This window comes from Eschrichtius robustus, chromosome X (genome assembly GCF_028021215.1).
Source record: "Eschrichtius robustus isolate mEscRob2 chromosome X, mEscRob2.pri, whole genome shotgun sequence".
NCBI classification, from domain to species: domain Eukaryota; kingdom Metazoa; phylum Chordata; class Mammalia; order Artiodactyla; family Eschrichtiidae; genus Eschrichtius; species Eschrichtius robustus.
Genome location: NC_090845.1, coordinates 125,403,319 through 125,691,676, shown reverse-complemented (window position 1 = coordinate 125,691,676; position 288,358 = coordinate 125,403,319). Strand labels below are relative to the sequence as shown.

General features: G+C 38.8%; 2 pseudogenes; one reads left to right on the top strand and one right to left on the bottom strand.

The window, feature by feature from the left end:
* The first annotated feature begins 189,581 nt into the window (after nucleotides 1–189,581).
* Nucleotides 189,582–193,555, top strand: LOC137756453 (heat shock-related 70 kDa protein 2-like; annotated as a pseudogene).
* A 33,128-nt stretch (nucleotides 193,556–226,683) lies between these two features.
* LOC137756452 (ubiquitin-ribosomal protein eS31 fusion protein-like) lies at nucleotides 226,684–230,840 on the bottom strand (annotated as a pseudogene).
* Nucleotides 230,841–288,358: the final 57,518 nt, after the last annotated feature.

Below are 288,358 nucleotides of genomic sequence, written 5' to 3'. Positions count from 1 at the left end.
TTCTGCGGTGTCTGCTGTAACTTCTCCTTTTTCATTTCTAACTTTATTGATTTGAGTCCTCTTCCTCTTTTTCTTGATGAGTCTGGCTAATGGTTTATCAATTTTGTTTACCTTCTCAAAGAACCAGCTTTTAGTTTTATTGATCTTTGCTATTGTTTTCTTTGTTTCTATTTCATTTATTTCTGTTCTAATCTTTATGATTTCTTTCCTTCTACTAACTTTGGGTTTTGTTTGCTCTTCTTTCTCGTGTTCCTTTAGGTGTAAGGTTAGACTGTTTATTTGAGATTTTTTTGTTTCTTGAGGTAGGCTTGTATAGCTATAAGCTTCCCTCTTAGAACTGCTTTTGCTGCATCCCGTAGGTTCTGGATTGTCTTGTTTTCATTATCATTTGTCTCTAGGTATTTTTTTATTTCTTCCTTGATTTCTTCAGTGATCTCTTGGTAATTTAGTAACGTATTGTTTAGCCCCTTGTGTCTGTGTTTTTTTACGTTTTTTTCCCTGTAATTCATTTCTAATCTCATAGCGTTGTGGTCAGAAAAGATGCTTGATATGATTTCAATTTTCTTAAATTTACTGAGGCTTGATTTGTGAACCCAGATGTGATCTATCCTGGAGAACGTTCCATGCGCACTTGAGAGGAAAGTGTAATCTGCTCTTTTTGGATGGAATGTCCTATAAATATCAATTAAATCTATCTGGTCTATTGTGTCATTTAAAGCTTTTGTTTCTTTATTAATTTTTGTTTTGGATGATCTGTCCATTGGTGTATGTGAGGTGTTAAAATCCCCCACTAGTATTGTGTTACTGTCGATTTCCTCTTTTATAGCTGTTAGCAGTTGCCTCATGTATTGATGTGCTCCTATGTTGGGTGCATGTATATTTATAATGGTTATATCTTCTTGTTGGATTGATCCCTTGATCATTATGTAGTGTCCTTCTTTGTCTCTTGTAACATTCTTTATTTTAAAGTCTATTTTATCTGATACGAGCATTGCTACTTCAGCTTTCTTTTGATTTCCATTTGCATGGAATATCTTTTTCCATCCCCTCACTTTCAGTCTTAATGTGTCCCTAGGTCTAAAGTGAGTCTCTTGTAGACAACATATATATGGGTCTTGCTTTTATATCCATTCAGCAAGCCTGTGTCTTTTGCTTGGAGCATTTAATCCATTCACGTTTAAGGTAATTATCCATATGTATATTCCTATTACCATTTTCTTAATTGTTTTGTGTTTGTTTTTGTAGGTCCTTCTGTTCTCTGTGTTTCCCACTTAGTGAAGTTCCTTTAGCATTTGTTGTAGAGCTGGTTTGGTGGTGCTGAATTCTCTTACCTTTTGCTTGTCTGTAAAGCTTTTGATTTCTCCATCGAATCTGATTGAGATCCTTTCTGGGTAGAGTAATCTTGGTTTTAGGTTCTTCCCTTTCTTCACTTTAAGTATATCATGCCACTCCCTTCTGGCTTGTAGAGTTTCTGCTGAGAAATCAGCTGTTAACCTTATGGTTAGCATCTTCCGGCAACAGGAGGAATTCCGAGAGAATCAGACTTTGAAGCCTAGTGGGAATTGATTGCAGGACTTTGACAGGACTGGGGGAAACAGAGACTCAACTCTTGGAGGGCACACACAAAGTAGTGTGCGCATCGGGACCCAGGGGAAGGAGCAGTGACCCCAGGGGAGACTGAACCAGACCTACCTGCTAGTGTTGGAGTGTCTCCTGCAGAGGTGGGGGGTGGCTGTGGCTCACTGTGGGGACAAGGACACTGGCAGCAGAAGTTCTGGGAAGTACTCCTTGGTGTGAGCCCTCCCAGAGTCTGCCAGTAGCCCCACCAAAGAGCCCAGGTAGGCTCAAGTGTTGCGTTGCCTCAGGCCAAATAACCATCAGGGAGGGAACCCAGCCCTACCCATCAGCAGTCAAGTGGATTAAAGTTTTACTGAGCTCTGCCCACCAGAACAACAATCAGCTCTACCCACCACCGGTCCCTCTCATCAGGAAGCTTGCACAAGCCTCTTACATAGCCTCATCCACCAGAGGGCAGACAACAGAAGCAAGAAGAACTACAGTCCTGCAGCCTGTGGGACAAAAACCACATTCACAGAAAGATAGACAAGATGAAAAGGCAGAGGGCTATGTACCAGATGAAGGAACAAGGTAAAACCCCAGAAAAACAACTAAATGAAGTGGAGATAGGAAACCTTCCAGAAAAAGAATTCAGAATAATGATAGTGAAGATGATCCAGGACCTCGGAAAATGAATGGAGGCAAAGATTGAGAAGATGCAAGAAATGTTTAACGAAGACCTAGAAGAGTTAAAGAACAAACAAACAGAGTTGAACAATACAATAACTGAAATGAAAATAACACTAGAAGGAATCAATAGCAGAATAACTGAGGCAGAAGAATGGATTAGTGACCTGGAAGACAGAATGGTGGAATTCACTGCTGTGGAACAGAATGAAAAGAAATGAAGACAGCCTAAGAGACCTCTGGGACAACATTAAACCCAACAACATTCGCATTATAGGGGTCCCAGAAGGAGAAGAGAGAGAGAAAGGACCCGAGAAAATATTTAAAGAGATTATAGTCGAAACCTTCCTTAACATGGGAAAAGAAATAGCCACCCAAGTCCAGGGAGCGCAGGGAGTCCCATACAGGATAAACCCAAGGAGAAACATTCTGGGACACATAGTAATCAAGCTGGCAAAAATTAAAGACAAAGAAAAATTATTGAAAGCAGTAAGGGAAAAATGACAAGTAGCATACAAGGGAACTCCCATAAGGTTAACAGCTGATTTCTCAGCAGAAACTCTACAAGCCAGAAGGAAGTGGCATGACATACTTTAAGTGATGAAAGGGAAGAACCTACAACCAAGATTACTCTACCCGGCAAGGATCTCATTCCGATTCGATGGAGAAATCAAAAGCTTTCCAGACAAGCAAAAGCTAAGAGAATTCAGCACCACCAAACCAGCACTACAACAAATGCTAAAGGAACTTCTCTAAGTGGGAAACACAAGAGAAGAAAAGGACCTACAAAAACAAACAAAAACAATTAGGTATGTTCCTATGACCATTTTCTTATCGATAATTACCTTAAATGTGAATGGATTAAATGCCCCAACCAAAAGACACAGGCTTGCTGAATGGATACAAAAACAAGACCCATCTATATGCTGTCTACAAGAGACCCACTTCAGACCTAGGGACACATACAGACTGAAAGTGAGGGGATGGAAAAAGATATTCCATGCCAACGGAAATCAAAAGAAAACTGCAGTACCAATACTCATATCAGATAAAATAGACTTTAAAATAATGTTACAAGAGACTAAAAAGGACACTACATAATGATCAAGGGATCAATCCAGGAAGAAGATATAACAATTATAAATATATATGCACCCAACATAGGAGCACGTCAATACATAAGGCAACTGCTAACAGCTATAAAAGAGGAAATTGACAGTAACACAGTAATAGTGGGGGACTTTAACACCTCACTTACACCAATGTACAGATCATCCAAAATGAAAATAAATAAGGAAACAGAAGCTTTAAATGACACAATAGACCAGATAGATTTAATTGATATTTATAGGACATTCCATCCAAAAACAGCAGGTTACACTTTCTTCTCAAGTACGCACGGAACATTCTCCAGGATAGATCACATCTTGGGTCACAAATCAAGCCTCAAATTTAAGAAAATTGAAATCATATCAAGCATCTTTTCTGACCACAACGCTATGAGATTAGAAATGAATTACAGGGGAAAAAACGTAAATAACACAAACACATGGAGGCTAAACAATACGTTACTGAATAACCAAGAGATCACTGAAGAAATCAAAGAGGAAATCAAAGAATACCTAGAGACAAATGACAATGAAAACACGACGATCCAAAAACTACGGGATGCAGCAAAAGCAGTTCTAAGAGGGAAGTTTATAGCAATAGAAGCCTACCTCAAGAAACAAGAAGCATCTCAAATAAACAGTCTAACCTTACACCTAAAGGAACACGAGAAAGAAGAGCAAACAAAACCCAAAGTTAGTAGAAGGAAAGAAATCATAAAGATTAGAACAGAAATAAATGAAATAGAAACAAAGAAAACAGTAGCAAAGATCAATAAAACTAAAAGCTGGTTCTTTGAGAAGGTAAACAAAATTGATAAACCATTAGCCAGACTCTTCAAGAAAAAGAAGGAGAGGACTCAAATCAATAAAATTAGAAATGAAAAAGGAGAAGTTGCAACAGACACCGCAGAAATACAAAGCATCCCAAGAGACTACTACCAGCAACTCTCTGCCAATAAAATGGACAACCTGGAAGAAATGGACAAATTCTTAGAAAGGTATAACCTTCCAAGACTGAACCAGGAAGAATTGGAAATATGAACAGATGAATCACAAGTAATGAAATTGAAACTGTGATTAAAAATCTTGCAACAAACAAAAGTCCAGGACCAGATGGCTTCCCAGGGGAATTCTACGAAACATTTAGAGAAGAGCTAACACCCATCCTTCTCAAACTCTTCCAAAAAATTGCAGAGGAAGGAACACTCCCAAACTCATTCTATGAGGCCACCATCACCCTGATACCAAAACCAGACAAAGATACTACCAAAAAACAAAATTGCAGACCAATATCCCTGATGAATATAGATGCAAAAATCCTCAACAAAATTCTAGCGAACAGAATTCGACAACACATTAAAAGGATCATGCACCATGATCAAGTGGGATTTATCCCAGGGATGCAAGGATTCTTCAATATATGTAAATCAATTAATGTGATACACCATGTTAACAAATTGAAGAATAAAAACCATATGACCATCTCAATAGATGCAGAAAAAGCTTTTGACAAAATTCAACACCCATTTATGATAAAAACTCTCCAGAAAGTGAGCATAGAGGGAACCTACCTCAACATAATAAAGGCCATGTATGACAAACCCACAGCAAACATCATTCTCAATTGTGAAAAACTGAAAGCATTTCCTCTAATCTCTGGAACAAGACAAGGATGTCCACTCTCGCCACTCTTATTCAACATAGTTTTGGAAGTCCTAGCCACGGCAATCAGAGAAGAAAAAAGAAATAAAAGGAATACAATTTGGAAAAGAAGAAGAAAAACTGTCACTGTTTGCAGATGACATGATACTATACATAGAGAATCCTAAAGATGCCACCAGAAAACTACTAGAGCTAATCAATGAATTTGGTAAAGTTGCAGGATACAAAATTAATGCACAGAAATCTCTTGCATTCCTATACACTAACAGTGAAAGAACAGAAAGAGAAATTCAGGAAACAATCCCATTCAACATTGCAACAAAAAGAATAAAATACCTAGGAGTAAACCTACCTAAGGAGGTAAAAGACCTGTACTCAGAAAACTATAAGGCAATGATGAAAGAAATTAAAGATGATACCAACAGATGGAGAGATATACCATGTTCTTGGATTGGAAGAATCAATATTGTGAAAATGACTATACTACCCAAAGCAATCTACAGATTCAATGCAATCCCTATCAAATTGCCAATGGCATTTTTTACTGAACTAGAATAAAAAACCTTAAAATTTGTGTGGAGGCGCAAAAGACCCCGAATAGCCAAAGCAATCTTGAGAAAGAAAAACGGAGCTGGAGAATCAGGCTCCCTGACTTCAGACTATACTACAAAGCTACAGTAATCAAGACAATATGGTACTGGCACAAAAACAGAAACATAAATCAATAGAACAAGATAGAAAGCCCAGAGATAAACCCATGCACCTATGGTCAACTAATCTATGACAAATCTAGGAGGCAAGGATATACAATGGAGAAAAGACAGTCTCTTCAATAAGTGGTGCTTGGAAAACTGGACAGCTACCTGTAAAAGAATGAAATTAGAATACTCCCTAACACCATACACAAATGTAAACTCAAAATGGCTTAAGAGACCTAAATGCAAGACCGGACACTATAAAACTCTTAGAGGAAAACATAGGAAGAACACTCTTTGACATAAATCACAGCAAGATCTTTTTTGACCCATCTCTTAGGGTAATGGAATTAAAAACAAAAATAAACAAATGAGACCTAATGAAGCTTAAAAGCTTTTGCACAGCAAAGGAAACCATAAACAAGACGAAAAGACAACCCTCAGAATGCGAGAAAATATTTGCAAATGAATCAACGGACAAAGGATTAATCTCCAAAATATATAAACAGCTCATGCAGCTCAATATTAAAAAAACAAACAACCCAATCCAAAAATGGGCAGAAGACCTAAATAAACATTTCTCCAGAGAAGACATACAGATGGCCAAGAAGCACATGAAGAGCGCTCGACATCACTAATTATTAGAGAAATGCAAATCAAAACTACAATGAGGTATCACCTCACACCAGTTAGAATGGGGGTCATCAGAAAATCTACAAACAACAAATGCTGGCGAGGGTGTGGAGAAAAGGGAACCCTCTTGCACTGTTGGTGGGAATGTAAATTGATACAGCCACTATGGAGAACAGTATGGAGGTTCCTTAAAAACCTAAAAATAGAATTACCATATGATCCAGCAATCCCACTACTGGGCATATACCCAGAGAAAACCGTAATTCAAAAAGACACATGCACCCCAATGTTCATTGCCGCAGTATTTACAATAGCCAGGTCATGGAAGCAACCTAAATGCTCATGGACAGATGAATGGATAAGGAAGATGTGGTGCATATATACAATGGAATATTACTCACCATGAAAAGGAACGAAATTGGGTCATTTGTAGAGACATGGATAGATCTAGAGACTGTCATACAAAGTGAAGTAAGTCAGAAAGAGAAAAATAAATATCGTATATTAACGCATATATGTGGAACCTAGAAAAATGGTACAGATGAACCAGTTTGCAGGGCAGAAATTGAGACACAGATCTAGAGAACAAATGTATGGACACCAAGGGGGGAAACCGGTGGGTGGGTGGGGGTGGTGGTGTGATGAATTGAGAGATTGGGATTGACATGTATACACTGATGTTTATAAAATGGATAACTAACAAGGACCTGCTGTATAAAAAATAAATAAAACTAAATTAAAATATTCAAAAAAGAAGAAAAAGACCCAACACAGCCAAAAATAAATAAATTTTAAAAAAAAATATTTAATGAATACATGTGCAATTAATTTTTATGGGAGAATGAGATGATATTGTGTTTTCAAAGTAAATAAAAATAGGCAATCTGAAATCAGTCATTCCTTTTTTTTACTATTTAATATGCATCATATACTGGATTAGGTTCTATATATAAATGACAAAATGCCCAGTACCTACCCTGAAAGAGTGTAATCTAGTGGGGAAGACAGATAAGGGAAAGATAGTACCTTGTGGTAAGTACTGTGATAGAGGGATGCAGGATGATTTGTGTGATAGAGGGATGCAGGATGCATTGGGAGTGAAGAGGAGGGCATCCCCACCCAGACTTAGGGAAAAACAGGAACTTTCCAGAGGAGGTGATACTTGAGTTGAATCTTAAATGATGAGTATTTTCAGGTGGCAAATGATAGAATGGAATGCCAGACAGTGGGGACAGCATGTGTGAAGGCACAGAGGTGCGAAATACCATTAGAGATCAGATGAACTGAAACGTGTCAGAGAGTGTAGAGAATGAGTCTAGAAATATGCAGGAAAGGGGTTGATAATGGGAAACTGAAAAAGATTGGTACTTTTTTCTACAGGAATGACTTCTGAGCATAACAGCTAGAAATTATGATCTAGTTTGAGAAATACTGAGGTAAAGATGTCTACCTGTATGACACATTTAGGAAATCATAGTTACATATCTCAGTAACCACGTAAATAGAATTAATGTGCTACCATGCATAGGGTCATAAGAAGGATGTTTAATTTTACCTCTGTGCCTTGTGGAAGGAGCTCAAAATGTTCATTGAATATGAGTGGGACTGAGAAATGAACACAGAGGCACAAGGGAAATTTTTTATAAGAGAAATGGAAGTGTGTTGCATAGCAAAAAGCAAATGGTGATTCATGCTAGTTACCAGTGAGTATTTTGGAAAGGAAAAGCAGAAAAAAGATGACAAAGTGAAAAGGTAGAAAAATGTTACAGCAATCAAAGAGAAAGACAGAATGATTACAATAGAAATTAAGATAGTGATTTTAAAATACTCTCAGGTAAGGTTAGGAGAGGAGGCAAGAGGGACTCAAAGAGCTCAGAAATATTAATAACATATAAAGAGGGATGTCATGGATGGATACATTAATTCTTCGTGCAGAAATAGAAAACTGCTAGATATCATAAAAAGATAACTTTGCTAAGCTGAGAAGAAATAGATAAGGAAATCAATTTTACACCAGAATAGATAACCAGAAGGGTAAAACAATCATTTTTTAAAAAGTTTTGTGATATGTGTTTAAAGGCAGTATTACTTCTTTCAGTAAGGTGTTGAGTTGAAATAGTGTTCGAATAATTAGATATACTCTATTGTAATAATTATTTTGAGCTTATCAATACCCTCTGTTCTGGGGGAGAGAATATATATCAATGTATTTGAGTCAAACATATCAACAAATCATTTGAACGTCATTGATCAAGATCGTCAGTTTGAAGTTAAAAAATATCTCTCTTTAAGCAAAGAAAATTTCAGTTGTTCAGTGTTGAATAGAAAGTAAATATGGAAAACGATTGTTGAAATTTCAACTGTGACAGAATACTACAAATAATAGATTCAATTACACTGTGAAAAGTGTTTGGTTTTATTTACTCTTCTCTAAAAATCAGTTTTTACCTTAAATTTAAGATTAAACTCAGAGTGAAATCTTAGTTGTAAATCATTATACAGTAATTTTGATGTTGTATCTAACATTTTAAGGGCATAAGATTCGAGTATAAGTAAATGTCCTACTGCTTAATAGTACCATGTAGGAAAATACAATTATTGAACTTAGATTAATGATGAAGTATAATAAAACTGTTACATGTTTTTATGCTATCAACAATTTCAGATCTCAGTACCTCAAAGGAAAATTAGTGAAAAGTTCATTTGAGGAGATACATTTACCTGTTCATGACATATATCATTGTTCCCCTTTTTAAGTGAATGACATGAAAAGAAAATAGTTATACCTTAGAACTGTGTCCATGTTTTATGATAAATGGTTTTCAGTGAAATATTTTGAACATTACTTTGTGGAAGTGGACATATAGAGCTGTACATTGCTGAATTGGTCCAGTTCAGTAAGCATTATTTAGGTTACTATAGTCTTTGCTGCAGAAATAGATAAACTGCAGTGACTTAACACAGTAGTTTATCTCTTGCTAACATTACAATCGGATTCGGATTAGGTCGCCCTCCTCCGTCACCGCCCAGGGTGGCCTCTAAGGCTGCACTGACATGGAAAGGGAAGTCCAGCCTGGAAATGACACATTCAGTTTCACTCACAGTCCATTAGGCCAAAATTATTTCTATGGCTCTCAACCAAATGCAAAGAGCCTGGAAATTGTAGTGGAGCTTATGAAATATTTGGTAAGCACTAACTCTCTCCAGCTTCCAAGCAGTTATGTTCAATCCGTGGAGACCAGACAGACCCCCATCAAAATCACTTTGGATGTCAAGACTAATGATGTGACACAGCCACACGCTCGTGCGTGTGAAGACGTTTATTACTCACAAGCTTCTGAGGAGAACAGGGCAGGCACCCAAGCAGGTCTCAGAATGACTTGAGTGGCTTGAGAAGGAGTGGGAGCAAGTGACCCTGACTATTATTGTGGCAAGGGAGGGAACCAGTGGGCTGTCTTATCAGCTTGCCCAGATGTGGGGCAGAAAGAGACACAGGAGGTGGGGCTTGAAAGCTGTTGGCAGTCAAACAACATAAATGGAGTAAGGCTCTTTATTACACCAGGGAATGTATTATTTCATTATTTCTCCTGGTTATTGCTTTTAATCCAGTTCCAAAAGCATTCTTAAGCACATTTTATGTGCTGTGCTCGGCACTCTCAGCATATGATTATCATTTGGGTAAATCCTCTACATTCAAGTAATTCAAATTTTATTCTTCAGTTTCTGCCTTCTTTTATCCTTCTCAGCAAGAGCCATCAGTGTTCTTTACATGCAAGATAATTTTCTAAAACAATCCTGACCAGGACATAGAATATATATCAGAAACTTCAGTCCAGTATTTGGAGGAATCACAATTAGTCATCCCATCCTAGATCCAGCATTCGGTTTGTCAGGAAGAACACTTGGTGCCCACATGTTCACTGAATCACACAGTTTCTCCGTTTCCTCATTTCTATCCTACTTACTAAGTGTCTTGTGGTTTTGATTACCTGTCTCAGTCTCTAGTGTTACTATCCTTTCATCTTTTGCATAGACCACAGCAACAAGCTCATGTCTCATCTTCCTGAGCCCACTCTGACTCTTGTCCAATCCATCCTCTATATGGCTAAGCTCTCTAGCCTCATCTCATGCCACTACCCCTTCCATATCTTCTCCTAAGCCATGCTGACCTTCTTGTAGTTCTCAAAGACTCTGTCCTCTCTCCCTCCTCAGGGCCTTTGTATATGTTATTCCCTCCTCAGGGCCTTTGTACCTGTTATTTCCTCTTACTAGAATGCTCTTTTTTCCCTCCCTTCACTTGACAAACTCTTCCTCATCTTTTAGCCTCAGCTCAAACATCATTTCTCTAAGGAAATCTTCCCTGATCTCCTTATTGCCCTAGTCAGTCCCCTTCTTGGAATCTCTTAATTATGCCCTTTACTTCTTCTTCATAGTACTTGCATTGTATTGTAGTTGTCTCTTTACTTGTCTGTCTTCTCTTCTACACTGTGAGCTACATGATGCAGGGAGTCTAGAGCTTTAGCTATTTTATTTATCTTGTATCCTCAGAATGTAGACAGCATCATAGGGTATACAATAATAGTACCTCAGTCCCCTTCTGGGACTAAATCCCTGCTCTAAACAAAGGTATGACTTATATTTGATTTACTAACAGCCATCTCGAAATCTTGGACAGAATTAGTACACCGTGAATGTTTGCTCAACGAACCTCAATCTGCACTCTGCTAGGCCGTTTTCAGTACTCTTCAGAAGCCTCGAATCTCATGTTTAGGAGTTTGGTCTTTGTCCTGGAGAATTACTAAAGAGTCAACATATTTTAGTAGACGTGTGGTGTGGGCAAGCATGCAGTTTTTATAAACCACTCTGGTAGTAGTTAGGGGTAGAGGTGACTGGTCAAGTTAGCACAGAAATGATGAGGGGCTGAATATGAGTACTACCATGAGAATGTGAGAAGAGAAGGCACGATTGGGTTTTAGAAGCAGAATTGGTTCCAAATTAATTTGGGAAATCATGTAGAAGGTTATAGAACAACTTCAAAGTTCTTAACATGAGTAACTAGGATAATAATATTCCCCAACATTGGAAGAAAAATGATGCTACTAGACAAATTCTCATTATGCTTCTTCTTTGACTATTTTGCTAGGTAGATATAAATACTGATCTGTTTTCTTTTATAATTGGTGTGGTCAGTGTTCCTCTCTAGGACTCTAATGACGTTGGGGAATATTTTTTGCAGCATGAAACCGCATGATGCAAGATATAGTTCAGAGATGTGCCACACCAGGAAAAAAGCAAGTTGTATTTCTGAGTAGGGCAAAATGAGCAAGGTGTGTTTTTCTTAAAAGTTTTCCTTTTTTAAACCACTATTAATTTCTGTGTGTCACTAGAATAAGAACAGTGTAATTGTTCTTAGATTTAAGAGGTTTAATGATCCTTTCATGGTAATTGTTAAAGAGATTCTAATATAAAGAAGAATGTATCATTTTAAAAAATACTTAAATCACTTAGGAAAAGTATCATAAACCATGTTAAAGGAAAACAACTCAGTTATATGAAATGTAAACCTATTTCTTCAGAATCATGATTCATATCAGATTTAGGATATTGTCTAGATAGTCAGCTCTCAGTGGAAATAATGGGACTAAAAGAAACACTGTGGACTTCCAAATGAAGATCATAGATTGACCATATTCAAATTATAGTAAAGGAATTTTAAAAATACAAATGCACATACTCAACAGCAACGGAGGGCAGGCAATCTCGACACATTGTGGAGAGATAGAAAGATGGAGGAGACGTGATGTGTAGAGGAGACATCAAGGAAAAAGAGCCAGTTTATTCCATGGAGGCCAGGAGAGACAGGATTTAGTGGCACCAGGTAAGGTAGAGGGAAAGGAGTAGTTGCAGGAAAAAAAATGGGGGGAGCCATAGACTGAAAATGTACATGCCTAACAGGTGACTTCCATCCTCACCCACATACATAAAAGGCTCGTCAGTAATGGAGCCAGTTCTTAAAACCAGGCCATGTGTTTCTAGAGGTCATGTCCTTATCATCACACACAGTATCTTTCAGTATTCCTGCAGTATTTTATTTACCAAGGATATTTAGTTAGACCTCTTGTTCTAGCCTTTGTTCTATATCTCTAAGATGCAGATAATAATTGTATCTTTCTTATAGTGTTTTCATGAAGAATAAATGAGTTAATATGTATGAAACATTTAGCAAAGTATTTGGCATATAGGATATGATATGTGATGAGCTACTTTTTAAATATATGCTTCCGTAAAACAAGAAGATGCTATTAAAAATGAACAGAACAAATTAAATATCTTGAAAATGTGATAAATGAAATGCTTAAAATTGAATTCAATAGAAGAATTGGAGAGAATGCCAAGGATTCTTCCAGAAAGTAAAACAAATGGACAAAGACATGGGAAATAGGAAAGAAAATGTAAGAATCAGTACAGTCACTCCAACGTCCAAGTAATAGGAGTTCCATAAAGAGACAACATATAAAACGGAAAGACAGAAATTATTTTTTTATTGCTCAGGCTTAAGTCTCCAGATTGACAGGGCCCATTGAATACCCAGCAAATGAAAGAAAGACCCATATCAAGCCGCATGGTGAAATTTCCATACACTGGGAAAAACATTATGAGAAAACAGAAAAGAAGGTAACATCACAAAAGAGAAGCATGAATGTTATCAGACTTCCCCCAAGCAATACTAGATGCTAGCAGACAAGGACATCGATGCCTTCAAGGTTCTGAGGGAAAATGAAATTCAGCTCAGATTTCTGCAGTCATCAAATGTAATATTCAAGTATGAGAGCCAATGAAAAACTTTCAGAAATTAAAGGACTTAGGCATGCACCTCTCCTGCACCCTTTCTTAGGAAGGAGCTAGAAGATGTACTCTAGTATGCCAAGAGAGTCAAGCAAGGAGAAGACACAGATTCATGCAACAGTGGACACTATAGGGAATACCGGCATGAGAAGCCCAAAATGACCACTGTGCCAGACCTAGAGAACAACCAGGCCAGACTAGAGCAAATGCTGGCAGATTCCAGGAATCTAGCCAAATGCAGATAACAGATGAGCTTTTGTACCATCGTACAATAGAAAAGCTCAGAAATTTCCAGCAGCAGCACATATGGCACATTCAAAGTGCTAGACCTACCCTGGAGAAGGTGGTACCACTAAAAAGGATCTACATTATTCAGTAGCCTCTAATATACTAAGCTTGGAAGTAAAACACAGATGCCCATGACATTTCACAGCTAGGGACTTTCCTATTATACATCTTAGCAGAAAGGACCCAAACTTTACATAGATGTAAGTACAGTGGTTTGAGAAATAAACTGCCTTTGTGTCTTTAGTTATGGCTTTAGATAATAAAACATATGTGATTGTTAGAGAAAAACAGATCAGAAAGAAAGGCAAACTGTGTTTGGTGGAATAAGATATCTAGTTTCAAGTACGTTATCTGAAGTCACTAAGATGACTTGAAACAGAGGGACTTTTACTGGGAAATGTCAGAGGGGAGGTAGAAGATATAAATCTGCTAAACTTCATTTGTCATAACAGGAAGTTGATGGATGATGTTTAAAGTTGATATATCAATAAATATTAATTTAAGTCATATTTTGAGATATAGAGGTAACCACCAAAAAAAAAATTTTTTTTAAGAGTTTACAATTAATTGCGTCTGGAGAGTAGACCTATGGGTGGCAAAACCTTGGGAAGGGGACTTTTGCTCTTTATTCATTGAAAGCTTTCTTGTACGATTTGATTTTTTTTTTTACCCTGGCATGTATTACTTGATGAAAGTAAAAATATTTATTACACCTTTTGATAACAAATGTATAACCATTTTCCTTATTTAAAATTTGAAAAATACAGAAAAATTAAAAAGAAAGCCATTAACACATAGATGTATGTTATGGGTTGAATTGTGTCCCTGCTAAACTCATATGTTGAAGGTCTAACCTCCAATACCTTGGAATGTAACTTTATTTGCAGATAGGGTCTTTACAGAGGTAATCAAGTTAAAGTAAGGTCATTAAAGTGGGTCCTAATGTAATTTGGATTATGTCCTTATAAAAAGGGGAAATTTGGACACAGAGACAGGCATAGAAGGAAGATAATGTGAACAGACACCCGCAGAAGGCAGCCATCTTTAAGTCAAGGAGAGAGGCCTGGAACTGATTCTTCCTTCAGAGCCTTCAGAAAGAACCAACCCTGCAGAGACCTTAATCTCACACTTCTGGCCTCCAGAAATATGAGACAATAAATTTCTGTTGTTTAAGCCATTCAGCTTGTGGCACTTTGTAATGGCCACCCATGAAAACTAATACAATGTATTTCCTTTCGTTCATTCAACAGATATTTATTGAACACCTACAATGTGTTAGGCACTGTTCTAGGCATTGGGATGTAGAATTAACAAAACCAACAGAAGCCAGTTTATATTAACAAAGGATGGAGACAGATAATAAACAAGTAAAAGAAGTAAAATATATAGTTTTCTGGATGGTTATAATTGTTTTGGTAAAAATCAAAACAAGAAGGAGGATTGGGAATATGGCAGTGTACGTGGAGAAAGTTGCAGTTTTACAGTTCTCTAGACTTTTCTCCAAAGAAGACATACAGATGGCCAAGAGGCACATGAAAAGCTGCTCAACATCACTAATTATTAGACAAATGCAAATCAAAACTACAATGAGGTATCACCTCACACCGATCAGAATGGCCATCATCAGAAAAACTACAAACAACAAATGTTGGAGAGGGTGTGGAGAAAAGGGAACCCTCTTGCGCTGTTGGTGGGAATGTAACTTGATACAGCCACTATGTAGAACAGTATGGAAGTTCCTTAAAAAACTAAAAATAGAACTATCATATGACCCAGCAATCCCACTACTGGGCATATACCCTGAGAAAACCATAATTCAAAAAGAGACATGTACCACAATGTTCATTGCAGCACTATTTATAATAGCCAGGTCATGGAAGCAACCTAAATGTCCATCAACAGACGAATGGGTAAAGAAGATGTAGTACATGTATACAATGGAATATTACTCAGCCATGAAAAGGAACGAAATTAGGTCATTTGTAGAGACATGGATGGACCTAGAGACTGTCATACAGAGTGAAGTAAGTCAGAAAGAGAAAAACAAATATCGTATATTAACACATATATGTGGAATATAAAAAAATGGTACAGATGAGCCAGTTTGCAAGGCAGAAATAGAGACACAGATGCAGAGAACAAACGTATGGACACCAACGGGGGAAAGCGGTAGGGGTTGGTGGTGGGATGAATTGGGAGATTGGGATTGACATATATACACTGATATGTATAAAATGGATAACTAATAAGAACCTGCTGTATAGCACAGGGAACTCTATTTCACTTCGCTGTACAGTAGAAACTAACACAACATTGTAAAACAACTATACCCCAGTTAAAATTTTAAATAAATAAATAGATAGATAGATAGATAGATAGATAGATAGATAGATAGATAGATAGATAGATAGAAAGATAGATAGGTAGATAGAGTTCTCAAAGAGGAACTTATGGAGAAGGTGACATTAGATAAAAACCAGATGGAGGTCAGGGAGGAAGCTATGAGACTTTATGAGGAAGAGTCCCTCCAGTCTTTGTTTTGATTGTATATGTTTGTTTACACAGTCATTTTTAGTTGGAAATATATGTTCCTATGGTAAAAATTTTAAACAATTCAAGGAATTCTTAAAAACAGAGTTTCCTTTGCAATGCAACACTCCAATCCTATTCCCCAGTCTACCTTCAGCAATATTTTTTATGCACTTCCAGAAATGTCTGTGAACATACACACATGAATGTACATAAAATATTTTACACAGATTGATTTATACAGTAGATTCTGGTTTATATCTTGATTTTTAACCTAACACATATATGCACAGACATATTACAAAATGAGATTATACTTGCCTTCTTCCATACCATATGACTCACTTTGGAAATTTTGGCAGAGTAAAAGTTTAAAAAATATTAGTAAAATATAATAAAATATACATTTGAATTCCGATTATTGCAATATAAACTATATATATATGAAACTAATATACAAAAATGAACATACTTATGTTATGGGGAAAAAAGCCAAAATATTGTAAACATTTTTCCTTGTCAATAGTAATTGCCCTTCTAAAATAGAATATGAATTAGCTAAACATTTGAACATTTAGTATTTCCAAGTTTTTTTTTTTTATAAAACTGCTATGGACTGAATTGTGTCCTTCCAAAATTCACATACATGTTGAAGCCCTTACCCCCAATGTGATGGCATTTGGAGGTGGGCCTTGGGAGATAATTAGGGTAAGATGAGGTCATGAGGGTGGGGCCTCATGATGGGATTAGTGCTCTTATGAAAAAGAGAAAGAGCCACCAGAGAGCCCTCTCTCTCTCTCTCTCCCTCTCTCTCTCTCTCTCTCTCTCTCTCTCTCTGCATGTACACATCCGAAAGGCCATGTAAGCACATGGTGAGAAAGTGGCCTTCTACAAGATAGGAAATAGTTCTCATCAGGAAACAGGTAAGCTGGCACCTTGATCTTGGGTTTCCAGCCTCCAGATCTGTGAGAAATAAATTTCTGTTGTTTAAGTATTTTGTTAGGGCAGCCCCAGCTATATAAGACAAAAGCTGTGATTGGAATGTTTTTTAACTTGTTGGATTATTTTTTGTATAAATTATTAGGAGTACAATTGATATGTGTATTAATGTTTTTAGGGCTTTTAGACAAAGTAAATTGCCAGCTTTCCTTCCAAATAGTACCTATTTATACTCCCACCAGAAACATATGCCTTCAAGCTTCCACTACTGATTTAAATTTGTCATTCTGTTTCGATCTGAGAGGAAGTTGGTGAGTTCAATGCCTTATTTTAGCATTTTCTTGGGTAATCATTAATTCACTGTCTACAATCAATATAACCCCCAAAACGTGTTTACTTAACCATCGTCAGACAATGCCAGGAAAATCTGAACAAATGAGGAAGACACCCCATCACAAGTTGATACAGAAGCCATATTAGATGACCACAGAAATTTACATTTAGGCCAGATTAGTTATAATTGTGACTAGGATTCATCAACTCCTGTGTTCTCATTCTAGGTTAATTAGAGAGATAACATAGTATACAATCTAGAAGAAATATTGCCAAATTTTCCTTTTAAAATTGGTGCCTCGTTCAAATTTAATATGTTCTAATTGCCAACTATTTTACTAATGGGGTGTGGTTTCTATACATGAAGTGGATGTGGAAAAGTACAGATGACATAAGAGTACAGAAGCAGGAGTCAATAGTTGTCAATTTGAGGATAGATCATTGAGAAACTCAATGTGTAATCTTTGGCAAGTCATTTCACTGCTTTAGGACTCAGTTTCCTCATCATTCATTAGTTCACTGTTTCCAAGCTCCTCATAACCCTTTATAAGAAGATCTAATGAGCACTAGAACAATTGACAATTTCAGCTTTTTCTTCTATAAAATAAGAAGACTATTGAAAATAATAGTAGAAGGTATATATCAAAAGTACAGTACAGGTTTTAAAAAATATTTGAATTTGGCTACTAATAGTATATCACTATTGTTTTTCCTACAGAAATTAATTCTGGATATAACATTACATTAGGTTTTAATGTAAATACAGATCCACAAGCTAGAAAAATGCTTCCTTAAATCATCTTACCTAGACATCAAGTGCTATTAATAAATAGCAGTTTTCATCTCTTTGCATGTTACACCAGATTTGAACTTGTATTCTTAAATTGTAAAATCTAGATCTTAATTAGTTAGAAATTTGAAATCCGGTTTCCTAATCTATGTGTGTACCTGAGCTCATTTTTATATATTTCATATATGTAGAGTGTAAGTAGTTCAGAGAGTAGGGTTTGAAGTTACTGACTCGAGTTAAAAACCCAGTTCTGTCACTTACTAGCTTTGTGAACTTGGACAAGTTTTATAAACCCTCCTTGGCTTAGTTTCTCATTTTTAAACTAAGGATAATAATAACTAACTACTTTCTAAGTTTGCAGGTTAATATATATATAGTCCTTAGAATAATGCTTGGGGCATTATATAAGTTTAGCTATCATTATTATTATCAGTGTCTATTTTTTAAGTAAAAAGCAAAGATTCAATTCTTTTGACCTTGCACACCACATTTGAAAGTGTATAGTTCTTCATTGTAAAGATAATTGCACCACTTGCAACAGTTCTCTCATTATGAAAGCATACATCTGGGGTTTCTTTATTCCTTCCCTTCTGCAGTGATCCCAGTTGGGGATTGGAACTATCTTAGGAAAACAGTGTCTCTTGGGACCTTAATATGTGTTCTTGGGAATGGAGAAAAGTTTCTGTGCACAATAAGTTTGAGAATGCGGAGGAAACAAAATTAAGATTTTTTTTTTTTAATCAGGGTTTCTTAGAGCTTTTAATGTATTATTGTGCATGGCAAAGTTTAAAAAAGGATGTTATATGCAGTGTTTCCAAATGTATTTGGAACTCTCAGGGAGGAATTAATTTTCCTCTACCCTTCTAGGTTCTTCTGGCTGGTCTAAGAATTAAATTGACATGAGACAGATTAACAGGAGAAAATCAGAGTTTAATAACATGTATACATGGGAGAGACCCAGGAGAACTGAGTAACTCGACAAAATGGCCAAAGCCCTCACCTTAAATACCATCTTCAGCTACAGACAAAGGAGGATGTGGATGTAGTTAGTGGTTTGGGGCTTCAGAGGGGAAGAAGGCAATTGACATGGAGATGGAAAAGCATGTGTTTGGTAAATAAACGTTTGCTGGGCCAGGCAGAGACAATGGGACACAGACAGGAATTTTAACAAGCAGACTTCGCTAGGCTCCTCCCCCTCTATACACTTAGTTCAAACTATAGTTATCTATGGAGATGCCTCCCTTCCTGGATCAGGTCCTTTATCTACATTCTTTAGGCAGTTAGGGGGAAGGTCGAAGGTTCTTCCTGAGTCTTTTGGGCCTTGATTATTTTCAGCTCAAATAATCCGCATGCCAAAGAGACATTCTGGGGTGGCAAATTTTGCTCCCCTGCTGTACCAAACTACTTAGGAAATGCCACCACGTGTAGCAAATGGGTCCCAACTAGAGTCTCATGGTATCTTAGCCTTCAATGATTTTAATTGTATTCTAGTATCAGTTGATTAAGAAAATACTTAACAGAAAGATATTATGACTCAAATAATATGGTTAAATTTATTTCTATTTCCCCCAAAATATGTATGTCCATTTTAAACATAGCAGTACCAGTTTTGTGTGTGTGAGACACATGATTCATTCAATTTACATACCCACTTCTTAGAGCCCTCATAGATTTTTGGATTTCTGCCAGTAACTTCATGGTCCAAGGCCTGAGAACCAATACTTCTCAACTCTCACTATACATTTGGAGTCACCTGGGAAACTTTAAAAAATGCAGTTTAGATGTCTAGATATTGCCAATAGATATTTGTGTCTATGTGGTCTCAAGTGGGGCCTTGGCATTGGTATTTTATCAGCTCTGCAGGTCATATCAATGTGAAGGCACAGCACAGCATTGCTGGTTCTAGGTGTTAGTGAAGTGAAAATAACAGAGACCTGTTTCATACTGTGATCAACATGTTGCAGGAAGGAGGACCCCTTCCAACACCCGAGAGTGGGCTCTTGTCTAACACTCAAAAATGAATTGTCCCAGGAGACACATGTGCTGACAAAGCAAGAGACTTTGTTAGGAAGGGGCGCCCGGGTGGAGAGCAGCAGGGTAAGGGAACCCAGCAGAACTGCTCTGCCACGTGGCTCACAGTCTCGGGTTTTATGGTAATGGGGTTAGTTTCTGGGTTGTCTCTGGCCAATCACTCTGACTCAAGGTCCTTCCTGGTGGTGCCTGCATCACTCAGCCTAGATGGATTCCAGCAAGCAGGATTCTCAGAGGTTGGTAGGACATATGGACTGGAGTCTTCTCTCTCCTTTTGACCTTTCCCAAATTCTTCTGGTTGGTAGTAGCTTGTTAGTTCCACGTTACTTACCAGGACATCCTGTTGTAAGATAACTCATGCAAGTGGTTACTATCATGCCTGGCCAGGGTGAGCAGTTTCGGTCAGTGGTTCCCCTAACAAACATACATGATGTCGCAGACCTAATTCAGATTTTAAAAGTTGCTATAATATATGGTCATAACTGGATGGCTTCTACTGCAGAATCTTGGGGAGGAAGAAAGAGGCTCAGGGGTAAAACTATATCAGTGATAATCAAAACAGGTACTTTGTGAATTCAGAGATCTGCTGTATCAGAGAACTTTGCCAATTTGCCTGTGATCCACAAGAAGAACCCTAAGTAAACCGCAACATCCATAGCCTTACAGGTGTCCCTTTTGTATCATGTTGTCTTATAGATTTATTAAACGGGCATTTTGCTTTCCACCCCATGTTTCCTGGCTGTACTTTGCCGAGATGTTTATAAATGTGTCCTAGTTGCCTTTACACAATGAACATTCTTTAATTCTTATTTTGGCATTTTTGTGCTATTTGTTCTTGTAAGTCAACTCATTTTTTAGCTATTTTATTAAGGTAGAATTGACATACAGTGAACTGAACATACTTAAAATGCATAATTTGATAAATTTGACTACGTTTATACCAGTGAAACCATGCTGGTGAACTCTTTCCTTCCTTAGCTTCCTTGGTAGAGCTCTCTAATTTTTCTTCCCCATTAATTTTCAGTAAATCATTAAATCCTATGGATTCTACTTATGCTTTTAAATCCATCTTTACCACACCATCTCCATTTCCTGCTGATCCTCATGTACCTTTGCCTTAGGCAAATTGGTTGACTACCAGGTCCAGCAGGGATCTATTAATGATTGATTGAGATTATGCATTCCACCAAGGCACATAGATAAAAGTTCTAGACTTTAAATGAGCATATGATAATAATATGATGATGAAATTAAAATTCAGTTATTAATGACTACCATTTATTGAATGCTCATGATGTGCCAGATATTGCACTAGGTACTTTACAAACTCATAAACAACTCTTTAAGTTAAATGCTATCTCTCTTTTGAAGACGAATGAACTCAAGCCTAGAAATGTTAAACAATTTGTCAAAAGTCATACAGCTAGTACATCAAAGCTGGGATTTAAAGCCAGGTCATCTTGATTTTGAATCCCATGCTCTATTCACCACACAAGAAATCTACCATGTTTAATCAATTATCACTATGTATAAAATGTTACTAATGGGGAAAAAATTTCTTGCCAATTGAAAAACTTTTGTTTTAAAAAGTTTCTCTCATTTTAATATCATGATATATTGTTGTAATTCTAGAAAGGCAGTAATTTTTTTTCTGACCTGAGCCATGATTATTCTATCTACACTATAGAAAATTGCAATCTTAAATTGAGCCAATGAGGCACTATGAAGAAGATAATTTACAAGATGGATAATTTCATAATAAATATATCAGCTTAAGTGCCTTAAAATTGGAAATTAGTTTTTCCATGGTAGAGGAATCAAAATGGAGTATAATATACATAGATGAGGAATAGCAGTCCACAGCCAGGCATCTTCAACTTTACTGAGAATAGTTTTCCCTTAAATTAGTCTTGCAAAAGTCAATAATAGAAGCTATTTGCTGCCAGAAATATATTTAGAGAAACTGCCATTTATTATAATTAAAGTGATTTATTTGCTTGCTAGTTTATTTGGCTGAGGATTTTCTTGAAATTGAGGACAAACTGGAAATATAATTTACCAATCTATACAGTATTACAGCATATTTCATATTCTGAGGCTTTTGTAAGTGTTTTTCAAATATCAGCAGTAACAGTACTCTGTTTATGCTAGATATTGAAAATGTGGGTTATTGAAAGCTGGGCTGGGTGTCAGAATTAATTCTGAAGCCAGTTATAAGGGATTTAGGATGGCCCTAGGAATTTAATACTCATCACTTATGAAAGGATCAACGAGGAACTGAATTCCATGCGATATCAAGGATTTTTCTGTGTTGGTCATTTATCAACTTGAAGAAGGAAATTCAGAGAGAGATGTTTTACACTGTGTGTGCTTCTTAAGCACAGGAATCAAGTTTGTTTGTTTGTTTGTTTGTTTTTTCCTGATGGCTTCATGAAGTTTCTATGAACCCTGAGTTTGAAACTGGATGATGCCACTTGTTAGCTATATGAGCTTCGGGAAATGATTTACATCTCTCAGCTTGAGGCTGTCTCCTCACCTATAAAAAGAGGATAACAATAAACTTTCTTGCCAGTTTGCTGTGATAAAAAAAAGACTTAACTGCACATAGATTGCTTGGCAGAGTATTTGACATATTTTAGTTGCTCAATAAAGAGTTGGTCCTGTCTACTGTAGTCACTGGTATTTATCTATTCACCAGCCATCTGTCTTCTTCCTTGCTAACAGAACTCCAGCTTAGCTGCCACGTGCCCAGCCCCAGAGGATGAATCATGATTAGCCTAAGCTAGTGTTCCTCAATGGGGACATTATTGGCATTTTGAGTGGAGTAATTCTTCCTTGTGTGGTTCTTCCCCCAGTATTACAAAATGTTGCACATCCCTGGCACCAGGGCAATGCCTGCTAGTATCATTTTCCTTTTGAAACTTCTTTTCTCTTCCTACTTTCCAGTGAGTATGTTTTATTAGGAGCAGTGTAAGCTATCTTGCAACCTTGAGGGGAAGGCTAAGAGATTCTTGAGAGGCTGACCCAAGGTCCTGATATCTTATAATCACCAAACCAACCCTGTATACTCCTTGGAGAATACCACACTCTCTTAATTACTATACCTTTAATTATTTGAATTACCTTGATTACTATACCTTTAATCCTCCCAATTATTTTTCTTCACAGTTGTCACAGTTATGCTTTTCCCTTTCAAATTCCATATAAAGTTTAGTTAGCTTTTGTCAAGTTCCATTAAAAACCCAGCTAGACTTTTGATTTGAATTAATTGAAATTATAGATTAATTTAGAGAGAAGCAACATCCTTAAAATACTGAGTCTTCCAGTCTATGAACATGGTATCTCCCTTCATTAAATTTGGCATGCTTTAATATCTTCCAATAGAGTTATATATTTTGTTTTTAGGTGTTGTACATATTTAGATATATCCCTTGATATCTTCATTTCTTTCTCTCTCCATTGTAAAAAAAACTTTTATTATTATTATTATGAAACACTTCAAACACATACAAAAGTAGAAGAGCATGACACCCATGCTTCAGTAAATATCAACTCAAGGGTTTGTTTTTTCATTTGTATTCTTACACTTTCCTTCTTCCAACTGTATTATTTTGAAGCAAATCTCAGATAATTGAGCATCATGAAGAAGAATTTCAATGGATTGAAACATTCTAATTACTTTCTTTGGCAAAATTGTTTTATAGGTGGTGTTTCGTAATTCCATCCAGAGGCACATAATCTTTCATTTTCTGTTTTTTGTGAGGTTAGCAGGCATTGATGATAGCTGCCTAGATTCATGACTTCTTTAAGGGTTGTGCAATGCTGATATTTAATTTTTTTCTACATTTATGAACTGGATGAAATTTTTAAAAAGAAACTTTCCCTCATCATCTGCTTGTCAAGCAAGTGACAGTTTGGCCAGTGAAGAAATAATGATCCCTTTATGGATTCAGACACTCTATTACTTGGACAGCAAAAGCAAGGTCAGTAATGGTGTCAGCTCCCCACATCCCATATGCCATGGGATAACACTGAAACAAAGGGGCCAGATGACAACACAAGTGATAGGACACCCGGTTGCTGAGGAATCAGTTTCATGCTGTAGTGAATGAGTTTTATAGCCTGAAACTCTACCCTAATGGGGAGAGGAGTGAGGCAGAACTTGGGAGGTAATTGAAACTGCCTCGTGACAGCCTCCCTAAAGATAGAGTGGTGGGTAAGAAATAGCCTCATACAGCTACTTATAAATTACCTGTTATCCCATGTTCCATAAGTATCATGGCGTATGCTCCCAAGAATTAGGTAAACAGAAGTTAAGGCTTGTCTGCATGGTCTATGTGGATATATGCAAGGTCATTAGGGTGCTGTCATGGAGCAGTTTTCCTGAGACCCTGAAGTATAATAAATAGAGGGAAAGTAGACAAAATGCTTGAATATTTCCTTTTATTTTCCGGTTTTCAGAATAATGTGTTGCTTCCCTAGTATTTTCCAAATTTAATCAATGATGAAATTTAGTATAATTGTAAATATCAACATATTAAACGTATTCTTTTTTTTGTTTAATTGGGGTATAGTTTTCTACAATGTTGTGTTAGTTTCTACTGTACAGCGAAGTGAATAGAGTTCCCTGTGCTATACAGTGGGTTCTTATTAGTTATCTATTTTATACATACTACTATATATATATCAATCCCAATCTCCCAATTCATCCCACCCCCCAGCCCCACCCCCCGCTTTCCCCCCTTGTTGTCCATACATTTGTTCTCTACATCTGTGTCACTATTTCTGCCTTGCAAACCAGTTCATTTGTACCATTTTTCTAGATTCCACATACATGCGTTAATATATGATATTTCTTCTTCTCTTTTTGACTTACTTCACTTTGTATGACAGTCTCTAAGTCCATCGACGTCTCTACAAATGACACAATTTCATTCCTTTTTATGGTTGAGTAATATTCCATTATATATACGTACCACATCTTCTATATCCATTCATCTGTCGATGGACATTTAGGTTGTTTCCATGACCTGGCTATTGTAAATAGTGCTGCAGTGAACACTGGGGTGCATGTGTCTTTTTGAATTATGGTTTTCTCTGGGTATATGCCCAGTAGTGGGATTGCTGGATCGTAGGTAGTTCTATTTTTAGTTTTTTAAGGAACCTCCGTACTGTTCTCCATAGTGGTTGTATCAATTTACACGCCCACCAACAGTGCAAGAGGGTCCCCTTTTCTCCACACCCTCTCCAGCATTTGTTGTTTGTAGATTTTCTGATGATGCACATGCTGACTGGTGTGAGGTGATACCTCATTGTAGTTTTGATTTGCATTTCTCTAATGATTAGTGATGTTGAGCAGCTTTTCATGTGTCTCTTGGCCATCTGTATGTCTTCTTTAGAGAAATGTCTATTTAGGTCTTCTGCCCATTTTTTGATTGGGTTGTTTGTTTTTCTGGTATTGAGCTGCATGAGCTGCTTGTATATTTTGGAGATTAAAATATGTGAAGCCATCTGGTCCTGGACTTTTGTTTGTTGGAAGAGTTTTAATCGCAGTTTCAATTTCATTACTTGTGATTGGTCTATTCGTATTTTCTATTTGTTCCTGGTTCAGTCTTGGAAGGTTATACCTTTCTAAGAATTTGTCCATTTCTTCCAGGTTGTCCATTTTATTGGCATAGAGTTGCTTGTAGTAGCCTCTTATGATGCTTTGTATTTCTGTGGTGTCTGTTGTAACTTCTCCTTTTTCATTTCTACTTTATTGATTTGATTCCTCTCCCTCTTTTGCTTGATGAGTCTGGCTAAAGGTTTTCCAATTTTGTTTATCTTCTCAAAGAACCAGATTTTAGTTTTATTGATCTTTGCTATTGTTTTCTTTGTTTCTATTTCATTTATTTCTGCTCTGATCTTTATGATTTCTTTCCTTCTACTAACTTTGGGTTTTGTTTGTTCTTCTTTCTCTAGTTCCTTTAGGTGTAAGGTTAGGTTGTTTATTTGAGATTTTTCTTGTTTCTTGAGGTAGGCTTGTATAGCTATAAGCTTCCCTCTTAGAACTGCTTTTGCTGCATCCCATAGGTTTTGGATCGTCGTGTTTTCATTGTCATTTGTCTCTAGGTATTTTTTGATTTCCTCTTTGATTTCTTCAGTGATCTCTTGGTTATTTAGTAATGTATTGTTTAGCCTCCATGTGTTTGTGTTTTTTACATTTTTTTCCCTGTAATCGATTTCTAATCTCATAGTGTTGTGGTCAGAAAAGATGCTTGATGTGATTTGAATTTTCTTAAATTTACTGAGGGTTGATTTATGACCCAAGATGTGATCTATCCTGGAGAATATTCTGTGTGCACTTGAGAAGAAAGTGTAATCTGCTGTTTTCAGATGGAATGTCCTATAAATATCAATTAAATCTATCTGGTGTATTGGGTCATTTAAAGCTTGTGTTTCCTTATTAATTTTCTGTCTGGATGATCTGTACATTGGTGTAAGTGAGGTGTTAAAGTCCCCCACTATTACTGTGTTACTGTCGATTTCCTCTTTTATAGCTGTTGGCAGTTGCCTTACGTATTGAGGTGCTCCTATGTTGGGTGCATATAGATAGCCTTCAAAGTCTGATTCTCTAGGAATTCCTCCTCCCGTTGCCGGACCCCCAGGTTGGGAAGCCTGACGTGAGGCTCAGAACCTTCACTCCAGTGGGTGAACTTCTGTGGTATAAGTGTTCTCCAGTTTGTGAGTCACCCACCCAGCAGTTATGGGATTTGATTTTACTGTGATTGCACCCCTCCTACCATCTCATTGTGGCTTCTCCTTTGTCTTTGGATGTGGGGTATCTTTTTTGGTGAGTTCCAGTGTCTTTCTGTTGATGGTTGTTCAGCAGTTAGTTGTGATTCCGGTGCTCTCTCAAGAGGGAGTGAGTGCACTTCTTTCTACTTCACCATCTTGAACCAGTCTCTCTGCTTCTTCTTTTTAGCTACAAAAAGTATATTGTAGAAAGGGAGACAATATGTGAGATATTTTCACAGGCCAAGCTTAGAAGTGATTTACCAATTATTTAGTATAATTGTAAATATCAACATATTAAACATATTCAGTGTGTTCAAGTCAATTGCAGCTATTGTCCTTATTAATGCTCAAATTGTTCAGTCTTAGGCCGGTGGGCTCCCATTCAAGTTGGTTCTGGAGTCTTCTCATATTATCCTACTAGTCTTTGCTAGCTTCCTTGATTACTGGTATAAGATGTGCAAGGTTCATCTAATACATTTCCTGTCCCTTATCTTGAATCAGTTATTTATTCAAGTATCTGTGCTTCCTTTTTTGTTGAAATATTATTTAGAGACTATTATATGGGTGCTAGGTGTACTCATTTATACTCTGTTTCATCTTTTTTCTAGACCTCTTCAGTAGAAAGTTCTAGGGAGTACATATTTTTAAAAATATAATACTTCAGGATTTCATACAGTTATTTCCAAATCAAGAACAGGACCACAGCTTTTTGATGTTACCTGATCAGTCTCACCTCCATATCTTTCTTCTATGCCAAAGCACTGGTTCTCACAGATGAAAATGAATGACTCATTTTTTTATCCCACAATATACACAAAATGGTCTTTGAATGACAAAACTGACAATAACACCAAAAATATAATTTTAAAGCACTTAAAACATTTTTAGTTCTTTATGTCATTAGGGTACATATTATTTTTAAGAAATAATACATTTTGAGTTCATACTAATATTTCAAATTCAAATTTAGGGTTATAGGGTTTTTACTGAACTTCTTTGATTTATAATTTTATGTCTTTTGTTTGTTTGTTTTGTTTTTAGCTGTGCTGAATGGCATGCACGATCTTTGTTCCCCAACCAGGAATCGAACCTGGGCCCTTGACAATGAGAGGGTGGAGTCCTACCACTGGACCTTCAGGGAATTCCCTGTCTTTTTATACTGAAAAATATTTTTCTTAATAATATAATTTTGTTTTTATATGTGTGTACATATATGTATGTGTGTATATATACATATATATGTACATATATCATTTGTCAATATCAATACCAATACCAGTATCATTACTAAAAATGTTATTATTACAAACATATAAAAATTAGTTGACAGTCTTTTTGTTCTTAAGGTATATCCTACTAGGGGTGTAAAGTCAAATTATTTTGTGGTTAAGTCACTGTCCAATACGGACTTGCATTCTTTTTTTATGATTCTCTTTATTTTTGATAATTATTCTTTTCACTTCCTCATCTTGATATAATATTGTTTTATAACTGTTGAAACAGGTACACACTTCTAAAGTCAAATATTCAAAATAAGATACAATGAGAAAAGTGTACCTTCCATTCGTGACCTCTCCACCCTATTTCCTCTATCCCATTATAGGTACTTAAAAATTTTTTTTGTTTATTCTTATATAAAGAATGTATTACAATAATATAGCTGTGCATATTCATATCCCTGTTTTATTCGTTAACTTATACTATGCACACTTTTTCTACCTTGCTGTTTTCAGTTAACAGTATATACCAGAAAACCATCCATAACCCTCTATATACATATTACTCATTCTTTTTTAGAGCTGTATAATATTCCATTATATGAATGCACTATAGTTTATTTAACCCGTAATATATGGGTTTCATTGATATTGTTAATGGTATATTTTGAAAAATCATTATATTAACTATGTAGTTTTAATGTATAGAAACACAAGGGACTTTTATCATTTAATAATATAGCCATCTACCATGATGCAGTTAATTTCTTTGAATATACTTTTCAGTTTTCTATACAGTCATCCCTTGTTATATGGAGGGAATTGGTTCCAGTAGCCCTAGCAGTTACCAAAATCTGTGGACATTCAAGTTACTTATATAAAATGGAATAGTACAATGAATACAATCAGCCCTCCACATCCGTGGATGCAAAATCCATGGATGCAGAGGGCCAACTGTATATATAATCCTATCTGACAGCTTGCTTTTTTTCTTTTCAACATTTGTATTGCAAAGGTCCAGCAATTATAAGAAAATGATAACATTGAATTTTGTGAGGAAAGGAATTGGATCTCTGAGAACGTAACACAAAGTTATAATCCTCAAAGAGTTACAAGCTCAGTGAAATTGTGAAAAATAAAACTCTATTTATATTCAAAGGGAGATGGGAAGGATGTTTGTATATCTCAGCCTGGACTACGAGTAGAAAAACCTTCCCCTATGAATTTGTAAACATGGGCCTGCCCACATATTGACTTTGAGTTTGAATTTTTACTACCCATTTTATCTGGGAACTACCAAGTTGATAAATTAACATTAAAAACTTGCCCAAGTCCAGTTATGCTTCCAGGCAGAAGCAAAAGCAAAACTTCTCTGGAGAGATACACATTCATGTTCGCAGGGTTTATCGGCTAAAGAGAGGTTACAACCTAAATCTCAATGCATGTGAGGAAATAATCCACCACTGGGGAAGACTCAGCAGTCACAACAAAGAGAAAAATTAAACTCAGAAAAGCTTCAAATAATACATTTATCAGACAGAAGTGGTAACATAAGCATGTTTAGAATGACAGACAGACATGAAAGAAATTGTCAGTACGTTTCAAAATAATATGTATGAGAGAGAGAGAGAGGGACAGATCTTTTTTCATATTGATATGAAAAGATACCAATAGCAGCACTTCTAAAAATAATTTTTGCAATTATATGTATAGACATTTTAAAAACTCAGTAGACTTTTGGGCTTCCCTGGTAGCACAGTGGTTAAGAATCTGCCTGCCAATGCAGGAGATATGGGTTTGAGCCCTGGTCCAGGAAGATCCCACATGCCGCGGAGCAACTAAGCGCGTGTGCCACAACTACTGAGCCTGTGCTCTAGAGCCTGTGAGCCACAACTACTGAGCCCATATGCCACAACTACTGAAGCCCACTTGCCTAGAGCCCGTGCTCTGCAACAAGAGAAGCCACCGCAATAAATCTGTGCACCACAAGAAGAGGAGCCCTGCTCACCTGAACTAGAGAAAGCCCATGCGCAGCAACGAAGACCCAATGCAGCCAAAAAAAATGAATAAATAAAATAAATTAATTTTAAAATATTTTTTAAAAACTCAATAGACTTTTAAAGTAGCAGATCAACAAAAGATGAGGAGATAATTTTTTTTTTCAATGGGAGATAGTTCTGAAGAAATTCTCCAGAATAATATACAGAAGGTTAATGAGATTCCAGTTATGGAATAGAGATTCAAAGATTCTGAAAAAAGAATAATCATGTCTGACATATGTTTACTAGGACTTCAAATATTGTGAATATTTGGGAGTTCCCTGGTGACCTAGTGGTTAGGATTCTGGGCTTTCACTTCCGTGACCTGGGTTCAATCCCTGGCCAGGGAACTGAGATCCTGCAAGCCACATGGTGCAGCCAAAAAAAAAAAAAAAAGTGAATATTTGAGGATATCATATTTGAGAATTTTCCACAATTGAAAAACATTAATCTCAGATTCAGGAAATACATCAAGTTCCATGTAGTATTAAATAAAAATAAATCCACATCTAGACGTGCTGAAATGAAATTAGAGAATATAAAAATCTAAGAGATAATCTTAAAACGCAAACTCTTACTGAGGAATGGAAATTAGACTAATAGTTGACTTTCAATGTCAACAATTCTAGCCAGATGACAGTGAAATAGTATCTTTAAAATGTTGGGAGAAAATAACTGTTGATCTAGGATTTTATACGTATATAAATCATTGATCATGAATGGGAGCAAAATAAATACTTTTTCAGGGAAGGACTGAGAATTTTCTATTAACAGACTCTCACTGAAATACTAAAAGATGAACTTCATGAGGGAGAAAATTGAAGCCTGAAAGCAATGAAACACAAGAAGGAATGTTTAACATAGGAAATTTTCATTTTTGTTCATCTAAATAAGCATTGACTTAAAAAGCATTAATACTGAAAATGTCTAAAATATTGTATGAAAGTAATACATCAGACATAACAGTAACTTAAAGATTCAAATGATTTAAGTTGGTTTTGGTTGGAAATAACCAATTACTTAACTAAAAGAGCCTTAAACAATTGGAAATAATTATTATTTTGCATGTCAAGGAGCCCAGAGGTCAACAGTCCACAAGTTGGTGCAGCAGCTCAATTATGCAGTGGAGGACATAAGCTCTCTTACTCATTCTGCTCTTTCTTTTAAGTCTCTGCTGGTTCCCCTCATGGTTACAAGATGGCCAGAACAGCTCAAGTACAGTGTTCTCATACAAATACATTCACAAGCACAAAGGAAAAAGGCAGTGAAAAATATCTTCTATTTCTATCTTTTTATCAGGTTAAGACATCTTTTCTATTATCTTGAGAGCAGACTTCTCCTTATAGTCCATCGGCCACAACTGGCACACATATTCCGTTGGCTACAACCAATCACTGGCAGAGGGGAATATGATTTTCCTGTTTGACTTAAATCGATCATGATTTATCACCTTGTGATAGCCTCACCATTTTTGAACTTATTTTTTTCTCAATACGTGAACAAAACTGTAGTTCTTTTATCAAGGAAGAAGAGAAGAGAATGCCTGTTGTTTAGGCAACCAAAGTTGCCTGCCTAAGCATTCTAAGGCCCTTATACTGTTCCAGAGGAGAAGAGAGAGGTGTTGGCTACTTTCAGACTTTAGATTAATTAGGCATGCTAAAAATGTAAGTATACATGTTACAAATAGAAATAGAACATAACTTCGAACCCATGAGACGATAAAAAAGAATAAAGAAAAAAATTCATTTAATCCAATAGAAAGCAGTTAAAGAGGTAAACATAGACCACTAGGCACAGTTTTATAGACAGGAAAAAGTTTTGTGAACTAGCTCAGTCACCAACTGGCTGTTCACTGGAAAGTTACTTCTCTTTGGTTCTGGGCTTTTCTAAATGACTTAGTCTAAATGACTTTTAAGGTCTCTTCCAGTCCTAATAGTATATGAAACAAATACGTGTTTTTTGAAAGTTTTAATTAGTTTGTATACACTAGAGAATATCATCACCACTTCTTTTAACTATGCATATGATTATGTGATATCTTCATTAACATATATGCACATGAAAATTTCAGCAGCATCCAAGAAACAGAAAACATTGCTTTAAAGTTGCTTAATTTAAATCCCTTAAATGGTGTGCCTTAATAAAGTTACTATCTTTTCCCCCTTCTCCTCTTTCAAATTATTTCCTATTGCAAAACAAATATGTCACATTAATAATTCTTCCATTGTTGCATGTCTTGGGATTTAAATTAATTAAAGCAATGACTTTATAGAGTGACCTGATTTAGGAAAGGCTGAAAGGTTCCTCTGGTTTCCCAAAACTGACCTGTATGCATTTTGTCTTTGTTCCATGTTGGTTAAAGCTCTTTATTTCAGCTTCACCCTAAGCTCACCTGTACCTTCTTAAACCTTTCCTTGAGTGGAGACTTGTTTGAGTGTTTGCTCTTTGAAGCATTTCCCCATTGCACATAACCAAAGAATAAATAGTGTGAGTTGTCAACAAAGTAGTCAATTAAAACAAGTTCTGTTAACTATTAAGAGAAAATTTTGCTAAGCAAGAAATAAAGTAGAAAATGCAGGTGTTAGCTCTTAAAATGAAATTATTTACCAGCCTTTACCTGAGAATTAACTATACCTAAATATGTACAGAGAAGGTGCTACACAATGGTACAAAGCCATCAGAATCTTATTAAAATAACCCAAGAAAATCCATTTATGCAGTGCTGGAGATATAAACTATCATGGTTAGAAAGGGAGATGGAGGGCTTCCCTGGTGGCGCAGTGGTTGAGAGTCTGCCTGCCGATGCAGGGGACACGGGTTCGAGCCCTGGTCTGGGAAGATCCCACATGCCGCGGAGCAACTGGGCCCGTGAGCCACAACTACTGAGCCTGCGCGTCTGGAGCCGTTCTCTGCAACGAAAGGCTGCGAGAGTGAGAGTCCCGCGCACCGCGATGAAGAGTGGCCCCAGCTCGCCGCAACTGGAGAAAGCCCTCGCACAGAAACGAAGACCCAACACAGCCAAAAATAAATAAATAAATAAATAAATTTATTTAAAAAAAAAAAAAAAAAAAGAAAGGGAGATGGAAGTTTAAGAATGATAAATTATCTAATCCACGATCTCCTTGAGAAAAGTGTGGTTTAGTATATGGTGTCCTGACACACGTCCAAATATTTGCAGAAGTTCGAATTTACAGGCCTAATAAGATGGCAGGAAAGGGGTCAAAAGAATAATTTTGAAGTCAATATTTTTTTATCTTCATATATCTTGACTTTACCAAAGGGATAATCTAAAAAAGATAGTAGAGATCAACCTAAAGAACTTAGGTTTGTTTTTTGACATTTGCCTTTATTCACGGAGTTTCTAATAAATACATGGTACTGTAATAGAAGAAGATGCATAAGACAAATAATTCTCTCTCCCAGAGTTTACAGGACAGTGGGGAAATTAGATATGTACACAAGGAACCATAATATGTGGTAGAAAATTCTGTATGTGCCATAATAAATGTACAGATGATGTGCCATGAGAATTCAGAGGACGGAGAAGTAACCTCCTGGGATTTAGGAAGAAGAGAAGTCAAACTTGACCTTGAAGACTGGGTATAATGTGAGTATACATAAGGGGACAAAGTGTATTCCTGCCTGAGTAACCTCTGGAAAAAGCATGGAGTCCACAAAGCATGGGATATAGAGGGAAAATGTGAGCAGGAATATGTGACTGGAGATTCATCAAAATAGCTCACATTAACTGAGCACTTATGTAGCTGGCACTCTACCTGGTCTTTTATATACATTTAATCCTCACAAAACATGATGAGACAGAAATATTATTATTGCTTTTTAAAGATTAAGAAATTTAAACTAAATATCAAAACTTAACATTATTCTTTAAGATGATTATTTTTAATTCCTTGTCAGGCAATTCATATTTCTTTGGGTACCATCACTGGAGCTTTATTAGTTTCCTTTGGAGATGTCACATTCGCCTGATTCTTCATGATCCGTGTAGCCTTGCATAGGTGTCTGTGCATTTAAAGTAGCAAAGGACTTTTCAAGTCTTTACAGAATGGCATTGGTGAATAACAACCTTCTCCTGTCAGTTCCTAGGTGGATGGTATTACCCCCAGGATTGCAGTGGAGCTCAGTTCGAGCTGGGTCATGTGGCTGCTATTGGGTCTACAGTGGAGTCTATGGTTGGAGGGTCTGTTACCAGATGCATGGACATGTGTGGTTCCCACCAGGTCCCTGGGATGGCTCCAGCTGGGTCACTGGGTGGGCCCCTGGAATGTCAGGATTTTCCCTATACCATGGCTGAAAGGGATTAGAACCAAATCACAGAGCTGCATCAGGGTCCACAGCTGGGACCAAGCTCTGAAGGCCTGCCTCCAGGGTCATGGATGGGCATGCCACCAGCTGGGTTCTTGGTCAGGCAGGACTACCCCTGGACCTGGGCTGAGTGGGGCTAGAGCCACTTGCTGTTTCAGGCTCTGCAATCAGACTGAGTTTGGCTGGCCTGCCTTTAGGGGCATTGAGACCTTGTCTGAGGATGGGTCTCTGGGCAGGTGGGACTCCTCCCTGACTGTGGCTGTGAGGGGCTAAAGAAAGAACTCAAATAAGAATCCTAACTTTACACCTCAAAAAAAATAGAAAAAAAAGATGAAACTAAGCTCAAAGTTAGCAGAAGGAAGGAAATAATAAAGATTAAAGCAGAAATAAATGAAATAGACTAGAAAGACAATAGAAAATATCAATGAAACTAAAATTTGTTCTTTTAAAAAGATGAACAAAATTGACAAACCTTTAGCTAAACAAAGAAAAAAGGAGAAGACTCAAATAAATAAAATTATAAATGAAAGAGGAGGCATTACAACTGATACCACAGAAGTACAAAGGATCATAAGAGATTACAATGAACAGTTATACACCAACAAATTGGATAACCAAGAAGTAAATTCCTAGAAACATACAACCTACCAAGTCTGAATCATGAAGAACAGAAAATTCAAATAGAACAATAAGTAAGGAGATTGAAGAAGTAATCAAAAACATCCCAACAAAGAAAATCTCAGGACCAGATGGCTTCTTGATTAACTCTACCAAATACTTAAAGAATTAATGCCAACATTTCTCAAACTCTTCAAATAATTGAAAAGAAAGAAACACTTCCAAACTCATTTTATAAGACCAGCATTACCTTGCTGCCAAAGCCAAAGGACACTACAAGGGAAAAAAAAAAAAAAACCTATAGGTCAATATCTCTGATGAATATAGATGCAAAAATACTCAACCAAATACTAGCAAATCGAATTATCAGCACATTAAAAGGAACAGACACCATGATCAAGTGGGATTTATCCCTGGGATGCAAGGATGGTTCAACATAGGCAAATCAAAAAATGTGAGGCATCGCATTAACAGAATGAAAGATAAAAATCACATAATCATCTCAATAGATGCAGAAAAAGCATTTGACAAAATTTAACATTTTTTCATGCTAAAAACACTCCACAAATTAGGTACAGAAGGAATGTACCTTAGCATAATAAAGGCCACATATGCCAGTCCCACAGCTAACATCATATTCAGTGGGAAAAAATTGAAAGCTTTTCCTCTAAGATCAGGAACAAGACAGAAGTACCCACTCTCAGCAGTTCTAGTCAACAGAGTACTGGAAATCATAGCCAGAACAAGAAAGAGAAGAAGGAGAGAGAGAGAAAGAGGGAAAGAGAAAGAAAAAGAAAAGAAAAGAAAGAGAAAGAAAGAAAGGAAGGAAGGAAGGGAGGGAAAGAGGAAGGAAGGAAGGAGGGAGGAAAGAAAGAAAGGGAGAGAGAGAGAGAAAGAAAGGGGGAGAGAGGAAGGAAGGAAGGGAGAAAGGAAGGAAGGAAGGAAGGGAGGAAGGAAGGAAGGGCATTCAAATAGGAAAGAAAGAAGTAAAATTGTCTGTTTGCAGTTGACATGGTTTTATATATAGAAAACACTAAAGACACCACCAAAAACCATTGGAACTAACAAATGAATTCAGTAAGGTACAGGATACAAAATCAACATACAAAAATCAGTTATGTTTCTATACACTGACAATGAGCTATCCAAAAAGAAATTAAGAAAACCACCCCACTTATAACAGCATCAAAAAGAATTAAATACTTAGGAATAAATTTTTTAACATGTTTATTGGAGTATAATTGCTTTACTATGTTGTGTTAGTTTCTGCTGTATAACAAAGTGAGTCAGCTATATGTATACATATATCCCCATATCCCCTCCCTCATGCATCTCCCTCCCACCCTCCCTATCCCACCTCTCTAGGTGGTCAGAAAGCACCAAGCTGATCTCTCTGTGTGATGTAGCTGCTTCCCACTAGCTATCTGCTTTACATTTGGTAGTGTACGTAAGTCCATGCCACTCTCTCACTTCCTCCCAGCTTACCCTTCTCTCTCCCTGTGTCCTCAAGTCCATTCTACACGTCTGCATCTTTATTCCTATCCTGCTCCTAGGTTCTTCTGAACCTTTTTTTTTTTTAGAGTCCATATATATGTGTTAGCATACGGTATTTGTTTTTCTCTTCCTGACTTACTTCACTCTGTATGACAGACTCTAGGTCCATCCACCTCACTACAAATAACTCAATTTCGTTTCTTTTTATGGCTGAGTAATATTCCATTGTATATATGTGGCACATCTTCTTTATCCATTCATCTGTCGACGGGCACTTAGGTTGCTTCCATGTCCTGGCTATTGTAAATAATGTTGCAATGAACATTGTGGTACACGACTCTTTTTGAATTATGGTTTTCTCAGGGTATATGCCCAGTAGTGGGATTGCTGGGTCGTATGGTAGTTATATTTTTAGTTTTTTAAGGAACCTCCGTAATGTTCTCCGTAGTGGCTGTATCAATTTACATTCCCACCAACAGTGCAAAAGGGTTCCCTCTTCTCCACACCCTCTCCAGCATTTACTGTTTGTAGATTTTTTGATGATGGCCATTCTGACTGGTGTGAGGTGATACCTCATTGTAGTTTTGATTTGCATTTATCTAATGATTAGTGATATTGAGCATCCTTTCATGTGTTTGTTGGCAATCTGTATATCTTCTTTGGAGAGATGTCTATTTAGGTCTTCTGCCCATTTTTGGATTGGGTTGTTTGTTTTTTTTGATATTGAGCTGCATGAGCTGCTTGTATATTTTGGAGATTAATCCTTTGTCAGTTGCTTCGTTTGCACGTATTTTCTCCCATTCTGAGGGTTGTCTTTTTGTCTTGTTTATGGTTTCCTTTGCTGTGCAAAAGCTTTGAAGTTTCATTCGGTCCGTTTGTTTAATTTTGGTTTTATTTCCCTTTCTCTAGGAGGTGGGTCAAAAAGGATCTTGCTGTGATTTATGTCATAGAGTGTTCTGCCTATGTTTTCCTCTAAGAGTTTTATAGTGTCTGGCCTTACATTTAGGTCTTTAATCCATTTTGAGATTATGGTGTTAGGGAGCGTTCTAATTTCATTCTTTTACGTGTAGCTGTCCAGTTTTCCCAGCACCACTTATTGAAGAGACTGTCTTTTCTCCATTGTATATTCTTGCCTCCTTTATCAAAGATAAGGTGACCATATGTGCATGGGTTTAACTCTGGGCTTTTTATCCTGTTCCATTGATCTACTTAGGAATAAATTTAACCAAGGAAGCATTGGGAACTATAAGACACTGATGAAAGAAATTAAAGAAGACACAAAATAAATGGAAAGATATTCCATGTTTATGGATTAGAAAAATTCATATTATTAAAATTCCTATACTACCCAAAGTGATCTACAGATTCAATACAATCTCTATCAAAATGCTGGTGGCATTTTTCACAGAAATAGAATAACAATTCTAAAATTCATATGGAACCACAAAAGACTCTGAACAACCAAAGCAATCTTGAGAAAGAAGAACAAAGCTGGAGGCGTCACACTTCCTGACTTAAAACTGTAGTACAAAGCTATAGTCATCAAAACAGTATCATACTGTCATAAAAAGAGACATATAGACAAATTGAATAAAGAGCTCAGAAATAAACCTACATGTACGCAGTCAACTAATCTTTGAAAAGGACGCCAAGAATACACAATGTGGAAAGGATTGTGTCTTCAATAAGTGGTGCTGGGAAAACTGGATATCCACATGCAAAAGAATGAAGTTGGTCCCCTGTCTTACTTACACCATACACAAAAATTAACTCAAAATGGATTAGAGACTTACCTGAAATCATAAAACTCCTAGAAGAAAACATAGGGAAAAAAACTCCTTGACATTGTTCTTGGCAATGATATTTTGGATACAACACCAAAGGCACAGGCAACAAAAGCAAAATTAAACAAGTGGGAATTCATCAAACCAAAAAGCTTCTGTGTAGCAAAGGAAACAACAAAATAAAAAGCAAACATATGGAAAATATTTGCAAACTACATATCCAATAAGGTGTTAATATCCAAAATACATAAGGAACTCTTACAACTTAATAGCAAAAAACAAGTTATGCAATTAAAAAATGGGCAAAGGACTTGAATACACATTTTCCCATTGAAGACATACAAATGGCCAACATTACTATGTGATGTGAAAAGGTCACTAATCATCAGGGAAATGCAAATCAAAGCCATAATGCAATATTACCTCACACCTGCCAGAATGGCTATTATCAAAAAGACAAGAGATAACAAACGGTGGTGAGGATGTGGAGAAAAGGGAACCCTTGTGCGCTGTGGAAGTGTAAATTGTTACAGCCATTATGGAAAACAGTATTGAAGTTCCTCAAAAAATTCAAAATAGAAATACCATATGATCCAATATTCCCTTTTCTGGATATATATCCAAAGGAAATGAAATTAGTATCTCAGAAAGAGATACCTGTACTGCCATGTTCATTACGGCATTATTCACAATAGCCAAGATATGGCAAAACCTAAGTGTCTGTTGATGGATGAATGGATAAAGAAGATAAGATCTAAGTATTTACAGTGGAATACTATTCAGCCTTAAAAAAGATCCTGTCATTTGTGGCAACATGCGTGAATCTGGAAGACAGTATGCTAATAAGCCAGACACAGAAAGATAAATAATGATCTCAGTTATATGTGGAATCTAAAAAAGTCAAACTCATAGAACCTAGAGTAAATTGGTGGTTACCAGGGGCTAGGGGGTAGGTCAAATGAATGTTGAATGTTGGTCAAAGGGTATAAACTTTCAATTATGAGATCAGTAAGTTCTGAGGACCTAATATACAGCATGGTGATTGTTAATAGTATTGTTAATAGTATTGTGTTGTATACTAGAAATTTGCTAAGTGAGTAAATCTTCAGTTATCTTACTGCAGACAAAAAGCATGGTAACTCTGTGAAGTGATGGATATGTTAATTAACTTCATGGTGGTAATCATTTCACAATGTATGCATATATTAAATCATCACATTGTACACCTTAAATATATACAAATTTTTACTCGTTTATACCTCAGTAAAGCTGGAAAATTTAAAGAACATGCTTATGATACAAAGCTAATTTTAGTTGAAGCCAGATTTTTAACATAGATTTATTTATTTGAAGAATCTGACCTCATTTCAATTCACTGCACTAATACTCAATTACACTGCATGAAGAGTATAACAGGAAATAAGGTTGAAAATATAGCAAGCACTTGTGAAATGACTTGATTTATGGATAATGATGATGATAATAATAATAGCAATCATGTAAGAGGAATTGGAAACTATCCATCTTCTCCAACGGGAAGCTCTGAATCAAAAAGTTAATATTGAGATTTGTACTTATAGTAGCCAGGCAACAAAATGACTCCCAGTGATCACTGCCTCTTGGTATTCAAATCCTTGTCTACCCTTGGGCACTCTCCCAGGATTGGTCTGTGTGACCAATGTAATATGGCAGAAATGATGGCATGTCACTTTTGAGATTGTTATAAAAGACACTGTAGCTTCCCTCTCCCTCCGTCTTTTTCTGTCTCTGACTTTCATTACTCATTTTGGGGGAAGTTATGCCTTGTAGTAAACAATTGAATGGAAAGGTCTATGTCTTGAGGAACCCAAGAATCTTGCCAACATTCATGTCCATAGGTTTAGAAGTGAATTCTCCAGGCTTAATCAAGCCTTCAGATGACTGTGGCCGAATTGGACTTCTTGACTCCAACCTCGTGAGAGACCTGAGCCAGAATCTCCCAGCTAAACTGCTTCAAGATTATTGACACTCACATACTATATGATATGATAAATGTTTGTTGTCCTTCAGCTGCTAATTTTGGGGTAATTCATTACATAGCAATAGGTAACTACTACAGATTTTGGTAACTGGAAATAAGATGATGATATTACACACACTTAAAATACGTGAGTGGCTTTGGGAAAATATTAGTGTTTTCCAGAGTTCTGTTTCCAGTTCAGATGTTCATACTCTACACACTCTTCTCTGCATGATCTCATCTACTCTCACGGATTTAACTCTAATCTATATATGGATAACTCCAAAACCTGTTATTTCCAGAATAGATATTTTTTCTGAGTTTTGTGCTTATATTGCCAACTTCCTACCTAATATTTCTTTCCAAATTTCCAATAAGCACCTATAACTAAGCATGTCATTTATGGAACTTAGCATCTCAACTCCCCAAATCAGCTCATCATTTTATATATTTTATCTGAGATTGTGACACCCCATCCTTCTCAGTCACCCATTCTAGGAACCTAGGAGTTATCCTCATGTTCCACATTCAATCAATCATCTTATCCTGACAATTTAAACTCAAGTATTTCCTAGATTTGCACCACTTCTGTATCCCTTCTAACTCTTCCCTAGTTTCCTTTCGCATCTGAATTATTGCAACTGTCACCTAACTGGACTCACTAGCTCCAAGCTTGCCCTATAAAATCCATTTTCCACACAGTAGACAGTATTCTATTTCTAAATTGCAACTATGATCATCTTTATCCTTTGCTTAAAATCTTTAAGTGGATATTTATGTCCCTCCAGATAAAGTCCAAATTCCTCACTCTGTATTAAACAGTTTCTATAATCTTACCCTTTACTATGTCTCCAGATTTGTTCCTTGCTTATATATCTCTCACTGCACACTTTAACAGAGGTGGTTTTTATATTTCCCCAAGCACAAGCCTTTTTTTGTGATTTTACCTTTGCATGTATTTCCTCTACTTGGAATGCCATTGCCTTACCTTTTAGTCTAGTTCACTCCTTCTCTTCCTTTAGGAATAAGGTACAATAACCTCCTTTGGGTAAATGCCATACATTTCTCCCTCAGAATGGTTTAGGGAACACTCCTTACCCTCCCATAGTCCCTGGAGCACATCTTGTCATAATAAAAACTTTATTATATTAATATTGTCTGTTTTCATGAATAGCTTCGTAACAAGGCTATACTCCTTAAGGACAGGATTTATGTCTTAATTATCTTTTATCCCTAGTGCCTAACACTGTGACTGGTTCAATATAATTTTGTTTCTTGAATAATACCATCAGGAATTGACAACTGTTTGGAGGTTATAAACTGGGGGAAAGGCTAAGCAAGCTTAAAAGATGATTCAAGAAGGAATGGGAGACAATGATTCTCAAACTTTACTGTTAAAAAGGATCAACTAGTAAACTTGTTAAAATGCAGATTCCCTAACCTCATCCCTACATATTCTAATTTCTTAAGTCTAAAATAGGTCCAAGGAATCTGCATTTTTAGCAAACACCCAAGTAATTCTGATGCAGAGGTTTTCTGCACAACAGTTCAGGAAACATTGATTTAAAAAATGAAGTTTTAATGTGATGTTTCTGTAGTTTAGCATGTATGTCCATTTTTCTTACGATCTTTTGTTTCAAGTTATGTGGCATATATGATAAACTTTATTGCATTTAAACCCTGTTCTATCATTTTAAATGGTGTATATAAAATCCCACCCCACCCTCCACCAGGATTTTTTTTTTCAATGTATGCTGCCACTAACAGCATACCTTTTTTTTTTTTTTAGAACATAGTCCCTGTTCTCAGAGACTTTATTTATTTTATTTTATTTATTTATTTATTTATTTATTTTTGTCTGCGTTGGCTCTTTGTTGCTGCACGAGGGCTTTTCTCTAGTTGAGGTAAGCGGGGCTACTCTTCTTGTGGTGCGCAGACTTCTCATTGAGGTGGCTTCTCTTGTTGCAGAGCGCAGGCTCTAGGCACGTGGGCTTCAGTAGTTGTGGCACGTGAGCTCAGTAGTTGTGGCTCAGGGCTCTAGAGCGTAGGCTCAGTAGTTGTGGCACACGGGCTTAGTTGCTCCGCGGCATGTGGGATCTTCCCGGATCAGGGCTCAAACCCGTGTCCCCTGTATTGGCAGGCAGATTCTTAACCACTGCACCACCAGGGAAGTCCAGGATTTTTAAAACAAAGTAAGTTTCAGTTTTTCAGAATGACTGATGTGGGTCTGCAATTCACAAATAAGTCACAAAGAAATGCCTTGTCATAAACGTATGTTGGGGAAATCAAATCCAGATGGTCAATAGTAATTCATATGTTTGAATATTAGCCTCTTTGCTGTGCTTCCAGAATTATTTAAAATAATGAGGCTAAATCCCCTTCAAAGAAGGTCAAGTCACACATGGCTTTTCTTCCAAGCTTAAGTAATCTGTTTCTTTCTGAGACTTTAGGAAACCTTAAAAATCAAGTAACAAGGTCTGAAGCAACAGAGATTTTAGAGTAATGATTTAGTTGAGAATGTAAGATCCGTCTACTAAAGTGAGTATCCAGTTGAACTAATGTCAGTTTCATTTGTGTATGAGTAAAGTTAATTTCTAAGATGTGTATATGTGGGTTTTACTACTTTTGTACTTTAAAAAAGAAAATCACATGGCCCTAATGTTAGTGAATGGAAATGGAATAAAATATATATCCCGTATTATGCTCAATAGATTTTTAGTAGAAACTCTTTCCCCTGAGAAGGAGCAATTATATCCATCTACATGTAAGGAGATTAATAAGTTAAAATTGTATGTATCTACAGTCAAATATAAGAAGACCTTTTAAAAACATGGACATTACAGAAAATAGATGGTTATTTTCAATATTGGGAAGGATAATGTTGATAGCCACTTTTATTTTAATCCCCAGAATTGGACATTGAACAAACAAAAAGCTGGTTATTTGCTTTTGGATACTGTGTCTGAAATTACAGTACACTGTTATCAGGCAGTTATGCTTTAGTTATATTTTCAAGTATTGAAAACTTAGGTTGTTTTCATATTGACCTGATTAACAAAGAGGGATTAGAATATTATTCCACTAAAAAGTTCATAATCTTAAATAGGATCAAAATTACTTTTATTTCAAAGAAAAGATTGTGATATATAGACTGATGAATTGAAGGCCATAACATACAGAGAAATTAATCTAGCATAAATAAATCCAATAACCAAATACAAACAAAAAAGGAAAATGAAGAAAAAAGCCTAGATGTCTCAAAAGTCTGAGGATTAGAAATTGTAAGTGAACAAAAAGCTTAGAAAATATCTACAAAACTGATCATTTTCTAGGAAAATATAAATTATAAAATTGACTTAGGTAAAGATAGAAAATCTGAGAAGACCAAAAACATGAAAGAAATATTTTAAGTGTAAAAATAAATTTCTTTCTAAAAGACTCTGGGCTTAAGGAAGATTCACCTATGAGTCATTTTATTTCTTAAAAAAATACTTTCCTATGATATTTAATCTGTTTCAGAGCATAAAGAAAGAAGAAAATTGTCCTTAGTGCATTCTATGGAGCTAGTATAATCCTGATAAAATAAAAAACATAGAAAAGATCATTTAAATTATAACTGGATTTTATTTATTATCATGCGAAATAGAGATGCATGAATACAATATAAAACACTGGCCCTTGGATTTAGCAATATACTGAAAATAATATATATTGGCCTTGGAATATTTGTTCAGATTATGAGAATTGTTCAATATTTGTAAAACCATTCATATGATTCATAACATCCATAACAGATGAAAAATAACATCAATGTGATAGATACTGAAAAGATATCAGGTTGAGGAAGTTCCCTACTTAGTTGAGTATTTTTATTATGAATCCCAAGGCTAACATTATACTTAATGCTGAAAGACTAAAAGTTTTCCCTCTAAGTTCAGGAATGTGTACTCTTACTTCTTTGATTCTACATTGTAACTGAAGGCTTTAGCCAGGGAAATTAGGCAATAAAATGAAATAAAAGGTATCCAGTTTGGAAAGGAAGAAGTAAAACTATTCTATTTGAAGATGAGATAATGTTATACATAGAAAACCCTAAGTAACACACATACACACACTATTAGAGCTAATAAATAAGTTCAACAACGTTGCAAGATACAAGGTCAAAATACAAAAATCAGTGTTATTTCTACAAACATGCAAAAGGAAATGAAGAAAAGAATTACATTTAAAAAGGCATCAAAAAGAATATCATATCATTAGTAATAAAGTAATCTTGAAAAAGAATAACATAGTTAGAGGGTTCATACTTTTCACTTTCAAAAACTACCAGAAAGCGACAGTAATAAAAATAATGCCATACTGGAATCATAGTAGACATATAGATCAATGGAACAGAATTGGGAGTACAGAAGTAAACCCTCACATTTACAGTCAGTTGGTTTTTAACAAGGGTTCCAAGACCATTCAGTAGGGAAACGTCTTATCAACAAGTGGTGCTGGAACAACTGGATATCTACATGCAAAAGAATGAATATGGACACAGTGTTCACACCATATACAAATATCAACTCAAAATGTATGAAAGACCTACATGTAAAAACTAAAACTATAAAACTCTTGGAAGAAAACATAGGTGTACATTTTCATGACCTTCGGTTAGGCAAAGATTTCTTAAATATCACATCAAAAGGACAAGGGACAAATGGAAAAAAGAAATCGGATTTCATCAAAACTAAAAACTTTGCTTCAAAGGATATCATCAAGAAAATGAGAAGAATTGTGGAAAATATTTGCAAATCCTATATCTGATAAGGGATTTTTTTATCCAGAATATATGACTGACTATTAGAACTCAATAAGAAGAAGAAGATTAATAATCTGCTTAAGAATTGGCAAAGAATCTAAGCAGCTATTTCTCCAAAAGAAAAATACAAATGTGTAACAAGTACATGAAAAGATGCTCAACATCCTTAGTCATTAGGGAAATGCAAAATGAGATAACACTTCACATCTATTAGGATGGAGATGTGCAAAAAGATAATAACAAGTGTTGGTGAGGATGTGGACAAATGGGAACCCACATATACTGCTTGTCGGGGTGTAATATGGTGAAGCTGCTTTGGAAAACAGTTGGTGGGAAGTTCCTCTGTCAGCTAAATATAGAATCATCATATGATACAGCAGTTCCACTCATGGCTATATACCCAAAGTGTTGAAAACCTATGTTCAAATAAAAACTTGTACAAGAATGTTCACAGTAACATTACTCATAGTATCCAAAAAAAGTGGAAATAATTCAAATGTCTATCAACTGATGAATGGTAAGAAAAAGTGGTATACTAATTCAATGAAATATCATTTGGCAATAAAAAGGAATAAAAAGCAAGGAATGATATAACATGGATGAACCTTGGAAACAGACTCAACAGGTTCACATACTATATTATCCATTTACATGAAATTTCCAGAATAGGCACATCCATAGTGACAAAAAATAGATTAATGGTTGCCAGAGTTTGGAAGGAGGTGGGAATGGGGAGTGACTGCTAACGGGTATAAGGTTTTTTTGGGGGGTGATAAAAATATCCTAAAATTGATCATGATGATGATTGCACAACTGTGAATATACTAAAAACCACTGAATTGTAGATTTTAAATGGGTAAATTCGGAGGTATAAGAATTATATTTCAATAAGGCTGTTAAAAATAATGTATAAGGGGGCTTCCCTGGTGGCGCAGTGGTTGAGAGTCCGCCTGCCAATGCAGGGGACACGGGTTCGAGCCCTGGTCTGGGAGGATCCCACATGCCACGGAACAACTAAGCCCGTGAGCCACAGCTACTGAGCCTGCGCGTCTGGAGCCTGTGCTCCGCCACAAGAGAGGCCGCGACAGTGAGAGGCCCGCGCACCGCGATGAAGAGTGGCCCCCGCTCGCCGCAACTGGAGAAAGCCCTTGCACAGAAACGAAGACCCAACACAGCCAAAAATAAATAAATTAATTAATTAATTAATTTAAAAAAAAAAAAAAAAAAAAAAAAATAATGTATAAGGACATCTTTTCATGTATCTGATGTTCTTTAAAACAATTTAATGGCTTCCTAATGTCCCTTGTATATAGATTAATAGCATTTATTTAACTACTTCCATACTGTTGAATATTTAAGTTGTTTTGCTTTGATACTATAATTAGTGTTTCAGTGAGCATTGCTATAGTTAAAGCCTTGCATGTATCTTTCTTATTTCCCTAGGATAAATTCCTAGAAGAATTGCTGGCCCAAACATTATGCTCATTTTTACTTCAGTCAGACATTGACAAATCACTTCCCACAAGGGTTGTCTCACTTATCCTGGCCATACGTGGTACATGAAAATACCCAGTGCCATGCACCATGCCCAGTGTCGGCTATTTTGTTCTATGACTACTTTTTATTTCCATCCTTTTTGTCCTCCTGCTCATATCCATTCTTCTTAAAATTAAAAAATATATACTTCTCTCATGTACTCTTTTCAGTATTCATTACTGAATCAGTGATGACTTTTAGGAACTTCTCCAGTGAAATGCTCTAGGACAAAATCAACATATTTCCTTTGCAACATGATATTCAGAACACTGATAAAGTCATACAAGACTGGCTTATCACATTTTCAGATGGCATGCAACTAAGAGGAACAGCTGTCTGTCACACAATCTCCATTCATTTGCTGCTTTAGTCCTTATAACATCCCTACATGACAAGCGTCATTATCACTTAAAAAGGAGAAACTTGATAAGTCAAAGAGGTTAAACCATTTAATCAGGGTCATGTAGTTTTAATTGGTAGAGCAAGAGTTCACATTCAAGTGTGTTTCGTTCCAAAGCATGTGTATTTTGTACTGTACTACATTTGTTGTTCAGTTCAACACGTATGTATTGAGAACCTGGTATGCACCAGGTACACTGCTAGTGGCAGGGGATATAGTGATGTATAAAATTGACATGGTCACTACTCTCATGGAACTTATAATCTAATGGGAATGCATAACAATAACAAGTCAACAAGTAAAGTATAGTCAGTTTAAATAGTGATATGAGGAATGAAGAAAATAGAACAAGTTAGTGAAGTAACTGGGGAAGAACATTAGATAAAGTGTTCAGATGTACCTCTCTGAGGAGATTTAGGCTGAGATTTGAATAACACGAAGGAATTAGTCATGTGAAGACATGAAGAAGGATGTTCCAGAAAAAGGAACTAATCACAAGTACAAAGGCCTTGACACGGGAACAAACAGCATGATCTAGAAAGAAAACTAAGGTGATGTAGACATTTGCAATTTGTTCTGACAGCACAGTATCTTGAACCTTTTTCTTTGTTTTGAGAGGTCTCCTTTTCATTAGACTTAGTGGTGTAACGGAAATTGGGGTCCGGCTGCTCGCCACTCAAAAGCCAATAAAGAGGCCAGCTTGGTGGAAAGGAAAGTTTGCTTTATTTTGGATGCCGGCAACTGGGCGGGGTGGGGGTGGGCAGACACCTGTCCAAAGGCTGATTCCTCCCCCTGGCAATCAGGGGGCAAGAGCTTTTATAGACAGAGGAAGGGGGCTACGTACAGAAACAGCACAGTCAGCTCTGACAGTCATCTTGAAATTGGTCATCGGTGGACTGACCAGAGTCATCTTGATTGTTTTAGGTACAGTTAATCTTCATTTCCACGTTCGGTTTGTTCCCATTTCCTTGAGGCCAATTCTTGGAATTGTGGCAGCTTATGTCATGGCTACAGCCTGGTAATCATGTAGTTAACTTCTTCCGCCTGGCGGGGGTTTCAGTATCTATAAGGCAGCTCACAGGATATGGCTCAGAATATGATCTATAGCCCTTAAGGAGGAACCAAATGTCCTTAACGTTGCTTAATGACTAAACTATTATTATTTGGTCTCCTTTGACTGTTTTCCCCTGTTTCTGCATTTTCTCATTTCTCTGATTAAACTTATTCTTTGGGTAAACTTTTTCCACAGACAAAAGGCAGGCCGAGGACATGGGGCGGCAAGGACCATAGGGTCCTGCTCCGTTCCAATGCCTCCTTTTCTTTGATACCCCTCAATCTTCAGGAGGGACGGGTACAGAACAAGAAGGGGAAGAAGGTTTTGGGTAGAGGGGTTAGTCATCAACTTGGCAGAGGAGCTCGGGTTTAGTTTCAGTTTTTCCCAGCTGTTTGAGGGAATGGGGTGATGGCCACTCTTGGCTGCTTCTTGCTGAAGTGGGGTGTAGTTCTGCCTAATTTGGGGAATGGACACAGAATTGGAAATAATCTCAAGCTCCATGCTTAGCAACAATATTTTGTATTATGAGAACATCACCTCTCTCCTTGATTCCTTTTCATAGTACCTGGACAAGCATTTGGAAATTAGTAGACATTTTACAATGAAGATAATAATCAAAATGCATCTTCGTATTATTCTCTGAATGTATTGTTTCTTAATGGTTAAAGCGGATGTACAATGTACGTTTAATAGGCCATAAACAGGCTGTTTTGGTTAGCCTAAAGCTCAAATTAAATCATATATAAGCCAGAATGACTTCCCCATACCTCAGTATGTGAAAATTTCCTCCATTATTTTCCCCTTTTAATTGTAACTCTTTCCACAGAAAGCATTGATACTCAATATATTTTTCCAACGTTGCCAGAGTGGCTCGGTCGACTGCTCTGGGTCCATTCATGTCCCTCGGTGCTAGGCCTCTTTTTGTTTATATGTTTGCCTAGCTGTTCACAGTGGGGGAAAACTAATCAGATATCATGAACAGACTCAGAGGTATGTTAATCGGGAAACGCTTTATAGGCCATACATTTTATCATTTATACCCGATTCTCACACAAACATTGTACATGTGCTTTAAGCAGTAAACTTAGAGCCAGCAGTGATACACATCATGAGTAGTTATACTCTGTGACAACTTCACTGGACAATTTTTTCCGTCCTGAGCATCAGGGTCAAAAGTACAGTTAGAAACAGAACAATAGCTTTTCGTCAGAATTTTTTAAATTTCTTACTCAGTTAAACAGTATGATCTGAAAGTTATCAAATATTTTCCATATAATTTAACATACCAAATAATCCAAATTAGTTTAGAAAAAAATTTTTCTCTTAACAGAGAGAGAAAACCAAATTTAGTCTTGTATCAGTTTACTGTTAATAATAAAATTCATTTAGTTAATTAAATTCAGTCTGATCTGCAAGATGGAGGAGATATGGGGATATATGTATATATATAGCTGATTCACTTTGTTATAAAGCAGAAACTAACACACCATTGTAAAGCAATTATACTCCAATAAAGATGTTTTAAAAAATTAAAAATTCCGTCTAATCTTAATCCTGACAACATACAAAATTCTTTTCTCAAAGTTACTTTTCCACAAACATTTTATCACTTTCTGGAGCCATACAAATCTGTCCTTTTTTTCCATCCAACCAACTGTAGGACAAAATTATTATCATCATTTTTCCTCAACAAAAATATCTCCATTCTTTATACTTTCTCTTCACCGACAAACGTATCCTACTTGCTTTACACAGTGATAATGTTTCCCTTATCATTTTTACATATTACAATTTTTAACCCTTGAAAACCTTAACAAAACCAAGAAACAAGTAATTGAACTATTTGTTATATCAGTATTTTCTAACTGGCAAACTTAAGAACGTATTCCATAACCTCTAAAAACATACATTTTTTCATAGCACAATTTCTCTTTAATCTGGTACAAGATGTGTGTTTAAGAAACCCAGACATCCTTAGTTTCCCTCTTGGTCATGCAAGAAGACAAAAAAGTAGGTAAATATAGATTTGTTTGATTTGTAAGTGCTTACTTTTTTTTAAAAGCCAATTAAATAGAGCTCTTTACAAATTAACCAAAGACAAAGACACATATTGAGACATACATACATCCAGACAAACAGAGATCTCATTGTTTCCTCTTTTTACATTTCATGAATTAGGCATTGCAATTAAACTTATCAGTTTATGAATAACAGTCCAAATAGTCAAATTTTACACTCAATTTTAAAAGGCTTCTTTTTTTTTTCCCTCCTTTTTTTTTTTTTGGCTTGACATTTTACTAATTATTAACCCAAGGCTGAAGTCTCAGGCAAAGTGGGCTGTGTTTGTATTTCAAGGACATGATAAGAGTTAACTTCAAGTTTTCTCCTAGGCATATTTTTGTTCTCTCAGGGTCAGAATTCTGAAAACAGTATTTTATCAAGCTAGCTTTCTCTAACTGCATATGCAAAAAGAATCAATTTTGGAATTTCAAAAGAGTTTCATCTTAACCAATTTTCTTGGAGTCTAAAGAATACTGTTGCCATACGTTGGTTAAAAAAAAAAAATCATCTTTCTTTTTCTTTGTCATAATTTCATAGCTAAAAATTTTTTTAATGAATTGAACCTGAATTTCCCATTTTACATAAGACAACAAAGATACCAATCACATAGATGGAATACACACTCACACACCAAAAGACAGATCTGTCACAAATCCTCTTCAGAGGATGACTGGTATAGAGCCCCAAACACTTCCCCAGCACAAACGGTTCTCGATGGTAGACAGATGTCAGAACTAATTGGCAAAAATGCCCAAATAGCACTTCATGGTCACAAACGGTCCTCAGTGGCAGACAGACATCAGAACCAATTGGCAAAATGCCCAAATAGCACTTCGTGCTCACAAGCAGTTCTCAACGTCAGACACACATCAAAACCAACTGGCAAAATGCCCAAATAGCACTTCGTGCTCACAAACGGTTCTCAACGTCAGACACACATCAAAACCAACTGGCAAAATGCCCAAATAGCAGTGAGTGCTCACAAACGGTCCTCAACGTCAGAACCAATTGGCAAGAATGCCCAAATAGCACTTAGCGCTCACAAATGGGAATGTTGCCCGGGTGCACACGGGTGGACTTACCCAGTCTTGGAGCTCGTCAGCTCGTCCAGATGCATCTCTCCGTTCCACCAAGGAAAAGCATAAGTTGGCAGGCAGTGCCAAGGAGGGGAGAAACAGGGAGGATCCTCGAAACAAATGGTTTTGGCAGCTGCTAGGAACGTCCCCCAAGTCCACTTCTCGGGGCTAACTAGCCACGAGCGGCAGGCTCATTGCAACCATCCCAATGTGTTGTCCTGGCCGTGGGTCTACCTGGGAAAGCACAGGGGAGCCAGGTGTCATGAGAGCACAGGAGCTGCCATAGCCCCAGCAGCCCCACTAGCCCCACGGTGGGCGCCAAGATCTGTAACCGAAAGTGGGGTCCGGCTGCTCGCCACTCAAAAGCCAATAAAGAGTCAAGGTTGGTGGAAAGGAAAGTTTGCTTCATTTTGGATGCCGGCAACCGGAGCAGGGGGTGGGGGGAGGGCGGACACCTGTCCAAAGGCTGATTCCTCCCCCTGACAATCAGGGGGCAAGAGCTTTTATAGACAGAGAGAAGGGGCTACATGCAGAAACAGCACAGGCAGCTCTGACAGTCATCTTGAAATTGGTCATGCGGTGGTCTGACCAGCGTCATCTTGACTGTTTTAGGTACAGTTAATCTTCAGTTCCAGGGTCAGTTTGTTTCCATTTCTTTGAGGCCAATTCTCGGAATTTTTGTGGCAGCTTATGTCGTGGCTACAGCCTGCTCGCCATGTAGTTCACTTCTTCCACCTGGTGGGGGTGTCAGTAACTACAAGACAGCTCACAGGGTACGGCTCAGAATATGATCTATAGCCCTTAAGGAGGAACTAAAGGTCCTTGACGTTGCTTACTGACTGAACTATTATTATTTGGTCTCCTTTGACTGTTTTCCTCTGGTTCTGCATTTTCTCACTTCTCTGATTAAACTTATTCTTTGGCTGAAGTTTTTCCACAGACAAAAAGCAGGCTGAGGACATGGGGTGGGGCGGGCACAAGGACCATAGGGTCCTGCTCCGTTTCAGTAGGACACAAAGTGTGCATCTTTCTTCAAGAGATTAAGTACCAAGTATTTGTCTTTCTGGCCTTCCTTGCATAGAAGGTATTCGAATGTGACCCAGGCTTCACCAATCAGACACAATTGTATGAAATTTTGACTCAGGAGTTAGAGTCACAAGAGGGAGAGGTAGGGGGTCTTTTTCTCTTTGGTGGTCATCATGGCTCTGCAAAGTTACGTGCTTGGCCCAGCAGTGGAGTGGTGCACACCTAGTGCTCAGGAGCTTGATGGTGGAAGTTACCTCATGAGATCATGTCTTTTTTATACATTTATTTATTTTATTTATTTTTATTTTTGGCTGCATTGGGTCTTCATTGCTGCGTGCGGGCTTTCTCTAGTTGTGGCGAGCGGGGGCTACTCTTGGTTGCGGTGCGCAGGCTTCTCATTGCAGTGGCTTCTCTTGTTGCGGAGCATGGGCTCTAAGCGCACAGGCTTCAGTAGTTGTGGCACGTGGGCTCAGTAGTTGTGGCTCGCAGGCTCTAGAGCACAGGCTCAGTAGTTGTGGCGCACAGGCTTAGCTGCTCCGTGGCATGTGGGATCTTCCCAGACCAGGGCTCAAACCCGTGTCCCCTGCATTGGCAGGCAGATTCTCAACCACTGCGCCACCAAGGAAGCCCATGAGATCATTTCTGAAGATGACTTTTGACTGTTGTTTCTGGAAGCATAGCCTGGAGCCTGGTTCTCTAACCCTCTCAGCAAGTTTTTTTAAGAATTCATTTTAGTAAGCTCCTTTTCTCATTAATTATTCAGTATAAGCCATTGTTGCTTCTAATTTAGAACCCTAAATGATATAGTTAGTATGACTGAAGCTTAATGAGAATGGGGCTTAGTTTTAGGAGATTGTGGCAAGCAAAATATTGGCTTCAGAAAGAGGTACACGTCCTAATCCCCAGAACCTGCAAATATGTTACCTTACCTGGCAAAAGGGACTTTGTAGATATGATTAAGTGAAGAATCTTGAGATGATAAGATTATAATGGATTATCCAAGTAGTGCAAAGTAATCAATCACAATAGTCCTTATAAGAGGGAAGCAAGAGGGTCAGCGGGTGAGACTGAGGAAGAGAGGTGATGATGGAAGCAGAGGTCCATGAGCCAAGAGTTGCAGTCAGAGAGGAAAGCACAAACTACATCATGTATGTTTTATAGGTCATAGTAAGGTGTTTGGATTTTAAGTATGATGTGAAGTAATTGGAGGATTTTAAGTAGGAAAATCACATTATTTGATATATGATCTTAAAACATAACTTTTGTTTCTAGCTGGGGAAATTTACTAGATTGGGACAAGACTAGAGAGAATGAGGATACACCAGTTAGGAGGCTATTGCTACAGTCAGAGTGAGAGAGGATGACAGCTTGGACTTGTACATCGGTGATAGAGATGGAAATATTCAGTTGAGAGGAAGAAAATAAATACACAAAATGTGAAAGGTAGATTGAATGAAGCAAAGCTCTCAGGAGAGAGACCCAAATACTGGCAGAAAGATTAGTTTCAGTTGAGAGGAACAGCTTCTTTATTTTAACAGTAAGAGAGAAGGAAGCGAGGCCGTGTGTGCATATGTATGTTTCATATTGAGACTACTGCATCTGATGGTATTTGACTTTCTGATTAGGAGGATGCCTTCTTAAAGTGAAAGCAATTAGCATAAAATATCTTGTCACTGTGTAGAAAGATATAAAATATTATACTTAGATTAAGTAACATCCATCTTGGGTTTAATCTGCCATTGAATATTAAGAGTTAATGATATAGTCCAAATCCTGGGCTGAGGTGTTCAAATCAGATTTGGAAAAGGATAAATTATTTGAGTCCTAACCTCCAACACAAAGAGACAAACAAAACAACTCATTGTCTGTGCCACCAGGAATATAATATACCAACTGAAAATACGTTTAATTTTATTGAACTACGTGCTGTTCCAACTACATCTAAACTACTATGGATATTTCTAAAAACCACAACATTAGAAGGACATCAACAAACTAGAGTACATACAGAAGACGACAAAAAAAGATGATGAAGTATCTAGAAACCTGAGAAGCAAGTGGAGAAAGTGGAGATCATTAGTCAATACTAATTTTCATATATTTAAAAGGCTGTTATGTGAAAGAGTGAAAAATCAGTCATTGTTTAAATGGGGATGATAATAACACTGCCTAATGAAAAGAGTTCTTTTGATGATTAAATAAGTATATTTATATATGCATATTATTGTTTCTACTATTATTAATATATTCTTATTTTTCTAGAGGGCAGGACCTGGACCAGTAATGTTAGAACAAATCAAATATCAGCCAATTATGAGCATGAATATTCTTTTTTTTTAACATCTTTATTGGAGTATAATTGCTTTACAAGGTGTGTTAGTTTCTGCTGTATAACAAAGTGAATCAGTTGTACATATACATATATCCCCATATCTCCTCCCTCTTGTGTATCCCTCCCTCCCACCCTCCCTATCCCACCCCTCTAGGTGGTCACAAAGCACCCAGCTGATCTCCCTGTGCTATGCGGCTGCTTCCCACTAGCTATCTCTTTTACATTTGGTAGTGTACATATGTCAATGCTACTCTTCCACTTCATCCCAGCTTATCCTTCCCCCTCCCTGGGTCCTCAAGTCCATTCCCTATATCTGCATCTTTATTCCTGTCCTGCCCCTAGGTTCTTCAGAACCTTGTTTTTTTTTTTAGATTCCATATATATGTGTTAACATATGGTATTTGTTTTTCTTTCTCTGACTTACTTCACTCTGTATGACAGTCTGTAGGTCCATCCACCTCACTACAAATAACTCAATTTCATTTCCTTTTATGGCTGAGTAATGTTCCATTGTATATATGTGCCACATCTTCTTTATCCATTCATCTGTCAATGGACATTTAGGTTGCTTCCATGTCCTGGCTATTATAAATAGTGCTGCAATGAACATTGTGGTACATGACTCTTTTTGAATTATGGTTTTCTCAGGGTATATGCCCAGTAGTGGGATTGCTGGGTTGTATGGTAATTCTATTTTTAGTTTTTTAAGGAACCTCTATACTGTTCTCCATAGTGGCTGTATCAATTTACATTCCCACCAACAGTGCAAGAGGGTTCCCTTTTCTCCACACCCTCTCCAGCATTTATTGTTTCTAGATTTTTTGATGATGGCCATTCTGACTGGTGTGAGGTGATACCCCATTGTAGTTTTGATTTGCATTTCTCTAATGATTAGTGGTGTTGAGCATTCCTTCATGTGTTTGTTGGCAATTTGTATAGCTTCTTGGGAGAAATGTCTATTTAGGTCTTCTGCCCATTTTTGGATTCAGTTGTTTGTTTTTTTGTTATTGAGCTGCATGAGCTGCTTGTACCTTTTGTAGATTAATCCTTTGTCAGTTGCTTCGTTTGCAAATATTTTCTCCCATTCTGAGGGTTGTCTTTTCGTCTTGTTTATGGTGTCCTTTGCTGTGCAAAAGCTTTGAAGTTTCATTAGGTCCCATTTGTTTATTTTTGTTTTTATTTCCATTTCTCTAGGAGCTGGGTCAAAAAGGATCTTGCTGTGATTTATGTCATAGAGTGTTCTACCTATGTTTTCCTCGAATAGTTTTATAGTGTTTGGCCTTACATTTAGGTCTTTAATCCATTTTGAGTTTATTTTTGTGTATGGTGTTAGGGAGTGTTCTAATTTCATTCTTTTACATGTAGCTATCCAGTTTTCCCAGCACCACTTATTGAAGAGGCTGTCTTTTCTCCATTGTATACTCTTGCCTCCTTTGTCAAAGATAAGGTGACCATATGTGCGTGGGTTTATCTCTGGGTTTTCTATCCTGTTCCATTGTTCTATATTTCTGTTTTTGTGCCAGTACCATACTGACTTGATTACTGTAGCTTTGTAGTATAGTCTGAAGTCAGGGAGCCTGATTCCTCCAGCTCTGTTTTGCTTTCTCAAGATTGCTTTGGCTATTCGGGGTCTTTTGTGTTTCCATACAAATTGTGAAATTTTTTGTTCTAGTTCTGTGAAAAATGCCATTGGTAGTTTGATAGGGATTGCATTGAATCAGTAGATTGCTTTGGGTAGTATAGTCATTTTCACAATATTGATTCTTCCAATCCAAGAACATGGTATATCTCTCCATCTGTTGATATCATCTTTAATTTCTTTCATCAGTGTCTTATAGTTTTCTGCATACAGATCTTTTGTCTCCTTAGGTAGGTTTATTCCTAGGTATTTTATTCTTTTTGATGCAATGGTAAATGGGAGTGTTTCCTTAATTTATCTTTCAGATTGTTCATCATTAGTGTATAGGAATGCAAGAGATTTCTGTGCATTAATTTTGTATCCTGCTACTTTACCAGATTCATTGATTAGCTCTCGTAGTTTTCTGGTAGCATCTTTAAGAGTTTCTATGTATATTATCATGTCATCTCCAAACAGTGACAGCTTTACTTCTTCTTTTCCAATTTGGATTCCTTTTATTTCTTTTTCTTCTCTGATTGCCATGGCTAAAACTTCCAAAACTATGTTGAATAATAGTGGTGAGAGTGGGCCACCCTGTCTTTTTCCTGATCTTAGTGGAAATGGTTTCATTTTTTCACCATTGAGAATGATGTTGGCTGGGGGTTTGTCATATTTGGCCTTTATTATGTTGAGGTAAGTTCCCTCTATGCGTACTTTCTGGAGGGTTTTTATCATAAATGGCTGTTGAATTTTGTGGAAAGCTTTTTCTGCATTTATTGAGATGATCACATGGTTTTTACCCTTCAATTTGTTAATATGGTTTATCACATTGCTTGATTTGCATATACTGTAGAATCGTCACATTCCTGGGATAAACCCCACTTGATCATAGTGTATGATCCTTTCAATGTGCTGTTGGATTCTGTTTGCTAGTAGTTTGTTGAGGATTTTTGCCTCTGTGTTCATCAGTGATATTTTTTTTTCCTATTTTTACAAAATTTATTATTATACTTTGTTCAGGATTACAAATCACCAAAAGGTCAACAACGTAAGCACAAAAGAGGAAAAAGGGGCCAAGCTGCTGAATGTCACCAGCTTGTCTGTGGGGGTAAAAGGCTCTGGTCTCTGGGGAGTCTGAAGCAGGAGGTGAGGAGGCAACTAGGCATAGAGGTCCTCTCGATCTGCAGAGTAGGCCTTGCCCTCCTGCAGGAGAGCAAAGTTGAGGAATGGGAGGGTCTGTGCACCTCGTGATAGAACTCTTTGGGGTTTGCCAACTGCAGCTCATACTTCATGTTGGGATCATGCTGGACACCCATAAAAAAAAAAACTTTTTTTTTTTTGGCATTTGCCTTTACTTTATAAAAATACACAGCTTAAATACATATGACACTCTCTATACAAGACATGAACAGCTATTAGATTTAACATTTTCCGTTAGTTCAACAGAAAGCAAATATGTAAATTACCTCGTAAGAGCAAAGGGTTTCTTTAGAGACTCTGCATTCCCGGCCCAAGGGCAGACCACCCTGCGGGCAATCGATGCAGGAAGTTCACCCAAACTGTCCAACCTTCCAGCGAGTCATTTCACCAACCTGGCCTTTATTGCATGGCTTCATATTGCACTGCTTCGCAGACACAATCTAACTTAGCCACACCACAAGTTTAAGCTTTCGTCTTCTCTAGAAATGCTTAATGGAAAAACTAATGTATAAACAGTATTAACTGTCTCTTACAATTGTGCTAAGTACCAATCATGAGAAACATGAACCCCTCTTCACTTTGCAAAACTTGCAATGGAAGGTGGTTAGCTCTATTTCATGGCTAAATTCCTCTGCAAAATTTTACAGAAACATTGTCAGAGTCAGAGTGACCTATATGGAGTGTGGTGGAGAAGGGAGTGACATCCCAAGACCCACTGAAATTGCTTATAAGACAGGCACTGTTCCTGTCAAAGGCAATGTGCACATGGCTTCACCTTTTCTAACTTGAGACCAAAATACCTCCCTCCCCCTCGAGATTCTGTGATTGTTCTATGAGGAACAGCTATCTCATTAATGATTCAGAGCTTACAGGGCCTGCCCGCTTATTCTGGCTTTCTTTCAGAAATTTAGCTGCCTTATCCATGGTTCATTTAGTTTTTGGTTTTTTTTTTTAGTTTTCTTTTTTGTGACATCTTTGTCTGGTTTTGGTTTCAGGGTGATGGTGGCCTCATAGAATGAATTTGGGAGTGTTCCTCCCTCGGGTATATTTTAGAAGAGTTTGAGAAGGATAGGTGTTAGCTCTTCTCTAAATGTTTGATAGAATTCGCCTGTGAAGTCATCTGTTCCTGGGCTTTTCTTCATTGGAAGATTTTTAATCACAGTTTCAATTTCAGTGCTTGTGAATGGTCTGTTTATATTTTCTATTTCTTCCTGGTTCAGTCTCGGAAGGTTGTGCTTTTCTAAGAATTTTTCCATTTCTTCCAGGTTTTCCATTATATTGGCATAGAGTTACTTGTAGTAATCTCTCATGATCCTTTGTATTTCTGCAGTGTCAGTTGTTACTTCTTTTTCATTTCTAATTCTGTTGATTTCAGTCCTCTCCCTTTTTTTCTTGATGAGTCTGGCTAATGGTTTATCAATTTTGCTTATCTTCTCAGAGAACCAGCTTTTAGTTTTATTGATCTTTGCTATCGTTTCCTTCATTTCTTTTTCATTTATTTCTGATCTGATCTTTATGATTTCTTTCCTTCAGCTAACTTTGGGATTTTTTTGTTCTTCTTTCTCTAATTGCTTTAGGTGTAAGGTTAGGTTGTTTATTTGAGATGTTTCTTGTTTCTTGATGTAGGATTGTATTGCTATAAACTTCCCTCTTAGAACTAATTTTGCTGCATCCCATAGGTTTTGGGTCATCATGTTTTCATTGTCATTTGTTTCTAGGTATTTTTTTATTTCTTCTTTGATTTCTTCAGTTATCTCTTGGTTATTTAGTAGTGTATTGTGTAGCCTCCATGTGTTTGTGGTTTTTACAGATATTTTCCTGTAATTGATATCTAGTCTCATAGTGTTACGGTCGGAAAAGATACTTGATACGATTTCAATTTTCTTAAATTTACCAAGGCTTGATTTGTGACCCAAGATATGATCTATCCTGGAGAATGTTCCATGAGCACTTGAAAAGAAAGTGTATTCTGTTGTTTTTGGATGGAATGTCCTATAAATATCAATTAAGTCCATCTTGTTTAATGTATGGTTTAAAGCTTGTGTTTCCTTATTTATTTTCATTTTGGATGATCTGTCCATTGGTGAAAGTGGGGTGTTAAAGTCCCCTACTATGATCGTGTTACTGTCGATTTCCCCTTTTATGGCTGTTAGCATTTGCCTTATGTATTGAGGTGCTCCTATGTTGGGGGCATAAATATTTTCAATTGTTATATCTTCTTCTTGGATTGATCCCTTGATCATTATGTAGTGTCCTTCTTTGTGTCTTGTAATAGTCTTTATTTTAAAGTCTATTTTGTCTGATATGAGAATTGCTACTCCAGCTTTCTTTTGATTTCCATTTGCATGGAATATCTTTTTCCATCCCCTCACTTTCAGTCTGTATGTGTCCCTAGGTCTGAAGTGGGTCTCTTGTAGATGGCATATATATGGGTCTTGTTTTTGTGTCCATTCAGCCAGTCTGTGTCTTTTGGTTGGAGCATTTAATCCATTTCCATTTAAGGTAGTTATCGATATGTATGTTCCTATTACCATTTTCTTAATTGTTTGGGGCTTGTTATTGTAGGTCTTTTCCTTCTCTTGTGTTTCCTGCCTAGAGAAGTTCCTTTAGCATTTGTTGTAAAGCTGGTTTGGTGGTGCTGAATTCTCTTAGCTTTTGCTTATCTGTAAAGGTTTTAATTTCTCTGTCAAATCTGAGTGAGATACCTGCCTCTGGAGCTTGCATAGGTGGTGCCCTGCTGTCTGTGGGCGCATGGAGCAGGAAGCTTCTATGGTGGGCCCGCCCCCCTCCTCGTGCACCTTGAGACAACGGTCTCTTGCCTCTCCAGCAGGCCCAGGTTTTTTCCTGGACTCCCTCCTGGCTAGCTGTGGTGCACTAGCCCCCTCAGGCTGTCTTCACACAGCCAACCGCAGTCCTGTCCCTGGCATCTGACCTCCAAAGCCTGAACTTCAGCTCCCAGACCTGCCTGCCCCAGTGGGTGAGCAGAGAAGCATCTCAGGCTGGTGAGTGCTGTTTGGCACCCATCCTCTGTGTGGGAATCTCTCCGCTTTCCCTCCGCACTCCTGTTGCTGCCCTTTTCTCTGAGGCTCTGAAGCTCCCCACAATCCCTGCCAGTGAGGGGCTTCCTAGTGTGTGGAAACTTTTCCTCCTTCACAGCTCCCTCCGAGGTGCAGGTCCCGTCCCTATTCTTTTGTCTCTGTTTTTTCTTTTTTCTTTTGCCTTACCCAGGTACATGGGGAGTTTCTTGCCTTTTGAGAAGTCTGAGGTCTTCTGCCAGCATTCAGTAGGTGTTCTGTAGGAGTTGTTCCACATGTAGATGTATTTTTGATGTATTTGTGGGGAGGAAGGTGATCTTCTGCCATCTTGAAGGTCCCCCCAGCATGAATATTCTTGAATATCAATGATAGGTGTGTCAATATAGGATATACTGCCTAGTTAGGTAGCAAGGTCATTACCATTGAAAGAGCCCAGGCAGAAGACAGACTTACTGCCAGGATAATTCAGAGGATATTCCCATCTTGAGTGAAGTTACGTGATCATAAGAGTCACATGTATAACACTAAGAACCTAGGATGGTTATGCTTTAATATATTCTTGAGAGTTATTAGCCAAGGGAACAAAAGAAACCTTTTTGTGCTATTGTGATAGCCATTAATTCTGTTTGCCATATATGTTGAGTTTTTCTTCTGAGCACGTGGTAGAATTGTGATTGTGTAGGCTGCATGACTAGTTCTGTCTGATGAGTGTGAAGAAAGGTGACTGTGTCGCTTCCTCAGTGGATCATTCAGTTAATAATGCAAGACCTTTACAGAGTCCTTTCTTCCCTCTGGCACAGTGACAAGCAATGTTACAAGATAATGGCTGTTCTTGACAACTTGGCAGAATGAGTAATTGCAATAACAGAGCCCCCCTGTGGAACAGTGATGGATGTATTATCTGAGTAAGAAATAAACCTATTTTAAGTCACTGGAATTTGAGGGTTGTTTGTTAGTGCAGCATAACCTCGTCTATTTTGATGGATATGACCATATTGAATTCCAAATATCTTTACTGACTTGCACAAGCTTGGGTCTAACATATAGGAGATGAGTTAGCAGACCCTAAGAGGAATTGAAATAATGAACATTTTTTATACATCTGGTACAAATAACATTTTTCACTCTCAGTTTTCCAACTCTGTAGTTCCCTACCCCACGACCCACAGCTCCAGCCCCAGATGAAAGATGGAAGTGCAGGAATTGGTGCAGTCACTATGGGAAACAGTGTGGAAGTTCCTCAAAAAATAGAACTACCATATAATCCAGCAATCCCACTTCTGGGTATATATCCAAAGGAATTGAGGTCAGGGTCTCCTAGAGATATCTGTACCCCCAAGGTAAGATTACTTAGAATTTTGTGACTTGTTAAAGTCAAATCAAATTAGAGGGAAATTTACACTGATTCTACAAGTGCTGTCATTGTCTGTGACTGCCAACTTTCTCCTTTAGTTCTTGCCTGTCCAGGTAACACTACTTTTTGTGTCGCAAATTATATGTTTTTCTTGTCTACCTGAAAGTTCTTTGAGGGTAAACCCATTTACTATCAACTCTGTCATTAGATTGCTTTATTACTTTGAAAATCTCTCATATTTTTCTTGCTTGGTCTGGATTTCCTGATTTGTAAAAAAACGGGGAGGGGGACTGGACTAGGTGATATTCTCAACCTCTTGTTAAAAATGATTCAGCTGTATTTTTCCCGAGTAGTTAGGAGAGTACTACTACTTTTGAGCAAATTTTTAAAGGAAGCAGTGATTCTTTTATAAAATAAAGGTACTGAAAAGAAAACCAAAGGAAGTAGTTCAGAGCTAAATATCCTTGAGGATCTGTAGATGAGGCCTGATGATAGGCTCAGAAGAAAATTAAGTGCTGTAGGATTATATTTACTTCTCAGGAAACAGCAGGAATCATTTCGCATATACCAAATGCCAGCTATAACAACTGTTATTAATGAGGCCTTAGCTGTTAAGTTTTCATATTTCTTTGTAAAGGAAAGGTTACGGCTTAATAAGATACCATGCCTATGGAATTACCTAACAGAAGATATCAGCTCTACTATTATCAAAGTGTATAGAAATGCCTCACAATATTATACCGGAAGAGCAAGAACCACCTCCAGAGATTTTAACTGCTTCGTGCCAGTACCTCTTGCTTCTCTTATTTTATCTCCATGGAGAGACCTTGCAGAGTGATATGTAGAATAAGCAAGTATCAGGTTGCCCAAAGAAGATCTTTTTCTAAACTCGAGTGGCTCAGGCATTTAAAAAAAAAAAAAATTGGATGCAAATATTAGCTACCCCAATTACCAGCTGTATAAACTCGAACAAGAAAATTTAATTTCACTGAGCTTTAATATCCTTATTTGTAAAATGAAAATAACATTAACCTACCATACTCGTGAAATTTTTATGTATATGTATACTGAAGGGGAGCAGAATTTGCCACTCCAAAATATGTCTTTTTGGCATAAGGGTTATTTCAGGCTTATTATTTTTAAGAAACAGCAGACATACGAAAAGCTCTAAAAACTGAGTAGAAGTTACCCTTTTGTAAGAGAGATTTACATTTATAAGGGAAATCTCCATTTGTAAGGGTGTGTCCCTCTCTGTACCAGGAAGAGAAGGGTGACTCTGAAATTCTAGAAACTCTTATCAATGGAGAAGGCAGTGACCTAAATCTGCATAACAACCTTACCCTTGTTCACTGTGTTTTGCCTGATAACCTCCCATAACTGGCTCCCCTACCCCCCAACTTCTTCCTTTGTCTTTAACTGCAGATAGGATTTAAGGTGGTGACTTGGGCCATTTCAGGGAGTTACTCAGTTTTCCTGGGTCTCTCCCATGTATACAGGAGGGATACATGTTATTAAGCTTCTGTTTGTTTTTCTCCTGTTAACCTATCTTTTGTTACAGGGGGTGTCTCAGCCAAGAACCTAGAAGGGTAGAGGGAAAATGATTTTTCATATATATCACCTAACATGATGGATATAGCAAATAACATGTCCTGATCCATATCTCCATATCACCTCATCCACTTATGAATTTTTTTGCAGCTGCTGGCTCTCTTTACTTTTCTACTGCAATGATAGCTGAGGGTGAGGGGAATCTAGAATGAATAGCAGAGAAGAGGGGAGAAGATGAATACCAGTTGCAGCCCCAAAATCAACTACTCTGACAGTGATTATAGTTTGTTCGCTAAACTCTTGCTTCTCAGTTTCCCCTGAGGAAGAAAGAACCACAGAAACCATGGAGAATGCTCCCAAAACTTGCTTGGAGAAGTGCATCTGTTTGGTGCAAAGGGTGGACCGGTTGGGGGGTTGGTGTTGTGAAAATGTGCCACTCAGATCTTATGCTTCAGGGAGAATGATAGATTGATGGCTTCAGCCATTGCCCTTCTGGATCTACCACTACACACCTGCCAAAGTCCTATTGCCCATGGGCTTCACCCATGGCTGAGCATGGTGGAGGTACTAAGGCAGACCCATTGTGGCGGGACACAGAACTCCTACAGTGGGAGACTTTGGTTTGAGGTCCCTCCATGGAGCTGGCCAAATCACCCTTGTACTTGGTAGAAATCTAAGCCTCTTTCTACCCTCTTTCAAGCCTCCTTCGCTCTCTCCTTCCAGAGGTGTCAGATCAGAATCATAGTTTAAAGGCTCTCCTCACCTCCTCCTCCCTCACCAAATAATCCTTTTACATATCTAATTTTGTCTTAGGACTTGGTTCTCAGTACACCAAACTAATGTGGCAGGGAAGATTGTAAATATAGGAACATGAACAACCTCAAGGGCAGGTTTTAAAAAAATGGGGTTGAAGTAAGAAGAACAAGACTCTTATCTTCCCATATTATGGAGGGACAGTTTTGAAATATATACATCCGTGGTGCCCCAAGTGTGATCCATAGACATATAGGGTTCTCCATGAAACTTTCAGAGGGTCTGTGAGGTAAAAAACTGTTTTTTTATACTGTGTTGACATGTGTACTAATGGTATAAAGTCAATAGTGGGTAAACTGCTGGTGCCTTAGCACAAATCAAGGAAGTGACATCAAATTGTACAAGTGGTCATTGTATATTTCACTGCTATGCACTATCAGTTAAAAAAATCCAGTTTCACTTAGGAAGGTTCTTGATTAAACAGTAACGATATTAATTTAATTAATCCTCTACCTGTTCTTCTACCCTTTTAGGTTCGTCTGGCTGGTCTAAGAATTAAATTGACATGAGACAGATTAACAGGAGAAAAATCAAACAAAATTTAATAACATGTAAACATGGGAGAGACCCAGGAGAACTGAGTAACTTGCCAAAATGGCCGAAACCTTCACCTTAAAAATCATCTTCACCTAAAGACAATAGAGGATGTTGAGGGTAGGTATTGGGACCTCAAAGGGGAGGAAGGCAATTAACAGGGAGATGGAAAAGGAAGTGTTTGGTAAGCAAATGTTGGCTGGGCCAGGCAGAGACAGTGGGACACAGGGTGGACTTTGATCTCTAGGCCCTGTTCCCCCACCGCATGCAGCCCGTATTCTTTGCAGGTGTCTCTGGAGATGGCTCTATTCTGGAACAGGCCCTTTATCTAAATTCTTTAGGCAGCTCAGGGGGCGGTAAAAAGAAAGACTTCCTGAGTCTTCTGTTTCATAAAAATAATCAGCCTGAATTAATCCTCATGCCCAAGAGACATATTTTGGGGTGGCAAATCTTGCTCCCCTACACACCCTTGAACACATGTGTTAATATGCTGCGTGACAAAATGGGAAGTACACATAAAGCACTTCTTTTTTTTTTTTTTTTTAAGAAAATTTCACCATGACCAATACAGTGGTTCTTTTTTTTTTAATACATTTATTTATTTATTTATTTATTTTTGGCTGTGTTGGGTCTTCGTTTCTGTGCGAGGGCTTTCTCCAGTTGCGGCGAGCGGGGGCCGCTCTTCATTGCGGTGCGCGGGCCTCTCGCTGTCGCGGCCTCTCCCGTTGCGGAGCACAGGCTCCAGACGCGCAGGCTCAGTGGTTGTGGCTCACGGGCTTAGTTGCTCCGCGGCATGTGGGATCTTCCCAGACCAGGGCTCGAACCTGTGTCCCCTGCATTGGCAGGCAGATTCTCAACCACTGCGCCACCAGGGAAGCCCCCATAAAGCACTTCTGAAAGCACTTCTGAAAGCACATACTGAAGTCAGATTGTTGTCTTGAACTAGCTACTATATTTCATGGAACACCGTTTTTTACATGAAAGAACGACTGAGAGAAAAAAACTGTGATTATTCAAACTTGGTTATTTTGCAGACATTTCTTCAAAATTAAATGAAATGAGCCTATACTTCAAAGAAAACAAATGACAGTAGTTCTTCCAATGATAACATTTGACAATTCAAATGAAAATTAGACTTTTGGAAATTTTGTATCGACCACCATGAGTTTCATAGCTTCCCAATACTGAAAGACTTTTCTGATGAGATGGGTGGTGATATTAAGAAATGTGAAGTAGTACTTTTCAAATGGCCATGCAGACATTACAAAGTCGTCCATGTGAAAATTCATTCAGCGTGCAAAGTGGTCCTTGATATGGTTTCAGATTTCGCATTGCAATTATCTTTAAGAAATTCTTCCTTTTCCAACTAGCTATCTAAGTAAGGCTGAATAGTCTTCATATGCTTCAACCAAAACAGCATATCATTACAGATTAAATGGAAACACAGATCTGAGAATCCCGTTGTCCTCTATTACATTAGATATTAAAGAGGTTTGTAAAAATGTAAAACAATGATACTTTTTGTGCTATATTATATTTCATTTTGAAAAATATAGGGTTTTTTTTGTATAAAGTGAATTATATATGTTAACAGGTAATGGGTTATTATTGTTATATTTAAGTGAATTAATAGATAATTATTTTATAATTGTTTCAGTTTAATTTCTAATGTAGAGAATAGCAATTGAAAAAACTCTTAAACAAAAACTCTTTAGAGTCTTTAGGGCCTTTAATAATTATTAAAAATGCAAAGGGGTCCTAAGGCCAAAACGTTTGAAAATTTCTGATCTAGAATATTGCTTTTAATCATTGCACATTATTACAACACATGAGGGCACTGTTGTTGTTTAACCATTTTCTCATTTGTGCACATTTAGTGTGTCTCTCATCTTTTGCACAATTGCAAACATTGTTTTTGTTCCTGTTGGTGTCTCCTAGGTAGATCGTACTCTGACATGACTTTATACATTTTATGCCCCATCTAGGCATGTCTCTTTTAAGGATTTTTCATTTCATGCCCTACTCACCCTACAAGACTCAATTCAGTGCCACATGGATAGATATAACCCACACAAACAAAACCTTTTGGGCTCTCAAAGTTTTAAATGTACAAGGGTCCCTGAGACCTACTGTTTTGAGAACTGCTTTGCTACGCGGTTCCTCCTAATGCACCCTTTATTCTCTTTTTGTTTTCCCTGTCTCATTGTCCCCACTCACTGCCGTACTTCTGCTTCCTGGAATAACCTACCAAAGTCTCATCTCACGCCTACTTTAGTGGAAATCCAGATAAAGATTGTACCTGACCCATAGTAGGTACTCACTAAATGGTAGTCTATTATTAGCAGTGTTACTTCCTAGCTTCAAGATCAAGGGCAAGCTATGTAGTTATTTTTAACTAGTCTGCCACATACTAAATCACCTAAATTGTGAACAAGATTTGATTGCTAAAATGAGTCACTCTAAAGTACTTCTGTGTGTTGTATCTGTGTGATTGGTGTCTTGCGTTTTAGAAGGACTCTGACCTCTGACCCCAGAAGAAGACTGGCCAGTACAACCACCAGAATATCACTGCTTTCGCCTCAGAGGTCTCCTGGGACTGCCTGAGGACAGAGGGTGAGATTCCCATGAGCTACAAAGATTTATTGTGTAACTGGTTTTGTATCTGTTTTTTCATTAATATAGGTTTGACAAAAATTGATCTACCTTGTTTTATTTTAACACAGTAACGTCTTACTTTTAGCAAGATCATGGGGTAGAGGAAGCATAGCCCTTACCTCCCTCTTACTGTGGAAAGCTAAGATACTTACCTAAAGAACATAATAATTGTGGACCAGCCAGATTGTCATAGGTCAATAGGTAGCACTGTATCTTCAAATCAAAATATTCAAGAGGTTAAATGTAAAAGTATATCCTCTTTTGATGGCATAAACACAAAACAGACTTTTTCTACAGAGGAAAATGTAGCAAATATAGCTAGTTGGTTGAAAACTGTAGAATAACACCAGAATTTCTCATTTATTTTCAATAATAGCAGTAATACTAAGTCTGAAAATCTCTCTTTTTCCTTAAAAAACCCCAGCTTTATTGAGATATAATTCACATGTCATACAATTCACCCATTTAAAGTGTACCATTCAGTGGGTTTGTTATATTACAACATTTGTTTTTTTTAAATTATGGTAAAAATATATAACATAAAATTTGACATTTTAACTATTTTAAAGTGTATAATTCAGTGGCATTATTCACATTCATGATGTTGTGCAACCTGTAGCCCTTTATCCCCCTTTTTTTAAAGTCCATGCTTATTTATTTTAAAATTGCTTTTTTAATTTAAAAAATAGTACAGATCTTTTGTACTTCTGCATAAATGTTATCACGTTGTATATAATAAACTTTTTGATCTAAAACTAAATTGGCTTCCAAACAAAGCAAGGAATATTTTGAAAAAATACTTTCAACAGGGAATTCCCTGACGGTCCAGTGGTTAGGACTCCATGGTTTCACTGCCGAGGTCGTGGGTTCAATCCCTGGTCGGGGAACTAAGATCCCACAAGCTGTGTGGCCAAAAAAAAAAAAAGACTTTCAACAAATATTCCAAAATCTATCTCATAAAATTTAAAATAGCATCAGAAACAGCCCCAAATAGATAACACCTTACCCTGTTCTGTGCTCCAATTTCCTTCTTCCTCTGTAAAATCAGGAGACAAGTTTAGATGAATCCTAAGATCCCTTTCAGCCCTTCCTTCTCTAAAACCAAGCCTCTGAACAAGCACCTATTATCTAGGGGACAGTGGAAGATGCTGGGAATACAAAGAAACTTAAGATTCTTTCTGTTCTTGAGAAGCACCTTAGTTAGAAGTTTAATATAAGTCAAATGTTAATACACAGAGCACAGAGTCCAAGGAGTAGTGAGGGATATCAACAGAGGATATTACAGAATTTCACATCAGGGGTGGTCTCAGGGTTCAGGGTTTTAGGAGAAGTCTCATTGAGGGTTCATGGTAGGCCTTGAATACATAAATGGTTTTAAATAGGCGGATGGAGAGACTTGGCAGCTTGTTGGAGCCAGTGATATTTGTAAGGGAACAGTTAGAGGCAGACTTGGAAGGAATCAGATCATGGGTGATACAGAATACCAAGTTCAGGAATTTAGATTATATTCTTCTGGGCAAGGAGAAGTCAATACTAAGGACAATAAACCATAGCACTGACAAGTTGCTATTCAACAGTGAATGCAGGAGGTGATACTTGAACTAGGATAAGAAGTAAAAATTTGAAAGGTGAAGCACGGCATTTCAACCAAAGGAAATGCTGTGTATAAAAGCGCAAATGGTTAAAATGCACTACATACTTGGGAAATGGAGAGCAGTCCACTATGGCTGGATAAAGGAGAGCATCACATGCTATAGTGACAGAAAAAATTGAAAAGATGGGGGCGGGGAGGTCAACTTAGGAGAGCTCAGAACAGCATGTCAGAGGATTTGGATGTTGTTTTGTCAGCAAGGGAACCTTTAAAGATTCTTAAAGAACAGGGTCACATGATCTGAACTGCTCTTTTGGAAACCAAATACCCAAACAACTCTAGCTACAATTTAAAGGATGGTTTGGAAGATAACAATAAGAATAGGGAGAATTCCATTGTGATTGCCCAGGCGAGAAATGATGAGGCCCTGGCTAGAAGGAGTGGGGTAAGAAAGGAGTAGATAGCAAAGAAGAAGCCAAGTTGAAAGCAGCAATATTTAACAATACAAGAGGAAAAGTTGATGCTGGAATAAAGCAACAATAGTAAAAATAGTGAAACAATGTTGTCAAGCACAAGTTTGTGTGCCTGACGCGCAATGAGGCCAAACAAACCTAAAAGTTGGAGTTTAGAGCAGAGAAAGATTTATTGCAAAGGCCAAGCAAGGAGAACAGGTGGCTCGTGCTCAAAAGACCCAAACTCCCCAATGGGTTTCAGAGAAGAAGTTTGTATAGCCAAAATTTGGGAGGTGGGCTGCAGTGTGTGTAACCCTCCTCTGATTGGTTGGTGGTGAGGTAACAGGGTGATGTTCCAGGAATCTCAGTCATTAGCCTTCTGGTTCCAACCAGTCTGGGGTCCACGTGCTTGTGCTCAGCCTGAAGTTACCATCCTCCACTGGGTGTGGGCCCTAGTTCCTGTAGAAGAACCGAGAGATCATAATCAGATTGTTACGTATGTCCCCCCCAGGAGGAACCAGAACCCTGCCCCATCCCCACACTATTGTTTCTTTCTGCATTCCTTCACTCCTCTAATTACTGTTTGAATCTGTCCTTTGGAACTCAGAGAAGGTCTAGGAAGCTAAAACGTTTCTCCTACAAACGGGAAATGGGGACACAGAAAGGCCTTTGTACTTAGGAGGGCCCCACAGGGTTCTGCACAGTTTCAACAACAGTACTAATAGTAATAGATACAACTTACTGTGTGATACTTGCTGTGTGCCAGAAACTGTGCTAGGAACTTTACATATATTATTTCATTTAATCCTTACAATTATGCTCTGACATTGGTCATTCCTATGTTTACTGATGAGGAAATTGAGACTCAGGCTAAGAAATTTACTTATGTTCACACAACAAGTACTGAAAAAATTCTCAACTGTTATGGTATTTCTTGGTTATTCTCCAGTCTTACTTATGCAGAAGCTCAGTAACTGGCCCATGTAGATTTACGTGTTCCTTCCCCTGTGAACTTTGCACATGCATACACAAATATTAATGTTTCTTTCCCTGTCTACTCTCTAAACATCTTGAGGGAAGGAATCATTATCTTTGTATCTTAATATTCCCAACATCCAATGCGTTTTCACATTGGACACTCAACAATAATTTTCTAAATTATTTTTAATTTTTTATTGTGGTAAAATGCACATAACATAAAATTTGCTATCTTAACTATTTTTAAGTGTACAGTTCAGTAGTGTTAACTAATATATTCACATTATCCTGCAACAGATTTCCAGAACTCTTTTCATCTTACAAAACTAAAACTCCTTATTCATTAAACAGCTCCCCATTTGCTCTTTGCTCAGCCCTTGGCAGCCACCATTCTACTTTATGTCTCTATGGATTTGACCACTCTAGGTACCCTATATAAGTGGAATCATCCAGTGTTTCTTCTTATGACTGGCTTATTTCATATTGTCCTCAAGGTTCAAGAGAAAGGCTCATGACACATGCAGCATGTCAGAATTTCCTTCCTTTAAAAAACAAATTAACATGAGATCTACCGTCTTAATAAGTCTTTAAGTGTACAATACAGTATTGTTAACTTTAGGCATGATGTTGCGCGGTACATCTCTAGAACTTATTCATCATGCATAACTGAAACTTAATAGCAACACCCCATTTCTCCCTCCACCACCACCAGCCCCCCAGCCCCTGGAAAACACTCTTCTACTTTCTGCTTTCTTGACTATTTTAGATACCTTCCTTTTTAAAGCTGAGTAATATTCCATTTTATGTATATGCCACATTTTGTTTATACATTCATCCATGGATAGACACTTGGGTGGCTTCTACCTTTTAACTACTGTGAATAATAGCTATGAACATGGGTGTATAAATAGATTTTTAAGACCCTCCTTTCAATTATTTTGGGTATATACCCAGAAGTAGATTGCTGGCTTATTTGGTAATCATATTTTCCATTTTCTGAGGAACCACAATACTGTTTTCCACAGTGGGTACACCATTTTACACCCCATCAGCAGTGTACAAGGGTTCTAATGTCTCCACATCCTCACCAACCACTTCTTCTTTTCTTTTCTTTTCTTTTTTTTTGAGAGTAGTCATCCTAATGGCTGTGAGGAAGTGAACACTAATTTTTGAATGAATTAATGAATGCTTGAAAAAAATTTTTTTAATATTTCTAGCCTAATTTATCCTATTTCCATTTCTTTAATCTAGTTCATTCTTTTGTGGATAGCTATGGACCCTCTCTGATCACTCTATTATGTCTTTTGAACTATGCTTTGCCTAGGCTGTATGAAAATACCACTGAAAGTTCCCACTTAAACATCATTTTCGATTTCAGAACTATTCTTCTCTTCTCAGTAAGCATCCTGCAAAGATTACATAGGATTACCCAGCTGACCTTTTTCGCAGCCAACTCATGGCATTTTGGGATAGTATAGAAACTTCAGTCTGGCTCTGGACCCAGTTTTTCATGTGTAGGTGCTTCTACATCACTGGGTTGGCAAGAACATACTTGATAAAACCTATGGATAAGATTCATTTTATGGCTTTGTTAAACCAGTCAAATTTTGTTTGTCATGTACACATTATAAAATAAAAATGCAGGAAAACATTACCTATAGATGTTTTCTTTAGAAGGAAGGAAAATATTGCTTGAAATAAGCTGTATAGGATATAAAATTTGGAGATACTGATTTTACATTTCAAAGAGAAAATTATCTAAGGTGTTGTATAGTATTGTTTGTTTGCTTTCCTAAGGAGCAATATAAGTAACAATTTTAGTCTGAAGTGCATTTGCAAAAGCAAATTACAAAGCCTCCCATAAATATATGCTCATCTAGTATTCTTAATTTGAGGTTTCTACTGCCAAAAAAAGAGTGCTACAGCTATCTGTTATACCTGTATCTGCTTAGATCCACTGTTTAGAAGGACTGTTTTGACTTTGTAGGGGAAAATTTATCTTTTTGTTTTGATTTCTAGAAAATAATAAATCTGTATCCAAATTAAAAATATATATTGGGTTGGCCAAAAATTTCGTTCAGAGTTCGTTTGGTTAGTGAATACATTGTTCAATAAAGTTTTTGGTGAAAATGAAAAATGTGTCTTTTAGTTTTACGTAAAACCGAACGAACTTTTTGGCCAACCCAATATATAGGATGGTGTGATAAAATATATGAGATACTGGGCAAGGTTCAACAGATGCCTTGTTCATGTTCTAAACATTCAGAAAGAAATAGCATGGGGTCCAGTGAAGCTAATAGAAAGTATAGGAGAAGATTAGTTTTAAAACCATTGAAAATTATGAATTATGTACCACTTTGGAATAAATTATCTCTTAAGACTTTACAATACACATAATACCAATTGAATCTTAAGTTATTTTTTTTTCCTTAGGGTTCTTCTTTAATTATTTAGATGCAAATTGGTACTATTTAAAAGTGAGTTTTTATTTTTCATTAATGTGACAAAGATGTTAAAAATGAAAAGGTAAGACCTTTTAAAGAGAAAGGTGCTTATTTTTCTTGAACAGGCTATACAGACAGCTTTAATCACAGTTATGAATTTACTCTTCTTAGATTCAAGGTGTAGGGTCAAATTCAGTTTAGCTTGGCAAATAGTCTCACAAGTTCACTTTGCCCAATCAGGATTCACCGAGTGTTTATTATATGCAAGACAGGGGCTAAGGCTAGGGCAGCATAAAAATGAACAAATAAAACACTCTCCCTGCCCCTAAGGAGTTCACAGGCTAGTGCAGAGTAGACAATTAAATTTTTCAAACTTGTCCCAGGAGATGAGGAATAAGTGCCATGAGAAGTGCGGAAAACAGAGAGTTGCAAATAGACCTAAACCAGATTGGTTTCTCACTACTAGTAGGTTCTTTTGCCAAGCGAGGGTCATAGGTCTCCTCCCCCACAACCTTACTACAGAGTAGTATGTTACAATGCAAGCAAAATTTCATCTGCATTTTACCATATACATTTTTAGGAGCCAATTCCCGCAACAGGCATTCAACCTGTTCTGTAAGCTGGATGAAACCCCAGCTCTGTGTCCCTTTGGATACTCCACAAGCATCTTACATGAGAGGTTCATTCAAACCAGCTTCAGGCCAGATGTGGCACAAAGCAGTATAGAATTCAACTATACTTCTAGTGGCATCAAGCAACAGAATCTCATGAAAATGGGATGGAGTCTTCGGCTGATGGAGCCACTGCAAAGAACATAAACTACTGGGCCTACTTTTTTCTTTTAGCCTATTTATGCAAAGGCAGTGAGGCCTATAAAATATTTCCAGGCATTTCATATATCTGGAATGTTACTTATTTCACTGAAGAAAACTCATGTCTAAAATTCATTATGCTGATTAACACACCCTCTGTTACAGATTTGATATGAAAAAGGTTGAAGGATTGTAGTGGAGCTTTTGATCTTAGTGTTTTCAGTATGAGGGACCAGCCCTGGATTGGTTCAGTAACTTCAACTGTTAACTAACTAATTTAACTAATTAGGTTAATACTAACCAATTAGCTAATACATGAAATAACAAATTAATTGATATACTAATTATGTATTCACAAGCATATATATATGCCAATGTATCTCTCTCTTTCTCTAATTATTTAAAATAATTATAAATAATATAATGAATAGTTTCTAAATGAGCAGAGTCTCATTCAGAAATATCTTACTAACGCTCGTATGTTTCAGGAGCCTTTTAAAACTGGTAACCTTTGATGCCTTATAACTATACTAAGGATGCTGTCCTTTTGATGATGCAGTCATAACCTCAACGGGAAAATTTAATAAATTCTAAAAAGAGAAAAATATTATAAGCCAATCTGTCATACGAATATAGATTCAAAATCTCATGCAGCTCAATATCAAAAAACAAACAACCCAATCTAAAAATGAGCAGAAGACCTAAATAGACATTTCTCCAAAGAAGAGACACAGATTGCCAACAGACACATTGAAAGAATGCTCAACATCAGTAATCATTAGAGAAATGCAAATCAAAACTACAATGAGGTATCACCTCGCACCGGCCAGAATGGCCATCATCAAAAAATCTAGAAACAGTAAATGCTGGAGAGGGTGTGGAGAAAACGGAACACACTTGCCCTGTTGGTGGGAATGTATATTGATACAGCCACTATGGAGAACAGTGTGGAGGTTCCTTAAAATACTAAAACTAGAACTACCATATGACCCAGCAATCCCACTACTGGGCATATACCCTGAGGAAGCCATAATTCAAAAGGACACACGTACCCCAGTGTTCATGGCAGCACTATTTACAATAGCCAGGACATGGAAACAACCTAAATGTCCAATGACAGATGAATGGATAAAGAAGATGTGGTACATATATACAATGGAATATTACTCAGCCATAAAAAGGAACGAAATTGGGTCATTTGTAGAGATGTGGATGGACCTAGTGTCTGTCATGCAGAGTGAAGTAAGCCAGAAAGAGAAAAACAAATATCATATATTAACGCATATATGTAGAATCTAGAAGAATGGTACAGACGAACCTATTTGCAGGGCAGGAATAGAGACGTAGATGTAGAGAACGGACATGTGAACACAGAGGGGGAAGGGGAGGGTGGGAAGAACTGGAAGATTAGGATTGCCATATATACACTACCATGCATAAAATAGGTAGCTAGTGGGAACCTGCACACAGGAAGTGCAGCTCGGTGCTCTGTGGCAACCTAGATGGGTGGAAGTGGGGATGCGGTGGGGGAGGTCCAAGAGGAAGGGGATATATGTATACATATAGCTGATTCCCTTCGTTGTACAGCGGAAACTAACACAACATTGTGGAGCAATTATACTCCAATAAAAAAAAAAAGGATGAAGACAAGAACAAGACCAAATTTCTTAAATGCTGTTAGCTGCCACTGAATGCCGTTCGCAGGAGAATGCAAACACTCTGAGCAGACTGATTGGCATATGGACACAGCCTCTCAGTGCAGTCAATACTCTTTATGGCAGTTACAGTCTGGAGGTCTTTCTTTGTTCTTATGTATTATTGCTCATTTTAGTTAAATATAACAAGGCACATTCACTGTCAAATATCTAAACAATAAAGAAGGAAGTAGAGTAAAAATAAATAAATAAACATATTCAGAGTGACGTTTCTGGAGGTTTTTTACAGCCAAGTTTGAATGATAATAAAATTACCCAGTGGACTTTATAACCTCATAATAAGTTGAACCTAAGACAATATAATCACCCCTTTTCAACATACGTGGCTCAAATATCTATTTTACTCCCTGGAAGCCAAATACACAATTGAAGATAGAGACTTGTCACTGTGAACTTCTGATTCAGCCAGTGGGTCATCCAATGGTCGACTGAACATATGTTTCTTTCATCTATTTAGCCTTATAGAAACTATGAAAATACTATTTAATAAATATTTATAGTTGTTATATGAGCCAGGGATTACTCTAGAAAGTGAACAAAACAGAATTGAACAAATAGGCAAAAATACTTACCATCATGATGCTTTCATTCTGGTGGAGTTTTTTGTTGGTTTTTTGTTTTTGTTTTTGTTTAAGTAAAAACCCAAGTAGTCCCTCTGTCCTGAACTCCTGACTCCTATTCAACTGCCTGCTTGACATCTCCAATTGACTGCATTTAGGCAACTCTAAATTAACATCTCCAAAACAAGCTCTTGATCTTCCCCCTCCCACCTACGCAATCTGTTCCATTTGAAATCTGCCCCCATTTTAAATAGAAACAGCTCCAGCCATTCAGTTGCTCAGAACAAACTCATTGGGTCATCATTGTCATATCTTCTTCACAATTCTAGAGTCCCACCGTACCTCACCCTCCAGTGCTGCCATGTTGGTCCAAATCACTATCACATCACCCCTGAAAATAGCCTTCCAACTGGCCTAACTGCCGCTTCCCTGCCTCAGCTCTTTTCCACACAGAAGCCAGAGAGATCCTGGTGCAACAACAGCGGGATGGCAGAATAGGAAGCCCGCGGCCCTCTGTCTTCCCACGGAGACACCAATTTAACAACAATATATGGACCAATTCCCTTTGTGAGAAAGCCAGAAACCACTTAAGAGGCCCTTGCACCCAAGGCAAGTGTAAAACCAGCCACATTAGAGCCAGTAGGAAAATTACTGGCACCCTCTCTTCATAGTCCCTCCCTCTGGACTCTGCCACACAATTGGGAGGGAACTCCCAGCTCCCAGATTCCCTCCGGGGAGGAAGAAAGATGAGACCATAGTCCAACATTCTGACTTCTCAGGGGAGCTGCCTTACGGACTGGCTTCTGTGCCTCCTGTCTCAGCATGCTGATGGGGTATGGCGTCCTCTAGATGCCTGGCGGCCACTGAGGCCGAAAACGAGCAAGGCAGCGTGCTGCGGCTCCAAAGGACCTGTGCTGCCACTGACAGAGGCTGATACAGCTTGGCAGCCTCTCCTCCAGGGGGGAAGGAGTGGAGCACGCATCCGACGCTGCAGCTTTTCTGGGGGCCTTCCTGAGGGACTGGTTTCTGACGCGCCTGTGTCGCCTGTCTCGAGTACGGATGAGAACTGGCCTGCTCTCGATGCCTGGGGCCCTCTGAGAACAAAAAATCCTGTGTGGCTTGCTGCTGCTCTGTAGGACCCACGTTACAGCAGAGGCCAAGAGATACTTTCAACCAAGTATCTCATTAGGTCGGGGGAAAACAGACCTCTCGAAAATGAGGGAGAGAAATAACGTTTACAAACAAACACTGAGGGAAGATTTTGCCAGCAGATCTAGCTTACAAAAAATATTAAAGGAATTTCTTCAAGGTTGAAAGCAGGTGGCACCAGACAGAAATTTGAATCACACAAAATATCAGAGAACACTGGTGAAGGTAATTGTATAATTGTAAAAGACATCATAAACGCATATTTCCTCTTCTTCTGTTAAGTGATGTTTTAATGGTATAAAGTAATATGTATACAAGTGTATTATTGGTCCTATAACATATATAAGCGTAATATACTTGACAACAACAGCACAAAGGAGGCGGTAGGTGCAAAGCTGTATTGGAGTAAGGAATCGAGACCAGATGAGACCTCAGATCCATAGGAAAAAATGAAAAAACCAGAAATGGTACATAAGGTTAATAATATGACCTATAACTGTAAGTATACTTTTTCTCTTTTCCTCTCTAAGCTTTTTTATGTTACATAACATTTTATAAAGTAACAATTAAAATAATATATTCTTAGGTTTGTAACATGTATAGATCTATGAATAGCTATCATAATAGCACAAAAAGTGGGGACTAGACTAGACCTTTATAATTCTATAGAGATTAGAGTTATACAGTTTTAACATTTTTCACTAGAATTAAGTTAGCATAAATTTGACGTAGATTATAAGTAAAACTGAATGTAGTGAACCCGAGCAATCACTAGGAAAATAGTAAACATGTGAAAAAAAAAATCATTTAAGGAATTAAAATGTTACACTAGAAAACGTTCACTTGATGCAAAAATACCCTTTATATGTTCAGAGATAAGAAAAGATACACTGTCCATACCAACTAAAATAAAAGTTTTCTGTAAAAAGGGAATAGTCAGAGAGTAATAAATAAATCTTAGAAATTAAATATATGAGAGCATAAATTTAAAAAAAAATCAATACATAATGTGGGATATAAAACTGAGGAAATTTCCCAGAAACTAAAACAAAAAGAGAAGAAATATAAGATAGAAAAGGATTTTTTTAAGAAAAAAACCTAGAAGATCATTTTAGCACGTCTAACATCTGAATAACAAGAGTTCCAAAGAGAAATAATAAAGAAAAGGTAGAGGGAATTTTTGAAGTAAAGAAATTCATACAACTAAAGAGTATGATTCTCCAGATTGAAAGGGCCCCAGCACAATGAAGAATGAAAAGAAGCTCATGATATCACGAAATTTTTAACACCAGGGATGAAGAGAAAAATGAAAAGCTTCCCAAGCTACTTCTGGCTATGATGGTAAAAAGTCTGAGAGTAGCTCTCTCACCGTAACAGTAATAAAAGTGGACAAATTATATGGGGCTACTGCTTTCGGGCTTTTGACAACAGGCAACACAAACTGCAGTCTCTGAGGGAGGCAAAATTCCTGAGGTGAGCCCATGATTACTATAGCTCTGTGCCTGTGGATACATTGCAGACCACAGCGCAGCATGCTGGAGGCCAAGACAGTCACCCTGAGCTGATGAGGTGAGATCCACCAGGCATAGCAGCTGAAGTGGTCAGAACCCAGGGGTAGTAGACAACAGAGAGGAGAAACCTGAGCAGAGAAGTGGCTCTAGAAGTCTGTTAGGGGTCCCCCGTGAGTTAGTTGCTGAGGTTTGGATTTAACGTATGCAGAATGAGACTATCCAAAATTTACCAAAGAGCAGCTTCAGTGGGGTTAAAACCAGAACAGAGATACTAAAGGTTCAATAGTGCTAGGGGACATTAGAGCTCCAGTCCAGCCAGGCCAGAAAGACCACATCATCACTTCCATAACACTCTAAATTGGCTAATATTAAAAAGAAGTCAATACCAAGTGCCGTCGAGGATATGGAATATCTAGACCTCTCATACATTGCAGGTAAGAATGTCAAGTCATTCAACACCTTTGGTAAGCATTCTTATAAAATTAAATATACACTTACAAAATGACTTAGCCAGCCCGCCTCTAGGTATTTACACAAGAAGAATAAAAACTCTTGTGTACATAAAGACTTGTACACAAATGTTTATAGCACACTTTTGTCATAATAACCAAAAACTGGAAATAACTTAAATTTCCATCAGTAGGTGAATGGATAAATAAAATGTGGTATATCCATACAATAGAACCCTACTCAGTAACAAAACAAAACAAAACAAAACAAAAAAGGAACTACGGATACACACAACAATGTGCGTGAATCACAAAAACATCACATTGAATAAAACAAGCCAGACATAAAGAGAACATACCGTATAGCTTTATTTATGTAAAACTCTAGGAAAAAGAAATCTACTCTGTAGAAACAATGTATTAATAGATTAGTAGTTGCCTGAGGACAGGGGACTGAATGAAGACTAACTGGGAAGAAGCATAAAGGTACATTTTATGGTGTAGGACATAAAAATGTCCTACATCCTGATTGTGATGGTGGTTGCATGGATGCATATATTTGTTAAAAGTAATCTAATTTTACACTTCAGAGTTCATTTAAAATAATACTAGATATGAAGAGAAATGGGAAAATGCAGTCCATGTTCATGAAAAAAAGCAGTCAATAGAAACCAAACTCCAAATGACCTAGATGGTAGATTTAGCAAAGTCTTTAAAGTAGATATATTAAATATTTTCAAAGTTTCAGAGGAAAAATATGTCAGAATAATTGAAGGAAAATGCCTTAAATAGGGGATCTCTGAAGAAGAAAATGGAAATCTATGAAAAGGATCAAATGGAAAAACTAAAACTGAATAGTACAATACTGTATTGTAAAATCCACTGGATGTGTTTGACAGCAGTTTGGAGATGGCAGAAGAAAGACTCATCAACTGTACTCCCGTAAAAATTTTTAAAAAAGAAGAAGAAGAAGAAAGACTCGATGAATTTAAATAAGGATCAATAGTAACAATCTAACCTGAAGAACCCAGAAAATATGAGATTGAAAGAAAATGAGTAGAGCTTCAGTCTTGCACCACAATAAGAAAATTCAATAAACATCTATCTGGAGTTCCAGAAGGAGAAGAGTGAGAATGAATTGCACAACATTTGAAGAATTAATGCCTGAAATTTTCCCAAATTTGATCAAAGTAGCCAATTTAAAGATTATATGTAAAAGCTCAGTGAATCCTGCACAGGATAAATTAACACACAGGTGCACATATATGCATGCACCCCTAATTTTATCTAGCCAAACTACTAAATACCAAAGGCAGAGGAATCTTTTAGTCAGTGGGAAGGGAAAAAAAGACATTAAATACAGAGGCGCAAAGATGCAAATGAGCTGGCTTCCCTTCAGCAACAATTGAGACCATAAGACAATTGAATGTCATCTTCAAAGAGCCAAAAGAAAAATAGTCAACCCAGAATTCTATACTAGATTATGGTATCCTTCACAAAAGAGTGAAATAAAGACATTTTTGCATAAACAAAAGCTGAAAGACTCTGTTACCAGCAGACCTGCACTCAAAGAAATGCTAAATGATTTCTTCAGACAGTGGAAATGATGCCTGGTAGAAGCTCAGATCGACAGCAAGGAATGTAGAACATGAGAAATAGTTAACTAATGGATAAAGGCGAAAATTCCTTGAAAGAGAAAAATATTGGGGAAAAAAACTAAATCTCATACAAAAAAAGAAAGAGGCGTTAGAATTATGCTTTAAAAATTCTGAAGGGAGATAATTTCCTACATAATATTATATATTTAGCCAAACCCAGAATTGATTATTCTTGGTTTGAATAACCTCAGGTTCAAATATTTTAAATTCTTCCCCTGCACTCTTTCTCAGGAACCTGCTGACTGATGTATTCCATTAAAGCAAGGGCATAAAACAAGAAAATAGGAAATGCAGTATCCAGAAAACAGGCTCCAACAGAGGAGAGAGGTAAAAGGAATACCAAGACCCATTCTCCAGAATTATGATCCAGTGGATTGGGAGTGAGGCCCACACCATTTTATTTTTAATAAGCACTAGGTGATTCCGATGCAAAGCCTGATTTAGGAACCACTGATATATATTTTCTTGTTTGATTTTATAATAACCCTGTGAATCTTATCCTCATTCTACAAATTGAATCAAGGTCATACAAGTAATAAATAGGAAAACTAGGATTAAAACGCATCTGCATTTTGAGATATTTGAGATATTTTTCTCACTCCTGAAATACAGTGTTTCTTCAACTATTGTTCACAGACCACCAGCATCAGAATCCGCTAGGACACTTGTTTAAGTTGCAAATTCTGGGCCCCATCCAACTGAGATACCAGCTTAAGAGGTCTGTGAGTGGGCCCAGGAATATGAATTAGAGCATCTGCCCCAGTGCTCTCTGTGCTGACTGAGGCTGGAGAAGCCTGATCTATATCTACTCTAAAAGGTGACTACTCACAACGGGAATGGGGTGAGGAGCCAAGGTCAGCACATAAGATACAAAAAGACCTCGCTACATGAAAGAATTATAAATATATGCCCTTCTTTCCTATAACCAGAGTCTCAGGACTTGGAAGAAGTGGAAGAAGACTGGGATTTCAGCCATCAATTTTTCCCCTGGGTCGGGTGTCTCTGTGCATAGCAAAATCAATGAAAATATTTTGGGGGAGGAATCCTTTATATATATATATTCAGCATTCATGTTAACAATGAAATTGATGAGTCAATGGCTATTTCTATTTACATTTCATTGCCAGATGGCTAAATATATATTTGAACCCAGTCACATTAGAATATGGTCAAACCTCATGAAGGAACAAAGAACAAAACCTGGTTAGCAGAAGCTTTCCGGTATTTTGTGACCCTTGTTAATCTATCCTTTCCCTACTTCCCTGTTTATATTTTGGAGTTACTGATGTTCCCTTTCTTAAGTATGCCAGTATTTCCAAATCTGTACTAAAATGGTGCCCCGCCACTCAAATGAATGAAAGTGTATTGAATGTAAATCTCTTCACTTGGTATTCTCTCATTTTCACCTGTCACGTACACCTATGACTTTTTGGCACTGCATCTGATTTTAGCAGGAAAAAAACACCCACATATTAATATCGCTGCACATGTTTTCTCATTTGCATTATGTTCTTGCAATCTTTACTTTTTAAGCCCTTCTCAGTTGTTTTCTCTTCAGTTACCCTGTATGGTCCCAGGGCACATATTTCAATATCTGGCCAATAAAAATACAAACTTGAACTAAGAGTATAAAAGGCGGGAAAAAAAATGCTAGGGGTATAACTCCTCTTAGAAACTTTAAGGTACATTAGGATATTTGTAGAATAGAATGTTTTCCCCAAATTCCTTTTCTAAGATTTAAGAGTGAGTGGTTCCCTTTGGGTAAAAGCCAGGCAATCAGGTTTGCTATTCCGGCCCCCCTGCCCCCCACCCCGCCTCGGAGAATATAAGATGGCATTCTAAAGTTTGCAGTTCCTTTAGCCTGAGCATGAGAGATGCTTGTAGTGTTAGTGTTTTACATGATATGCCTGAAATAGTGTCCTGTATTTGTTCGATCTTCAAAATACAGCCATAATCTGACCACTTCTTGTAGTCACCACTGCTACTATCCTCCCACCCTGATCTGAGTCACCATCACTTCTTCCCTGGATGACCTCTACCGCCTGCTAACTGACCTCCCTGTTTCCATCCTTGTTTCTCTTCAGTTTGTTCTCAGCAGAGCAGCTGCATTGATCCTATTAAAGTGTACATCACATCATATTCTTCTCTTTTCAAAAAACTTTGATGGTTTCTCATCTCATTCTGAGTAAAAGTCAACATTTACCTGGGGGCCTATGTGTCTCCAAGAAATCTCCCACACTCCCTTACCTCTCTGGTCTCACCCACTACTGCTCCTTGTCTACCTCACTGCAGTCATTCTGGCTTCCTTGAACACCCTATGCCTGCCCCTGCCTCAGGTCCTTTGCAATTGCTGATCCCTCTCCCCAGGTGCTCTTCCCTTGTGTAGTTTCATGGCTAACTCCCTCATCTGCAGGTCTCTGCAGAAATTGCAACTCTTACCCCTACCACCAGTCTTCCTATCAACTTTCCCTTACTTCATTATTTTCCATAGCCTTTTCACAAATTAACATGTTATATAGTTTTCTTATTTATTTGTTTGTCTAACTCCTTCTCACTTCAGCAAAACCCCACCCCACCCCCACCGCCAAAGAAAGAAGGAAACTCCACAAAGCTAGGAATTGTTGTCTGTTTGTTCACTGCTTTATCCCCAAAGCCTAGAATGATGCCTGGTATGTACTCAAGATTACTTGTTGAATGACTGGACAATTGAATGGATGGATGGAGTGATGGATGAATGGTTAGTATTAGACATACCAGGATTTTGCCTTTCAGGATATGACCAATAGAACATTGTATACGTGCCTCTCAATTGTCTTTCTAAAAACTGTTATAAGTCCACATCAGAGGTCTTAGTTACAATTTGGAGTTTCCCCTCAATCTGACCCTTTAAAAATACTCTCACCTCACTCCCTTTTTATTATTAGAAAATAAATACATCACATGTCTACTGGAAAAGGATCCCCTCCTATCTTCCTCTAACCATACTTGCCAACTCCAACAAAACCTTGAACCTAACAATTGCAGTTATGTGGATCTCTATTTCTATTGTACATTCTAACCCTCACAGAGAGAATGTTTAATCAACTATCATTTAGAGAGCAAATTAGTCATGTTCGTAATTGAATTTCCTGAGAAAAATAGTGGAATTTAAAATAGAACCAAGTATTATTTCAACCAAAATTAGAAGTGTAAGAAAGTAGCACAAAAACACAATTTAAGGGAACACTACTTCTTGATTGTAGCAAAGCCCTTGTTTTTGATCATATAGGAGAACTTTTTTGCAACTTTTTTGTTCATTTAATTATATTCTTTTTTTTTTTAAACCCTAGTATCTGTACACTCTATGACCTGTTTACTCAGCCATATGGCTTTTTTTTTTTAACATCTTTATTGAAGTATAATTGCTTTACAATGGTGTGTTAGTTTCTGCTTTATAACAAAGTGAGTCAGTTATACATATAAATATATCCCCGTATCTCCTCCCTCTTGTGTCTCCCTCCCACCCTCCCTATCCCACCCCTCTAGGTGGTCACAAAGAACCGAGCTGATCTCCCTGTGCTATGCGGCTGCTTCCCACTAGCTATCTATTTTACGTTTGGGAGTGTATATATGTCCATGGCACTCTCTCACTTCATCCCAACTTACCCTTCCCAATTGCCGTGTCCTCAAGTACATTCTCTATGTCTGCATCTTTACTTTATTCCTGTCCTGCCCCTAGGTTCTTCAGAACCTTGTTTTTTTTTTTTAGATTCCATATATATGTGTTAACATATGGTATTTGTTTTTCTTTCTCTGACTTACTTCACTCTGTATGACAGTCTGTAGGTCCATCCACCTCGCTACAAATAACTCAATTTCATTTCCTTTTATGGCTGAGTAATATTCCATTGTATATATGAGCCACATCTTCTTTATCCATTCATCTGTCGATGGACACTTAGGTTGCTTCCATGTCCTGGCTATTGTAAATAGAGCTGCAATGCACATTGTGGTACATGACTCTTTTTGAATTATGGTTTTCTCAGGGTATATGCCCAGTAGTGGGATTGCTGGGTTGTATGGTAATTCTATTTTTAGTTTTTTAAGGAACCTCTATACTGTTCTCCATAGTGGCTGTATCAATTTACATTCCCACCAACAGTGCAAGAGGGTTCCCTTTTCTCCACAGCCTCTCCAGCATTTATTGTTTGTAGATTTTTTGATGGTGGCCATTCTGACTGGTGTGGGGTGATACCTCATTGTACTTTTGATTTGCATTTCTCTAATGATTAGTGATGTTGAGCATCCTTTCATGTGTTTGTTGGCAATCTGTGTATCTTCTTTGTAGAAATGTCTGTTTAGGTCTTCTGCCCATTTTTGGATTGGGTTGTTTGTTTTTTTCATATTGAGCTGCATGAGCTGCTTGTAAATTTTGAGATTAATTCTCTGTCAGTTGCTTCATTTGCAAATATATTCTCCCATTCTGAGGGTTGTCTTTTTGTCTCGTTTATGGTTTCCTTTGCTGTGCAAAAGTAAGTTTCATTAGGTCCCATTTGTTTATTTTTGTTTTTATTTCCCTTTCTCTAGGAGGTGGGTCAAAAAGGATCTTGCTATGATTTGTCATAGAGTGTTCTGCCTATGTTTTCCTCTAAGAGTTTTAGAGTGTCTATCCTTACATTTAGGTCTTTAATCCATTTTGAGTTTATTTTTGTGTATGTTGTTAGGGAGTGTTCTAATTTCATTCTTTTACATGTAGCTATCCAGTTTTCCCAGCACCACTGATTGAAGAGGCTGTCTTTTCTCCATTGTATATTCTTGCCTCCCTTATCAAAGATAAGGTGACCATATGTGTGTGGGTTTATCTCTGGGCTTTCTATCCTGTTCCATTGATCTATATTTCTGTTTTTGTGCCAGTACCATACTGTCTTGATTAATGTAGCTTTGTGGTATAGTCTGCAGACTGGGAGCCTGATTCCTCCAGCTCCGTTTTTCTGTCTCAAGATTGCTTTGGCTATTCGGGATCTTTTGTGTTTCCATACGAATTGTGAAATGTTTGTTCTAGTTCTGTGAAAAATGCCACTGGTAGTTTGATAGGGATTGCATTGAATCTGTAGATTGCTTTGGGTAGTATAGTCATTTTCACAATGTTGATTCTTCAAATCCAGGAACATGGTATATCTCTCCATCTGTTGGTATCATCTTTAATTTCTTTCATCAGTGTCGTATAGTTTTCTGCATACAGATCTTTTGTCTCCTTAGGTAGGTTTATTCCTAGGTATTTTATTCCTTTTGTTGCAATGGTAAATGGGAGTGTTTCCTTAATTTATCTTTCAGATTGTTCATCATTAGTGTATAGGAATGCAAGAGATTTCTGTGCATTAATTTTTTTTTTTTGACAGCTTTTTGCACTTTAATGTGTAATACTCGAGGTACAACAAGATAACTGCATCTAACATTGTCATAAATAAAAGAGGTCAGTCATCAAGGGCTCCAGAGTGAACAGCATCTTCGTAACCTCCATGCTTATCATCTTTGCTTTCTGGGTGTAATTTAATAAGATCATCAATTCGAAGAATGGTAATTGCAGCTTCAGTTGCAAATTTCAAACTTTTAACTTTAACTATGGTTGGTTCAAACACCCCTGCTTGTTTGTTGTCTCGGGGTTTACCGTTGACCAAGTCAAGACCAATCCATTTTAGATTTTTGCGTTCTGGGTTAACTTGAGCCTCATTATGAAAAGCTCTTAATTTTGCAACCAGATCTATGGAGTCTTGGGCAGCATTAACTGCCAGAGTATTGGGAATAACAAGAAGAGATCTTGCAAACTCGGCAATAGCAAGCTGTTCCCGGGAGCCCATGCTGGTTGCGTAGTTTTCGAGGTATATGGACAGGGCCGCTTCTATGGCGCCGCCACCAGGAACCTCTGTGCATTAATTTTGTATCCTGCTACTTTACCAAATTCACTGATTAGCTCTAGTAGTTTTCTGGTAGCACCTTTAGGATACTCTATGTATACTATCATGTCATCTGCAAACAGTGACAGCTTTACTTCTTCTTTTCCAATTTGGATTCCTTTTATTTCTTTTTCTCCTCTGATTGCTGTGGCTAAAACTGCCAAAAGTATGTTGAATGATAGTGGTGAGAGTGGGCAACCTTGTCTTGTTCCTGATCTTAAAGGAAATGGTTTCAGTTTTTCACCATTAGGAATGATGTTGGCTGTGGGTTTGTCATATATGGCTTTATTATGTTGAGGTAAGTTTCCTCTATGCCTACTTTCCGGAGGGTTTTTATCATAAATGGGTGTAGAATTTTGGCAGAAGCTTTTTCTGCATCCATTGAGATGATCATATGGTTTTTCTCCTTCAGTTTGTTAATATGGTGTATCACATTGATTGATTTGCATATACCGAAGAATCCTTGCATTCCTGGGATAAACCCCACTTGATCATGGTGTATGATCCTTTTAATGTGCTGTTGGATTCCGTTTGCTAGTATTTTGTTCAGGATTTTTGCATCTATGTTCATCAGTGATACTGGCCTGTAGTTTTCTTTCTTTGTGACATCTTTGTCTGCTTTTGGTATCAGTGTGATTGTGGCCTCCTAGAATGAGTTTGGTCATGTTTCTCCCTCTGCTATGTTTTCGAAGAGTTTGAGAAGGATAGGCGTTAGCTCTTCTCTGAATGTTTGATAGAATTCACCTGTGAAGCCATCTGGTCCTGGGCTTTTGTTTATTGGATGATTTTTCATCAGAGTCTCAATTTCAGTGCTTGTGATTGGTCTGTTCATATTTTCTATTCCTTCCTGGTTCAGTCTCGAAAGGTTGTGCTTTTCTAAGAATTTTTCCATTTCTCCCAGGTTGTCCCTTTTATTGGCATATAGTTGATTGTAGTAATCTCTCATGATCCTTTGTATTTCTACAGTGTCAGTTGCTACTTCTTTTTCATTTCTAATTCTATTGATTTGAGATCTTCTTCCTTTTTTTCTTGATGAGTCTGGCTAATGGTTTATCAATTTTGTCTATCTTCTCAGAGAACCAGCTTTTAGTTTTTTTGATCTTTGCTATTATTTCCTTAATTTCTTTATCTTCTATTTCTGATCTGATCTTTATGATTTCTTTCCTTCTACTAACTTTGGGGTCTTTTTGTTCTTCCTTCTCTAATTCCTTTAAGTGTAAGGTTAGATTGTTTATTGAGATGTTTCTTGTTTCTTGAGGTAGGATTATATTGCTATAAACTTCCCTCTTAGAACTGCTTTTGCTGCATCCCATAGGTTTTGGGTCGTCGCGTTTTCATTGTCATTTGTTTCTAGGTATTTGTTGATTTCGTCTTTGATTTCTTCAGTGATCTCTTGGTTATTAAGTAGTGTATTGTTTAGCCTCCATGTGTTTGTATTTTTTACAGATTTTTTCCTTTAATTGATATCTAGTCTCATTGCATTGTGGTTGGAAAAGATACTTGATATGATTTCAATTTTCTTAAATTTACCAAGGCTTGATTTTTGACCCAAAATTCGATCTACCCTGGAGAATGTTCCATGAGCACTTGAGAAGAAAGTTTATTCTGTTGTTTTTGGATGGAATGTCCTATAAATATCAATTAAGTACATCTTGCTTAATGTATCATTTAAAGCTTGTGTTTCCTTACTTATTTTCATTTTGGATGATCTGTCCATTGGTGAAAGTGGAGTGTTAAAGTCCCCTACTATGATCGTGTTACTGTCGATTTCCCCTTTTACGGCTGTTAGCATTTGCCTTATATATAGTGGTGCTCCTATGTTGGGTGCATAAATATTTACAGTTGTTATATCTTCTTCTTGGATTGATCCCTTGATCATTATGTAGTGTCCTTCTTTGCCTCTTGTAATAGTCTTTATTTTAAAGCCTATTTTGTCTTTTATGAGAATTGCTACTCCAGCTTTCTTTTGATTTCCATTTGCATGGAATATCTTTTTCCATCCCCTCGCTTTCAGTCTGTATGTGCCCCTAGGTCTGAAGTGGGTCTCTAGTAGACAGCATGTATGTGGGTCTTGTTTTTGTATCCGTTCAACCAGTCTGTGTCTTTTGGTTGGAGCATTTAATCCATTTCCATTTAAGGTAGTTATCGATATGTATGTTCTTATTACCATTTTCTTAATTGTTTTGGGTTTGTTACTGTAGGTCGTTTCCTCTCTGTGTTTCCCGCCTAGAGAAGTTCCTTTAGCATTTGTTGTAGAGCTGGTTTGGTGGTGCTGAATTCTCTCAGCTTTTGCTTGTCTGTAAAGGTTTTAATTTCTTCGTCGAATCTGAATGAGATCCTTGCTGGGTAGAGTAATCTTGGTTGTAGGTTTTTCCCTTTCATCACTTTAAATATGTCCTCCCACTCCCGTCTGGCTTGCAGAGTTTCTACTGAAAGATCAACTGTTAACCTTATGGGGATTCCCTTGTATGTTATTTGTCGTTTTTCCATTGCTGCTTTTAATATCTTTTCCTTGTATTTAATTTTTGCTAGTTTGATTAATATGTGTCTTGGCGTGTTTCTCCTTGGATTTATCCTGTATGGGACTCTCTGTGCTTCCTGGACTTGATTGACTATTTCCCTTCCCATATTAGGGAAGTTTTCAACTGTAATCTCTTCAAATATTTTCTCAGTCCCTTTCATTTTCTCTTCTTCTTCTGACACCCCTATAATTCGAATGTTGGTGCCTTTAATGTTGTCCCAGAGTTCTCTGAGACTGTCCTCAATTCTTTTCATTCTTTTTTCTGTATTCTGCTCTGCAGTAGTTATTCCCACTATTTTATCTTCCAGGTCACTTATCCGTTCTTTTGCCTCAGTTATTCTGCTATTGATCCCTTCTAGAGAATTTTTAATTTCATTTATTGTGTTGTTCATCACTGTTTGTTTGCTCTTTAGTTCTTCTAGGTCCTTGTTAAACGTTTCTTATCTTTTCTCCATTCTATTACCAAGATTTTGGATCATCTTTACTATCATTATTCTGAATTCTTTTTCTGGTAGACTGCCTATTTCCTCTTCATTTGTTAGGTCTGGTGGGTTTTTGCCTTGCTCCTTCATCTGCTGTGTGTTTCTCTGTCTCCTCATTTTGCTTAACTTACTGTGTTTTGGGTCTCCGTTTTGCAGGCTGCAGGTTCCCAGTTCCCGTTGTTTTTGGTGTCTGTCCCCAGTGGCTAAGGTTGATTCAGTGGGTTGTGTAGGCTTCCTGGTGGAGGGGACTAGTGCCTGTGTTCTGGTGGATGAGGCTGGATCATGTTTTTCTGGTGGGGAGGTCCACGTCTTGTGGTGTGTTTTGGGGTGTCTGTGGCCTTATTATGATTTTAGGCTGCCTCTCTGCTAATGGATGGGGCTGTGTTCCTGTCTTGCTAGCTGTTTGGCATAGGGTGTCCGGCACTGTAGCTTGCTGATCGTTGAGTGGAGCTGGGTCTTGGCATTCAGATGGAGATCTCTGAGAGATTTTCGCCATTTGATATTATGTGGTCTCTTGTGGACCATTGTCCTGAACCTTGCTCTCCCACCTCAGAGGCACAGCCCTATTGCCTGGCTGGAGCACCAAGAGGCTGTCATCCACACGGCTCAGAATAAGGGAGAAAAGAAAGAAAGAAGAAGATAAAATAAAATAAAATAAAGTAAAATAAAATAAAATAAAGTTATTAAAATAAAAAATAATTATTAAGGAAAAATTTTTAAAAAGTAATAAAACAAACAAACAAAAAAGAACGGAGAGACAGAACCCTAGGGCAAATGGTAAAAGCAAAGCTATACAGACAAAATGACACACCGAAGCATACACATACACACTCACTAAAAGAGAAAAAGGGAAAAAAATATATCGTTGCTCCCAAATTCCACCCCCTCAATTTGGGATGATTCGTTGTCTATTCAGGTATTCCACAGATGCAGGGTACATCAAGTTGATTGTGGAGATTTAATCCGCTGCTCCTGAGGCTGCTGGGAGAGATTTCCCTTTCTCTTCTTTGTTCGCACAGCTCCTGGGGCTCAGCTTTGGATTTGGACCCACCTCTGCGTGTAGGTGGCCTGAGGGCATCTGTTCATGGCTCAGACAGGACGGGGTTAAAGGAGCTGCTGATTAGGGGGCTCTGGCTCACTCAGGCCAGAGGGAGAGAGGGGTATGGAATACAGGGCAAGCCTGCTGTGGCAGAGGCCAGTGTGACGTTGCAACAGCCTGAGCCTGAGGTGCGCCGTGTGTTCTCCCGTGGAAGTTGTCCCTGGATCACGGGACCCTGGCAGTGGCGGGCTGCACAGGCTTCTGGGAGGGGAGGTGTGGATAGTGACCTGTGCTTGCACACAGGCTTCTTGGTGGCTGCAGTAGCAGCCTTAGCATTTCATGCCCATCTCTGGTGTCCGCGCTGATACCTGCGGCTCGTGCCCGTCTCTGGAGCTCGTTTAGGTGGTGCTCTGAATCCCCTCTCCTTGCACACCCCGAAACAATGGTCTCTTGCCTCTTAGGCAGTTCCCGACTTTTTCCCGGACTCCCTCCAGGCTAACTGTGGTGCACTAGCCCCCTTCAGGCTGTGTTCACACAGCCAACCCCAGTCCTCTCCCTGGGGTCTGACCTCTGAAGCCCGAGCCTCAGCTCCCTGTCCCCACCTGTCCCAGCCGGCAGGTGAGCAGACAAGCCTCTCAGGCTGGTGAGTGCTGGTCGGCACCGAGCCTCTGTGCGGAAATCTCTCCACTTTGCCCTCTGCACACCTGTTGCTGCGCTCTCCTCCGTGGCTCCAAAGCTTCCCCGCCCCCGCCAGCCCATCTCCACCAGTGGAGGGGCTTCCCAGTGTGTGGAAACTTTTCCTCCTTCACAGCTCCCTCCCCGAGGTGCAGGTCCCGGCCCTATTCTTTTGTCTCTGTTTTTTCTTTTTTCTTTTGCCCTACCCAGGTACGTGGGGAGTTTCTTGCCTTTTGGGAAGTCTGAGGTCTTCTGCCAGCATCCAGTAGGTGTTCTGTAGGAGTTGTTCCTCATGTAGATGTATTTCTGATGTATTTGTGGGGAGGAAGGTGATCTCCACGTCTTACTCCTCTGCCATCTTGAAGGTCCCTCCTAATTATATTCTTTTATGGAATGTATAGTATCCTTGGTATAGAGATGCCAGTTTTGTTTCTACCTGAGCTCAGAAACTTTGTTCACTGTTGCTAAAATAAACTGAATCAAGAAGAGACAAATTGTTCAGTTCAGGAACTATGGAAATATGGAGGTAGGATACATACATATACCACTTTGCACTGATAAAACACATAGGAACAACAGACATTATAACTGAGGTGTCATTTAGTGGAAGCTCCTCATTTGAAAGTTAGTTGAACTTGAGGCCCAGAGATAGGAAGTGTTTGACCCAAGTTGTCTCATATAGATTCTCTCATTTGATGATCACAGTAACCCTATTAGGTATGCCAAGCTGGTCTCTTTAGTCTTAATTTACAGACAAGGATTTTGAGGTTCAAAAAATGAACATGACTTGTGGAAATGGCATCAGTCCTAAAGGAGTGAATTGTGCTATTTCTGACTCTGCCTTCTAGCCTTTCTGCATAACATTGGCCAAATCCCTTCCCTATTATTGGTTTCAATTTCGTCATCTGTAAACTAGAGAAGTGAAAATGAATGACTTTCTAATCCTCTCATGCTGTGATTCTACAGCTTTGTCACTGTAACGTAGTCAAGGCTTGACTCCAGTTCTGTTTGACCTCAAACCCACTACAGTTCACTCTGCCCTTTGCATCTTTGTGCCTAGAGCAGGACAATCCTTATTCTATTGGGGGAATAAGTCAAAGTGAGGTTCTGCTGAGACTTGCACCTGAAGGCTCTTAAGTCAAGCTTGGCCCCATATGATTTCAGAATTGGGAACCAACAAACCCTTTTTCGTTTTTTTGGGTTTTTTTTTTTTTTTTTTTTTTTACCCTTTTTTGTTTTCGGTGAAATCAAACAGTCATCTTCAGGCATACTGCCCTTGACCCAGATGTGATGAGCAGATGGTACAAAACCCTCTTTGCAATGGATTACAGAAGACAACATTTCCCCTTTCAAAGGAGAGAGGCCATTATTTCAGCTCCTTTTCTGAAGAGAGAAATTTCACCCTTAGCATTTTGTTTGTAGAAAGTAAATCATGTGGTCTGTTGCCCTGCTTGGTCTTATTGGGAAAAAAGCACTGAGACACAGATGGGACCATCAGTGAAGTGTAATTTCCACATATGAAGACTTTGTAGACAGCATTGGGGCTGCATTAGCACCACATGGTTGAGGAGAATTGTAGGATCATTGCTGAGCAGTGTGATGAGGACATAATGCCTTTGGAGGCAGGCAGTGTGGATCCAAATTCTGCGCTGACCTTTTGTAATTTGTGCTTCCTAGCACAATTTTTTATTTTTTGCATTGGTTTTTATTTTTTTGGGGTGGGGAGGGGCATGCCGCAGGGCTTGTGGGATCTCAGCTCCCCGACCAGGGATTGAACCCTGGCCCCAGCAGTGAGAGCACAGAGTCCTAACCATTGGACCACCAGGGAAGTCCCTCCTTGCACAATTCTTTACCTTTATGCTTCCCAGTATACAAGCAGAGTCTAGCATAGAATAGGCACCACATACATGTCAGAGGAATGAAGTAAGTTAGCTTTTCTTTCTGATTCACAATCTTTATCTAAAAATACATGTATAATGATTTACATCTGACAGTGCTGTTGTGAAGATTAAATGAGAAAATGTATGTTAGATTCCTGTATTGGTCTCCCAGGGCTGCTGTAATAAATTATCACAAATGTGGTGGCTTAAAATAACAGAAATTTTTTCTCTCATAGTTCAGGAGGCCAAAAGCCTGAAATCAAGGTGTCAGCAGTGTTGGTTCTTTTCTGGAGACTCTGACAGAGAACCCATACAAAGAGAAGTTTAATAATATGTATCCCTCCTGTACACATGGGAGAGACTTGGGAAAACTGAGTAACTCCCTGAAATGGCCCAAGTCACCACCTTAAAAACCGTCTTGAGCTAAAGACAAATGAAGGGCTTCCCTAGTGGTGCAGTGGTTAAGAATCCACCTACCGATGCAGGGGACACGGATTCCAGCCCTGGTCCAGGAAGATCCCAATGCCGCGGAGCAACTAAGCCCGTGCACCACAACTACTGAGCCTGCGCTCTAGAGCCCGCAAGCCACAACTACTGAAGCCCACGTGCTCTAGGGCCCATGTGCTGCAACTGCTGAGCCCACACGCCACAACTACTGAAGCCCACGCACCTAGAGCCCGTGCTCCGCAACAAGAGAAGCCACCGCAATGAGAAGCCCACACACCACAATGAAGAGTAGCCCCTACTCCCTGCAACTAGAGAAAGCCCACGCGCAGCAACGAAGACCCAAAGCAGCCAAAAATAAATAAATAAAATAAATTTTAAAAATAAATAAATGAAGACAAATGAAGATGTTGGGGTGGGTGGAGCCAGGTATTCAGACAAAGCACAGTAAACAAGTGTATGGTTGTTATGCAGATTTAAGTCCATGCCTTCTCCATGGATAAGAGTTCCAGGTTTAGTAGTTCCTCCTCTTCCTGGTACAGAGAGGAAGACACTCCTACAAATGGAGATTTCCCTTATAAACATAAATTGCTCTTATAAAAAGGTAACTAACTTCTACTTGGCTTTCAGAGTTTCTCTCATGTCTGTTTTTTGTTTTTTTTTTAAAAGCAAACAGCCTAAAATAATCCTTATGCCAGGGAGACATATTTTGCAGTGACAAATTGTGCTCCACCTCATTTTTTTTAATACCCTTGCATCTGCTTTTCCCTGTCTCCTTCATTGTTTTAACTTTGGGCAATTCTTATTGGTATTTTACATCAATTAGAATTTGATTCAATTGTCTAACACAAAAATTCCAAATTACTACTGACAAGCAATAGAGAAGTTTATTTTCCTCTCATCTAAAGTAATTTCAGGACTGGACATCCAGGGCTGGTAGTGCGATTGTAAAGTCACCAGGAATTGAAATTCCTTCTCTTTTTCTGTTCCACCCTCCTAATGTGGTCTAATATGGCTGCTGAAGCTCTAGCCATTGCATCTGTGTTCTATGCATTAGTAAGAAGGAGGGAGGTTAGGCAATGGAGTCAGTTACCTTTAAGGAGCCTTCCTGAATGTCCCACACAACATTTTCACTTATATTCCATTGGCCAAAATTCAGTTCTCTCACTTGTTTTCTCTGCCAAGGAGGTTCAGAAATGCAGTCATTTAGTCAAGCATATTGACACAAGAGACAAGTTTGGGGTTCTATTACTAAAGAAGGAAAAAACAAGCATATTGGGTCAGTAACTAGCAGTCTTTACTACATTATTAATAAAGGAACTTGAGAAAGGTGAGAAGAGAAATCAAGGAAAAAATGTCCAAAGAACAGCTGGGAGTAAGGCGCTCATCATGCCTTCCTCCGAAGTCCTTTTTCCACATCAGGCTTATTTCAGACCAGTGGGTTTGTACACCTACCTCTGAAATTTTTTTTAAAAATCTCACTTTGATAGTAAAACATAATGATTTCCACCTTCATGAGCATTTGACACTTGTGGTAATAACCTGACATTTCTCTGCCCTTGAATTAACTGATGATTCAGTTAATGTATTAACTGAATGTAATGTTTACATTACATTCAGTGATGTAAACATTACTGAATGTAATACAGTTAAACATGAGTGAAAAAGAAATGGAGACTAGATAGTTTCTGAGTCTGTAGTTTGTGAGCTCCTTTGTTGAGTCATGGCTTTATAATCCAATCTGTTCCCTTTTTGCCACTGCTCATTCTTTATGATGTATAAATGAGAAGTGACTACTTACACATGAAGGAAACAATGGTTTAAACATAACTTATTCTGAAACACTTGAGCACTGCATTGGAGTACCTAAGTTGTTCCTCTTCCTTGGAAAAGGGTTATTTTACTTATTTTGCTTTACTATTTATGACTAAGGCATTGTGCCACATTTTTGGAGATTTTAACAATGTGCTGATGCATAGACAGGTACCAAATTGCTACGATATTAATGAAGAATCCATGTTGGAGTCTCAGAAAGCTTGAACTTGTACAGTAGCAAATAGTGAAGCCAGTTTCAAAGCCTCCTCATGTGTAGCCATATCCATTTTTGTTAGTCAAGAAAGGATATCTAGACCACTTAGAATCATGCTCTTATAAGAAACAGAGTAGCTAGTGAGCTGTAAATAAATGACATTACATTTGGATGCGGACTTTTCTTTTTGAAATTGTCTTCCTCCATACCTTGTTCTCTCTGTATTAGCAGCTGTGTTAAAATCATTGTTCTTTCCAAGAATGAGAATGATCCTTTTTTTTTTATTGTTACTCTTCCACTCTGGAATTACTGAACGCCTCTTAAATTCCAAAGAGGTCTTGAATTGTTATACCCCCGTCATCTCCTATATTTTAAAACTAAATACAGCTTATTGCTTATATTCAGAAATAGTGTAAGGTTGTATGGAGATTCTAAGAATCCAAAGAACTTTCCTAAAATTCTTCTCCGTTAAGGAAAATAACTATTGTATAGATTCATTAAAAGTAAAGCCTATGCATAAAAGCAAAACTGAGCAAACTAGAGTAGTGTGCCCCTCAAATAGCATAATTTTCAAAGAATTCTGTTAAATCTTTTGCATCCTTTGAGCTCCTTAGCATGAGGGCCCATTCCAAAGGCTGTGCCAGCTCTTTAGCAAGGAAGCATAATTTTCACAGCTTGCCTTGTCCAGCTGTGAATTCCTCCTTCAAAATACCAATGTTTTTGATTCAATTTTCCCCTTATACAACCCATTCACTTTGCTTTTAGCAGATTTGAGTTGAGTGGCATACCACAGCTTCTGAGATCTAGAGTATTTACTGTGCAGAGGCTGGGCTGGGAATGGATTCTGAACAGCTAGTAGTTATTCAGCCACTGAGCTAGTCATGCATATGGTACCACATTTACTATTCTCTGCTCATTGTTGCAGGTGATGGCTCCTGGGATCTAATTAGTGCAATGATTTCTTCCGTAAGAGGTGTTAATCCCATGCATTGTATCTGGCATAGGTAGCACTTCACTGGGTTATCTAAATTCAAACGTTTCTATTTCCTATTTAGATACAGCTGGAGGTCAAGTTTTAATTGTATGGAGGGCAGGTAAAAACATAACTCCTCATTACTTGCTTTGCGTCGTGGTCTGTCTTTTACCCCAAAGCCACTAATGCTACCTCTAGTTCTCAGGCTGGCATGCGGTCTTTAGTGGCTCATGTCAAGATGGAGGAGATCAGAGTGATTTGCTCATCTGTGGTTCACAGAGAAATCCTCAGAGCCTCTGTTGACACTGTCACTGACACCTCCAAAGCACAGAGGAGGGTGACTGACAATATCCACGGTATTACTGCGTACGTAGCATAATTTGAGATTGAAATGTTTAAAAGGACTCATTACTTGGAGGACCAAATAGGAGAAACGTTTCCTGCAATTGCTTATTGCCCATTCATTCATTCAACAAATATTTATTGAATGCCTATTATAAGCCAAGTGTTGTTCTAGGTGCTGGGGACACAGATGAGAGAAGCTAGTAAGACAGTAAGGTCCCAGCATTCCTAGAACTAATATTTCTGTGCAGGAGATACAATAAACTAGGCAAAAAGAATTTCAGATGGCTATAAATGCTATAAAGACAACAAAACAGATGAGAAATACACAAATGGAAAAAGTGTGACTTCTGACATTGTTTAAATTTACTCATCAGGGCCTTTTAGCACCTTGAAGAGGTGTTCTGGGGTAATTCACGTGGAAAATGAGAAAGCAGATATAAACACAATCAATCACATTCCCATTCTAAGTGTATGTTCACAGTCCCGATTGAAAACCAGCAGCCATCAGTTCAACAATGAGGTGGAAGCCAGTCATGTCAGGGTAGACACAGTCTGTTCACTTGTGCTTTGTTGCTGGACACAGAGTCACAGAAATGCTTTTGCCAAGCAAGCAAGTCTGATCCTACACTACTGACCCAGATTGCTGCTGTCAGTGATCACCACATACAGGTTTCTAGGCCAGGTTTACTGGGGATGAGTCTCTCTACAGGGAGGGAAATAAGCCAGTTTAGGTGAGGAGAGCGATCTGAGGCGTTGTCAGTGTGGGTACCTCTCTTCTGCTGCGGCCATGCATATAATTTGCCCCCTGCCCTGATTTATTCTCTCAGTTTCTGGCAACGTCCTGTGTGATGACTCTTTTCTGTGTTTGCAAACGATTTATTGCACTTGATTTCTGTTTGCTTTCCTGACTTTCTACTCCCCCCACTGTCCTGACTCGTATTTTATTTGCAGTCTGATTTCCGAGTTCCAGCTTTTCTCCTAGTCCCCTTGCCCTCTTGATACATACACACTGCACAGCCCATACACTGGCCCAGTCACTATGATACATGTACACACCTATCTGCGAATGACCTTATGGGCTGTGATTAATTGTATTTTAAAGTCTTCACAGAAAAGTGATTTTTAAAAATCTGCTTAGTTCTGAAAAGATCCTATTTTTGTTTGCTTTTCTTAGATCAAATCAGAAAAAAAAAAAATCTACCATTTGAGTTACATTGATCATTCTTTCTCAGTTTCCACCTTAATTTTTGGTGGTCTGTATAAAATATGAAACTGTTCATTTTCCTTCTCCACTAGTTAGAAATGTGGAATGATACTCAGGTCTCAACTCAAGCATCAATACGGAGTTCTCAAGCCAGGGACAGTTTTGCCCCCTAGGGGATATTTGGCAATGTCCAGGGACATTTTTGGTTGTCACAACCTGGGGAAAGTTGCTACTGGCATCTAGTGGGTAAATGCTGGGTAGACACCACAGATTCTGCTAAACATCCAACAGGGCAAGCCCCACAACAAGGAATTCTTGGGGAGAAAGAAATTTTCCTCTACCCTTCTAGGTTCTTCTGGCTGGTCTAGGAATTAAATTGACACGAGACAGATTAACAGGAGAAAATCAAATTTTAATAACATGTGTACATGGGAGAGACCCAGGAGAACTGAGTAACTCGACAAAATGGCCAAAGCCCTCACCTTAAATACCATCTTCAGCTAAAGACAAAGGAGGATGTGGATGTAGTTAGTGGTTTGGGGCTTCAAAGGGGAAGAAGGCAATTGACATGGAGATGGAAAAGCAAATGTTTGGTAAATAAACGTTTGCTGGGCCAGGCAGAGACAATGGGACACAGACAGGAATTTTAACAAGCAGACTTCGCTAGGCTCCTCCCCCTCTATACACTTAGTTCAAACTATAGTTATCTATGGAGATGCCTCCCTTCCTGGATCAGGTCCTTTATCTACATTCTTTAGGCAGTTAGGGGGAAGGTCGAAGGTTCTTCCTGAGTCTTTCGGGCCTTGATTGTTTTCAGCTCAAATAATCCACATGCCAAAGAGACATTCTGGGGTGGCAAATTTTGTTCCTTTACAGAATCATCTGTCCTCACACATCAATAATGCCAATGCTGAGAAGCCCCGATATAGACTACAGCAGGTTGATATAGGACTTTATTCTTCTGCAGCTTCTACATAAAGCTTGCTCTCACCTTAGAAACATATACTTTATGGGTATCTTGAGGAATGCAACATGGAAAAGTGTGTTTTTAATGAAGGCTTGTGCATGAGGAGAAAAATTTAAGAAAATTTGAAATATATGTAATATATTGATGGGAATTCTCTGGAGGTCCAGTGGTTGACTCCGTGCTTCCACTGCAAGGGGCACGGGTTCAATCCCTGGTCGGGGAACTAAGATCCTGCAAGCCATGTGGCGCGGCCAAAAAAAAAAAATCCAATTACATCACGACTGAAATATACGTAATATATTGAAATGTATATAAAAGTCATAGTTGTGTCATTACTACATCAATAAATTTAGTGTATATTTCACTTAAATTTTGTAAATTAAGATGTTACTTTTAACTGAGGCAGGAGATAGATGGGCCCCAGGCTGAACAGTTTCTCCCCTGTGGACAGAAACTCCATAATAGCAGAAACTCCATAAAAGCAGGATGATGGAGGAGGCTGGGCCCTGCCCAGATAAGAGATAAAAGACCACAAATTCCTCATTCTCGAAGTCAAGGAGACCTCCCCCGCTACACATGTGCAGAAAGGCTCCTTGGAGGTCAAGAAGGGAGGGGGCGCCACCCCATACTAGTCCATCTTGGCTAAGAGATGTGCACGCACACAGGGGAGGACCCTGAGTTATACCAAATACGGACTCAGAACCAGGCAAACCAAGATGATTGGTCAAAGGAAACCCAGAACACATGCCCCATAAAAGTGATTCAAACTACCACAAGGGTGCGACTCTGAGCCCTCCTGTGTGTCTATCCACACATCCTGTACTCTTTTTCCTCCTAATAAACACTTTACTTGCTTCACTACTTTCCATCTCTATGTGGAAATTCATTTCTACACAGCTGACGGGCCAGGGCCTTGTGGTCTAGTGGCTAGAATTCAGCGTTCTCACTGCCGCTGCCCGACCTCAATCTCTGTCTGGGGACGGAAACCCTGCTTCAAGCTTCAAGCTGCTGCAGGCCGAGGCCCCCTGAGATCATATTCACTTGAAATATGTAGTTTTACTCACATTGTTACTGAATCAGGTCCAACTGCTCGCTGCTCAAAAATCAATACCAAGAAGCATTTCTTGGTAGAAAGGAAAGTTGCTTTTAATCAGAATGCCAGCAATCTGGGGAAATGGTAGACTCAGTGTCCCCCGAAAATCACGTCCGAAGATTCTGCACAGCCGCAAAGGTTTTTAAAGGGGAAAAGGGAAGTAATCTCAGTTAATCATTGAGATAGGGAGTCAGAGTCATCGCCACCCCCTACTGTGTGCAGGCTTGTCGACTCGTGATTTTTCTTTAGGTGCTATCTCGTTCACACAGTTTGTTCGAGAAATTACTGAAGGGAAGCTAGGTAAGCGATCTAGTGATCTGTTAATTGCTTAATTCTTCATTTCTACTTCTTTGATCTATGGAAAGAACCAACAAGTTAGGCAAGGTATTGTGTGATCAAAAGATTGGAAAGGTGTGCTAGGGCTGGAGATGAGTAGAGCATGCTCTATTTAGAGTTTTAGCTGCTGCATCAAAGAAATTGAACTTTTTGAGTTGTGTTTGTTTATGTTGTTTAGTTTGTCAGCTTGTAAGACAATCAGTGTTCCTCAATCATTTGGACAGCATTTTCATTTGATTTTTCACTAGTGAGAGAGAATTGAGGAATCATTTGTTGAAGGGTGCTTGATACAGTTGAAAAAATATTTTGAAAATAAAAGTTTTAAGTATTCTCAGAATTATATATTATGTAAAGACAAAATAGTGGCCTTTACCTTTCTAATAACACCTTAAAATTTGTTAAATTCTATAAATAACAATTACGGGAGACTTCCCTGGCTGTGCAGTGGTTAAGAATCCGCCTGCCAATGCAGGGGACATGGGTTCGGTCCCTGGTCCAGGAAGATCCCACATGCCATGGAGCAACTAAGCCCGTGCGCCACAACTACTGAGCCTGCACTCTAGAGCGCACAAGCCACAACTACTGAGCCCGTGTGCCACAACTACTGAAGCCTGCGTGCCTAGAGCCCGTGCTCTGCAACAAGAGAAGCCGCCGCAATGAGAAGCCCACGCGCCACAACGAAGAGTAGTCCCCGCTCGCCACAGCTAGAGAAAGCCCGTGTGCAGCAACGAAGACCCAACGCAGCCAAAAATAAATAAATTTATAAAGACAAACAACCAAACAAAAAATTACTGTTGGGGAGCATATGGGTTTTAGTACTGATTCTTGCTTTCTGAATGAAAAACAATGAAATCAAATATTCTGAATGACCACTCCACTTTTATTTATTTCAAAACTCAGGTTAGTATTTGGTAAACCAAAGGCAAAGTGAATATTTCCAATAGCAAAATACTTACCTGAACAAGTTGGGCCTTAAGAAATGAGATAATTTAACAATTTATAGTCATGAACATACATGGAAAGTATATGGAGAGAAAAATAATTATTTTCCAAGTTGTCGTTCCAACGATTTTTAAGACTCAAGACAATAAATCTCACCTCCAAATCTTTCATGAAACTATTTAGAACTTGCTTATATAAATTTCATTTTATGAGATTTCTTCTTCCCTGAAGTATTTTAGCTAGGTAGACAAGTAACAAAATCAATGAAACCCTTATCAATGAAGAAGGCATGGACTTAACCCTGCATCATAACCTTACCCTTGTTTATTGTGCTTTGCCTAAAAACCTGGCTCTCCCCCCTCCAACATCTTCTTTTGTCTTTAGCTGGAAATTGTATTTAAGGTGGTGGCTTGGACCATCTTGGGGAGTTACTCAGATTTCCTGGGTCTCTCCCATGTATACAGAGGTATACATGTTATTAAAATTCTGTTGTTTTCCTCCTGTTAATCTGTCTTTTATTACAGGACGTCTCAGCCAAAAACCCAGGAGGATAGAAGGAGAATTATTTTTCACCTCCCACAGAGTAAAGGGTCAAACTACATAATAAATGTATGAGAACCAATTTTTTAAGAATCTAAACCTTCATACAAAATGAAAAGGGCATGGGAGGGAGAATTACTTTAACCATTATAACCTTACTATGAATGAATTTATTTTTATCATGTGCATATATTACTTTTTAAAAAGATAGTGCCTTTTGCAAAACGGATCTTAACCTTCAGTGTTTACTCTCGAGGGAATCTCCATAAGGATATATTCTTTCTTTTCTTTGTTTTGATTTCCTCTTTCTGTGGTGTTTCATCCAGGCTTTGAAATTAACCAGAGCATTTCCATTGTTGAGTGAGCAGCTGTCAGAGGAAGACAATTTGGTTCAGTGGTGATTGTTTATTCTTTCTGATCAGAAACTCTGTGTGCCATGTTTCTTCAGCATCCTATCAAGTGTTTCATTAACTCTGGCTGTGAGTTTGACAACTTTCTGGGCTTCATTTTGTTGTCACTCCGAAAAACATATTTACTTAGTTGTGAGCCTGCCACTGGCCTTCACTTCCTAACTTCTTTCTAATAATGACTTGAAAGAGCTTGCAACAGGACCTATACCTTCCATGCTTGCTGGACAGATACCCTGCCTACGTTTGAGTCCACCTGGCACCTGCTCTAAAGTTTTCCAAGTTTTGCAGATGGAAACTAGACTAAAGGGGACATACCTGATCTTAGCCAAAAGCTGGGGCACCATTGGAGACCAAAGGAAGGAGAGACAATTTCGTCCTCATACCTGAAATTTAGAATTCAAAGAAATTTAGAATTCATTCTCCTGTTTAAGATATTCTATACCGTAATAAATTTTACCCATTAAAAAATATTCACCTTCTAATGTGTGCCAGGCACTATGTCTCAGGGAGACTAAGAGTGGAATTCCACGTACCCATAACATGATGGAGCTCACAATTTAGCCTATACCAGAATCACCTGGGAAGTTTGTAAATTCTAAGTCTCCAAATGCAGTAGGTCTGAGTTGTGGATTCAGGGATCTGCATGATTTATAAGCATCTCAGATGATTCTGATATAGGTGACCTTTGGATGACACTTTAAGGAACCCTGCCTAGTAGTAGACACAGCCAGATAAAGCAAGAAGAAAAGCTTGAAGTTGGGAATGATTATAATATTAGTGAACAGTGAAGAGGTACCTTGACTGGAGAACTGGGTCACTGTCATGGAATAGTGGGATGAGAGTACATAGGCAAGGTCAGGCCAGAACCTAGAATACCAGCCTAAAAAGGCTGAATTAATTCTAGATGTCACAGAGTTTGAGCTACATCCAAAAGGTCATTGAAGAACCACTGGATGTTTTGAATAGAATGACATTTTAGTGAGATTTATGTTTTAGGCAAGTTATTCTTTTTTTTTTTTTAATTTATTTATTTTTATGTATTATTTATTTTTGGCTGCATTGGGTCTTCGTTGCTGTGCGCGGGCTTTCTCTAGTTGCGGCGAGCGGGGGCTACTCTTCGTTGCGGTGCGCGGGCTTCTCATTGCAGTGGCTTCTCTTGTTGCCGAGCACGGGCTCTAGGTGCGCGGGCTTCAGTAGTTGTGGCTCATGGGCTCTAGAGCGCAGGCTCAGTAGTTGTGGTGCACGGGCTTAGTTGCTCCGAGGCATGTGGGATCTTCCCGGACCAGGGCTCGAACCCGTGTCCCCTGCATTGGCAGGCAGATACTTAACCACTGTGCCACCAGGGAAGCCCTAGGCAAGTTATTCTGACAGCAAAGTCTGAGATGAATTGGAGCAAAAGGAACTTGAGAGTTTCTAAAGCTAGGAAGCATCTGCTATAATTGTCTACATGTGCGGTGACAAGGATTCAGACTAGGTGAAGCAGGGAACAGATATAAAAGGCAGGCACTGGAAGGATTATCAAGGGACCAAAGGGTTGCAGAGGATAAGGGCAAAAAAAGATTCAGAAAGGGCTCTGAGGTTTGGTACTAGGACTTATGAGAGATTGAAGGTGACACTGATTGATATAGGAAGGTGCTGAAAGACAACAGATGTCCAGGGAAGATGAAGAATAGACATTTGGACAAACTTGATCTGAATTGAGAGGAGGAAAATTCAAGTAGAAGTCTCCTGCTGGCAAATAGAGATACTGACTACAGACTAAGAAAAATGTAGACCTCCAGGTCCTAATAATGGTGACCTGAATGCAAACTGTATTTTCCCTGTTGGGTTTAGTAAGAACAAATTATTGTTAACACATCGTGAATGATCTTAATCTATATACTTATCTTTAAATTGTATTATTTATATTTATAGCAGAGCAGATACTGTGTAATTTTCTTAGTTTCCTCTAAAATTGTGTATTAAAATGTCAGCGTTGGTGTTCGTTTAAGGACCAGGGTGATGCTTTTAGAGGAGGCATTTGGGCTGACATTGCGTGGATTTTATTTTGGTGCAGAAGGTAGTCCAGGTACTCTCCCAAATGGCTGACTGAATAAAAACCTCTGCCACATCAAGGACTTGCAAGTGTTCAGAATTTCCAAGGGCAGGAGCAGACTCTGAGGAAATAGGTAATAGTGAAAAATGGAGAGGTTGAAGTTGGTTGATTTATAAATAGCTAACATTGTTCACATTGCATTTTGGAACTTTATAGGAGGAAAAAAACAACTCTGGTTCATTGTAACAAAGGAATCAAGAAGTTCCAGCAGAGGAAACGAACATATACTGCTTTAAATAACATACAGATATGTAAACCAAAGTGTTTATCTACCTCTGCCATAGTCATAAGGTATATTAAATCAAAATTTTTGAATCTTTTAGGAGGTCTGTGAAACCTGTTTTCAGATGATCATTATATCCGAAAAGAAGCTATGTACTAATTGCTTTTAAGTCTCCAGGGACCAGTAAGCATGATATGGACCATATATCATTTAAAGATATCATAGGCAATATATTACCATTATTTATTGACTAAAGAGATATAGAGAAATGTTTCCAGAGCACATTGCATTGGATGTTTAGGCCACGAATAACGGACATCGCTTCCTTTGCCAAACAGGTATAATTTGGGATTTTCCTCTGTTTTTGAAAAACAAAAACAAAAAAATAAATAACTTAAAAGTTTAAGGGCTAAAAGTCAAAGCCTCATCTTATAAATTATGAGAATTTTGCCAATACCTAATGATTTTAACGATTATCTATGTAGGTTAGGAAAGGACAGTGTTGACAGGTGAATTTTCAACTTCGAATAGCAGAAGGTGGACGGAATTTGTCTTGGTTATTGGTAAGCTGTGATCGTTTTCTACCATACTGAGAAGGCGTCTAAGGTGATACTGGAAAATCCTCTAAAGGCTCTGATGCTCCTGACTAGGAACTTTGTAATGTTTTCTAGATGATAGTTGGGTAAACTTTTAATAGTCTTGGTAGATTTCACTACAATATTTTGAACAATTATTTAGTTGTGTACTGGCAGAAATTAAATATTCAAATGTAATGAGCTTAATTATCACAGAGGGTTTCTTTAAAGATGATGCAGTTATGGCTAGTGTTGCATTTCCTCTTTGGCACGTGGACAGTGAGGGTACTTGAACTATCTGGGTTGTATTGGCTATAAGAGAGTGTGTTTAAAATATATGGAAAGTGATTAGCTTCCTTTGTAGCCCATATGTAAAGTATTCATTGCTTTAAAAGCACCCAAAATGAGGCCCCCTGCCTCTGCCAAGGTGGATTTAGTCACTTCACGGAGCTCATTTGGTCTGACTACAGATTTTTGTCTCTGAAGGGAGTTTTCCCACTGGTATTGACTCCTCAGCTAGTTGGAGTTCCATTAAACATTTCTGTGATCCCAAGATTATCCAAATTTCTCTTTCTCAAAGGAAACCTGATACAAGATACAGTCAGTAGTGTAGCCCTCCATTCATTCTCCATTCTTCCTCCAAGCAACATAGCCACAGGTAGCTTGGGGATCTAAGGGATATGGAAATAAAACAGATGTGAGTGAAACTACCTATTGGCTACTGCCTTTCTCTGTGTGACAACCAGTGCTATTGTTATGAGGGACCACAGATCGAAAAGGACCTGGGGGCAAAGGAAAGACACAGTCTTTTTCTTCAGGTTGAGTCCACCCAAAACAGAAAGGTGAGGTTCATATCAAAGCTCTCTCAGACATCCGAAAAACCAAACTTGGTGTAAATTCTGACACCTCCGTGAGCTTGCATTATCTCTTTCCTATCCAGTATTCACTGAAATATATTGCCGCTTGTTATACTCTTTTCTAGAATGTCTCTGCAACTCCATTTGATAGTTATACTGCTATGTTGTTTTCCCCTCTTTTACCAATAATGATGGGTCCTTCTGATGTTTTGTACTGGGGAAAAATATGTGCCATAGACAGATATCTATTAGAATGTAAGCTCCATAGAGCATGGATTTTGTGTTTGTCCTGCTCACTTAGATAGCCACACTATCTGGCACTTAATACTCTGAGTGAAAGAATGAGAGAATTAACTAATTAAAAGTTATATGTTTAAAATATGAATAAAATGACATCATACAGAAATAAAGTTACTTTACAAAATTAGTCTCTCAAGCTAATCATGCTACTTTGTATAAGTTCTCTATTGTTTACGAATTAGAGGTAGCTCCTCTTATCCTAAAGATTCTCCTTTCAGAAAATTGATCATTATTATCGTGTCAATAGCACCTCGCAGAGATTCAGGTTTGCCAATTTTATTCGCAGTACTATGTAATGGAATCTTCAGCCCATTTAAAATTTTGAGTGTATCAGTATTCTCTTATATTAAGCATGAGGAATTCTCTAGTGGATCAACTCACTGTGGTCAGGGACAACTATTCCACTGAAAGATATTCTCCTCTGTAAAGGTAGCCAACCAGCTTTCCCATTAGTGTGAATCCTGACTTCTCTCACATTATTGAACAGGCACTTACAACTTTTAATGCTTCAGTCTGTATTGGTCATATTTCCTACTTAAAAGTCAAATTACATATGATTGTGAATTCTTTAGATAAACACTGTGCAGCTACATAATGAAATTAAAGCTGGAGAGGGTCTCGATTTATTGCAGTGTTTCCCCCACCTCTTGGAACCTTTAACACATGGCTCGCTTCTTTTGTTAAGTATTTTACTGACGGTTTTAACAAAATGTCTTTCCTCCTTGTACATTTGAATTAAGAGTAAAGTGACAAGCAGCATGAAGAATGTAATAGAAATTGCCGTCATTCCATCATTCCATCATCTGATAAAACCAAATCTACTTCTTGCCTTACACTCTATTACTGACATCAAAATATATGTACTTTGAAAATTCTAACATGTCTCTATTACCTCTAAAATTTTGTAGCCTATGTAACATAAATAGAACTTCAAATCCCTATTCTTTAAGAATTTAATTCTCAGGAGAGGAGCAATGATTATTAAATATTTAGCATGGAATTGAATATAAACCATATACATGAGTTACGTACGGAATTTCGTAATTTGCTCCATTGACATATAGCAACAGTCTTTTTAAATTCACTGTTCCTTTTATTCCTCCACAATTTTTCTATATAAACTTTTCTACGTAATCAACAATAATCTGTGTATAATTTAACCGTTGTACTCATTCGGCATATTCTTCACTCTTATTTCTGTCCTCAGGAAAATGATTTCAGGCAAGGTATGAATGTTGGTATAAAAATATTATTGGCATCTTTTAAAAGTACTTTCCCTGTCTCTAGTGATACTTTTACTATGTACAAACATGGAGCAAAACCTGTTATTATTTGTTTTAAAATTCCCTATGACTATTATATAACAATTTTAAAAATTGTCCCGAGAAAATAATCTCCCCAATCCCCAAGAAAAACACACCCCAAAATGTTATGTACAGCAGTGTTTATCATGGTCAAAAAATGGATTCAACATAAACGTCTAATCATAGAATCAAGAAAATCATGTGACATCCATGCTGTGGAATACACTGTAGCCATTAAAATAAAAATTATGACCATTACATAATTACCTGAAAAAAATAAACATATTAGGGTGTAAAAAGCCAAACATAAATTTGCATCTATATTATGATTACAGGTATGTGAAAACAAGGTATGTATGTATGTATAAATGTATGTATGTACCTACACAAGAACTGGAAAATAGCAAGGCATAGTGAACACAGGTAAGCTGTTTAAGGTGTGGAATAGGAAATTTTTACCTTAAAAATGTTTCCGTTGGGGCTTCCCTGGTGGCGCAGTGGTTGAGAATCTGCCTGCCGGTGCAGGGGACACGGGTTCGAGCCCTGGTCTGGGAAGATCCCACATGCCGCGGAGTAACTGGGCCCGTGAGCCACGACTGCTGAGCCTGAGCGTCTGGAGCCTCTGCTCCGCAACAAGAGAGGCCGCGATAGTGAGAGGCCCGCGCACCGCGATGAAGAGTGGCCCCCACTCGCCGCAACTGGAGAAAGCCCTCGCACAGAGGCGAGGACCCAACACAGCCAAAAATAAACATAATAAATAAATAATAAATAAAAATTAAAAAAAAAAAAAAAAGGTTCCCACTAAACAAAAAAACAAAAAAAAAAAAAAAAAAAAAAAAATGTTTCCGCTGTTACTGTTATGAAAGTGTTTAATTTTTTAACGTATTTTGAAGTTTCAATATAACCACATTTCCCCTAACCAACAGCTGATGATAATAGACTGTAATTAATGCAGTGTTTTATCCTATTTAGCCTTTGGTGTTGAACTCGGGCAGCATTCATGGGCTGTTAAGTTTTACGACTCAATAATGACAGAGCAGCTTCTTAAAGCCTATGTGACCTCCAAATAGCTAAAAGATATGTTTAGATTCTCTGTTACTAAAGAATAAATAATCCAACCCATTCTTTCAGGAGGGGAATTTATTTAGGCAACTAAAACATGTAAAAGAGGATTATCTACATGTTATTCATTGTTCTATATCACATAGATGGAATGGGAGCTAAGTACCTTACATGAGTTTGACAAAATATGTATGTGATTAATTAGAATACATATTGCTTCTGTCACAAAATTCTAACTGAATTCAGCTTGATCTCGGGTGGCCTCGTCCGGCAGCGGCTTGAAGGAGGATCTCAGTTCCCCGAACAGAGATTGAAGCCAGGCCATGGCAGTGAGAGCGCTGAACCCTAACCACTAGACCACGAGGGCCAGTGGCAAGGCCCTGGCTTGTGTGCTTTGTAGAAATGAATTTCAGCAAAGAGACGGAAAGTAGTGAAACAAGTAAAGTGCTTCTTAGGAGGAAAAAAAGAGTATGTGTGAATACACACATGGGTGGGCTCAGAGAGAGAGTCAGTCTTCATGGTAGTTTGAATGATTAAATGGGGCATTTCTTCCGGGTTTCCTTTGGCCAATCATCTTGCTTTGCCTGGTTCTTTTTGTTTTGTTTTTTTTTTAATGGATTTGTTTTATTTATTCATTTGGCCACGCTACATGGCATGCAGGATCTCAGTTCCCCAACCAGGGATTGAACCCATGCCCCCTGCAGTGGAAGTGTGGAGTCTTAACCACTGGAGGCCACGGAAGTCCCATTGCTTTGCCTGGTTCTGAGTCCGTATTTGGTTTATCTCAAGGTCCTCCCATGTGTGTGCGTGCATCCCTTAGCCAAGATGGATTCCAGCACAGAGGCCTATGGGTAGGTTGACATCACCTACTATGGGGTGGCGCCCCCTCCCTTTTGACCTCCGAGGAGCCTTCCTGTGTAGTCAGGAAGGTCTTCTTGACCCCGAGAATGAGGAATATGTGGTCTCTTTATCTTTTCTCTGGGCAGGGCTCAGCTCCTGTCTGTTCCCGCTATTATCTTTGTCTGGGAGTATCTGCACACAGGGGACAAACTCCAGCTGCTCAGCCTGGGCCCCATCTATCTCCTGCCTCAAGATCATTCAAGTTTAGTCCAATGGAACTTAATGTTTTCAACCTTCTATCTTCTTACATTGGCATTATTCTAAACCTAGTTCATAGACAAATATTATCAATTGTTCCTACACTGCAACTCCATGCACAAGGACAGAGAACTTACGAATTAGTTCATTAGTTTACTTTTTTTCTAACTGCTGTAGGGGAGCAAAATATGCCACCCCAAAATGTGTCTCTTTGACATGAGGATATTTTAAGCTGATCATTGTTAAGAAACAGAAAACTCAGGAATTTTTGTCTTTATACCTTCTCCTTAACTGCCTAGAAGAATTTAGATAGGGAGCCTGTACCTGGAAGACAGCGTCACCGAAGATAACTTTGCTTTACATAAGAAAGACTTCTCCCTTGGCATGGCAAACATTTGTTTACCAAACATTACTGCTTCCCATCTTCTCCTTGCGAATTGTCTTCCTCCCCTTTGAAGTCTCAAACCCCTACCCCTCCTCCTTAGTTCAGGGTAGCATATAAACCTCAGTTGTCTGACTGCCTATGGGTCTCATATTCTTATGGGGTCCCATTAGAATTCATAATTAAATTTGATTTTCTCCTACTAATCTTTCTCATGTCAACCTAATTATTAGACCAGCCAGAAGAACCTAGAAGGAAAGAAGAAAAATTTTCCTCCCCAAAACTACGTAGAAAATAACATACCACTGTGTATGGTAGGCAGAATAATGACCTTAGAAAGATGTCCACATTCTAATCTAAGGAACCTGTACCTGTGTTACCTTACATGGCACAAGGGACTTTGCAGATGTGATTAACTTAAGGACCCTGAGATGGGGAGACTATTCTGGTATTTTGGGTAGGCTGAATGTACACAAAAGTGCTTATAAAACGAAGGCAAGAAGGTCTTAGAAGGAGATGCAAGGACACAAGCATAGTCAGAGGAGAGAGATTTGAAGATGCTACTTCGTTGGCTTTGAAGACGGAAGGAGGGGTTATGAGAAAAGGAAGGTAGGTGGCTTCGAGAAACTGAATAAGGCAAGGAAATGGATTTCTGCCTAGAGTCTCCAGAAGGAATGCAGCCTGGCTGACAAGCTGCTTTTAGCCCAGTGAGACACATTTCAGACTTCTGACCTCCAGAACTGTAAGAGAATACATTTGTGTGTTTTAAGCTCCTCTGTTTGTGATAATTTATTACAGCAGCAATTGGAATCTAATACAATGTGGTTCATAATGTGCTCCTGAGAAGCTCATGGAAATTTAAGTTTTGAAGGTTAATTGATAGTTTCTAAGCGTGCTGGGGAAATTCACTATTTCAAGGAAGGTCAAGAATGGATCCAATTTTTAAAAACAGACTCCTTTCCCATTGTGAAAATCCACCTAATACGTTTTATATACTTACATCGTTCTTTGCCACATTTTTCTAATACAGAAAACGTTAAAATACCCCAGATAAAGCAACAAATGTTGCCTAGACAGCATAGAAAACTGTGAGATTCTGGATTTTTAAGCCTAGAATGTGGGTTGACTGTTTCAGACCTTCAGGGGTCACTGGGGTATTGCTGGTGGTGGCTGTTGTGAATGTGTGTTTGTTTCTTGTGTTTCTCCTTCGTGAGGAAGTCTTAACCCCTGTGTACAGAAAGACTTGCCTAGGTTTGCCTCTAGATTTGATGTTTGCCTCTGGCAGTGGAATTCCTAACAACCGAGCAAATCGGAATGAGATGGGGATCTCATGTGAATCAGTGCCATTTAGGAACTCACCCGCTTACGGAACAAAAGGACCAGACCCGCGGTGGGAACAGAAGTGCTGATTAGGAAGCATAGGTGGCTGTTTCTAGCAGTTAGAATCAAACTCCTTTTTTCAGTGTAGCCTGGGGGCATTTTCAACTCTGACCTCCCTCATTACTCTGTAAGGAAACAAAATAAAAATGTTTCCATAGCTCTAGGCTTCTACCCCACACTGTAGCAAAGGTCAAAGTTTACTACCACTCTAGCTAATTTCATGAAAATAATTTTTGTTCATTGTGTAGGAAGCAGCCTCAACTTTGTGCATTGCTGCACTATGAAAGAAAATGCCATGAGAAGACTCTTGGAACATTCAGCAAGTACTTTTTATAGATTCTGTTCTACATAAAAAGTGCCAGCATGTAGAGTCAAATAGGAATTAGTACAAGTGGTCAACAAACCAAAGTTGAAAAACATTGAAATATATAACTATTTCAGTTGTTCTGTTTTCTCCCACTGCAGTTTATTAATTGGGTTGTTAAACACATGTCTGCAACTCCTCCTGAGCTGAAATTGGTCATTTACCTAGCACTTTATTTTCTAGTATCTCAAAGGATACACGGCCTATCTCATGATTCTTCAGAAATTCATTTCGAGTTAATTGGCAAGTGAGGAATTCTGGACCATTTGATGAATGTGTACTGTGTGCCAGGCCAGGGATCTGGAGCAGGGACCAGGATTGCTGGACACTGACCTCATGCTGATCAAAGTGTGTACGACTTGTTGGGGCAATTTGGGAGCATGACTTAGAGGTACAGACTGAGGCAGCAGTATAAACAGACAGATTTGTCTGCTGCTCTGGCACATTCAGCCCCTATAATATATATAGTCCATTTCTGTCCACAAATGAAGATATGTTGACCCATCGTTTGCTGCTGGTAGAATATACCTTGGACTAACTATCGTTATAATCTCACATTCTTTCTTATTTTTTTTTTCTTATTTTTAAGTGAGCATTTTCTTATTGTAATTTTTAAAACAAGTTTATTGCATTATAATTTATATAGTAAAATGTACCCATTTCAAGGGTGCAGTTTAATGAGTTTTGACAAACATATATAGTCATATAATCATCACCAGAGTCAAGATATAAGATATTTCCATGACCCAAAATGTTTTATCCTGCCCCTTTGAAATCAGTTTTTCTTCTCCCACAGTGTTCAAGACCTACCTGCTTTTTGTCACCATAGATTAGATTTAACTTTTCCAGAATGTCACATAAATGAAATCAGACAGTATGGGCTATTTGTGTGTGGTTTCTTTCTTTCAGCATAATGGCTTTGAGATTAATCTATGTTGTGTGTGAATTGAAAGTTCATTCCTTTTTATTGCTGAGTAGTATTCCACTGTATGGATGGACCACAATTTGTTTATTCATTCACCAGCTGAAGGACATTTGGGATGTTTCCAGATTTGGGCTATTGTGAATAATGCTGCTATGAACATTCATATGCAGGTTTTTGTGTAGATGTGTTTTTATTTCTCTTGGGTACATGCCTAGGAGTGGAATTTTGGATCGTATGGTAAGTATATGTTTAACTTTGTGAGAAACCGTCAAATTGTTTTCCAGAGTGGATGTACCCTTTTTCAATTCCACCAGCAATCATGAGAATTCCAAGTTGTTCCATATTCTCATCAATACTTCCTGTCATCATTCTTGTTCATTTTAACCATTCTAGTGTGAATACAGTGGTGTCTTTTGTGGTTTTAATTGGCATTCCCTGTTGACTAATGACGTTGAGTATCATTTCATATTCTTACTGGCCATTGATATATATTTTTTGTTAACAGTGCACAGATTTTTGTGGTTTTTAATTGAGTTGATTACCTTTTTATATTCAGTTGGAGATGTAGTTTATATATTCTGGATAACTATCTTTATTAGATATATGTATTGTAAATATTTTTTCCCTGTCTATAGCTTGTCTTTTCATTTTCTTAATGGTGAAGAATGACTGATTTTTCCAGGTATTTGTCTGCTACAAACATGTCTAGGTGAAGTGATCAGTGTTGCTTTTCAACCTGCCTATGTGATGAAAGACTCAAAAAGCCTAAGACTCTTAAATTTTAGAGTAATAAATTCTAACTGAGTGACATTTTCAGGAACTCATGAAAACAGTCAGGAACACAAAGGTAATATTAATATTTTTGACTTGACATAATGAACAAAATCTTCCTTGTTAAAATTCTCCTTGCAAGAGTATAGAATCAGAGATTTATGCCTAGAGTACTATCCTAATGCAATTATTTATTATACTGTTTGTTTAGATATTTCTTTTAAAATTGAAGAGGTACGTTGAGTTCATGTTTTAAGTGTAAAGGTTGTCCTTTAACCCCCTTCATCCAGTACAATTCTGCTAGTATTGTGGAAAGACAAAAACAAAGTTTTAACATTAAAGTAACATTTTTGTCACTCAATGCATCATTTTATGATTTGTCCTTCACATATTTTTTTTCTCTTTTCATAGAATTTAATAGCCATGTTATGGCTATTCTTTGAGGGATATGAAAATTAATATTGTAAAGGTTTAAGTTTGGGATAAATGTTTCAAGTAGGACATGGAGCTTTTCATTGTTGATAAAGATGATCTATATTCTATTAAAATCCACATGCTCTGGATGGACAGACATGTTTGCATTCTCTCCATTTTTACTCTACATTTCATTTTCTGTCAAAAGGGAAAGAGAGGTGAAAAAGGAAGAATGATCAATAAGTGTATTTATACACTTATAATTTATTTTCATGGCTGATGTTGAAGAAAAAGTTAAATAAAAATTAAGACTCTTCCTCCTATAAAAAAATATTAATAAAGTAGTATTCCAATGTCATAAGATAAAAAAGAAAAATTTAATATCAACTTGTTTTCTGCATATATTTGTGAGTAAAGATGAAATATTGCTTGGAGAGTTGGAATTCTCAACATTGCTGTATTCATAGTTCTGATCATTAATTTCTGAAGAAGAGCATGCATAATTTGTGATACATTTTGCCTAAGGAAGTTTCCCCAAAACCCCACAGAGAAAACCCAAAATAGAGCCAGATTCATCAAACAGGACTACTACTTTCCATTCATACCTTTCCATGTTTTATTTTTCAGTGATTCCTAAAGCAGTTTCTCAAATTCCAAAGCAGGCTTAAAATTCTTTGAACATTGGCACAAATTAATATTAATAGTAATGAGTTCATTTGTGTTTCAGTAGTGGATGACTTAATTTCAGTTATTAAAGTACAATCCTGAGGGTAAGAGAAAAGCATAAAGGGGTCACCAGAAAGCAGGACAAAGGGAGGGTATCCAACATTTAGGCTCACTTATCAAACTTTCCCTTAGGCCACCTTTCTTTCCAAGTGTGTCTGACTGTCTATGTTATTATGTTCACGCAACTTCCTCGGGAATCTTAGCACCGTGCAAGATCATTTAAGTAGGATGTAATGGAGAGGTCCCTGAACTCTGAGTCAAACCCATCAAAATCTGAATCTTGGCTCTGTGAATGCTACCTTGCTGAGCTTCAGTTTCCTGATCTGTAAGATGGAGATGGCAAAATGTGCTTCACATAATAGTGAGGACAAAATGAGATAATGTATGTGAGGGTATCCAGCCAATGCAGGGGGTTATATTACATATAAATTGAACATAAATTTGAATTCAAGCATAATGAATTTAATTGAAGTGACAGAATTTTTTTTTTTTTTGGCATTACAGAGATTTGTTTGCTTCAAGTCAGAGTTGGAAGAGACCTCAGAAGTCACCTTGCTTAACCCTTAATTGAAATATGTGTTCTGGCAACAGCCTCCCAGACTGGTGGTAGACTATGATCTGCTAGGACACCCCAGTTATGAGGAAGCCACTGCCCTCTGAGACATTCCACTCCATTGTTTAATAGCTCCTCTTAGAAGCAATTCCTACTTCATTCATCATTCAACAAATATTTATTAAGCACCTACTATATGCCAGGCATTATGGATAAAAAGGTAAGACAGACAACCTTTGCTCTTCTGGAGCTCACAGCTTTATGAGGATGACATATAAATGGATAGTTACACAAGTGTGATGAGTATTGTGATGGGCAGGCATGAGGGCTGTGCAAATGCAGATAAGGGCATAAGTATGGCCTCCCATGGGGGTTGGATGGTGAGAAAAGGCTCCCTAGAGCAGAGACTTGAAGGATGAGTAAGTTCTCCTTGCAAAGGACAGGGGAATGGGTGCTCTATCCCAGCAAATGAAGCAACAGGAACAAAGGCAAGAGGTGAGAGAGAAGATGGCTTGTGTGGAAAACTGCAGGTATGACTAGAAACCGAATATGAGGGGCATTGTAAGGGCTAAGACTTACAGGTGCCTGGTCGTGTAGAGGAAACTTTGGTGTACTAACAAACTGAGGCTTTATCTTGAGGGCACTGGAGACTCATTAGAGTGTTTTGAGAAGAGGAGTAGCGTGGTCAGGTTTGTGAAGAAAGTATAAATGTGCTCCGCAACTCTTATTGCAAGAAATGGCACAAAATTCAGTTTCAAATAGAATTAAATTAAATCTGGCTTTGAGCACCCCCTCCCCCTTACCAGGATGGCAAGATTCTAATATTGCTCATGTTTTAGGAATTCTCACTCTTTTTTCTAACTTGCATAGATTCTTCATCTGTTTTTTATTTAAGTTGTTCAGCTACTGTTTCAGGGTGAATTCAGGGTGATTGTTTTCCCCTTGTTTTTTTATTATGCTCATAATATCAAATTGTGCTTCACTAATTAATACTGAAGGAAGTTTTATAGGCAACGATAGACCTACAGAGTTCAAAATCTATTGAAAAACCAACTCTAAAGTTTCCAGAAAGAGATAATTTCACATGTGGTTGGTTTTAGAGCTCCATGTGTATGAACTGTACCTTATTTAATATCCTGTATAATGTACTGTGGAGTATGCTATACAAGAGGAAATTGAAAGAATGGTGTGCTGGTCTCCTTGTTCTCTCCAAAAGGCTCACGCTCTCTCTCCCAGGTCAAAGGGCTTTGATCTCCTCAATGCCAGTCTCTCTCAGTGGACACAAACTCCAAAAGGAAAGTCTGTGTATGTGAGTGTCTTCCAGGTATTCTGTAACTTTGGGTTTTGAATCTAGTGGACACAGGGAAAAGATTGTCCTTAGCAAAAGAAGCTGTGGAGAAGGAAAACTAATTTTCCCTCTACCATCTAGGTTCTTTGTTGAGACCCCCTTGTAATAAAAAGACAGCTTAACAGAAGAAAAACAAACAGAAGTTTAATAATATGGACACCTCCTGTATACATGACCCAGGAAAGCTGAAAAGCTCTTTCATGGCCCAAGCCACCACTTTAAATCTCATCTTCAGCTAAAGACAAAAGAAAGATGTTGGGGGTCAGGGGAGCCAGTTACGCGAGGTGACCAGGAAGAGCACAGTGAACAAGGGAAAGTTGTTGTACAGATTTAGGTGATTGCCTTCTCCATTGATAAATTTCTAGAGATTAGAATCTTCCTCCTCTTTCTGGTATAGACAGAGAGACCTTACAAGTGGAGATTTCCCTTACAAATATAAATGTCTCTTACAAAAGGGTAACTTCTGCTTGGTTTTCAGAGCTTCTCCTGTGCCTGTAGTTTCTCAAAATATCCTGCCCAAAGTAATCCTTATACCAAAGAGGCATACTTTGGGGTGTCAAATTCTGCTCCCCTTTAAAGCAAACACCCAAAACACAAAGAGTTTGATTGCCTTCTTGTGTTGGGGGAGGAAAGTATATATTTTCCCCTGATATGGAGCAGAATATTACACCCCAAAGTTTGCTACTTTGGCATGTGGATTGTTTTGAGCTGAAGGCAATTAAGATGCAGCAGACTCAGGGAAAGCTTTACCTCTCCCCTAACTGCCTAAAAGAATTTAGATTAGAGGGCCTGTACCAGGAAGAGACCTATTACCAGAGATAACTTTCTATATCAGAAAGGTTTACCTGCACCTCATTGCCAACATTTGTTTACCAAACTTTTGGTCTTCTCAGCTACTTGTGAATGGTATTCCTCCCCTTTGAAACCCCAGACCCCATCCCCTTCCCCTTAGTTCCAAATGGAATATAAGTCTTAATTGCCTGACTGCCTTGAGTCTTCATGTTTTTGTGGGTGTCCTGTATACATGTAATTAAATTTATTTTGCTCCTGTTAATCTGTCAATTTGATTATTAGACCAGCCAAAGAACCTGAAAGGGAAGAAGGGGAACGTTTCCACCACTACACCCCACTCTTTCAAAAGTACTTCATCAACAAAGCAAAATCCTAATAAGTTATCTAAGCACAGTTGCTTTGAAGAAAGTTCAGTATCATATTGAAGAGCAGGATCTGGGTAATGTGGTTTGAGACAGACTGGAAACTTTATAAACTAGTCAGGATATTCACTCAATACAGTGCCTCAGTAAATATTTGCTACTCTGTGCCAAGCACTGTTCTAGGTACTGACGAGACAGAAGTGAATGAGCGAGATACAGATCCTTGCCCTCATGGAGCTCACATTATTTTTGAGGATGAAAGCAAATAAAACAAATTAGTTAAACACCATAGTATGGCAGATTGTGATAAGTGCTATGGGCAAAGTGAAGCAGAGAAGGGAAAGAGACACTAGGGAAAGGTGAATTTTGTATAAGGCAGTCAAGAAACGCCTCGCTGAGAAAGTGACGTGTGAGTAAAGACCTGAATATGATATGAGAATAAGCTGTGAAGATATCAAAGTGGAGAGAGCCTTCCAGGCAGAGGGAAGAGTACACATGTAAAAGCTTTGAGGTGAGTAGGGCGTGGGTCTTCTTCTGGGCTTTACTTTTTTGTTCCATGAGCCAATCTCTCCGTGTCTCTGTCTCTGTCTCTCTCTCTCTGTTTCTCTCTGCCCATACCACATTGCCTTAATAGCTATAGCTTAATAGTAAAGTGTGTGCCTACCCACCTTATTTTGCTTCTTCAGTAGGTTCTTAAATATTGTTTGTCTTTTGTTTTTTCATACACATTTTAGAATCAGATTGCCAATTTTCTTGAAAAGCCTTGTTGGGATTTTAATTGGTATTTAATAAAATCTATAGGTCAATTTGGGGAGAAAACCTTTATGATACTGAATCTTTTCCATGAACATGGTACATGTCTGTAATTATTTAGTTCTTCTTATTAATGTATTTCAATGCCATTTTACAATTCTCTCTATACAAGTCTTGGTTATCTTTTGATAGATTTATTCTGAGGAAGTTCTATTTTGTTGATATTATGGAACACATCCTTTAAAAATATATTTTCTAATTCTGCTTCAAGTATATAGCAGTGTAATTGAATATAACATAGTGACTATGAGCTTTGCTACTGGAATTAGCTTACCTAGGTTTGAATCCTGGCTCTACCACTATTATTGTGTAAATTTGTTTGAATTACTACAATCCTCTGTGTTCAGTTTCCTAAAGTTTAAAATAGGAATATCTTGTTGGGTTGTTGTGATTATTAAAGTTAGTTAATATAAATAGAGTACTTATGATGTCACCTGACTCAGAATAAACACTATGTAAATGCATATACTTCTTGTCAATATTATGTATTGATTTTACAGTGTCGCCATACTAAATTCTCATTATTTCTCATAATTTGAGGTAATTTTTGCTTTTCTCTGTAGATAGTAAACCATATCATTTGCAAATAATGACAGTTTTATTTCTTTCTCTTTAATTCTTATACCTGTGATTATTGTCTTCCCATGTCTTAACTGTACAGGCTGGATCCTGCAGTACAAGTTAGAATAAAAGTGCTGATAGTGAACCTCTTTGTCTCTTTCTAGATTTTAAGGAAAATGTTTCAGATGTTACATCATTAATAATAATGTTTAGTATAGATTTTTAATAGATAACCTTTTTTCAGATTAGGTCAGTTCTTTTCTATCTGTCTGGATGCTTTGGAAGACCCAGCCCTTCTCTTCATGGAAAACTGGAATAGAATAGGCCAGTTCAACCTCAAGAATTTGTTATTTAGGGAATTCCCTGGAGGTCCAGTGGTTAGGACTCGGTGCTTTCATTGCCGAGAGCCCAGGTTCAACCCCTGGTCAGGGAACTAAGATCCTGCAAGCTGCGCAGCACGGCCAGAAAAAAAAAGAATCTGTTATTCAGTGTGTTCATGAAGTGTGGTGTGAACTGTTTATATAATTTCTGAATTATTAATCTAGCTGTTATAATAGCTAGTTAAACCCTAGAGCTTCAAAATAACAGAACCAGGGTAATGCAATTTTTAGACCTGTGCAAGGAGGTTCAGTTAGTGGAGAGAGCGGAAGGTTCTCATTACATCGCAGCTTTTAGCTAAGGCTCCTGTGCAGTGTTTAACTGTGAGAATGCACTTGGAGGTACTCAGTGAGGCTGTGTTATGAATTAATAATGTTCTCTGGTGACCAGGCATTTCACTACATTTCTGCATAAACTAACAACTCACAATAGTGGCTCTGCCTGGAACTAAATGCCATGCGCAGTAAAAATAAGATTGGGGAGCATCATTTTAAAGACAAGTTTATACAAAGGAAATTGCTATCATGCTTTCTTGAAATTTTAATTATCCAGTTAGATTCTGAATTTTAACAACTGTTTACCTTTAAGAAAATAATGCAATTATGTTCAGAGCAGTTATTTTACCAGACAAAACTATAGGAGACTACAAAATTCTCTCTTGTAATTCACAGAAAACAGGGATGAGAACATATACTAAAGGGAAAATGAAAAAAGATAGAAGTTAATGTGTTAGAGGCTGCCAAGGGAGTCAAAACAGCATTAAATATCAGCGGAGAACAGACTTGACTTGTTTTCTTTCTAAATTACTTTTCAATTCCCATCCCAAATGTTGCATGTCAATATTTTAGTGGGTTCCATTTTAAAATTCATCAAAGTACATACATATGGCACAGACCCAGTTCATCTGGAATCCACAAAGTTCAAAGGCTTTGTATTATCTTCAGAATGCTCTGATGAATAGAGCAAAAAAATTTTCTTTTGAAAATGTGTCCCTTTACATCAAGCACCCCAGGCTCAGCAGTATTAGGGGAGTTGTTTTGAGTTGTTTGCATATAAATTTGCAAAACTTCTTTTCATATGAATTACAATGGAAGGCTAGGATTTTCAGTAGACCCTCATTTGACGAATAAGCATTTACTGAGTACCCATGTGTCAGGCTCAGTGGTGAATCAGTCAAAGTTGATGTCTGGTAGAACTCACAATAGATTAGGAATGACAACTAAACGAACAATTACAATGTAGTATAAATGTTCATAAAGGTAAGCACTGAGAGTTGTGAAAATATTGTGGGAGACACAGCTACCTCTGCCTGGAGTGTTTGGAATGGGGGCAGGGAAGCCTTCAGACAAGCACTGGCTTGTGAATAAGAGACTGAAAGAAGCACCTCTGATTGCCAGAGGAGCAGGGCCAGCTTTATGGGTATGTCACCTGCTGTGTTCCACGCACTATTCCAGGTACTTGGGGATAGAGCAGTGAACAAAATAAAGTTTCTTCCTTGACAGAGCTTGCATTTTAGTATGGGAACTGGACAGTAAAAAAAAGTGACTAAACTTACAACATCAGATGATAGTAAGTACTATGAAGAAAAATAAAGCAAGGTTAGAGGGTAGAGAATGGGGGAGGAGGCTTTTAAAATGCGGTTTCTGAGGTGGTGACATTTGAGCAGAAACATGAATGAAGTAAGAGAGCAAACAATGTAGAGTGAACAGCCAGCAAGTTCAAGGTCCTGAGGCAGGAATAGCATTAAGATCTAAGACAATATGGATGTCGGTGTGAGTGGAGCTCAGTTAGGAAGGGAGAGGGTGGCAGGCAGTGACATCAGAGATTAGACAGGGATCAGGCCATGACGGGCCTTACAGGCCATGGTTAGGACTTTGGGCTTCATTCAAAGTGAGATGGTTGCTATTAGAGAGTTAAGAGCAAGGGAAGACCATTCTAGGTTGTATTGTGAAAGGAGACCTTGGCCCCACTGTGGATAACAGGCTGTAGAAGGGCAAGAGGAGTGGAAGTAGACAAGAGATGGTGGTAGTGACGTTGTCTAGAGAGGTCACAGTGGAGGCATTGAGATGTGGTTAGATTTGGGTATATGCTGAAGGCAGAGGCAACATTATTTGTTGCTGGATTAGATATGGGGTGTGCAAAAGGATGCTTCCAAGGTTTATGGATGGCCCGAGAAAATGGAAGAATGGAGTTGCCATTTACTCTGGGAAAGTCTTGTACACATTATGCCCCAAGCGGGGGGGGGGGTGGTGGGGGCTGGCTTAGGTCATGAGAAACAGAGTTTAAAATGTGTGAAAGTAAAGGGTGGGAAATGTGGCTGAAAAAGATAGGTGGAAACTATCTCAAGTTGGGTCTTATAGATTAGGAGAAGGAGTATGGACATTATCCTAAGGATTTTAAGTCTCAAAATAGCATAATAAATCCTTCATTTCAGAAGGATTATTTTGACTGTCATGTAGAAACTCTTCAGGAGAGGTGGTAGAGGGGTCAATTAGGAGGACATAATAGTCCGTAGGAGAGATGGTGGAAGTGCTGGCAGTTGATTTAGAGAAAAAGGGATGAATTTGAGAGAAAGTCATGGATTCTTTCATACGTTAAATATTTTTGAGCACCTGTTTTCTAGGCATCATTCTTGGGGCTTGATGATATGCCAGTGAATCAAACATAATAATTTTGCCCTCATGAAACTTACATTGTAATGAGAGGAGAAAGACAATCAAATAAACAAGCAACGTATGAGGCAGTTAAGATAGTGGTAAGTTCTATGGAGAAAAACTGTAGCTGAGAAGGAAGATAGTGTAGGAGAGGGGTTGCAGTTCTAAATATGGAAATCACAGCAGGCTTCACTGAGAAAGTGACATTTGAATGAAGAGCAAAGGCTTTGATTTTGAATTTCTATAAATCCATTCATTCCACAGATATTTGTTGAATGTATTCTGTGTCCCCAGACACTTTGTTAGGTACTGTCTTTCAGTAGAGCTTTGTTTTTATTTTTCCATAACATCTGGAAGCATAAACAATGCAAATTATATTTTTAAAAGACCTTGGTAATGTTTGCATTGCAACTGTCATGGCCCTTTGGGATGTTCGAAAGCTCTCACATATCCTTATGGAATGCTCCCACAGAGCAAATGCCACTACTGGAAGAGCAGTTACAGGAACTCAGGGGAGGAATTAAAACATTTGGCCGCTGCAGTGAAAGACTGTTGCAAACTAAATAGGGGTATAAACTGAAGTTTAATCTGATAATACTGTTCTTTGAAAATGCCCGTATAATTGAAATAATGTAGGAAATGACTTTGTAAATTAAAAAGCCACATCTCATCAGAGAGACCTTCCCTAACAACAATATCTAAAAAAGCAGCATCCCACGAACACCACTCTCTCCCTTGCTTTCGTGCTTCATTTTTCTCCATTATCACTTATCACCAGCTGACATATTATCTATTTCACTAAGGTATTTGGGTTTTTTTGTTTCTCTCTTCAACCAGAACGCAAGCTCCATGAGGTCAGGGATTTTCTGTTGTTCACTGCTGAATTCTCAACATTTAGTCCAATGTCTGGCAGATACTGTAAACTTTTATTCTTAAAAAAAATTAAATTGTTAAACACATAGATTTTAAGCAAGAAGAAGAGGAGGAGAGGAGAACATCTAAGAGGAAGAAGACTAGGAGGATGATGTTATGAGCTCCTGACCCGGTAGAAGTTGGCACTGGTAATACACTTTGTGAGGCACATCTGTACAGTCGGGGCCGATCCTCTTTGGTCTGTTGTCATGTGTTTTTGGAATAGCTGTCCAGGTAGGGTGGCCAATCATTCCAGTTTCCCTGGACTGAGTCCCAGGGCACGGGACTTTCAGTGTTAAAACTGAGAAAGTTTTGGGCAGCTCAGGAGGGTTGGTCACCCTCTGGTCATGGGTATGGGTGCCATTTGAGAATGAAAATGTTACCAAGTTAGCACAATGTGGCCTTCATATTCCAGCTCTGCTACTCATTCATCTTATGAATTTGGCTATTCCTTTCCTACCATGAGGCCTCTATTTTAAACATCTAGGGAATAAAGATTGGGGCTAGCTGGTTTCTAATGGTTCTTCCAGCTCTAACAGTCTAGTTCTTATTGCCATACATAGGAATTGAAGCCATTATGCTGATCTACCACAGTGACCTCAACAACAACTGAGCTAGCTAGCCAACTGAATCCAAACACTTAATTTAATAATTGAAATAACATCTCTTGCCACTGAGAAATGGCACCTACGTGTGTTTTTAAATTTTATTCCAGAACACATAGCACCCAATATTCATGTTATTTTCCAAATTCAAGTGATTTATGTTGGAGCTGATTCCAGCAAGATTTCCCCAGTGCTTTTCATGTGGTCCTTGTTGCCCTTAGGCTGATTAGGGAAGTGGAGAGTAGGCTGTTATTTTAGTGACTCTGAGGAAAGACTTCTTTCTGCCCCAAATCTTCACATATTTGTCCTTGGTGCCTTAAAGTCTGTTAATAATGGTATAAAGTGTATAAAGGAAATACACCTCTATGTATCATAACACATTCACATTCCCTCATTCAAAATAGAGTATAAGTGCCTGATACTACAATTTTTTCTCAGCGTGGATCAGGGGAGAACAGGAAGACAGAGGACTAAAAGGCCAGGAATGGGAAGGGTGCAAAAGCTTACCTTTGAATCGAAAAGGCTATGGTATCAAACCACCATTTTGCCCAAGATATCCTTAGGGACCATGTGTCCCCAGATCCTTGTAATCCTCTCAGAGCTGGGTGCCTAGATTAGTCAAGTAGTATTTTTACAGTGACAACCTTCTATCTCATGCTCCTTATTTTTTTTTGCTTTTTTCCACCTCAGACTGATTTACTACCTCAGCACTGACGACACAGACATTTATCTGACCTACAGTCCTCGTGAGTTCTCTTAACTCTAATCAATTCCCAGATCATTCACATCAAATTTGGGCGCGTACATAACTGCAGGTAATATTAGATGTCAGAATGGAGATAAAATGTTTACTGTGGATAGTAAATATCCATGGAAAGAGTGAATTTTTGTCTGTCGTGCTTTCTTGCCTGCTTTTAGTCCAACTTCTACGTGCACTTTGCCATACTCAGTTGTACCTTTCTTTACCTTTCCTTCTTGCCTTGCAGTCTGTCTGGGTTTTGCTTCGATACCTCTTGTTAAATCCATTTCCTCCCTTCAGTATCAAATTGCTTTGGTTATAGCCTTTTCTTAAATAACCCTTGTCTCGTATTTTCAACCACAATTTGGAGATACCATGTTTTGGATACCACCCTTCAATTTGCCCTTATTTTTCCAAATGTAGTAGTTTTATGTTGGCAGACTATATAACTAAAGGTAACTGTAGTCACATACTCATAAGATTTCTCAGTTTTGAAAGTGCCTCAGAGGCCATTTATCCCCATTTCCATATATGGTGCTTGAATACCTTTTGGTCTGTGCTTGAATATCTCGACTCATAGGCGCTCAACACTTTGGGAAGCAGCTCAGTGTAACACGGGACAGCTCCATCTGTTAGAAATATCTGCCTTACTTCTGAACGACGTCTGTCTCCTAAGATGGACAGCTCGTGATAGCCCTTTGGAGGGTTGAAGAGAACAGTGTCATTGTGTCCTACCTAAATCTTACCTTCTCCAAATTACATGGTCCTATTCCTTCCCAAGTTCCTCATATGACGCAGTCACAAGTCCCTTCACCATCACTGATTCTCTTCTCTGGTCATGTTGCTGGTTATGGCACGCATTGCACAGATGCCTACTAGAGCTAATGGAGAATACTTGTACTATTACCTCTTCATTGCACAAATTTTGCTTCCACCACCTAAACTTGCAGTAACCTTGTTTGAAATTGATATTACAACTAGTGATTCTCAAAGGGTCATCCCTGGACCAGCAGCATCGATATCAGCTTCGCCCGGGAACTTGTTAGAATACGAATTCTCAGACTGGACCCCAGGCGTATCGAATCAGAGACTGTGAGGGGGAAGCCCAGCAAACTGTTTTCACAAGCCCTCCTGGTGATTCTGATGCATGCTCAAGTTCGGAGACTGCTGTACTCTTGACTGGGAGTCAACCCCCTAAATATCTCTTCCATGTGCTGCTTCTGTGTCAAACCTCTGACATATTTGGCTTATGTTTGCCCAGTTCTACTGCATTTCATTAGATTCATTCCACTGCCTCATTTTGTCAAATGCTTGTTGGATTCTGATTCTAGGAGTGACATCACCAAATGGCGACATAGGTTCTTTCTGGCTCTGCTCCCCTCACAAGAAGAACAACTAATCATGGACAAGACACCACTGAGAGAATTCTAGAATACAGGGGTGAGGCTGAAGCAACCCCCTGTACCACACAGACCAGACAGACGGCATTAGGAGGGTTAGAGGGGCGGCTACATGTGCGCTGCGTAGCCCTCCCCGGGCTGGCAGAGCACCGCACCCAGAGGATTTGGAGTCTGTTCTACAACATACTTGCTAACACTCACAAATTTGGCTCTCTGTCAACTGCAATTTTGATAAACTTGAATCAAATATTTATTTTTGAAAAGGTTTCATTTTTCTGTAGACAAAGCTATGTTCATAATTTTCCTCAGAGGAGAAAATATGTTTCTAAGTCACAGAAGCTGACAGCTTCTGAGGGGGACTGTGTTGTAAGTAGACTCTTGTGTTCTGATTCACTTACTTGTGTGGAGAAACTCGAGCTTGAGGCAAGTACCGGAGAAACACGTTAATGGCTCAGAAGGAGGCAGCCCGCGGTCCAGAATGGGCCTTTAGTCCACGACGTGAACAGGGAGCGGTTCATCCAGGCTTCCTGCAGCTTCACCTCAGACTAGCTCTATGGTTCTCAATCAACCCTGACTTCACTGTGGAATCACTTAGGGAGGTTTAGAAAATAGCGCCCCTAAGGATTGGATTCACTTGGTCTGGAGTCAAGCCTGGATATGGATTTTTAAAAATTAGTTTCTGACAGGAGTCGAATGTGTAGCTGGGGTTGAGTGAGAAACACCGAGACAGAGATTTCTAGGGACTTCAGCATTTAGCTGAGTGAGATGGGAACCACGACAGAGTTTGGAGCAATGGAGTGGCGTGACCTGACTCACGGAATGATAGAGTAACTGGTTTCCCTGCTGAGAAGAGGATAAGATGTGTGACGCAAAAGAGATGCAGACAAAGTGCTCTGAGCATTCACAGAAATGAGAGCTCACCGCTCAGGGCTGGTTAGGGTGTCTTCATAGAGGAGTAGGCTGTGAAGTAGATTTTGAAGCCTGGCAAAGTAGACACGTGAGAGAAATTCCAAGCATATGAAACAGCATGAACAATGTGGGAATATTTGCAGAATGGCAAGGACTCATGGCTAGTAACACTGTAAGTCCGATACAAGAAGACAGGTGCATTGGGGCTGTATCTTTGTAGGTCCTAAGTGCCAGGCTCAGTGTTTTCAAGTTTTTACTACAAGCTAAAAAAAAAAGCGGTTGAAAGCTTTTGAGCAGGAAAAGGACACTATGGAAGCTGTTTGACTATTTCCTCCCAACTATCTATCTCCCCCACATCCAATTGCTTATTAAAAATCACGATTGTGGACTTCCCTGGTGGCGCAGTGGTTAAGAATCCGCCTGCCTATGCAGGGGACACAGGTTCGAGCCCTGGTCCGGGAAGATCCCACATGCCCTGGAGCAACTAAGCCCATGCGCCACAACTACTGAAGCCCACGTGCCTAGAGCCCGTGCTCCGCAACAAGAGAAACCACTGCAATGAGAAGCCCGCGCACCGCAACGAAGAGTAGCCCCCGCTCGCCACAACTCGAGAAAGCCCGCACACCGCGACAAAGACCCAACACAGCCAAAAATAAAAATTATAAATAAATTTATTTTTAAAAATCTAAAAAAAAGTCACGATTGTATCTCTGACATTTCTCCCAAATTCATCCTCTCTTGTTCATGACTACTATCACACCCTCTTGGCTGAAGTCACCATTCTCTAAATGGACAGTGGCAACCATCTCCTCACTGGCATGCCTACATATGCTATGGCTTCTAGCTAATCTATGCTGCCTACAGTATATTTTTAAAGCGTAAGTTTGAGCATATTTGATTTCTTAAAATTTGTCACTGGCTTCCTACTCTCCTGACTGTTGCCCTTCTTAAATGGTGTAACTGAGACATTTCTCCCAATGAAAGAGTATGGACACATACTCCCATGAGTTCAGTGGTTGGAAAGGCCTGCTTATCTAAGTGTGAATTTTCTTTGAAGTTTCAAGATTTATCTTTGCGACGCATGTAGATTCTGCACTCTACTTTATATGTCAATTGAATATAAGCATTTTCCTTATACTCTTCGTATAAAATTGATGTTTCTGCAAGATACATCAAATTTGCACATGAGCTTCAAATATACCACTGCACTGTATTCCTTTTGTATCTCATTGCATTCAAGACTCTTTCATTGGTTTTAAGATTCTTCACCAGCTTTTCTCCTGTCCCCCAACACACACACACACACACACCCTAACCTTCCTTTTCTCTTTACCTTACCAGCCACACGGAAATTCTTAGTTGCGTTGTATCATAAGAACTCCCCCATGTTGCTATACTTTTCAAAACCATTATTTTCAATGGCTCTATAATATTTCATTGGCCAACCTCTACTGTTGAACATTTAGGTCTTTACAATTTAGAGAGGTTTTAAATTATCTTCACGTGTGAGTGTGTGTGTGTGTATATATATATATATATATATATATATACACACACATATATATATATATTTACTTTCTTTAGGATAAATTTCCAGAAATGCAATTACTAGGTCAAAAGCAATAAAGAACTTTGTGATTATTCATACTTATTTCCAAATTGCTTTCCAAAAGTAATGTAAAAGAGTACTGGCTTCTCTGCCCCTTACCCTTCTCAAAGTTCTTACTAGTACTGTGGATTAGCATATGAATTCACAGATCATAAGGATTTCCCTGGTGGTCCAGTGGTTAGGACTCCACGCTTTTACTGCCAAGGGCCTGGGTTCAATCCCTGGGCGGGGAACTAAGATCCTGCAAGCCATACAGCCAGCTAAAAAATAATAACAATAACAGATCATAGCTTGTATCTCATCTTTGTTTTAGTGTATTTTCTGATTCTTTGGGTCATAATATATGTTTGTTTGGTATTTTTTTTTTTGCCTTTTAGAAGTTGTTTAATTTCCTTTGCCCATGAGGCAGAGTAAAATGTGTGACCCAAAGTGTGCCACTTTCGCATGTGGATTGTTTTGAGTTGAAGACAATTAAGACCCAGCAGACTCAGGAACAGCCCTTTTTTTTTTTTAATTTTTAAAATTTGTTTTCTGGTTTTTTTTTTAAACTTTTATTGGAGTATAGTTGCTTTACAATGTTGTGTTAGTTTCTACTGTACAGCAAAGTGCATCAGCTATACGTATACACACATCCCGTCTTTTTTGGATTTCCTTCCCATTTAGGTCACCACAGAGCACTGAGTAGAGTTCCCTGTGCTATACAGTAGGTTCTTATTAGTATCTATTTTATACATAGTATCAATAGTGTATATATGTCAATCCCAATCTCCCAATTAATCCCACCGCCTGCTTCCCCCATAGCGTCCATACGTTTGTTCTCTACGTCTGTGTCTTTATTTCTGCCTTGTAAATAAGATCGTCTATACCAATTTTTTCAGATTCCACATATATGCATTAATATACGATATTTGTTCTTCTCTTTCTGACTTACTTCACTCTGTATGACAGTCTCTAGGCCCATCCACGTCTCTACAAATGACCTAATTTCATTCCTTTTTATGGCTGAGTAATATTCCACTGTAAAAGCTCTTTACCTCTCCCTTAATTGCCTAAAAGAATTTAGATAGAGGGCCCATACCAGGAAGATAGCAAGTATCAATGATAACATTTAATATCAGAAAGACTTATCTGCATGGAACGGAAACATCTGTTTACCAAACATTTGCTCTTCTCATCTTCCTGTGAATTGTTTTCCTCCCCTTCTCCTACCCCAGACCCCTACCCCTTCTCCTTAACTCTGCATGGCATGTAAGCCTCAGTTGCCTGACTCTTTGGGTCTCCTGTCTTTGGGGATCCCATAAGTACAAAATTTGTTTTTCTCTAGTTAATCTGTTTTATGTCAATTTGATTATTAGAACAGCCAAAGAGCCTATAATGGAAGAATGGAAAACTTTTCCTCTCCTACAGTTTTGGCGCCCAGTGTGGGGCTCTCCACTGGCTGGACGCTGCTCGCTTTGGGGCTGCTGCAGCTGAGAGATGCTGGGACTGCTGACAGGAACCAACAGAAGCTAAGAATTCTTACCATGACAGTCTCTTGGATCTCTGCCTGCATGGTCTGGAGGAAGCGAGACTGGTAAGAGTCCTTTTCTCTCTCTAAATTTAGATTAGCAGGAGAAAATATTTGTGTGAGCTAGTTTCTTAGGTATAGCAACTCTGGTAAAGATTTGTTATGAGTCCTCTTGTTTTCTATCGTTCCCTTTCCTCCCAGAGGAAGTCTTTGCTTTCCTTTGTCTCTGTCTTTCGTGTCATTTGTCATACCATAGGGTAGAACACAGGCATAGGTCCTATAAGCCTGTTGTTCAAGCTGGCCTCAGAAATTGGTAAGTTCATGCTTCCCACCAGATCGACATCTGTTTAGACAAACTTTGGAGTAGGTCCCCTGTGTAAAACCAGATGAGATTTTCCTTTCACCTTGTTCTATGTGCTGAGAGCTTGGCCTTATGACGAGTAAGAATATTGTCTCTGGTTTCCACCAGCCAGAAGATGCAAGTACCAACTTTCATTTTGGTGGCTAGTCGAATACACTGGGATTCTGAGATTCGAAGTCACAGCAGCATTCTCTTTGTTCGGCTGTGCCAGCTGTCAGGAGAACTTGTCATAGGGGGTCCTGGTCCACAGGGGACCTTTGTTGTCTCAACCTTCATTGCCTTGTAGTGCTGGAAAAGTCCCATTCCAGTAGCACCCACTGAATGTCACAGATTAGTGGGTCTGTGATTGGAGGTGTCTCACATTCTCATGGGCAGCTGCAGACACTATTTGCACTACACCATTCTTAGCACGTAACAAAAGTCTTTGCTTTCTTAGGCTAACCTGGGAGTGAACTTTCTGGATCTTGTGAAGGCTGTGTCTTTTGTACTCTCCTTTGAGATGCCTCTTGGGTCCATGTTAAGCCATATAGAGACTTATTGATTTGAGTCACTATTGAGATTAATATAAGATCCTACTTGTCAATGGCCAGACTATGGATGCCTTGAATTGGCTATATTTGAAAGAAAAAAGTTTTTAGAGAGCTCTCATCCTAAATAAGTATCTTATTTGTACCTGTGGAAAGGCTGAATTAAAAAGTGGACACAGAGGAATATGATGGCTGGTCTTAGGGACTCCCTTAATAAGATGAAAGAACAGAAATTAGAACAAAAACTAAAGTCCACGTCCAATGCATATCGTCCTTCTTAAAATCCAGCCGCATCTCCTCAGCAAATTCCCTTAGCTCCCAAACTCCTCCACCTTCCCCAGAAAATCCCTTAAAAACCCAGCTGCCTGTTTTAGCTTCCCTTTCCCTACAAGATTTACAGAGAGCACTCCAGCCTAATCTCTAGGCCCAGGGTATACAGTTTACTCATGTAAGGGGTGAAAGCCAGCAAGTAAATTTAGCAAAAACATGGGGATGGACAGTAAGACTCACTTTCTCTGCCAGCTTCAGGCCTTCCTATGCAATGTTCTTTGTGGATGTATCCTGGATTCCCTACGACAAAGAATACACATCCTCTGGACAGCAACAGATCTTTTAAATTGTAAAGCCCTTTTACCTCCACTTATAGAAGATCCTACCAAATTTAGAGAGGAATTAGAAATATTAGTGGCCATTCACAACCCCACTCATAAGGACCTTAATTGGCTGCTGAAGGATATTTTTCCCAACCATAATTACACTATAGTTAACAGACAAACCAGATGGCTTCCTGGGGAAAAACATCTCTCACAGAGGAAACCGATGACCAGAAATTCTCCCAGGCCCTCCTACAAATGATCAGGAAAGGGAACAGCTGGAAACCAATATTCAGGGGCTTATAGGAGCAATAGTAAATGCTTCCCCTCATCTAAGGTGAATTGGTCTATGGTTAAATTGTACACTCAGAAAGAAAGACAGCATCCAAAGGCCTTTGTTGAGTGCTTATATAGACTTTTCAACGCATACTGCATTAAACCCCAAAGTTCCAGAACATAGAAATCTTTCCATTTCTGCCTTAGTAGGAAATTTTCTCCCTGAAATAAAAAGGCAAATTCAAAATAGTATAGTTGGGTGGGCTAGTCAACCTCTAAGTAGTATAATGGAAGCAGCTGCCCAATTCTTTGAAGATAGTTGCAGAAATGAAGGAGGAAAAAAGGAGTTAAAATCAACAATTCTTGGTTTGCAATTTGAATCTTTAGAGGAACAAAAGCATAACTCTGAGAGGAGCTCAAAGACCCCTCAGATCCTTTCCTATTTGCCTCCAGACATTTGCAGATGTTGTAAAAAATCAGGACATTGGAAGTGCAATTGTTCTGCATATAAGAAAAAGAAAGAAACATTTAAACAGTAATTACCCTAGACTTCTGATAGTGTGCCAATATACCCCAGAAACGCCTAGGAGAAAACTTGTATTCTTTCTTTGTCCCTTGAAAGTGTAAATCTTACCATGTCTTTGAAATATAAACACCCCAGGCGGTATCTAAAACACTGCCCACACTTGCCTGAGACTGAAAAAACAAGAAAGAGAAGCTTTTTAAAATATGAACTGCTATAAAGGCTCCCTTGCCCAAATCTAGTCCACAGACTCCATAAGATTACTTGTCAAAGGCAAATACAAATCCTAAAATTCTTCTTTACAAATTATAAAACGCTTTAGAAGTTTGAGCTGGTAAACTTAACCTATTCCAACTGCCAGAAATATAATTTGGATCTAATTGTGGTTTATAAGCTAGTGAGTTTTGTATTATTGTACCTGATTCATGGCTAAAATTTTGGAATGGAAGGTATAGGGTCTCTGTGTCTCTCTGTGTGTTTACGTATGTCTACGGGTGTACGTTACATATATGTGATATTTTACTACCTGTGGAAGGTATTCTCAAAATTAATTGGTAAGAGATTGCTACTTAATTGGCTTAACAATAAGCACTTATGAATTAAGTATTCCTAAAACTCAGAAATATAGAAACTAACCCAAATATTTTTCAACTTCATGTAGCATAATCTTTGGTAAATAAAAGCTAGTTTAAGTTTGGTTTAATTAACATAGGTATGCCTTCAGAGTTATCAGCATTAAGTATGCAGATAAACAACTTTTATTCTACCTGAGTTTACTAGTGAAATAAGTTTATGTTATCTGTATTATAAAATTTGTCTGCAAGAAAAGCAGCTTGGGATGATGGCTGACTTTGACTAGTGTCTAATAAAGTTTTCATGGGTAGTCTAAACATAAATGTAGGGAGGAAGTGATTTTGATAGATGTAAGTGGGATGAGAGTTTTTAGGTGAACTTTTCAACAATAATTATGTTTTCTGATACGTTTACTTAGTTTCTCAAATCTCTTTGGTAACTTACACCCTTAGAGTTTTTCTAAGTTAAGCTAAATGATGGAAATTCATTGAATTTAGATCACTTCCTAATAAGATAAAATGCAGAAACATTAATTACTGAACATAGGTTTATCTACTTTTGGTTTCTTATTACATTGTCACAGAGAAACTAAATATATTTGGGTCTCATAGTAAACATGTGTTATGCCACATTGAAAATTTATACTATGAGGAAGCGTATGCTTCTAGAAATTATGAAACGTAGTCACAGAACTTGCCAATATAAAGAATGCTGGTATAACAGGCAGTTCACAATTGCTTACTTCTTACTTTTCACCAGAAATTAAGGTTTCTAAGGTTTAAAAATTCTAATTCAAAATTTAATAATGTGTATAATTAAAACGACTAGAAATAATAATGGAAACAAGTTTGTATATGAGGAAGGTAGGATGATGTATTTTTGACTAAGAAGGTGTGAGGTATGGCGATGTATTTTTGTTAAGGGAAAATAAAGTTAATTTGTCCTAATGTAAAACTGGTAATTTCAGAATGGGAAAGAGGATAATATTGGACAAAATTGTATAGAAAGTTGGGAAGAGAGAGAAAAAGAGAGAATTTTACCTTGTGTAGTCAAGTTGGCTAAAACTGAATTGCTATTATAAGGGTTTTTAAAATAAGCTTTAATATCAGTAGTGTGCTTATGTAATTTTCCTTCATCTACTAAAAGGACAAGGGGTTTTTTTGACTATTGGTCTGCTTTTGATAAGAGATTATAAAAGATTGTTTTTACCTTTTAAGTAATCTACCTAGAAAACAGAGATTCTGTGTTTTATCAAAATAATTTTCTGTGTTTCATGTTGCCCTTTTCAGATCATTGATTACCTAAGAAAACTGAGCCTTCTCTATTAAGAGCTAAAGTTGTTATATATATATATATATATATATATATATATATATATATATATATATATATATATATAAAACATAGTCATATATATGACTATGTAACTTTCTGTAATTGCCTGCAAAATCTTTCATTTTCACTTTGGTTAACTGGATAACTACATATTGTTTCGCAGTAACTATGATCCTGTCTAATCAAGTGTTTTAAAACCTTTTTGATATTTTTGACAAACTTCCCAAAACTCAAATTCTAAATGAAGTCTTTTTTACCTCGAAGTGACTTTGGGATTTTGCAGAGGAACCCTGGAACATCTCAAAAGATTTGTTCTCTCTCTTTATTAAAAAATAGAGACGTTATGCTAATTAGGCTTATTTGGTGTATTAAATTACATGGGGATCATTGTCAAACAAGTGATGATAAATCTTCTTAAGTTATAGTGTATGAGTGAATGTTGTTAATACCACTGTTCTCAAAATTGTATGAAATTCCTAAAAATCTGATATGTCCTGGTATGTTATCACTTGTAATTCTAGTTATTATCTTAAAAGGTTTTGTATCATAGAAATAACCAAATTTCCTTGCCAATTGCATTATAATGAACTCTCATCTGATCTTTAACCATTGCCATTTAAAAATCTTATGTCATTTACAGACAGTTACTATTTTACACTGGTGCTTTTGCAAAAGTATTCCTGCAAAAGAGTTTCATTTTCAGACAAATTCATGGAAAGGACTCTGACAAGTACTCTGAAATACAGTATTCTGATGACTTTCTGATCATACCACTGAATTTGGTAAGAAATTACAGAACTCTAATGAAAAAAAAAATGATGGCTTCATAAAACTGCTAACAAAAGATCTGGATCAATAAGAGTTAATTATAGGAACTGAATGAACTGATTATAATTTGTATGACTTTTTATTTAAAACATCGTTGGTTCTTTAATGTTTCGTTTTGTTTTTTGTTTTCCAGATAAAGGAAATATTTCCTCTTAAGCTATCTGTAACTTACAGCAATTTAGTGAAACGTATCTTTGTGAACAAAGACAAAATATTTATCTTTTTCTCCCTACCTGATCCCTCCAGAATTTGGAAACTCATAATGAGTATTCTTATTTTCATGGCAATACAGTTATTTGCATAAGTTCAATAAGAATCTGTTCTCCTTATGACAGGATACAATTGGAAACATTGGTTATATTACCAAGGTTTTGACTGGAATATCGTATTTGAGAGGGATATGCGTAGACTCACTTATGACCTGACAGCTTTAAGGAACTAAGATTGACTTTATGGAGCCAATAAAGCCTTTTGGAAAAATCAGGCCTGGGAACTTGCTACAGGGTTCCCAGCAGCCTTACCAGGTTAGTAAGTAAGGTCACTTCCTGCAAGCCCAGGAACCTCAGGATATTTGGGGGACCTTGTGAAGAGAGGAATTAACCCAAACTTATAGGTATTTCAGGCCTTAAGTGTGATGATGAGTGCTTGGTTTGGCTTCCTAGCCTGAGATGACTTTAAGAGTTCAATGTGAGATTCCTTATGAAAAGTTCTAGCAAAGCAGATTTAAAAGAGTCTATAAGGTTAAACACTATTATTGCTGTACTTATGTAAATAATCAGAACAACTTTATTAAAACTAGACTTAATTTGCAAACAAATTAGTCTTATTGTGGTTATCTTTGATAGAAATGGGGGTGATTGTAGAGAGGAACATCTCCCTCCCCTTCGAAGCTCCAGATACCTACCCCCTTCTCCGTAGCTCAGAATAGCATCTAAGCCTCAACTGCCTGTCTTCAGGTCTCATGTCTTTGGGAATCCCATACATATGAAGTGAAATTTGTTTTTCTCCTGTTAATTTGTCTTATGTCAATTTAATTATTAGACCAGCCAAAGAACCTAGAGGGGTTTTCCGCCTCTCTATCACTTATCTACTTGGGTCTTTAATGGTTTTGATAATCTCTCTCTATATATTTAGGATATTAATCCTTTGCTCTTCGATTTTATAGACTTGTGCATTTGGCCAAAAGAAGTAGCAAAGCTCTAGTCCGTACTTAGAAATGCCAAACATTACAGTTTCCTAGGGAAAGTACTTCTGGGAAAATGGTACTGGTGGGAATGTCTGGTGGTTGGTATATTTTCAGAAACCATACTATAATTTCACACACAAAAATATTTCTCACGGCAGAGTAGGTGGGTATCAAAATCTGAGCTCACCTTATGTTTAATTTATCATTATTCCTCCACTGTTCTGTATGCAATGCAAATTTACTCATAATTCTATTCTCAAGACTGCTTTCAGCTTGACTACTTTTGCCAAGTGAGTAACACTAACTCACCCAAACTGTTGAGGTATTTGTGAGCAAAGACCATGTGGTGTACAATTACTCATATGTGTTTTCTGTTCATTCATTAGGATAATGATTATGAATAATGTTTTTGCCCAAAATAGGTTTTTATAAAATTCTCAGAAAGTCATCTTCCATCATTAATTTATGGTTCAGTTTAAGTTAAAAAGTATAATCATAATATCTTTGATTACTAAAGTCACACTAGTATTCCCTTTGGAACAAACCCCACAGCATCACTAGACCTGTTGATATACCTTTCTGGAGCCCATAGAAAAATCTTGTCTCCAGGGAGCACGGAGGTAGAGGTGGGAGATATTCCAATTTTTTCCTCGAGTCGGGCATGTTCTTTTGCTTTGTAGTTGTCTGGCATGCAGTTATATCTCAAATTCCCACCTCTACCTCCCATGCCAACCTAGACAGAATTGGAAATAGTGGTGACTGTGGTTGCAGTGGTGGTGGCTGGGCATGAAAGAGGCTGTTCATCCTCAGAGACGATCGTAGTGATGGATCCTGGCATTTTCATGAACTCTATATTATTTTAGAGTAGAATCCGGGGGTTTCTTCTTGATATCCCTCAAGTCCACTAAAGCTGTACTTTGCACATGATAGGTGCTCAGTAAAAGTCTGGGATGTAAGCATAGAGTTAATTAATATAAACCATTATGGAATGTAAATAGTGCAGATTTAAAAGTGAAGGGGAGCTGAATATACCACCCCAAGATATACTTCTTCAGCATAAGGATTATCTTAGGCTGATTATTTTTAAGAAACAGCAGACATAAGAAAAGCTCTGAAAACTGAGTAGAAATTACCCTTCTGTAAGGGACATTTACAGGGGAAATCTCCATTTGTAAGAATGTCTCCCTCAATGTACCAGGAAGAGAAGAATGGCTCTAAATCTCTAGAAATTTATCAATGGAGAAGGCAACCACCTAAATCTGCATAACAACCATACCCTTAGTTTACTGTGCTTTTCCTGGTCACCACCTATAACTGGCTTCCCCAACCCCCAATGTCTTTCTTTTGTCTTTAGCTGAAGATGGTATTTAAGGTGGTGGCTTGGGCCATTTTGGGGAGTTTTTCAGCTTTCTTGGGTATCTCTCTTGTTTGTATACAGGAGGTATCCATGTTATTAAACTTCTGTTTGTTTTTTTTTTCCTGTTTATCTGTCTTTTTATCATAGGGAGTGTCTCAACCGAGAACCTGGAAGGGTAGTGGGAAATTTATTTTTCCAACCCCTCAAAAGTGAACCTGAAACTCTCCAGTAAAGTTTCCATATTTATGGAAACAAGCTAAAGAATAATGGTAAAGACTATGGTAAATTTAATGTCAACTCTTGATCAGGCAAGTTTGTTGATTATCTGTACCTCATTCATAGGCTTGAGAGAGCTGGTTGAGAATCAGCTTCCAGCATGGGGGCGTTTGGTAGTGATGATGGTGGGTAGGTGCCTGTCTCTGGGTAGCATACTGATTCTACACTGAGAGAGGAGAGGAAAGAGAGAGAGAGAGAATTATATAAATATATTTCAATAATATAATTATTATAAAGAATTATAAATATATTTCAAATTTATCATCTGTCCCCAGAATAGGTGAAATCAAATGGATGGGCGTTATATACAAAGCATTCAAGATATGCAGTCTCACTGTGCCTTTTGCCACCATAGCTTAAGATTCCTGATTCAGTTTGACTTTTAGAATGAAGAATGACAGTTTCCACTGTAAAAACCTCACCACCTTTGCCATAGTTTGCTAAGAGTTCTTGCTTTGCCTCAGTATTTGTTTCTTTTCTTTCTTTCTTTCTTTCTTTCTTTCTTTCTTTCTTTCTTTCTTTCTTTCTTTCTTTCTTTCTTTATTTTTGGCTGCGTTGGGTCTTCGTTGCTGCGCGCGGGCTTTCTCTAGCTGCGGCGAGCGGGGGCTACTCTTCATTGCGGTGCTCGGGCTTCTCATTGAGATGGCTTCTCTTGTTGTGGAGCATGGGCCCTAGAGCTGCGGGCTTCAGTAATTGTGGCTCTCAGGGTCTAGAGTGCAGGCTCAGTAGTTGTGGCACACGGGCTTAGTTGCTCTGCGGCATGTGGGATCTTCCCAGACCAGGGCTCGAACTCGTGTCCCCTGCATTGGCAGGCGGATTCTTAACCACTGCACCACCAGGGAAGTCCCTCGGTATTTGTTTTTTGGACTCTAGATTAAGTGGTTGCTCTCCCAGAGCATTTTCAGGAAAATCAGGTTGATGTGTCCGATTGCTTTACCTGGTCTTCTCTTTCAGGTCAGTTATTAAGAAGCAAAGTAGTGTAGAGGTGGTACTCTTGCTCTCTGTCAGATGGGGCTTTGCTATGCCATCTAAACTGTACCTATAATCATTTTGCTTCAATTAAGTGATGGCTGTACCATCTGTCCACTTTGTCTCTGCTATTCAGAGTCTCAGATAATTTTTAATATTAAAAATCACTGCTCCAGGAGAATATTTTATGACATTTAAAAAATTGCTTTTTCATACAGTGGGAAGTTCTCTGAATCACGGCAGGTCAAGATGAGACTGAAGGGTGAATTCTGATTAGTGGAACTGAGTGAGGTTAAAGTGAAAAAGAGAGAAAGTTTGGAAAGTGGAGAGAAAGGCCCCCACCCCATAAGATGAAGACCTTCCAAGGACTGTGTTCCCCGCTCCCAAGGATGGAGTAGGGGAGTGCTTGGGCTAGTTTCTACAAAACTGTTGACAAGGCTCTTATAAATAAGATAACATAGAGAAATAGGCTAGTATATTACCTGGTATATAATACCCTTTATAAATGGCAGCTATTAAGTACAGCATATCATTGCTGAAAAATAAACCTGGGATCAAATCCCAGTTTCACCACTTCTTAGCTATATTGGCCTTGGACCAGGTAACCTAGTCTATCTTAGCCTCGGCTTTCTTTTTGGAAAAATGGAAATAATGATAATACTTCAACTCATAGAGTTGTTAGGATTAAATCAGATCAAAGTATATCCAGCCCCTAGAGCAGGATTTAACCCACAGTAAGTTCTCAATGAGTGGCAGCTATAACTAAGATGACCATTGTTTGCTTCATCACTTGATTTCTCATGAGTGTCTCTGCTGCACTATCTTTTTCTAGCTACCCCTAGACTGTTTTCTCTACTGTGTGGGATTTTCACCATTCCCCAAAGAACGGATTGCTGTGACTGTTTTATGATAGTGATTGCACTTGACCTCTTCTGAATTCACCATTAAAAAATAGATAATTCAACCCCACTCATTTCGTATGAGAGGAAACAGGGTCTAAAGGGCAAAGGGATTATTCCAGCTCATGCAGTTTTGCTACTGGCAGGACTGAGCTGGGACCCAGGCCTACTGACTCCTCACCTGGGGTTCTTTTCTCAGTGCCATCACTGCCTCTCTTAACAGCCTGCCTTCCTCAGTCACCCAGATCATTTCCAGAGTACATCCAGCCTTATTAGGAGAAGCCTCCCTCTCTCTTTGCAAGTAAAGAGGTTATTTTCCTAGTTTTGCTTTTGTTTTGTATCCGTGACACTAGATTGAATTCAAATTAAAAATTCAGTTCCTCGGTCCCACTAGACACATTTCAAGTGGTCAATGGCCACATATGAGTAGGGGCTACCATGTTGTGCAATGCAGATATAGAACTTGTGTCACATTTCAGAGCGTTCTCTTGGGTCTATAGCCTTCTCCCACTAAGGATAGGCTTCAGAAAACCAGGCTCCCAACTGGACCACGTCCTACCTTGGCTGCCTGCTCACTAGATTCACTGAACATAGAGTTTGCCCTCTTCGCTCTACCTGTGGCCAGAGGGGAAAGATTTTATTTTTATGATTATGTCTATATCTGTAAATGAGAAAGCCTCAACTTCCTTGCACTGTCTCTTACAGGACCAGTCTCGTAGGAAAAGAGCAAAAGGACCGCATGCTGCCTATGGTATGCTACTTTCTGTTGCTTACACATAACAGGCCTTGACTATCAGGAAGACTTATAGAGCAGCTATGCTGCTTTAATGGAGATGGGTGTAAAGGTTTGTAAAAGCACATATTGGATTGGCCAAAAAGTTCGTTCGGATTTTTCCGTAAGCTGTTCTGTAAAAACCCAAAGAACTTTTTGGCCAACCCAATAAAATATCTTTTCATCAGTATCTTGAAGAGATATCTGCACACCCATGTTCATTGCAGCATCATTTGAAGCTAAGATATGGAAGCAACCTAAGTGTACCTCAGTGGATGAATGGTTAAAGAAGGCATGAGATAGATAGATAGAGATAGATATATAGATAGATAGATATATGATGGAATATTATTACCTTTCACTTATTTGTGCATGTATAATTCATATGCTTCTAATTTATATTTTCAAAATTTGATTAGCTGCCTTTTCTTTCTGGAAATAATGGAGAAAAGGAGATTAATCAGAAAATTAAAAGTTATATCTTAAGTACTTCTGTTGAAATAATCTTTATTGAAGCCTTACTCTGTGCCAGAAACAATCATGCTTAACACTGGGCCAAAGGGATGGGGAGGGAGAGAGAGGTGCCAAGATGTGGACTTGAGGGCTTAAGCACTAGGTTGATGCTTAGCACTGAAATTTGGAAAACTGGGGAGGGGACAGAGCAGTTTCCAACTCTGATCTAGATTCCCCTGCCCTGCTTTTTCATCCCTTAGAACATTTTTACTGGAAATCCAATAGGAAGTGGAAGGGATTAGATTATCTTCACAAATCCTTATGGAAGTTTCATTTTAGAGGGAAGTTTAATTTCTGTAAGATTTACATGGACAGAAACTGCCACAGCCCAATCGATCCTATTTGTGAGGACAATTTCCACTACATTTTTTCTAGTTTAGAACATTAGAACATGGTTATTTTTTTTTTAATTATGGAAGCAGTAAATGCTTATAAAAATTTTAGCATTTCTAAAATGCTAAAAGGTGTAAAGAGATCATCCATAACTTTGTGCTCCAAAAGAATATTATTAACATCTTGGTAAATTTGATTCATGCCACAAGTATTTAATGGAACACCTGCCGTGTGCCAGGAACTGATTGGGCAATGGAGGTAGATCAAGGAATAAAACAGACAGAACCCCTGCTCTCCTGGAGCTTACATTTTAGAAGGGGAGAAAAACAATTATTAAATAAAATAAATGAATAAATAAAATAATGGCAAGTAATAGTAAGCATTGTGAAGAAAAATGTACAATGTAAGGGCGATAAAGAGCGGTGTTGATACAATTGTAAATAAACAGACGGGGAGTCTAAGGACATGGTATTTGGTATTGGAGCTGGATGAAAAGAAGGATGCAGCTCTGTGAGGATCAGAGGGAAAAGCATTCCAGGGAAATGGACTGCAAACCCTAGTGCTAGAAGCCACTGATGTGTTCAAGGAACTGATCAAAGGTCAAGGTGGCTGCAGCACTGAGAGACAGAGGAGGGTGGAGAAATGGGCCAAAAAAAAGTTTTTATCTCGTTGTAAGAGTGATAGGAAGACATTGCAGTGTGTTAGTCAGGGGAGAAAAGTGACCTGATTTATACTTAAGGAGATAGAATTGAGTGACATATATGGTGCCATCATGCTGGAACTTTCCGGAGTTGGATTTCCTGTTTGCTGGATCCCATCTTTTTCTTTTTTGGTCTCCTCCCTTATTTTGGTGTAGCAAATTTTCCATAGCTTTATTTTTTAAAGTGCAAGGAAGTTACATTTGAAGGCACTGCTTATCTGAAAATATATTTACTTTCCTCACACCGTTGATTGGTATTTTTTCTTGATGTAGAATTCTAAGTTAATATCATTTTCTGTCATTTCACAGGCATTGCTCCATTATCAATTAGCTTCCCATAATGCTGTCGAGAAGTTTGATGGCACTATAATTCCAGATTCTTTGTGTGTAACTTACTGTTCCAACCCCTCTGTAAACTTTTAGACTTTTCTCTTTATCCCTGGAGTTCTGAAATTTCACGCTCTGCCTTGGTATGGTGCCTTTATCATTCAGTGTGCTGGAGAAATGGCAGAACTCTACAAATTATAATCTCTTGTCTTTCAGTTCTAGGAATTGTTATTGTATTTTTAAAATATGTCTGGCATGCCTCTTGTTTTCTTCCTCCCTCCCTTTCTTTTCTCCCTCTGTCCTTCCCTCCTCTCTCTCTGTAACTCATTATAATTTGGATATCTTAAATTGATTCTCCAATTTACTTATCTTTGTTTTTTTTTTTTTGTCTACTATGTTCCTGATCTTTGTTTTAAGCTCCATTTTCTGCATGATACACTGATCCTTTTTTTTTTTTTTAATTTATTTTTATTTCTTTATTTTCTTTATATTTTTGGCTGTGTCAGGTCTTAGTTGCAGCACGCAGGATCTTTCATTGCTGCACACGGGCTTCTCTGGTTGTGGCGTGTGGGTTTTCTCTCTCTGGCTGTGGTGTGCAGGCTCCAGGGCACGTGGGCTCTGTAGTTTGTGGCACGCGGGCTCTGTCGTTGAGGCACGTGGGCTCAGTAGTTGTGGCATGCGGGCTTAGTTGCCCCACGGCATGTGGGATCTTAGTTCCCCGACCAGGGGTCGAACCCTCGTGCCCTGCATTGGAAGGTGGATTCTTTACCACTGGACCACCAGGGAAGTCCCAATATACTGATCCTTATTGCCCAGTTTCTACCAAGGTTTTAAAAAATTTGGAATCATATTTTTATTTTCTAAGACCATTTTCTTTTGGGGGTCAATATTTCTTTTTCAATATTATCTTGCCTAATTTTACAGATTTAATATTTTATCTTATTTATCTGAGATTGTTAATGATGAGTTTTGCTCCTTAAATTATTTCTCTTCTTTGTTTTTTCTTATGTTAACTTATTAAGGTATCTATCTTTCCTTTGGAGAATTTTCTCAAATGTCTGTTGTCCTTTGGCCGTCTGCATATTTGAGAGTCAGGCGATAAAAATATATTTGGAAATTCTGAGCAAATACATTGTGCTGTTCACCGGTGGACTTCAGTGTGGTAGATGCCCACATGTCAGGACCTGTAAGTCATTTATCCAGAAATGGATATTCTAATCTTCCCCCTTGGGATCTAGCCTAGAGTCTGAGAACTGTGCTGGTGGAGGGAGATCAGAAATATATATTTACCTGTGTTTTCTTATGTTCCTTAATGACTTGATGCTTTATGTATAACTCTTTAATCCATTTAGACTGTATGATAATATAATATAACGTATCATACATATCATAACATAACCTAATCTAATCTAACCTAACATAATATAAATCAGTTTCCATGTATATATAGTCTAGTGGCCTCAGACATAGAGCCTGTGTTTGAATCTTGGCTCTGCCACTCACTAATCACGTGACCTTTGGCAAGTTACCTATTCTCTCTTTGTGTCAATTTCCTCTCTGTAAAATGAGGATAGTAATAGAATCCATTAGGTAAGGTTGTTGTGAGTATTATAATGTGTTAATAACATGTAAAAAACTTAGAATAGTTCCTGGCATACAGTAGGCACTATCTAATGATTAGTTATCATTATTAATTACTTTGTGTCAGTATCAGAGTGTTGTAATATTACAATCATAGTGTTTTAAAACTTGTGGAAGAAGAATTAGACTCTTCTCTGTGGCATCACTGATAAGACTACAACTAAACAAAGGAAGCTTTGAGGAGATGAATTTTTATCAAAATAAGGAAAAGAAGGGCTTTTCCAAACATTCTAAGTGCCCAAAGATGGAATAGACCATATCAAGATTTAATGAGTTTCCCGTCAATGGAAATGTTCAAGAGAATGTTTGTGAACAATTTTGTGGCACTGTTAGAAGGCATTTCTGGTAGTAAAAGACTAAATGCATTGAATGAACATTGGAGCGCTTTTTAAAATCTGATATTTTACAATCCCAGCACTGTAATCAGAGAGCATGAATGCATCAGAAAGGCAGAAAAATCGGTGTCAACTTGACCCTAGTTTTTAATGACTTTACAATTTTGACCAGGCAAAAATAGAAGGTCTTTGTTAAACTATGACGGGGTATCGTATAGAACCGAATTGAAATCACATGCCTACAAAGTAAGAATTATGGGAAAGCAAGTTTAAGTATGAAGAAAATATAAAAATTTAGCTAAGTTTTGGGATGTCTAGGCAAAACTGGTTCAGGGCCAAAGGAAATTAATTCAGATTCCTCCTACTCAGTTTTGTTTTGTTTGGTTTTTTTTAGGTTCTCATTAGTTATGTATTTTATACATAGTAGTGTATATATGTCAACCCCAATTTATATAATTTTAATAAAATGAATAATCAATGTCACTGTAGTTGGTATTAAGTATAATGTTATGTGTGGGTGGCCAATGGTTGTGAAAAAGATAGTGTCGGGGAGAGGAACTTTCCCCCTCTCCCCCTCTTGAGTTCTCGTGGCTGGACTAACAAGAAAATTGACACAAGACAGATTAATAGGAGAAAGAGAAACAATTTTTAGTTTGGGTACACAGAGGTCTAATAGAAATTGGTCCTACAAAGTGGCCAAAGCAGGCAGTTTTTATACTTTTTAGACAAAGAAACAATAAATTTGAGAGGAATTGACAGGACAAAGAAACGTAGATTTGGGGTGCTAAATTAGTGAAGACTCTAAACGGAGTTTGGGCTTGGGGTAGTCAATTAAAGAAGTGACAAAGTTTGTTTTTCTACACGCTTGTAGAAGGATGTCTCTGGCGCTAAGGGTGTCCTTCTGCTTCCAGATACAGGGAGCGCACCTTTCACATGGAAGGTTTATCTCCTGCTTTCAGGGAGACAGAGAGGAGGGTCAGAATGTCCCTCTTGCATAGGTCTTTTCTTAGGTAACATTAATTTAAAATAATCAGTATGCCATTGAGGCGTATTTTGGGGCAGCCTGTCCTGGGCCCCAACAGTAGAAATCATTTAAACTTTAAAGCAAAATATCCTTCCTGGCTTAATACGAGCAAGTGTGTTTGTTAGTGCTCTGAAATTGAGTTCTTTCCCAATACTTCAATGTTGAGTTATATTATTTAAAGACACCTTCATCTCTAATTTTATATCTCTTAAATTTCGTTTTCCTTTCAAATAATTACAGAGTTCTGTTAACAATAACACTCACAGTGACTGTTCTGTGTATTTTAAAGATCCTAGGTAAGTACTGAGGAGATTGAAAGAAAATGACCCCCTGAGCGCCTGTGAGAAAATTAATTCACTGGGAGGGAGGCATAGGCTCTGTGTTGTTTTTCCAGCCCTGGCTCTTTCTGTGTACCCAAAGACACACATTTATGAAGTGCTTTGTTTAGGTACCAGCTGGAATCACAGAACCAGAATGCCTTGAAATGAACCCAGAGACCTAGGCTAGGAATGAAGGTAGAGGACCTAAGATAAGAGCATGGTTTTTGGGATCTGCACATCTTATTTTTTTTTTTTTTTTTTTTTTTTTTGGCCGTGTGATGCAGCTTGTGGGATCTTAGTTCCCTCACAGACCAGGGATCCGACCCAGGCCCTCGGCAGTGGAAAACGCCGAGTCCTAACCACCGGATCACCAGGGAAGTCCCGGATATGCACATCTTGACTGAACAATCTTGAGTATGTGCTTAACCTTGCTGAGCATCGCTTATCTTTATCTGTAACGTGAGGATAATAATGCTGCCATAGGGCTGATGGAAGATGCTAAGACACGATGTATAAAGAAGCATTTGCATGGAGCCTCGCACATAGTGAGCTCTTAAATATTTGAATTATGAGAAGTCAGGTCAGTCCCTTTAAGACTTGGGAAACGGGACGGGATAGGAGGGCTTGTGCATAAAAGAAAGCACGAACCATATATCTCCCTGCCTGGCAGAATTACAGTGGTCTCCCCTTGTCGGTGGGGGACACCTTCCAAGACCCCGCCCTCAGTGGATGCCTGAAACCATGGAGAGTGCCAAACCCCATACTCGTAGACTGTAATTTTTCCTATAAATACATACCTATGACAAAGTTTAATTTATAAATTAGGCACAGTAAGAAAATATCTGAATTGCACGCATCACTACCTTTGTGCTTTGGGACAGTGATTAAGTAGAATAAGGGTTACCTGGACACAAGCCTTGCCGATGCTGGACAAAGGGAAGATTCATGTCCCAGGTGGATGGAGCCAAGTGGCGTGAGATTTCATGAAGCTACTCAGAATGGCGTGCAATTTAAAACTGAGGAACGGTTATTTCTGGAGTTTGCCGTGTAATATTTTCCGGCCACAGTTGAAACTGAACCCATGGAAAGCGAAATCACGGATAAGGGGCGGGGGGGGCTACTATACTCTGGCTCTCCAGGTATGAAAATCGGAGCCCCAGTCATTCTTCCTACTCTCCCTCCAGCTCTCAATATTCCTGCATCTTCCCAGGCCTGCTGGAGGCAACTACGCCACTCAGGGGCAACCTCCTCATCTAACTTCACTAGCCTCCTGGATGTCCCATGCCTCTTCTGGCTCACATCAGGACCTGGATTGGGCTTTATCCTCCAGGTGAGTATTCTGGGTTGTCCCTCTCTAAACCCTTCCCTACTTGCCCATCCCATACTCTCTGCCTCTTGATAAACGTGTGCTACACTGGGCCATAGGTACTGAGCTATTAGATTGGGGGGGCAAAGCCATCTTGGCACACAGTCTAAACATCAGTACTTCAATCCTCTCTGTTAAGTGTGGCGATATGGAAGCACACATTTCCCAGTCTGTGAAAACGGATTCATCAACTTCCACCAATACTGAATTGACCCTGATAGATGTCTCTCATTGCATTATAATTCAGTGCTATAAAAAGTCATTTGCAAACAGCCCAGTTGCATAACATCAAGGGGATGGTAAAGTAAATTACGGTATACCCACATGATGGACCATTGCGCAGCTATTCAAACGATGCTTACAAAGAGTTTTTAATGACATGGGAAAGCGCTGATGATATAATGCCTAGTGAAAATAGGCTACAGAAAAAAATAGGCTACAGAAATATTCCACATAATATGGTATAAAATCATCTAAGAAAATACGATAGATATGTCTGTTACTGTATATAAAATAGTATAATTTACAATATTAGGGACACATATACCAAATGTAAAATGTATTTGTTTAAGCATGCATATATGTGTATAAATATATATAAGGTATTGGAAATAAACATGATGTTAACAGTGATTAACTATAGGTAAAGGAATTACAGGCGATTTTTTTTTTTTTAGTTTATAAATATTTTTCTTTTTCCCCTTTATGTGCCACAATATGCAAGCAGTGGTTTTATAATCAGTAGAAAATAAGCACTCTTCATTCCAAACAGTTACCATAACCAAAGTTAATTGTGTTTGAGCTGTGAAATCAGTTCATTACCTAGGTAGCTGAGATCTGAATCTCTGACTGCACTTCATCTTGAGTACGAATGGTTTCCTTAGACTGGTAAGGCCAAATGGAGAAGCTTGATTCTGTAAAATGTGGTTTAAAAATATGCTAAGTAGGGGCTTCCCTGGTGGCACAGTGGCTAAGAATCCGCCTGCCAATGCAGGGGACATGGGTCCGAGCCCTGGTCCGGGAAGATCCCACATGCCGCAGAGCAACTAAGCCCCCGTGCGCCACAACTACCGAGCCTGCCCTCTAGAGCCCGCGAGCCACAACTGCTGAAGCCTGTGCACCTAGAGACCGTTTTCTGCAACAAGAGAAGCCACTGCAATGAGAAGCCCATGCACCGCAACGAAGAGTAGCCCCTGCTCACCACAGCTAGAGAAAGCCACACGCAGCAACGAAGAGCCAACGCAGCCAAAAATAAATAAATAAATTTATATTAAAAAAAATATGCTAAGTAGCCAAACTGGTCTTGAAGTGGGGGTTTCAGTAAGCTGAATAATGACCCCTCCCCAAAGATATTTTCCATGTCCTAATCTCTGGAAACTGTATCACTTTATGTGACCAAAACAAAAAACCAAAAAAAACCTACTGTGTAGATGAGATTAAGCCAAGTATATTGAGATGGGGTCCTAATTGCAATCATACATATCCTTGTAAGTGGGAATTGGACGGAGACTAGACACAAACAGAAGAGGAGACGACAGTGTGACCACAGGGGCAGAGACTGGAGTGACACGAGCACAAGCCAAGTGATGCTGGCAGCAGCAAGGAGCGGAAGAGCCTCTGGAAGGAGGAGGGCCTGGCCGGCACTTTGATTTTCGTCCAGTGGGACTGAGTTCAGACGTCTGACCTCCAGAACTGTGAGAGAATACAATTCTGTTGTTTTAAGCTACTAGTTTGTGATAACTTGTTACAACATCCAGAGGAATTGAAATGGTCTTAGTGGCATGCATGAAACATGGCCCCTGGCTATAAAGATGTCATAGGCTAGGAGGGTAGGGTAAGGTATAAACAGAGAAAATTATACTATGTTGCTAAAGGTGACTAACTGGCCCTGTGAGGTCTGAGAAAGTCATCCTAGAGGAGAGGTGATATTGGAGCTATGTCTTGGAAAATTAGTACATAAAAGTAACAGGATTTGCAAACCAATTTTATGGGATAGGAGAACCAGCCCTCTGAGGGAGATGATTTGCGGTTTCAGTCCCATTTGGGTAGCACGGTGCTTAATTGGTGGCAGTAGTGGTTTGGACACAATGAGGAGGCTACATAGCAGGAGATAACGTGTTAGTTAGTTAGTTAGTTAGTCGTTGCTAAACAACTAACTGCGTGACTTTGGGCTAGTCGCGTCTTTGATCTGTGCCTCAATTTCCGTATATATAAAATGCAAAGTTTGGACTAGATTTCTAAGGCTCTCCTGCCATTCTAAATTTCCTTAAGTCTATGTTTTGACAACACTGTAGCAGTGAAAATTGAGAACTAGTATATATGGACTAGTAAATTTCAAGTATTTATAAGACTGAGATAAGTGTTCATAAAAATTCAAATTACAAATTTAAAATAAAGTACAGAGTGTATTGCTCTGAGAGTGGATTTATGTGACTGTAACTCCACGTAAGCACTTGCACATTTATGCAACACTCAGACGCTCAGAAGACATAGGCATTCATTGCATAGTATTGTGTTGGCCAAATTTTCTACGATTAAAATGTTTATGTTAAATTCAAATAGACTCCTGGTCCACATTTAAATACTAGAACTATAGACACTGAATTGGGATCCAGGGGAGGGAAGATAAATGAGAGCAGAAAAGGTTAGCACTGGGTGAAAAATGTTTTTTACTCTTCATGTCACAGTGATGGAGTGTAAGGTGCAGAGGCTGGAATGGTTTGATCAACCCAGCTTCCTAGAAAAACTTGCTGTGATTCTTTGCTGAAGCCTTAATGAGAAGGCTAAGACTGTCCCCTAGGGTAGCAGGTGAGATGAAGCAACCTTTGCTCATGACAGCGCTACAGATCATTGGCAGGACTGACTCAGTGTCTCAAAGGAGCAGGCAGGCAGAAGGAAATTCAGAGGATATATCCAATTTCTCTTTTCCACTAATCTCAGGAGGAAGCAAGCTCACAGTCTGTTTTCTTCATTGGCGTTATGACCAGTCTTCTTCTATCAGACCATCGATGACGTTGCATCCAGTGCACATATCGGCACATGAATCTGAAGTCACCTGTAGGGGAAGACTTCCCCGAGGAAATACTCCAAGCAGAGCCTCACTTCGTCAGGGGAAGGGAGAATTGGGTGTTGCACAATGTGAGCTATCAGGCAAAGACAATGATAAGAGAGGCCAGGTGAGAAGCAGCTTGTGAGGAGAGAACTACACCTATTTTCCTGTTGCTGGAACATAAACTGTGGGGCAGAGACTGGTGAAAGTTGAAGCTGGAGAGTCCACCAGGTCACAGAGCCTTTTGTGTTTCTAGCCAAGAAGCCTGGATTTCAACCTGTAAGCCAACGGAGAACCTTCGAAAGTAATGCTGACATTTGAGTCAGATGGACCAATAGCTGGAGGGATGCCCACGGAGTAGGAAACCATTTTGAATTCCACGTGTAGATAGTGCTAGGCATCTTACAAAGCTTACTAAAGTATCAGTATAATTGATAAGGGAAATAATAAAAGTACACATCAAGCAATTGTATAAACTAAGGGCTAGAGCAATGGCTCTGACTTAAGGCAGGGAGTTGAGGGTGGATTTAAGGGCTGAGATTTCTTCTGGTTAAGGTTTTTGTGCCAGCACTTCTTGCAATTCAGAGTTGCCTGAAGACAGATTCTATTTGTCTTAAAGGATCATGTCCTGAATTAAGGTGAAGTTCCCTAGTAGGACTTTTTAAAGTCTCTTTCCTTATCTCCTTGCCTTTGGTCTTTCTTCCCTTAATTCCATTTACACTCTGTGATCTGATTTATCTATCAAAGCACAACTGTGATCATGCCCTTGTTACAAAACCACCGTTGACTCACATCACCATTTAACCACCGCCTAAAAATACAAATCTGGATTTTCCTGTCCTCACCTGTCTGATTCCCAGCTAAGGTTCTCACATTATCTCTCATTATTCCTTTTCGTACATGTTACATCCAAACTAAACAACTCTTTGCTGCTTTAACATCCTGTGTGCTTCTGACCACGGTTGTCAGGAGTGTCCTTGTCACGTGCGCACATTCACCTTCTGTCATCTCTCAGGGCCCAGCTCGGGTGTTTGCTCCCCCGTGATGCTTTTCTTGATCCACCGGCTAAAATTCAAGCTGGATGTCTTCTCTCCTTCCTCCACCCTCTTCATGCGATTTTGTCTATGCCTGTCTTATATTCCTTAAATTTTCTCCCCTGTGTTGTGTGTCGTGATCCCTCATCTAAGCTCATTGACAGAGAGGAAAGGGGATCCTATCGTCGTAAACTCTATTTTTTATGTGGTTGCCTCTGCCTGGAATCCTCCTCTTTCATCTGGAGAAGCCCTGTACACCTTTTAAAGCCTATTTCGTTTATTATGTCTCCAACGTCTTTCCTGATTTCCTTTTTCCCACCATAGAAAACTTTTCACCCACCCTGGTGCTGCTATAGCATTTTGTCCATTCCATTACTCCTAAAATGTAAGTGTTAATTAAATTGTAGAGTTCAGTTCATGCGTGTTACTCCTTATTTCTTTTTTTTTTTTTTTTACTTCAAGTCAATTTCTGACAATAAAGAACAACGTTTGGAATCTGAAAGCATGGGCTCTTTCCAGACATGCAAAGATACCACAATTGATGTCTTTTGTGAAAGTGTAATCAAATCCATGAGTGATGCCAATATGCAGGCACATTAAGCCTTGTCCGTTTGATGGTTATTCCACATCTCTTTCTTCTGATTGGTCATGTAGAAGCTATCACACCTAGGATCAAGCAATGCTGGAACTGATCATCCTTCTTTCCTCATCGATGCTCCTGAATGTCGCATACTAACTCTGTAACAATTTCAATGAAATTAGGATTAAATTAATTCCCATAGAGTATGTAGACTCATTTTATCAAGAGGCATTTTTGGTGAATATTTTATGCAAGTGCCATATCTATATAGATTAGTGTCAGATGAGGGGAAGGACTTGAGTCTCAGACTTCAGTTTGCATTAGACACTCAACGTCAGGCATGATTTTGGGGCTGGAAGCTGGGTGAGGCAAGGGAGGCATTTACCTAAGATGCAGAATTTAAAATGGTGCAGGAGTTGTACCTATATTTAAAAGCTTAGCATTTTAAAAAAATCATGTTTATGATTAATTTTGATTTTTAAAAATATTACATTAAAATATTGTTTATCTTGCTTACTGAGTTTTGAGGCATGCTCCCTTAATTTTGCATTTAAGGGGAGCGCCTCCCTCACCTTACACTAACCCTGGCCTCTCTTGGTTTATAGCATAGACATACTAAGGCTTACACTCTTTTGTCTGCCTCACTCCTGGACCTTCAAAACCAGGTGACTAAGTCACACATCAGGCCTGATGATAACATCTCTGCACGGTTTGTCAAAATCAGTGTATTCAATGTATACTTTTACTCATGAGTATCTCTTGATGAGCTATGTCTCATCATGGGTCTCTGGTTGCCATATTAACTTTACTGAGATACCCAAACAGTTCAAATTGGTAGACTGCTTCATTTGTGAGATCCAGAGTGTGTTTCAGCAGATAATGGGAGCTAAGGGATGGTTATATTTGTGAGAACTTTGTAATTCCTGAGGAGGAAGGGGACTGACTATAAGGAAGTAAAATAATTTCTACTTTTGGTATAGTCGTCTGTTAAGACATGTATTTTGCTTAAAAGACTAATTCCTTATAAGGAATTTATTACCCATCCCTACTTTTTGTTTTCTTGATTCACATGCATTCAGTGGTATTAGGTAAGGCACATTTTTAATCTCTAAAGACTGTGGCACATGATGGTGGGCCTTTTCAACGACCTCTGCTCTACAGCACAGTATCTAGCTACTTAGGAATGAAAATTAATATTAAGCACATGAATTCAAGGGCATCGGTCTAAATTCTCAAGTGAATTTCCCCAGTGCCTTTGAAATATATTAATAGTTCACACAGTACAAGCTCCCACAGAGCTTTCCACTCCAGCTTATTAATCATCAGCGTCCTATGATTTTTCTTACACAGCTTATAACCTAACTCTAATAATGCTGGGAAATGTCATAGCAGCTAATGTTTAATCTTCAAGGACTTTTTTATTTGAATCAGATACAGATTGTAGTTTGCTTTTTTGGAACTTTAAGCACAACCAGAAATTTATATTTTTATATACAGCATTAATGTCAGCAAAAAGACTGAGAACCAGAAATTGTAAGTATCCTTGGAAATTACAAAATGCTTTAATTTCACAGATGGGGAAACTGAGATCACAAAGGTAATACTGTTATTACAACACATTCTTTTTTTTTTATATACATAGGCACAAGGTATTGTTTTGTTTGATTGATTGATCGATTGATTGATTTTTGACTGTGTTGGGTCTTCGTTTCTGTGCGAGGGCTTTCTCTAGTTGCGGCAAGCGGGGGCCACTCTTCATCGCGGTGCGCGGGCCTTCTCTCACTTATCGTGGCCTCTCCTGTTGCGGAGCACAGGCTCCAGACGCGCAGGCTCAGTAGTTGTGGCTCACGGGCCTAGTTGCTCCGCGGCATGTGGGATCTTCCCAGATCAGGGCTCGAACCCGTGTCCCCTGCATTGGCAGGCAGATTCTCAACCACTGCGCCACCAGGGAAGCCCAACACATTCTTTTTTTTAATATTTATTTATGTATTTATTTATCTTGGCTGCACCAGGTCTTAGTTGCGGCATATGGGATCTTTTAGTTTCAGCATGAGGACTTCTTAGTTGCAGCATGAGGGTTTCTTAGTTGTGGCATGCAGACTTTTTAGTTGCGGCATGTGGACTCTTAGTTGCAGCATGCATGTGGGATCTAGTTGCCTGACCAGAGGTCGAACCCGGGCCCCCTGCATTGGGAGTGCAGAGTCTTACCCACTGGACCACCAGGGAAGTCCCACAACCCATTCTTCTTCTCCTTAGATACACTTAGATATACTTGGGTGCGGCATGTGGCTTTATTTGATAAAAAAAAAGTATGTGGATGTAAATATATATGTGTGTGTGTGTGTGTGTGTGTGTGTGTGTGTGTGTGTGTGTATTTGTTTATACTCATCTACCCGATGCAATCTTCTTTTCTGCTAAAAATAAGAAGTGTCATCATGTGGTATTGGGCCAAGTACTATGTACAATGATTTAAATGGACAAGATTTCTCTAAGCTTTTTTCCCCCTGCTCTTTTAAATCCCTTTTCATGTCTTCTTCAGTAAATTTTTTTCATTTCTTCTTTCCCATATAATTATTTCTCCTAATAATTAGGATTATTTGAGTTTTAGAACAAAATATAGGTATTGCAAAGGGGAGAAAGGAGTAAGATAAAGCAGAACAGAAGGTTTTAGTTAGGCTTTGGGGAACATATAAAGACATTTGAGTCAAAAACACCAGATTTTTGGAACTGTAATCTTATTCCATTTCTATTTGTTCTACTGGGGAGCACTGAGATATGGGTGAAGGGGCTGGAATCAGATCAGACTATCATTCCAGAATCTGCTATCTTCTAGCCTGAATTTGTCTTGCTTAAGACTTCATTGTGCAAAACCCCCATGCCTTTGGAAGGGTGCCTATTGTGTATGGAGGATTTTCCATTAGTTAGGCTGAATGAAAAATAATTCATTCAATACTACTTACTGAGAATTTGAAGCACTGGTATATAATAGTGTACATGACTCTTAAGGAGTTACATCCTTATGGAATAAGCAACACTCCCTAATAGGGAAATTCAACCCCTGAGTCTTGGTTTATGCTAGCGAGGAGCTATACATAAATGCTTCTCATATCAGGCACCGTGCAATTTTATGGCCTGAAAGTATAGGAATAGCAGTGAGTAACAGGAGCACACTTCTGCTAGCACCCGTATAACCTATGGGGAGTATCCAGAAGAGAACGCAAAACGAAAACTTGCTCATGCCTCCTCCAAACTGATAGGAAAATCTCTTTGAGTTGAAACTTGATTTTTAATTAGGACATATCCTTCAAACCCCTATTATATTGACAATTGAAGCCACAGTAGATGAAGGAAGTGATTAATGGTGGCTTGTATAGATGTAGCCTAAATATACATGAAATTCTCCTTCATGGACACTTTTAAAAGGCTTTGCGTCGTTGAAACCATGATAGAGAGATGTAAACAAAGGCAGTAAAGTGCTTTTGGATGGTTCCCCTGTGAACATACTTGACGTGTGAATTAGAACACAATAGATGCACGCAGCCAACATCTTTCTTCCAGGCACTGAGGGTGCAGAGCATGTGAAGTGAGGTTCTTTCTATTTTTTTTCTTTTAACACCCCATCATTTGGTTAGTTTGTTGGTGAGGCCTCCTTGGGCCTTAACCACCTACTGCTCAGTTCTCTAGGAACTTAGTAGCCAGGAGGATGAAAATGCAGTTATAAAAACCAGGAAACTTGACAAGATGAGATACTAGCAAAGGCTTCTGGCTCACTCCTACAAAATGTACCTCAGAGAATCCATGGAAGGGAGGGGAAACAGGTGTTTCAACCATGATCAATATGAACTTTTTTTTCTCAAACCCACTGATACAATTTTTCCTTGCAAGACTTTTGGTCCTATCTAAAATGACCATGTTACGTTTGGTCCACAAGACATTTGGTCCGTAAGACATTTGGTCCAAGCCAAAAGGTCTTTGATATTTGGTCATATTTGGTCCTGTACAAAATGTCCATGGAGACATTTGGTGCACACCAAAAGGTCCTTGATATCTGGTCCTATCCAAAACCTCATGGACGTTTTGGACAGGACCAAATGTCTGCTAACTGAATTTTGAATTATGATATACCCTCTCATGTATTATAAGTTGATATTTTAAATTTATCTTTATGAGTTTACACAGTTGTAAAACATTTAATTCTTAATATATTGTAAGTATTGTAAATACCTACAATAAAACTGTTATCATGCTTCTAAATGGAATGAAATGGAATCTAAATGTGAGCTCAACATGTTATAAAGGGGAAACCATTAATCATGGGTAAAGGAGGATGGTTTAGTAAATATTAGGAAAATAAGCTTTTTATATGGAGAAAAGTAGAGCTGATTTCTTGTCCACTGCCATATATAGTGTGGGACTCTGGATGAATTAATGACCTAAACATGAAAGGTAATACTACAAAGTTAATAGAAGAATTTATAGATGATTCTTATTATCTAGGGTTGGAGGAGGAATTTGCTATGGGCTGAATGTCTGTGTCCCCTCAAAATTCCCTGTGTTGAAGTCTAATCCCCAAAGTGATGATATTTGGATGTGGGTTCTTTGGGAGGTGATTAGGTCATGAGAATGAAACCCTCATGAATGGAATTATTGCCCTTATAAAAGAAAACCCAGAGAGCTCTAGCTCTGTTTCCGCTGTGTGAGGCTACAAAAGGAAGTCAGCAGTCTGACTGTGGAAGAGGGCCCTAAGCAGAACCTGATCTCAGACTTCCAGCCTCCAGAACTGTAAGAAATACATTTCTGTTGTTTATAAACCACGAGGCCTATGGTATTTTGTTATAGCAGTCCAAACTGACTAAGACAGAGTTTTTAAACAAAACTCCAAAAGCACCAAGTACAAGGCAAAAACCTGATGAATATAATTATATTAAAATGAAGGATTTCTCTTTAACAAAAGACACCATGGACAATATTAACAAAAAGATGACAGAATGAGTCAATACTTGCAATGTCTAAAACAAAGATGAATGTATAGATTATTCAAAGAACTAGTCCAAACCAACAAGAATATAAAACAGTAACCTTCATTGAAAGATTGGCAAAGGATATGAACTGCCTTTCTACAGAAGTGGAAACACAAAGGCTACCAAGACTATGAATCAGAGAAATGAAAACTAAAAACAGTGACATATTTTTCTACTGTTAGACTGATGAAAGGTATAGAGCATGATCATACCAAGTGTTTGTGGGAATGTGGGGAGATGGGAACCCCCATGTCCTGCTGGTGGGTGTCTAGACCGGTGCAGTCATTCTGGAAGGCAAACTGTTGGCATTTAGTCAATGTACAATAAAGATACACACAAAGGCCATGCATGGATGTATGCAAAGTTATTTGTTGCAATTTTCACTTTATTTTTTTGCTGTGGGAGGGATTTGGCTGCAATCTTGTTGATTATGGTGGGTGTGCCAGAGAGACAGAATGGACTAAGTCTACATAGAGCAAAATGTTGAGTGAAAAATGTAAGAAAGAGGATGAGATCTATTAAACCAATACCACTTACATAAATTTAAAAATACATGACATACACAGAAAGATACACAGTTTACAGGCATATGAATAAAGGGATGTATGTTAACCCCGTTACAATGGTTATCTATGGTGGGAGGAGAGCAGGAGGGCAAACTGGGGATAAGAAGGAATGAATATATGTAAAATCGAGAAAGGATTTACAAAGACTAATAATTACAATGTTTCATGAATTGAAAAATACGATTAATGCTACTCTTTTCATTTGAGATTCCACTAACAGGGTTGTGGGGAGTCTCTGAGGAACTTGGGACCTGAGTCTTGCCAGTATGTTCTCTTTCAATTGTGTTGCCCTAGTTGCCTCTGCTACCATGCCACTCGGGGGGCACTCAAATCAATGCCTCAGTGCAGACACAGCTTGTCGACTAATTTAAATAAAAATGTAAATATGAAGCTGCCATCAGTTCTTTTAAGCTTCAACTATTTTGGGTAGAAAGCATGGCAGAGTGGAAAGAGAATGGACTTCAGAACCGTATACACACACCTAGGTTAGAGCACAGCTCTGCCATTTATACAGGTGTGGCCAGGGGAAAGGCACCTAACCTTTCTGCATCTCATTTTTTCATCTGTAATGTAGGGCTAATGACACCTATTTTGTTGAATTACGAGGATCAGGGATAATGCTTATACAGTGTTTGGCCATCAAGGAATGGGGGGTGATATTATTTCTGTTGCTGCTGTGGTTAGCAGAGATTATTCTATAAGACCCAGAAATGTGCCAGCAGTAGATTGGCCTGCTTTGTTACATTTATTATGTGTTTTAAACAGTTATCAAAACAGCAAATAAAATATTTGATCCCAATAAAAGGGAAGTTCCCCTTAATTCAACATGATGTGCTCTTATGGTACACCTACTACGGCCTCAGTGCAGTGCTAGGGACTGGAGTCCGGGGTGGGGTGGGGTGCGGAGCAAGTAAGTAACAGGAAACAGCCGTAGTCTGGATCTTTGTCTTAGTCCAGGAACACTGACAGATACACCGGGTGATGAACCTAATGCAAAGTAGACTCTGATTATAAATATTTATGGCTCTTCTTTCTTTTGCTGTTCCTGTGATCTTCTCCAAACACTGCTTGGCTGCGAGTGGTGGTAAGGCTGCTTGCTGTAGGCAACAAATTCTTTCTCTAAACAAATATTCTATGAGTGCCTATTCTGTGCTAGTCCCTGGGGTAGATTTAATGATGAACAACCGAACATTCTACCAGAAACAGATATGAAATATCTCGTTCGAGAATCACACTTTGGTGATTTTGGCATCGTATTCTTAACTAATTGAAGAAACTTGCACATATCTTGTGTATTGAGTGTTTAATCAAATGTGTTCCATTGTGGCATTACTGCATTTTGGGAGAAATCCTGTCTAGTATTTTGTATGTCAGTTCAGAGAAGTGTCCATTCCTCTGATAATTTATGGCAGTTGGAATCCTGTCTGCTTGGCATTGATATTGGTTCTCTTGGCTGTTTCTCTTAGTCTCTCTCAGCCTCTCTCTCTCTCTCTGTCTCATCCTATCTCAGTTTCTGTCTTTTATTCCTTCTTTCCTTATCTTTATAAGACTTCTTCCTGCTTAAAGGCATTTATGCAGTTTTAAAAAGCTTCAGGAAAAGAAGTGTGGTTAATAAAAATAACTAATATTTACCACTGTAATTTACAAAGCATATACATGTCCCTTATCTCATTGGGACCTCAAGATAGCATCATGTTGTTGCGGTTAAAACATGCATCAAAATTTCGACTTGAACTTTAAATCCACTCTTGTGGCGATTTCTACTTTTCCATAAATGGCGCCCAAGATGGGGGAAAAAAAGCCCACTTCACATTTTTCCTTATGAATATTCATTAAATTAATTTATGTGAAAACAGGTTTAGCAGACTATTGAAAACTTCATCAACTATTAAAGTCGAAATTTCCTTTTGCCTTTTCATTTCTCCTTTCCTTCTGTTCTATGATATCTTTACTCCTAGGCTAACCCCAGGACAATATATATTTGATCCATTCCCTTCTGCCTTCTTTGGGCCCTCATTCCATTAAGAATGTCTTCTTTCTCTATTGTACTTTCAATTTTTCTCCATTAACTACTTCTTCTCTGCCATCAAGTATGGTCAGACATTTCCTTTCCCAAGCAGGAAAGATTTCTTGCCCTATATGCATCCTCGTATACGGCCTTTATTCTTCAAATAGTCTAAGCTACTTGAAATAAATAGCTCAAGTTTATCAAAATAATCTAGTCCTGTTTTCTCAGCTTTTGTCCCTCTTTTCTCCTCAAATCTTTGTAAACTGGTTTCTTTCCCCACCAATCTACGGAAACCACTCTCTGTGAGGTTAGTCTCTTTACCTGCGTTAAGTATGATCTATTGCATCAGGCTATGTGATCATTACTGCTCTTATGACTTGTCCATGTAGATGATACAGTGAGTCGGTTGATAGGGTCTACACATTGCATTCTTTTAGTGTCTCTTACTTTGGTGCCCTAATTAAGCAGGAAGTTTTCTAAATGAAATGAAATAAGCACTCTGACTAGGCAGAATCAAGAAAATAATGTTACCAAGCTGTTGTAAGTGACCTTGAGCAAATAACATTTCCTCTCTGAATTTTGATGTCCTTCACAGGGAAATATAGTCTAATTCACGGGGTTGCTGTGAAGACTGAATGACAGAATGTGTGTGAAAACATACTATAACCTCTAAGGTATGGCATATACTTGTGCTTGGACTCCCGGCCCGTGTAGCCTAAAGCAGTGCCCACCCATGATTTGAGTAGTTAGCTACACTTGTATGATGCACTGTCATAATGACTCTTTGCATGGTTAAACTGAAGAGATTCCTGAGCAAACACACATGGAAATGGAAGAAAGACACAGGTATAAACAAGCTTGACCCAGTGGCTTAGCCTTAGTTGTTAGAGGAAAGGAGTTGTTTTGTTTTTTTTCCTTTGAATTTTATTTTATTTATTTTTATATATGGCAGGTTCTTATTAGTCATCCATTTTATCCACATCAGTATATACATGTCAATCCCAGTCTCCCAATTCATCACACCACCACCACCACCACCCCCCCCCGCCACTTTCCCCCCTTGCTCTCCATACGTTTGTTCTCTACATCTGTGTCTCTATTTCTGCCCTGCAAACCAGTTCATCTGTACCATTTTTCTAGGTTCCACATATAGGCGTTAATATACGATATTTGTTTTTCTCCTTATGACTTGCTTCACTCTGTATGACAGTCTCTAGATCCATCCACATCTCTACAAATGACCCAATTTCATTCCTTTTTATGGCTGAGTAATATTCCATTGTATATATGTACCACATCTTCCTTATCCATTCGTCTGTCCATGGGCATTTAGGTTGCTTCCATGACCTGGCTATTGTAAATAGTGCTGCAATGAACATTGGGGTGCATGTGTCTTTTTGAATTACGGTTTTCTCTGGGTATGTGCCGAGTAGTGGGATTGCTGGGTCATATGGTAATTCTATTTTTAGTTTTTTAAGGAACCTCCATACTGTTCTCCATAGTGGCTGTATCAATTTACATTCCCACCAACGGTGCAAGAGGGTTCCCTTTTCTCCACACCCTCTCCAGCATTTGTTGTTTGTAGATTTTCTGATGATGCCCATTCTAACTGGCGTGAGGTGACACCTCACTGTAGTTTTGATTTGCCTTTCTCTAATAATTAGTGATGTTGGGCAGCTTTTCATGTGCTTCTTGGCCATCTGTATGTCCTCTTTGGAGAAATGTCTATTAGGTCTTCTGCTCATTTTGGGATTCAGTTGTTTGTTTTTTTACTATTGAGCTGCATGAGCTGTTTATATATTTTGGAGATTAATCCTTTGTCCATTGATTCGTTTGCAAATATTTTCTCCCATTCTGAGGGTTGACTTTTCGTCTTGTTTGTAGTTTCCTTTGCTGTGCAAAAGCTTTTAAGTTACACTAGGTCCCATTTGTTTATTTTCGTTTTTATTTCCATTATTCTAGGAGGTGGATCAAAAAGGATCTTGCTGTGATGTATGTCATAGAGTGCTCTGCCTATGTTTTCCTCTAAGAGTTTTATAGTGTCTGGTCTTACATTTAAGTCTCTAATCCATTTTGAGTTTATTTTTGTGTATGGTATAGGGAGTGTTCTAATTTCATTCTTTTACATGTACCTGTCCAGTTTTCCCAGCACCACTTATTGAAGAGACTGTCTTTTCTCCATTGTATATCTTTGCCTCCTTTGTCATAGATTAGTTGACCATAGGTGCTTGGGTTTACCTCTGGGCTTTCTATCCTGTTCCACTGATCTTTATTTCTGTTTTTGTGCCAGTATCATACTGTCTTGATTACTGTAGCTTTGTAGTATACTCTGAACCCAGGGAGTCTGATTCCTCCAGCTCCGTTTTTTCCCTCAAGACTGCTTTGGCTATTGGGGGTCATTTGTGTCTCCATACAAATTTTAAGACTTTTTGTTATAGTTTTATAAAAAATGCCATTGGAAATTTGATAGGGATTGCATTGAATCTGTAGATTGCTTTGGGTAGTATAGTCATTTTCACAATATTGATTCTTCCAATCCAAGAACATGGTATATCTCTCCATCTGTTTGTATCATCTTTAATTTCTTTCATAAGTGTCTTATAGTTTTCTGCATGCAGGTCTTTTGATGCCTAGGTAGGTTTATTCCTAAGTATTTTATTCTTTTTTTGCAGTGGTAAATAGGAGTGTTTCCTTAATTTCTCTTTCAGATTTTTTATCATTAGTGTATAAGAAAGAGATTTCTGTGCGTTAGTTTTGTATCCTGCAACTTTACCAAATTCATTGATTAGGTCTTGTTGCTTTCAATAATTTTTCTTTGTCTTTAATTTTTGTCAATTTGATTACTATGTGTCTCAGCATGTTTCTCCTTGGGTTTATCCTGCCTGGGACTCTCTGCGCTCCTGGACTTGGGTGGCTATTTCCTTTCCCATGTTCGGGAAGTTTTCGACTCTAATCTCTTCAAATATTTTCTCAGGTCCTTTCTCTCTCTCTTCTCCTTCTGGGACCCCTATAACACGAATGTTGTTGTGTTTAATGTTGTCCCAGAGGTCTCTTAGTCTGTCTTCATTTCTTTTCATTCTTTTTTCTTTATTGTGTTCTGCAGCAGTGAATTCCACCATTCTGTCTTCCAGGTCACTTATCTGTTCTTCTGCCTCAGTTATTCTGCTATTGATTCTTTCTAGTGTATTCTTCATTTCAGTGATTGTGTTGTTCATCTCTGTTTGTTTGTTCTTTAATTCTTCTAGGTGTTTGTTTGTTCTTTAATTCTTCTATGTCTTTGTTAAACATTTCTTGCATCTTCTCGATCTTTGCCTCCGTTCTTTTTCCGAGGTACTGGATCATCTTCACTATCATTATTCTGAATTCTTTTTCTGGGAGGTTGCCTATCTACACTTCAGTTAGTTGTTTTTCTGGGCTTCTATCTTGTTCCTTCATCTGGTACACAGTCCTCTGCCTTTTCACTTTGTCTGTCTTTCTGTGAATGTGATTTTTCTTCCACAGGCTGCTGAATTGTAGTTCTTCTGGCTTCTGCTGTCTGTCCAGAGGAGAGGAGTTGTTTTAAGGACACTTTGGAAGCTGTTAGTCACCATTTCCCTGGTCCAGTTCCTTTGGGGTTGATGTCAGAGTCCTAAGTAGAGAGAGGACAGTAGATATAAATGCAAAGGGCTGTTTCACTCTTCAGTTGTGTGTCCTCTCTAACAGAGTGTAATACAAAGAGAAGTCAAACATTCTCTCCCATTCACCACAGACAATTTTGATCATCTAAGGGCTTAGTGCACCCATGGCAGAGCCCAGCAGAAGATGGAGAGAGTGTTTGTGAGAGACTAGTGCCTGGCACAAGAGCTCTTAGTCTTAGTGAGGTCTCGCATTTTGTCATGAGCAAGTCCAGCAGGGTAGAGCAGCAGGGCCTGTATGAGGCAGCAATGCAGTGAACATGGCAACAGCTAAGAGCAAATGCTGGTGGGGTCCATAGCTGCCTGGACTTGTTCATGAGAAAATGTGAGAGCCTTTTTAGAAATTTCCAGAAATACTTGTAAGTATGGGGATCTGGACCAGAGGCTGAGGGTCTTCTGAAGTATGTGGGTAGGGTGAGAAAACAAGAAATATGGGTTGGTATTATTAATCCAACTCAGCTGGTCTTGACAGCTGTTGAGGTCTGGAGAAAATTGAGTTACAGCTGTAAGCTACTATTTTATTATCAATCAGTCCATTTATATTTCTGCAGATATATTTTCGTTTACTTGCACAAACACAGGGAGCATCATTCACTTCATAAACTATGGGAATGACACCCCTTTGAATTATGCAGTCCTGGAGGTAGTCTATTCGCCTTAGGTAATTGGATTTTGCTCTACTCCCTTGTTGCCACCAGACTTTAGCTTGTTTTGGATAGGAACTATAATCATGAATATTTTTTGTAAAATTCAAGCATCTCCACCAAAAAGGAATGTCTTGGGAGAAGTGTATTTAAAATTATGCAATAAACATGCAGCCCGACATAGTCACATTCATGGCTTGAATGAAATGCAAACCTTCCAAGGTTTAGGGTCAATAAATGACAATTAGGCTACCTAGCCCCTTATTCTTCAGAGCTTTATCATGAAGGCAGATTGAGAAGGCAGTTCAGGGTGATATTTTAGGACCTATGTAGAGTGCTCACCCTCTGCACAAGGAAATCAAGTGAACATGATGCAATCACTTCTTTTCTAATATCTTGATTTATCCATATTAAAGACACCATTATCAGCTAGAGTTGGAAATATCATTGAATGCAATTCCCTAGCTGTGAACACCATGTGGTCTTCCTTCTAATTCATACTATAACCAAATAAATGGTATGACAAAACACTTGGGATTGCAGGTTGATAAAATTCAAATGAATCTAGCATATATTTCAAGAAGCAAGTCAGTCTTACACAGAAATTAAGCAGGCTACATGTAGTGGACTATCATAGCAATATTGTGAAGTGATAAGGCAGGCCACTTTCTGCCAACTAAAATGAAAAAATAAAAATAAAAACAGCTATCTATTGCATACTGATTCTTGTTGAATAATGTACTGATGATAACGCAACTTGGAATTGTGTTCCAGCTTAAAAGAAACATCTTTTGTTGTGGCAGCCTTTGAGGAAATAGGTACCTGCCAAAACTTGCATGTAACCAAACTTGACAAAAAATTGTTAAAAATGAATTTACATGTAAATTTAGAACTTTAAATAAATATTTTAAAAAGCCATCTGGGTTTATTTGTGAGGAAGAATTTAAAAACGAGAGCATCTGAATTGCATGTTGGAATGGTTCTGAAAAAATATATAACCCTTTTCAATAGCTAATTATCCTAAAATTACTAAAGGAAATGTAAGTGCTATCTTCTCATCTATGGTAAATAGTCACTTACTGAGTATGTGCGGCATTGCTTTGTCAAGTCTTTCTAGAATGATATTTTTAGAAGTATTTGAGTGCCATAGTTAGCTAATTTTCATTAATAAAACATGAACTAAGTGGAAATTTTACCACACAAAATAGAGCTTTTTTTCTGTTTTCAATATCTTCTTGAAGAATATCATCATTCTTAATTTAATATTTCAGAACCTACTCAGGATATGTGATGGTAATATTAAAATAGCAGATCATTTTTGCTAATTACCTTTACTAGTTGGTAACTTTACTGAGTTTTCAAGTACTTAATTCAGTCACTTTAATTCCCTAATATGTAGCAGTAAATTTAGAATTTAACATTAGGGGAATTCTGCGCTTAGTGTAACACATATGTTCAGTTTCTGCTTCTTCTTTTGTCTTGAAAATACATTATGCAAAGAAACAAAAACCTGCTCTCTGATTCAGTACTTTCTTGAATTATTTCATGGTCCAATCAGAAGATAGACGTTTTCAGTACCTCTTCTGTAATTTACTAATGAAATGACAACTTCTCTGGGACACAGTTTTTAATTCTGTTAAGTTGGGACTGATAATAACTGCCTAACTTAGAGTGAATTTTTAGGGGCCTCACAATCCATGCAGGTGAAAGTACTTGTAAAACTGTTAGATAAAGTGCAATAGAGCTTTGAATTTACGATATGATTGTTATTATTAATATATTGGCCAATTAGTTTAGTTTACAGATCACTTTCATATGCAGCATCTTATTTTTTTAAGCTTACTAAATCCAACAGCAGCCACATCAATGGTATTTTATGAACTGTTTCTTTGCAACTTCAAAGAAGTTGTTTTACTCTTTTTTTCTTTTAACCAAATTGGTACAAAAATCTATTTATGGAAAATGTCAGAAACTAAGTATTTCTTCACTCTTCTGAGACCAGTAACCTTCGAACACAAACTTACATCAACCTCTTTTCTGCCTTCTCCCTTGGCCAAGTGCCAACCGTAGAGTGATTTACACATTGTCCTTTATTGACTAAGCCAATGTCAGAGATCAGTCCATTTCTTGCAAAGAGGTGGATTTCATAGGTAGAATATCCTTGGGCTTAAAGCAGAAACAAACATGATTCTGAAACCAAAACTCATAAGAGTAACTATTGTTGAGAAAGAGAAAGAAGAGGCAAGATTTCATTGTTTTACTTTTCAAGACCCTGTGTCTCTGTCAGGAATGTAGTATTTTTGTATTTTTAAAAATTTATATAAATTGTATTGTGCCATAGGTATCATGGTTTCTGATGTTTTCACCCAGTGCTATGTTTCCAAGGTCTACCCAGATGACTATAAGGAAATCTAGTTTATTGCTTCTACTGCTGCAGACTAGTCCATAGTATGTATCCACATTTTCTTTATCCCCTCTTTTGGTGATGAACACCTTGGTTGCATCCAACTTCAGCTACCACAAACAACTCTGTGGTGAATATTTTTGTACATACCCTATTACAGTCCTGAAATGAGTTTCTTTAGAATAATATTCCAGGAGTAGGGTTTGCTGGATTATACAGTATCTATATACTTAATTAATTTCACTAAGTCCTGCCAGACTGCTCTCCAAAATGGCTGTACTAGATTACACTTTGATATACATGAGAATACATGGTTCTCACCAACATTTGCTATCAGATTTTCACATTTCTGACAATAGTATGGAGAACAAGTGTTAGTTCATGGTTTAATTTGCATTTCTTTGATTACTAGTGTTACATATTCAGTTTTCCATTTTCGTGACTTGACTATTCATATTTTTGTCCATTTTTCCTATCAATAGCTCTGATTTTCTGTTGCTGGTAATCTAACTTGTGGAGTCTAGATATTAATCCCTTATCAGATTTTAACATTGAACATTTCATCTTCCAATCTGTCACCTATTTGTTAACTTTGTGTGTCTTTTGCTGAACAGAAATCTTTGTTTTGAGCCATTTTTGTCAAACAAATGCATCACTAGGAACTATTCGAAACACGCAGAATAATTTGTTATGCTTACGTAAACCATGAAACATGACGAAAAATGTACCACACGTGAATCCACCACACAATTTAAGAACAAGAAATTACCAATAGTGTTTAATATATCTTTGTCCTCCACACCAATTCTGCCCCATAGTTACCTCTGCCCCATACCTACCAGAGGTAACCATCATTTAAAATTTTTTTTGTATTCTCTTGCATGCTCAATTTTAACCAGTTTTTGTATGCATCCCTAAACAATGTATTGTTAATTTTTTCCTGTTTTAAAACTTAATGAAATGGTATCAGTCTGTATATATTCTTCTGACTTTGTTTCTTCATTTGACCTCACGTTTCTAAGATTCATCTGTGTCAGTGTGTGAAGCTGCAGCTCATTCATTTTCACTGTTGTGTGGTATTTTTATTTTTTTTATTTTGGCTGCATTGGGTCTTCATTGCTGCGCGTGGGCTTTCTCTAGTTGTGGCGAGTGGGGGCTACTCTTTGTTGCGGCACGCAAGCTTCTCATTGTGATGGCTTCTCTTGTTGCAGAGCATGGGCTCTAGGTGTGAAGGCTTTAGTAGTTGTAGCACGCGGGCTCAGTAGTTGTGGCTTGTGGGCTTTAGAGTGCAGGCTCAGTAATTGTGGCACATGGGCTTAGTTGCTCCGTGGCATGTGGGATCTTCCCGGACCAGGGATCAAACCCATGTCCCCTGCATTGGCCGGCGGATTCTTAACCACTGTGCCACCAGGGAAGTCCCTGTTGTGTGGTATTTCATTCTGAAAATTTACCACAATTTATTTCTGTATTCTCCCGTCAATGGGTATTTGGTTACTTCTAGTTTTTATTGTTATTGTGGGAGGAAGGTAAGGAATGATGTATGATGCTCCTATGAACATACAGTCTTTGCTCCATATCTGTGTGTTCCACATCTGCAAATTCAACTAACTGCAAATAGAAAGTATTCGGGAAAAAATTTCGGAAAGTCCCCAGAAGCAAAACTTGAATTTGCCTCGCCAGCCACTATTTACATAGTATTTACATTGTATTTATAACTATTTACATGGTATTACATTGTATTAGGTATTATAAGTAATCTAGAGATGATTTAAAGTATATGGGAGGATGTGCATTCTTTATATGCTAATACCATGCCATTTTGTATAATGGCCTTGAGCAATATGTTTGAATACCAAGGGACAACTTTGTCTTCCATTTTACATGAGCAAGACTTTCTCTAGGCTATATCCTATGAGCAAAATTACTGGATTGTTAGGTATTAGCCAATATAATTTTAAAGATAACGCCAGGTTGCTTTTCAACATGCTTATACCAATTTCTTGCACCAGCAGTGTAGGAGAGTAGATTCACAATCCTCCCTAGAACTTGGAACTGTCAGATTTCTTAACTTTTTCTCAATCTAGTGAATATAAAATGGTGTCTTGTTGTGAATTTATATTTGCATGTCCATAATTCTTAATTATGTTTAGTATAGATGAATATGTCACAAGCAATTTGAATGTTGTCTTATATAAAGTGTCTATTCATATTTTTGCTCATTTTTAACTTGGTTGCTATTTTTAATTTTAAGATTTTTAAAAAAATATTCTGGAAACTAACTTTTTGCCTGTTATATGTGTAGCAAATATATTATTCCGATTTGTGATTTCTCCTTTCAGTTATTTTATGGCTTTATTTGGAAAACATAGATTCTTAATTTTAATGTAATTTAATTTAGCAAACTTTCTTTATGAATATTGTGGGGTTTTTTTGGGGGGGGTCTGATTTCAGAAAAATTTCCCTACCCATGTTATAAAATTAATTGGATTTAATTCAAAGATATTTAGAGTTTTGCATTTCGTATTTAGGCATTTCATATATCTTACATGGATTTTTATTATATTTATTTTTGTTCTTTTCCCATTGAACTGCAATGTCACCTTTGTCATCTACCAAATTTTTGTATATCTTTGGGTCTATGTCTGGACTTGTCTTTTATGTTTCAGTTAAATATTATCATTGTACTAATATCATTCATTCACTTATCATCCCTTCACCGAACATTGAGCATCTGCTATGTGCCAAGCACTTTTCTAGCTTATTAGAATCCATCAGTGAACAAAAGAGAAAAACACCTGCCCTACTAGAGCTTATAGTCTAGTGGGAGGAAGCAGCAATATAGTTATAAATAATTAAAATATGTAAAATATCAAATGTTGAGAAGTTCTATGAAGAAAAATAAAGCAGAGATGGAGGATAGGGCATACCAGATGGGTTGAGGATTGCTGTTTAAATAAGATAGACAGGGAAGGCCTCACTGATCTTAGCAGAGGCCTGATGGACATCACGGGGTGAGTCACACAGATATCTGAAGGTAGCACATACCAGGCAGATGGAACAGCAAGTACAAAAGTCCAAAGGGGACAATCATGCAAGGAGGCCAGTGTAGCCAGGAGTGGAATGAACAAAGGGGAGACAAAGTCAGAAAGATTACAGTAGGCAAGAACAATTATTATACCACACTTTTTTTTTTTTTTTCACACACACACACTGTATTTTATTTTTACAAGAGATAGACTGACACCAAGCATTGTACATGGATGACCACAACAAAAGCAACAATGATTGCAATTACCAAACATGAAACACACTCATACTATGTCATAATATTGACATTCAGTCCAGTAATCCTCCACTGTAACAGCTCCTTTACTTTGCAGTGAAAATTGATTTGTATATTCTTTGCCTCTGAGTCCTTGTGGGATTTTTTTTTTTTTTAATTCAGACAGAAAGTCACAAAAATTATACTCATCCTCATCAGTTCACTCAGTCCCATGTAATTAATTTTTTTTTTTATCTTGATCTTTTGTTAGCACTTTTATGAGTTCATCAGTTTTTCATTAGAGTTCTGAAAATGCTTATTCATTCAGTTCAGCAGTACAGTCAGTTACCAGAAACCTGTACTTGTCAGAGTCTTTTCCATGAATTTTTTGAAGATGAAACCCTTTTATAGGAACATATTTGCAAAAGCATCAGAGTACACCCAGAACTGTCTGTAAATGACAAAAGACTTAAAAATGACCACGGTTAAAGATTTGATGAAAGTTCATAATAATGCAGTTGACAAGAAAATTAGTTATTTCTGAGATATACATTTTAAAGTAATAACTAGGATTATGACCTATAACATTATACCAGAACATATAAGATTTTTAGAAATTTCATGTAATGTCTGAAACATTTATATTAACATATTTCCATACATATTTCCATACAAATACAAATATAAGATTTTTAGAAATTTCATGTAATGTCTGAAACATTTATATTAACATATTTCCATACATATTTCCATACAAATACAAATATAAGATTTTTAGAAATTTCATGTAATGTCTGAAACATTTATATTAACATATTTCCATACAAATAACCCAATAAAAGTTTAGTAATAGTTGTTTTGTTTTTTTTTTATACTGCAGGTTCTTTTTTAGACATCAATTTTATACACATCAGTGTATACATGTCAATCCCAATCGCCCAATTCAGCACACCACCATCCCCACCTCACCGCAGTTTTCCCCCCTTGGTGTCCATATGTCCATTCTCTACATCTGTGTCTCAACTCCTGCCCTGCAAACTGGCTCATCTGTACCATTTTTCTAGGTTCCACATACATGCATTAATATACGATATTTGTTTTTCTCTTTCTGACTTACTTCACTCTGTATGACTGTCTCTACAAACATCCACGTCTCAACAAATGACTCAGTTTCGTTCCTTTTTATGGCTGAGTAATATTCCATTGTATATATGTACCACATCTTCTTTATCCATTCGTCTGCTGATGGGCATTTAGGTTGCTTCCATGACCTGGCTATTGTAAATAGTGCTGCAATGAACATTCGGGTGCATGTATCTTTTTGAATTACGGTTTTCTCTGGGTATATGCCCAGTAGTGGGATTGCTGGGTCATATGGTAATTCTATTTTTAGTTTTTTAAGGAACCTCCATATTGTTCTCCATAGTGGCTGTATCAATTTACATTCCCACCAACAGTGCAAGAGGGTTCCCTTTTCTCCACACCCTCTCCAGCATTTGTTGTTTGTAGATTTTCTGATGATGCCCATTCTAACAGGAGTGAGGTGATACCTCATTGTAGTTTTGATTTGCATTTCTCTAATAATTAGTGATGTTGAGCATCTTTTCATGTGCTTCGTGGCCGTCTGTATGTCTTCTTTGGAGAAATGTCTATTTAGGTCTTCTGCCCATTTTTGGATTGGGGTGTTTGTTTCTTTGATATTGAGCTGAATGAGCTGTTTATATATTTTGGAGATTAATCCTTTGTCCGTTGATTCATTTGCAAATATTTTCTCCCATTCTGAGGGTTGTCTTTTCGTCTTGTTTATGGTTTCCTTTGCTGTGCAAAAGCTTTGAAGTTTCATTAGGTCCCACTTGTTTATTTTTGTTTTTATTTCCATTACTCTAGGAGGTGGATCAAAAAAGATCTTGCTGTGATTTATGTCAAAGAGTGTTCTTCCTATGTTTTCCTCTAAGAGTTTTATAGTGTCCAGTCTTAGATTTAGGTCTCGAATCCATTTTGAGTTTATTTTTGTGTATGGTGTTAGGGAGTATTCTAATTTCATTCTTTTACATGTAGCTGTCCAGTTTTCCCAGCACCACTTATTGAAGAGACTGTCTTTTCTCCATTGTATATCTTTGCCTCCTTTGTCATAGATTAGTTGACCATAGGTGCGTGGGTTAATCTCTGGGCTTTCTATCTTGTTCCATTGATCTATGTTTCTGTTTTTGTGCCAGTACCATATTGTCTTGATTACTGTAGCTTTGTAGTAGAGTCTGAAGTCAGGGAGTCTGATTCCTCCAGCTCCATTTTCTTGCCTCAAGACTGCTTTGGCTATTCGGGGTCTTTTGTGTCTCCATACAAATTTTAAGATGATTTGTTCTAGCTCCGTAAAAAATGCCATTGGTAATTTGATAGGGATTGCATTGAATCTGTAGATTGCTTTGGGTAGTATACTCATTTTCACAATGTTGATTCTTCCAATCCAAGAACATGGTATATCTCTCCATCTGTTGGTATCATCTTTAATTTCTTTCATCAGTGTCTTATAGTTTTCTGCATACAGGTCTTTTGTCTCCCTAGGTAGGTTTATTCCTAAGTATTTTATTCTTTTTGTTGCAATGGTAAATGAGAGTGTTTCCATAATTTCTCTTTCAGATTTTTCATCATTAGTGTATAGGAATGCAAGAGATTTCTGTGCATTAATTTTGTATCCTGCAACTTTACCATATTCATTAATTAGCTCTAGCAGTTTTCTGGTGGCAGTTTTAGGACTCTCTATGTATAGTATCATGTCATCTGCAAACAGTGACAGTTTTACTTCTTCTTTTCCAATTTGTGTTCCTTTTATTTCTTTTTCTTCTCTGATTGCTGTGGCTAGGACTTCCAGAACTATGTTGAATAATAGTGGTGAGAGTGGACATCCTTGTCTCGTTCCTGATCTTAGAGGAAATGCTTTCAGTTTTTCACCATTGAGAATGATGTTTGCTGTGGGTTTGTCATATATGGCCTTTATTATGTTGAGGTAGGTTCCCTCTATGCCCACTCTCTGGAGAGTTTTTATCAGAAATGGGTGTTGAATTTTGTCAAAAGCTTTTTCTGCATCTATTGAGATGATCATATGGTTTTTATTCTTCAATTTGTTAATATGGTGTATCACATTGATTGATTTGCGTATATTGAAGAATCCTTGCATCCCTGGGATAAATCCCACTTGATCGTGGTGTATGATCCTTTTAATGTGTTGTTGGATTCTGTTTGCTAGTATTTTGTTGAGGATTTTTGCATCTATATTCATCAGTGATATTGGTCTGTAATTTTCTTTTTTTGTAGTGTCTTTGTCTGGTTTTGGTATCAGGGTGATGGTGGCCTCATAGAATGAGTTTGGGAGTGTTCCTTCCTCTGCAATTTTTTGGAAGAGTTTGAGAAGGATGGGTGTTAGCTCTTCTCTAAATGTTTGATAGAATTCACCTGTGAAGCCATCTGGTCCTGGACTTTTGTTTGTTGGAAGATTTTTAATCACAGTTTCAATTTCATTACTCGTGATTGGTCTGTTCATATTTTCTGTTTCTTCCTGGTTCAGTCTTGGAAGGTTATACCTTTCTAAGAATTTGTCCATTTCTTCCAGGTTGTCCATTTTATTGGCATAAAGTTGCTTGTAGTAGTCTCTTAGGATGCTTTGTATTTCTGCGGTGTCTGTTGTAACTTCTCCTTTTTCATTTCTGATTTTATTGATTTGAGTCCTCTCCCTCTTTTTCTTGATGAGTCTGGCTAATGGCTTATCAATTTTGTTTATCTTCTCAAAGAACCAACTTTTAGTTTTATTGATCTTTGCTATTGTTTTCTTTGTTTCTATTTCATTTATTTCTGCTCTGATCTTTATGATTTCTTTCCTTCTGCTGACTTTGGGTTTTGTTTGTTCTTCTTTCTCTAGCTTCTTTAGGTGTAAGGTTAGATTGTTTACTTGAGATTTTTCTTGTTTCTTTAGGTAGGCTTGTATAGCTATAAACTTCCCTCTTAGAACTGCTTTTGCTGCATCCCATAGGTTTTGGGTCGTCGTGTTTTCATTGTCATTTGTCTCTAGGTAGTTTTTGATGTCCTCTTTGATTTCTTCAGTGATCTCTTGGTTATTTAGTAACGTATTGTTTAGCCTCCATGTGTTTGTCTTTTTTACGTTTTTTTCCCTGTAATTCATTTCTAATCTCATAGCGTTGTGGTCAGAAAAGATGCTTGATATGATTTCAATTTTCTTAAATTTACTGAGGCTTGATTTGTGACCCAAGATGTGATCTATCCTGGAGAATGTTCCGTGCACACTTGAGAAGAACGTGTAATCTGCTGTTTTGGGATGGAATGTCCTATATATATCAATTAAATCTATCTGGTCTATTGTGTCATTTAAAGCTTCTGTTTCCTTATTTATTTTCATTTTGGATGATCTGTCCATTGGTGTAAGTGAAGTGTTAAAGTCCCCCACTATTATTGTGTTACTGTCGATTTCCTCTTTTATAGCTGTTAGCAGTTGCCTTATGTATTGAGGTGCTCCTATGTTGGGTGCATATATATTTATAATTGTTATATCTTCTTCTTGGATTGATCCCTGGATCATTATGTAGTGTCCTTCCTTGTCTCTTGTAACATTCTTTATTTTAAAGTCTATTTTATCTGATATGAGTATAGCTACTCCAGCTTTCTTTTGATTTCCATTTGCATGGAATATCTTTTTCCATCCCCACACTTTCAGTCTGTATGTGTCCCTAGGTCTAAAGTGGGTCTCTTGTAGACAGCATATATATGGGTCTTGTTTTTGTATCCATTCAGCCAGTCTATGTCTTTTGGTTGGGCCATTTAATCCATTCACGTTTAAGGTAATTATCGATATGTATGTTCCTATGACCATTTTCTTAATTGTTTTGGGTTTGTTTTTGTAGGTCCTTTTCTTCTCTTGTGTTTCCCACTTAGAGAAGTTCCTTTAGCATTTGTTGTAGAGCTGGTTTGGTGGTGCTGAATTCTCTTAGCTTTTGCTTGTCTGTAAAGCTTTTGATTTCTCCATCAAATCTAAATGAGATCCTTGCCGGGTAGAGTAATCTTGGTTGTAGGTTCTTCCCTTTCATCACTTTAAGTATATCATGCCACTCCCTTCTGGCTTGCAGAGTTTCTGCTGAGAAATCAGCTGTTAACCTTATGGGAGTTCCCTTGTATGTTATTTGTCGTTTTTCCCTTGCTGCTTTCAATAATTTTTGTTTGTCTTTTATTTTTGCCACTTTGATTACTATGTGTCTCGGCGTGTTTCTCCTTGGGTTTATTCTGTATGGGACTCTCTGTGCTTCCTGGACTTGGGTGGCTATTTCCTTTCCCATGTTAGGGAAGTTTTCGACTATAATCTCTTCAAATATTTTCTCTGGTCCTTTCTCTCTCTCTTCTCCTTCTGGGACCCCTATAATGCGAATGTTGTTGCGTTTAATGTTGTCCCAGAGGTCTCTTAGGCTGTCTTCATTTCTTTTCATTCTTTTTTCTTTAGTCTGTTCCGCAGCAGTGAATTCCACCATTCTGTCTTCCAGGTCACTTATCCGTTCTTCTGCCTCAGTTATTCTGCTCTTGATTCCTTCTAGTGTAGTTTTCATTTCAGTTATTGTATTGGTCATCTCTGTTTGTTTGTTCTTTAATTCTTCTAGGTCTTTGTTAATCATTTCTTGCATCTTCTCAGTCTTTGCCTCCATTCTTATTCCGAGGTCCTGGATCATCGTCACTATCATTATTCTGAATTCTTTTTCTGGAAGGTTGCCTATCTGCACTTCATTTAGTTGTTTTTCTGGGGTTTTTTCTTGTTCCTTCATCTGGTACATAGCCCTCTGCCTTTTCATCTTCTCTATCTTTCTGTAACTGTGGTTTTTGGTCCACAGGCTGCAGGATTGTAGTTCTTCTTGCTTCTGTTGTCTGCCCTCTGGTGGTTGAGGCTATCTAAGAGGCTTGGTGGGAGGCTCTGGTGGTGGGTAGAGCTGACTGTTGCTGTGGCTGTCAGAGCTCAGTAAAACCTTAATCCACTTGACTGTTGATGGGTGGGGCTGGGTTCCCTCCCTGTTGGTTGTTTTGCCTGAGGCAACCCAACACTGGAGCCTACCCATGCTCTTTGGTGGGGTTATTGGCAGACTCTGGGAGGGCTCACGCCAAGGAGAACTTCCCAGAACCTCTGCTGCCAGTGTCCTTATCCCCACAGTGAAACAGAGCCACCACTCACCTCTGCAGGAGACCCCCCAACACCAGCAGGTAGGTCTGGTTCAGTCTCCCCCAGGGTCACTGCTCCTTCCCCTGGGTCCCGATGCACACATTACCTTGTGTGTGCCCTCCAAGAGTGGGGTCTCTGTTTCCCCCAGTCCTGTCAAAGTCCTGCAGTCAATTCCCACTAGGCTTCAAAGTCTGATTCTCTAGGAATTCCTCCTCCCGTAGCCGGACCCCCAGGTTTGGAAGCCTGACGTGGGGCTCAGAACCTTCACTCCAGTGGGTGGACTTCCGTGGTATAAGTGTTCGCCAGTGTGTGAGCCACCCACCCAGCAGTTATGGGATTTGATTTTACTCTGATTGCGCCCCTCCTACCGTCTCACTGTGGCTTCTCCTCTGTCCTTGGACGTGGGGTATCCTCCTTGGTGAAGTCCAGGGTCTTCCTGTCAATGATTGTCCAGCAGCCAGTTGTGATTCTGGTGCTCTCGCAAGAGGGAGTGAGAGCACGTCCTTCTACTCCGCCATCTTGGTTAATCCCCTATACCACACTTTTAATTACTAAAGTTTTATGAAAAGTCTTGGTGTATTTTGTAGATCAAATCTACCTATTTTCCTATAGGAGTATCTTGGCAACTTAATTATCCTTGTATCACTGTTTCTCTAAAAAATTTTTAAATTAACTTACCAAATTCCTAGAAAAGCCTGTAGAAATTTGATTCACATTACATTGAAACTATATATCACTTTGGGAAAATGTGTTATTCTTTTATCTTTCTGATAGTTTCTTGAGGTAGAAAACATGGTACCTCTTTCATTTACTTTGTTCTTCTTTTGTGTGTGTGTTTAAGTGTGCTTTACCATTTTTTTCCATGAAAGTCTTGCACATACATTGTTCATGTAAAAAGCTGTCTACAAGGCCTATTAGCCACTTCCCTCATCCCCTTGTCTACACTGTCATCACTATACCGCTCTCCTTGCTGCTCCTCAAGACCACCCCTACCCCAGGACGTTGGCCCTTGCTGGCTTCTCTTCCTGGAGTGCCCTTCCTGTAGATAACTGCATGGACCACATCCTCACCTCTTTCAGGTTTCTGATCATGTGTTGCTGTATTAGTGTGGCCTTCCCTGACCACCCAATTTCAATTAGTCCCATCTCAGCATCTGCTATCTCACTTTCTTCTTTTAATTTTGTTTTCATGGTATTTTTACTCATCAACATCTATTCAAAACTTATGTTGTTCCCCCATAATTATTAAGTTTGTGAAATAGATACTAAAGGCCCTAGAAATTATCTGAGATGATTTGTGGGATAAAGCCTTTGCTAGCAGTAAGTGGAGACAGAGGAGTGAATAAATACAGTCCTCAAATCAAGTGGCTTCCAAATCACTGCTCCCCCAAAAATGAATGTGACAAGTTCTTCTTTCTTCTCTAGTCCATTTTGGGGAAGCAAGCAGTTGCTTAGAGAACAGGGAGTCTGAAAATGCAAATTTCCACTACTGCATGTTGGCTGATTCAAGGTCATAGGTAATCACTAATCCCTGGTGAGGACTTTCATCACTAGGGTTAGAATGCTGGGTCATCTAGTAAAGGACAAGTTAACATTAGTTGAGGATGCTACTACGTTGTTATTCAAATATCGGTTTCATTTAGGGGTTGCTTGGAAACTTCACCCTTAAACATAGTGTTTTGTTTGTCCACTGGTGTGACACCTATCTGCAATACTGGTCACTGAGATATGAAAAAATTCCTTATTATAAGTGGCAGTCGAAGAAAAAAGCATCTGAAGCAGAGAAATCCCCACCAGATGTAGAAAGTGTGAATCCTGCAGTATCCTCTGATAAATATTAATATCAAAACAGATTCTCCCGAGCACACGCACCTTAGCTTGTATTGAGCAATATTCGTTGTAAAAACATCTCAGGCAAAAATGCCTGGGGCTTGAATCTTGCCATTTAGAGCAGGAAGCATATTTGTCAAATGAGGGCAATAAATATCAATATTGATAACATTGCTACTTTTTGCTGAGTGCCCACTATATGCCAAATATGGTGCTAGGAATTAAGCAGCCTTATCCCAAGCAATCGTCAAACAAGTCTGGGAAGTAGGTACCATTTGTATCACCATATTAAGTAACTTGAAGCTCAGAAAGCTGAAGTGACACATGATCACATTCACATGAAAAGAGGTGTAGCTTGGGATTCCAACCCAGGGGTCTGGATCCAAAAACTAGGCACTTTGATCTACATCATGTTGTAGGCTACATTGAGACCTAAGGAAACTGAGAACATTTGGAACTGTAAAAAAAAATTATAGAATCACAGTTTCACACCTAGAACCCCACATTCTTCCTTGTAGGCCTGACCATCCAATCGGTCCACTGAGGGGCATGTGGAGAAGGTAGCTAGGGAGCTAAATGATTTCCCATTTATATTGATCTTTAGTTTCAGAAGCATTTTTTCACATGTTATCTCATTGGATTCTTATTATACTGGCAGGTGTAAGTTCCATTTTCCAGTTGGATGAAGTGAGGCTCAGAGAGATTCACTGCTTTGCGGAGAGTCATTTAGAAGCCAGGACTCAAACTCAAATCTTCTGGCTCTAAAAGACATGTGTTCTTACTGTCTGGTGCTCACTTCTTCCTTCGCCTTTAATATACACACGGTGGTAGCTATATTTAAAAAAAAAAAAAAAAAGATTTTTAACCTTATTCTGAATTATTTAAATGGTTAAATCACTTGAAAATATTAAATTGATTTGTGTACATAAAATTGCTGTTTGCCTTTTTAAACTAAATCTATGTGTGTGTATGTATATATATGTGTGCGTGTGTGTGCAAATATATGTATGTATATATCTATTTGCCAAAAGGTCTTTAATCAAAGGGAAAGTGTATACTTTTCTGCTTTAACCTTGTTAAGTTATAGTAGTGGTGGTAGGAGGGGGCATTAGAGTGAAAATACAACACGACATCTCCCTTACAAGTCTGAAACACATTCCTTATTTTTAAAATGTAGTTATGAAAAGAATAGTTGTAAATCCACAACATATGGCACCCATTAAGGGTAATACATGTTTGATGGTTAAAATGGTACATTTTATTATTCCATTGTGATTTCTATCTTATTATTTATTGTCCGTAGTTAGCAATGTTATCTTATCTCTAGGCAATTGCTCTTTGCTATAAGGAGATGAGTTTGCTTTTTGCCATATTCATACACCTTTGGAATAGCTATTTTATATTCATTCAATCTTGACATCTAGATCACCATATGTATAATGTAGTAGAATATCATTAGAAGCTCTAGAAATAAGTGGTTTCTAAGAGTATGAAAATGTAAACCAAATAAAAGATAAACAGGCAAGAGACCATACTAGTGGCAGGTTTCAATGACATATTACTTTTATCATACCTTTTCCCATATTTCATGTTATAAATAGATGTTACAGTTTCTTGAATTCTTGTTTTTCACTGAAATAGGCATAGCAAATAATATGTTTAATCACAGCTAATGTCTCCTTTTAGATTTGATTGTTTTCTGCCTAATTCACCATCTTATCTTGCCTGCTACTGCTTTCTCTTCACTTCAGATTGCAGATGTGGAAAGTGTGAATTCTGCAGTATCCTTGGATAAATATTAATAGCAAAACAAATTCATCTGAGCAGATTCACCTTAGGTTATTATTGAGCACTATTCATTATGAAAAACTATCTTGTTAAAATGATAGTAACAGCAAATTTTTCTTTGATTGTGTTATATTATGACTAATTAAAACCCAAAACATAACTCTGACCTCAGCATGATTTACTGTTCTCCTGCTATTTCCCTGGACTTTCTCTAATGTAATTTTCTGTACTGGGAAAAAAGAGTAATATATTTTTTCTTGTGGGTATATATGTCCCAAGATAGAAAGATTGACTTTACATTTTCAGAAATAATTCAAATAAAATGTATAAGCAAAGTTAAATTAAATATAACTATACAGCCAAGCCAAAATGCTTTTCTTCATCAAATGGGGATCCATTCTCAGTTACCAAGATAGTTTTTCAGAGGTATAATCAAATGTGTATGTGAGCGTGAGTGTGTGTGTGTGTGTGTGTGTGTGTGTGTGTGTGTGTGGATTACGATTACCTACAGTTCAGGTCTAGGCCCCCTTTTTGTCATCAACAATGTAACAAATTTGGCCTTTCTAAGCATTAATGCTGTTTCCATTTGTGTATTTTATTTGGTACCTTAATCTCAATTTCCATAGGTGACTGGAACAGAAAAACAAATAAGACACAGCTTTGACAGAGAATAGGTTCCAAAACTATTTGTTGACTGAAACAGAAATAAATGTTGAAAATGGAGTGGTTCGCCCAAGTACTCTGCTCACAACTGGTTTGCCAGTAGAGACTTCCAGGTAGGACTGTTAACTTACTGGTGACCAAGTCCCCCCTCACTGTCTATTATTTACCCTCTGACTTGGCTTGACAGAACTTTAGTCAGGCTTCTGTCCTCCCCACAGGCCCCTGACATTTGGGTCACCTGAAGCTTAAGCAAGCACCAAGGTGCATAATATCCCCCTTAACAGTTCATTCCAAGAATGGAGAACCGGTTGACCACACAGAGAAACACTTCCTGTTGAAGAGCTCTGATCTTACCAAGCTGCTCACTCCCACCACTTGCCCCTCTCTCCCACAGAGTTCCTGCTAGCCCTGCTTCCCCCTTCATATGTAAGAAAAGCCTTGCTCTGTTTGATTTTGAGGCACTTGCAGATCCTGAGGTTGGAGTCTTCTCCTTATTGTAACAGTCTTTTTGAATAGAGTTTCTCCTTAGCTAAGTCCAGGTTTGTTCCCATTTGACACTGGGCAGGCAGACTGATCTTCCCAGTTACACTTTGCCGATTCCTACAATTAAGCGTAAAGATGAAGCTGTGCCGGGTCTATCCCTCTATTTGAATTTCGCTTTTTGTGGCCTCTATTCTTTGACCTCACTCAAACCCTGCTTTGAATATTTTGTCTTCCTTGTGGTCAAACATAGAATTGAGTCTAAACCCTATGTTCTCTTTATTATATCTAAAATGGTGATACTTCTGAAACATTCTTCTCATGAGATCCTTTAGCTTATTTTTTCAGGATCTGTTTGCTCATTCTTTTCCCCTCACCTGGTTCTTGTAATTTGAATTATATGTATCTAAGGGCTCTGTTTTAAACTTTTCTTTCTACATTTAGTTACTCCCATGGCTTAAAGGATGCTTGAAATTATTTCCCATCCCCAAGCAGTGTATTTCTATTTTCCCATCTGTCTGGATTTTTCAACTGGATGTACAGGGAAAGAGTTGGGGCTAGTTGGGGCTAATAATTGTCCTATAATCGGACAATGACCAGCCTCAGTGAGATTAGTCTGTCCTGTGAGGAAACAATGTGCCTAAAGAAGGATTGGTTGAGAACTTTGAAGTGAGACTTCCTTGGCCCCTCGGTGTTTCCAGAAATTTCTGTAACTGAGGCCACAGCCTATTATAAAACATAGTTATTGTCCCTAGATGGGCTGGTCTTCACCCTCATTTCATCTGGACTTGCACAGCCTCGGTTTCACCATTCACCTGCATGGATCACTAACTGGTAAGTTCACCTACCAGCAGGCATCTGAGCACTAGAGGAAACCTTTTCTTACTTAACTCTGTTAGACTTAATAATGATTTTTAAAAATGAGAGGGAGAAGTGTGGCAGAGAAACTGTGAAAATGTATGTGAGGGAAAAGTGATGGAAAAGAATATGGGAGAGAATGTGAGTAAAAATAGGGAGAGAATGAAAGTAAAGGAACATAAAGCAGGGAAGGAGAAAACAGAAAATAAATAAAGGAATAAAGTATAATCTGTGATACTGTAGAAAGTAAGAGGGAGTGAAAAAAGAAGACTTTGAGAAAATAGAAATTTATAAACACGAGAAAGGGCAAAAGATAATATGTGAAAATGAAAGAATAGGAGAAGAAGTTTAATATGGAAAAGATGAGACACTAAAATGAAATTTGAGAATGAAAAAAATGTGAGAGAATAATACAAATGTAGAGAATATGCTGAAAATATGAGATTAAACATGAGAGGAAAGTGAAATAAAGTACAAGCACATTTATGGGGGTAAAAATGAGGAAATGAGTAGAACATGAAGTAAAGTAAGAAGCCTGGCAATGAGAAAATAGTGCCAGATAATAAAAGAATAGGAGCAAGAATGAGAAACTACAATGGAAGAAAAATGGGACAAACATAAAAGAATGAAAAGTTCGAGGAAATGAAACATGAAAAACGAGAATGAGAAAATGCACAAATCATAACATTTTTTAGAGTCGGCTGAATTGTGAGCGTATAAGCCACGTGGGAGAATGGAAGGCAGGACTGAGGCAGATTTGGGAAACAGCGCAGGCGCAGATACTGGCACTGGCAGAACACGGGAATCTACAAGCGGCTGTGTGCACCTGCCACGTGGTGACATGAGTAGGGGTCCAAGGCCGAGAGCTGGGACCCCGGAGCCAGGAACCCCAGAGCCTGGAGCCAAGAGCGGGGCCAGATGTCAAACCTCCCAGAGTCAGGTCAGAGAGGCAGTGGGGCAGGACGCTGCAGAGGCTCTAGAACATTCAGAATGGAATGGGAGAGGCAAGGCAGAGGGGGGTGAAATTGACCACTGCCCTGGAGTTTAGTGATTTTACCTTTGCGATACAGGGGACTGTTTAACCATTTGTTTCCTCTACTCTGAAGTTGAATTTGTTATAATTTATTTGGCTAACCTCTAGATCTCGCAATTTGGGCTTTCAGAGCCCCTTGTCTTTTCTTTACTTTTACCTCGAGGTTGGATTTTGTTTGTGCTATGTTGGCTAATCTGGAGGAGAAGAGGCTTTTACTTTGTAACGGTCCGTATGGCCTCATCACTTGCTGTCCTGAAATGGGAAGCACTCTTCCGACATAGACAGGGTTACTTTGGATGCCACAGGTCTACTGTCACTAGGGGAGGGCCCTTCCCTTGAGCACCTAAGGGCTCCGGAAACTCCATATTCGTTGTCTGGTCTGTTGCCTTCCCCGTGCTTTGCGCTAGTTTACTGTTTGGTGAAGTCTTTATTTGTCATTGCTTTTAAAAATTTCCTGTTTAGTTTGTTTTCCAGATTTTCAACAGGCTTATTGTTGAAAATCACCTATAACCCCACTATCAAACGAATGCCTCAATGGTCATTTATTTAAATTCTATTCTAATGGCAAGCAATATTGCTTTTTAGGGAAGGCAAGAGAGCTGGTTTGTCTTTGCTGCATGTGCTAAATTAAACAAGTGATTTTGGATCTTGAACTAAGGATAAATGTCTTGTCTAGGAAATGACAGTAATCTTGTGATTTTTGAAATGTGGAACAGCTTATTAAAATTTTATATAAGCTCCTTTTCAAAGAATATTACATATTCTGTTTTTAGAAGCTGTATATGATGAATGAATAAAAGTGAATCAATAGGTTTTAGGAATTAGTTGTGCACTTGAAGTGAACAAAAGAGAATTTTTTTTTTTCCCTAAACAAATGTGTATTCTTGGTGCCAACTAAACTAGGAATTTACGGATGGGAAAAATGCCTCAGGATGATTCCGTAAATCCTTTTACCATGCAGATTTTTCTCCATGGAAATTTCACAGTTTCTTTAGAGGGAAAGAAATTTACCTTGGTGGAGAATATATATATATATTCCTTGAAAAGAATAGAACATTCAAGGTGTAGTAATGAGATCTATCAGGAACCGTTACCTCTAGCCAGTGGGTTGATGCTTGGCATTGCTTAGGGACTTGCATCTAAGAGTTGACTTAGCAAGTTAAATTCATTTTTTTCCTACCAAGTGCTTGCTTCTCCCATATAACCTATTCTTTTTTTCTTTCCTCTTAAACATTTTTAAAAACTTATTGCCAGTATGTAGTGTGTTTTAAAAACGAGTCACTTGTCTCACCCCTTGTCTTGGTTTCTAAGATGCACTCTTCAAAGTGTTCTATAAAAAGATTTCAATGCAATTCACATGGAGATTGTAGGGGAGCAGAATTTGCCACCCCAAAATATGTGTCTTTGGGATATTAATTATTTTAACCTGGTTAACTTCTAAGAAACAGCAGACAAGGGAAAAACTTTGAAAACCAAGTAGGGGTCACCCTTTTGAAAGAAACATTTACATTTACAAGGGAAATCTCTGTTCATAAGGGTGTTTTCCTCTCTATACCAAGAAGAAAATGGCTAAATCTCTGGAAATTTATCAGTGGAGAAGGCATGGACTTAAATCTGCATAACAACCTTACCCTTGTTTACTGTGCTTTTCCTGGTCACCTCTCATAACTGGCTCCCTCACCCCCAACTTCTTCTTTTGTCTTTAGCTGGAGATGGTATTTAAGGTGGTGGCTTGGGCCATTTTGGCGAGTTACTCAGTTCTCCTGGGTCTCTCCCAAGTATACATGTTGTTAAACTTTGATTTTCTTATTAATCTGTCTCATGTCAATTTAATTCTTAGACCAGCCAAAAGAACCTAGAAGAGTAGAGGGAAATTTCTTTCTCCCCAGCAAAATCTTTCAAGATCTTTGACTACTGTAAGAAATATATATGAAATTCAAGAAAATGCTTAGCCTCTGAATATCTTATGAATAGTTATTTTAAAGTAATAATTCCCAAACGAATTCCATGTTTCTAAATTATTATATTTAATAAGCTATTTTTATTTGTACAATTTATCTCAATGTAATTAACTTCTGGATCTACATTTATCTGTTGGTTCCTGTTTGTTTCATTTTTAGTCTTCAGACTTTTTTGGCTTATCAGAGAATGTTTGAATCAGTATTTCCATAAGTTAATGGTAGGAGTTTTACAAACTACAGAATGCAAAGAGAGCAAATTATCCTTAAAATTGGACAATCCAAGGATTATTTAAAAGATGTTTCCCCTTGTAAATGCAATGAAATAATGTAGCAATTAGAAATGAACCATATAAATGTGTACTCCAATTGTGAACCCTAGAAAGGTGACAGTGTAATGAGATTTGACAGCATGTAGAAAGGTGAAAACTCATTAACAAGCTAGGATCTGCATTAAAAATAATTGATTAGCATTTTTGTATTATGTAAGAAGATGGCTTAGCATTTCAGGAGGAGAGCAGCAGTTGTGTGGCATTTAAATCTATTCTGAATTTAAAATGATCAGTTTAAAAAAATTACAGAAAATTCTTATGCAAATGAAATATAATCAAGCCATGCTTCAGACTCATTATGCGTGATTGATATGCACTGTAACTTGCTTACTAATTTAAGGAGCAGAGGAATTCCAGTTACCTATCGTATTGTGGATGCAGTGCTGTGCCTCACTGCTGGAAGTGATATTAAATTTATTATGATAAACGGTGTAAACCAACAAGTTGGGTCCTTATCCAACTTGACATTTATGTGAAATGATAAGAATTTCTTATTATCCTGAAAACCTTAGCTTCCTCATAAATGTTGAGATCTTTTGGAGATTCTTAAAGATATCAACATCAAGAGCATGAGAGAGAATATAGGTAATAGAGAAGAGTACTTTGTAATGCCTTTAGAAGAAGACTTGTTGACCTAAAAGTTTGTTTATTAGTGATCAGTAATTAGAGAGTTCTCTAATGTGTTCCTTTAGTGAGTTCATGTCTAGTTGTGAGAAAACTTGGTCATGAAATTGCAAATTGGGCTAACCTTGCAAACTATGAAGTTATTAACGTGCCTACATTTCTCCCAGCTTCCAGAGTTTTAACAATTTTTAAGTGTATCAAAACCTACAAAATCCATACTGGTCAATTTCAGCACTTCTTCATCTAACTTTAGGATTTTGACAATACTGATTGGTTCAGGAAAAAAGCTAAAGTTGATATATCAAAAGTCAGTGTTTCTTTATTTTTTTAAGTTTTAAGAAGACAGATTTTAAGATGCCCTTTCTGATACTGCTTGCGTGTTGGACTTACCTTGGAAATCTATGATGTTAACATCCTCAATTTTCTCAGTTTTCAAAGTTTTTAAAATTAACTTTTTAGTTAATATTTTTTAGGCTCTTTTTTTAGTTAAACACACACACACACAAACAGTGGTTGGTTCAGGATAAAAGCCAATGTTGGCATACCAAAAGTGTTTCTTTCTTATTTTGTAAGTTTTATGTGACAAATTTTAAGATGTCTTCATATTAATGATATGTAATTTGTAATTTTAAAGGCTTTTGTAATTGGTAGCATTTTTCATTGGTATTTTAAATGATACTTAATTTTTATGATTTTGATAGTAATATATTTTCACAGTAGAAAATTTGGAGGACAGAAACATATGAAGGAAGCAAAATCAAAAAATTACCTTGAAGGGAAGCAGAATATGTCACCCCCAATCCAAAATATGCCTCTTTGGCATAAGTATTATTTTGAGCAGATTATTTTTTAAGAACCAGCAGATTTAGGAAAAGGTCTGAAAATCAGTAGTAGCGGTTACCCTTTGGTAAGGGACTCTTCCATTTATAAGGGAAATCTCCATTTGTAAGGGTGTGTCCCTCTCTACTAGGAAGAAGAGGGTGACTCTGAAATTCTAGAAAGTCTTATCAATGGAGAAGGCTTGAACTTTTCCTGGGTCTCTCCCATGTGTAAGGAGGGATACATGTTATTTAACTTCTGTTTCTTTTTCTCTTGTTAATCTGTCTTTTATTACAGGGGTTGTCTCAGCCAAGAACCTAGAATGGTAGAAGGAAAATTAGTTTTTCTTCCGTATAAGATATAATATTATAATTCAGAGTTAACCATGGTTAACATTTTGTTATATTTCCTTCCAATCTTTCCAGTATGAGTGTTCTTCAGTGTTCACTTAAATCCAGTAGAGGAGATGGGTTCAAGATGGCAGAGTAGAAGGACGTGCTCTCACTCCCTCTTGCGAGAACACCAGAATCACAACTAGCTGCTGAACAATCATCGACAGGAAGACCCTGGACTTCACCAAGGAGGATACCCCACGTCCAAGGACAGAGGAGAAGCCACAGTGAGACGGTAGGAGGGGCGCAATCAGAGTAAAATCAAATCCCATAACTGCTGGGTGGGTGGCTCACACACTGGCGAACACTTATACCACGGAAGTCCACCCACTGGAGTGAAGGTTCTGAGCCCCACGTCAGGCTTCCCTCTCTGCTCCCGCTATTATCTTCGTCTGGGAGTATCTGTCCCCAGGGGACAGACTCCAGCTGCTCAGCCTGGGCCCCATCTATCTCCTGCCTCAAGTCCACATCAAATATGACTTTCCTTTCCCTTCTGTGTGTACATAGGCAGCTTCTCCTTTGATTTCAGGCTCCAGGTGAGTGTTCGGTGCAGTGACTGGATGGGCACAAAGGGCCTGCATCCCCACTTCAGCACGTGCTCTGATATAATGGTGTTTCACTTGGCAGAGTGCTCTTGTCTTTATGTTAATAATTATATTCATTATGATATTAATAATTTTCACAGTGGCCCTGTCTACAGAGTAAAAATCCCATCTTCGGGCAAGTCAGCTGGACCTCAGCAAAGTTAAGTGACTTGTATAAGCTCAGGCCTCTCAGATGTGGTGGAGCCAAAGCCAGAATTTCAATTTTTCTGATCCCATTACACCACGTGGCGGGGTGTGTGTGTGTGTGTGTGTGTGGCTGTGTGTGTGTGCGTGCACACACGCACGTGTAGGTGTGCTTGTGTGAAAGTGTGTGTTTATATCCTCTTCTGTAGCTGAACAGCAGTTACAGATATTTTCCTTTTAATGTTTTTCTCTCTTGCAAATACCCATGCAGGTTTAGAATAGAGCATTCTTTGTCTTTAAAATAATATTATCTATTACTTACGAATACCAAACTTAAGGGAAAGGAATAATACAGTGCTGACCTGTGTACGTACCACCCAGCTGAAGAAACAAAACATTACAGTTAAAGCCTTTGATGTGCCCTGCCTGATCCCATTTTCTTCTCTGCCCTTATAGGCTATACTGCACTTTTAGTATAATTTTTAAATGACCACTCTTTTTTATATTAACAGTTTAGTTTGTGTCTAAGACTAATCGCACGTATATGTATATTCATATATATGTATGTATGTGCATATATGTATATAAGTGCATATATGTATATAAATGTATGCTTGATGCTTCTGAAATTATAATTAAGATCAATAATAATATATTGCATTTCCATAGCAATTTACATTTCCAAAGTACTTTGAAATATTTCATCGCATTTTACTTTTATTAATTGACATGTGTGCCTTAGTCTTTGGAACCTGCAAAGTCTCTGAAAGTCGGATAGATATACATGTGTGAGGCTGGGTAGTGCAACATAACCGCTTTAGATATTCCCATATCCTAACCCTTGTGCAAATGCTAGAGAATAATGCTTCAGAATTCTCAGTTCTGAGTAGTCATTAATGTGAAGCAATGGGGTAGTATTCCACTTTTGAGTTGTAATCAAATGCACCATCTATATGCATAAATACATTTTAATTCATGACGTTATTGTAGACATAAAAAGTTGACATATATTTGACTTAGGAGCAACACCTGCAGGTTTCTTGGAACCTCTCGACATTCTTTACTGACAGTTCTCACAAATCAGATTTTCTCCTATGGTTCCTTTCCTATTTCTGGTTAGATCAAGCTGGATGAATTATCTCCCTCTGTTTCATTCCTTAGCTTTTCCAGAGCCACATTTTGCTCTGGGAAGGGGAGAGAAGAGTCAACTGATTTTCTTCCTCAGACTCAGAATGGGTGCAGTAATTTTCTATAATATATTTCAGGCCGTTATTCTCATCTTCCGAAGCAATTTATTATCTTTAACCTGATTTTTATCCCTAAGGCTAAATCGTCATTTTTATATTGGGGATAACACAGCTGCTGGGGGATTGCATAAAGGACTGAGGAATAGTCAAATTGGAAGAAAAGCAAAGTTAACCCTTGACCAGCCGGTATATACTAAGTAATGTCAGGAAATGAATGCTGTAGGGTTGTAGCCCCAGACTAGCCCCTGGAGGGGGGTGATCCAACCTTATTTATTAGAAAATTCCTGTGGGTCTCACGAGAGAATTCACTCTTGGCAGTGTAGGGAGTAATGACAGGTCCCGGATGAAGGCATACAAATAATCTGTTTTTGTTGCATGGATTTCTTACATTACCAAATGCAATAGTTAGGGTAATTATGATTTTTTAGAGAACCGGCTATACCCATGAACCTCAAAGAGATGGATCTGTTAGTTAAGAAATACCCAACTGGCGACAGGAATAATACAGTGACTACCTGTGTGCATGTCAGCCAGCTGAAGAAATAAAACATTCCTTATAGTTCATGGCTTTCTGCCCTTCGGAAGTCTGAAAATCTTCCATTTGAACTAAACGCTCTCAGGCAGTGGGGGCTATGAAGGAGATGATTTGTTCCACAGTTAGCATGCCGCTTGGGAAGGTGGGGTTTAATCCTCTAGGGATCTCCCAAGTTCCAGAGGAAGTAGAAGGCTCTCAAGAAAGAGGACTGGGGAGCAGTATTCCCAACCCAGGCTGCTGTGGCTTAGAGACTTCCAAACTTGTCTAGCAACTTACTTGTCAGATTTCAAATTGAGCTTTCCACTTTAAGTTGGATATTGGGCTAAAAGCTAGCTGACATATTAACCTAGAAGATATTTCACTAACAGCTGCCCAAAGAGGCTAAATATTTACCACACTTATATTTTTATAATATAAATATAAACTAATAAATATAGACTAATATATTTACCACACAATATAGGATAAGGAAAGCAAATTAAGGAAAGATTATAAATGAAACTAGGTGTCATGTCCTGATTAAGAAAATGTAGTCCCTCCCCCCACCCACCCCCGGCCCAGTAACATGGGATTATTTTGGCGCCATAACCCGACAGAATGCTTGACAACATTGCCATGTAATCATTCTGCAGGAAATCGGGCTTGGCTGAGTCTGGACTGACGACATGGTGGCCGGTATAAACTGTAGTTTAGCTGACTACTTAGCACTGAAAGTAAAAAATAAACATGTAATTCCTGAAAACAAGGGATGGTTTATGAAATAAACATTTTCTGCTTTAGAAAAAAAGCTTTATGAAATTCAAGAGGGTTTTGTTTTTAAAACATTACTTACTAATTGCATTTAAGCATAAAAATAACTCTTAACGGTTTTCTTTCAGCCTGCTCCATACTGTTGCATATACAATATTTAATTAGATGATTCATTAGATTTATGAATGTTTTCAACTCGTGTTGAATATAACTTATTAAATTTTAATTTTAAATGACGCTGTAATAACCTCTTTGGGAGTCATCCTGCTTAGGCTGGCTGTGACTGCAGACATTCACATATTCTGCCTGTGCAGCTAGAGGGGCTGCATACACGGACAACTCAATGGCTTTCCTTCCCTCTACTCTCTACCTGTGTTCAGCCCCGGTATAACTTAGCAACTTTTCTCATCAACTGATCAGTGATCCGCACATAGGAGGTAGTCAGCAAATGCTAAGTGATGCAAATATTTCTGTTTGAGCAGCCAGTGTAATCAAATGAAGTAACTGCAAGATTTTAAAAAGTCAGGTATCCCAGTTCTGTCTATAAGTATCTGTGCAATCTAGGGCCATCCCTTGACCTCTCTGGGTCTCAGTTTTCTCACCCGTCATCCAAATGGCTTAGACCCAGTGGTTTCTGAAGACCAGCCCAGGATTACCCTTCTCTACTTCCATGTCCCTCCCCTCTCATCCTGCCTACTGTCTCAGATCCATCTTCCCCTCCACTGAAGACACTGCTCTATGACTTACCTTAATGTCCGAGAGTTAAGTATTTGCTGTGCTTGCCGTTTTCCAGATTTATCACCAACTTCTACATTGCCATTTGGAGAAAAATAAAAATAGCTTTTCCCTGTAAACTGAGAATGTTGCTACATATTTGCGATCTGGATCATCAAGTGAAACATTCTTCTGGTTGGGAGTGGCCCTTGCCTTCCTGCCCTCAAGTTTCCTGGCTGCTTCCATTTAGTGCTTCGATGGGGAGTCATGAGGACCAGCTACCAGATCTCCATCTGCCACCAAATCCCTGTGTCACCAAGGGCCAGTCGCTTCCCAACTTGCACCTCAGTTTCCCCAGATGTCTAATTAGGGACCTTTATTTGATTATATCTAGAATCCATTATATTCTGATTCTTTGTGAATCTGTGTTTTAGGGTTGCCAGTTATTTAAAGACAAGAAAAGTCAGAAGAACTTTAAATGAGCACCTACTGTATGCCAAGATGGTAGGTATACTTTAAAGGTAAGGAAAGTGAGGAGCAGAGTGGTTAAAAAGCATGCCTAATCATTAATAAACTAACCAAGCTGCAGATGGCAGAGTCAGGACTTGAATCTGTGTCTGTCTGATTCCATAAGCCATACTGGCTGGAAAGGTCAGTTGGATGTGTTTTATTTTATTTATTGTATTTGGTAGGTGATAGGGAACAAGTTTTTAAGCAAGGGTTAGTGTGATTAAAGGCATAATTTTAAAAGGTCAGCGTGATGGTGTTCCTAGAGGATGGCGGCCGTATTTAATTTCTCCCTTTACTTTCAGTGTCTAACACAGTGTTTAGCAAATGGCACTTACATAATTGATGTTTATTGAATGGAGAGATGGATGGATGAATGACGGTGATGCATAAGTCATGAAATCAGAGAAAGGAGAAACACCAGTGGTAATGCTACTGTGATAATCTAGATATGAAGTAATAAAAATTTGAACCAGAGTGGTGGCAGTGGGACAGGACGCATGCAAAGAGGAAAAATTGACTGGACCTAGAAACAAATTAAATGTGGGCACGAGAGACACCAAAATGGCTCCAAGGGCTTTTGAAGCCTTGTTGGTTGCCACTGATGGCTTGATATCATCCTCAGAATTCTGGTGGTCATCTTGTAATCAGGCATCTATTCACAAATGCAGGGGAGGGCTGCAAACAATAGAAGACAAGTGGAACGCATTACCATCTGAATGAATTGTAAAACTGAATGCATTTATATTTGAGTTTGACCCACATAAGGACCGCAATACAGCAAACAGGAGGTGCTGGAGAAAATAGAGGATATAGGTCTCATGTAGAGGTTCATTGCAAGAGGCTATAGTTGACACTGATTTCTTTTAAACTATTTCAGCCTCACTTACCCCCTTCTCTTTCTTTACTCAAGACGTCTCCCTTTGGTATTGAACTGGGTACCGCTTATTCGCGAGTAGGGGTCTTCCAGCATGGAAAAGTAGAGATCATTGCCAATCACCACGGCAACTGTACCAGTCCAAGTCGCTCTCACAAAGCGAACACCTCATCGATGGGGTTGCTAAGAACCAAGAGGCAATGAACCTCACCAGTACCATCTTTGATGCCAAGAAGCTGATCGGATGCAAGTTTGATGATACCACAGTTCAGTCAGAAGGAAGCACTGGCCTTTCCAAGTGATTGGTGGAAAGGGAAAGCCCAAAGTAATTGTAGATTATAAAGGAAATAATATTTTTTCCCCTAGAGGAGATCTCTTTCATGGTTCTAAGCAAGATGAAAGAGTTTGCTGAAGCCTATTTAGGGGACAAAGGTAGAAATGCAGTAATTACTCTTCCAACCTACTTAAATGATTCACAGTGTCGGGCCACCAAGGCTGCAGGGATCATCACTGATCTTAATATCCTGGGAATCATTAATGAGCTTATTGCAGCACCATACTCCATGGCTTGGATTTAAAAAAATAAATCCCAAAACACCTGACGCTTTAAAAAAGAGAAACGTGCTGATATTTGACTTAGGTAGTGGCACCTTTGATGTATCTATCCTAAACATCCAGGACGGCATCTTTGAAGGAAAATCCACAGCTGGTGACACACATCTGGCTGGGGAAAATTTTGATAACTGTATGGTGAATCACCTGGTTGACGACTTCAAATGCAAGCGCAAGAAGCATACAGCCTCCAACAAGCAGGCAATGTGCCGCACCGAGGCTGCATGTAAGAAGGCAAAATGTATTTTGAACTTCTTTGCTCACCCCGGGCTTGAAATTGACTGGTTCTATAAGGGTGTGGATTTCTACCCTTCCATTTCCTGAGCCCACTTTGAGCAGCTCAGTGCTTATCTCCTCCGTGGTACCTTGAAGCACGTACAGAAATCTCTGAAGGATGCCCAACTTGACAAGAGCCAGGTTAATGGAATTATGCTAGTGGGTGATCCCACTTGTATCCCAAAGTTCCAGAAATCGCTGAAAGATGTCTTGAATGGAGAGGAGCTCAACAAGACCACCCACCATGATGAGGCCACGGCGTGTGGCGCAGCTGCACAGGCAGCTCTTCTCACAGGCGACAAATCAGAGCACGTGCAGAGAAGCCCGTTGATGTTACCCCTTTCCCAACAGGCACTGAGACAGCAGGGAGGATGTGGCATCCCTTATCAAGAGAAGCACCTCAATGCCTCCAAAGCAGACCCAGATGTTCCCAGCTTACCTTGACAACAAGACCACTGTCTTAGCAAAAGTGTATGAGGGAGAAAGGGCTTTAATGAAAAGAAACTGCTTGGCAAGTTCGTACTTTCTGGGATCCTCTAGCTTACTGTGGTGTTCCTGACATCCAAGTGACCTTCGACAGGGTCACCAATACCATCCTCAGGGTACCTGCTGCAGACAAAAATGCTGGCAGGAAGAACAAAATCCACATTACTAATGACGAAGGCTGTTTCAGTAAAAGATGATATTGACCAGATTGTAAGAGAAGCAGAAAATGATGGAGTAGACGGCGAAGTCAATAAAGATCGGGTAGCAGCCAGAAGCACCGCAGAATTCTGCACCTTCAGTGGCGTGCAGATGGTTGGAAATCCTACTGGGAGACTCCATTTCAGTCAAGAAGATAAAAGGAAGGTTCTTGAAAAGTTCCAGGAACTGTTAAACTGCCTCGAATGTAACCAGAGCTGAGTGTGAGTGTAAAAGTGGGCTTCACTCCACAGTGGGATCTGGCCGCTGGGGCTTCCCCAGCGCAGCCGAGCCTCGGGTTGGTATCAGGGAAGTGGGCTAACAGTCATTCTTTGGAGAGACTTTCCTGGCCTCCACAACAACCCAATCCAAAAATGGGCAGAAGACTTAAACAGACATTTCTCCAAAGAAGATATACAGATTGCCAGCAAACACATGAAAGGATGCTCAACATCACTAATCATTAGAGAAATGCAAATCAAAACTACAATGAGGTATCACCTCACACCAGTCAGAATGGCCATCATCAAAAAATCTAGAAACAATAAATGCTGGAGAGGGTGTGGAGAAAAGGGAACACTCTTGCACTGTTGGTGGGAATGTAAATTGATACAGCCACTATGGAGAACAGTATGGAGGTTCCTTAAAAAACTAAAAATAGAACTACCAAATGACCCAGCAATCCCACTACTGGGCATGTACCCTGAGAAAACCATAATTCAAAAAGAGTCATGTACCACAATGTTCATTGCAGCTCTATTTACAATAGCCAGGACATGGAAGGAACCTAAGTATCCATCAACAGATGAATGGATAAAGAAGATGTGGCACATATATACAATGCAATATTATTCAGCCATAAAAAGAAACAAAATTGAGTTATTTGTAGTGAGGTGGATGGACCTAGAGTCTGTCATACAGAGTGAAGTAAGTCAGAAAGAGAAAAACAAATACCGTATGCTAACACATATATATGGAATCTTAAAAAAAAAAAAAAAAAAATGGTTCTGAAGAACCTAGGGGCAGGACAGGAATAAAGACACAGATGTAGAGAATGAACTTGAGGACATGGGGAGAGGGAAGGGTAAGCTGGGACGAAGTGAGAGAGTGGCATGGACATATGTACACTACCAAATGTAAAATAGATATCTAGTGGGAAGCAGCCGCATAGCACAGGGAGCTTGGTGCTTTGTGACCACCTAGAGGGGTGGGATAGGGAGGGTGGGAGGGAGGCTCAAGAGGGAGGAGCTATGGGGACATAGTTATGCATATGGCTGATTCACTTTGGTGTATTTCAAGGAATTAGCTTATACAATTGTGGGGGCTGGCAAACCTGAAACCTGAAACTCAGGCTGGAATCTTGAGGCAGAATTTCTTCTTCATGGAAGCCTCAGTTTTACTCTTAAGACCTTTCAACTTATTAGGTGAGGCCCACCTATATTATTGAGAATAGACTCCTTTATTTAAGTCTACTCATTGTAGATGTTAACCACAGCTACAAAATCCCTCCATAGCAACACTTAGATTAGTGTTAGATTAGGTAACTGGGCACATCACACTAACCATTACAACATTCTCTGTGGGCCTACACAGACACTCTTGAGTATTCAAGGGAATAGTCCCCGCTCTGAACTCTCACAGCATTTTGTTTTCACTTCTCTTACATACTTATGTAGTTAATCCATTCTTACTTGTCAGGATGAAGTACCAGGCACTGAGTTAGATGTTGAGGATTCAGAAGTGAGTAAGATAACTGTGTGTACAGTCAAGAAAAGAGACGGCTTCATAGTTCTGAACATCATGTCTTGTATGTAACAGGTATTCCAGTGTTTGAATTAATACAGAACATTTTGGTACCCAAAGGTGTCACTAATATTCATGCTCAAATCATCAACATGTATACTCTAATCCTCTTTTATTCTTTGGGTAAATTTCATGATAGGTGTGTTATGAATATAAGCCTATAATCAATACAGTACCTTAGTTCAAGCATACTTTGATGCTGATGGAATTAACACAATTTCAAGAAATCTATTCACTTTAGCCAAAAAATCAGTACATTTGTGGCAATTCATTGGAATTTGGAAATATTGCCAAACCTGGATATTTCACATGATAAATATAGGCTGTGGTACAACTTTCCCAAAAAACTAATTGATTCAGTGATTCAATGGAGATTCAAAGAGGAAGCATACCTAGGTCCTTAGTATCCTAAAGGTTAACCTTTAAGTCAATTGTAAAGAATTAATAAAGAGAAACCTCAATTAAATAGAGTTGGGAGACCAGAAGGGGGCGCTCTCATGCCCTGTGACCATAGCAGAGCCCAACAAGAGGAAGAAAGAATCCTTTTCTTTCCTGGCAAGTACTGAGCCAGTGAAAAGCTATGGACTCTCTGTTTTCTGTAGCCCTCCCAACATCCTTTTCCTCTGTAAAGGCGTTCTTCCCTTGCCCTGCAGGGACTTCCATGTTGCTCGCCAGGGTTGCAGACCTGAATTGCAATTCTCTGCTGACCCCTAATAAACCCATCTTTGCTGGAGAAATATCTGGCAGTCTACTTATTTCAGGTCAACATTTTGCTGGCCCGTATGGAGAACAGAGAAGACTCCCTGTGGCTCCAGGGCTGGTGAGCAAACAGGTGTGTTACCCACAAACTGAGCCCACTGTGCTCGCGGCTTTTCTCACCAATCCTGGAGTTTGAAGTTATGTCTTTCTCCTGAATCCAAGCTCACAGTCTCTTTGCATTGAAAGCTCTCCAGGCTTTATTCAGGACCTACTTTAAGGTTTTGTTCTCTCTGGTTAAGGTCTTGTTCTGTATGTGAGTACTCATTTGGCTCTTTTATCTGATTTTGAGATCAGACCATTTCAACCAAAGCTGGCTGAGAAGCCATAGGCCCATTCCTTTGGAATAGGGGCTGTTCTCTGGAAACTGGCTGAACAAGTCTCTGGCTTAGTTCCTCTGGGACCAAGCTGTTTCCGTAGAATTGGCTGATATCAGTTTGCAAGCTGTTTGCTTTGTGCTGTTTGAAAATTGTTCCTTTACTCTAGAGAAAAATATCTGAGAACCAGGATCCCAGTTACCTAAATATTTTGAGGGTGCTCCTCCCACACAGGGACTCTGGCCGATTTTATGTTTAAAAACCACAGTTCTTCCTCACTCCCATTTCTAACTGAATGGACTGACCTTACCAAAGGAAATTTAGAGTATCAATGGCCATTAACTTAATTTCCTTAAAACAAAATTGGGTTATAATAGCTCAAAAGTTTCCAAACCTGAGTGGAATGCCTGTTTTGATTGGTAGATTGGTATTTTGAGGCTTCCAAACACTGTCAGGACCCTGTAATTGCCTCTCTTCAAAATAAGAATTTAAGATTAACTGAGGCAAGCAAAGAAAGAAAGATCAAATGGCTCCTGAAGTCTCAGGCTCTGCTTCCTTCTTTGTCTTGGGCTCTGCCTCCAGTGCCATCTTGTCTCTCTCCCTCAGCTCCACGTGGTCAGACTCCACCCCCAGCGCCATCTTCCTCTTTCCCTTCTCCACTGCCTGTACCTCCTCTATACTCTCAATCTCTGCATACTAATTCTCTCACCGAACTTCCTCTTTTCTCTGAAATTTACCCACTGCCTTTTCCTCTGAAATTGTCAGAACCTGTCCCTTTTAAATTAAGCCTTCTGAGGATCCAGAGGCTAAACCCTTAATTTCTTACATTCCCTGGACTAAAGCTGAACTGTGAACCATAGTTGAAGATTTTCCCAAAGTAACTAAAGAGCCTCACAGATTTACTGAGGAATTTAATATAGTCATTCAAACTTATCAACCTGGTTTCTCTGACTTATATCAGCTAATTCATATACTTGTTGGTGAAGGCTAGGCCCAGCATTGGATGAAAACCACTAACTGGTAAAATCCTAAAGGGTTTTTAGAATTACAACTGAAAGACCAGCCCGCTAACTTACTATATCAACTGGCTTAGGCAGCTGCTGGGTGACTTCATTGAGCAATTCTTAGGACTTTTCCAAAGCCTGTTGATTTGAAGAAAATTTATCTTTGCACATGAAGAGAAAATCTGATGAACCAGAGTTTGGGTCTTTTGAGCATGAACCACCCATTCTCCATGCTTGGCCCTTGCAATAAACCTTTCTCTGCTCAAAAAAAAAAAAAAATCTGGTGAACCTGTTCCTGACTATTGCAGTTGACTTCAGGTTGTTTTTAAGGAAAGGAAAGTTCTGGTCTTCCTTCAGATGTTGATTTCACCCAGGTAGCTTTTAACGGTGTTTATTAATGGGATGAGCCAGGACCTTTCCCTTCTAATAAAAAGGCCCAGGATGGAATGGGAAACTATGTCCACTCCAGATTTAATTAATCTGGCAAACCAGCGCTCTTACACTTTTTTTTAAAGATTTTTTATTGAGTATAGTTGCTTTACAATGTTGTGTTAGTTTTTACTGTACAGCAAAGTGAATCAGCTATACGTATAAATATATCCACTCTTTTTTGGATTTCCTTCCCATTTAGGTCACCACAGAGCATTGAGTAGAGTTCCCTGTGCTATACAGTAGGTTCTCATTAGATATCTATTTTACATATAGTAGTGTATATATGTCAATCCCAATCTCCCAATTCATCCCACCCTTCCCTTCCCCCCTTGGTATCCATACGTTTGTTCTCTACATCTGTGACTCTATTTCTGCTTTGCAAATAAGTTCATCTATACCAGTTTTTTCAGATTCCACATATATACGTTAAAATACGATATGTTTTTCTCTTTCTGACTTACTTCACTCTGTATGACAGTCTCTAGGTCCACCCACGTCTCTACAAATGACCCAATTTCATTCCCTTTTATGGCTGAGTAATATTCCATTGTATATATGTACCACATCTTCTTTATCCATTCCTCTGTTGATGGACATTTAGGTTGTTTCCATGTCCTGGCTATTGTAAATAGTGCTGCAGTGAACATTGGGGTGCATGTGTCTTTTTGAATTATGTTTTTCTCTTGGTATATGACCAGTAGTGGGATTGCTTGGTATATGCCCAGTATGGTTTTCTCTTGGTAAATTGCCTAGTAGTGGTATATGCCCAGTCACATGGTATTTTTAGTTTTTGAAGGAACCTCCATACTGTTCTCCATAGTGGCTGTATCAATTTACATTCCCACCAACAGTGCAGGAGGGTTCCCTTTTCTCCACACCCTCTCCAGCATTTATTGTTTGTAGATTTTGGGATGATGGCCATTCTGACCGGTGTGAGGTGATACCTCATTGTAGTCTTGATTTGCATTTCTCTAATAATTAGTGATGTTGACCATCTTTTCATGTGTTTGTTGGCCATCTGTCTTCTTTGGAGAAATGTCTATTTAGGTCTTCTGCCCATTTTTTGATTGGGTTGTTTGTTTTTTTGATATTGAGCTGCATGAGCTGTTTGTATATTTTGGAGATTAATCCTTTGTCCGTTGCTTCATTTGCAAATATTTTCTCCCATTCTGAGGGTTGTCTTTTCATCTTGTCTATGGTATCCTTTGCTGTGCAAAAGCTTTTAAGTTTCATTAGGTCCCATTTGTTTATTTTTGTTTTTATTTTCATTACTCTAGGAGGTGGGTCAAAAAAGATCTTGCTGTGATTTATGTCAAGGAGTGTTCTGCCTATGTTTTCCTCTAAGAGTTTTATAGTATCCGGTCTTACATTTAGGTTGTCTTACACTTTAGATGAGTCTCTTCCATGGAAGACCATCAAAATTCTTAACATTCAACTCCAGCAATTGAAGGCTCCTAAATGAAACCAAACCCCTCCTAGTTTCTGCTATTATTGCAAAGAGCTAAGACATTGGGAAATAGATTGTTACAAATTTAAGCATTTTAGGCGTCTTCAGTCTTCTAATTGCCTCTCTGATGTCCTCTCAATTCTCAATGACAAGGTTCTGAGGAAATACAAGGGCTCTTTCCCAGTCCTCCCTCTTAATTGGCTTGGTGAAACATTTCCCCAAATTGGGGCTGAATCTCTCCCAGTCCTAATTCACACCAGAACCCTTGGTACTCAACCTTACTACTGTGAAGCAGCAGCCACCTCACAGTACTAAAACAGTTGAAATAGTGGGCATCTCTAGTGTGTCTCAAGAGGTTCATGTCTCTGAACCTCTTTCCTTTTTTTTAGACCCTTTGAGGGATACACACTCTTTTCTTCTTATTCCTCTGACTCTATCCATCTTGTAGGCTGAGACTTCTCAGAGAAATATCATGCCAGAATTTTTTTCTCCCAAAAGGGGGAAATAATCCTAGAATTTGACAGGAGTCATCAAAGTAACCAAGCAGGTAAATTAAGTGACCCTTTGACATCTCTTATTTGTTCCATCTCTGACGGTACTAGAGCTAATTCTGGAAACACTGGTCATTTGTTCCTATTGAATCAGCCACCACTTTCCTTATGGCCAAGATCTTCAACTGATACTGGCAAAATTCACAGTGCATCTCCCATCAGGATTCAAATATTGGGTTGGCCAAAAAGTTCCTTTGGGTTTTTCCAGCGGTTACAGAAAAACCCAAAGGAACTTTTTGCCCAACCCAGTAGCTCCCTCGAAACCTCTTCCCAGAATTAATCAATACCCTGTAAGTAAAGAAGCCCTTCAAGGCATAAAGCCCATAGTAGATTACAAGGCTCAAGGCCTCATTATCCCCTGTGGTAGCCCCTGTAACACTCCCCCTTTACTGGTGAAAAAGCTAAGGGCCAAGGGTGGAGGTTTGTCCAGGGCCTCCAAGCAATAAACAACATTGTTATCCCTCAACATCCCGTTGTTCCTAATCCTCATACTCTACTAACATCCATTTCTACTGGAAGCAAATTCTGTATTGTAATTGACATATGTAGTGCATTCCAGTTGATGAAGCTAGCCAATACTTTTTTGCCTTCACTTGGGAAGAAAAACAATTCACCTGGACAGCAATACCTCAGGGTTTTCTAAGAGTCCTTCTTATTTCTCTCAAACCCTGAAGGCTGATCTGGATGACATAAAGTTCCCTAGAGGTATGACTTTGTTGCACTATGTGGATGATTTGCTTCTTTGCTCTCCTCAAGCCTCCTCACAGGAAGACAGCATCCACTTGCTAAAGCTTTTAGCCTTAAAGGGACAAAAGGTCACCAAAGAAAAACTGCAGTTTGCCCAAATTCAGGTTCGATATTTAGGGCATCTGATATCAGAACATAGATCCAGATATACTTCATGGTGTCCTAAGTTTCCCAAAACCCAAAACTAAGTGCTAACTGCGAGGTTTTCTCAGGCTAATTGGTTATTGCTGAAATAGGATTCCAAATTTGTCTCTTACGGCCAAATCTCTGTATGTTTTACTAAACAATAACAACTTGGACCCAGTTTTATGGGAAGATCTGGACAACCTAGCTTTCGAGAACTTAGGGAGAGTTTGATGAACCTACCTGCCCTTGGACATCCCAGTTATCAGATTCCCTTTTTTCCTTTTGTATATGAAAAGGAAGGGCATGTTCTTGGGGTACTCACCCAAAAACACAGGGACCAATATCAACGCATAAGGTATTATAGCCAGCAACTTGACCCTGTGGTGTGGGGAAATGCGCCTTGCCGTAGAGCCATCATGGTTACTACCCTTCCATTAGAACCACTGGGAAAGTTTTTGTGGGATCTCCTTTTAACCACTTTGGTACCTCATGCAGTAGAAGCTCTCCTGAATTCTCATCACACTCAACATTTCTCAACCATCTGCCTCACCTCCTATGAAGTCCTTTGGCCAGCTGCCTCTCACATAACTCTTTATGTTGTAATAACCTTAACCCAGCTACTTTTCTCTGCTCCATTGCTGACAAAGTCCCTCATGACTGCTTAAGACTGATGGACCACCTCCTCTGTCCTCATAATGATCTACAGGATATTCCATTGGGTAACGTTGACTTCTCGAGGTTCACACTTAAAAGGTAACAATGGCAAATATTGTCCTGGATATGCTATTACAACTCCTTTTGATGTTGAGGCAGCATGTTTACCTATGGGTACTTTGGCCCAACAGGCTGAATTATATGCTCTTACATGGGCTTGTGGTTTAGCTAAAGACAAAACTGCCAATATTTGTACTGATAGTAGATATGCTTTTGGAGTAGCTCATGATTTTGGAATATTGTGAAAGCCACATGGCTTCCGTACTTCCAGTGGAAATGAAATTAAAATTGGCTCCCATGTACAGGAATTATTGAATACAATACTTTTATCGGCCACTTTAACTATTATTAAGATTCTGGGGCATTCTAAACTTGATTCTCTGGAAGCTAGGGGAAATCACCTAACTGATATTACTGCAAGGAATGCTGCCCTTAAAGGGACCACCAGTAGCCAAACCTCTGTTATGGTCCAAAGGAATATTTCTCCAAATGATAATATAGAAAAACTGTCTAGAGAGGCCCAACAATTGGCCTTAGAAAAGGAAAACCAAGATTGGAAATTCAACAATTGTTGGTTTTATAAAAAGAGAAAGCTCTGGTTTGGACCAAATAACAACTCTGTCCTACCAGAGACTCCAAAATTCCCACTCCTCACCACTGTATATGCATCAAAACATTGGGCTCCTGACAAAATGATAGCCTTCGTGGATCAGTATTGGTGGGGAAACATTAATAAGACTTCAAAAAGTGCCAATCTCACTTGTCCTACTTGTCCAAAGTACAATCCAGGGAAGCCTGTTTGTACTGCTCCTGGACATTTTAAACTGCCTAATGGACCATTTGAGGTCTGGCAAATGCATTTCATACAACTTCCTCTGTCTAACTGATATAAATATTTTTTAGTCATGGTCTTTATGTTTTCACACTGGACTGAAGCCCTCCCTTACAGACAGGCTACTGCCTCTTCTGTGGCTAAAGTTCTTTTGGAAGGCAGCTATGCTCACCACTATACTACCAATGCTGGTTAAAGTTCTTTTGGAAAAGATTATCGCTACCTGGGGAACTCCTCTTGAACTTCATAGTTATTGGGCAACCCATTTTACTGGTTAGGTTCTTCGACAAGTCTGTGCTGTTTGACTGGTTTTACAACACTTTCACTGTGCTTACCATCCTCAATCCTCTGCTTAGTCGAATGTACTAACAGCAGTATTAAGACTCAATTGGCAAAATTTGTAGAGGCTCTCCAAATACCTTGGCGAAAAGCATTGCCATTGGTCTTTCTAAATCTCAGATCCACCCCTTCTGGAACTTATAGACTCTCACCCATCCTGTAGTGACAGGATGCCCGATGCACTTGGGTTCTGCTTCTTTTGACCCACAACTGATAAAAGGAGATATACTACAATATTGCAAAGGCCTAATTGCTTCCATTAAAAATAATCATGTTTTGGTAGAGCAGTCTTCACAGTGTGCCCTTGGGAGACAAAGACCTTAAGCATCACACCTTACAACCTGGTGATTTCATCTATTGGAAAAGACACCTCCAGAAGAACTCTCTTCACTTCAGCTGGAAAGGCCCCCAACAAGTACTGCTAATCAACCTTTGAGCTGTCAAACTCCAAGAAATAGATCTTGGATTCATGTGACACACCTAAAGAAAGTGCTAAACTCTGACTGGACCTGCACATCACCTGGTGACTTGAAAGTAAAGACTTCCTGGAATTGAAGCTGATGTCATCTGATGAGACAGCTTTCCCAAGATATTTGGACCAGACCTGTGGAAGTTTGTTGCCAAACCTTTGATGATGACATAACGCTTCACATGATTTCCAATGTCTATGACCTTGACAACATATGGACTTTAGATAAAAAGTGCCTAAAAATTCTCCATCCTACCCCTCCTTGTTACTCAAATGTGACCTTGATAGGTTTCCAATCTGTGCACTTTCCCTACGACGTGAGATACTGCACCCAGGAAAGGAAAGACCTCTGACATTGAGGGATAAAAAGCCACTGCAACTAGAAAACCTGACTAGATCAGTGATGGTTTCAAAGAAAGATCTTGATCAAAAGGGGAAATGTAAAAATTTAATAAACAGAAACCTCAATTAAATAGAATTGGGAGACCAGGAGAGGGACGTCTCTTGCCCTGCAATGACAGCAAAGCCCAACAAGAAGAAAGACTCCTCTTCTTTCCTGGCAATGACCCAGCCAAGGAAAAGCCATAGATTCCTTGTTTACTATAGACTTGCTAACTTCCTTTTCCTCTCTACCAAAGTATTCTCACTCAGCAAAAAAAAGAACGAAACAAAAAACAAACAAACAAACAAAAAGAACGAAACAATGCCATTTGCAGAAACATGGATGGACCTAGAGATTATCATACTAGGTGAAGTAAGTCAGAAAGAGAAAGACAAATACCATATGATATCACTTACATGCAGAATCTAAAATATGGCACAAATGAACGTATCTACGAAACAGACTCACTGACATAGAGAGTAGACTTGTGGTTGCCAAGGGGGGGGGGAGGGATGGATTGGGAGTTTGGGGGTTTGCAAACTTATATATAGAATGGATAAACAACAAGGTTCTACTGTATAGCACAGGGAACTATATTCAATATCCTGTGATAAACCATGACGGAAAAGAATATAAAAAAGAATGTATATATATTTACAACTGAATCACTTTGCTGTACAGCAGAAATTAACACGACACTGAAAATCAGCTGCACTTCAATAATAATAAAAAACGTATTCTCCTTCCCTTGCTATGTGGGGTCTTGCATGTGGCTTATCATGATTGCAGACCCCAAATTGTCATTCTCTGCTGATCCCGAATAAACTTATCTTTGTTAGAGAAATGTCTGGCAGTCTGTTTGTTTCAGGTCAACACAATTCATCAACATTTCAAGTTGCATTTTTACTGGGTGGTTGTGGCTGTTGTAAAATAAAACTAGAAATTATAATAAGCTTAATTATTCCATTATCATTGTCTCCCACCAAGAACACCTAGGAGACTATTGAAAACACCATAAGTTACTATACTAAAAAAAAATTGGTATGAATTTTAAAACTTTGTTTTAGTTCTGTGCATCTGTACAATACTCTGTGTTTTTGAAAATCAATAAAATAATAGGTATTCACTGAATACTTCCTACATGCTATGTTCTAAGTAAATATAATCTCATTTATTCTTTTCAGCCGCCCTGTTTGTTAGGTACTGTTATTCTATATTTGTAGATGAGGAAAGTGGGGCTCAGAGGCCACACAGCTAGTAAGTGGCAAAACTGAAACTTAAACCTAAATCTGCTTGACTGTAAGGATGTATTATTTTTATTATACCACATTATATTATGCCACTTTATTCATTATTTTGTTGTGCAAAAAATGTCTCAATTAGTAGCCAAGCTAATATGCTTATCATTTAAAATTACATAACTATAGATTATTTCAAAGTTGTCAAACACCATCACTTGTCACATATTTTGTTAATATTTTTCCATATGGTGCTCCTTTTAGCTGATAAAATAAATAGTAATTCTCATGTCTGCTTTTAGAAATCTGTATTAAAAATGAATGGTTGGCTTAATCCCTTTCTGGATGTCAGATACCATTTTTTTCCCTCTCATGAATAGCACTTTTTATTTTGCAAGTCTGCTAAGTTGTTCAAGGATGATCTTGTGAAACCTCTTCCTCATAAGCTCCATCATTTTCATATTAAGAAGGGGAGTGAGAAATGGTTTTTAAAATAGGAAAATGAACTTTGTAATTTGTCCATTTGAATCTGATGTGTATCAAATGACATCTGACTGGCTATATGATGAGACCAGTGGGGTAAAATGAAAACCAGAGGCAACATTTTGCCAGATCCTGCTATAAATGAACCTTAAGAAGTATACCTGGGCTAATGATAAAGTAACCATATAATTTACCCTCCTAGATCCTTTTGAGAGTGAAAGCGGTATGTCTTAATAATGATGCTGGGATAGCAGGCATGAACCTGAACGTAGGATCACACTGTCTCATGGACATCACCATGAAAATACTGTTTGCTATGTCAGAATTTTATTGCTAAATTAACATGTACTAGAAATTGCCATTTCTCTTTGTTCTAATTCAACGAGCATTTATTAACCATCTACCATGTGCTAGGTTCTGTGATGTATGTTGTGTACAGTATCGGAGGATGGGTTCAGTACTGGAGGATAATTTTGATGGTAGGAAAGATGAGTTCTCTGGGGGTATAGCAGATGTGAAGAATTGTGATTCAAATTTGGGATGGAGGAGGGAGGATTATGAAAGACTTGAAATGTTTGAGCTAAGCCTTGAAGGATGAAGGTTTGATTGAAAGTAGGACTTTCAAGACAGAGGGTAAAAAGCATAGATGATGGCACTTGGGTGTGGAGGTGCATGTGAGTTAGGTGAAAGTAGAGTAGGTTGGTGTGGCTTGAAAAGTCAGTTATGAGCAAGATTGTGAGGGCTTCATCACCTTAAGGGCCTCTCCATAAGAAGGAAAAGCAGAATACTTGTTATATAAGTCACTCAAAAAAAGAATCAGATAATACCATGAGTAAATTTCAATGTTTTCCCCAAGCAACATATCTTCACATATTTTCTTCATTCATTAAACCAGTATTACTCATAGTGTGGTCCTCAGACCAGCAGCATAGGCTTCACTTGGGAGCATATTAGAAATACAAATTCACGCTCCCCAACCTGAACCACTGAATCCAAATTTCTTGTGATGGGATCCAAGAAACTGTTTTAACCGTCTCTCCAAGGGAATTCTTCATGCTCATTAAAGTTTAAGAAGCACTGCATTAAACATTTATCAGGTGCCTCTTTGCTGTCAGCTTCCGTGTTGGACACTGGAGATATAGAGTTGAGTTGAATGAGGTACAGTTTCAACCCCTGGTGGCCGAACAATAACACCTAAATGAAAACCTCCTGTATGAGGCAAGCCACAAGGGGATGAAATTGTCAGCTAGGATGTAATGCTTTACTTCTAGGTGTTCCATGACTCCAATGCTAAAAATCAAGATATATTCCAGAATTTTCCAGGGAAACATGGGAACCTTTCCTTAGCATCTAAAGCAAACATTCGTTTCCTTGTGTATAGCTTTTTAATAGAGCTGAATTTGTCTTCGGAAGTAGTTCAAATGCTTGTAATGATTTGGAAGAAAGATGTACTATTTAGGTTTTATCTTTTTAAGAAGTTTGTTTACATTTTCTGCTCTTGTGTTATGTTCATCAGTTCAGAAACATTTAAGCACTTGATAATCCTTAGCCATGGGCAGTTATTCTTTTTTATTATCAAATAGTTCAAATATACTGAAATACCCATCTACCTATCATGCAGATTTAACCTGCTATCACTTTGTTTTATGAGAGAAATATTTTAATGTTATCAAATCAAGGACCAAGAAGTATAGGATGAAGAGAAGAGAGGAGTAATTTTTGAGGATTATAAGGCCTGAATATTTTTCAGAACTGATGAAAGTCTAGAATCCTTGAATATAGGAGATACCAGGTATATATAGCAGGAGATATAAAAAGAAAGATTCACATTGCTGTGAACCTACAGAACCAAAGACAATGAACTCAAAATCAACCACCAAGAAGATGATATGGAATATTTCTCAGCGAGTTAAAAGAAAATAATCATCAACATAGAATTGTGTATACCTAGCCAAACTGTCTTGAGTGTGGGAAAAATTAAGACATGTAAGCTAAACAAAACTGAGAGTACATACTTACAAATGGCCTTCATTGGAGAAACTTCTAAATAAACTATTCAGGAAGAAGAAAGATAGACTCCTGAAGAAAGGTCTGAGATGCAGGAAAGAATGGTGAAGAAATAATTAGACAAATAGATAAAACTAACTAAAAGTTATCTGTATAAAATACCATCAAATATTACTATAAAATATTTGATATATAATAATTTTATTACCATTTAGTCATAAGTTGCATTATGCTTTCTCCTTTATCTCAGTAGTTATTTAGGAGTATGTTTTTGCCTATATATACACTTAACTTTTATTGTTGATTTCTAATCTAATTGTTTTATGAGATATTTTCATCTGTCTGATATTAATTTTTTGAAAATTGTGAAAGCTTCCTGTAGGTATCAGTTTCAGTTTGTGTATCAGCTTCAGCAGCACTCAAGGTCTAGGAAAGAGAAGGCACACTCAGTTGGAATTGTGATGAAATTTTATTTACAAATATGTTGGGGGAGGTTACAACAGCTGGGGACTGTCAACAGTGAGAAGGGACTATTACGATCTCCAAGCTTTAAGGGACAAAGGGAAGAAACAGTATTATGGGAACCCAGTGAGATGTAGAGCAATGGAAACAGGGATGCTCTGTATGAAGATGCAGATGCAGAAGCTGAAGTTATAGAAGGGCCCTGCTAATGCCAGAACCATGGCACCCATCCAGCCAGGGAGGGAGCAGGAGGAAACTACCCTGACCTCTCTTTCTTTGTGCTCTCCGGTCTCCTGTAGACCCTCCCGTTAGCCATACCTAACTGGAAGGCAGAGTGTAAGGGGTCCAGATAATGCAATTTATAGGGGTTAACCACTTAGGACATGGCACAAAGGAGAGAAAAGCACAGAATGAATGGTGAGGGGGAGGAAATGGAACAGAACCAGAACATTTTGTGAGACATGACATGACATAATTTGTATGTGTTCTATTTTTGCTCGAAAAATAATATACTTGTATCAGTCATGGTATAACTAGGAAAACAGAAATCACCTGAAGTCTTTTACAAAGAGCAAATTTAATACAGAGAATTAGTTAACAGGTGGTATTAATGCCAGGGAACCAAATGGAAGGGTGAAATAGTTGAGAGATTGGCAGGAGCTGTGTGATCTCTAGGTCTGGAGACCAGGCCATCTTGAGGAAACTAGGCTATTCTGTCAGGGACATAAAAATGCATGAATTTATTCATTCTTGGTGAATTGTCCCTTTTATCATTATGTTGTGTCTCTGTTTCTATAAATTATTTGCATTTGGTATTTATATTTTTGCAGCTTTTTTGGTATTTCCTTTTCATATTTTTGCTTTCTCTTCAAACTTTGTGTTGTTTTACTTATAACATGTCTCTTTAAGTAGCCTGTACATTGTGTTATTTTTTTTTTTAAGTGACTTTATTTTTGTCTTCTACTGGCCCTTTAAACTTCCCATCACCTTATATAAAAACTCCAGCAAGCCGTGAACATTTCTTCTTATTCTTAGAAACAGGTAGGAGAACAGGTGAACTGTGAAAGAGCAGAGAACCATGTTCCCCTTTCCCACTGCAGGCTTCCAGCCAAAGCAGGTCTAAGGTGAGGGTTGGGATTTGGTTTTTTTTGGTTTTGGTTTTGGGTTTTTTTGGCTTTTGTTTTTTAATCCAGGTTTGTCTATTCTAAATGCTGAATTGAGACTCTTAATAAACTAAAATTTTGCTGATGCTGGTTGACCGTTTGCCCCCAAAATTCATATGTTGAAATCCTAACCCCCCCCAATGTGATGTTGTTAGGAGATAGGGGCCTTTGGGAGGTGATTAGGTCATGAGGTGGAGCCCTCATGAATGGGATCAGTGCTTTATAAAAGAAACCCCAGAGAGCTCTCTTGTCCTCTCCACCATGCGAGGACACTTGAGAAAATGGCCATCTGCAATCCAGAAGAGGGCCCTCACAGAATCTGACCTTGCTAGCACCCTGATCTTGGACTTCTAGCCTCCAGAACTGTGAGAAATAAATTTCTGTTGCTTATAAGTCACCCAGTCTCTGGTATTTTTGTTAATAGCAGTCGGAACAGACTAAGACACTGCTGTAGAAGTGGGAAGGGAGATAGAGGCAGGAAGAAGATAAATCTGTAATGATACTTTTGGCTGTCCAGGCATGGCAGATGGCAAAAGCTGGTGTTATTGGATGAGTCTGGTATAGAAGGTTAAAATTGGTATTAGCTTGGGGGGTGCTTTTGTGGGCTATTTGGAGGTTTCCTGCTGAGCCCCTCTTTCACAGTTCTTACACCAGCAGATGCGTCTCTAGTTCAAATGGTTGCTTGCATCACTTGTCTATTAACGCAGACCACCCCAAAACTTAGTGGCTTACGGCAAAAACCATTTATTTTCTCACAGTTTGTGGCTGGCTGTTTGGGTTGGGCTCAGCTGGGCAATTCGATTTTAAGTGATGTCAGCTGGGCTCACTCACCCATGTTTGCAGTCAGTTGACAGGTCAGCTGGGGGGCTGGTTTTGATGGCCTCATTTGTATGACTGGCACTTTGATGCGGACTCTTGGCTGGGCTTACGTGACCCATCTGTCATCCTCTAGTAGGCTTCTTTACTTGATGACACAGGCGTTCCAAGAAAGATAAAGTAGGAGATGCAAGTTCTCTCAAGGCCTAGCCTTAGAAGTCTCATGATATCATTTCTGCTGCAGTTATTGGTCCAAAAAGTTAAAAGCCTACTTAGATTCAAGGGGTGGGGAAATGTACTCCACCTCATCATGGAAGGAGTAGTAGAGTCACATTGTAAAGGAGAAAGGTGACAGATGTGACGCATTGGGGGCCATTATTCTAACGAACTACCACTGTTACTCCTCAGCTCCTGGGCATCTAGCCTCTTTCCGCCGTGGTGTTCTCACCTCTCAGGTACCCGTATTGGATAGGATTCAAGACAACCTCATGGTAAGGTTTCACCAGGTGAACTTCGTGTGCTCCATGGGGAAAATCCCTTGCTTTGACAACACCTGAAAGTGCTAGCCAATCTCGGTGCAATCTCTGGCTTTACCAGCAAAGAGGAGTCAGGCACTTTCTTGCCCCCTGGAGTCCCAGGCAGCAGTCAGCCCCCAGGATGAATGTTGGCTTTAACTTTCTCAGGCATGAGTCAGGCACGGGCCATCTCTCTCTCTCTCACCTAAAGGAAACACTCTCCAAAGGTGCACTTGAAGTTTCGTCCCCAGGTTGGGGACTCACAGCCCGGCTACCACTCCCTCTAAAGACACTGTTCACTACTCTCCTCACAGAAGCTTTCTCTTCTCCGGCCCCATTTTATAACTCTGGTCTGGCTGAGGCGTCTAGGAGTTACGCAACAGGCTGTCAGGTTCTCTGTGGAAGGGTGTGTGTTATCCTCACTTTAGTCTCCTGATGTCAGTCAGAGTAGCACCTCCATCGAAGCCAGGCAGTTAGAATCATTTGCATCCGAACACCATGTGTTCACATATGTTATGATGTGTGGCTAGTGTGTAGCAAGAGTATGACAAAGGCAGTGAGAACCCTGCCACTAGCTGCTTGGGCGATGTGGGAACACCTGGCAGAGAACGTTAAGTGGGACATTACAAGATGAGTAAAAGTTTGCCAAGTCAAGATGGTGGGGACTCCCTCCCAGAGGGTATGACAACACATCCAAAGGCTGTGACATTTCTGAGGGGAAAAGTTCACTGTGACGAGAGATTAGGTGGAGGGAAGTTGTATGAAATGGGACTAGAGAGGTAGTTTGAGATCCATTTGTAGAGGGCCCTAATACTAGCTAGATGACCTTGGGGCAAAACATAGTCTTTCTGTATGGAAAATGGGGTTAATATGCATACTTCAGTTTCACATTTAGTTGATATCAAATCAGTCAATGTAAGTGAAAAGCCTTTGAAGAAACCATGTGTTGTAGGCAGAATAATGGTCCCCAGAAGATGTCCATGTCCCAATCTTTGGAGCTTGTGACAACCATACCTGGCAAAGGAGGCTTGCAGACGTGATTAAGCTTAAGAGCCTTGAGGTTGGGAGATTATCCTGGATTATCCAGGTGGATCCAATCTCCTCACATGTGTCCTCAAAAGTGGAAAACCTTTCCTGGCTGTGATCAGAGAAGGAGATGTGACAACAGAAGGAGGGTCAGAGAGATGCCTGTGTTGAAGATGGATGAAGGGGGCCACAAGCCAAGGAATGTGGGCAGCCTCTAGAAGCTGGAAAAGGCAAGGAAACGTGTTCTTCCCTAGAGCCTCCGGAAAGGAAGGTAGCCCTGCTGACGCCTTGATTTTAGGACTTCTGACCTTCGGAACCGTAAGGTAATAAATCTGTGTTGTTTTAAGTCACTAAGTTTGTGATAATTTTTTCCGCAGCCACAGAACTAATAGACCATGTCAGCTTTGAAAGACAGCATTATGCAGCACAGGCTCGGAGCTAGACTGCCTGGGTTCAAATCCTAGCTCTGCCACTCACTAGCTGCGTGACCCTGTTTACTTAACCTCTCTGTGTCTCAGATTCTTCATCCATAAAATGGGGCTACTGTTGCTGTGAGGATCAAATGAGTTCAGTCTTCTGACATACCTGGCACAGTCCCTAGCGTATAATATGCAGTCCGTAAATGTTATCATTACTATTTGACACATCTAAAGTGCCATGCAGATGCAAGTTGCTTCTACTTCTATATTTGGTATTATTGTTATTATTCTATGAAAAAGATAACTCCCAATATTATATGAATGAACTGGGTTCATGTAATTCATTTTGCAAGAGAGAAGAAAAGTATGTTTTTTTACATCAAAATATATTAACCAAAATCTCATTCTTAAACTTCTGGGATGATTTTTCTCCTAATGAGATAATGGGTGCCTAATAGTAAGTACAAGTCTCCCTATGCTCTTTAGACTTATTAACGGTTATTTCCCTACTCATGCTTCATGCATCCGGGCCATCTGGACTATTAATAGTCCCAGAATATATCTTATGCTTTTCGATATCTCCGTGTTATTCCACACATTCTTACTAGAGGGTTCTTGCTTCTGTTCTGGCAGGAAGTTCACTGGCATCTGTGAGAAGACATATGTACTTCCACATGATAAATTAGATCCTTGAGTGATAGGATTATGGAAAATAACCTCTGTGTCCACTTTCCAAATTCCTTTACTCTTTTACTTAATTTCCACCTCATATTCCCACCCCCGAATTCCTACCTTTAGAGCCTTTGAGGGAAGAAACAAGAGCTATTACAAAAAGTAGGAGGTGCTGTCTAAGTATCCAGATCACCATGGTCTCTGCTGGGCTTCCATCTGGTAGAAGAAGAGAAAAATCAACTGGCTTGAGAAGAAATGTCTTTGAGCCATCTTTGTGTCATACTTGCTGTCCCACTTTCCTTAAGAACGGGATGGCTGTCACCAATTTTTACATAATGACAGGTTAAAATGTGTTCCTGGAAGATTTTTCTCACTGCCCACCTCCCACCACCAGATTTTTGTGTTCCCAGTTATAATCAGGGTTGCTAAGATGACTTAGTGTGCAATTCATAATGCAGCCTTCACGCGACACAAATGCTCTTATAATTAGCACTGTAAAACAAAAGAAGCGATAAACTTTTACACAAAGGAATTGGAAGCTTATTACACGAAACAGTTTGATTTTAGTTTTTCAGCTTCTAAGTTTGGAATTTTCAAACACATGCAAAGTAAACAGAATAATATAATGAGCCCTGGTATATCCATCTCCCAGCTTCAACAATTATTGACATTCTACCATTCTTGTTTCATCTATACTGCCACTCACTCCCAGTCTTCACCTGATTTTTTTCTTTTTATCTTTTTTTTTTTTTTTACTTATGAGATTTATTTTATTTTATTTAAGTATGATTTATTTTACTTAAGGGTGGCAGTGGGAATAGTCGTAGATTTCTAATACAAACCAAACACAAAAATCAAACAACCTCTTGATGAGTCTGGCTAATGGTTTATCAATTTTGTTTATCTTCTCAAAGAACCAGCTTTTAGTTTCATTGATCCTTGCTATTGTTTTATTTGTTTCTATTTCATTTATTTCTGCTCTGATCTTTATGATTTCAGTCCTTCTGCTAACTTTGGGTTTTGTTTGTTTTTCTTTCTCTAGTTCCTTTAGGTGTAAGGTTAGATTGTTTACTTGAGATTTTTCTTGTTTCTTGAGGTAGGCTTGTATAGCTATAAACTTCCCTCTTAGAACTGCTTTTGCTGCATCCCATAGGTTTTGGATCATTGTGTTTTCATTGTCATTTGTCTCTAGGTATTTTTTGATGTCCTCTTTGATTTCTTCAGTGATCTCTTGGTTATTCAGTAACGTATTGTTTAGCCTCCATGTGTTTGTGTTTTCTACGTTTTTTTCCCTGTAATTCATTTCTAATCTCAAAGCGTTGTGGTCAGAAAAGATGCTTGATATGATTTCAATTTTCTTAAATTTACTGAGGCTTTATTTGTGACCCAAGATATGATCTATCCTGGAGAACGTTCTGTGCGCATTTGAGAAGAAAGCGTAATCTGCTGGTTTTGGATGGACTGTCCTATAAATATCAATTAAATCTATCTGGTCTATTGTGTCATTTGAAGCCTGTGTTTCCTTATTAATTTTCATTTTGGATGATCTGTCCATTGGTGTAAGTGAGGTGTTAAAGTCCCCCATTATCATTGTGTTACTGTCGATTTCCTCTTTTAGAGCTGTTAGCAGTTGCCTTATGTATTGAGGTGCTCCTATGTTGGGTGCATATATATTTATAATTGTTATATCTTCTTCTTGGATTGATCCCTTGGTCATTATGTAGTGTCCTTCCTTGTCTCTTGTAACATTCTTTATTTTAAAGTCTATTTTATCTGATATGAGTATTGCTACTCCAGCTTTCTTTTGATTTCCATTTGCATGAAATATCGTTTTCCATCCCCTCACTTTCAGTCTGTATGTGTCCCTAGGTCTGAAGTGGGTCTCTTGTAGACAGCATATAGATGGGTCTTCTTTTTGTATCCATTCAGCAAGCCTGTGTCTTTTGGTTGGGGCATTTAATCCATTCACATTTAAGGTAATTATCGATAAGAAAATGGTCATAGGAACATACCTAATTGTTTTTGTTTGTTTTTGTAGGTCCTTTTCTTCTCTTGTGTTTCCCACTTAGAGAAGTTCCTTTAGCATTTGTTGTAGTGCTGGTTTGGTGGTGCTGAATTCTCTTAGCTTTTGCTTGTCTGGAAAGCTTTTGATTTCTCCATCGAATCGGAATGAGATCCTTGCCAGGTAGAGTAATCTTGGTTGTAGGTTCTTCCCTTTCATCACTTTAAGTATATCATGCCACTCCCTTCTGGCTTGTAGAGTTTCTGTTGAGAAATCAGCTGTTAACCTTATGGGAGTTCCCTTGTATGTTATTATTTTTCATTTTTCCCTTACTGTCTTCAATAATTTTTCTTTGTATTTAATTTTTGCCAATTTGATTACTATGTGTCTTGGCATGTTTCTCCTTGGGTTTATCCTGAATGGGACTCCCTGCGCTCCCTGGACTTGGGTGGCTATTTCCTTTCCCATGTTAGGGAAGTTTTCGACTATAATCTCTTCAAATATTTTCTCTGGTCCTTTCTCTCTCTCTTCTCCTTCTGGGATCCCTATAATGCCAATGTTGTTGGGTTTAATGTTGTCCCAGAGGTCTCTTAGGCTGTCTTCATTTCTTTTCATTCTTTTTTCTTTATTCTGTTCCTCAGCAGTGAATTCCACCATTCTGTCTTCTAGGTCACTTATCTGTTCTTCTGCCTCAGTTATTCTGCTGTTGATTCCTTCTAGTGTAGTTTTCATTTCAGTTATTGTATTGTTCATCTCTGTTTGTTCTTTAATTCTTCTAGGTCTTTGTTAAACATTTCTTGCATCTTCTCCATCTTTGCTTCCATTCTTTTTCCGAGGTCCTGGATCGTCTTCACTATCATTATTCTGAATTCTTTTTCTGAAAGGTTGCCTATCTCCACTTCATTTAGTTGTTTTTCTGGGGTTTTTTCTTGTTCCTTCATCTGGTACATAGCCTCTGCCTTTTCATCCTGTCTATCTTTCTGTAACTGTGGTTTTTGGTCCACAGGCTGCAGGATTGTAGTTCTTCTTGCTTCTGCTGTCTGCCCTCTGGTGGATGAGGCTATCTAAGAGGCTTGATGGGAGGGACTGGTGGTGGGTAGAGCTGACTGTTGCTTTGGTGGGCAGAGCTCAGTAAAACTTTAATCCGCCTGTCTGCTGATGGGTGGGGCTGGGTTCCCTCCCTGTTGGTTGTTTGGCCTGAGGCAACCCAACAGTGTAGCCTACCCGGGGTTTTTGGTGGGGCTACTGGCAGACTCTGGGAGGGCTCACACCAAGGAGTGCTTCCCAGAACTTCTGCTGCCAGTGTCCTTGTCCCCACAGTGAGCCACAGCCACCCCCCACCTCTGCAGGAGACCCTCCAACACTAGCAGGTAGATCTGGTCCAGTCTCCCCTGGGGTCACTGCTCCTTCCCCTGGGTCCCGATGCGCACACTACTTTGTGTGTGCCCTCCAAGAGTGGAGTCTCTGTTTCCCCCAGTCCTGTCAAAGTCCTGCAATCAATTCCCACTAGGCTTCAAAGTCTGATTCTCTAGGAATTTCTCCTCCTGTTGCCGGACCCCCAGGTTGGGAAACCTGACATGGGGCTCAGAACCTTCACTCCAGTGGGTGGACTTCTGTGGTATAAGTGTTCTCCAGTCTGTGAGTCACCCACCCAGCAGTTATGGGATTTGATTTTACTGTGATTGCGCCCCTCCTACCGTCTCATTGTGGCTTCTCCTTTGTCTTTGGATGTGGGGTATCTTTTTTGGTGACTTCCAGCGTCCTCCTGTCAGTGATTGTCCAGCAGCCAGTTGTGATTCTGGTGTTCTCGCAAGAGAGAGTGAGAGCACATCCTTCTACTCCACCATCTTGGTTCCTCTCCCATTGTGTTATGTTTTAAAATTATCTTTTATTGAAGTATAGTTGATGTACAATATTATGTAAGTTACAGGTGTACAGTATAGTGATTCACAATTTTTAAAGGTTATACTTCATTTATAGTTATTATACAATATTGGCTATATTCCCTGTGTTGTACAATATATCCTTGTAGCTTATTTTATATATAATAGTTGGTACCTCTTACTCTCCTACCCCTATATTGCCCCTCCCCACTTCCCTCTCCCCTTTGGTAACCACTAGTTTGTTCTCTATATCTGTGAATCTATTTCCTTTTTGTTATATTCACTAGTGTGTTGTATTTTTTAGATTCCACATGTAAGTGGTAACATACAGTATTTGTCTTTGTCTGTCTGACTTATTTTACTTAGCATAATGCCCTCCAGGTCCATGCATGTTTTTGCAAATGGCAAATTTTCCTTCTTTTTTATGACTGAGTAATAGTCCACTATATATATATATATATATGCGTGTGTATACACACACATATATATATATATGCCACATCTTCTTTATCCATTCATCTGTTGATGGACACTTAGGTTGCTTCCATATCTTGGCAATTGTCAATAATGCTGCTATGAACATTGGGATGCGTGTATCTTTTTGAATTAGTGTTTTTGGGTTTTTTTGGGGGGGGATATATACCCAGGAGTGGAATTGCTGGGTCAAATAGTAATTCTATTTCTAGTTTTTTGAGAAAGCTCCATACTGTTTTCCTATATTGTGTTATTTTAATCTGTTGTGATAGTCCCTATCTTTCAATGGGTAAATCTAATCCAATTACATTTCTTTTGATTGCTGTTCTTTTCAAATTTTTTTTCTTGTCACAAACATTACTCACTCAAATGCTTTGCATTTTTGTGTCTCTCTGAGAGATTTTTAGTGATGACCTTACCATTCACAGGGCAGGCTATAGTTTGCCTTTGGGTAGAGCTGACTTCATTTAGCATTAAAATAAAAGAAGGATCTCTAGATATTTAGTCCTAAGTCCCTGTTATGCTTTGATCTGTTGGGTTGAATGGCTCATGGTGAGTTTGAATTTTACTCCAAGTGTAGTGGGCATCCACTTAGAATAGTTAAGAATGTGGAGATTACATATTTTGATTTGAGAGATAAAAGTATCAATCTGGCAGAAGTGTCAATAGACTGTGGAGCTAGAGTGAAAGCAAGGAGACCAGTCACCCGGATAAGAGATGATGGTGGACTGGGCTCTGACAGCAGTGGTGGAGGTGGTGAGAACTGGCCAGTTCTGGATGTATTTTGAAGATAAACCGCTTGTATTTGCTGATGGAGGAAAAAGATGAATCAAGGCAGGTTCCTAGGTCTTAAGTTTGAGCAATGAGATTAACAGTGGTACCATTTGCTGAGATATGGGTCTGGGAGAGGAACTTCCTAAGTTTTGTTTTGGATATGCTGAGTTTGATTGATTGATATATTTAGTCAACGGATATTTATTTAGTAGCTACTGTGTGTCAAGTACTATTTTAAATGCTTGCCAAACAGCATGAATGAAAGCAACTCCCCCCAAAATCCTTGCCCTCATAGATCTTTCATTATAATTGTAGGATATAGTGAATAAGCGGTAAACATAATAAATAAGGACATTGGAAAAAAATCAGGATGGGGGTAGTGCCAGTGAAGGGTCGTTAGTGGTAGAGGAGCATATGTGCATGGTAGGCCTCACTGAAAAAGAGGACTTCAGGAAGACTTGATGGAGATGACAGAATTAGAGAAGAGATCTCTAGGAGGAAGGAACAGTAAGTGCAAAGACCCAGGGCAGGAATGTGAATAGCAATTTTGAGGCAAAAAAGCAGAGTGATTAATTGGGAAATTGAAAAATTTGGGAAATGAGGTCATAGAGTTAACTGGACTGTACCAAGTGTGGCTGTGTAGGAATTTGACTTTGACTCTGAGCCCTGAGTTGGGAAGCGATTGAGGATTCTTTTTCAACCAGAGGGATAACATGATCTGATTTGTGTAATAACAGGGTCCTTCTGCCTGCTGTTTTGAGAACAGGCTACAGGGGGAAAGGAGAGAAACAGGGAGAACAGTTAGGAAGCTTTTGCAGGGAACCAGACAAGAGATTATAGTGGTTCGACAAGGCAGTACGAGGTGCTGAAGGATTAGATATGAACTATGAGAGAGGGAGAGAGGGAGAGGGACATATGGAGAAATCAAGGATAACGCCAAACTTTTGGACCCGAGCCACGAGAAGGATGGCACTTCTGCCTACGGTATGGGGAAGAATGAGGCTGGAGTAAGTTTTGATAGAACCTCAAAAATTATGTTGTGAACACGCTTATTTTGGGATGTCAATTAGACAACTGATGGAGATGTTGAATATGAAGTAAAATGTACTAGTATGGAGTTAAGGAAAGAAGTATGGACTGGTGATATGAATTTGGGAGTTATCAATATGTAGATGGTATTTAAAGCCAAGAGGAGAGTGTAGATAGAAAAGAGACCCACTCTAAGGACTGAGCCCTGGAGCACAGCAGTGTGAAAAGTGCAAGGAAAGCAACTGGCCAAGGAAGCCTTGAATGTGCAACCAGTCCGATAGGAGAAAAACCCAGAGAAAAACTCCCTGGAAGGTAAGTGAAGAAGCTTAATAAGAAAAAGGACGGGGGGAAATTCCCCAGTGGTCCAGTGGTTAGAACTCCACGCTTTCACTGCTGGGGGCCCGGGTTCGATCCAAAAAAAAAAAGAAAGAAAAGGGAGGGAATGTCTCTCATATTCAATGTTGTCTATAGGTCAACTAGGATGACAGTTGAAAATTGACCCTGGGGTTTATAACGTGAAGGTCATTTCTGAGCAGGACAAGATCAACTTTGGTGGAGGTGGAAAGCCTGATCATAGTGGGTTTAAGAGGAGAAATCAGGAGATGAATTAGAGGCAGGATGTGCAGAGAACTGTTTCCCAGTGTTTTACTGCAAATGGAAGCATAAAAATGAGGAGATAGCTGACAGGAGGATTAAGGTCTAAGGAAGTTTGTGTGGTTTGTTCTGTAATGTCAGAGAAATGACAGTATGTTTGTGTGCTGGTGGGGACAGTGGAGTAGAAAGGGGAAAATGCAAGCGTAGTTGGGGGGGAGTTGCTGGAGTGATGTCCTTTAGTAGGTAAGAAGGGATGAGATCTAGGGCACAAGTGGAGGCCTTGGCCTTGTATAGGGGCAAGGATATTTCATCTCTAGCAACAGGGTCTTTTCCACGGAGATGTGACTAAGTGGAGATGTGACTAAACCCGTACGTTAATTATAACATGAAAAAGTTCTCAAATGTTTCATCACATGGTCTGTTCTGAAAGTCCCCATCCCTACAATTGACTATGGAGAGTGTAGATTCTAGAGAATGTAGCTCGAGGCCTAATTAGCTCCTAAGGATGTCCTGCGGGCATTGTGAGGAGCTGGCTGATTGCAGTGGGCTGATTGAAACCTCCACTTTCAGTCCCCGAACTTCAGCCTCTCCTGATGATTCCTTCTGCCCTAATCAAGACTGACAGTGCAGTTATTTTAGAGCGTAAATCACTTCAATTACAGTAAATGTACTTAATGATATATTTAAGAAAATACTTCTAAAAACTAGTGCTTGCATTTTCAAACTAAAGCCAGGAAAGTGTTTTGTGATTTTTATAACAAAACTGTATTCCTTATTCCTAGTGAATGAATGAAATAGCAAGCACATTTTATGTTCATCTGTTTTTATATTTTCTGTCACAGTATTAGCTCATTTAATTATTCACAAATATAACAATACAGCTATTTTAAACCTTGTAAACTAAACATATAAATGGCCTAAGAGTTATGATCTGACATAGCAATCCTTCTTAGTATAATTTATAATTTGACAGTAATGAAATTCATAAATAGTAATAGCGGTGCTAAAACAGGCAGAAAGAAACCTAACTTATAATGACCAGTTACAAGAAGAAAATAGCTTTTGAAGTGTTAAAGTTGATAACAGCTTAATTACAAGCTATTAAATCTGAGAAATAATCTGTCAATCTTTTTAACCTTTAAATTAAATCTTTCTAATACAAACTCTTGCCTGCCTACAGTGGTTTTATGAGAAGAATTCCAATTATTTTATCTTAATAACCCATCTCTACAATAACTGTTCAAATTACAATTGTTTAAACTTTTGGGGGAAACCAGCAATTCCACTCCTAGGTACATAGCTCAGAGAAATGGAATCAGATGTCTACACAGAAACTTGTACATGAATGTTCATTGAGGTGTGATTCATAACAGCCAAAAAGTAGAAACAGCTCCAATTTCCATCAGCTGATAAATGGATAAGCAAGTATGGTATGTCCACAGTGGAACACTATGACTATAAAAAGGAATGAAGGACTTCCCTGGTGGCGCAGTGGTTGGGAGTCCGCCTGCCAATGCAGGGGGACACGGGTTGGGGCCCTGGTCCGGGAGGATCCCACATGCCGTGGAGTAACTAAGCCCGTGCACCACAACTACTGAGCCTGCGCTCTAGAGCCGGCGAGACACAACTACTGAGCCTGCGCGCCTGGAGCCCGTGCTCCTCAGCAGGGGAGGCCACTGTAGTGGGAGGCCCGTGCACCGCAGTGCGGGATGGCCCCCGCTTGCCGCAACTAGAGAGAAGCCCACGTGCAGCAACAAGGACCCAAGGCAGCCAAAAATAAAATAAATTAAAAAAAAAAAAAGGGAATGAAGTACTGATTCATGCTACAATGTGGATGACCCTTGACAACATGATGCTAAATGAAAGAAGCCAGATACAAAAGACCACATGTCATATGATTCTATTTATATGAAATGTCCAAAATAGGCAAATCTATACAGACAGAAAGTAGAGTAGTGGTTGCTGTTGGGAGAGGGAGGAGAGGGGATTGGGAACGGGACAGTGACTGTTAATAGGTATGAAGTTTCTGTTTGGGGTGATTAAAATGTTCTAACGTTGAGTACTGGTGATGGTTGCACAGCTCCGTGAGTATATTAAAAGCCACTGAAGATGTACACTTTAAAGGAGTTAATTTTATGGTATGTGAATTATATCTTAATAAACTTGCTAAAAAATATTAGCTTAAAAAAGACACCATGGGGCTTCCCTGGTGGCACAGTGGTTGAGAATCTGCCTGCCAATGCAGGGGACACGGGTTCGAGCCCTGGTCTGGGAGGAACCCACGTGCCGCGGAGCAGCTGGGCCCGTGAGCCACAATTACTGAGCCTGCGCGTCTGGAGCCTGTGCTCCGCAACAAGAGAGGCCGCGACAGTGAGAGGCCTGCGCACAGCAATGAAGAGTGGCCCCCACTCGCCGCGACTAGAGAAAGCCCTCGCACAGAAACGAAGACCCAACACGGCCAAAAATAAATAAATAAATAAATAAATAAATAAATAAATAAATAAATAAATAAATAAATAAAACAAAACAAACAAACCAAAAACCCGAAAAAAAAAAAAAAAGACACCATGGAAGCTACTTTAGATAGTCACTTAAAACCCCCTTCCAAATAAGTTGAGAAATTTTATTTCTGTTCTACTGTAAAAAAAAAAAAAAAAAAAAAAAAAATACAGCCCCTCTATGTGAAAAAAAATAATGAGGTAAAAGAATAGGCATTTTCCAACATTCTTCTGTTATAGCAAATGACAATTGAAAGGTTGATTAAAGGTCAAAGGGGCACTGTATTTCTAGAAATATGTTTTTAAACTGCTTGAAATCCCAGACAATAAGTGTTGATTGTACAAGCAGGCAAGCACAGATGGATATGAAAAAGTACCACTGCAATGCCAACTTGATATTTGGTAATTTCTGCCTAGAACAGAGTGCTATACTTTCTCTTTTTCTTTTGTTTAGTCTTTTCCCCAACTAGAAACAACTGTGAGAGCCATACAGTAAATTCTGTTGTGGGTGAGCTCGTGAAGGCCATCGTGGAATGGGGAACACTGATGTAGTGGCATACAGGTCCACCAAGCTGCTACATCCAGCTACAACCAGACTAGTGTATCTGACCAGACAGTTCAACCAAGACATGAAAAAATGTCACATCTATATTCCTTCCCAGGAGAACGCGCATTTTTTTTTATAGATTTATTTATTTATTTTTTAAATTTTTGGCTGTGTTGAGTCTTTGTTTCTGCACGTGGGCTTTCTCTAGTTGTGGCGAGCAGGGGCTACTGTTCGTTGTGGTGAGAGAGCTTCTCATTGCATTGGCTTCTCTTGTTGCGGAGCACGGGCTCTAGGCACATGGGCTTCAGTAGTTGTGGCTCGCGGGCTCAGTAGTTGTGGCTCGCGGGCTCTAGAGTGCAGGCTCAGTAGTTGTGACACACAGTCTTAGTTGCTCCACGGCATATGGGATCTTCCCGGACCAGGGCTCGAACCCATGTCCCCTGCATTGGCAGGTGGATTCTTAACCACTGCACCACCAGGGATCTTCAGATCTTCTGAAGAATTCAGTGTATTGAAAAAATAAAGAAGTTGACTGAATACCTAAGCAGAAATGCTAATGGCTCAAAAAACCTAATTTTTTTTAGTTTTTTGAGGAATCTCCTATTGTTTTCCACAGTGGCTGCACCAATTTATGTTCCCACCAACAGCATACAAGGGTTCCGTTTAATCCACATCCTCGCCAACATTTATTTGTGTTCTTTTTGATGACAGCCATTCTGACAAGTGTGAAGTGATATCTCATTGTGGTTTTGATTTGCCTTTCCCTTGTGAGTAGCGATACTGAGTATCTTTTCATGTGCCTGGTGACCATCTGTATGTCTTCTTTGGAAAAATGTCTGTTCAGATCATCTGCCCATTTTTTCATTGGGTTGTTTTTTGGGTTTTTTTTTGATGTTGAGTTGTATGAGCTGTTTATATATTTTGGATATTAACCCCTTATTGGCCATATCATTTGCAAATATTTTCTCCCATTCAGTAGGTTGTTTTTTCATTTTGTTTATGGTTTCCTTTGCTGCATGAAAGCTTTTTTTTTTTTTTTTGCATGAAAGCTTTTAAGTTTAATTAGGTCCCATTTGTTTATTTTTGTTTTTATTTCCTTTGCTTTAGGAGACTGATCCAAGAAAATATTGCTATGATTTATGTCAAAGAGTGTTCTACTTATATTTTTTTCCAGGAGCTTTATGGTTTCTGGTCTTACATTAGGTCTTTAATCCATTTTGAGTTTATTTTTGTATCTGGTTTTAGAGAATGTTCTAATTTCATTCCTTTATATGTAGCTATCCAGTTTTCCCAGCTCCACTTATTGAAGACACTGTCTTTTCTCCATTGTATAGTCTTGCGTCCTTTGTCATAGATTAATTGACTGTAAGTGTGTGGGTTTATTTCTGGGCTTTCTATTCTGTGCCATTGCTCTATGTGTCTGTTTTTATTCCAGTACCATGCTGTTTTGATTACCTTAGCTTTGTAGTATAGTCTGAAGTCAGGGAGCATGATTCCTCCAGCTCTGTTCTTTCTCAAGATTCTTTTGGCTATTCAGGGGCTTTTGTGTTTCCATACGAATTTTTAAATTTTTTGTTCTAGTTCTGTGAAAAATGCCATTGGTATTTTGAAGGAATTGCATTGAATCTGTAGATTGCCTTGGGTAGTATGGTCATTTTAACAATATTGATTCTTCCAATCCAAGAACATGGTATATCTTTCCATCTGTTTGTGTCATCTTCAATTTCTTTCATCGGCATCTTATAGTTTTGAGGGTATAATTATTTTGCCTCCTTAATTAGGTTTACTCCTAGGTATTTCATTCTTTTTGAGGTGTTGGTAAATAGGATTGTTTCCTTAATTCACTTTCTGATAGTTCATTATTAGTGTATAGAAATGCAACAGATTTCTGTATATTAATTTTGTATCCTGCAATTTTATCAGATTTATTAATGAGCTCTAGTAGTTTTCTGGTGGCATCTTTATTTTCTATGTATAGTATCATGTCACTTGCAAATAGTGACAGTTTTACTTCTTCCTTTCTAATTTGGATTCCTTTTATTTCCTTCTACCATATGACCCAGCAATTCCACTCCTGGGTATATATCTGAAAAATACAAAAACACTAATTCGGAAAGATACATGCACCCCAGTGTTCATAGCAGCATTGTTTACAGTTGCCAAGATGTGGAAGCAACCTAAGTGTCCATCAACAGATGAATAGATAAAGAAGATGTGGTATATATATATACAATGGAATACTACTCCACCATAAAAAAGAATGAAATTTTGCCATTTGCAGCAACATGGATGAACTTGGAGGGCATTACACAAAGTAAAATAAGTCAGACAGAGAAAGACAAATACTGTATGTTAACACTTATATGTTAAATCTAAAGAATACAACAAACTGGTGAATATAAGAAAAAAGAAGCAGACTCACAGATATAGAGAACAAACTACTGGTTACCAGTAGGGAGAGGGAAGGGAGGACGGGCAAGATAGGGGTAGGGGATTAAGAAGTACAAACTATTAGGTATAAAATAAACTACAAGGAGGGAATTCCATGGCGGTCCAGTGGTTAGGACTCCGCGCTTTCACTGCTGAGGGCCCGGGTTTAATCCCTGGTCAGGGAACTAAGATCCCACAAGCCATGCAGCGCATCCCCCCCCCAAAAAAATAAACTACAAGGATATATTGTACAATACAGGGACTATAGCCAATACCTTATAATAACTATAAATGGAGCATAATTCTTAAAAATTGTGAATTACTCTACTATATACCTGTAACATATAATATTGTACATCAACTATACTTCAATAAAAAATTAAATAAAAAAATAAAAATAAAAAATAAAATATTGGCTATATATATATTTAAAAGCCTGCTTTTACTAGGATGGTAAATCGTACTTTCTAGTTTACACAGCACATTCACAGGCATTACCTTATTTGAGTCTCTTGACAAACCGTGATTTAGGTAGGATTTGTGCCCGTATATCTATTATGGAGATGAGGAAATAATCTCAGTGGTTGAAACTCACTTCAGGTCCCGTGTCTAGTAGGTGTCTTAGCCAAAAATTGAACCTTTGTAACTGACTTCTGTGCAGGGTTTCTTTTATTATACACTGATGCCACCATCAACCACGTGCTTTGTGAATATAGTCCTCCAGAACCACTTTGGTGAGGAAGTTGCTTCTGATCTTCTAAGAACACATGATTGCAGGTCCTGTTGGAGCCATCATGCCATCAGGTTCCAATGATCCCAATCCCAGCTTTAATCTCATTGCAAAGCATATCATTTCTTCAAATATTTATTGTGTTTCACATTATCACTTCCACTTTTACTATCTCATATCTGCTTAGTACTTCTATCTTATTTCATCCTTCCCCTCCCTATGGGAGACATTAAAGCAGAGTAGTTAAAAGCATTGACTTTGGAGTCAGGTGGGACACAAATTTTATACCCTGGTTTTGTCACCTATTAACTTTTGAACTTGTACAAATTACTTGACCTAAATGGGGCTCAATTTTCTTATACAGGCAGACCTTGTTTTATTGTGCTTCACTTTATTGCACTTTGCAGATACCAATTTTTTTTTTTTTTTTTTTTTACAAGTTGAGGGTTTGTGGCAGCCCTGTGTCCAGAAAGTCTGTTGGCACCGTTTTTCCAATGGCATTTGCTCACTTCATGTCCCTGTCACATTTTGGTAATCCTTGCAGTATTTCAAACTTTTGCATTATTATTATATTTGTTATGGTGATGTGTGATTAGTGATCTGTGATGTTAGTGTTGTCATTGTTTTAGGGCCACAAACTGTGCCCATATAAGACAGGGAAGTTAATCGATAAATGTTGTGTGTGTTCTGAGTGCTCCACCCACTGGCCATTTCCTCGACTCTCTCCCTCCCCTCAGGCCTCCCTATTCCCTGAGACACAACAGTATTGAAATTAGGCCAATAAGTAATCCTACAATGACCTCTAAGTGTGAAAGGAAGAGTCACACATCTCTCACTTTAAATCAAAAGCCAGAAATGATTAAGCTTAGTGAAGAAGGTATGTTGAAATCCAGGACTGGCCACAAGCTAGGCCTCTTGCACCAAACAGTTAACCAAGTTGCAAATGCAAAGGAGAAGTCCTTGAAGGAAAATAAAAGTGCTACTCCAGTGAACATGCAAAAGATAAGAAAGTGAAACAGCCTTATTGCTGATCTGGAGAAAGTTTTAATGGTCTGGATAAAAGGTCAAAGCAGCCACAACATTCCTTTAATCCAAAGCCTAATCTAGAGCAAGGCCCTAACTCTTCAATTCTGTGAAGGTTGAGAGAGGTGAAGAAACTGCAGAAGAAGAATAGTTTGAAGCTAGCAGAGTTTGGTTCATGAGGTTTAAGGAAGGAAGCCATATATATAACATAAAAGTACAAGGTGAAGCAGCAAGTGCTGATATAGAAGCTGCAGCAAGTTATCCAGAAGATCTAGCTAAGATCATTAATGAAGGTGGCTACACTAAACAACAGATTTTCAATATAGATGAAACAGTCTTCTATTGGAAGAAGATGCCATGTAGGACTTTCATAGCTAGAGAGGAGAAGTCAATGCCCAGTTTCAAAGCTTCAAAGGACAGGCTGACTCTCCTGTTAGGGGTCAATGTAGCTGGTGACTTTCAGTTGAAGCCAATGTTCAATTACCATTCTGAAACTCCTAGGGCCCTTAAGAATTATGCTAAATCTACTCTTCCTGTGCCCTATAAATGGAACAACAAAGCCTGGATGACAGTACATCTGTTGACAACATGGTTTACTAAATATTTTTTTTCCATTAGTTCATGTCCTTTATTAACCAATATACAACTACTTGTGTTCTGGTTTGTTGAAACAATAGGTCAGACAACATTTGCCACAGTAACGTCTGTCAAAGTGGCTGGCCATAAAAACTCCAGCACCATATTCATCTGAAGGGCACTCCCGACGAAGGCGACTGATTTTGCCATTCTCATCCACCTTATAGTATTTCAGGACAGCCAGCTTAACCTTCTTTCTCTTATGCTTGTTCTTCTTGGGAGTGGTGTAAGACTTCTTCTTCCTTTTCTTGGCACCACCATGAAGTCTCAACACAAGATGAAGAGCGGACTCCTTTTGAATGTTGTAGTCAGACAAAGTACGTCCATCTTCCAGTTGCTTGCCAGCAAAGATCAGTCTTTGCTGGTCAGGGGAAATTCCTTCCTTGTCCTGGATCTTGGCCTTTACATTTTCTGTTGTATCCAAGGGCTCAACCTTGAGAGTGATGGTCTTCCTGTCAGGGTCTTCACGAAAATCTGCAAACTGGCAGCAGTGCCACTGCAGATGGCGGATCCGAAAGAAAGGGTGCTGCGCCGGCCCACAGGCTACTAAATATTTTAAGCCCACTTACTGCTCTGAAAAAAAGAATCATTTCAAAACATTACTGCTCACTGACAAAGCACCTGGTCACCCAAGAGCTGTGATGGAGATGTACAAGGAGATTCATGTCGTTTTCCTGCCTGCTAACACAACATCCATTCTGCAGCCCATGGATCAAGGAGTCATTTCAACATTCAAGTTTTACTATTTAAGGAATACATTTCCTAAGGCTATAGCTGCCCATAGATAGTGATTCTCTGGTGGATCTGGGCAAAGTAAATTGAAAACCTTCTGGAAAGGAAGGAGTCACATCTGTGATTCATGTGAAGGGGTCAAAATATCAACAATCACAGGAGTGTGGAAGAAGTTGATTCCAACCCTCATGGATGACTCTGTGGGGTTCAAGACCTCAGTGGAGGAAGTTATTGCATTTGTGGTGGAAATAGCAAGAGAAATAGAAGTAGAAGTGGAGCGTGAAGATGTGACTGGATTGCTGCAATCTCATGAGAAAACCTTAATGGATGAGGAGTCGCTTCTTATGGATGAGCAAAGAAAGTGTCTTGAGATGGAATCTACTTCTGTTGAAGATGCTGTGAAGATTGTTGAAATGACAACAAAGATTTAGAATATGACATCAACTTAGTTGATAAAGCAGCAGCAGGGTTTGAGAGGATTGACTCCAATTTTGAAAGAAGTTCCACTGTGGGTCAAATGCTATCAGACAGCATTGCATGCTACAGAGAAATCGTTTGTGAAGGGAAGAGTCAATCAATGCAGCAAACTTCATTGTTGTCTTATTTTAAGAAAGTGCCACGGCCACCCCGACCTTCGGCAACCATCACCCTGATCAGTCAGCAGCCACCAACATCGAGGCAAAAAGATTACAGCTCTCTGAAGGCTTAGATTATGGTTAGCATTTTTTAGCAATAAAGTATTTTTAAATTAAGGTACAAACATCATTTTTTTTAGAGAGAAAGATATTGCACACTTAGTAGACTACAGTACAGTGTAAACATAACTTTTATATGCACTGAGAAACCAAAGAATTCACATGACTTGCTTTAGTGCCATATTCGCTTTATGGCAGTGGTCTAGAACCAAACTTGCAGTATCTCTGAGGCAAGCCTATGTGTAGCATAGAGAGAGGAACCAAATCCCCTTCAAATGTTGTAATATTTGAATGTAAGGTGGCAGTCTAATTCATCATCCGAATAATCAGAGGGCCACAGGTGCACGTGGGATTGCTGTGGACAGCCAGGACCTAGGGCGCCCTTCCTAAACGACAGGTGCGTGGAGTGGGACCAGCACACTGTCTGGGTCATAGCAAGGGCTTCACACATGCTGTTCTCTCGGACTCAGACACTCCTCTTCCCACTCTTCCCTGGCCGGCTTCTCCTCATTCTTCAGGTCACAGTTTAAATGCCACCTCTTCATAGATGCCATCCCTCACTATCCTGTCTAGGACATCCTTTTCTTTTCTTTCATAAAACTTATTGCAGGCATGAATGAAATAATGCCATTTGCAGCAACGTGGATGGACCTGGAGATTATCATACTAAGTGAAGTAAGTCAGACAGAGAAAGATAAATATCATGTGATATTGCTTATATGCAGAATCTTAAAAGAAATGATACAAATGAACTTATTTACAAAACAGACTCAGAGACTTACAGAACAAACTTAAGGTTACGGCTGGGGGGAGGGCAGGGTGCGGGGGGAGGGATAGATTGGGAGTTTGGGATTGACATGTACACACTGCTATATTTAAAATAGATAACCGACAAGGACCTACTGTAAAAAACAAAAAAAAACAAAACTTATTGCAGGCATGTATTTGTGTACTTGTTGGTTGCCTCTTTCTCTTTTCTGCTGGAAGCTCCATTTCGGCAGAGACCACATCTGTTTCATTCCCCAGTGTATTCCCAGAGGCTTGCTTACTTCTTGGTAGGCATTCAAATAGTTTATAGGATGAATAAATGAATGTATGAATATTAATTCCTTTTCCCTGTACTAGAGGTTCTCAGTTAGGATGGTTTTGCCCCCTAGGGAACATTTGGCGGTGTCTGGAGACATTTTTGGATATCACGGTTGGAGTGAGGTTGCCGCTAGCATGTAGAGTAGCTGCTAGCATGTAGAGCCCAGGGATGCTGCTGAACGTTCTACAGTGCACGGGGCAGCCCCCCGAAACGAGGAGTTACCCAACCCCAATGTCAGTAGTGATGAGGTCTAGGAGTCCTGCCCTATGCCCAGTGATGTAAGAAATTTCGTTACCCTGAGTGAGTGCCAAGATAATGGCTGTATTGAAAAAGCTTCTTGTATTTTAATCTTAAGGATGCATATCATTAAAATGGTGAAAGAGATCAACTAGACTCATTCTGTATCTCAAGAGGTAAGCAGTAGATGACACTAGAAGATATCATAATTTACTCTTAAAGTTCTTTGTAGGTGAGTCTTCTTAATTGTTTACAATTTATCATGGTTAATTTCATCCCCTTTCTACACATACTTACTTTTGTACTAAACTAGATGTATGAAAATTATATAGCAGTGTTGGACATACAGTCTGGCCTAATATGTGCAACGTCCTCTAATGTGTGTGGAGTTAAGTCCCTCACAGGCTTTGTCCTCAGTAAGCTTACACTCCTTGACTAATCCCACATGAATATCTCATTCTGGCAGCCTCAGACCATCACTTGGAGTAGTTTATCATTATTCAGGATTTCCTAGGTCCTGAGTAGGTACGTCACTAGAGGAGCGTGATGTTTGGCCTTCAGCCATCTAGAGCTTAAGCCCACAGAATGGAAAACCCACATTCTTACAACGTTGTAGTAAACAGTGAATCTGTGTTTCAGTTCAGTTAAAGCCCAAAGGATCACAGGAAACATTTCAAATGTTAAGGATGCTTTGTGCTATGGGAAATCTAGCAGACCATTTCTGCGACTTGCATGTGTCAGGCGCTACTTGTCTCTCAGGCACTGCGATAAGCAGTGGGGAGAAGAGGATGAGTGAAACACAGTCCTGCACAGGAGGGAGACGTGCTCAGGATGTTCCCTGTCTCAGCAGACTGCGTCGTCGTTCACCCGGTTGCCCAGGCTGCAAAACTTGGGATCATTCTTTTTTGTCTTTTAAAGTATTTTTAAAGTAAATTTATTTATTTTATTTTTGGCTGCGTTGGGTCTTCGTTGCTGTGCGTGGGCTTTCTCTAGTTGTGGTGAGCGGGGGCTGCTCTTCATTGCGGTGCATGGGCTTCTCATTGTGGTGGCTTCTCTTGTTGCAGAGCACGGGTTCTAGGCACACGGGCTTCAGTACTTGTGGCTCATGGGCTCTACAGCTCAGGCTCAGTAGTTGTGGCGCACAGGCTTAGTTGCTCCGCGGCATGTGGGATCTTCCCGGACCAGGGCTCGAACCCGTGTCCCCTGCATTGGCAGGCAGATTCTTAACCACTGCGCCACCAGGGAAGCCCGGGATCATTCTTGACTCCTTGCTCTCACCCCTGTATACAGTCCACCAGCAAACTGTGTTGACTCCATCTCAGACATGTCCTCTTCTTCCACAGCCCCCTCTACCAAACCATGTAAACCATCGTTAGCTCTCTCCTGGACTGTTACAATCGTCTGATAACTGGTCATGTTTCTTCCACCCTCTGAATATTGATTTATGTACTTCAGGAGAGTGTGGCTCTTATAAAATAGAAGTCAGACTTGCCATCCCTCTACTGTCTTCCCATTGCCAGTAGAATAAAATCTAAACTTAGATGGTCAAGCTTATGCCAGTCTCTCTGACCACCTCTCCTCCTACTTCTACCGTCCCCTCTACTAAAGTCCTAATATACCAGTTTCATACCAACTGACCTCATCACCTGATATGAGCTTAGCACACTTGGGAGCAATTCAGTTAGACGTTGGCTCCACCCTCAAAATGTTGAGCATCTGTGGGGGAGATAGATCAGGTTAATATAGCCATGAGATGTACTGGGTCAGTACGTGGTTTCTGATGACATGGGGAAGACTTTCTGGAGGAAAAAATTAAGCTCTATCTTGGAAAATAAAAGAGGCTACAACAAAGCAGTTCTGAGAATAGAAGGGGAAATTAACTTGAATATGAACAGAAGTAAAAGAAAGGGTGACAAATGCAGATTTCATGGCTGCAACCTAGAGATGTACCAAGGCGAGGGTGGCATTTTGCAATACGTGCATGGCTGTTTTCTTTCTAGCAAAATAAAGGAAAAAGTACCTAAAATCTGTCTACTGTGTACCTTATACTAGGCATCATTCTAGTTACTTTATGTACATTGTCTCATTTGATTCTTGTGACGCTGATATGACATTGGTGGCATAATCCCTTTTGAAAACACAGGAAGCTAAGGCAAAAGAGGTTACGTTACATGCCAAAAATTAAGAGTGGCAGAACCGATATTTGAATCTAGGTCTCTCTGCTTCCAAAATCCATTGCTTTCCACGAAGACACACTCATCTCCCTATTACGTTGTTAAACTCTTGAAGAACAGAATTTCCCCCAGCAACATCATCAGTCTCATGGTGAGATCTCACAGGTGACTAGGGAAATGGAAATGACTTTTCGAAGACTTTGGGTATGTTTTTGAAGCAAGTCAGGTTTACTCAAAGAAGGTCTTTGTTTTGCCTCCATGACTCTTCGGAAAATCATTTTCTACCAATACAAATGCATTTGATCTGTTAAGCCTGTTCCAAATGAATTGCTCATTTGCTTAAACATAAATTTGGTTTGGAAAACACTTGCCAGTGTAGAGACAGCTTCAACATGAATTATGGCGCTTGGAGTGTTCAAGATTGATCGTGGCTGGACTTGGGATTCATGTCACATTTTTCTGCAGAAGAGTTTTAGGAAGTTTAGTTATGACACCATTTGAAGTCAGCTTAGTCCATTGGGAATTTTAATTAAGTTCTGGGCAGCCACTGAATAGACCATATTCTGAGGCCAATTTTTTCCAAGTACCCATAGAAAGTTGGACATGTTTACATGAGTGCCGTTCATGGACATAAATTATAGCCAGTGGGAAGGTTCAGAGGGTAGAAAGTTGGCTCAAAGTTCTCTTTGCAGAAACTTGAAGCCAACTTAACCATCAGAGATGCATGTTTGCTTCTACTTCTTGTAAAATAATACTTGAATTTTAAAAAATTTGGTTCTGGAAGGCTATCTTCCCACTTACAGTTAAATCTAGCCCAGGAATTAATTTTTTCAGACCATCAGTGAGTATTCCTGATGCCCAAAGCTCACAAAAATTGCCTAAGTTTCTTTTTTGGGTGCAATTATATACTTGAATTTTGGTTTTCTTTAAGTATATTTCTCCCTACATGAAATCTTTCCTCTTTAAAAATCTTTGCCGTTCTCTGGATGTGGTGGACTAAGAGGTAGTTGGTGAAAGAGAGTGGCTGGGCTTAGGCCACTAGTTCAGTGTTTGCTATTTGTAGTCCTGACTTTCCTTCTCACACTATGGATGAAACTGCTTATTTCTCTAGTCAAAACGTCAAAATTTTCTATTTTAAATAAAACTTAAAGCTGCACTTCCCAAGTACTGCATAAAAAGGCAGGCTTTAAGTTTGAGGAGAAGGTTGTGAAAATTAAGAATGAATATCTATTTTTCAAATTCTTTTCCTCTCTCCTTCTCCCAGAATCTTTGCTTTGGGTACGAACAGTAAGTACCATCCTTGCAGCCTCCCTGGCTTCAAAGCTCAGTCATCATTTTATTTCTGTCTCTTCCTCAAAACCTTAACCAGTTGCCAAGACTTGTAGTTCTGCATCTAAAATATTCCTCAATGGCCCTTTTCTTTCCTTTGCCACTGTGATCACTCTCTTTCATCCAAAAATCGGGGTGGGTGATGGCCTACACTCATCCTTTCTCTCCTCCCTAAAAGTGCTGTAGTTTTTGCCACTTAAACATCGCTCTGACACTCATCGTTTCTTGCCTAAACAGTGAGAAGAGTCTCCTAGTTGGTCGGCTTGACTCTACTCTTGTCTCCATTGCCATGCTCTGTTTCCATGCCTGTCTCCCTTTTCTAGATCATTAGCTACTTGACAATGATACTCTCCTACTCAATGCTGTCTCTTCAGGGCCTATTACAATGCCTGCCATACAGTGTAGATCGTTAACATGTATTCAGCAATAAATGTTAGTGAACACCTACTCTGTGCTAAGAACTGGGACTGCAGAAGTGAATAAAGCAGACATGGCTCTGCCTTCATGCCACCTAAGATCTAGTGGAGAGAGAAAGACCAAGAACAAGTAAGAAACAAACAAAAATTAAGTTTCATTAAATGGTGTGAGTTTAAAAAGCTACGGGATGAGTAGAGAATAACAAAGGAGTTCTTACTTTAGGTATGAGTCACAGAAGCCTGAAAAAGGTAGCAAGCCACATAATGAAAGGGCAAAGAGAATGGCAGACAAAAAACCAGCATGTGCAAAGGTCCTGAGGTAGAAAGAGCTTGGTCTATTTGAGGAACAGAAAGGAGACCAGTGTGGCTGAAGCCTAGTGTCATGAAATAAAGCAGAATACCTAGCCCAGGGCCAGGCAGATCAGGGCCACAACCTGAATTTTCATGCAAGGGCAAAGGGCTTTAAAGATGAGGATAAGGGCATCAGATAAACATTTGGAAAAGATCAGTCTGGCTGCTATGGGAGGGGCCAGAAGGGGACAGAAAGACTAATAGGTGCTGTTGTAGGAATCCAGGTGTGAGTTATTGCATGGATAAATTGTGTCTTGTCTGGATTTCTGTAATTGCCTTCTATCTCTATGTCATCCTAATTCACTTTCCACTCCAGGTTTATTTTTCTAGTGAAGTTTTAATCGCATTTCTCTATTCTACATTTTCGAATACAGAAAAAATTCCAGTTTCAAACTCCTAAGTATGGAATTTAAGACTTCCTGTGACATTCCTCTGTGCAGACTTATCTTGCAGTTTCTTTCCTAGATCGATCCTGTGCTCAAGCCAAACCCTGTTACTCATCATTTCCCAAAGGTTCCCCTCTCTTTCCCACCCCTATGTACTTAATCAGGTGATTCTGCTTGGAAGGCTTTCTTCCTCATTTCTTGCTATTAAGTATTTGTGCTTCTGATTGGCACTGGCTCAGGCACAGCTGTCCCGTGGTATCTGTGGGGGATTGGTGGCAGGACCCCCGTGGATACCAAACTCCACGGGTGCTCAAGTCCCTTGTATATTGATAAAATGGTGTAGGATTTGCAAGTAACCTACACACCTCCTGTATACTTCAAATCATCTCTAGATTACTTATAATACTTAATATAATGTACATGCTACGTAAATAGTTCTAAATACAATGTAACTGCTACGTAAATGGTTGCTGAGGTGACAAATTCAAGTTTTGTTTTCTGGAACTTTCTGGAATTTAAAAAAATATTTTCAATCCAGGGCTTCCCTGGTGGTTCAGTGGTTAAGAATCCACCTGCCAATGCAGGGGACACAGGTTCGAGCCCTGGTCTGGGAAGATCCCACATGCCGCAGAGCTACTAAGCCTGTGTGCCACAACTGCTGAGCCTGCGCTCTAGAGCCCCCGAGCCACAACTACTGAGCCCATGTGCCACAACTACTGAAGCCCACACGCCTAGAGCCCATGCTCCGCAACAAAAGAAGCCACTGCAATGAGAAGCCTGCGCAAGGCCACAAAGAGTAGCCCCTGCTCGCTGCAACTAGAGAAAAGCCAGCGTGCAGCAACGAAGACCCAATGCAGCCAAAAGTAAAATAATAAATAAATTTATAAAAAAATATATTTTCAATCCAAAGTTGGTTGAATCTGCAGATGTGGAACCCACAGATACGGAGGGCCGACTGTACTGACCTTATATGAAACCTTTTTTTATATCAGTAACCAGGAGTGCCTCCCTCATTTGAATCTCTATTTATAGCATGTTTTTCTCTTTTTCCTACCTTGCTCTGTGTTATCTTAGATTCCTGTCATTCCTTTTCTGAATTAACTAGCACCTTGAACATTGCATGAGCTCAGTTAAGTTTTTATTGAAATCAATGCATTTCTATATATTGTAGTATCTAACAAAATAGTGTGTGTGTGAGTGTACCTGCGTGTTTAGTGCCCCATAGCTTAGTACTTACTGCATAATTTTAAGGTTATTTTTAAAAGGCAGGTTTGCTTTAGAGGCTTAGATACATATTTAGTTTGAATCTTGGAACATCTGGTTCTCAGATATAACAAGCTCATATGCATGTGTTTGCTCCAGAAAATCCCCCTACTTCCTAAGAATAGTAAGAGCTTGGCACTTACCTCTAAATCATAATCTTTAATTAAACATTGAGATTTCAGAAGTTAACGTGTATGAGGGGATAGCAAGAAGGTAGTGGCTATGATAAAGGAACTGTGCAAGGGAGGAAATTATGTTGGGGTTGGCGTTAGCTTAACCAGATGTGCTGGAAAAAATCTGAGAGCTGATTAGAATCTCAAATGTCAAAGAGAAATGATGGGGCTTCCCTGGTGGTGCAGTGGTTGAGAATCTGCCTGCTAATGCAGGGAACACGGGTTCGAGCCCTGGTCTGGGAAGATCCCACATGCCGCGGAGCAACTAGGCCCGTGAGCCACAACTACTGAGCCTGTGCGTCTGGAGCCTGTGCTCCGCAACGGGAGAGGCCGCGACAGTGACAGGCCCGCGCACCGTGATGAAGAGTGGCCCCCGCTTGCCGCAACTAGAGAAAGCCCTCGCACAGATACGAAGGCCCAACATAGCAATCAATCAATCAATCAATAAATCTTTAAAAAAAAAAAAAAGAGATATGACGGCCATCAATAGTAAGAGGTAGGTCATCCTATGAGAGAGGCAGATGTTTATTTGCCAGAGGGTTGAATGATTCAGGAGAAATGTTCTAACATGTGGCATTTCAAGATTTACAATGTGATGGGTATTGTGGATGAAACAATAGCCTTGGCCTTAGATAGACTTAGGTTCTATCATGTGCCTCTTTGATAGGAAATAATCTTCTTGAATTACAGAATTGTTTTCAATGGGATTACAGTATGGTCAGGTATACAATCTCTAGTTCCAGGCAAAAGTGTGTTCGAATCATGGTATTTCCACTTTTTAGATTGATGGCTGTTAAATTGGTTTATCTCTGTGAGCTTCAGCTTTCTTGTTTGGAATATGGCAGCAACAATACTCCTTACCACCCAGGGTTGTTGTGAAGATGAAATGAACAATTTCATGCAGAGCATTTAGTATAGAGTCTAGCACATAGTAAAGTGCTGTTAATTTCTTTCTCCCTCTTTTTTCCTTTGTAAGGAATTTAGGCAAGAGGTGATGGTGTCCTAGTCTAAGCTAGTGGCAGTGGGGAAGGCAATCATTTTAAAATTACTTAAGAAGTAGAATTGGCAGGAGGTAATTATTGGAAATTGGGGAGGATGGGCTGGAGAGGACAGAGCTCAGAATGATGTACAGGCTTCTCACTGAGATAAGGAGACATTGGAAAAGCAATAGTGGTGGAGACGGAGAACAGATTTTTCAGTTAGTTTTCAATGCAGTGAGTTTAAGGTGCATGTGGGTAATCCCAGTATAATGTCTAGCAGGAGGATAGCTATGAAATTCTGGAAATCAGGAGACAGAAGTGGACTGGAGATGCACAGCTGATATTTACTGGCACACAGGAGGTGTTAAGGCGTGGAAGTTGATCACTTAGTGCCATAGGCTGCATTTTGTATCCCCCCCAAATTCATATATCGAAAACTGTCTTAGCCTGTTCAGGCTCTATAACAAGATGCCAGAGACTGGGTAGCTTATAAACAACAGAAATTTATTTCTCACAGTTTTGGAGGCTGAGAAATCCAAGATCAGAGCACCAGAATGATCATGTTCTGGTGAGGGTCTACTTCCTGGTTCACAGCCAACACTTTTTCACTGTGTCCTCACATGGTGGAAGGGGATACAGATCTCTCTGGAGCCTCTTTCATAAGGCACTAATCCCATACATGAGGGTTCCACCCTCATGCCCTAAGCACCTCCCAAAGGCCCCACCTACTTATACCATCACCTTTGGGGGTTAGGATTTCAACATATGAATTTGGCGGGTTGGGGGGGGGGCACAATCATTCAGACCATAGCAAAATCTTTGACCCGAGCAGTTCAAACCCAAGTTGTTCAAGGGTCAACTGTACATCATTTTATTTATGTAAAATTTTGGTCTTCTACATTAAATTTTGGTTCACAAAACCTATACTTTCCTAGAATATTTGAAATTTGGAAGAGAAGGGAGCATTTAAAGCCAGATCTAGGAACCAAGGAAACAAATTATTTTGGCTCCAAAACAAACAAACAGCAGGTAATGGAAGAGTTTTTAATAAAAGTGTTCTAGGAGCAAAGGGAACAAATAGGAAGGGAAATGTTGCAGAGTTAAGCCAGTAGTTTAAAAAGTAAAGAAGTGTGCTTCAAAGATATATAATAATTCCCAGCTCCTAGAGACTGTCATACAGAGAGAAGTAAGTCAGAAAGAGAAAAACAAATATCGTATATTAACGCATATATGTGGAACCTAGAAAAATGGTACAGATGAACCGGTTTGCAGGACAGAAATAGAGACACATGTAGAGAACAAACGTATGGACACCAAGGGGGTAAGCGGCAGGGGGTGGTGGTGGTGGTGGTGGGATGAATTGGGAGACTGGAATTGACATATATACACTAATACGTATAAAAGGGATAACTAATAAGAACCTGCTGTATAAAAAATAAAAAAAATAAAAAAATAAAAAAATTCCCAGCTCAAGAAGTAAGAATTGAAATGCCTCCATGGGGATTCTAATGGCTGGAGGTTTCATTACCGATTGGCACAAGCTTTTTGAGATGAACTGAATGAACCTTTTTCTCCTGCATTTTCGACGGGCAAGGCTGGAAATGACCTTTGCAGAGGAACTGGAGAAGGAGTTACCAAGATAGAGTGTATGTCATAAGGGCAGGTCCACAAGGGCGACGCAGAGCAATGTGGGAGGCAGCAAAGGCCACAGAGGACCCAATGCGGCCAAAAATAAAATAAATAATAAATTTATTTTAAAAATACTTTAAAAAACAAAAAAGAATGATCCCAAGTTTTGCAGCCTGGGCAACCGGGTGAACGACGACGCAGTCTGCTGAGACAGGGAACATCCTGAGCACGTCTCCCTCCTGTGCAGGACTGTGTTTCACTCATCCTCTTCTCCCCACTGCTTATCGCAGTGCCTGAGAGACAAGTAGCGCCTGACACATGCAAGTCGCAGAAATGGTCTGCTAGATTTCCCATAGCACAAAGCATCCTTAACATTTGAAAATCGAGCAGAACAATGTCACCTGGCAGAGGTTAAAACCTACCTGACAGTTTCTGGTGCCAGAGTCCCTGTATTTAGCCATTTTAGGACTTATCCCCATCTTTATGACCTGGAAACAGCTTTGCTGCTGAGGCTGGAATGTGGAGTAGGAGCGATGTCACTTGACAGGGAATCTTGTCTCAAATATTCCCTCTACCCCTCTCTAGCCCCCTCCCCCTGCTTTATTTTGCTGCATAGCAAGTATCACTGCCTGGTGTATTGTGTGTACTTGTTTATAGATCCCCTCACAAGAATAAGCTCCATTAGAGCAGGGATGGTTCCTGATTTACTCAGTGCCATATTCCTGGCATCAAGGTTGCCACTCAGTAGATACAACTTGAGTAAATGAATGAATAAATGTTATTTGGCACCGAAGATGCCAGAGGTCAGTAACTAACTAACGGTAGGAGGTGGCTTGAGGATGGTGGCTTCTAATCTCATCCACTTACTGGGAAGGGAGAGAGCTTTCCAAGAAGAAATGGAAAAGGGCAACTTAGGATAACGTGTCTGAAGAAGGTGACCGTACCCAAGAACCTGAAAGAGAAAAATTTGGCAAATAGTTTAATCCAAATATTCCAGACTTTATCAGACCATGACTACAAAATAAGGTCTGTTAGAAATAGTGATGAGATTTGAGGGTAGCTGAGTTGTATTAGGTCAAGAATCCAGGAATGTTCTAATCTCGTTTAATCCAGAACTCCTCTTCCTTGTGAGATTCCCGAGAGACCGGCACGCAAAGGGAAATGGCAAATAGAAAAGCAAAGTGCTGCTTTATGATTATGTGACTAGTACTGGTGAAATTCCCTCATTAGAGACATCTCTGGTCAGTTATGCTGTGGCTCAGGGCTCATGCTCATGATCTAAGGAATAGCCTTTGTGAGAGGCCAGCAACGGTTAACTTGCCCCATTGCCTCATTGAGTTACTGATGAAGTATGAATAAAGTGTTTACACTTGTAAAGGAATAAGCATTCCTGTTTTTAAAAAAAATTTTGTGTTATCTGGCCCATTAGAAGGTTAGCTCCATGAGTGTAGGGATCCTCTGTTGCTTTGTTCACAGCTCTGTCCCCATTGCCTAGAACACCGTGGCACATAGCAGGTGCTCCATGAATAGATGCCAAAAGAGTGAGCAACTTTGCATTTTCCATCCCCCAAGGAGAAATGAGAGCACTTGGATTCTCTTGAGAAAGTAAGTGCCCATGACACAGGTCCCAGCTCTGAAAGCTTGGAGAGTGGGGTATCCTGGCTTGCTGTGCACAAGCCTCTGTTCAGACATCTTTCAAACCCATCAAATAAATGATGGCTGGACTCTTTTAAAGATTGCTCTCCCAGGGGCACCAGGGCACCTATTTTAAAATCAACAAGCAGGTTACTCGTGGTGGACAGGGTTGGTAGACAGGGCTTCTAGTATACTTAGATACAGGAAAGAGAGTGGTTATAGTTGGAGCATTTTTGTTGGTGCACATCCCATAACAGACTGACTATAGATGCGTATGCCTAGCAGTTACATGCTTGGGGGTTTGGGTCCTCGAAGGGATTTTTTTCCATATCATTTTTTAAAAAAGAGAAACACATTCTTTGTACAAAGAATCCAATGGGAATCATGCATTAAATAGGCATAGGTTATACATTCTTTGACATATAAAATTTTTTTATCCCCAAAGTATTTTTTCCTTTTTTCTTAATGAAGAATATGGTGCTGGTTTTCTTAATTCTTTCTTTTTCTGATTCTGTGTATTAAGGGATTCTGGGGGGAAAACTAAGCTTCCAGTAAAACCTGATTTAAAATGTCATTTAAAAATGGGAAAGCCCTGCTTACTGCATTATTAAATCTTTTCCCGCCTAATACTGGGAACCGACAGAAACAATATTCTGTTTGTTCAGATTTAGAGAGGAAAGAGGTGGAAATTCAAATACTTGCAGTTTCATATAATCTGAAGCTTCAAATTTTCTGTATGTTATGTTTCCATTGTGAGGTACATATGCTTAAAAATGAGGGGAGATGCAATAATAGAAGCTAATCTATACTCAGATGTTATCACTTGTCTTTCATTCATTGCTGACTTAAGATTTTGAAGCCTTCAACTTGACATAAAGACAATTATTTTTTCCTGCATTCATTTTCTCCCATGTTTGATTATGAAGGGAAGCAGAATTTCCACCTCAAAATATGCCTCTGACATAAGGATTATTTTGAGCAGATAATTTTTTAAGAAAAAGCAGACACGGGAAAAGCTCTGAAAGCTGAGTAGAAGTTACCCTTTTGTAAGAGACATTTACATTTACAAGGGAAAGCTCCATTTGTAAAGGTGTCTCCCTATCTGTACCAGGAAGAGATTTGGAAGACAAGGGTGACTCTAAATCTCTAGAAACTCTTATCAATGGAGAAGGCAGTAACCTGAATCTGCACAACCTTGTTCACTGTGCTTTGCCTGAAAACCTCCCATAACTGGCTCCCTCCCCCCAACATCTTTCTTTGGTCTTTAGCTGGGAGCGGTATTTAAGGTGGTGGCTTGGACATTTCTGGGAGTTACTCAGTTTTCCTGGGTCTCTCCCATGTATACAGGAGGGATCCATGCTATTAAACTTCTGTTGTTTTCCTCCTGTTACGGGAGTCTCAGCCAAGACTCTAGCAGGGTAGAAGGAAAATTATTTTTCTTCTCCTACCATTCTTTGAAACATTTAAAAAACGGGTCTTAGAAAATTGATGTCTTGTTCTTTTGTTGGTTCAGTTTTTCCCCAATTTAAATTACTTCTTTACAGGAATCTCTATGTTTAATATGTAAGGATGGTATTATTTATAACTTTTGCTTTAAATACATAAGTATGGCCCCGAGGGAACCCCATATCCCTTTGCAGATTGCACCCCGTACCACGCAGCATCTCCCCCTCCCCAACCCTCTAGGGCTTCGCTCACTGTGAGTCCGTTCAGCCACTTGGCACCTGTGAGTGCTGGTCTTGGAGGGAGTGCGGCGATTTCCTCTGGACTGATCAAATTTTGCAGAACTAAAATGAAAAATGTGTGAATGTGTCAGGACAGGAGATTGGACCTGTTGGCCCGTGTGTTTCTGTCTTTCTCCATCTCGAGTGGGAAGAACTTTTGTTGTAGGCATACCTTAAACACCTTAAAATTGGATTACGAGACGCAGTCTCTCTCAGCGTGAAATACGTTGATCTTGTAATGATCCACTCTGTGTCTTAAAGGGCGCCACAGTTTACTCGCTGTGTCAGTTTGGGCGAGTCATTTAATCTCTTTGTGCCTCATTGTTTTTTGTTTTTGTTTTGGCCGTGCAGCGTGTGGGATCTTAGTTCCCTGACCAGGGATGGAACCAGCACCCCCTGCACTGGAAACACGGAGTGGTAACCACTGGACCACCAGGGAAGTCCCCCTCCATTGTTTTTTAATCTATAAAATGAAGGCGATAATAACTGCAGCTAGCTCCGAGAGTTGCTGTGAGGAACAAATGCATATGTAAAGTAACTGCACACTGCACAGCATGTGGTGAGTGGTAGTTGTGATTCATTGTTTGTTTGAAAGTCCTAAGCTGACCCTGGAGTGGGCTGTGAGGATCAACGTGGGAAGGAGCCTGATCTCCCAGGAGGAAGCTGGGAACGGAGGGCCCCCCCCCACCCCCGGCTTTGACCTTCCTGGGGTGGGGTCCAGGAAGAAGGAGGTGGATAAAGAAGAGAAAATAGGAGGAAATCAGGGAGGAAAGAGGACTTCCTGTGCCCACTGAAGATGGCTCCATTTTGCGTGCAAGGCAGCCAGATAGGAAAAGGAGAGAAAACTGTGGAGGGACCTAGCAGGGTGGAGACACCAAAGACCTATGTGTTACTTTTGAGGAGACACATGCTGGTAGAAGTAGTTTGAATACTGGAATGTTGGAATAATAAGGATATTTTGATAATTTATGGAAACCACGGGAACAGATATTTGAAATTGAGCCTATACCACATATCCCCGTAAGGAGAGTTCAGCAGACACCCGGATCCACATCTGGTCCCACTGTCTTTTGCTGAGTTACTTTATATGTAGGCACAGAACAGTCACTCTTCTCTCTCACTTGGCTTCATCATGAGTGCAGGTCAACCGTTATCACTCAGTGTACACCGTTGTGGAAGGTTTATTTAACTCATGAGAATTATTCTCTTTCAGTCAAGGTGGAATGCTTTGGTGATTTATTAGTGGAGTGTGAGAAAGTTGTCTTGTCGGAAGAAAGACGGCAGGTTTTTAATAGGATGAAACCTGAGAGAACAGTCTGGAAACCAGATTAATTGAAGAGTTTCCAGACTCCTTGGTATGTTGCTCATTAATGCATGCTTGTATCTTTCATTTCCCACATGAGCGTGAGCTTTGGAATGCTTTATAGACTAGTCGGACGCAAAATAAACGAGTTTAAAATTATGTCCATCTTTGTAAATGTCAAAATAGTACATTGAACAGTTTGGTTAATTAATTAAAAAGTCTACATCGGGACTTCCCTGGTGGTGCAGTGGTTCAGAATCCGCCTGCCAATGCAGGAGACACGGGTTCGAGCCCTGGTCCGGGAAGATCCCACATGCTGCGGAGCAACTAAGCCCGTGTGCCACAGCTACTGAGCCTGTGCTCTAGAGCCCGCGAGCCACAACTACTGAAGCCCACGTGCCTAGAGCCTGTGCTCCGCAACAAGAGAAGCCACCGCAATGAGAAGCCTGTGCACCGCAACGAAGAGTAGCCCCCGCTCGCCACAGCTAGAGAAAGCCCACTTGCAGCAACAAAGACCCAACGCAGCCAAAAATAAATAAATAAATAAATATTTTTTTAAAAGTTTACATCCTCTAAATGAATATTAAAAGCTGTTTATGAATCGAAAGAGCGAGTTCCTGAGAGCCACAGAAGTATGTATGACACTTGGAGAAAAACAGGAAGAAATCTGCTTGTGAATCATAGCCTGTTCGAGCCAGAAAGAGCATTGAAGGTTCTCCAGTCTAGACTTCTCAATTTACAGATGAAGAACCTGAGGCCCGGGCACTTCCATCATCATGATCACATTCAACACAGCTAATTCCTCTTCCCAGTCGGGACTAGACCCCGGATCTTCCAGTTTTCAGGTAACACATTCTTTCTAGTTCCCCACAGCAGTCAGACCACTAGTTGGGTGTATGTCTGTGCAAAGCAGGGTTTTAGAATAGAGATCGGACTTGATGGGTTTCCTGCGAGTCTCTTTACGGTAGAGTGTCGCACATGGAGGCTGGCTGTGCCTGGAGCATTTTTCATCTGCCAGCAGACCTGGTGGTGACTCAGTTTGGGGCCATACTCAAGGGAGTTAGGGGGATGGCAAAGTTTGGCAGCCATGGAAGCAAAAGCTGCTGTTCTGAAACAGACTTTAGAACATTTGCCAGTGGAGAAATCTCAAGATTTTCCATTCTATGATTGTCAACCAAGGAATTGCATTGGGGACTTTGTCCCAAAGGCCGAGGGAGGCTGCGTCATGAGTCATTTGTAATTGTGGGCATATTTCTCAGTACCAGCAGAGAATGGCCAGAGTTAGGACCCAGACTTCATCCTGAAAGAGGAAAACACATGTTGCCAAAGGGAAATGGCTATTCTTAAACTGTGGCTGATGGATTCTGGGGGTAGAAGCAGCATGAGCAGGCCTTGAGATGAGCTCCATAAATGGTCCACCAGCTGCTAGCATTCTCGAGCCAGGGGTGGGGAGGCAAATGCAAAAATCAGGTCAGCTTCCAGCATAGACCTTCCTGCTCTGTGACGTGCTTGGACCAACTTTGGGAATCTTTCAGGAAAATTTTGGGTGCTTCTGTTGTTGGAAAATATGGGGATTTTTTAAGGTGATAGAAATCCCAAAACTTCCAACCTCAGGATGGGCTAACTAGTTAAATATTTTTTCTCCTCCTTACGGAATAAAAAATGCTGAACCAGCAGGCTATTTTCCATGCTGGACTATGATTATTTCAGAAAATCTATTACTGGACAATTTTGAGAATTGTGATTAGAAAATGAATGGTTGCTGGTCGGCAGCTGTCTCATCAGTTTCCTCCCTTGGAATTAAAGTCTTCCTGAAAGAGATTTACTTAGGGATAACCAAGTAATCTCAAGGATGATCACACTCACTTCCTGAGGCATTAAAAACATAGATGAGATGATACGTCATCTTTCTATTTCACTCCATATTTAATGTCCTTTTATCATTCCCCTTTTCCTATAGGCTGAAGTTCAAAATCCTTTGATCGTGATTTTCAAGGGCCTTATCAATCCGATCAAAGACTGCCTCTCACGACCTCTCTTCATTCCATCCCCAAACCTCTATAATACCAGCAGTCATACAATGTTACTTTCTTCTAACAAACACGCCTTTGTCTCCCTCCATGCCATGTCCCATGCTCTTTTCTCTAACTCAAATACTGTGCCCTTTGTCCCCTCGTATTCCTTTTTCAAGGGCTACGGCAAGTCTTTGAAGATTTCTCCGATATTAGTAGTAGCTACTATTATTCAGTACCCCCTCTATGCCAGGCATTTGCCAAGTGATTTTTCTCATTTAAATCTCATTGCTCTTCCTGTTCTACTGATGAGAGCCTTGAGGCTCAGAAATGTTAAGTTTCTTTCCTAACATCACACAGCTTGTAACGGGAGAAGTCAGAATTCAAACCAAGTTCTGTCTGACTTCAAAGCTCATGGTCTGGATTGGCCTGCCTACTACACACGCATACATACCGCTCTGTCACCCCTCAGCCGAATGGGTGATTCCCTCCTCTGCGTGTGTACAGCCCTTCAGTCATTCCACTTTTATGCCGTTTATCTGTTTGGGTTCTTTACATATCTGTCTCCCCTGCTAGTCTGTGAGTTCCTTGAGAGCAGTGACCACTCGTATTCATCACGTAGCCCCAGGACCTGAAAGTGCGCTTGGCACTGACTAGATGCTCAGTAAACATCTGATGCTCTGAGGGTTACAAACAAGGCCGTATCAAATATCTCCACCCAGAGGAACTCATTATCTATTCAGGGAGACTAAACACACTCATGTGGAACAAAATTGCAAAAGAGGAATCGTGCTCTGTCACTAAATGGATGCAGAGCTCTAGAGAGGATGTCAGTGTGTCTGTCTGGATTTGTGCCCCTTTTGTCTTGGGCTGAGACAGGCGAGAGGCTCAGGGAAGTGGCCTGAAATCCAAGGGCTGGGTAGGTGATTGGAGCCAGTGATGAAAGCCACGGATGTCACTCCTCCTAAGCGCCAGCATGGCTGCAGCGAACGTGACTGCTCGGGGCTGTGCCTCCAGGATGGGGACACTGAGAACCACTGAGCTCCTGACCGGCCACCTGCAGGCTCTGGAGAGGGAGCCCTGCAAGCTGGCCTGGGCAGAGGGGACCCGGTGTGGGCAATGGGGACGTGGGCTCTGGAATCAGCTGGCCTCAGTTTGAATCCAAGTCTGACTCTTTTGTGACCTTGTGATTTTCACTTTGTCCCTCAGTTTCCTCACCTGTAAAGTTGGAGATAATACTAAAACCTAGCTCACAGGCGCGTGGAGGAGCTTAAATAGGTAAATAGATGTAAAACACATAAAACAGTGCTGGCATGCGTTTGCACTTTGTCACTGAGCTTGATTTTTTTTTCTCCAACCTCTAGGCTCATGAACAGTTACATGTATCAAAGGTATATAATGAAGCCAGGCTTGCCAAGGGTCAGTAGTACTGCCTTATTACTTTTTTTTTTTTTTAATCTTAGTTTCCCTTAAATTGATATTGACTAAAACACGAGCAAGTGACACCCACCACAGTGAAATCCCGATACATGGATGTCAATAAACTTTGGAGCTAGAAAGAGCTTAAGAACTCATTTAATAAAATCCCTTCTCTTTACCCATAAGAAAAGCAAGGTCCAGAGAAGTCAAGTGGCTTGCCCAAGGTCACACAGGAAATTAATGGTGGAATTAGGACTAGACCCAGTCTATCATTTATTCAAAGATAGAGGAAACATTTGCAACAAAAATTTCTCATCTACAAAGTGACACTAATTTAGACATATTTACAGTAGTCAGGGCAGAGATCTATGGTCATGACAATGAAACAGGACATGCCATTTTGCTGGAACCACCCTCTCTTAGGAGAAGTGTTCAGATTTCATGTCAATTAAGCAACTTCCTTGGGTGATGGTTCAAAATTGAACTATTGTGTCTCAATAGGGGAAGAATCTATATCAAGCAATGTAATTATTATTGTGAATTGTTCTAAATATGCTGATTTTGTTATTGTTGTTGCTACAGTGGGTTTCAGGATTATTTATTTATTCATTATTTTAAATATTTATTTATTTATTTATTTGGCTGCTCCGGGTCTCAGTTGTGGCATGTGGATCTTTAGCTGTGGCATGTGAACTCTTAGTTGCGGCATGCATGTGGGATCTAGTTCCCCGACCAGGGATCGAACCCGTGCCCCCTGCGTTGGGATCACAGAGCCTTAGCCACTGGACCACCAGGGAAGTCCCTAGGATTATTTATGCAAACTAGATTGGGGTGATGATATACTTAAATAGAGTAACCTAAAAAAGAGACATTTTAGAGAATTCTAGGTGGAAGAGTAAGAACATGTGCATGTTATTTGAAAGATCGTTTGCTGGTAAAACAGTCAAGTGCTACTGAAAGTAAGGGCTTGGATTTTAAATTACCCACCCTGAAGATACTATTCCGAAGCTTATCATAATGATGCTAAATTCAATATTAAGATAATATTGCAGCTTTCATTGCCACGGAGATCATGAGACTCCAGCAGAGGCTAAAGTAGACTGCTCTGTTGCTATCAATATAGGACATACAAACTTACATACATACCTTATGATGCAAATTGGTTTTTGTAATTATAAAATGATATATGCTATGGTTTAAAATTTAGAAAATATACACAAATTGTAAAGAAATTAAAATTCATCTAGAATCTCACCACCCAGAGGCAACCATCGCTTATATTTTGCTGTACTTTTCGACAAATACCTTTTGGAACCTCCCATGTATCAGGCAGGTCCTGTTCTAGGTACTGGAGATACAGCCATGAACTAGGCCAAGATCCCTGCGTCATGGAGCTTATATTCCAGCGGTAGGAGGCAGACAGTAAAGACAGATGGTTAAGACCAATGCACATGAATACAAGCGCTCTGAATAAAACAGGACAACAGAATAGAGCAGTGGTTCTCAAGTGGAGGGTACCTCAGAATCGCTTGAAGGGTTTGTTAAAGCACAGATTGCTGGGGCCCACCCTCAGAGTTTCTAATTCAGGGTTTGGGGTGGGTCCTGAGAACTGGCATTTCTAACCAGGTGCCAGATGACGCTCATGCCGCTGGTCCCTGGGGTGGGGAGGAGTGGATATTTTCGACAGAATGGTCAGTAAAGGATTCTGAAGACATGAGTTTAGACATGAAAAATTGAGAAAGAAGCCAAACAAATAACAATGAGGAAGAAGAGGCTTTGATAGAGGGATGGGAAAGTACAAAGATGTGAAGACTGGAAGGGGCTTGTGTGTGCTTGAGGAAAGAAAGGAGGAGAGAAGGCCAGTATGACTGACACATAGCACATGAATGAATGACTGGATGAATGGGTAGTTTGGTCTATTTCATGGTCATCTCTTCTGTTCTCTCTAATTGCTCTTTCAATTTTTGAGCAAATGCAACAATGTTTTATCTCTTTGGGAAAGTCCCTAGTTGTTTTTTACAAATGCATGAGTAAGAAATGTGAGGAGCCTATAGTGATAAGTATTTATTTTAATAGCTTTTAGTTCATTTTCTAATTATGATCATAAAATCCATGAATAAAATAATTTCTCATCTTCTTTTCTAATAGTTATATTTCTTTTAACCATTTCATGTGTTAATGTCTTGATTATATTTTCAAAGCAATCCTTTTCAAAGCAATCCTCTAAATCTTTCCTGATTTAATTTTCACCACTAAGCATAATGTTCAGATCCAAATAGAAAGTATTCTTCTATATCTTATTCTTTAATAACCATGAAAAATGAACATATAAAAGATGTTTAACCTCATGAATAAATAAAGTAATACGAATTAAAACAATAACAAATACAGTTTTTCACTTATCATTTAGCAAAAATAAAAAAGATTGATATACCCAGTTGCTGGCATAGTTATGGGAGAACAGATAGTCGTATTCTGCTGTATTTTAAATATTCTGAAAGTTTAAATTTGGTTTCTCATTAACTCAGTATTTATTCATTAGGGAGTTTTGTTTTTTTCCCAAACATGTAGGTAGGTTCTGTTTTAAATGTGCTGCTTTTATTTTTACTACATTTTGGTCAAAGAATTCCACCTATGCATTTTTCCAGTTTTCCAATTTACTGAGTATTTTTAGTGGGGCCTAGTAAGCATATTTCTGTTCATGTAAATATAATATTTATATCATATTTATATTCTACAAAATAGGTTGATAGTATTTGTATTGTATTCGTTCATACATATTAATTATATTATTTAGATATTCTGTATCAGAGGTCAGCAAATTAGGGCCCACAGGCAAATCTGGATAGCCACCTGTGTTGTAAATGAAGCTTTATGGGAACCCCGCCACGCCTGTTCATTTATGCATTATCTTCTGAGTGCTGTCATGCTACAACAGCAGAGTTGCATGATGCCTGCAAAGCCTAGAATATTTACTATTTATTGGCCTTTTACAGAAACAAATTGCTGACCACTGTTCTCTATCTTTTTTTGTCCCTTTTAATCTGATTATTTATCAGAGTAGAGATGTTTAAAAAGGCTGAAGAAATTACAGTTTTGTCAATCTCCTCTCATATTTCAACAGATGCCGATTTTATATATTTGCCACATAAAAGCCATGACTATTCTATAAAAATGACCCTCTTTGCCACATTTAATACCTTTTGTCTTGCAAATGATTTTATTACTTCTATATGTAGTTTATGTTTGCTTGGTAAATCTTTGCCAGCCTTCTTATTTTTAATCTATCTCCAGTGCCCTGGGAGCAGAACGCGCTCCCAAGAACAAGGAGAGGAGATTCCACACTGTGGTCCTCAGTTCAGGCTTCCAGCTCTCTGATAGTGGGATGTGCGGTGTGGGTAGGTGAAAGCTTCTTTCCCCACTCCGAGTGTGATCATGTTTCAAAGGGTTAGGCATGAATTGGCTTCTAATTGTACTATTTCAGCTGGGACCATCTGTTCTAAGAGTAATTCTTTTTGGAGATTAACATATTATTTATTGATAGCCTTAGCTTACAGAGCTGTTTTAACCTTGCAGCTTTTCATGTGTTATTTTGAATTTAATATTTTCAGTGGGAGGATGGATGAAGGAGGTAAATTAGGGACAGTAGATGGTTATATCACAACTCACAATCCCACTTGAATTTTTAGAAATACCTAAATGGTGACTAATTTTGATTAAATCAGTTCGACACTTTTAAGCTGGTATTGCTTTTATATAGCTCTGAATGTGGCATCCATGGCTTCTTTAAGTGTGCATTCAGCTCTTACTATGTACCAGACACTGCTGGGTGCTGGGATATAACCTTGAACAAGACTAGATCACTACTTAGAGAAGCTCAGAATATAATGTGGGAGACGGACAAGAAATTGATGAGTTCAACAGTATGATTTTGCAGTGCTTACTTATTTAATCTGGACTTTTAAAAAATACATTTTTATTGAAATATTTAATTTATATAATTACTCTCTGTAGAAAGGGTAGCTTTTTCAACAAATGGTACTGTAATAACTGGATTTCTACTTGGAAAAAAATTAGCTTTCACAAAAATTAACTCAAAATGGATCACAAAAAAAAAAAAAAAAAAAAAAATGGATCACAAACCTAAATGTAAAATGCAAAACTATAAAACTTCTAGAGGATAACATAGGAGAAAATCTAGGTTACCTTGGGTTTGGTGATGGTTTCTTAGATACAGTACCAAAAGCATCACCTGTGAAAGAAAAATTGGTAAGTTGGATTTCATTAAAGTTAAAATCAAAAAAATGTCTCTACTCTTGGCTCAGATTTTTCTACTTAGCTAAAAAATTAACATTTCAAATCATGGCATGGTGGTGTCTCCATTCAGCCAAAAATTCAGCTCCTTCTGTGTCATCTTTGTCTGCTCTGCAGTGTTTGTGCAATTATTTTTAAAAAATATTTAAGTTTATACTTATTTTGTTAAAAAAGTAGAAGCGTAGATTTCATCATTTAGTAAAATTGGTAAAAGAAATCATCAAGCATGCTGAAAGCTATGATTCTTAAGTTTTCGTTAGATGCTCATTGTGTTAATTTGAAAAAAAAAACCAAATTCATAACGTGAAAAAATACAATACACAGAAATTAGTATAGAATAAATCATAGGCTTAAATGTAAAATGCAAAACTATACAACTTCTAGAATAAAATATGAAACTCTGAGTGACCTTGGATTGGATGATGAGTTTTTAAACAGCAAAAGTATGATTCATGAAAGAAAAACTAAATAAATTTAATTTCATTAAAACAAAAACCCTCTTCTGTGTGAAAAACACTGCTAAGAGAATGAAAAAACAAGTCACAGAGAGAAAAACATTTGCAAAACACATTTCTAATAATGGACTTGTGTTGAAATTGTGCAAATGATTAAAACTTTACAGTAAGAAAACAAAAAACCCAATTTAAAAAATTGCAAAGATCTGAACAGACACCTCACCAAAGAAGATATATAGATGGGTACAGATGGCAAATAAGCAGATGAAAATATTTGTCATTAGAAAAATGCACATTAAAACAACAGCGAGAAACCACTACACGCCTACGAGAATGGCGAAAACCCAGAACACTGACATAACAAATGCTATGAGGATGTGGAGCGACAGGAACTCTCATTCATTGCTGGTGGGAATGCAAAATGGTGCAGCCACTTTGGAAGACAGTTTGGCGGTTTCTTCTAGAACTAAGCATACTCTTACCTTACAAAACAGCAGTCACGCTCTTTGGTATTTACCCAAACGAACTGAAAACTTATGTCCACACAGAAGCATGAACATAAATGTTTATAGCAGCTTTATTTATAATTGCCAAAAACTGGGAGCAATGAAGATGCCCTTCAGTAGGTGAATGGATAAACAAACAGTGGTACATCTGTATAATTGAATATTATTCAGTGATAAAAAGAAATGAGGGCTTCCCTGGTGGCGCAGTGGTTGAGAATCTGCCTGCCAATGCAGGGGACACGGGTTCGAGCCCTGGTCTGGGAAGATCCCACATGCCGCGGAGCAACTGGGCCCGTGAGCCACAATTGCTGAGCCTGCGCGTCTGGAGCCCGTGCTCCGCAACAAGAGAGGCCACGATAGTGAGAGGCCCGCGCACCGCGATGAAGAGTGGCCCCCGCTTGCCGCAACCGGAGAAAGCCCTCGCACAGAAACGAAGACCCAACGCAGCCATAAATAAATAAATAAATAAAAATTAAAAAAAAAAAAAAAAAAAAAAAAGAAATGAGTTATTGGGGACTTCCCTGATGGCCCAGTGGTTAGGACTCCGCGCTTCCAACCAGGGGGTGCAGGTTCAATCCCTGGTCAGGGAACTAAGATCCCACATGCTGTGCGGCGCGGCCAAAATAAAATAAAGTAAAATAAAAATTAAAAAAAAAAAAAAAGAAATGAGCTACCAAACCAGGCAAAGACATGGAGGAAACAATGAATATTACCAAGTGAAGAAAGCCAGTCTGAAAAGGTTCACACTATGTGATTCCAACACTATGACATGCTGGAAGAGATGAAACTATAGAGATAGTAAAAAAAAATCAGCAATTGCCAGAGAGTGGGGTGTAGTGGGGTGTAGTGGGGGAAGGGATGAAGAGGTGGAGTGCTGGGGATTTCTAGGGCAGTGAAACTATTCTGTGTGATGCCCTCAGGGTGGATCATGCATTTGGCAAAACCCTTAGAACTGTGCAACACAAAGAGTGAACCCTAATGTAAACTATGGACTTTAGTTAGTAATAATATATCAATATTTTTTCATCAGTTGTAACAAATGTTCCATACCAATGTGACAGGCTGATAAGAGGGGAAATTGTGGGGGGATGGAGTAGGTGGAGAGTGAGTATATGGGAACCCTCTGTGCTTTCTGTTCAATTTTTCTGTAAACCTAAACCTACTCTAAAAATAAAATCCTTTAATTAAAAAATTACCGTCTATTAATCAACTATCTGTTAATCTACAGCTTTCACTTCGGAAAAAATGGCCATCTATTAAAGAGAAGATAATGCCTTCTGTGCATTAATTATTTCTATTAGGCCTGACTTTCGTACCTGATTGACATTGTGTTACAGAGCTGGAGAAACTGGACTGGAAAACAGAAAACCGGGGTTCAAGTTTTGGTTCTGCCGTTTAGGTGGTCTTTTGCCTGGGTTAGGCCAAGGCATTTGGATGCAGAAGATGGGTACCACTGTCAACATGTAAGAAAGTTCCACAAATGTTATACATCCCTCAGACTCTTTTAAAGTTACTTTTGATTGCAGAAATAATACATGTTGCTTTCAAAGAATTTCATGAAGACAGACAATTCCAAAGATGAAGATAAAAATGATCTGTTTTTGTACAGCCCAGAGATAACTACTATATAGATTTTGGTTTAGCCTTTTATTTTTTGTTTATCCTTAAATATGCATGTATATAATTTAAAGATAAAATCGAGGTCATAATATCCATATTCCTTTGTTTTATATGTTTCTTGAGTAACATTTTTAGTTGACTGAAAATTTTCTAGTGCATGGATATAATTGACTACCCTCTTATTGTTATGTATTCAAATTGGTTCCAGTTTTTTGGCTATTGTAGATAATGCTGTGATAAATATATTTGTGCTTGCATATTGTTTGGAATTTAGAATTATATTTTTCAGATTAATTCCTAGCACTGGAAATATGGATAGATTGGCAAACTTTAATTAAACAGAGGCAAATACTGTCTTTTTAAATATTAACTCCTGAGATTTACATATGGAAAAACATGCATGTTAGCAGCACAGCGCCTTCTCTTTGCAGAACCTTGGTTGTCTTTTCCCCTGAGAAGCTAGTTTTTATTTGGTGGACATGGAGAATATTGGACATAATCACATCCCCTCTTCACATTGGCTGCTCTGAATCTTAGACATCTAGGTTATGGAGTTTCATAATATTTTGGATGTTACCCTCACTCCAGGCTTGGCTTCAACTTGCTTTCCCACACAGTTAATTTTGTCTCAACTTATTTTTACATGTATTTGATACTGCTATACTATGTGCGTGCATATTCTTAAATGTCCTGAATTCTCTTGGGAATGTGTGAGGACTGAATACATAAACAATAAATGACTGACAGTCTTTATAATTGTAAATCAGTTCAGATTTCATCAGAAGGAATGATGTGTGGAATGAGGATCTCATTAGTAATATAATTTTCTTTAGAATACTCAGACTGTCTTTTATTTGGTACAATTTTCATTGGGTAATTCTCAGCATTATTTCCAGTTTGCCTTATCCTTATATTCCTCAAGTGTTCAGGCAGGCCAAGTGGTGTGAATGTCTTGTTCTACTAGGATTTATGGGAATAAATGGCTCCAGGAGTATAAATAGCCAAACGCGTTCATTTCTCTTTCTATTGGCTGACTGTAGGTAATAAAATATTGAAAAATGAACAAAGTTAAGCAGAGAAAAATGTTAACTGCCCAAATGTTAGTAGTTACTGATGAAATTGCATGTGTAATGGTGTCTGTCAAGAGGGTGATTCTGTAAAGGACAAGTAGTCTCACCAGAAAACACTTATTGAAATTTATTTCTGGTGAAATGAACCTGAACGTATCACATGAATTGTATTTGACAATTAAATTTGATTGGAAACTGCTGATCTGAAGAACAGGCAGATTATAGGTGTGGACTTAGCAGTACCGATCAAATGTTCACTGTTTAGCACTTTCTGGTAACAAAATTCCCTCAGGACAAGAAACACCATATTTATTAAATTTAACAAACGTACAGAGCAAATGAATTAACTTGAACGCCTTATGTACCATATACACGTCAACTGCTAGACTCCTCAGCAAATATGTTTTCTGTTTTGAAAGCATCACTTTTTACTGACTTTCTTCATCAGAGGACTCACGATTAAGGCTTCTTCTGCCTCATTTCCTTCAACCCTAAGCATCAGCTTCCTTGACAGTAAAATAGGAATATGAAAGATTGACTTTGCCCATTTCTCTAAGTAGTTAGGAGGGCAAGAGTTTGACAATGGATTCAGTTCAGAAATGTGAGAAGACAGCCTATTATAAGGCACTTGGGAAAACGTAAACCCACAAAAGGGAATATAAAACCAATGAATAGGTAAATAATATCAGGCTTTCTTTGTGCTGGAAGAAAGTAGTTTAATGGATAAGCACGTGAACTCTGGGTTAATGCCTCGGCTCTACCACTCATTCTCGGAGAGTAACCTTCCTGAGTCTTAAGTCTACCACTCATTCTCGGAGAGTCCTTGGGGCGGTCACTTAACCTTCCTGAGTCTTAAGTTTGTTACCATTCAACTCGCATATATTGTAAGTCAACCATATTTCAATTTCAAAAGAAGAATAAAAAAACACTTACGTAGGGGAGGAGTGTCAGGATTAAATGACATGGTATCAGGCTTCTGCTTCTATGCATAAAGCATAACTGGAATCTTTGAACGTGTGAGATACTAAACAACAGTGAATGGTATAATATGGGGGTGAGTAGATGGGTGGGTGTTCTCAGAAATTTTAAAAGTATTTATATCTGCTAATTATACTGTCCTGGAGGTGCACAGAGTTGATTCAATCCTAGTCCTCACTTCAGGGTACAGAATTGTGCAAAGCCCTCAGTTTAGTTTATTTTTCCATCTTTGTTCCTGAACCCCCTACCCATTCCCTTCCTCCACATAAGTACTCATTTTTAATCATTTGATATGTCTTTCTTTATATTTTAAAAATTGTATATGAATACTGTGATAGTTAATTTTGTGTGTTACCTTGACGGGGCTAAGGGATGCCCAGAGAGCTGGTGAAACATGAAGATCATTTCTAGGTGTATCTGTGAGGGTGTCTCTGGAAGAGTTTAGCGCTTGAATCGGTGGCCTGAGTAAAGCAGACCGCCCTGAGCAGTGCAAGTGGGCGGCATCCCATCCGCTGAGGGCTCAGATAGAACAAAATGGCAAAGAAAGGGCAAATTCACTCTCTTTGCTTGAGCAGAGACAGCCCTCTTCTTCCGCTCTCGGTTAGAGGTGCTCCTGATTCTCAGGCCCTCGGACTCAGACTGAGATTTTCACCACTGCCCCCGGCCCTGCCCCAATCCTCAGGCCTTTGGACCCGAAACTGAATTGCACCGCTGGCTTTCCTGGGTCTCCAGCTTGCAGAGGGCAGATCGAGGGATACCTCAGCCTCCATAATCATGAATCAATTTCTATAATAAATCTCCTCTAATATATATGTTAGGGAGCCGTTGACCGAAACCACCCACCTTGGCCAGGCACGGTGACAACCGCTTGCCTGAGTTGTCTCACGACAGGGGGTCCCGATATGGAACATAGTGCTGCCCCTGAAAGCTAACTGGGAAAATTCGGGAGGGGCGAAAAAGAGGGAGGAGACTCCCGCCCATAATATGTCTTGTAAAACTAACTGGAAGAATCCAGGAGTGGCCAAAAGGAGGGAGGCGATGCCAGCCCCTAATTTGTCCTGCCAACCTCCCAGAATCCTTCCCGCTGGAATCCATCTTGGCTGAGCGATGCGCGTGCCACCAGGCAGCACCCTGAAGGAGACCAAATGTGGGCACAAGCAAGACGATTGGCCAGAGACAACCCGGAAACTAACCCCATTCCCATAAAACCCGAGACTGCGAGCCCCGTGGCAGAGCAGTTCTCCTGGGTTCCCTTACCCTGCTGCTCTCTGCCCGGGCGCCCCTTCCCAGTATTCTTTTGCTTCGTCAGCGTGTGTGTTTCCTCAGACAACTTATTTCCGAGTGTTAGACGAGAGCCCACTCTTGGGCCCTGGAAGGAGTCTCTCTTCCTGTAACATACATATCTATATCTATATATCTACACGTAGCCTATTGGTTCTGTTTCTCTGGAGAACACTGACTAGTACAGATGGTATTGTGCTATGTATCTTGTCTTTTGGGGTTTTTTCTTCCTTTTTTTTGGCCTGCGCCATGCGTCTTGCGGGTTATTAGTTCCCCAACCAGGGATCAAACCCGCACGCTCGGCAGTGAAAGCGCTGAGTCCTAACCACTGGACCGCCAGTGAATTCCCTATTTTCTGTTTTTTTTTTTTATTCAACACTATACTTTTGAGATCCATCCATACTATGTGTATGTGTAAGTTCGTTGCTTCCAAGTGAGGCATAGCAATCCGCTGCACGCATCTCCACACTTCATCTTTCCCCAGGGGATGGACAGTTGGGTTCATAAATAGCCCAGCCACCACCACCAATGTAGTGATAAACATGCTCATACATGTCCCCTAATGAGCACATGTGAAAGGCACGAAAGTTTCTCTAGGACATAAAAGCAGGGATCGCTGAGGTAGTGGGCGCATGCACATTTAATTTCACCAAACCCTGCTGGCTCGCCCTCCAGCATGGCTGCCCAGGCTTCCGCTCTCTCAGCACTGCATGGCGGTTTGCATTACACTATGCCCTCTCTAAGACATGACATTATCTCCCTTTTCATTTTTTCCATTCTGATCGGTGTCACTCAAATGGTATCTTTTTTTTTTTTTTTTAAATTATTATTTATTTATTTATTTAGTTTTGGCTGTGTTGGGTCTTCGTTTCCGTGCGAGGGCTTTCTCTAGTTGCGGCAAGCGGGGGCCACTCTTCATCGCGGTGCGCGGGCCTCTCACTATCGCGGCCTCTCTTGTTGCGGAGCACGGGCTCCAGACGCGCAGGCTCAGTAGTTGTGGCTCACGGGCCCAGTTGCTCCGCGGCACGTGGGATCCTCCCAGACCAGGGCTCGAACCCGTGTCCCCTGCATCGGCAGGCAGACTCTCAACCACTGCGCCACCAGGGAAGCCCTAGCCTCCATTTTGATGTAGTTAAATAGAAGTTTTATTTGCAAAAATTATGGTTAGTGCTTTTGGGGTATTGGTTCAGAAGACTTTCTCTAATATTAAGGTCAAAAAAGAAAGTCTTCATTTATTTACTTATATTAACTTTACATTTATGTCATTAGTTCATATTACAGGTCAGTTTTCTCAATATCATGTACTAAACATCCTTTTCCCATTTATTTGAGGTGTTACCTTTATCATAAATCAGGTTCTGATCTCTCTTTTCTCTTCCTTTCATCTGTTGTTCTGTGTATCTGTGCCAGGACTACACCATGTTTGTGACTGTGCCCCAGCAGTAGTTGAACTAATAATAGTTGATATTTAATATGTGCCAGGCAACATTCCAAGTACTTTACCTATATAAACTCATTTAATTCTCACAACAATCTGTGAGATAGGTACTGCTATTATCTCCATAAAATAGGATGGAAAATGGAGGCACAGAGAGGTTAAGTAACTTGCACAAGGTCACACAGCTAGGTACAGGTAGAACAGAGTTTTGAGCCCAGGTAGTCTGGTTCAACAGCTAGTGCTCTTAACCCTTTTTGTTTTGTTTGTTTTGTTTTCTTTCAACTTTCTTATTTTGAAATAATTATAGACTCACAGGAATTTGTGGAAAAGATGTACAAGGGGCCCCATGTACTCTTCACCTTCCTCCACCAACATCAGCACCTCACAGATTTGTAACAGGGAAGAGCTAAATCGGACTCCAATGTTCCATCTGTTTCTTTGACTTTAACCTTTGCTTTTCGTTGCTTTTGTTATTATAATCATACATAATGGCCTGCCTCAGGGAACCCTGCCTGCATGTTAACTAAAGTGCCTCTGTTCAACTCACAAGAAGACAATCTGACCCCGCCCCCCTGTGGATGGCTGCAAGAAAGAAGAAATTAACACATCCGCTCCCCTAGGCTGGCCATTCCAGGGGATATTTGCAAAACTTATGGCCTTTTTACTTTACTTCCCCATCTCCTCCCCCCTCTCTCTGTGCTATAAAAGAAACTGGCATCCAAATCCTGATAAGATGGTTTTTCAGAGACACTAGTCTGCCACCTTCTCGGTCTGCGGGCTTTCCAAATAAAGGCGTATTCTGTGTCTCAACACCTCGTCTCCGATTCATTGGCCTATCGTGGGGCGAGCAGAGCGAGCTTGGACTCGGTAACAGATCTAGAGTGAAACATCAACGCTATGATGTTGACATTGGAACAATCCATAGTTTACTGAGTTTTCACCAGGTATACACACACTTGCACTCTGTGTGTGTGTGTGTGTGTGTGTAGTTCTATGCTTTTTAAAATTTATTTTTTTTAATTGGAGTATAGTTGCTTTACAGTGTTGTGTTAGTTTCTGCTGTACAGCAAAGTGAATCAGCTATATGTAGACATATATCCCCTCTTTCTTGGATTTCCTTCTCATTTAGGTCACCACAGATAGTGCTCTTAACCCTTAATGGCAACTTTCTTCTCCAGTATACCCCAATATCCAATGGGTATTAGTTTAGTATAGTATTAGTATTACATAGTAAATAAGTGCAATATTGTGGTTTATAAGATATATATATATATATATATATATATATATATATATATATATATATATATATATATTTGGTTATTCAGATGACCAAAATAAATATTTCTTATATATATTTGGTCTTCATCCACTGTTCCTGCTCACAGCTCCCAAACATTTGGAACTTCCTGAGTGATTAAGAGCAATGGGAACATCTTTTGTCATAATATTTGCTCTCTTGTCCTCAGTTCCTGAAACCTTCAAAGCCAGCTTCAGAGCCATCAAGGTGAAATGGGTGTCTTGTAATTCATAACAAGCCCCTTTGCACCAGACCGGGTTTATGTTAATGAGGTGACTTTTGGAAAGCAGCTGAGGATGGGGGATGGGTGCCAGAGGAATAGAGGGTGGAGCCTTCCGTCCCACCCCCTGATTTCCGGGCAGGGGAGAGGAGCTAGAGGTGAATCTGCGGCCAGCGGCCCATGATTTAATCAATCATGAAAAAGGACCTGGTTCAAAGAGCTTCCGGGTTGGGGAACCAGAACGCTTCTGCATGCCATTGTCCGTTGTGCAGGTCCCCAAACTCCATGAGGACAGGAGCCCCCGCCTTACGTGTCTCTGGCTGTTGGTTCGTATCCTTTAATGTCCTTTGTAATAAATTGGTAATCTAGTGAGTAAATGAGTTTTCTGAGTTCTGTGAGCTCTTCTAGCAAATTAATTTAACCCAAGGAGCAACCTTTGACTTATAGCCAGTCGGTCAGAAGTACAGGTTAACAACCTGGTCTCACGATTGGCATCCTGAGCTGGAGGGGGTTGTTGGAACCTCCAATTTGTAGCTGGTTGGCCAGGAGCACAGTTAACAACCTGGCATCTGAAGTGGAGGCTGGTCTTGGGGACTGAACACTTTTACCCATGGAATCTGATGATACCTCCAGATAGATGGTGTCAGAATTGGGTTGAATTTTTAGACACCCTGCTGCGCGCGCACACACACACACACACACACACACACACACTTTGGAATTGGGTCCAGGAACCCATTTAATAAGACTTACAAAATATGGGATTAGTGAAGAGAAAGAAATGAGTTTGTTGATTGCTCCATGAATTCTGCTGGAATTCTTATTAGAGTTGAATTGAGTTTATAGATTATTTTGGGGGAGAATTGTCATAGTTACAGTGTTAAGTCATCAAATTAGTGAACATTGCATATATCTGCATTTGTTCATACCATCTTTTTAGGTATTTTTAGAGTTTTACAACTTTCTGAAAATGAGTCTTATGAAGTCGTTGTTGGATTAATTCTCAGATACACTATAACTTTTGTTACTGTTATGAATGGTGCCTTAATTTCTCATTACAATTTGTTTATTATTGCTACTGTAAAGGGAGATGATTCAATAGGTTAATATTATATCTGGTAACCCTGCTGAATTCTCTTATTAGTTTTAATAAATCGTGAACTTTTTGAGTGGTGTTTCTGTGTAGGTTATGAAAGTTTTGTCACTTCATTTAAAATGCATAAATATTTATTTATCATACTGTGATGGCTAGGAGCTACAGTGCTATGTTTAAAAGGAGCATTGACAGTGTTTTTCTTGTTTTAGATCCTAAAGTTAATGGCTAGTAGTTTCTCTATTAAATAAAATGTTTATTGGAGGACTTTGATACGTCCAGCCACGTCAATGGTTGCCTTTTTTTTTTTTAATTAATTAATTAATTTATTTATTTTTGGCTGTGTTGGGTCTTCGTTTCTGTGCGAGGGCTTTCTCTAGTTGCGGCGAGCGGGGGCCACTCTTCATCGCGGTGCGCGGGCCTCTCACTATCGTGGCCTCTCTTGTTGCGGAGCACAGGCTCCAGACGCGCAGGCTCAGCAGTTGTGGCTCACGGGCCCAGTTGCTCCGCGGCATGTGGGATCCTCCCAGACCAGGGCTCGAACCCGTGTCCCCTGCATTGGCAGGCAGACTCTCAACCACTGCGCCACAAGGGAAGCCCTATTTGGAGGACTTTGAGAGAGTTTTTTTTTTTTCAATCAAGTTAAGAAAGTCCTTTTTTGCTTTAACTTTCTGAGTTTTTTGTTTTCATTCACAAGTACTGAATTTTATCAAATGTTACCTTTAGTATAACTTGAAATAATCCTGTAGTTTTTTTCCTCCTTTAGTCTTTAGGATTTTAAATACATTGCTATATTGTATTCTGACTTCATTTTTTTTCAGATGAGAATAATTCATTTCAGTCATTGTTTCCCTACTGTATGTCTCTTTATTCTGCTTGCTTTTAAGATTTGCCTTTTGTCTTTGCTTTTTAGCAGTTTGATTATGATGTGCTTTCTTGTGTGCTTTTTGAAATATTTTTCCTGCTTGGACTTGACTGAGCTTCTTGGATCTTTAAATGATATAGATAACTTGATTTTTTTCCTCTTTCCATTTCAGAAATACTTTTCAATTCTTATTTTGACATTTAGTGATGACTATCTCACTCCAAGAATTTTGTAGTTGCCCTCGGGTTGCCTCTCACATGGGGAATGCTGGTCAACTTTTGCCCCAACCTAGCAGTGCAGGCTGATTCCAATTCAGAACATTTCCCTGGCTCTGCCACCAAAGCAGTTAGCTCACCCCTAGCCCTTCAGATTTCCAAGAACAGCAATTAGATCCCTGTCCCCGTAGTCCTCAACAGCAGGACACACATGGCAAGCTTGCCAACTGTCTTTAGACTTGAGATGAAGAACATGGTATAGTCTTACCAAGGCGAGAGCGGAGAAATCTCAGTAGGGCAAGACCTGTCTCCAAAGAAGTGTCTTCGTTAGAAGAAGCCCAAGCTATCTCTCGTTACATTGTCTGACTTGATAGCCCATTCCTCTTTATTGCTGAATAATATTTCATTGTATAGTTGTACTATAGTTTATCTTTTCATCTAGCGAAGGACATTTTGGTTGCTTCCAGTTATTGGTGATTATGAAGAAAGCTGATATAAACATTGTGCAGGTTTTTGTGTGGACATAGTTTTCAACTCATTTGGGTAAATACCTAGGAGCGCAAATGCTGGATTGTATAAGACTATGTTTAGCTTTTTAAGAATCTGCCAAACTGTCTTCCAAAGTGACTGTTCCATTTTACATTCCCATGAGCAATAAATGGGAGTTCCAGTCGCTCCACAGACTGTACAGTAATTGGTATTGTTAGTTGCTTTGAGGTTTAGTCATTCTAACAGGTGTGTAGTGGTATCTCATTATTGTTTTAATTTGTATTTCTCTAATGCAAATGGTGTTGAGCATATTTTCATATGTTTACTTGCCATTTGTATATCGTATTTGGTGAGGTGTCTGTTAAGGTTTTTGCCCTTTTAAAATTGAGTTATTTTCTTATTGTAGAGTTTTAAGAGGTCTTTGTATATTTTTGATATAAGTTCGTTATCAGATGTGTGTTTTGCAAATGCTTTCTCCCAGGCTATGACTTCTTTTTCCATTCTTTTAACAGTGTCTTTCACACAGAACTTTTTTTTAAAATTTTAATAAAGTCAAACATATAATTTTTATTTCATGAATCATGATTTTGGTGTTGCATCTAAAAACTCATCACCCGATTGAAGGACATCTAGATTTTCTCCCATGTTTTTTCTAGAAATTTTATAGTTTCAAATTTCTGTCTATGATCTATTCTGTGTTAATTTTTGAGTAAGGCACTACATTTTTTCATGTTATATATTTGTTTCTTTTTTTCAAATTAGTATAGTGAGCACCTAAAACTGGAGAATCATAGCTTTGGGCAGGTATGATGATTTTGTTTTATCATTTTTAGTAAGTAATGAGCTCTAGGCTTCTTATTACTAATCAACAGGTGGTTTTTTTTATTTCCACTTTTTTTAAAACAAAATGACAAAACATAAGCATTAAAAACATAATTTCACAAACACTGCAGAACGATGGTGACACTGACCAAGAATTGTTGACTGGTTGCTGACACTGCTATTCTGTGTCTTGGGATATTAATTCATTAGCTGAAATATGAAAATCTGAACTAAGATTGGAGACATTATTTGGTGATTTCATTGCATAATGTCTGAAGTAGGGCTTTTCAGTGTTGATCACTACAGTCATGGTGGTCATTCTCCTGGCCTCAATTGTGAAATATGGGAAAAGGCCTTCTCTGGGCTTTCTTGGAATGCAGAGTAGCATGGGGGAAAGAACTAGAACCATCATGGGTTATTGTGAAGTTGACCACATCCCTGAGCAAACTGAAAATGTGTAAACTTGTGTGAGACTTAGAATATATGACTTGAATAAGGAGTAGTTTTAACAAATAATTAAGATGGCTTTAATATAAAATATCTCATTGTTCAAAAATGAATCTCAAAACATTGCTAGCTGGTTCTTAAAAGCCATCTCCAGATAGCCTGTGATCCATTTCTTTTCTTATTTTAGGTTGGTAATTTACATAATACCAGCAGAGGCATTGATGGTATAGTGGTTAGCGTAGCTGCCTTCCAGATAATGCCATAAGGAGGGATTTGATTGTGGTGCACTTGACAGTTGTGTTACTATATATGGATTGATTAAGATTCGTGCTATTCTTTTCATTTAATGAGTGTTTGTCATCCCTAGTTTTGTCACTGTTTTGATGTTTTGTCTTTGGTAATTTATCATTCCCATTCTCGTTCTATAAAGTCACGCTTTCTAAGACTCTTCGTATATTAAATTGCTGTGATTTTGGTGTAATGATTTGTTATTTCAATTGTAGAAGTTTGTGCCTTTATTCTAATAATTTCCGTTCAGTCATAGGGCTATGTTGCCAATACTGTTCCTTTATGCATTCACTTGAACCTAAGGTTAAATTTGATTTTTATAACTCTTCAGATTAATTGCCTTTTACCTTGGAAAACCCTTGTGATCCAATAAATGAGCTCAAGTTAGAATGAGTACAGAGAAGTTAGATTTCTCCCACCACAGTTATTATATAATTTGGTTATTCATCACAGTTAAATTGTCTTATTCTTCCCATATTTTAATTCTATTTTTTTCTTACCATTTTCCATGAAAGTCACTGAAAAAATGAGGAAATAATGATATTAAAAATTTTTAGATTTTATATGAGGATCTTATTACCTAAATTATAGGAGCCCCCTTTTTTTTTTTACTGATAAAAGAATTATCATTTTACAGTATATTATTACAATGAATCAAATCTGGTAATGAAACAGCTGTCAAACTTAATTGAAATTCTGTTAAAAATTTCAGCTCTAAATTTCCTTTTTTCATCCAAGCACTTTTCAACATTTGAAGTTATATGATTTTACTTTATTTTGTGTTTTATTGGAGTCTAGTGTCATTCATTAAAAATTTTACTGAAGCCATCCCTGTGGTATACTGTTTCCTCAGATTAAATTAAGAATACATTTAGACTAACAGAAAGTGATTAAATAGGACATTTAGGTTGTAGAAAACTTCTTTGCTTCAAGTACTAATTCTTATCACTTGCTAAAAATCCCTGTATTTTCCTAAATGTTCCACTTGCTTTCACTAACCTAATATATCTGTGATCAGCAGACATTGATAATGAGCCTGGAAGTCAGGCGACTAAGACTATGGTCCTGTTTTGTTTCTTTTGAAGTCTGAGGCTTTGGGTGAGTCACTTCCCTTCTCTGGGCTATAGTTTTCTAAGAGGAAGAATGAAGAGGATTAAGTAGGTGATTTCTAATATTCTATTCAGGCTTTACATCCTATTTGAATTTAATTCAATTGTAAGGGAAAGCTTTATTTTTCTCAGAATTGTTTTTTGTATCTTATAGTAATAAAAATTGATTCCCTAAAGCATTCTTCAAAGACAGCTTAAACACACTACTACTTAGTGTATTATCAACATTCCCTGGAGTATTGCAGTAGCTTCTTGGTTGGGAGCCATTAGTGGACCCGGGACCCAAGACACAGGCACATGGCCTCTGCGAATATCACCAACACTGCTCACATTCTAGGGAGATGTTTCTTCATGTGTCTTATCCTTAAACAAAAGGTGACGGTTTCAGTGCCAGGACTGTTTCTGGTTATGTTACTGAGAACATTGGAGACAGACCCTGCTTCATAATGCAGGGAGGATTTGAGCTGTAAAAGTGCTTAGGTGAGAAAAAAGGCAAATTAATTAACTTCTCAAATCCTTCCTCTCAAAAGGCATAATTGCAATAATTCTTTCATGATGAAGTATTGTTTTTCAGTGGTGGCAAGCCCGCATTCTCTGGCTTCTCCTTGCATCCCAAGGTGTTACGAAATAGACGGTCTTTGCAACATTTGCATATGACAGCTGAGGAACATTTTTTCCAATATGCAGAAATCCATATTTCTTAGATTTGTATTTATGTATGTCTAGATATAAAGTGTGTAAAACATGATATTAATTTTTTACGTTGGCAACAAGATAGATAAGTATTGACTGTTAAGAGTTTTACAAGAATATTTAATGAGAAATAAATTTATAAAAAAACATGTATCAGCATTATTTAAATAATTTAGGATATTGTTGATGGCAGTCCTATGTGAAGAGTTCTAATAAATCTGACATAGGAAAAGGTGTGAAAACCAGAATTTTGGTCAAAATCTAGAAGCATTATTTGTGCCATGTACAACATATATTTTAATCTTGTTCTTTGGAAAGATGGCTTAAACTCTGTTGATAGTGATGACATTCTTTGGAACAATTCAAAAATTATATATCATATTTATGGATCTGTCCCCAAATGGGATATCTTGTTGAAGTCCATGTCAGATTTGCTCTTAAAACTATTCAAACACACCATGGGAATGATGTCATCAAAACAATTAAAATTAAATTTAGGCATGGTCCAAGATACATTAGAACATAGTCCAAGATACATCTGGAGAAGAGATCTTCCAGTAAGGAACAAATTCTATCTGTTGCCTTCTCCACTGATAAGAGTTTCTAGGGATTTGGTCATCCTTCTCTTCTGGTAAATGGAAGGAGACACTGTTACAAATGGACATTTTCCTTACACATGTAAATGTTTCTTACAAAAGTATAACTCATACTTGGTTTTCAGAATTTTTCCCTTTCTGCTATTTCTTAGAAAATAACCAGGTTAAAATAATATGCCATATACACTACCAAATGTAAAATAAATAGCTAGTGGGAAGCAGCCTCATAGCACAGGGAGATCAGCTCCATGCTTTGTGACCACCTAGAGGGGTGGGATAGGGAGGGTGGGAGGGAGACGCAAGAGGGAGGAGATATGGGGATGTACATATACGTATAGCTGATTCACTTTGTTATACAGCAGAAACTAACACACCATTGTAAAGCAATTATACTCTAATAAAGATGTTTAAAAAAAATAATATGCCAAAGAGACATATTTTGGGGTGCAAATTCTTCTCCCTTACATCTCTTTGGTAGCAAATGGTTATTTTGAATTTATGCTATTCAGATATTTGGTATGAACAGTTGTTTACTACTAATAATGTTAACGAAAGCTTATAAACATATTTTTGAAGAATGGAAAGTATTATAAAATTTTTAGAAAAAAAATTAATTGAAAGAAACTGCATGGGAAATGTACAACAAAAGTGGCATTCCAATATAACACAAAGGAATTAGAACAAGGGAATGAAAATGTATACAATTCTGTGAAGAAGCTTCAGGTAAAAGTAATCCCCAGACTAATTTCTAAAAATACTACTTTCTGTCCATTATAGAACAAAGAATAATTTCACATTATGAGAGAACTGAATAAATTGAAAAATATAGCTTTGCTTTTTGGTTTCCTATAAAATAAACGAGCATTGTAGAATTTGAAAGAAGAAAGAAATAGTAATTGGATATAGATATTGCTTGAAAATCACATTGTATGCAATAGTAGTTTATATAATGAAATTAAAATATAAGTTTTTCTGTAATAACAATGATTTATCATGTGCAACACTGTTAAAATATTCAGACACCGTAGGTAAAAATCATGGTTCATTTGCAAACCTAAGTATGGCTCACATAATAATACTGTTGATAATTTCAGATGCTACTGCCTTAGCGGTGTTAAGTGTCTCCAAAACGAAATTACAGTTGCCCCTTAAACAATGTGAGGGTTAGGGGCACTGACCCCGTGCAGTCAAAAATCCACTTTAGGGCTTCCCTGGCGGCGCAGTGGTTAAGAATCCACCTGCTGATGCAGGAGACACGGGTTCGAGCCCTGGTCCGGGAAGATCCCACATGCCACGGAGCAACTAAGCCTGTGCACCACAACTACTGAGCCTGCGCTCTAGAGCCCGCGAGTCACAACTACTGAGCCCTCGTGTCGCAACTACTGAAGCCCGCATGCTTAGACCCATGCTCCGCAACAAGAGAAGCCACCACAATGACAAGCCCGTGCACTGCAACAAAGAGTAGCCCCGCTCACCGCAACTAGAGAAAGCCCACACGCAGCAACGAAGACCCAGTGCAGCCAAAACAAAACAAAAAACATCCACTTTATATTTAACTTTATAAATCCACTTCATGTATAACTTTATAGTCGGCCCTCTGTATCCACAGTTCTGCATCCATGGATTCAACCAACCACAGATCGTGTAGTACTGTAGTATGTATTTATTGAAAAAATCCCCATATAAGTGGGCCTGCGTGTTGTTCAAGGGTCAACTGTAATAAAAAAATGATATAAGAACCAAAATTGTTCAAGAAGGTTGTCCAACCTGACAGTACTGTCAAAAGAACACAAATTATGTAATATATTACAGCACAATTTTTTTCAGAAATAAAGACAAAATAAATGTTATAAAATAAATTATTATGAATATTCAATTTATTTTTCATTTTCAAAATTGTCAAAACATCAACAGAACACCTAGATAAATACAATAGTAGACCAGTTGTTTTTGATATTTGGTTGACTTTCACATATAAATCATAGCTATGCACATATATTTCAATTTTGATTCCTTGGTTTGTGGTCCCCCTTCTAACATCTTCAAAGTGAGTCAAGCCCTCATACTTAGAACCTCCCTGATTTTTCCTTCTGCCCCATCTCTTCTGCCACCAGTGGGGGAAAGTCCTCTGCTTTTAAGGGTATATGTGATTAAACTGGATCCACGTGGATAACCTAGGATAATATCCTTATTGTATGATCCATAATCTTAATTAAATCAGCAAATCCTTTTACCCTAAAACACAATATATTCACAAGTCACAGGGATTAGGGCATGGACGTCTTTGGGGAGTCATTCTGTTTACCACAGGAGACATTACCAGAAATGGAGTTGCAGAGCTGAAGGGCATAAACAGTTAGAGGCTTCTTGATACCCGTTAGGAAACGAGTTGTACTAGTGCATATTCCTCCTGGCAGTATCTGGGATGACATGTTTCACCGCATGCTTACCGGCATCCACTATCATCATTTTTTAACCACTACTAATTTGATGGTGGGAAAATCTTGAATCTTTGCTTTCATTTGTTTATTCAGCTACTGGGGTAGGGGGAATACTTTTCCATATATTTGATAGATATTTGCGTACCCTCATTTGTGAACTGTCTGTTCATTTTCTTTGTCCATTTATTGATTGGATTTTGAGTATTATTTTCATAGATCTGTATAAGCTGATGAACATATTCACCTTTAACAGTGTATGGTTTGTGAAAAAAAGTCATTATAAAGATTTTACAAATACAGAGAAATTCAGGTATCCCCCACTTTCTGAGAGTTTGCTTTATGCCACTTGGCTTTTATGAAAGATCTAAATTAGTACCTGTTTTCACTACCCGAAAGAAATCCAAAGAGGATTTTTGCCTTTTGTGAAAAAAAGGCGAAAAGCGATAATAGCATTTAGCGTTTGTTTTGCAGCAAGCAGTTATAGAGGCAGCGTGCAGTGCACCCCAAGCGGTGAGAGTGTCACGGCCAAGCTCCTTCCCGGGAACCACACTCAGCATCTCAGCATCCAGCCGCCATAGCTCTGAGCTGTGTCTGTGAGCAGCTGTGCTTTGTCTCCATTCATTCTCTGCCTCCCATAGCAAGATGTGTCCTAAGGTAATTGCTGCTTCGCTTTACACCATTTCAGTTCACAGGTTTCATAGGGACGCTGTACTTTCGGATAGTGGGGGAAACCTGTGTTCAAAAATGAAAATTTACTGATGATCCCATTCCCTTGGGCTATTTGGTACAAGTACATGCAGTCTTTATAGCTATACATTTTCGCACAGTTGATGTAACACTATATAGGGAAATTAGCATTTTGCAAATAAAATTATAACAATATTTTCCTATGGGAAAATTTATTCATAAATATGCCAGTTGCATAATACTCGATCATGGGGATGTGTTATAAATTGAAATATTAACTACTTTCCATATATGAGGCAAATTTTTCACCATTTTTCAGTTTTCCCTTTGGATTTCAGCTAGATGTTTTAAATTCATCTATTTTTAAGGTTCCTGTTTTACCACTTTGTAGTTTCCTGCATTGCATCTAAGTTTCCCCAAATGTAAGATAAATATTCATTACTTTTTCTGAAAATAGGTGATTTTAAAATATTTCACACTTAAATTCTTCTGGAATTTACATTTGCGTATATTGTGATGTGGAATTTTTAATGTATTCCTGTTCTCTCAACTCCATTCCAATAACTAAAGAGTCGCACTACTGGACTTCCCTGGTGGCGCAGTGGTTAAGAACCCACCTGCCAATGCAGGGGACACGGGTTCAAACCCTGGTCGGGGAAGATCCCACAGGCCGCAGAGCAACTAAGCTCGTGCGCCACAACTACTGAGCCTGCACTCAAGAGCCCACGAGCCACAACTACCGAAGCCCACACGCCTAGAGCCCGTGCTCCGCAACAAGAGAAGCCACCGCAATGAGAAGCCTGTGCACCGCAATGAAGAGTAGCTCCCGCTCGCCGCAACCAGAGAAAGCCTGCGCAGCAACGAAGACCCAACGCAGCCCAAAAATAAAATATAAATAAATAAGTTTATTTAAAAAAAGAGTCTCATTACCGTTTGAAAATAATTTTTTTTTATGTTAACTTTTGATACTTCTTTTATCATGTAGTAAAGTGACATATATTAGAGTGTGTTCTTTGGCTATATATTCCATTCCATAAAACTGTTGATTCTTGTGCCATTTCTATACTGGTTTAATGATTTTTTATAATGTGTTTAATATCTGGAAATACATAAAACTATAAAAAATATTAGCAATTTCTGTCAAGTTATCTTTCCAGTTTATCTTCAGAATTATTTTTAAATTTCTCTGGATAAATTGTACAGATATTTTGATCAAGTTTATATCAAATACATAAATCTATTTGAGAGGAATTGAGTTTTGATATTTATACTCTTGTCCAAAATCATGGTATGACTTCATTTACGTAGATTTTAAAAAATTTGCTCATTGCTGATCTCCCTGTGCTGTGCGGCTGCTTCCCCCTAGCTATCTGTTTTACATCTAGTAGTGTATATATGTCCACGGCACTCTCTCACTTTGTCCCAGCTTGCCCTTCCCCCTGCCTGTGTCCTCAGGTCCATTCTCTACATCTGCGTCTTTGTTCCTGTCCTGCCCCTAGGTTCCTCAGAACCTTTTTTTTTTTTTTTTTTTTTTTTTTTTTTTTGGATTCCGTGTGTATGTATTGGCGTGAGGTGTTTGTTTTTCTCTTTCTGGCTTGCTTCACTCTCTGTGGCGGTCTCTGGGTCCATCCACCTCACTGCAGATGGCTCAGTTTCGTTTCTTTTTATAGCTGAAGGACTCCTCATTTTTAAGAAACCCTGCAGGGGATTGTAAGATAACTTACCCAGAGGCCTGTCAGAAATATTGCTAAGGGACTTACCTGGTGGTCCAGTGGCTAAGGCTCTGGTGCTTCCAAAGCAGGGGGCCCGGGTGATATCCCTGGTGAGGGAACTAGATCCCACATGCTGCAATTAAAAAAAAAAAGATCCCACCTGCTGCAACTAAGCCCCGGTGCAGCCAAATAAGTAAATAAATATTTTAAAAAAAAATAAAAAAAAATTTTGCTCATTAAAGTTTATATTTTTTTCATGTAGATCCCACACTTGTTTTTAAGATCATTCTTAGGTGCTTTATTTTTTAATTGATGCTATGAACGGAATGTTTCCCCCTATTTTATGTAACTTGACTATTGATATGCACAGAAGCACTATTAATTTTTGAGCTTTTAATTTTAATTTTAGTTTTCTAGTTGAAAACTCTTATTTCTGGTAGCTTTTCAGTCAATTTTTTTTCTAAGTCTATAATTATAATTTGCAACGATGATGTAATTTTCGTATTTTTCACTGGTACTTTTTATTTCTGTTTTAATAGATTGACTAGAACTTCCAAAGTAAAGTTAATGTTAGGTAGTCATGGTGAGAGTACTTTTGCTTTCTTCCTCATTTTAATGAGTGAACTCTACTATGTCTCTAAGAATGATGTTACTTTTTGTTTGGAATAACTCCTTTAATTTTCACTTCCTTTTTGAGATGTGGAACTCATTGCATTTGTTTTCCTCTTCTTCCTTTCTTCTACATCTTTGCAATTACAACCTGGGGTTGTGGAATCCATTTTTATAATTTACTTTTATTTTTATTTGTTTTTTTTACAATGTCATTTTCTTATTTCTAATTAACTACAAAATTAAATTAGTAATCACACTAAAAACAATTATTTAGAGTATATATTTACAGTAATTTAGAGTATATATTTATATGACAGCCTGTTCCTTCAAATTTTTCCAAAGTTGCCTTGACTTTTAATTGATTATCTCTTGGTATTTTCTTTCTTTTTTTTCGAGCAAACCTTTTCAAGTAGTTTAATTTGGAAGGACCTTCAGATATTTTATTCATGAAGAGTACCAGGTTGGCATAATTCCTGAGTGATAGCACGCTTTACAAATGTATTCACACATGAACAACAATTTTTCTGAGTAAAACTGTCACAGAAACTTCCATATCCTTCAGGAGTTTAGCGTTGCAGACGAGCCTGGGGTTCAACCTAATTCTTTTGAGAGCTAGCTTTTTTTCTCCTTCTTCCTTTGTAGTATTTTAGTAGATATTTATGAGATTCTTTCTTTATAATTGAAATCTAGAAATTTCACCAAGGAAAAATGTAAGTATACTCGTGGAATTAATTTTATTCATTTCCTTAATACATTTTGAGCACTTTCAATCTTCAGGTAAAAGGTCTTTGTCTATAGATGGAAAGCTGTCTTTGCTTATCACCTCTGTTCTCTTCGTTTTATACTCTTTTTTCAAGATCACCGATTATCTGTAGGTTGATCAATATGTGTTCCATATTGATCTCGTCTTTATCATAGAAGTCTAATCTTTTTATCCCTTTCCCTTATGACCTGGAAGAACTTGTTTAAGTTTCTCATACTTTTGGTTATTCTTCAGTGATAGCTCAGATTTATTACATATTGACTATGTGTTAAGTGTTCTGTGTGCACAATCTCATTTAATTCTCCCAACCAGCCTGTGAGTGAAGTTCAGTTATCTCTATTTTCACAAATATGATAACTAAGGCTCAGAGAGTTGAAGTAATTTGTATAAGTTCATACAGGTGGTAAATTTCAACCCCAGAGTCCATGTTCCTAAGCACTTCATCATACAGTTTCTCCAGAGTGAGTCAGGTATTCATTTTCTCCATTATAGTTTTTCATTTTGCAGCTGCGATTCCCATCTTTTCCTTTTTTCAAATTATCCCTGGGCTTCCCTGGTGGCGCAGTGGTTAAGAATACGCCTGCCAATGCAGGGGACATGGGTTCGGGCCCTGGTCTGGGAAGATCCCACATGCCGCGGAGCAACTAAGCCCGTGCGCCACAACTACTGAGCCTGCGCGTCTGGAGCCTGTGCTCCGCAACAGGAGAGGCCGCGACAGTGAGAGGCCCGCGCACTGCGATGAAGAGTGGCCCCCGCTCGCCACAACTAGAGAGAGCCCGCGCACAGAAACGAAGACCCAACACAGCCATAAATAAATAAATAAATAAATAAATAAAAATTAAAAAATAAAATTATCCCTTATTCCAAATGTTTGATCTGGTTCACTAGAGATATTTTCCTCCTGAGTCTCGTGAAGAATATGAATTATTTTAGGAAACAATAATTTTGCTATGTCCCGTGCTTTGAACAAGGAACAGTATTTTTAAAAAGCTTTGTAAAGTCATTACTGAATTTTTAAAATGTTGAAGAAATTAGTCATTAGGTTACAAAATAACTGCTGTAGGATGCCTTATATGAGTACTTTATTTTAAAATATAGTTATCTACCTCTTTGGTAATAAGATCTTGGTAATTTCATCAATTTATTAAACAATATATCTTATGAACCTACCAGCCATATCTCAGGTGGGGGGAAAAAGGCATTCCAGCTAGAATGTAGCAGGATAATAAATTGTGCTTTTTCAGTTTTATAGGAATTTTGGCTAAAATCCTAAAGCTAAGGACAACAGTGCTGGACATATATCATGCAGGACATAACTAAAAGCTAGAAAATTGGTCCAGTGACCTGTTCTCCTTCTTTCCTGTATAAGTGAATATGAAACATTTTAAAGGGGATTGTTGAAGGAAATTTTTAGGGCTAGAAAGTAGAATGGCTTTTTAAAGTTTTTCCACTAAACTTGAGTTGGAAGAGGGTTCCATAAGAACCACTTGCACTGATTCAGTATGCCTGTAAGGGGAGAGTAGCAGTACATTCTCAGGATGGAAACTTCCAGAACTACAGAAACTCATATGACCAATTCGTGATCCCACTCAGATGGAGGTCAGTGAAAGAGTTCTTGGAAGAATTAGACAGTATCTTTAAGGGGAGGGGGCATAAATGAACATAGAAATTAAGAGTGGATCAAGTAGTTCCAAAAGGTAGTGTAAGGAGAGAGACTCAGTAGTGGGCAACTGCACTTTGATCTTTGGTGTGTCAAAAATGAGTGATTTTCCTTTGGACCAATGGATAGCTCAGAAGGTAGTCAGCTTGAGTCATCTTGATGTCTTGATGCCGAAGAAAGCTGCTTACCCGAAAGAAAGGACCCACAGAGGGAGAAGCTATGGGTCTACTGCCAGGGGCAGAAGTTTCGAGGGTGTTGCGAGAAGTCATCCAGAGAAAGTATTGCCCAAGTGGAAGAATTTCTTATTGAGGACAGTGGCCAGTGCTCGGAAGAATGACTAATGACCCCACAAAAAACCCAGCATGTGGACACATATTAGGAAATGGAGCCCTAAAGGCGAGGGTTATGAATACAACAGCAGCTAATGCAAGACTTGCCCCTTTTCCTCTAATTCTCCTAGTCCTTCCCAGCTCCGGAGGGGTCTGTTAGTTATTGATTGCTATGTGAGAAATCATCCCCTGAGTTAGTGTCTTCAACACAATAAAAATGTATTTTTCTCACAGTTTTTGGGGGTCAGAAATTCTGAAGTGGCTTGGTAGGTAGTTCTGACTCAAGATCTTCCATGAGGTTGCCGTGTCCAGATGTGGTTTACACAGGTCAGGCCTACTGAGTGTGAGAGGGGACTACAAAACAGTGTGACTACCGGTGGGGGTGGGTGGGTGAGAATTATTGGAGGTCGTTGAGGCTGGTCCCCTCTGGCCAGCAGGAGATGGTAGAGTTGAGGGGAGAGTGAAAGAAGAGACCAAGCACTGCCTGCTCAACCCTCTTCCTCATGGCAGATCCCAGAGCCTAACTCAGGAGAGGGGCAGAGGCTCTGAATCAGACTTAAGGCTGAACATGAATCCTAGTTACTAAATGTCGGGCACTTGTAAGCTCCATTTGCTTGGGAGAGGCCCTGTTTACTCCTGTACTCCTAGCATCCAGTCAGATTTTGCATTTTTCCTGGATATTTCATTTTCAATAAAGTATTAATAGTTGCATTAGAACACGTCAGGGTAGCTTTGGCAGATCTGCGATGTATATTTCCTCTTTCTGACTTGGTCTCATCGTGCGGTGTGTGAGACAGTTGTATAGCGGACAGTGCAAGCCCATTTCTCTTTCTCTGACCTTTATTTTTGTTCTTATTTTTATTTTTTAAAAATCCAATGTGTATTTTTATTTATTTATTTATTTACTTTTGGCTGCATTGGGTCTTCGTTGCGGTGCGCGGGCTTCTCATTGAGGTGGCCTCTCCTGCCGCGGAGCATGGGCTCCAGGCATGCAGGCTCAGTAGCTGCAGCACGCCGGCCCAGCCGCTCCGCGGCACGCGGGATCCTCCTGGACCTGGGCTCGAACCCATGCCCCCTGCACTGGCAGGCGGATTCCCAACCACTGCGCCACCAGGGAAGCCCTATGACCTTTATTTTTAAAGACAACATAGAAGATGTTTGTAGATATAATGAAGTGTGTGATGACTAGTGCTGGGAGTGAGTACTTCCTTCTAATCTCACATGGTGATGGGAGAAGTCATTGACTCCGCTGCCCTACAGGAGCCAGTTGTGCCATGATTTACGCCGAGAACTACTAAGTGCATGAAGCTACCAGGTCACCACTTGTCAGGGTCATTGGGGAACATGGGACATTATAGGTGTGTCCAAGAAATGTAAGACAGAAATTGGGGCTGAACAGCCTTGCCATAGTCTAGAGAGAGTAATCCACTTGTGTTTCCTATTGTGGTTTCTCATTTTTACCAAGTACTATTTGTTATTTTAAAATTTTTTGAAATTTACCTTTTCTGTAGCCGTGAGCTCCAAAAAATGAAAGTGCATATTAAATGAAAAAAGTAAGTACAGTACTCAATTTTTATCTCTCAAGAAAATTGATGATAAAAACAAAATATTCCTTGATATTTCCCACACCCTCATTGGGGTTGTAGTGGTACCCTTGATCAGGTGAAAATCAGAAATCACAAATCTGCTGAAGAAGTATCAGCAACTGCTTGAAATGTTAGTCGTCATTTAAGAGCGTTACAGACGATGATGGTTTACTACTAACACATGTAGCTGCAAAAGTTGTTTCCATGTTACTCTGTGAAACATGACTTGCCTATATAGGGTGAAATTGCTATTCTAATTTAATTTTGCTCATTTTCAACTTCAAAATGTTTGTGCATGCAGGAAAAATAATAGGATAGCTCATAGTGTGTTGGGTCCGCTAGCAGAAGAGGATCTTTGCAGTTAAAAGAGTTGAATTTCATATCAGTATTATCAGATACTTCAGATAAAAAATGAGTTTATTCCAAGAATAGTACCACTTTTAAGAAACCAAATTTATGGAATCAAGGCAAGGCTTTGGGAAGATCACTGTGTCAAAGATGAATTATCTGACATTATTGTGAATGCTACTGTAAATTCACTTTAAAAGTTCAAAACTGAAGAGAAAACATTTTCTTTTGTAATTTACATTTACATGTAAATCTATTTACATCTAAATAAATTTAAAATACAAATGCAATTTATTTCGTGGTGAAATACAAATACGATGATAATAAAAAATCTTGGTAGAGCCCAGCATTGTGGTAAAAACAATGTTCCTTCTAAAATAAGAAAGATATAGAGCAAAAATGTGCTTGGAATTGGTGGTAGCGCATAGGTAATTTATAGTTACATCTATAAAAGCAGCTATATTCTACCAATTCAAATAGAAGCTATGGTTTCCAAAATTTAAAAACAGCATTACATACACACAAAGTATTTCGGTTAGAATGTTTTTGTGAATGGTACTGTGTAATCACAAACCGAAAACGTCAGCATGATCGTTTAGACATGCTTGCTGCCTGCCCATGATCAATCTCATGTTCGAAGTGATTGCGCCTTTGAAGCACTGGTAAATCAACCCACGTGACCTCTGTTATTTAATTCTTTTCCTCCGTGGAAGTCTTCTAAATTTTGGCCACTTTTTGTTCAAAATCAATAGATGCATTTATATTCTTTACCAGAACGTCATCAGTGGAGAAGGTGTGTTGGCTCTGTAACGTGTCCACCGGGCTAGGCTGCACTCCTTGTCACAGGATTCCCTTCCCTGGACGTTTTTGCTTAGTTGGGGCCATAAGAGACATTGTGCGTGAGTTTTGTCGGCTAGAAGACAAGCAGCAGCGATTGAGGCTTTTCACCTGGGAGAGGTGGAGGCACGTGATTTGTATTAGTTCACAGGCCTTTTCACTCATCTGCTGACTCAGCTCGTTGATACGGGGCAGCGGCAGAGGCGGGGCCTCCACTGCTCCATCTTCCGCTGGGTTCTGCGCCTTTCACTCCTAGATCCGGGTGAGCGTTAATCTTCGCGACGAAGAGGACTGGCTCTTCCTGCCAAACAGCCAGTGCATTGAGGTTGGAGGCAAGGAGAGCTAGCGCAACTCCCGTCCATCCTCGTGGGTTCCTGCCCGAGCTCGTGGACTGCTGCTCACCTTTGTAAGTTTCGTCTTTTTCTTGCCTTCCCCGCTTTACATCCATCTTCCCTTCCTGCCTTTCCCGTAAACATCACGTTCCTAAATCAGACACGAAGAGCTCACTTCGCTCCCGCGTTTGCCTAACGTGAAATCCCTGTAACAAGTCATATGAATGCTTCGGTGTACGTGTGTGTATGTATATTGTTATTGCAGCTGAAAAATCAAAACTATGCCCTTATTAATAAGTTGGAAATAATCATTGCAGTACCCGATGTTGGGGAAGAGCATACGGTGTGGCAGGAACTGAAGGAAACTGAGTGTGGTTGGCTCATGGCGATGGGGGAGACGTTGAAAACTTTGGAAAAACAGGAGCTGGAATTTGGAGCTTAGATTTCATTCTCCGTGCATTGGCAGGCTCTTGGGATGTTTCAGCAGGACAGTGATATGATTTGATTTCCGTTCAAGACGTTTCCACTGAGAAGTGATTGAAGGGGTACAAAATGGAAATGAAGAGACAAATTAGGAGGTTCTTGTAGACCAGGCAGGAAATGATGAAATCGTGGACTAAGGGAGATGACAAAGGAGATGGATCCAAATAGATGGATTTCAGATATATTTTTGTTTTATAGCTGACAGTTAAACAGTTGGATAGACATAGATGATGGTGTTTTTACTGAGATGTAGCAGGTGTGTATGCTTGCATGTGTGGTTTGTATGTTTATGAGGAGACAGGTTTGCAAGAGTTCAGTTTACGCGTGTTCAGTCGGCTGGTCTCTTTCCGCTGCCCTCCCCTCTCCTTTGGCAGCCAGAGAGCTCAGAAAAAAATATTTGAGACTCAACAATATCAGCCCTTTTAGTCCTTATTCTCTTCTTACCTCTGTTCCTCTCCTCTCCCACTGGTTTTGGATTTTTATTTGTCCATTTCCTTGGTAGTGATGCTTGCTTATATTTTATTTCTATTTGATTGTATATATGTTTGTAAGCTGTTTTGAATTCTTCATGAAATAGTAAACATCTGTGGTTTTCAACGTGGGGCAGTTCTCCACTCCACCCCCCACCCCCCACCCCCACGCCCAGGGACAATTGGAAATGTCTGGAGACAGTTGTGGTTGTCCTAGTTGGTGGGCAGGACAGCACCCTCACAACCAGGAGTTTTCTGGTGCAAAAGGTCAATAGTGCTGAAGTTGAGAAACCCTCATGTTGAATATAAATAATTTAATTGACAAATATAAATTATAAAATTTAGGAACACTTGATGATGAAGTGTAGGGCCTCATTTGAAGGAAGAAGTTATGCCATATTGATTTTTCTTTTCCTTTCTTTCCTTTCTCTCCCTCTCTCCTTTCATTTTTCCTTCCTTTTAATTGGCTATATTAATTGGACTTAAGGAGATAAGTAATAGGTCCCTTTATCCAATCCAGTGTGGTCAACAATAAACCTTGCAACTAGGCAAGCATGTTACAATTCTAGAAGTATGTTATAAAGGAAACGGAATTCTACAGCAGCTTCCTGGCTCTGAATAAAATCTGAGCTGGGAAGTGACATTTTCACCTGGTTACAAAGCTGACTCAAAAAGGAAACAACTCATTCATGAACCTTCCTGAATAGAAACTAGTTAGTTTTCTATGCTTCCAAGTTTAGTTTGAAGAATTACTCACAGACTTCAAGAATACAACCCCAAATGATTTACATGCTGGAAGAGATGGTGGGACCTCTGCAGTCGATCTACACCTGTGTGCACCTCAGACCCTTTCTTTTCAGTGCTTAACCCCCATACACGCGTGCTCTCACACACGCGCGTATAAAATGCAAACAGTATATATATTTCTGAGTGTACAGTTCTACAGAATGTGTAAGAGAAGCGCGGTGACATTGCAGCAGTGTGGCTGAGTCAGATTTTTTAAGTGCCCCAGGTGATTGTAATGTACAGCCAAGATTGACAATCAACAGCTTAAAAGTAATTCTGGTATTGCTTCTTAACATATTTCTTTTCACCTTGGTACATACAATGTGTAGGCAGCTTGAATCACATTTGTATATAAACTTCATGAGAGCTGGGTTTCTCTCTGTCTTGTTCATTGCTTTCCAGCACCTAAAAATAGGCCCTGGTAGATGGTAGGTGCGAGATAACATTTGTCGAATAATAAATGAATGAACGAATCATTCAATCAATTGGTATAGCCAAAGCCACAGATTCCAAAATATTGTCAACTTTGTAGTAGATATAATGGGATGTTACTTTTGCTTCACATTTACTGCCTTGAGCTTTAATACACCTCATGAGTGGTGAATTAGAGCAGAACTTTCTAAAGTCTAACACTCTGAGGAGAGGTCTTTGAACTTCCTAAAATTGTATGCAAAGCTTTGCTCGTCTGCTCTTTTTCCCATGTAAGAAGTTCCATAACTTTCCATATAGTCTCAAAGTGGTGCAATGACCCAGAAAGTTTAAGAATTACTAAGTCAGAGGATGTATATAGTTCTTTCATTGCCAGACCCTTTCTTCTGAGAGGTTTCCCTAGGGTTCCTTTAAAACATCAAGTTGCCTTGCACATTTAAAATAGGGTTTAGGGCTTCCCTGGTGGTGCAGTGGTTAAGAATCCGCCTGCCAATGCAGGGGACACGGGTTCGAGCCCTGGTCCGGGAAGATCCCACATGCCGCGGAGCAACTAAGCCCGTGCACCACAACTACTGAGCCTGTGCTCTAGAGCCCGTGAGCCACAACTACTGAGGCCCACGTGACACAACTACTGAAGCCCGCGCGCCTAGAGCCCGTGCTCCACAACAAGAGAAGCCACCGCAAGGAGAAGCCCGTGCACCGCAACAAAAGAGTAGCCCCCGCTTGCCGCAACTAGAGAAAGCCCGTGCCCCCTGCAGCAACGGAAGACCCAACGCAGCCAATAAATGAATGAATGAATGATTGAATGGGTTTAGCAGGTGAAAATCCATACATTTCACACACGTTTTCAGCAATTCATTTGTTGAATGATATCATATTCACTCGCGGTGCTTACAAAATGGGAGATGAAAATTGTAAGTGAAGGAAACACTGCAGAGGCCTGAATTTCTGGTGGTTTCATATCTGCTTCCCTTGACTCCAGGCAGATTTGGCTAATTACAGGAGCAAGGGTTTAAAAGGCTTCTGACTCCCCATAGGTGTGATTGATTCTGCAAATGTGCCAGTTCCCCTGCTCCCTCTAATTATCTGATTGAAAGCACCAGTTGCTCAGAGGTGCTAAGCAAATAGCCTCTTGTTTGCCAGGAGCTGTAGCAAGTAAGGATTTTTTTTTAAAAAATTATTTATTTATTTATTTATGGCTGTGTTGGGTCTTCGTTTCTGTGCGAGGGCTTTCTCTAGTTGCGGCAAGTGGGGGCCACTCTTCATCGTGGTGCGGGGGCCTCTCATTATCGCGGCCTCTCTTCTTGCGGAGCACAGGCTCCAGACGCGCAGGCTCAGTAGTTGTGGCTCACGGGCCTAGTTGCTCCGCGGCATGTGGGATCTTCCCAGACCAGGGCTCGAACCCGTGTCCCCTGCATTGGCAGGCAGATTCTCAACCACTGCGCCACCAGGGAAGCCTGCAAGTAAGGATTTTGAGCTGGTAAAGGATATATAACGCCCTCTGATTGTTCCTTACAGCTTTGGGGAATAGTCAAATGTCTTCTGCTATTCTGTGAATTGCTTAAGTTCTATTTTCAGATTGGTTTTCTTTCTGTTAAAATCAACCACGTTTAGCTTTGCGTCGTCATCATTCAGAACAAATTCCTCTAACACGTATTAATATTGTTTACAGTTTGCAAATTACTGCAAACCATCTCCATTTAATAAGAATAATTCAGCTCTGTAAGGAAATGGTTAAAAATCACTTCAGAAACTGGAAAAAAAAACCCCAACGAACATATTTGTATATAAATATAATTAACATTCTTGGTTAAATTTTGGATGATACTGATTTTTGTAAAACAGTGTGAGTTATAATACTTTTTCTGATTTTTTTACATAAGCTAATTTTGAGCTTGTCTATATTTAATTTCAGCTGGAACTTGAGGTATATAAGAATACTAGTAAGAATTTAGGAGGTGTTTTTTAAGATAAATTTTGTTCCCCTAGATACACATGTGACTATTGTAGATTTTAGAATGTCTCAAACTGTCAGGTTCTCCCCACTGCGAATTTAAGACTGATGAGTACACCCCAGCTTTTAAAAAGGGCCCTAGAGTGTTTGATTTTAATAGAAGTTTTGCATCCCTTGCAATTTATACTAATATTCCATGACTTGTGGCATTCTTTACCGATTTCCTGACCCATAGGTCTTGAGTATAATCTCACATCAAACAGAATCATCTTTATCATCCACTGCCACTGGTTTTGTGTGAAAAATAAATGCTTTTCTACTTGAGGGGTAATGATATATTTAATTCTAGCGAAAGCTGTTACTCTTTGTTTCAAGTTTTCAGAGTCGGATTCCGAGCTTAAAATTCTACAGTCCCAATATTTTATTTTATTTTATTTTTTAAAATTTATTTTATTTTATTGAAGTATAGTTGATTTGCAATGTTGTGTTAATTTCTGCCGTACAGCAAAGTGATTCAGTTATACATATATATACATTCTTTTTCATGTTCTTTTCCATTGTGGTTTATCACAGGATATTGAATATAGTTCCCTGCGCTATACAGTAGGACCTTGTCATTTATCCATTCTATATATAATAGTTTGCATCTGCTAACCCCAAACCCCCGGTCCATCCCTCCCCCCTCCCCCTTGGCAACCACAAGTCTGTTCTATGTCTGTGATCTGTTTCTGCTTCATAGATAAGTTCATTTGTGTTATTTTTCAGATTCTACATATAAGTGATTGATATTGTATGGTATTTGTCTTTCTCTTTCTGACTTACTTAACTTAGAGATTATCATACTACGTCCATCCATGTTTCTGCAAATGGCATTATTTCATTCTTCTTAATTACAGTCCCAACATTTTAAAAGAAAATAATTGGGTATAGTAAGTTTGTCTCTTAGAATAATAAATGCGATATTTGACATGTCAGATAAAATGGATTACTGAAATGAAGTCATCTTAATAACAGAACTTTTCTTCCACTTAAAAATTCTCCCTTCCACAATCAAAAGGGGTCATAATGTGGAATCAAGTCATTTGCAATTGATTAAAGGCATATGAATGATCAGTCTAACTCACATGGGGCACATTACTACACCCTTTGAACCAAAACAGAGAAGAAAGGTAAGAAACGTTAACTGAGCATCTCCCGTGTGCCAGGCCCTAAGTCCATTACCTAACGTAATTGTTACCTTATAGCAGTAATGTCGAGGCTGATGGCTGTCAGGGATTTGTTGAAGGTAGCACATGTAGAAAGTAGCAGAGGAGAAACTCAAAGCCAGATCTTTCTCGTTATCAAGGTTGTGCTGTAGCCCATGGAAGTGCTGCCACAGAAAGGGTTCTAATGAGAGGGACCAGCAGAGTAATCATGAAAATGCCTCGTCTATACAAAGCACTTGGCACTTATTACTCTGCTTTTGCACTTGCTTTTCGTTAAGCACCCATATTTTATGGGACTCAGGTTTGTGAGTCCCCTTGTTAACCTTGGGGAATAACTTAAAGATGAACAATATATACTCTCTGCCCTTACGGAGTTTGTAGTCGAGTGGAAAGTTGGACGTGTAAAAAATACACAGTATGAAATAGCACAGGGAACAGATGACAAAGGCAGAATCTGAACCCAGGACTGCCTCACTTCAAAATGCTATAACAGAAGTAAAACAAAAGTGTCCTCAAATACAGAGTGAGTGAGTGAATGAATGAATCAGTGGCACCTTGAGGGGATTCACTTATTCAATAAGCCTTTCCCGATTGCCTGCCGGTACCAGACATGATGCTAGGTGTGGGGGACTTAAATATATCCATGTTTTTGAGGAAGTTACAATTGCAGTATTAGATAAGTGTGCAAAGAATCATATGTTGATGGTCAGTGAAAAGAAAAGGAAGTGGGTTCTTTATGGTGACAGGGCTAGTAACTGGACTTTGAACTCAGATCTAACTCAAAAACCATCCGTCAATAAAATTACCAAGGGCAAAGGAGAGAGAACAGTTAAATACAGAAGACTTAGGGAGCATGGAACCTAAGATTAAAGGACAAATGGTAGAAGCATCACTGAAGTGCTCTACTGTACCCCAAAGTGGCGGATGAAGGCAACCAGCAGATGAAAGTGAAAGGCACTAGGTATTAGGATCCCAATGAGGCTGTATATTTATATTCACATCATGATTCATGGTGTATTCTTCAAATTTAAGCAAATCCTTCTGTAGCGCAGCAGCTCCCCCTATTCCTCATGTGCAAAGAGAATAAAAAAGATAGGTCTCTGCCCTTGAAGGGATTTTGGTCTAGTGAGGGATCAAAGGAAACCTACAAGGACAATTGCTATGGTAAAGTCAGAGATGGCTTCAAGTGGATGGATAAACTGAAGTTTCCCAGTAGAAGAGGGAAAGAAGGCTGATCCAGGTAGAGAAATCCTGACCCAAAGGCCAGAGGTTTGGAAGTCTGTGACTTGTTGGAGAAATAGCCAGTAACCCAGCCATCTTGTCCTCTAGCTGCTGACTGGAATCCTCCATGCAAGAGTGTGAAAACCCTTGTTAAGTTAGTTTCATAGAGGTCAGAGAGGAGATGAACGGAATTAAATCAGGCAGGAGATTAAGGGTTGAGACTGTAGTGCACTAATGCAGATTGGAGTTTAAAATTAGATCATGTCCTGTGGGGACATTTAAAGAATAGGCCAGGTGCCCTAATTGAAAGTGCTATGTATAGAGGCCTATAGGCAGCAAACCAGATTCCATAATGGAGATGTTCAAATAGCTTTGCTTATACTAGGTGGTGATTGCCCAAAACCATCTGGGGATGTAGTTCGGAGGTTCTAGCTCTTTAAAAAAATTGAATAAGACTTCGAATACTCTCATGCAAGCATTATAACAGCTATTTAAAAAGTGAGTTGGGGCCAAATTCACTTTTTAACAGCACGTAGTCTTTTGATAAATTGTATCATGTAATGATTTGATGTTTTGTGTAGACTTGGAATTAGGTTTGTTTTCTGATCTCTGAAGGTCAGTGAAATAGAGGTGATATATTTCTAATCTGAAGTAAAGCGGTTGGGGATGGCCGAGCTGTAAGCTGTGTGGGATAGCGCGTCGTAGTGAGAAATGCATCACCGTCAACCAAGAGAGATTTGTGATTGAAAATCATTAGTGGAAAAGGAGGTTTTGCTGATTGAATGCTTTTAAAATAAGCAAGTCTTAACAACTGTTAGTAATGTGAGTGTGGCCTTCCCCAGGCTGTTGCTCTGGAATTGTCATGAGGATGAATAATGCTGTCTGGCAATCACTATACTATTTAGGACTGTATTACCACACTACTCTCTGGGGACATCTCCTTCTAAACCATGTGGGGAATCCTCACAATATCTTATTTTGAAATGTGAATGAAATGTACTTTGAGTCCCGTGCTGATTCCCTTAACTGAGTCTTCTAAAGGATGAAACCTGCCTTCTAAACACATTTAGACTGCAAAAAAGTCATGGCGAGTAAAATTAAAGAAACAGTCACTTCTCCTTCAAATGCAGCTATCTGTTCTCAAGTATCTGCTATGCATCGGGAGCTCTACTCAGATGTTCACATATATGATGAGGTGTCATTACAATAACCTCATGAGAAGGGTTTAATTATCCGATTTTACAGATGAGGAAACTGGTCGAAGAAGTAAAGTGATTTTTGTTAAGGTTCACACAGGGGTTAAGCTAAAGGTGAACATTCCATATAAATACTCTGCTTTCCTTAAAATCTCTAGGAATGCTTTGCCTTAAGATACTGTTAATGTTAACAAATGAAGGGCAAATTATACATTCAGGTCACATCAATCCAGCAGAAGGAGGAAAAACATATTTATTAAATTGAGAAAGAAAGAGAAAAATCTAATTTATTTATAGAACTTTTATGTTCCACTGATTGAGTTGCTTAATAATACTGAAGTCCCAAATAAAATGATCAAAAGTCAGGACAGTTATGAGGTAAGGATTGCAGATGCATATCAAACCTATGTCAGCCAGAGTTGGCTTTTCAGTTCATGGACACATGTCACCTCAGTAAGAGTTTAAGACAAGAAAATCATAACATGTGTACAATTTAAAATCTAGTTAATTTGCAGTTGCAGTTCTAATATTCTGTTATATTTTAGCCCAACTCTGGCTCTCATACCCTCAGATTGATTTTCTATAACATGATCACAAGACAGATATATCATTAAAGACAGGTTGAATGAGAAATGAATATTAAAGTCCATGTATAAGGAAGTTGGATACAATAGAAATTTTAAAATCTGATCACTCTTCTATTACCTTGATATTTTTTGGATAACGTATATCCTCCATAAATCCTACAGAAGGCTAAAAAAAAAAAAAAACAGTTAAAAAAATTATCTTTGCTTTTCTAGTAAGATTTATTTATCTTTTAAATTTGCCTATTTTAAAGCACATAGGTTTTTTTTTTAAATTTATTAATTTATTAATTTATTAATTTATTTTTGGCTGTGTTGGGTCTTCGTTTCTGTGCGAGGGCTTTCTCTAGTTGCGGCGAGCGGGGGCCACTCTTCATCGCGGTGCGCGGGCCTCTCACTGTCGCGGCCCCTCCCGTTGCGGGGCACAGGCTCCAGACGCGCAGGCTCAGCAGCTGTGGCTCACGGGCCCAGTTGCTCCGCGGCATGTGGGATCCTCCCAGACCAGGGCTCGAACCCGTGTACCCTGCGTTGGCAGGCAGATTCTCAACCACTGTGCCACCAGGGAAGCCCCCAGCACATAGGTTCTGAATTGAGATTTGGGTGAAAAAAATTTCCATGATCAAATAAGTGTAGGATGTGGTCATTTGCCCTAAACTATGACACATGGGTCATATCCCGCCCTCTGCCTCTCTTTATAAAGTTCTATTGAAATACAGCCACGGTATTCATTCAGGTATTTTCTGTGTCTGCTTTGTCCTTTAAATGCAGAGTTGAGTAGATGCAACAGAGACCATATGGCCTGCTAAGCCTAAAATGTTTACTATCGGGCCCTTATAGAAAAAAAATTTGCTAACCCCTTATCTGAACCAAGCAATTGTCTTTATTGTTGGCATTCACAGAGACTTTAATTATCTACTGTGTGTTGTAAATTTCCAGGAAAATGTGCTTAAATACATATCATTTCCTGAACATTTTGGTCATAGTACCTTTTTTTTTTTTTTTTGGCTCAATCCATCAGCCACTGGCATTAGTGTCCTGTCATGTGCTTGCAGAAATACTGTTGATTGATTGGAAAAGACCAACATATACATTCGTAGCTTGCCGTAACTTCCAGGTTCATTTAGCCAAGGGCACAAAATCCTATAATACTGCAGCAACCCTCAGTCTCCCAGTGAGCAGCGCGCAGCTGATGACCCTGTCTGCAAAAGGTAGAGATTTACCAGAAGAGCAAAGCCTAACATTATTTTACATTTCTTCTCTATTCAGGACTCACATCACTATCCAAGGAAAATGTACAATCTCTTTGCTTAGTGTTTCCATTTAAGGAGAGGTTGCGTTAGGCTTTCCTAGATCTCGGCCCAAACTTGGTGTCAGTGAGGTCACATCCTTCCCCAGGGAGAAAAGTAGAGTCTGTGCCCCTAAGTCCCTAAGAAGTACCTCCTTCTAGCTTCCCACCATCCTGGCAGGCCCGTTTCCCAAAATCTGTGGAACACATACCTTTTGAAACAATACTCTTAAGCTTTTAACGCAGACAGCACCACTATATCATATTTTAAGATACACATTATTTATGGATATATGCTAGTCTTAGTTTACTATTCCCTTAAAAGAAATCTGGAATGGGTGACAGATGTTATAAAATACCTCTTAGCATCTATCAAGATGATCATATATTTTATCTCATTTGACCTATCAAAAGGTAAATTCCTTCAACTTGATTCCTAAAATTGAATCATTGTTTCTTCTGCATATTTACATACCCAATATTGAGTTCATAATCAAAACTCTTAAAAGATAAAAAAGCAAATAAATCCTTGAGTATCAACAGAAACAACAAACCTCTGAAATTAAACCAAACTGCCAAGACTGTAAACACTGGAATTATCAGAAGAATAATATAAAATGAGTATATTTAACATGTTTAGAGAAATAAGAGGGTATTGAAAATATGGCTAAGAAATAAACTATCCATTTGACTAATTTGGCTAGTGAAATTTGAAAAAAGGTTAAAATAGATCTTCTAGACATAAAAACTTGGTGTATGGTTTAAAAAGAATGTTAAATATAGATGAAGAGAATTGGTAAACTTGACTATGTATCTGAAATTACTCAGAATTCAGCACAGAGAGACTGAGATGGAAAATACAAAACATATGTTGAGAATACTGCATGACAGACTTAGAAGGAATAACGTGTATTGGGTTGGCCGTTTTTTGTGTTTTTTGTGTTTTTTTGTGTTTTTTTCCGTTTTCCGTTGGGAAAACCCGAACGAAGTTTTTGACCAACCCAATATCTAGTCAAAATACTAGAGGTTTACAATAAGAAGATTGGAAGAGAGGAAATTTTCAATGATTTAATAGCTGATTATTTTCCAAAATTCATGAAAGAAACGAATCCTCAGACTGAGGATCCCCAACAAATCCCAAAAAGGACAAATAAGATTAAATTCACACCTAAGCACGTTCATAGATAAACTATGGAATGCTAAAACAAGGAAATGACACTAAAAGCAGCCAAAGAGAACATAATAGGTCACCTACAAAAGACTGAGAGACCTGAGATAGCAACTGCAAAGAGAATGGAAAAGGGTGTTCTCCAACTGATTTAGTTAGGCTCATGTACCTTGATAGAAAAACCAGATAAAGATCATAGAAGAAAGGAAAATTACATGCTAACCTTGGTCCTGACTTTTAAAAATTGCAAACC